At 35.9% G+C, this 288,358-nt stretch overlaps 1 protein-coding gene and 1 long non-coding RNA gene across 12 annotated transcripts in view; both read left to right on the top strand.

The window, feature by feature from the left end:
* Positions 1-48,179, top strand: part of ROBO1 (roundabout guidance receptor 1) — a 1,015,952-nt gene extending 967,773 nt beyond the window's left edge. For 6 of the 11 annotated variants that reach the window (XM_032489632.1, XM_032489636.1, XM_032489625.1 and 3 more), the window contains 12 exons: positions 111-137; positions 1,573-1,615; positions 8,570-8,724; positions 11,229-11,564; positions 13,802-13,909; positions 16,560-16,704; positions 19,660-19,908; positions 28,638-29,044; positions 32,025-32,177; positions 38,995-39,303; positions 45,023-45,219; positions 46,461-48,179. In XM_032489632.1, the coding sequence (XP_032345523.1) occupies positions 111-137; positions 1,573-1,615; positions 8,570-8,724; positions 11,229-11,564; positions 13,802-13,909; positions 16,560-16,704; positions 19,660-19,908; positions 28,638-29,044; positions 32,025-32,177; positions 38,995-39,303; positions 45,023-45,219; positions 46,461-46,475 (2,144 nt within the window). In that variant the 3' untranslated portion in view covers positions 46,476-48,179. The remainder of the gene's footprint in view (positions 1-110; positions 138-1,572; positions 1,616-8,569; positions 8,725-11,228; positions 11,565-13,801; positions 13,910-16,559; positions 16,705-19,659; positions 19,909-28,637; positions 29,045-32,024; positions 32,178-38,994; positions 39,304-45,022; positions 45,220-46,460) is intronic. The other 5 variants (XM_032489650.1, XM_032489642.1, XM_006192007.3 and 2 more) reach the window with 3 other exon arrangements.
* An 8,290-nt stretch (positions 48,180-56,469) lies between these two features.
* LOC116666518 lies at positions 56,470-286,821 on the top strand. Its single transcript, XR_004323426.1, has 3 exons — positions 56,470-56,590; positions 235,504-235,548; positions 286,767-286,821. It is a non-coding gene; the product is annotated as an uncharacterized LOC116666518 (long non-coding RNA).
* Positions 286,822-288,358: the final 1,537 nt, after the last annotated feature.

The following is a 288,358-nucleotide window of genomic DNA, read 5'->3' as shown; positions in this document are numbered from 1 at the left end:
TATTTACATTTGTTTTATGTTCAGCTGTCTGCTTGATTTATACTAATGTGATATGTTCCCTTTCTCTCTTCAGCTTAATAACTGGTTTATATTTTGTTTTGATTTTTCAGTCCCGTCTTTTACCTTCACACCAACAGGTATATATTTGCGCTTACCCTCCTCCTTCCCTTTGTTAGTTTGGCATGTGTTATACTATCGTGGTTCTGTTTTTATTTCATTTTCTGCCGTAAGTTGGGGGAAAGGACTCAAAAGGGAAGACAGTGCTTCATTTACTCACGCCAGGCATGCACTCGAGGTAGAAATGGCTGGTGTTGCTTGTCACCCCCACAATGCAGTCATCTATTCATGACTCCACATTGCATCTGAGCCTTGTCTGCATGTGTTCCATTAGATAGACACACTGTTTCTACCCTCAGCATGATTTAACATGCTAATGATCGTACTGATTATTTCAGACTTGGCAGTGCATTTTTTTTCCCTGAACTTAAGCTTTCAGGTTTTTCCAACAAAAATTTTTCTCCCTTGCAATTGTCTGTCCCCAGAATCAGCATTCTTAAAGGGAATCAAACGATCCAGCCCACTTGAAAATAAAACTTCATTTTCCCAAAGTCCGAATCCTAATGTTCTGTTCTATTCAGTTCCTTTCAAAGTGGGTCCTCTTCTTTCCCATCGCCTTTAGCAAAATATGTACCTGTAGCCTTGCCTCCTCGGTTTTAATCCAGTTGTTATAATCACTGGAAGCAGTTATCTCTCCTTAGCAGACTCCCAGTTTGGAGTTCTTCTAAGTAGCAGAGTTTGGCAGCTTTTAGAAATGTATTTCTTCTTAGAAAATGTGTCTGTATTTACAGAAAAGCTAATATTCTTAATCCCTTGCCTAACTACATGCAAATCATTTTTTTGTTATGGCTAAATTTTTATGCCCATCATTTATTAAGCTGAGAATGCTCTCAAGAGCATTGTAATATATTTTCACCATGTATACATGCAAAATATATTTTCACCATGTCTGATGAAAATACAATGAGAAGGGTTTTCACGAGCCACAGTAAAAAAATAGGTCACATTAATTAATAATCACAACTTAGCTTACATCTTAGTGTGTGGAGAGAGAGATGGTTTATTTTAACATTTATCTTTTTCTTACTGGTACTCATACTTGTGGGAAAATGGTCTGGCAGGGTTTTGTTCCCCTAATTTAAGATTCCTCTTATATAATATCATGAAATTACATGATCTAATAATAAAATCAAAATGGAAATCTATGAGAATATGAATGTACAAATGTGTAATTGTTATATTTAATACAAGTATACTGAAGTCTGCTTTTGCTTAATTCTCAACCTTGTTGGCACATTAAGAAAATAAGAAAAATACGTTTAAATCCATACTGTCTTAAAAAAAATACTAGTTGAATCAGAAATCTGCTACTTCCTGTGATGATTTTTGCAATGTTTCTCAGTAGAAAGGGAGAAGACATCCCATTTGAAAAATATGCTTATGAATGTCATAGCTTTTGATACATAAACACAAACATTATTAACTCATCCTTTTTCTTTTTCTGTAACATTCTAGTAACGTATCAGAGAGGAGGCGAAGCTGTGAGCAGTGGAGGGAGGTAATTATCTTGCTTGTTTTATAGATTCTAAGGGGAATTCCAGATATTTCTTCTTGTCTTCCTCTACGACATCACTTTCTTTGCTGAAAAAGTTTAACCTAAAGGTGGAGTTTGTTTCACGTGGGTTCTGGCCTACAGAAGTCTTACCGAGACGGAATGAATTACTCGAGACTCTGTGGAAAAAGTCAAGAGAGTGAGAGGGCGTCGGGAAGCCTCAGTCTTTTAGAAAAGTTCCATTCTGCTGTGCTGTAGAATCAAATTTGTTGACACACAAATGCCCATTACTGACTGGAGTTGGGAGCTGTTGCATCTCAGTCAGTGAACACCAGAGGGAGCACTTTCACCAGAGAAGACAGACTTGCTGATTTAGCAGATGATTAAAAGGAGTTAAAAGTAATTAAGCGATGGCATTTATGAAGATTAAGAAATACAGCTAGTTAACAGATAGAAAGAAAAAGTGTTCATTTGGAAACCTGCTGAACACAGCACTGGCTCGTAAGTTACAGGTTATGTTTGTTTGTTCTTGTTATGAACACAACATAACTCAGCTCTCCATTTGCAGAGAAATACGGTGAAATAAAAGGAGAATCTAGGTAGCTTATTAACACGGAGGGTGTTTTTTGCTAATTAAAATGAACCTCAATCCTACATTTATGATTTTTTTTAGTAATTATCATTCAGTGAACTTTAATATATTCACAGAGAAATCACAAATGGATGTGACAGGCAGCTGGAAGGGGCTGAAAGAAGGTGTAAGTTACATGAACCAAGCTTCAGGATTTTCTACGATAAGATAATGTTTTCTTTTCAAAAACAGCAACTTCTCGCTTAAAGTGTAAGAAAAAAAAATCTTTCAACAAAACCATTTTGTAATTCAAATTCAGTTAACTTACCGAGTGCCCTGCTTTGTACAGTTAGATAATGTGGTTGCTACTGGAAAAGATAAGAATAAGTAAGATATTATTCCTGAATCTGAAGAACATGCCATCTGATGATAAAATGAATGAATCTGGTACATGACCAAAGAGTGGTGAAAAAATACGTTGACCACCTTTAGCAAATGCTGCACAAATTAGACACGAAGCACTGATCTTTTCTTTCCTGGATACTGCTGCTAGCTTCCTGTGAAACAAAGCCAGCCACGGAAACACCCCAAAGCTAAGGAGGTCTTCATGAGGAATAAATCCACTTGATTCAGGAATTAAACCAGGGCATGTTTTTGCATCCAGGGAAATTCCATCTAAATCACAGCCTAGACACTCGTGAAACAGCCCCTGGCGTAAGAACATTCTCGTGGATAAATCTGGAGTGCCTGATGATACAGCCAACTCTCTCCATGTGTATATTCATGACTGTAGACTTCAGGCTTTCTCATTAATCAGAGCATAGGAAATGCTGCTGAGCACCTCTGTGTGTTCTGTCCCAGCCGCTGTGCCGGGGCAGGTGCGCAGACCTGCAGTCTCTTACTCACACACACGCACACACTTATAAAATAGAAGTCTGGTTCCTGCTCTAAAGGAATTTACAACCTAGATAGACCAAGTTATGAAGGAAGAAATGATGGTAGGGATCTCGAGGTTCCAAATGCCAGCTTCTTCAGCAGGACTGAAAAATTACAGAGTTCCTGAACTATCTGTCCCATTTGGCTCACTTTATCGTCATCCAGAATTAACCTTTTAAGTGTAACGGTGAAACAGATTTATTTTAAATATCTAATAGAAGTGATCTTTTTACCAAACCAAATGATAAAAGATGCTGGAATTTGACAGAGGCAACAGTTAAGTAAAGATCTTGGAGTCGGTGCTCAAAATGACAGTTACATACAGAATTTTAAATTTATTTATTCATCAAACATATTTTTTGAATACCTACAATGTGACAGGCACTGTTCTAGCTGCTTGGGATGCATCAGTGAGCAAAGGCAATAAAAGTTCCTATCCTGTGAACCTTACATTTCGTGGGGGAGATAGAAGATAAATAATAAGCATTTTTTAAAAAAAAAAAGACAACACTGTTATTTCAGCAGTTGATGAGTGCTTTGGAAAAAAATAGGACAGGATAAGAGGTCAGGAATGCATTAGGAACAGGTCTCGTTTCCTAGCCATTTGTGAGTGTGAATGTGTGTGTGTGTGTGTGTGGTGTGTACGTTCTGTGACCCATGTGCTGAGAATGGGCCAGACTCCTGTCCTCTCTTCTCCAATGTCATCCCTTTTTTTTTTCTTTTTTTAAAAATATTTTTTTGGGGGGGGGAGTAATTAGGTTTATTTACTTATTTAATGGAGGTACTAGGGATTGAATCCAGGGTCTTGTGCATGCTAAGCATGTGCTTCGAATGTCATCTTTAAACACTGGATTCTCTCAGGCATCTCAGACTGTGAGTCCTCACTGGACCTCCCACCCCGTTTGGTTAATGACACCCAAGTCAAAATGTTCAAGTCATCCTCTTTCCTGCATCCATTACTGCGTTTTGTTGATCCTACCTTTTCACTCCCTTCACTATCACTTCATTGTTTCACTGAAAGCTCTTTTTCTCCCTTGCCTTATCTGTTACAAAAGCTCCAGGGAGCTTCACTTAGCGCTACTTCACTAGCGCTACTTCCTGTTAACTTCTTTTGCCCATTGGAGCCAGAATGAAATTTTGAAATGCATGTTGATCATGTCTTTGAGCTGCTGAAGATCTCATTTTTCAGTGGAACCCACCATGTTTAAAAGATTAGGTCCAAAGTGGGCAGAGCACTTTGTAAAGCCAATAACCTCTAGGGTTTGGCAAGCTCACTTCATGCCTCTGTGTGCCACACCGTACAATCCACTGTGTCAGATCCACCTGCTATTCACCAGTATTGCATTCTCTGCTATGTCCTTATTTTTTTGTTGTTGTTTTTTGGTTTTCTGGGGACGAGGGGAATTAGGTTTCTTCATGTATTTTTAAATTCATTTTTATTTTATTTTATTTTTTTGGTGGAGGTACTGGGGATTGAACCCAGGACTTTGTGCATGCTAAACACACAATCTACCACTGAGCTATACCCTCCCTCTCTTCTATGTCCTTATTACACCACCTGAAATGTGTGCCCCCTCCCCTTGTTAGTGTGTTGTGGTTCACCTGCTGTGTCCTCCGTGAACTCTTTGTGCTGTATGAATACCGCAGATGAGCATCTAATATGAGGTAATGCAGTTATCTTTTGTTTATATCAAGGGTCAGCAAATTATGGCTCTTGGGCCAAATCTGGTCTGCCACCTGTTTTTGTAAATAGATTTATTAAAATACAGGCAGACTCATTTGTTTGTATGTTGTCTATGACTGCTTTCCCACTACAATGGCAGAGTTGAATAGTTGTAGCAAAAAATTTGTCCTGCAAAGCCTAAAATGGTTACCCTCTGATCCTTTATAGAAATAGTTATACCAACTCCTGGCCTAAATGATTGTCTCTCACAATAGAATGTGAGAGCCTGGCATGTGGAGGTTATGTGATTTATTAATCAATAATTAAACACATGAATTTTTGTAGTGCAATAAATGTAGTTTATTAGATTATATCCATAAATTCAACACATGAATTATTGACCTTTGAAAGATATCACCAAAAAGTATCTAAGAAAGGAAAGGATGAGCAAGTTATTAAAGAAATGAATGCCACAAGACTTGAGTTCAATCCTTGATGACTTTGAAGAAAATTTTGGGTTCTGGACATTTTCCTCTAATAAAGGGGAAGGTTGAGTGTGAGAGCTCTTCTGGTTCTCAAAATTGTGAATTTAGCTAAAGAGAAAAGGATGGTTGCAGTAAGCAAAGAGCCCTCTTCTCAACTGGAAAAGGACAGAGGACTTGCAGTGTAATGCAGAGAAGGGTCATGGAAATATTAAATAGCTGTTTCTATTTGTTTGTTTCCCGTACCTCACATATCCGCATCACATCTTCCCAAAAAACCCAAACAAAACAAACAAAAATAAACAAACAAAAACCTAATTAAAATCCAAACAATAGCATAAACAAGGAAACAGCAGAGAAAGCCTGAAGAGAGCAGTAGGAAAGGCAGGCTGACCGGGTGGAGGATGCCAAGAGCACATTTCCTGGCCGTGGGAGGTGAAGAAGAAACAGAGCTCAAACCCTGCCGCTCTCTAAAGGACTGACCACTCTCGGATCTGTCCCTCGCTTCTTCCTGGGCTTCAGAACTCTCTCACGCTATCAGTGGAAAGAAGAGACAGCCCATGGGCAACCTGTACTGCCAAGCCCCTTGAGCATTTTCCCCAGCCCGGGGTCCCTCTGGTATTTTATTTCATGGCTTAGGAGTTCAGATAGGTTTGGGGCATTATTTTGTTGTTTCGGGTTTTTTGTTTTTGTCTGTTTTTTCTTGGAGTGAGTGATTGGAGTATCTGGAGTAGGAGCAGAGGAATGGAAGGTAATTGCCACGTAATTATTTAAGTGTGTTTGTCCTTTTTTCCTTTGTGACACAGAACTGTTCCCTTAATATGAACTGAAAGATAAATACGGTTTTTGCGAGCCCTAGTGTCTTCCTTTCCCTGATAGTGCCTTTTTGAAGACAAGGAAGAAACAGGCAAAACTCAGATAGATATATTAGCATGAAAATGTAACAACTAATATATGGAGAGAGATATATATATGTATAATGTGATTCTACTTTTATATATATATGTAAAATGTGGTAACATTATATAATGTTTTGACACATATTAATCATTATAACCAGCACTGTGTTTTGCTTCTGCTTCATTTCTTATTTTTGGGCAACTAAGTCTGTCTCAGAAACACTGGATCATCTTAAATGCATAAAGATAGCTTGCGCTAACACCCTTATCAGAGTTGCTACATAGGACCTTGACTTCCTTAGAGTTTCTGAAATACACACTTGGCACTTTAAGATGCATTCTGGGCCACTAATCATGATTCACCTTCATCCCTAAATAATTAGCACTCCAAACACAGGTCTGAACCGAAAGCTAGGATGGGACTGTTAGTCCTACCTCCTACGAATCTGAAAAGTTCTTTCAGTCTCTGATGATATCAAAACGTTCACTTTAAAAGTGTTTTTTTGGGGGGAATCACAGTAGCATGAAAATATTGTCTGTTACTTTTGAAACATGTAAGTCAGGCTGTGGAAAATTTCCGCTTGACCCGTACTTCCAACATCCCATAATATTTCTACAGTGTCACATATGGAGATTGACTTTTAATAACTTCTGTAGTGATAACACACTTGGTTTCAGTTCAAGAGAAAATAAGAAAAGCTAAAGATTACTAAATGCAGAATTTCTTAAGCAACATCTATTTCAAAGGCTCTGGATATCTGTGATACAGCTTGCATTTAAATGTTTTAAATTTCAACAGTTCAGCAACATTGCTTTTCAAAGCATATTTTTATCAGCAATTTTTATAGTAAATTTGTTCAGTTATAAAAGCATTATTCTGAATTTTAAGACTTCAGATATTTCCCCAGTCTTCCTTTTGTTAAGAATGAGGGTTTTAGGAAATTTCAGTGCCCTCCAGTATATGTGTTTATAGCATCCTGAATTAAAGTGTAGATTCTAGAGCTGGGCTACTTGGGGTTGAAGCCCAAATCTGCCACTCACACACTTCGTGTAACCAGGCACAAGTTTCTTAACCTCTCTCAGGCTTCTGTTTCCTCTTACGTAAAATTTGGATAATAATAGTAACTGCTTTGTAGAATTGTCATAAGGATTAAGTGAATTAATACATGTAAAGGACTCAGAACAATACCTCACACATTGTAAGCAAAAGGGTAAATATTTATTTTTATTACAGATATATATATACATATTTGTATGCAGATACATAATTATAAATCCATATTCTTCACTTGAAGTGAATTATTTCTCAAATAACCATTATTTGCATGGTAAGTTTCCTCGGTTGACTCTCTGTGTGTCAGAATAGGGACCATGGAGAGTGCAATGTTCTTGCTTCCCAGGTAAATGAGAAGCATGGTTATTGCACTTTAACAAAGAAAATGGAGCCATGAAGAAAGTCTTGGCAGAATCTGTGGTGCCAGTCTGTTTATTGTGGACCTGACAGTGTATCATGCATCCTCACCTCTTCTGCTGAATCATCAAACAGAGTCAGTGTTGGAGAAGGACGCCAGGATTGCCACTCCTGGGTTCTGGCTGCGTTTCTGGCACTGACGGTCCAGGACTCGCGTTTATAACTGCTGATGTACTTTGCACTCTCAGTGCACAGTGAAAGAAGATCAGCATCTTTTGTGCCCCCCAAAACATGAATGCTGACATTTCTTATAGTGGACATCTTTGTTTTACCAGATTTAATTCAGTCGCTTTCCTTTGTTTACTTAGGGATTCATGGCATTTTACATTGTCACCATCAGAAAATGTTGACAAGCTTACAGAACTGTGCTCTGAAACACTGATGAGGCTCTCTGCAAAATGTCACAGAGCCCCAACTCACTATCTCTGAAACATGGTTTTGAAGGAAAATATGCATATGTGCTTAGTGAAGGATCCATTATCTACATAAAGGAGCTTGTTCCATTTTTTTTTTAACGAATTTGTGAGAAGAACCATAATTTTTAAATGGGTCAAAAATTAAGAAATGCAAACTGTCTTAGCTAGCTTATTCTTTAAGCTACTAAAACACTGAAAAATATATGTATCTGTTTTTTAGATTCCATGTTTGATTTTTAGTCACTGTGACTGAAAGCAGAGTAGAGCCTTATAAATGATACGATACTTTAAGTCTCTGCCAGTTTACAATGTAATGGTTATAAAAACCGAGGCATGTCCCAGAACATTAACATTACAGTTGCCTTGCCTGTAAAATGAAAGGAATTATAGTTTCATTCAGCATAGTTGACCAAATTATTTGTGAAAATGATGAGATGAAGAATTTGTTGGATTTCTAGAGAGGAAATATTATTTGCTCCTTATATAACATTTACTTTTACATATATTTTTTTTTTTCTTTAGGCCAGGACTTCTCAACATCAGTGAACCTGCCACGCAGCCCTGGCTGGCAGACACGTGGCCTAACACTGGGAACAACCACAATGACTGCTCCATCAACTGCTGCACCGCAGGCAATGGAAACAGCGACAGCAACCTGACCACATACAGTCGCCCAGGTTAGAGACATGCAGACAGCTGGATGTGCAGGCTTGGCGTTGTTAGGAACAAGCCATCAGGAGCTAACTTTCCTTCCCTTCTCCCTAAATTAGAAGGGAAATTTAATCAACATTTTCTTGAAATATTTACCATTGTTTAGCAAACTAGCCTGATTCAACTGTTTTCTTCATCCCAAACCTCCACACCTCACCCTCCACCCAAAAATATTTCCTAGTATGCAAAGGGAGAGTAAGAGTATAAATTCTAGAATAGATAGCAAATAAGGACAAAAAATGAAACTAAGTGAAGTATTCATCTTCATAAGAATGTACATAATTATAACTTTAAATGCAATTATTTATTTTTAAGATTTTAGGAATAGAGCAGATCAAAAGATTGATAAATCCATAGTTTGAGTGAACCAAATTCTTTAATAGCAGTAACAATGATAATAATAATAATTGTATGGCAGCAAAACCAGATCATTTTAAGTGAAAGCTGAGTGAAACTCAAAATTAGATTTTTATATCATACTGGTAAATCCTGAGGATACGAGAAATGTATATCTTTTGCAGGTATGTATACTAATACTATTTTTGTATGGAGTCTTTTTAGCTCAGAAATATGTGTGAGTAAATTACTCTGCTAAATTTTCATGCTAAAACATGACAGTAAAATTTGGATATAGAGGATGCAATATTCAAGGGACTACACAGAAAATTACAAATAATGTCTTACAAAAAAAAACCTTTCAACATTCATTCACAGTATAGGAAATATAAAAAGAATCATAAAGAATCAAAATATATGCCTATAGAAGTAAAATAACCCATGGAATTAAGGAAATGGAAATAGAAAATAGCATTCAAGTAAAAAATGTGGTACACTGTAAAGAACAAATCTTAGTCTCCATTGGATATGGATATGGAAATGATAAAGCCATGTGACCAAGTCCATGTTCTTCAGAAGTCCATATTCTAGTTGGTTGGATAGATAAGTGCTCACATAGTTATAAATAAAAGAAAGATTATGCTGAGCCCAATAAGAGAGAAAAACTGACAATACCCATTTAAATTAATACGTAGAGCTGTGTTGTCTAATACAGTAGCCTTTGGCTTCAGGTGGCTATTAAAATTTAAATTAAATAAAATACCATTTGAAATTCAGTTCCTCATTTGCATTAGCCACATTTCAAGTGCTCAGGAGCACATGTGGCTAGTGGCGGCTGTATTAGACAGTGCAGAATAGCACGTGTCCATTATCTCAGAAGGTTCGATTGAATAACACTCTAGAAAGACTGGCAAAGAAAAGTGAGATTGCCAAAGCCATACTGCCTTTAATAATATTGCTGAGCCACTGTTATACAAATCTTAATTCCTAGAAATTAGAAATAAGAATTACTAAACGCCAGATGACTCAAATACCCCTGATCCCTGATCATTTATTGTTGAAATTCAGAGTAGTTGAATTCAGTAGGATAGAGAAGTTGCAAATTCTTCTTAGAACTATATTAATTTTTACGGCTTTTACAGGGACCGTGTTCGTTTATCATTTTTTAGGATATCCAGTTGAAAACTAATCTTCAAGGTGACCTGTTAGTATTGCTGCCACTATGATTAAAATAGTGGCATTTTTACTATTGGAACTTGACTGATTTTTCACCTAAAAGATGTTTTAATTTTGAATGATTATTTTAGTTCTTCCTGCTTTTAATATTTTCAACTGCAGGCTTTAAGTATTTCTATATAAGTTATTTCATTCTCAAATATTTAAATGGAGGGAAAATTAGAGTAAAATGGAAATATTAGACATATTAGCTATTATTCAGATGTTATTTGATTAAATTGTCCTGGCTACCATGATTTATTTTGCCATCATTATTGTCATTTTACACTTCTTGGGGTGTTATTATGAAACCATGAAAAAATGATTATATAACATCCTTTCCACATAATGATTATTCTGCATAACCAAGAAAAAAAACTAATAAAGTTTTCCTGAGCATTATTTACTATCACTTTCCCTCTGTTCCTGGTATTTTTTTTGGTTGGGGGGGTGGTCTGGATTCTCAACCTGTAAGTTTTGTTCCATTGCTTCAAGAACTAACTAGTAGCTTCAAATAGTTCAGTAACTCCAGTTTGGAAAATTTTAAATTGACACATAAAGATATTCATGTACATATTATTTTACTGCAATTCCTAGTAAAGGGATTGTTAAAGGAAAATTATGTAATTGTTTGAATTGAGCGTATTATTTCCTACATATCAGCAGCAGAAGTTCAGAGTTATTTAGTCTCCATATAAATTATGTGTGTCCTCCCTTATTCCCTCAGTTTTCTTTAGAAGACCATTTGAGTATGTTCGTTAGAAAGGACATAAGAATACTTGGCCCTTTTTACTGATCTTATTTAAGCCCATTTATACCTTGCCTAACTTTACTGTGACTCACAAAGCTACTTACAAGGAAATTTAAAACGAATAACCATGCAGAATGACTTTTTCCTTTTCCTCTCCATTGCACATAGCTGATTGTATAGCAAATTATAACAACCAACTGGATAACAAACAAACAAATCTGATGCTCCCTGAGTCAACTGTTTATGGTGATGTGGACCTTAGTAACAAAATCAATGAGATGAAAACCTTCAATAGCCCAAATCTGAAGGACGGGCGTTTTGTCAATCCATCAGGGCAGCCCACTCCTTATGCCACCACCCAGCTCATCCAGTCAAACCTCAGCAACAACATGAACAATGGCAGCGGGGACTCGGGCGAGAAGCACTGGAAACCACCGGGACAGCAGAAGCAAGAAGTGGCACCAATTCAGTATAACATCATGGAGCAAAACAAACTGAACAAAGGTGAAGAGCCTTGCCTTTATTCCCACTTCTTCTCTGTTGGCATCCTTAACCCTTCAGCACGACGTGCCGAAGCTTGTCTGGAACTAACAAGTGGAATCTTTCTTTTGTTCCTAAGGTTTTCTTATTTCTTTGGTTTCAAAATTTCCAGTGTCAAAGAGTTAATTAGCACAACAATAACCTCGGAAAATTGATTTTATAATAATATATAAGTATTTTCGAATGGTTTGGAGATTCATTTAAATTTAATCGTAGGTGAGGGATTGTTCAGAACCATCTTTTATTCATAAGGCAGATATACAACCATCACCATACCTCACATTTTAAATAAATAGACTATCCCATTCTTTCCACTCGAGAATGGAAGATAATTGCTTCTACGTGGTCATATAAACGAATAGCATTTTTTATCAGACTGTAGAAAAATAATTAAATTAAATTTGAACTGGAGAAGTGGTTCAATTTGTTCTATTTTTCCTACCTCATGTGGTTACTAAGGCTGCTGCAGTGTATGATTTTAGAACCTAAATTTCTTTGGTTGACATGATTGAAGCCTGTCAGAATAAAATCTAAAATAAATTGAGTAGTGTTAACTTGTAGCAGCAGAATAGTACTTTATGGCCAGAGGGGAATGTTTCTCTACTGTAATATCGGTGAGTTGGAAGAGATAGGTATTTGATTTCTTTGTAGTCCTTCAGGCTACAGCTTTAATGACGTGATTTGCAAAGTTACACCTCTAGGGAAAAAGACATTGCTCTGATTTGAATAGGTCAGGGCAGTTTTGTATGAGGGTCTGGGTAAAGGATACATTTTATTGTGGGTAATTAGAAACACAGGCTTATTTTCTTTAGGCTTGAGTTGGGAACGTTTTTTTTCAAGAATAAAACCTACTACAGTTGGAGATTACAAAAAAGATAGCTTAAGACAAACATTCATTTAAGTTAGTGTTACATGTTTTCATTTAATAATACAATCATCTTGCTTTTTTTTTCCCCAGTTTACGAAATCACTTGATTGGTACAACAACCCAATTCAATAAACATTTATTTTTAACCATTTTTTATTGAAGTATAGTTGATGTACACTATTATATAAGTTACAGGTAAACAATGTGGTGATTCACAATTTTTAAAGGTTATTCTCCATTTATGATTATTATAAAACATTGGCTCTGTTCTCTGTATTGTGCAGCATATCCTTGTAGCTTATCTTACACCTAATAGTTTGCACCTCTTACCCCTCTGCCCCTGTCTTGTCCCTCCCACTCCCTCTTCCCACTGGTAACCAGGAGTTTGTTCTCCATATCTGTGAGTCTGCCTCTTTTTTGTTATATTCACTAGTTTGTTGTATTTTTTAGATTTGACATAAAAGTGATGTCATACAGTATTTGTCTTTCTCTGTCGGACTTATTTCACTTAGCGGAATAGGCGAGTTTTTGACAAAGGCTGACAACGATGAACAGGAGACTGTGTGTGATCATGGAGTTTACAGTGTTATTCAACCTATTGTCATATTATTCTTGCATAGTATATGGCTTTATTGTGGACTTTGGAAAGATCTGACAGTCCTCTGTACAAATATTTCAGAGCTCTGATTTATTGTTTATACTGCTTGTAAACAGACTTGAAATGTCAAACTATAATAAAGACACTGGAATGCAACTAAACTGACAGATTATTACTCAGTACATTCCAGTGCTAAGTTTGTCATTTGGATTTTCACATCTGCCGAAGTAAGTAGAAGCCTTTTTGAGAGATTGAGATACTTCGTTTTCTTACCATGTATATATTTTTCACTAGATGCAATCTTGCTGGCAAGTTTTCATTTTATTTTTTACTTTTTTTTTAAATTTTTTCTGATTCACAAATATGAGATTTTCCTGATTTCTTATTATTAAAATTATTTTGTTACTATACTTTTAAAGATAAGAAGTCAAGCAAGTCTGATTTTTGCTTTAGCTGATTAATAAGTATTTTAAAGAGAAGAAGTAGTCCCTCATAGGATTTATTCACACTTATGTTTAGTGTGATTTATGTAAAGAAGGTGCAATCGCGTGCATTTTATACAGCTTAAAGGAGACATGTTTAAGGGTCTTTATTTTTTCCCGACTTTTCCTCTTGAACACTTTCATACATTTTATCAGGTGATCAACACAGTAGCTTAAAAGCCTAATCGTTGGTAAATGATTGAAGCACCAAAGAGAAAATAAGTGTTTAATTTTTTTTATCTGAAATGTCTAGATTATCGAGCAAATGACACAGTTCCTCCAACTATCCCGTACAACCAGTCATATGACCAGAATACAGGAGGATCCTACAATAGCTCCGACCGAGGCAGCAGTACATCCGGTGAGTAAGGGGAACCGAGGAGAAAGCCAACCTCCCCTTTAAAAAGATGGTGTTTCCAAGATTAAAAATTGAATGCTGATGATCTGATGTGTGTAAGTGACATGTGTAATCACTTTATGCGATTTGAATCTTCCAGGCATGGAGCTCGTCTCTGCCATTTGAGGGACTGTCCACTCACGAAACCATTTTATGTTCTATTTGGTAACAGATTGAGGCTCCTTATTTTCCTCCTTGTTAAGGAGCTTTAGCAAAGCCAGAAGCATGCCCTAGTCTTCAAAGCCAGTTAAGACTTTTCCCCTCCTCAGCAAAAACATAACTAAAAATATTGGGCATATAGTTAATCTGCTAAATACGTTACCATTTGAAGGAAGGCTGTGAAAGCATATAAAATTTGAGTACGCTTGGACAGACTCAGAAACCTAAGAGAGAATATCATGAGGTTTAGGTACAACTGGAACCTACCTCAGCTTAAAATCTCTCTACTATCCCTTACTCAGTTCTTGTTCTAAAACCTTGTAAAGCAGCCTCCCAACTCCAGTCTGTAAGTGCCTCGAAAGCCACGTTGAGGCCTCTTCCCTGTGGTCTTCATGCTGTTGCAGCTGTTTGCCAGCTGTTTTCCTGATAGGGGCTGCAGATGGGCGCCTGGTGGTACTTAAGTCCTGTTTTTCTAATTAAAGGCGGTTCATTATTAGAACTAACATGTGGCAAGTCACACCACAATGAGAACGAAACCAATTGATCTTGACTCTAGTTTGTTTCTCCAGGGGAGGGTAGAAACATTACTTCCCGGCAGCTGGATTTAAGTTGCTGCTAGGTACTTTTAGCCAAGGGTCTACTACCCCATCTCTGTAATGAATGTGGTATTTGCATTTTACCATCTTCCCTTGACTAAAGCATGCCGATTTGTCATTTTCTAAACTGTGTTTTGTCATTGGTTGAAATTGTTCCTATTTGAATTAACGGAGCTTAGAAATAGCTCTACTCTTATTCTACTACATGTTTGATTTCTTTTTAAACAATCAAATCTTATCAAATAACCTTTATGTTTTTCCTTTTTAAAAATAAATAATTAAGAGAAACATGAATTAAGAGAAAAATTTCAAGGTTGTTTTAGGTAAACTATATAAAATATTTTCATATTTGACATCTCATGCCATTTCTTCTTTGAATTCTTAGCCACTTAGAAAGAAGTCTTAATGGAAAAACATGATTCTAGGTTATTAATATTCAGTGACTTTCTCCATCCCTCGGCTTAGATCCATAGATTCCGATGCTCTGCTGCAATTTGTTATTTGGTATTCTGTGAATATATGGTAAAGAGATACAAAGATGTGGAATCTGGTGGTAATTAGAGGAGAGAACAAAGCAATTAAGTGGCAGTCTAGAAGAGATTTGTGATGTTCGGCCTTTCGGGATGGATGGAGTTACTATGGTAGATGTGTGCCAGGGAAGTCAGGGGGAAGGCGCTGCGCGTAGTCAGCTCCCTGTACAGGCATAACCGTTCCAATATATGGCAACTGAGTGGAGGAGGAGAGAAAGGAGACCCACAAGCAGAGGCCTGACAATCAGAATTTATTAATAACAGCCTATCCCTCAGCCCACACTTGGTGCAGTAACATACCAGTGCAGGAACATCTGGCTTAACAAACACTGCCATCTGAAAATTCCCAAGTGACTTTAAAAAAAGAAGGCTTATTGAATATACTAAGACCTGTTTCATGCACCGTGTAACTTGGAGCTGTTTCAGAAAGGTTTAAAAAAAAAAAAAAGACCAATATAATTCACTGAATTTAAGGGATCATATGAGAAAAATAATTATAGACTCACTGTCTTTAATTTATATAAGAAACTAAAATGTATCATATTGGAGGAGGAGGATAAAGACCATTTTATCCCAAAATATCTTTTGACTTAAAATTATTTTAAGATGAGTACACCAAAATGTGCAGCTACCTATGTTTAAAGAATATGCCAAATCTAATATCAGAACATTGGGGAACTTGAATAATTGAACTATTTTAAACTTCTAAGAATGTTCAAGCAACATTATTTCACTCGAAGCCGTAATTTTACAGAAACAGTAGCTAAAAACACTTCTGTTCCTTTTAAAAAATCTTTTCTGCTCCTTTTGTTGTTAGATATATTAGTTCTTCCAGCAGTTATTTTCATCTGCACCTGCCATTCTGATGAAAAGTAATTTCACTGTGCCTAAAACATTTCAGTGGACAAGTACAAATTATATATATTCAGTGATTTAATGCAACAGTGGAAATGTAATAGATCGTATCTGTATCATACTGTATTTTAGGTTCCAGCAATTAAATAATAGAAAGGCACTTCAGAAAATATGTCTACAGCTCACTTGTTTTAGATGATAATCCATAATGCAATTAATTGCTGTAAGAAGGTCACTATTAATGATATGACTTGTAAAATTCATTTATGATTTTATTGCTTTTTCACTGTTTATTTTGCTGTTAAACTTGGCAGTATTTTGTGTCATATTGTACAAAGTTCTGCGTAAAATTAATGGACAAAAGTGTGTTTATATATGAATTATGAGATCATCTTTACAGAAAAAATTAACCTGTGGATAATAGAAAACATTTAAAAGCCAGAGATAAAGACTTGCCTTCTATTTCTTTTCAAGGGAGTCAAGGGCATAAGAAAGGGGCACGGACACCCAAGGTACCAAAACAAGGTGGCATGAACTGGGCAGACCTGCTTCCGCCTCCCCCAGCGCATCCTCCTCCTCACAGCAACAGTGAGGAGTACAGTCTCTCTGTAGATGAAGGGTAAGCGGACTTCCAGAACGGACGTAAGCGCAATACTATGATTCCATAAACCCGTATTAAGTTATTGTTAAACTGCATCACCAAGGGGAGCCACCTGATTCCTAAGGTCCACAAATATTTGTCTCTGAATAAAACAATACTGACAGGTCAGCAGGACTTAAAAACCTTCCTCAATGTTGCCCCCCAAAAAGGAATTTGTGCCTTGGAAGCTTCTTTTGGAACTAAGAATTGTGAATCATGAATACACAGACACACACACACACACACACACACACTCACATATACACATACACACAGTTTACATATTTATACTTACAAATAGCTTACATTATATGCATTTAATTTACATATGTGATCATGGATAGGTAAGAATATATATGAGATCACATATAGGTCATAATACATATATGATTTTGTTATTTTCAAATACTGGAACTTCTGTTTCACATCTCTGAATTTTCATAAAATAATTATGTGGATTTATACAAACAGCTCCAGTATCCTAAAAACTGTTTGTGCTGAGATATTATCACATTTTGCCAAAAACTGTAGAAATTTAGACTTTATTGAATTGTCTCTCACAAAGATTTCATAAGTATAAAGAACCCACATGACAGCAATTAGAGAGTGAGTGTGCTTCCTCCTCACTCCAGATTCTGGAGAACTGGACACGGCACCTCCCAACAAAACAAAATAGAGGCTTCACTAGTGTGAAAGGAGGAGAACTCATTTGACATGGAGAATTAGCACACAAAATACAGAATCTACTTGAACATACAGTCTTTTTAATGACTATTGTAGAAATAAAGACATTGTATTTCATTCTCCACAAAAACAAAAACAAAACAAAACAAAAAACAGTTTTACAGTTACAACTATACCAGGAAACAAAGTCCCTGAACTTTTATTTTCCAATCACTGAACTAGCAAATACTGAGCCATCGCCCCTAGGACAGAGGCAGGGTTAGGTTCCTGCAAGCCTCTGGTTACATTTTTGTCAGCTGATCCATACATAACCTTGTTTTATGTATGTTTTTGTTTAAAGACACCTTATTTAATATGTATTGTTGATTCATTCACACCGAACTCACAGCCAGCAGCACTGGGAGTCATTCCTGAACAAAGCTTATCTAATACACATATTTTCTCCATTAAGTCACATCACAGCCTTTTTGCCCTTAGGAACACTAGACAGCCCTAAAGCACCACACTTGGGGGTCATTTTAAACAGCGGACTCACCAGCGTAAAACAAAAGGGAGAATGAGAGAGAGAACGCATGGCACTATATAGACCATGCAAAGGATGCTCTTTTACAGTCTGAGAGCTGAAACAAGCAAGGCCGAGTGTCGTCTTGTTTGACCGCAGCCAGGAATGGGTGCATCAGGTGACTCACATTTTTGGCTTCTCTGCATGTGTCTATGAATGGCCAAAAAAGTGCTACAGGTATTCACTTTGGGTCACAATTTTATTTTTTTTTTTAGCATGTAAGTGAATTTGCAAATATGGAATGTGCAAGTAATCAGGATTGACTGTATTTTTAAATATTCATTTTCTAGGCTATATTAATAACACTTATTGCTATTTTAGTCCACCAAGAAAAGGAATAAAATAAAATAAGTGGATATATTTTAACAAAACCAATAAGGGATGCAACTGTGCCCCAAAGGGAAAAACCGATTCTAACTGGGAAGAATGAAGGTTTCCTCATCTGATGCTTTTGTTCTTGATCTTGACAAATGAGAAAGTTCTCAACCAAGAGGAGGGGTTTTATGGACATTGAGACCACAGAGAGATGTGGGCTCCTAGAGAACTAACATGGATCACATGGGAGGGAGGGAGAGGAAGCTGAGAAGGCAGGTGAGAGCCAGATTATACAGATAATTGAATGCCTTGTTTAGGTACCTGTATTTTATTCTCTGGGCAATTCAAGAGACTTTTATTACTTTAAAGCAAGGGAATAATGAGAGACTGATGCATATTATAGTAAAGTAATTTTAGAAGCAATATGAGGATGGAGAAAAAGGAATAGATTCTAGAGATATTTTAGAAATAGAATAGAAATGAACTGGGGAAGAATTTGAAGTAGGAGAGAGAGAGGAATGTCAAGATGCCTACAAGACACATAGGAAACACAGGGGAAAGTGTCAAAGAGGAGGAAGATGTTGGGATTAGTACAGTGAAAGAAGATACAAAGGAATCACCTTATAGGTGAGCATCAGCTTTCCTGAGGTCTGGTAAACAGGGCAAGTAGTGGAGAGTGAACAAGAGAGGGGGTGACGTGAACACAATTTATATAATGCATTAAGTTACTGCCATTATGATTAATAACCATATGCCCTGAGGGAGGAGAAAAGGGAAAGGAATGAATATTCCCCAAATCCTTTTAGAGCTTCCACACAGCTCTAGCAGAGGAGTAAAGGGAGCATTTTATTGTTTATTGATCATTTTATTTATTGCATTTTTCATTCACCATCCTAAATGCAAGCCAACAATATACTTCATTTTGTGCTCAACACGAAGAAATAGTGATATTATAATTTCAGAGGAAAAGTGGGTTGTGTTGGACTAATAGTTGATCTTCAATATATCTCCCTCTGAAAGGATTTTGAAGAGTAATTTTTCTCAGAGTTTCACATATCATCTTTGGATCTTTGAGTCATCCTTTAGAGATCACATTGAATTGGAGAGATAGACTGTATCAGTCACACTTGGGGAGTACTAAATTAAACTATGTTAAATAGATTTATTTATTGCATGATTTCTCAGAGCCTATAACATGCCAATTTAAGTATAATCTCTCAGAGGAAAAAAAATGTTATATATAGCAATTCACAAACTTTTGTGACAGTGAACTATTTTTTTAATGATATCTTCTTAACGTGGCTAGAACACTGCATGAATAGTTTCTTTGAGTAACTTGAAGTAAATCTAAGTGTCCTTTTAATTTGTTTTAGCTATGACCAAGAAATGCCATGTCCTGTGCCACCAGCAAGGATGTATCTGCAACAAGGTGAACTAGAAGAGGAGGAAGAGGAACGAGGCCCCACTCCCCCTGTGCGGGGAGCAGCGTCTTCTCCAGCTGCCGTGTCTTACAGCCATCAGTCCACTGCCACTCTGACCCCCTCTCCCCAGGAAGAGCTCCAGCCTATGTTACAGGATTGCCCAGAGGAGATCGGCCACATGCAGCACCAGCCTGACAGGAGGTACAATTGGCACTGGCCTTTTTTACTGACAAATCAGATAATTTCCACTCCTAAGTGGCATTTATAGAATGCTATTACATGGAGCAATTTTCTGGTCACATGAGGCTTTTTTCCAGTATCATCACACGGTAAGCCCTGGTAATTATCATATCAAGTAATATTGTTGATCAGAACATTAGATTAATTGATCCCAGTGAACTTGCCAACCATAAAATAATGTGCCTTAATACTCACCCACTTATGATAATTGCATTCAGAAACACACAGAGATCATTTAGTAAATATATGGGTTTCAAATCTTGTAAGATTTTATTGATGACGATTGGTTTTGCATTTTAGTTTTCCTTCTGTGGTTATATCACTTCTTTGGTCTGTGGAAAACAGATTTTTTATCCTGTCTTTTAAAATTAAGTCTGCGAAATGATTTGTGCTTTCACAGCTATGATGTTACAGAAGAATGAATTCGGTATATTCATTTTGTGTTGACCTCAGGTGCCTTTGTTTTGGTTGAGATGTTAGGTTGCAGTCCTTTTGTCCAAGCTACTAAATAGCGTGTGTTTGTGTGTTTGTGTGTGAATATGTGTTTGTGTCTTAGACTTTTTTAACCTATATATTCAGCATTGCCAACCAGCCAGTACTCTTTTGTTATGCACACATCGTTCACTTGTCACTTCTACAACATAAAAGCTATTACTGCATCGTGTTAGCACTTCTTTCTTTGTTGATGATTTTGTTTGTAACTATTTTATTGCCCTTGACACATTTTATATATATATGTTATATATATATAACTTTCTGTATTCCTAATATCATTTGAAACTGAGAATATTATTAGCCTCAGAAGATCTCCCTTCAATATTCTTGAATGAATAACAAATTCCAGTTTATGCTGCTTGAATTCTGTAGATTGAAATAGAATTTTCAATGTTTATTAACTATTCTCTAAATTTAACTTATACTATCTAAAATGAAGGAAGCAGTTAAATTTTCTTCTGTGTGGCAACGAGGAAGTTGGATTGCCAGATGTTTAAATTTAATATTATTAACCCGTGGAACTCCATGAAGACAGAACAAATAAGGCATCTCTTTTCCCTATTAGGGTCACAATCATCCCTGTCCCTCTTATTTGGAGAAAATGAGACAGTAATAGAGGCTTTTCGCTCTGAAATACGTCAGCATTCTTTCTTTCATTCTTTTAAATTACCTATTTCCTCGCCATCCTCCTCTGTGTTGCAAGTGATACCCAGTATCTTCTTCCTGGCGAGCTCTTATTTTGAGTTCCTTATGTCATCCTCTTCACCTCCCTTGAAAACAATCAAAAATCAGCTTATCTATCTTGACTTTTCATCCTCATTCTCTTCATTCGATCCTTTCTCTTCCACGTTAAGCCTCCTGCTTTTCCAGCTTTCCCTGGTCTCCTCCTCTGTTTATCTTGCTCTTTTTCTCTCCTGCTCCTTAGGAGTGTTGGACCACTTCTGCCTTCCTGATTCTTTTCACACCTCAGCCCACTGCATTCCGGCTTATACCATTTTGCTTCCATCAGGAAAGTAACCCCCTAATGGTCAATCTCTGTCTTCTCCGTCTTTATCATGCTGAAGCTTTCTGCAGTGATGACAGTTTTCTGATTTCTCGGGAGAATTAAATGAGATCATGCATAGAAAGTATCTAAAGCAGGGTAAGTATTCAACAAATAATAGCTTCCGACGTCATGTCCTCGCCCTTAATGCTACCACCCTTACACGTGGTCCAGCTATTACTGATACTGTGATGGCTTTCGGATTGATTTGGCCACCCCACCCCTTTTCTGGAGCACCACTGTGATATTTTCCCTTGGATATCTCAGACTACACGTGTCCAAAATCAAATTCGCTTTTGCACTTGACCTTTCAGGCTTGCTCCTTTTCCTCCTTTGTTGGCTGTTGGCTATCTTGTTTAGAATTACTGTTATTTATTTGACCAACATATTAAAAATAAAGCAGGCAAAAATTGCAAAAAATATTTTTGTGATTTTCAGAATCAGCTGTATTATCTTATTGTTTAATTTCTTCTGTTACCTTCCTACTATTCTCCAAACTCAATTATTCACCAAGTCCTTTCATTTCTAACTCCAACATATCTCTTGATTTTGTTCGTCTGTTTCCACTCCTAGAGCCCCTAGGGAGGACCCTCAGTCCCTATCCCTTGAAATACTGCCATATCCTTGAACTGATCACTACTTTTGTTCTCTCTCCCCTCTTCTGTGCACTCTCCACATGATCTTTCTTTACACACAAGTCTGGTAATGTTACTCCTCATTCAGAGTCAGGTCTTACTTTTTAGTCCAGTATTCAAAGTCTTCTACAATCCTTTTTCCTTTTCTTACCTCTTCCTTCCCCACCCCACCCCCACACACCCACTTTTCTAATTAGTCTGTTTGAAATTCCCTGAATGTATCTTAAACTCACCAACATCCAGTTGGCAGTGCCACTTTCTGGTCCACAGAGGGCTGCTCAGAGTAACAGGAGGGACAGGCCCCTCTTGCCTCTCAGGGCTGTCACCAGAATCCTTAGTGTCCTCACTCAGCACACGCTGTTCCTTTGATTGCCTGGCAAGCACTTCTCATCTTTCCAAGCCCTGTTCAAGTGCACCACCTGTGCAAGTTTCCTCCTGTTGCCTGGCAAAATCAACAAATCTTTCTCCTTAATCCTCACAATGGTCTGCTCACAGGTCTGCTACCACACAAATCAGGTTTTCTTGTTGCATTAGCCTTGGCTATTTGTATCTCTGTTTCCCTATTTAAATTAAAAGCTCTTTGAGCACATAGCTCATATCTTATTTATGTCATTGAGTTTCACAAAGCTTTCTTCAGTAAGTATCTGATGAATGGGATCTGATCTTGGAGGAGAATTTGGAGTTGACTTACCCTCTGCTGTTTTAGGGGGGTGCAATCAAAGTGAACACTTATAATTGGGAAACACATTGGATATCCACACTTAAAATCCTCCTTGACTACATTCAGCCTTTTTTTTAAAGGTATGATTTTCAGTCTATAAAGGTATTAAGAATTGTATTTCCAGAATTGTTGCTGAAAATAACATTGGGCACTCATGAGAAGTAGATGAAAACCCATTAAACAAACAACTATTACTCCTCCTTTATGCTGAGGGTATATTCTACATGTGTACCATAGATATTTTTGAAAATACAGATAGACAAAATGAAAATACAAAAGTGCCAATGATATGTGTAGTCAGAAATTGTCACTGTTAAGACCTCAACAAAGATCTTTTCTATCCTTCATCTCTACATGTACTCACATTGCTTTGAATTTGTGATATGCCAATATTATTTTATAAGCTATAGTTTTCACTGAACAGGGAATTTTTCCATGCCAAGAACTTTTTATTTAGATAGTCACGTTAAACAGATGTATACTGTAATTTATTTTAACAGTTACCTAATATTAGGCATTTAAGTATGCATCTACCTTTTTGATGCTATACATAATCCTGTAATTCTCATGTCTACTTAAGTCTTTGAGTCAAGCCTCTTCTCAGACGCTTAACCTATTCAGATGCCTGCCCCATCAGTGATTTCTGTTTCTCATCATCCTGCCACTCCCCTAATGATGCACTCATTAAAGATAGCTGTTTCTCTACAGATTTCATTCTAGAGCATCAGACCCTTGTCTTCAAGTACCTGTTCCTGCAGATTTTTACTGCTTGAATATGACTCAGCACAATACACATGTCTTCATATATAAAGGCACTTTCCAACTTCTGACAGCCATTTTCTCTTGCCTGTGTTATGGTAATGGCCCATAAGTGGTCTTGTTGCCTTTAGCCTTGCCCCTTCTTCAATCTAATCTTCTCGCTGCAGACTGTGCAGAGTCATTTTCCTAAAATTCAACACTGAACAAGTCTCTCCACTGCTTAAAATCTCTCAATGGCTTCTCATTTTCCTTAGAATAAAGGCAAGATTCCTGAATGCAGCAATCAAGGCCCTTTGTGGTCTGACCCCTGCATGCCTTCCCGTCCTTACCCTTTGGCACTCCCCATCTTACTGTTTGTGTTGCCATCACTCTGAGTTTCTTCCAATTCCTGGAATGACCACTGCTCTCATCCACCTTGAGGTCTTTCCACTTGCCATTTCATCTTCCTGGGACACCATTATGCCCTCTCTTTTTTGGAGCTAACACTTAGGTATCCTTTAGATCCAAGAGTAAATGGCAGATATTCTCTGTAGAATCTTTCCTTCCCGTCTCAGCTCTGAGATAGGAGCCAGTTCTGTGTGTTCCCAGAGCGCCCTGGATATTTTCTGTTATGGAGCTTTGTGACTACTGCATTATCACTGCATATTCAGTTAATTGTCTCCTTCACTGGACTATACATCCCTTTAGGCAAGAAACATAGCTATTTTATTTAGCTGAATTGCTAACATAGTGCCTGAGTTCTTGTTTCTATTGCTACCTAACAGACTATGCTAAAACTTCATCACCTAAAACCATTTTATTTTACTCACACAAGTCAGGAATCCTGAAAGGATTCACCTGGGTGATGCATCCTCCAATCCACATGGCTTCTTCTGGTCTTTGGGGCCGTGAGATCTACTTCCAAGTTAGTTTCTTCACTCATATGTCTGGTTTCTCAGTGCTCCACATCCTCTCTCTGTCTCCATATGGAGTCTCCTCCTCCAGGGTCTCTCCACTGTATCCCAGTCCTCTCAGAACATGAGGATCTCAGGGGAGTAGCACGTCTTACATGGCAGCAGCCTTCCAAGAAGTCAGAAGAAGGAAGTTGCCAGGCCAGCTAGGAGCTACAGTCACAACTGGCACATTTTACAGTCAGAAGAGTCACAGGGTCCACCAGGTTCAGGAATGTAGAGCTAAACTCCCTCTCTTGATGGGGGGATGGTAAGTTCTCATCCCAGAAGCGCATTTGGGATGGAAGATACTATTATGAGCATCCTTGCAAACTACAGTTTCCCATGTCCTGATACATAGTTAGCTTATTAAGTATGTGTGCCCTAAAACTTCCCTTCCATGTCTTTAAGTATAAACCATAAACCATTCCCTAAGTTCTTGTTGCTCGTGATTCCTTTAGACTCAGAACCTAGAGTTGACACATAGTAAAAGTTTAAAGAATGAATACTGTTTTACTTTTATGTTTATTGATTTAGGGCATATATAAACAGTATGATATGTATTAAGAAGAAATTACTGACCTAAAGCCATTATAACATTGCAATTTTAATTAAATAAGTTGTCCATACTTGCATTATTATGGATGCTGCAATTTGGGCATTCTGGTGAGCTTCTGGGATATTCCAGTTCTGTCCAAAACTAGGTAAATGAGATGACCAACATAATAGGAATCTTTCTTCTCTCTTTTTTCAGGCAGTAGCTACGAAAGCAAATTAAATATATTTACCTATGTTGTTTTCAACAGTGTCTGGTACCAGTGAGTTTACTGTAGTTGATATTTAGTAAAAAAAATCTCTTGAGAAGTAAAGTTCATGTATGGAATTGGAAATTTACTGCTATCTTATTAGCAGAGTTGAACTGAATATGATATAGTTGGAAGGAAAAGAAAGAAGGCACAGCAAAATTAAATATCTTGTCTATTTACAAACTGGGTAATGGTTCATTATACAAAGTATCAAAGCTACACCAGTTTTAGGAAAAAAAATCTCAAAGGTATGCATTTTCCCCCTTTCATCTTTTGCCTGGTAAATGATATGTAGTGAACTATATAAACACCAGCTCTCATAAATTAATGGCATTGTTCCCGTCTTCTGTGGAACATGTTTATGAAGGCATCATTTTTGCAGGAGCCTAGAGTGTTGTGATTCGCAGTCATATACTTGTACATTATTTCAGAAGACATTGAAACCCCTCAGGGGGAAAAATTGAGGGGGTTGAGGTTCATTTGTGGCAAGTCCCACTTGAGTGCAGCATCTTGAAATAGCTTTTTGTTTTCAAATAGAATATATTACATATTTCAAACTGTACATGTTTATCACATGTATCCCTGGGCTTGCCTTATTTACAGATGGTTTGAATAAATTTTTCTGTCTTTCCCCATCACTTGCACAGGGCGATGGTAGTTAAAAGCCAGCCCTCATTTAAGATGTTTTTGCTCCATAGAATGTGAATTATCTGAATACAACAATGCCGGCATCCTTTCATTGTGAAGTTGGCTGTTCTGCATCCATTTATTGATGGTCCAAATAGTCTCTTTTGTCCTAAAAAGTCTTACATGTCTTTAAAAAAGAAGTTGCTTGTGGTATTTTGAATGTGCATGCTGACAAAGACTGTAAATTGACTTTTAAGGATGGTATTTTATTGCAATCCAAATTAAACAAAGGTTTCCCTCCTATGTGTATAACACAGTCCACATTGAACAATTATCCATTTTAATCCCTTAAATAACTTCAGCTTTGGCACATTCTTCATATTTATCCTAGTGCCACACACAGATGTGTTAGAAACCACCCAAGAAATGAAAAATAACACATTATACTGAAGAACTCTGTGTGTGTATGTATGCATATTATATATATGTACATATATATATATATGTATGTATTCATGTATATATGTGTGTAATAATACCATTCCTAGAGGAAAAGCCATGACCTTGGAAATAGAATGTGGGATTAAATTCTAAATTTGATACATACTAGTTGTGGGAACTTTGGCAAGGTCCTTAATTCCTCTGAATTTCAATATCCTCATATGTTAAAATGATAATAAAATAAGTACCTTGGAAATTGTGGTGAGAATTAAATGACTTAACATTGTAAAATACTTAGCTACAAAGTAAATGCTCAATAGATTAGATAATTGTAGTATTTTTTAATAGTCATTCATTTGTAATACTTTCCATTTGTGTTAATAAAACATGTTTATTGAAGTGTCTCAATTCATTGGGATAAAAAGCACAAAACTTTTTTCCTTGAACAAGTGTCTTACCACCCTAAAAACAGTGCTATAATGAATGTCTATTTCCCTCGCTATGGTAGGTCCCTAAGTTAAATAATGACCAGATCTTATCTGGTTTTGTTTGTATGCTTTCTTTTAATTTAAGACCCAGTTCTGTTAATTTGAAAACTATAATCATGCATTTCAAGATTTTTTTGCAAATTGCATGTGTCTGTGGCCATGGTGTCATAGAGTAAGGGGGTGTGTTCTATTTTTAACTTCCTTCCTCCCTCTCTCCAGTGCATTCTCCTAAGTGCCAAGGCGAGGAAGAGGGAACATAAAAAGGGCAAAGTAAATGAGGATCTTCTCCTTGGCAGCCCTAGTGATTATTCTATCTTGTCTTCTATCATGAGAATGGTGAGGGATGGAGACTGTCACCAACTTACTCCACTGACTAAGAACTCCATCCTGGAAGCATTTATAGGCATTTGTAATCCTTGACCAATTTAGCCACATCATCAGGTGAACCACCAGTCTGTGGCATTCATGGCATATCTCTCCTAATCTCCCAGCCATAGAAGTCACCAGATGACTCTAGATCCTAATCTCGCCTACCCTCCACCACTAGTGCCTATGTTGACAGGCTTGTGTGTGATCTATCCTCTTTACCTCTCAGGAGCACAGAATTTGATGAGGTGTTGTCATGACCCCTCCAAATGATATTCCCCTTATATTATCTTTTTGACCTTGTATAGAGAGCACTGAGACCGTTGAGCAAGTCACTAAGTGGTCCTCCAACTCGAAATCACTGTATCTGTTCCCTTTTTTCAGGCACTTTCCTAATTTAGGAGTTAATCTCAGCATCCCCCTCCCTTGGGAATAGCTTCTTTCCACAAACCTTGCTTTCCACTAATGTCCAAACACTCTCTGCCTTCTCAGTCATCTTATATGCACTGTGCATGACGGTGTTGGAGGTTAGGAGAAGGGCTGCTTTTAACTGATGTTCTCCAGATCTGTGGAAAGATGGTTGAAACCAGTTACTGGTAACTCTGTGAACTTAAATTATAGGATACTGCCTTATTTTGTCCTCAGCTTTGACCTTTAATTTCCAGAGCATCAAGAAAAATACCTTTAAGCATTTTGTTAAACAGATAGGTGGAATAATGGTAAAAGTGATAGCCTTGAAAATAGCTAATAACCTTTGTGAGTGAGTAATTTGGAGAAAAGTTGCTCTTAGCTCTTAGCTTTTTTTAATGGAAGAAAATCTAAAGGAAATTGAGTCATATGCTCAATGTATAATTTTTTAATCCCATAAACTACTTTCTATGATCAAAATGAACGAGTCCATTTGCTTGCAGTGGTAGGAGTGGCAAGGAAGGGAAAGGGAAAAGAATGTTTATACATTTATGGAGCAACCTGTTTCAGTACTGATGTCTGCTGTCTTTGGTAATAATAAGCTATCAGGAATGTTCCATATGCTTTAAGACATAGGTGTCAGTGTCAAATTATGTGTTACTAACCCCTTTTTAACTGAATATAATCCAAAAGATAAAGCATAAGGAGACTTATGGATAGGTGAGTACAGTTCTGTTAAACTTGAATCCCATGGTAGCCCAGCTTGCTTAAAAGTACCTCTGGTTTTAAGGTGAATTTCTTACAACTCAAAAATAAAATAAGACTTAGACATGTTCTGATTTCCTGTTGTTTTTCCTGAACAGATTAGCCCCATGGAAGCCAAGTTGGTGTAGCTGTGAATTTCTTGGTTAACTTACTTTTCTGTGTCTTAAATACTAAGCTAAGCCATAGCTGTTTTTTCATCTTCCCGCAGGCGGCAGCCGGTGAGCCCGCCCCCACCTCCACGGCCGATTTCCCCACCACACACTTACGGCTACATTTCGGGACCCCTTGTCTCAGATATGGATACGGATGCGCCGGAAGAGGAAGAAGACGAAGCCGACATGGAAGTGGCCAAGATGCAGACCAGAAGGCTTTTGTTACGCGGGCTTGAACAGACCCCTGCCTCCAGTGTTGGGGACCTGGAGAGCTCTGTCACTGGGTCCATGATCAATGGCTGGGGCTCCGCCTCAGAGGAGGACAACATCTCCAGCGGACGCTCCAGTGTCAGTTCTTCTGACGGCTCCTTTTTCACCGATGCTGACTTTGCCCAGGCGGTCGCAGCGGCAGCAGAGTATGCGGGTCTGAAAGTGGCACGACGCCAAATGCAGGACGCTGCTGGTAAGTCGTACACTTTTCACCAGGCGAGAGAAGAGAACTCAGTATGCGTAGGTCAGTTGCTGATTATCTCCTATAATCTTATGTCCTATATGAAATGCAACTCATTACTCTCTCTTTCATGGCTGCCTAAGGAAACCAAGGTCCAAGAATACGATGTAGCTTGCTTATTCTCTTTTTCTTAACAAGGCTTTTTAGAATCTTTTATTTTTATTTACTTATTTATTTTTAATGAATTCTATATAACGTGAATGAAGCTACCTGAAAAGTCTTCATTTTTAAGATAGTCATAGCAAATATATGCACAATTTCTTTAGGAACGTGTGTAGTCAATGAAATTTGTGTTACAGGTTTTTTCCCTTAAACTATTAAAAGTCACCAAAGTAAAAGTCATTGAGGTAGTTCTCACATCCCATTTAGTTAGAAATTGTCTAGGAGAAATAGATATACATCCAAGGGGCACACTCAACCATTGGAAACTGGGCTGTTTCTCCTTAACCCCTATTCTCTTCATGCCCCCTCCATTAGAATACTAATATAATTGGACAGATATAAAGATGTTTGTAATACACACACATTTTCAACCATAAATATGTTCCACACTTAAAGTAAACATTGCTAATCTAATAATTTGGAGAGCAGATTAATCCAGATGTTAATTTTTTTTCTATTTTCCCTTTTCATTACCAGTAACCTTTTTTAATTACTATATATCCATTCTTATGTTTTAACACATATTTACTTATCTCCTACTCCCTACTCTGTTTAGAAAAATAGTATGAAGAAGAAAAAATTTAAATTTAAATTATATATTTATCACATGATTTTCATTTCTGTAGAATGGAACATACACATATATACATTCATATACATGTTAGGTGTGTATGTATTTCTGGTAACCAAGAAAATACAAATAGAATAAAATAATGTGATCAACAAGAAAGAGCAAATCTCTGAGACAGAAAAGACTCACAACAAATCAGTAATTGCTATTGTTATTGTTTTTTAGTTTAATAACAAACATATTGGTAGTTTTCCAAGTTCTTTTCACATATTGGATTGGTCATTATTACTTAAAAATGTAGACTATATTCAGAGAAATTTTAACTCACATTGTAAAGTTTTTTTATATATATTATTTATCAAGAATGTGTTGTAGGAAAAAATGTCTATTATCTCTTAACCTATTATTATAGAATGTATATTTATTTCAGCCAGGGCTATATTTTATGATATTCAACTTTCTTTTTTTTCCCCTAGTGGCTACTGAATATAATAAAATAAGTATGCAAATCTCTTTCCTAATAAATAAATAACATCTAATGACTTTATATATAGCTTTTGTTTCTCCTTATTTTTTAATCTTCTGTAAAAAAATAAGTGAAATTAAGCATCTCAAACTACTGCTTTCAGATTGCATTAAGGGTGTGTTTCAGTTCATTAAATCAACGAGACAGAGAAATAATGTTGAAAATTCATCTGTAAACGACCTTCTGCCTCAGGGCCTATGAGCAGTAGATGGCCTTACACAATAGAACGAGTAATGGGTTCAGTCTCAGCTCTAATTCTCTCTTTTCATGGATATGTAACTTTAATTGTAATAGTCTCCATCATAGCTAAAGAGAGTTTGGTTTAATATTTTATTGTATTGTAGTTTCGTGGTTCTTCTGGTTTTCATTTGGCTTATAATTATAATGCACTAAACATGCATTGGACTCTGCCTATTAAAATGTTCTTTTCAGGAAAAGGTGCTGCTTATCATATGAAGTTAATATGAATGAATAATCCAACCACATTGCTTCTCACTTGGATGCATTAATGTCTGTTATTTAATATGCTTCTGTTAGCATATTTAAATGTGTTGACTTTATATGTGGCTTTTCCTGTTTGTAGCTAAAACATACGTTGTCTAGTTCTCTCTGAAGTTTCTTGTATGACGGAAAGTTCTGGATTTGTATGTCTGGAATTTCAAGAAACCGAAATGACAAAGGTCAAGTAGAGGGCCAGTAATTTAATCCATAATGGCAACGGACATCTCCATTGCCATTTTGGATTAAATATTTTGTGCCACTGTAATACAGTGTCTCTGTGAGGAAGCCAGAGATTTGAGAGCACCGCAGTGCGCTGAGTCTGATTGACACATTCATTTATTGCCTGTGAATACTGTCCCTCCAAAACCAAATAACCAGAAAGCACCTCTCCCATCACCAAAAAATACAGAACTCTCTGGAGGGGTCACTTTAAATATCCAGAACCAGCAAGTAACTATCTGGTAATAGAAAAGGCGTATAGGTAGTTTTTGGCATGTCTGCATATGTGAACCAGCTTAATTTCAGGCCACCTTAAGAGGAAATACCTGATGATGTGTTAAGATGTTAGGAGTCTTTCTTCAAAGACTAGCACAAACATGTACTTAATTAAAAATAAAGAATGTCTTTCGTACTGTTCATTCTGAGAACATGAATTTCTTAAGGACTCTGGCTATTCCTCTTGAGGAAGCAAAAAAGACATTGGATGTACTCTGCAAAAATTTAATTAGTATTTCAGTTTAACAATAGCACTTTAGTGAAGCTAGCTGCAAAAATAATCAGAATGTTTCTCTTTAATAAATATCAAGAACTTTAACAGAATAAAAATACTATGATTTAAAAAAAAAGAACCTAAAAATGCTTTTAGTGTGTTTTTTCCAGTGGACAGCTCAAGCAGAGTAACAAAAATCCTGCTATGTGCTAGAATAGTTTACTTAAGCCTTTTTTAAAATAAAAATTAGTACATATATAAACTAAAAAAAATGTGCAGTATACTGCATATTTGTATTTGCATGCAATATAATTTGTATGTAGAGTCGAACTGTAATAATTCTACCTAAAAAAACTGAAAAAAAATAAAAGTTAAGGATGTTTCTAGTTTTAATGTTTTATTTTTATTATTACTGTTAAATTAAAATGCATTGGTGAGCTTGGCTCTGATTTTGTTTCCTTAGGCCGCCGACATTTCCCTACATCTCAGTGCCCTAGACCCACAAGTCCTGTCTCTACAGACAGCAACATGAGCGCTGCTGTAGTTCAGAAGGCCAGACCAGCCAAGAAACAAAAACACCAGCCAGGACATCTGCGCAGAGAAGCCTACACAGATGGTAAGTCCATTGAAACGGATGAAAACATCTATGAATCTCGCCTCTCTACCCTGGCTCTCTATGACTTGAAAATGCATCTACTGACGTTAGAAATTACATTAAAAATTCATTAACAGTAAGCCTCGTATTACTTATAGGAATGATTGACTTCCATATCTTGTCAGGCATCTCAAGTCCCTGCAGTGTTCTAATAAGTGGGTTATTTAAGAAACTAAAACAGTGGATAATACTTTTAATGTTCTTAAAAGGTTATTTTATAGTTTTAAACAAATACACATTATTGTTGTTGGAGTAATAGCGTAGGGTTAACCTTCATCAGATTCACTGACACTCTTCCAAAGTGTCCTCATTCTGTTTCCTGGGGAATTTTGCATTCAAAGAGAAGACAATAAACTCATTTGGGTATTAACTCTAACCGTAGTGGTGCTACAAACAGTTAATTTGTGCACCAGAAGGCAAATCGAATCATCTTCCTCCATGCCTTCACATGCAATATTGACTCTCACTGAAGAGGTAAGGCTTATATTCTCTAGGGAGCACAGGAGACTAATGCAAACATTGTGATGTTGTCTAGAGAAAGCCTTTAATGAAAGTGCCTCAGGTGGCCCAGCATTTATTAAACCACCACCTTCCCGTTTTATAAAACAACCCCACGGGCTTTGTTGGAAATTCATGTAAGATAAATTCTCTCAGACTCACTCATCTTGTCAAGTTTGCTAAATTTGCTAAAGGGGTGGGGGAAGGTTGTCAGGGGCATCGTTGCCCACCTCCTGGTCCTCTCCAACCACAATCTGATTAGAACTTTCATTACCAGTCAGCAATTTTTCAAAAAGGGCATCATTTGCCATTATCATATGAAAGCCTAACATTATAGATCCTTATCCAAGGTTACAAGGAGGGTTTTCTGAGGCACTTCTCCCTGTGATTCCTGCCACTTGACAGAAAAATTTAATACAAAGCTCACAGCATGATGAGCACTAGTAATTTTGCAATGAGTGGCTGTCCGTGCTGTAATCTGTACTTTATTCGGAGTATTTTCTCTCGCTAGCATCTATCTGATACTAGACTACATTAAATACTGGCATGACACCACGCACCTGGGCCTCCTGGATCCTGCCCAGGACTCTTTTGTCAGTGAATCTGAGCTGTCAGAATATTATCTGTTCTTGAAGGGTTATTATCGTGGCTTTGTGCATGTTTACCTCTGTGAAGGGACAAACACTAGGTGTAAATCCCCAAACTCTATTGGCAGTTTTACATTTATGGGACCCCTGTAATGGCATTTTACAAGTTTTATAGCTGTTCTATCAGTTTTTATTATCTAGAAGAGAGTGCTCCTAACAGAAAAACTGGTCAAACATCAAACCTTGATGTAAATACATCTAGGTTTAATACATCAGGAAGAAAATCTGGACTAAAGCTTTGTGTAGCTCTTTCTACCTCTTATTTACACTTGTTCTGAGGGGCTTCTGGCATTGAGTGATGCTTTAAAAAATACTTTAAATAATGTAAACATGCCAGTTAAAGGGCATAGCATTGCAGTTATAAATTACACTATGCTTGAAAATTGTGGTCTATATTTATTGTCCTGCATTCTGTGGTACTTATTTCAGTGTGTTTAATAATTAAATATAAATTCTAACTAAACCCTGAATAATAGCTATTTAACCAAATGATGAAGCAACCAAGTTATTCTAAGTTAATATCAGAAATGCCAAAGAAATATGTTAAAATATTTGTAAAGCCAAAACGTTTGTATGAAATGTTGTTTAAAACTCAAAAAGTGTTCATTTCATAAGTGATTATGCAGAATTTCCATAGTATATACTACAGTGTAGAAGCCAGTAATTATTTTCTCTAAGTCACAAAAATAGACAAAATGGAGATTTAACTAAAGCTGTTTTTTAAATACTGGCTTTAACTTCCTTTTAGCATTTTGATAACCATCTGTCTTTTAGTTATGTTTATTGTACTAACAAGTCTTGAATTTAACTCTGGACACTTTCTGATATGCTAAAGAAAAAATAACAAAGCTATGTGTTATTGTATACATTTCCATAATGCATATTGGTTAAAATAATTTAAATGCAAATACTTCACAATGCACTAAGTAAAACAATGTGCATACTCTTGATAGTAGTTATAGCTTGGAAACAAATAATTTTATCAGAAATCATTTTCATATTTTTTGAAAAAATATTCACAATCCATTTCATGAAGAAACTCAATGGCAGATATAATTTGTACAATTATTGAAAAAGAGAGGGAAAGGGGGAAAGAGAATTTAAAAAGCTGCCAATCGTGTAAATGAGAATTAAATATAGTTAAGACATGGAAGGGTTTTTTCATTTTTGCTTTTTAATGATTAAAATATATCAACTATGATGGATGAATTTGATTATTGTCAATAGGCTTCCTCTGTGAACCCTTTGCAGTATATGGTATATCAGGCCTGAGTGTGTAGTGTCTTTGCTTTGTATATTTTGTTCGAAATATCAATTTCCTTTGCCAAATTTATGTGAACTATGTAAAGAAAGCTCAAGAGCAGCTACGTCTTAACCGATAGAGAATAATTTATGATGATCCTTATCAGTCAGATTTGTATTAGTTTTCTAGGGCTGCCATGATGAAGTACCAGAAACTAGGTGGCTCGAAGAACGGAAATGTATTTCCTCACAGCTCTGGAGGCTAAAAGTCCAACATCACGGTGTTGGCAGGGTGGTTTCTTCTGAGGCCCCTCACCTTGGCTTGTAGATGACTACCTTCTCCCTGTGTTTTCACTTCATCTTTCCTCAGTGTGTGGACGTGCCCTCTTCTTATAAGGACACCAGTCAGACTGGATGAGGGCCCACCCAGAGGACCTCATTTTAATTTAATTACCTATTTAAAGCCCCTATCTTCCAATGCAAGTCACATTCTGAGACACTGGGGGTTAGGACTTCAACATATGAATTTTGGAGGGGACACAGTTCAGCCCATAACAGCACACCAGCCCCTAATCCATGGCACTGTGGCCACACCTTGTATTACAGGTAAATGCTGGGCCTCATAAACCAGGGAGTACTCATTACAAAACAGAGGGCTACATGCTATAGACACCCCAACAGGCAGAATCTAACTCTTCATTTATTTCATATTGGCCACTTCCAAGTTTAGCCCAGATGAAGGATAGGATTAAAATATATGAATATTTATCAGTCAGACTTTTATGGAGTTAAAGCCAAGCTTAAGTGCATTTCTAGGACCTTCTCATAGATTCTTCCCACCCTCCTCTTCAACCCTTTCTGATGCATTTACACACTTCATTTAAAAACCAAATGCATTATTTCTCCAGCTCTACTTCTCATAAACTATAAATTCACCACTCTCTTTGGAATGATGTTATTTTGACTTGATTTATCATTAATTACAAGGTCTTGGGACTTTAAGCAGTTAAGCCAATAGAGAGTGCTGGACCTCCATAGCAAGGTAATGCAGCCAGAATTGTCTCTATGGATTTGCTTTTGTGTATTACTTTATATACATTATATTGGTTTTTGGAGAGTCTTGTATAAAGAATGGTGTTTATATGATTGTATGAAGAAAGAGCCTATACATATATGAGTTTCATGATCCTATTTGTTAAATTCAGTTTGAGCTATTAGTGGTACGAATTGGATGAAAGTACTATTTATCACTATATGAAATACAGAATTGTTTATACTGTGATAATCCCTGATTTAACTCAGTAATTATTTTACAATACCTAAAAAAGAATTTATTTGATAATCTGTTTATACAAGAGATTAAACCTACCAGGATTCCCCTCTGTCAGTTAGATACAGTGGCAATTATATACTGGAAGTTAGAACTCATCATTGGAATTTTTTGTCTCTTTCTATCTGTGTTACAGACAGTGCCGTTATAGAGCACCTGGTGGTAGATTTTGTCTTGAGAGTCGTAGATTCCCAAGACTTTGTATGATCTGATGATAGTGGTAATCATCAGCTTTGACATCTGATAAACCTAGGTATTTTATGGTTTGATGATAGTGGCAGTCATCAGCTTTCTGATAAGCTATATTTGCAATCCGATTTAAATTTGTAGCAAGCAGATTGTGTAGAAATGAGCCTACAGTCACTCACTCCCTCTGCTTCCAGGTATGGTATGAATTAGACTTTTCTCCTCCTCCTGTTGCCAGTTCCAGGCTCAGTCTGAACTTAGTATAGCTCGGCCTTGGGTTCTTAGCTTTAAGCCACTCAATGCAATCTGTCTTCTAACTCTCTCCTTTTGGTTATTTTTAATAAACAAGTAGCAGATGAGGGAAGAATCTCATGGTAGTACTTTTTTTAAGTGTTATTATTAAAAAAACGTGTTTAGTAAGGAGGAAAATCAGCAGTAGTGACAATGGCAGTCTATGTTGTAAGACAAAAATTTTATTTTCCCAGAGTCTTTGGAAATTTAGTGTTGTTGACTGTACTTTGGCCACCATTTTAGATAAAGTGTTGAGGCTTTTTATATGGAAGTTGAACATGGTGAACTAACTAAAAGCAACAAAAAATTCAACTAACAGTCTGACCACTGTTAATAATGGAGTCCTACGTAAAACAGCTGGCAGTAAGATGGTACCTTAAGCTTTCCACTTTCAAAACCAATCCAGTGAATTCTGATGCCTTAGTTATAGCAGATAATGTGAAAAGAAAATGTATTTCTAAAAAATTCATATCTACTTAAGGACCAAAAAAGGATTAATTCTTTAAAAAAAAAAACAGGAATGAGGAACACTAGATTAAAACTGGTGCTTCCTAGAACCTTTAATTCACTGTTATATTAAGAATTTTCAAGGTGCAATTTTAATATTCATGAGTTTCTCATGTTGGTATATGTAAATGATAATCAGTGGACCATTGCCAATAATAGTAAAGTATCTGGAAACAAGCTAAATATTCCTCTTTAGGGATTGACTAAATAAATAATGATATATTCATAAATCAGAACATTATGTGAACTTAAAAAAACGTATACAACTACACATTTAGGTGAAGAAAGTGCAACTCCTTTTATGTTACTGAGACGGAAGTCTACCACATGCCGGTGGGCAGACAGGCACTCTGTGCAATCCCAGATATGGCCATTCTACATAGTTCCTAATGTGAATGGTTTCGTAGCTTGGTAGCCCTGCTTTATCTGCATAAATAATTTCTGGAATAATCTATAAAAAACTAGTCAAACTGATTGTCTCTGCATCAGAATTTGAAATGGAGGAGAGGAGGAATGAGGGGTTGTACTTTCAAGTCCTTGTGTACTTTTGAATTTTTACCATGAGAACGTATATTTTTTGTTGAAAATCTTAATGTTAATTTTGTAATATTAAGCATTTAATACATGTTTTATGAATGTTTTCAGCTGATTTACTCTATCATACAGACATTTCTTTCTGATTATGAAAACATTACTACTTCTAAGGTCATGATTACAAAACTGCACGGCGATTCCCAAATCTCTATATCGCTGGTTTTGGCCTCTCTTTAAATTCAGATTTTATGTACAACAACCTGCTAGACATCTCTGTGTGGATACTTTAAAGTTTCCTCCTATTCACTTGCCTAAAACTGAACTCATACTCTTCCTTCACAAATCACCTCTTCCTCATCCCTGTATTCCTCACCTTCAGTGATGTTTCTCTCATGCACCTAGTCAACTGTGGCAAAAATCCTGAAAGTTATCTAATAGGTAGTCTTCCCTTATTATATTCCACTGATCATTTATTAATATCGATTTTTTTCCTTAAAGTCTCTGAAACACATCCATCTGAACAACCACCGATTCCATTCTATCTCCTGTCTTTACTTACTGAGTGATTCACACCTTTCCTTTTAATCCGTCCTCCACACTACAGCCAGAACAACCTCAAACTAGAATCTATTCATATTCTTCTACTAACTTACCAACAGTTATTAGATTATATGTGTCTCCTCCCTGGAGTGGACATGAGTCATTTTAAAAGACAGCACCACCCAAAGAATATAAATTTTCTAGATTTCAAATTTTATGTTTATTTTTGTATTTAAGTATGTCTACAAAATAGGAAGTTGAAATATATATAATGTCCAACTATATGTAATATATTAGTATATAACTATAGATAGACAGATGAAATTAGTATATTTATACCAGTGATTGTCTGGTTTAAAACCTCTGGCTGCATATACAAAGCAGAGAGATGCCACCAGTGAATGGTAGATTGTGAACATGCGATAAAATGAAATAGTAGCATAAAGAACCTGAACCAGAAATTAAGAATCTGAGGGCATTAGTCCAGGTTCTGATTATACTTACCTTTAAGATTGAAAAATAATTTACGAGCTATGTGTTTGGGTTTTTCTATCTACAAAATGAGAAGGGGCTTAGGCTAGATATGAGATGACAAACAGGTCTCAACTCAAGTGCCAGCCTCAATCAATTTGAAGTGGTTTTCTGAAGATGAAGGGTGTGCCTTTGGGATCAGCAACATTATGCTGAAATCAATTAGGAAGGTCTGCCGTGGTTCGGGGAGAGACAGTTATAGCACTTGTGCCCATATTAGCTATCCCAAGGCTAGATAATCTCTAAATTCTAACTCTATAATTGAGTATTTCTGTGCTAGATAAAGGTGATCGTACATTAAAATTGTTAGCTGTCTTATTCCTTGGTTGCCTTCAGTTGTTCCAGTTCATTTAAGATATATTATCTCACAGTTGAATGTGATTCTAATGATCATACTAATGTTGACAGTTTTATAAGTGGCAAACAATGTATTTAAAATTTTTATGTATGTATTTAAAATTTTTCTTTTTAGATCTTCCTCCTCCTCCCGTGCCACCTCCTGCTATAAAGTCACCCACTGTCCAGTCCAAGGCTCAGCTGGAGGTGCGACCGGTAATGGTGCCAAAACTCCCTTCTGTAGAAGCAAGAACAGACAGGCCATCAGATAGAAAAGGAGGCAGTTACAAGGGGAGAGAAGCATTGGACGGAAGACAAGTCGGTGATATGCGACCAAATCCAGGTGATCCCAGAGAAGCACAGGAACAGCAAAATGATGGGAAAGGACGAGGAAACAAGGCAGCAAAGCGAGACCTTCCACCAGCAAAGACTCATCTCATCCAAGGTACTGATTTATTTTAGCAGCCAATAAATATAGATTAAACCTGTGTTTGCAAGGTGCACTGTTAGGCTCTCTGGGGCCACACGAAAAGTGGTAAGATTTAGAAATTTGCTCTGCAGTGGAGACAGGCATGGACCCAAATAATTTACATACAGTTTGCTCTAATACGGGACATTATGCAAGTCTTCCTTGTCAAGGTGCCAATTTTAAAGAGTTAAATTTAAAGGAAAGTATGATTTCTATAAGTTAAACTGGGAGAAGGGGTTATCAGGCAAAGGAAATAAGTGGAGAAAAAAACATGAAAGTGTGAAAATGAATGTTTGGTGAATACTGATTTCTATTTTGGCTGGAGAATGAGATGCTTGGGGACAGGGACAAATGGTAAAAGATAAAACTAGAAAGGTGGTTCACCAGATTGGTAAGGCCAGGACTTCTATTCTATAGAGTTTGGGATTTAAGATATGGATGGTGGTGAGCCAGCAAAGAATTTGATCATGAAATGATATAATCAGATTTGTGACTTTTTTAAAAAAAAATAACTGACAGCACTCTATTGTGAAAGAAGAGACTGGAGTTGGGTAGCTGAAGGTATCAGAACATTGCAAAATAATCTAGGTCTAAAATGTGAAAGCCTTGAATTAAAATAGTTGTGCAAATTAAAAGGAGAAAACAGCCTAGGTAGACATTTCAGAGATAGACCCTATAGGACTTGGGGACTAACTGAATGTAAAAAAGCACAATGTACTAATGGAGTAAAAGAAACATTCAAATGTTAATTAGATGGCTCTCTATGACTAGTGGAACACAATTGTATTAACCAATGTTAAAAAGCGAGGAAAAGGATAAAAGTCTTGGGGAAAAATAATTCCAGTTTTGAATGGACTAAGGTGCTGACAAGAACACAGATATGAAGAAAATCAATACGAATTTAAGAACTAGGTTTAAAGATCAGGAGGAAGGTTGTAGGTAGAAAGTGGATTTTAGAACCAGCAACACAGAGGTGAAAACTGAATTATAAGAGCTAAATTAGCAGCAGTGATATACTGGCTAATGTTTAACCATCAGTTCTCTGGAAGAAAACAAAACAAATCCCTTCTTTGTAGCCATTTGCATACTTCTGTTGTCTAATTACTCCCACAAAGGCTAGTTTCAAGCTACTAAAATGAAGTTAGTGTATGTGGAGGTGGGAAGAGATGCGTGTACAGAGGGCTTTTGTGAGAATGTGTGAGCTCTCTCTGGCACCCCATAGTCAGAAGTGAGTGTATTTAAAGGTTACCAGTGGGGAGAGGGAAAGGGGGAGGGACAAGGTAGGGGAGGGGATACAAACTGCTATGTATAAAATAAATAAGCTACAAGGATATAATGTGTAGCACAAGGAATAGAGCCATTATATTATAATAACTTTAAATGGAGTGTATCTATTAAAATATTGAATCACTATGTTGTACACTTGAAACTCATGTAATATTGTAAATCGACTACACTTCAATAAAAATAAATACATAATATATATATACTTACATATGTTCTTTATTCTAAACAGAAACTGAGGTGGATCCACCCAGGGATATAAAATAATCATGCTATCCAAACTAAAACGAATAGTATCCTAGAAAGAATGGAGTAGGAAATTTTAAGGTAGGAAGAAATGTAAAATGCCACAGAAGTGAAAGTTAGATGTGACTCGAGGTAGAGGGTGAGAGGATGAGTGGAGGACACACAGATTTTGCAAAATGCTTTTTGTGAGTGATATTTAAAAGAGTTGTTTTTGGTAGAGGAGGCAGAACAGAGTCCAGACTGTAATGGGTTGGAAAGTGAGGAAGTTGTGGAAGGAAGGTGGTGAGTATAGGCTCTTTGCAGAAGGTTGGAAAGAAGAATAGAGACTGAGATAGAGTTTGATAGGAAGGCAGAAATTTTAGGATAGGGTACTCAGATATTCTTAGAGACGAAGGAGAAGAAACAATTTAGGCAGAAGAGATACGAGAGAGAAAAGGAAATCGATGGAGGTGTCAGGAAAGAGTGATGAGGAAGTAAATCTTAGAAGGCTGTAAGTGCACATTAAGTACAACTGTATTTTAATAAGTGTGTTTCGTAAGATGAGACATCAGTCTGTTGTTCTGTTTATCATGGGTATCTGCTCATTAGCAACTTCCTTTCAATATTGGAGGACAGTTTCACTTTGTTCTGTGATGGAAGCCTGTATTCCTCATCCAGGCATGGACTCAGCAGTGAAGACATGTGTAAGGCTGTGCATTTCGGACTGATGCCTCCTCTAAGTGACCACAAAGTACTTAGTGACATCACCACAACCTAAAGTTTGCAATATGTAACTTAATTTTTTCAGTTAAGCCAAAGATGATCTGAACTTTTAACTTTTGGTGATTATACTCCAAGTATTGATTCATAAATCAAATGTCATGATGTAAATTCTGAAGTTTATATCTAGCCTGAAAGTATGGGCCAGTTTGCTGCTCACAAGCAACCTTCCTCCAAAGTAAGTGGGATTTTTCAGGAGAAAATTTTACACACTGAGAAAGATCTCGGGTTTGCAGAATTAGAACAAAGAGATGAAATTATTTTTTATCCATCTTCAGAAATTTAGTAAGTTATCCTCTGTGTTATAAAAATATTTGTAATTAAAGAACTAAGACTGGAATCATTAATCTAGAAACAACCCTATTCCATGGAAAGCACTGAGATACACTGAGCAGTTATTATTTTATATGTCTGTCTTTTCCAAGTTCATTTGAATCGTAACCTTGTTTGTATGTGTCATTAAATGATCATTTCTATGCATTGCTATAATTTTCACCTTCATAAGTCAATTTACATTATTTATAATAAAAAATGGGTTCCCTGATTTACATATATAACAAATGGTTATTTTTTAATTAAGGAAAGTGGTCTTCTAAACTTCAATGTCTGCTATTTTTGCTGACATCTACTACAGTTAGTTCGATTTATTTCTACATATATCAAACATCTACTGTGTTATTAAGCATTGTACTAGTCCTGAGATTTATGTGTAAACATGAACCTTGACCTCAAGGAGCTTATAGTTAGAGAGGGAGACAGGCAATCTGTGGATTCACAGATATACTCATATTTGGTATAATGTTTACGGTGCCATGATACTTGAGAGTCCAGAGAAAGGAAAATTAGCCCTGTCTTCTGGGAGATGGAATGTTAAGAACGATTTCTTGATCTTTCCTGGCTTAAGTGACTTATAAGCTTGAGTGTTCAGGATGAGTGGAATTTAGCTTGGGCAAGAAGGATGGATAGATTGTTCTGGCAGAGAAAATCAGCATGAAAAGCTGAGGTACCTTCAGGAGACCATAAGAAATTCATTATTACTAGACAGTAAAAGTGATAAAGATGAAGCTCTTGAGGGAAATGTAAGCTTAACTCATAGAAAGCCTGTAATTCCTATGCAAGGAAGGTGGCTGAGTGAAGTCGGTTTAGAGGGAAATAACTCAAGAGGCAGAGACCTGTTGGAAGACATTTACAACCCCCAGGAAGATGTAGAGAATATAAACCAGGCAAAGGGAGCAAGGCTGAGTGAGTGGGAAAATTCAAGAAACATTTTAGAGTTAAAATCATCCTTACACGTTTTGTGTTTGAATGGGTGGAAAAGGTACACTTAAGGGGTATGGGAGGGTTGTTGAAAGGCAGGGAAGACTCCAAAATAATTCTGGTTTTCTGTCCTAGGTTATCAGTGGTTAGTGACGTCATCAGCTACAGCAGGGAAGACAGAGAAAATCTCAGAGAAGTGGGCATGTGAAGTCAATATTCAACATGTTGGGTTTGAGGGACACTCAGGAGGAAGTGTTCAACTGGGCATAGTTCAGGAGTTGGAAATGTAAATTAAGAACACATTATGATAAAGTAGTAAAGCCATTCATTCATTCACTGAAAGTATTTATTGATGACCTGTTATCTGTCAAGCTTAGAGTATGTCAGTACACAAAACAGAGAAAAATACCTGTTCTCTTGACAGCTATACTCTGGAAAAGGTTACAGTCTGTGAGAATGGATGAATCACCCAGGGTGAGTGGTAAAAAATATGGGTTTATGTACACACACACACACACACAAGCTAAAAGTTGAAACCTGCAGGGCATCAACGTGTAAGAGATTCTGCATGAGAAGAGCCCACAAAAGACTGGCCAGGAAAGAAGGAGAAGTAGGAACTGAAAGAGCAGAAATGCTTACATTGATAGTGGTTTTCAGAGGAAGGGCAGTGGGATGTCCAGAGACAGGAGGATGGAAATGTGGTTAGCGTTATCAAAGTCAACAGTGACTTTTCTCGGTTCCCTTTTAGTAATATGGGCATAAGTAGATTTCAGTGGGATACAAAATGAATGGGAGTTGTGACTTCCAGTAGAGAACCCAAATTGCTTTTCAAGAAGCTTTGCTAAACAATGAGGAGAGAAAGTATTGATTTATTTAGAGCACAGGCTTAAGGGAAAGATTTTAGCAAAAGAGATATTTTATCATATTGTAGTGTGTCAAAAACTAAAGTCAATAGAAAGAGAAGAGTTGATGAAACAGGGATAGAAGATGAAGGTCAGAGAGGACCAAGTGCTCTGAAGCTAGGGTCCAGGTATAGTGGTCCTCGTGGACTGTGAAACCCCAGAGAGTTAGAAGTCTGGATTTAGAAGGAAAGTTGTGATGGATAGAACAAGAGAGAGTTGTCATCAGGGAGGACTAGAGAGGCTGCATAACTTGATGGCTTTGTCCTCACAGAAGGAGAATGCTTTTGTTTAGGGGTGGAGGAGCCTTGATTTATAGCTGGTTTAGTGAGCTGAAGGCAAATCTTCCTCCTTCCACTGCAGGGAACTTCAGTGGAAACTTCAGAGGAAATCCGATTTCATTCAGTCAAGGAGGAGGTAGAAGAATTTGGAGGAGGAAAACAAAAGGGCATGTAGAAGAGGTTTTGTGTGTGTATTTGGTGTCCAAATGGTAGAGTGGACAGACTTTGGAGAGAAGTGGGCAGTTGGAAGATACATCAATAGAAATGGCACCAAATTTAAAGTCCTATGGAGATAGACATTCAGGAGATGACAGTTAACTGGAGTGGCTTGATTTTTGAAGCTAGCAATGATGTCAGGCTCCTGAGATTCAGGATTCCACAATGTGAATATGATTTTAAAATGGAGGTTGGCATCTTGGTGTCTAGGAAGTGAATCTGGGCTTGGCTCTGTTTTGGTGATTCAAGAAGACTGGGCTTTTTTTTTTTTTTTTCTGTCAATGCCTTATTATAATCCTTCATAGTTTACATGGGGATTCCACTATCTCATTTGCTTTCACATCAATACTAGCAAGTCCTCTGGGTGTAGCTACTATTATCACTTTCTTAGAAAAGTAGAAACTAAAGCCTAAGATAATGGGAGATCATATAGTGAAGGATGGAACTGGAAGCTACGTCTGACTTCAGGTCTGGTTTCCGTCTTATAAGGATATTGGTCCCAAGTGAGTTTGAGGTGGGCAAGAGCTTATGAGTATAATCAACCTAAACCCTGACCACTGCTTGGAAAATAGCAAGGTTGTCACTTTCATTTTCAGAAGGCAGTGCTGTCCTTCTCATCATTGTTGTAAAATATCCTGTTATTCCTCGGAAGCACGGATGTTTCCCCATTCAGAAGTAGAGACAGAAGTGACACATTAGGCGATGAAAATGTACAGTGGTGTTCATATGCACTTATTGTATTTCATTACACAGAGGATATTCTACCTTACTGTAGACCTACTTTTCCGACATCAAATAACCCCAGAGATCCTAGTTCTTCAAGCTCGATGTCATCAAGAGGATCAGGAAGCAGACAAAGAGAACAAGCAAATGTAGGTCGAAGAAATATTGCAGAAATGCAAGTTCTTGGAGGATATGAAAGAGGAGAAGATAATAATGAAGAATTAGAGGTATCTATAAATTTTTTTCAAGTTTCCCAACACAAGACTAGTTTCTATATCAGCCTCAAAGTTAAAAACATCCATCAGTCTACAGAAATGTTTTGTCACAAACCCTAATGTCAGTGACGCCGGCAAATGAAATTCTGAGAATTTAATGATTTTCTTGAAATGTGTTCCGAAGTTTTAAATAGGTAATAACAGTTTCTTTTTAAATTTAGGGTTCATATTCATTTACAGATATTGAGATAGGAAATGTAGATGGCAAACATTTTTGTTAGGAAATAAGAACTATTGATCTAGATAATTATCATTCATAGTATTATGGTAGGTTATAAAAACCTAGTAAAGTGACAGAGTTATAGGGTGTGAGTGAGAGTGTTTTGCCTGTGTTATCTGCCACCCTAGTGATCACTGGGGTTAATGAGGATGATTTGCCCAACTATCTTTAATCTTCAGTCTTTTGAAAATGGGACCCTGATACTTGACACTGAACCTCCCAGGTGGAGAACACTTCTTGAGTTAAAGATACACTCCTTTGTTGGAATCTCTTGATAGCAACATAAGATACAGTTGGCAGTAAATCACATCTTATTAAAAAATCACCTACCATTTTTAAGATTGTATTTTCTCCATTTAATAAAAAAACAGGTTGAAGACAAATTTCTCTTCTTACAAATATATTTACTTTCCCTCAGATTGTTCACTAAGTGTTAAATTCTAACTTTTTATAATAGAAGATGAAAAATTATAATTACATCTAACTGAATTTTTCTATGATGCCCAATGTATTTTAACTTTGAGTTTTGGAATAAGAGACTTTCCTCCTGCAAATGCTGTTAGAAAAGTTGTTTTTCAACTTTTTTTTTTAAATAGAAGAGTCCTTTTGGGGAACAAAAGTCATTATAGACAACTCTACTATTTAAAAGCAATAAAAATTGAGCTCCAATGTTGACTTGAGGCTGGAGGAGTAGAGAGCTTGGAGTACTCCTGTTCCTCTCTCCATGCCGCACCCCTCAACATCCAGACCCTGTGCAGGAACACAGTTTAGTACTTGTTAGAGAACTATTGGATTTGCTGTCAGAACCAACTAAAGTTGACAAGTAAATATGTTGCCATGAGCATTTTCCAATGTGTACTAGTGAACGGGTGAAGAAACACAAACCATAAGAATAAAAACATATAAATAAATATACAATAGGAAAGTACTCTGAGATTTATTTTCACATTCAACAAAAACTTCTCTCTTACAGGAAACTGAAAGCTGAAGACCCTCAGAGAGGCTTGTGAGAGCTAATGTGAAAATTATCACTCGAGATGCCTCATATCTGATGACATATGACGCCAGATAAAATATTCAGTGCAATCAGAGTGTACAAATTGTCGTTTTTATTCCTCTTATTCGGAATACCATTTTTTAAAATTTCATTGGGGTTTTATTGTTGTTGTTTGATCCCTATCCCAATGAAGAACATCCCTATTCCCCTCGCTGTTGGAACAAATCATTACACCGTACTTCCAACAAGGGAAGTATTTGACTTCTTGCTTCAGTCATCAGCCAGCAGGAGAGAACAAAACAGTTCTTTCGCATTTTGCCCCTGAGATATGGCATTGCACTGCTTATAAACCAAGCCAATATACAGCAAAATATTGTTCAAAGACACAAAATTGACTAATCATCCTCATGTCAAGGGCTCTCAAGATATAATCTTTCTATAACCAACTGCTAATGCAAATTAAAACATAACTTCTGAATTACGTTTACTGAAACATAAAATGTAATCATTTTAACATGATTTTAGAATCAGTCTTTCATACCACCCTCTGCTGGGAGAAGAAAAAATATATAGCAAATGCAGAGCAACCACAATCAATTTGAATGGGGTAAAATCATTGTAAATATATACTCTTTGCAACCCCTGGTGGTACTTAATTTTGTCTTCTTTTCAATCATTGAAGTATATTCTTATTGGAAATGTACTTTTGGATAAGTAGGGATAAGCCAGTTGGATCTCTGGTTGTCTAGTCATTGTCATAAGTCAGCCTAGCAAAAACCTTGTTCTATTTTTCAATCAAAAAGCAATTATAAATACATATTACAAATAAATGGATGTTTTTAATGACCAATTGAATAAGGACATCCCTATCTTAACTGGCCTAAATTTCTTCTGGTAGTGTCAGTTCAACTTTCAGAAGTGCCACTTAAGGAAGTTTGATTTTTGTTTTTGTAATGCACTGTTTTTAATCTTTTTTTTTTTTTTTTTTTGGTTTTAAAAGCACAATCACTAAACTTTATTTGTAAACCATTGTAACTATTAACCTTTTTTGTCTTATTGAAAAAAAATGTTGAGAAGCGTTTTTAACCTGTTTTGTTAATGCTCTATGTTTGTATTTGGAATATTTGAATGATGACAGATGGTGAAGTAACGTGCATACTTTATTGTGGGCCATGAACTCAATGGTTCTTACTTTTCCTGGACTTAAGGAGAAAAAGGTTTAAGTTTATTGTGGCCAATGGTGAAACTTACAAGATTTCCTTATAAGCTCAACTAGAGGCATTACTTGCTTTTACTTGCCAAATGATGCCCTCTGACTGTAGATTTTTATGATCCTTTTTTGTTGTTCTATAAAATTCATTGACTTTATAATTGGTGCTATTTGAAGAAAAAAATGTACATTTATTCATATATAGGTATCAGGCCTGACCCCACTAGAAAACAAAGCCAAACAAAACTGAACCACACACACACACAAAATCTGGTGTTCACCAAAAACTGAATGTGTTCACTTAGATAATTTGAAATTTACATAGAAAAGGTGTGCAGTACTAAGGGAACAATCCATGTGATTAATGTTTTCATTATGTTCGTGTAAGAAGCCTCTTATTTTTAGCCATAATTTTGCATACTGAAAATCCAATAATCAGAAAAGTAATTTTGTCACATTATTTATTAAAAATGTTCTCAAATATATCATTCTTTCCTGTGTTGATTTCTTTTTTTTTCATTGTGTGATCAGATTTATTCCATTTAATCACAAAGTTGTGCTGTCTTAACATTTCACCACTATATTATCAAATGGGTAAAAATTCTCTTTTATGAACAACCAGGTTTCTACTTGTAAGGAAAAATTCTCATTTTACTCCTCTGAAATTAAAGATACAGCATGAATCATAAACTAAAAGTTAATCATTTAATCAGAGAGTAACTTTTCAATATTAAGAATGTACTAAAATGTGTATGTGTGTGTATCTGAATTTCAGTTAACCTTTTCCTGAAAGAGTCAGGATTCAACAACAATAAATCTGATTTGTAAAATTTGGACCACTTATGTTCTGGCAACAAGAAAATTATATAAATCCAAAATATTTATCAGTAATTATCTGCTTTCTTGTTACAAACTTATGTGAAAATTTGACAATACAGTATTTATCATTTACCAACTTGCATATTATTGTTCATTAGATTAAAGTCAGTATATTCAATTATTCAACTTTGAATGGATGGACGAAATGGGTATTATGTCTTGGAAGTTTCAAGAGCAACAGAATCTAGTGAAAGTTTTTTTTTTTTTCTGTGACTTACATATTGCTAAATTTTGTGTTGATCATAATTTGAAAATCTGGGGGAAAAAACTGAAAAAAGGGGAATGTAATAATTTGAAATTTAACTTTACAAAAGTGAAGCAATCACCAGCATCTACCTAGAGATGAACAGGCCTGTAGGTCAAGAAGTCAAGTTTCCAAGCTATATCAAGGGGGGAAAAATGGAGAGAGACATTAAATGGCCTAATATTTTCTCTTTCTTTTGGTGAACTGACTAAAATTAAGCTAGTTTCTCTTTTGAGTATCTGATATACATACAAATTATGTGTATCAGAGGGCCTGGGTTTGAGTCCCAGTTCTGTCATGGGCTATGTTTCCTTGGACATGTTACTTAACCTCGAAGTCTCAGGTACTTCACCTGTAAATTCAATAATACCTACCTCATGGAGCTATTGTCATGATTTAGTGAATTAATGTATATGATATGGACTCTGTAAACCCCCAAAACAATAGAAGATGTTGTATTTGTGGACTGAAATCATTGCACACATGTTTTCTCCACTTTTCACACATAGTTTGTTCCCCAAAACTTGCAAAGTTTTAGTTTTTTTTAAAGGTCAAAAAATAAGTGTGGTTCAAAGGATGGGAGTGGTTCCATGCCTGGTGAGTAAAAATCACTGTGAAATCCCTAACTGTGGAATAAATTCTTGGTGTTTTTGCTTGTTTTTTTGCTTTTGAATTCCTGAGGGCCAGCATTGCACATACCTCACAATTCAGGGGTGTAAACATCTCACTTGAGGTCTCAATGACTAGACTTAGTGTCTATTTTGGGTGCTGTTCTGCCTAGCGGCAGAAAATAGCATCTTAGTTCCAGGTGAACTCAATTATATCTTTCTTGGTCACTTCAGACATGGAGTCTGGATTTTGCCCTTCCTTCCCCTCCGCAGTGTCGTATCTAAATTCCAGAGGCTGTCTTCTTGTGTAGAAAGTGTGGGGGTTCGGGTGGTTGGGGCTTTTGGCATTACTGCTATTGTCCAAGCTTCCAGTGGTCTCCGTTTGTCAGCGCCTTTACTCCTCATCCCCCTCTCCCCAACCTCAATGTCCTTGATTATCCATTGACTCTCTCTAAGCCTTCTGATGTAGGTTGGGTGTGGGGACCCATGAATTCTGTACGTTATTCTGTGCCATGCGGGGGCTCTGGAAACTTGGATGTGGAGGCCCTTCCTTAGGGCCTTACGGGATATCAACTTTGGGCTGTGTGGGTTGGGAGGGGGAATAGCAGTTACTTCTGCATTTTAGAAGAAATAAACTTTGGTTCCAGATCTAGACCACCTGTGCTTAAATCTTGGCTCCTCAAAGTATTTGCTGTCACAAAGTGGTTATATTAATAATATCTACCGTACAAGGTCATTGTGGGATTAAATGAGTTGATCTAGGTGAAGTCCATAGTAAGTGCCCAGGATTTATTGGGTGATACCTGCTGTCTCTCTGGTATTGAGCTGGAAATAGGTCTTTACTTTCAGATTCCCCAAGCCCTACTTGATTAGAAGGGGAGAGGACACTGGGATCAGAAACCTCAGTAATACACACTCACTATATTTAATTCCCTTCCCTCCTGTTTAATTCTCTCTTCCCAGTGAGATGAAAGGGAGGGAGAAAGAGAGAGGGGGAGAGACAGAGATTCCAAGAGAGAAAGAGGGAGGGAGGATAGGAGAAGAGAGAAGGAGGGAGGGAGAGGAGAAGAGGAAAGGAGGGAAGGAGGAAGAGAGGGAGAGAAGGGAAGGAGAAAAGGAAGGAGTGAGGGAGGGAGAGGGGAAGGGGGAAGGAGGGAGGAAGGGAAACTCATGCCTATTGCTTACATGCCAGATCTTAGGTTTGCAAGAAGTTAGCTCTTGCAGTTCGGCCTTTACTCTGCTATAGATTTCAAAAATCTACTTTGAAATCCAAAAGGGAATATTGAATTGCTTTTCTGTAGCAAACACCCCTTTGCATTTCTCTGGTAACCATCGCAGGGCAATACATACAGAAAGCTCTTTCAGGTGCCCGAAGTGGGGTAGAATAGAAGGAAATAGCTTATAACAGGTGCAGCGTCTGTTAATGTTTCAAAATACAATCTTGCTACAAAAGGATGCGATTAAAGAAAATATTAAAGACAGAGGTTACTCTTTAAAAATCGAAATATCTGTCCTCAAATGCCAGTTTTCTCACCTTATTTCAAGAGAATTCAGCAGAAAGAAGTTAAATGTTGAAAAAGTAAGGATTTGGCAACACGAAATCAAAGAGCATGAGAATGTAGTGGTCATTTTAGTATCAAAAAGTTTTAGGGAAGTTTCCTCCAGTGAGATAGGGACACTGACCTTTTTCTTTTCAAAAAGGATTCTGTAGCAGGACTCCCAACCAAGAACCTTAAGGACCCTCTGTTTTTGGGTCCTTTGACTTAGTTTCTGTTTTACACCGATGCACAAGTTGCTTTTTTCTCTTTCCCCCTTTTATCAACACACTCCATCAGGAAAGTCCTCATTAAGGCCTTATTTCCATTTGTAACACACCAGTACTGCAAGCTTATCATCTATCAGCATTTTCATTTTTATTATCGCCTCATGTTTATAAAATCACAAAACATGGAACATCTAAATAACACTCCAAAGCCAGATGCCAACACTGCAGACTGAACTGTTTCCTAAGCACCTATGTGTCAGCTGTAAAATTCTGAAGTTAGTGGTTTAAAGAAATTAGCCCCAAATTAACAAAAATATAGAATACATAAATGGAATAAAATAAATTAGAGATCTTGGGCTTAAAAGATTTGCTCACATTCAGAATACAAAAATTACTTTGAATTAGTAAACTGACTTTCTAATCAAATCCTGAACATTTTTAGATGTCTCTTTCAAAGGTTGTATGGGAAAACAACTATTACTTTTTTCTTCAAAAATTAGATAATCCTTTATAATGGAAATGTCTTATTCTTAACAACAAACTAGACTATTTAATTAGCACTTTGAGTGCCATTGAAGTAGCTGAGAAAGTTATAATCTCTCTCTCTCTCAGTCCCTGTTTTGAACACTGGTGAGAGAAAGACAACAAATGGATTTTAAATGGAGAAGTTTTACAAATATTTTCAAAGATTTTTGTTCTCCAGAGGCTCTACACCCATGTTTCTTGAAGCAGTGTCCATGGAGAGCTGTCCTCTGGTCAGAAGTGTAAATTCCTGATTCTTGTTCTGATCCTGCTGAATCAGAATCCCAGGAGGCAAGTCTTAATAATTAATACTTTGGAGACAATACCAGTAATTTTATGTTTGAAAAACAAGTTTGAAAACCACTGCCCTAACATACCAAGTAAAGGCTTCACTGAAATGTATCTGAAGCTAGAATGCCTCTGGTCTCAGCACTGTCTTGTACTCACTATCAGGCAGCGGTCATGATGCAGTTTCCATTGCCTTCTGTTAAAAAGCACACCACATGCCAACAGGCAGGGAGCATTTGTCAAAGTTTACCTCATTAATAAGGGAATCAGGAAAAAGACAAAGAGCATTTGAAGAAAAGTTGTGGAAGAAACTTAAATATAATTGCTAAGTTAGTTAACTTTCTATGGGCAGTACAAGCATGACATTCCTATCTCTACCGAGCCAGGGAATCATAACACTTCTTTTTCTTTAGGTTAAATAATCCCTAACTTTCAGAACTACATGAAATCTGCACCTTATCCTTTTTGCAGTTAGTTAAAAATATACTTTGGTAAATTACATTCCCCCAAAAGAATCAGATGAGAGTCAGTGACTTAGTCTTGTCTGTGGCTCCCCAGTGGCAGCCCTCATGACAAAGACTTCGGTACAGTTTATTTGGGAGGTAATTCCAGTAAGTGGAGTGTGTTGTGCTGTTGGCACCAAACATTTAAAAGCTCCATTACCTTTAATTAATGTATAAATTTTAAAGTATTGCTTAGGTTCCAAAGGCCATTTTTAAAAATAAGAAATTATAAATGATAATTTCCGAAACATATCAATTGTATATATATATGTGCATATGGAATCCCATATTAACATCTGCCAAATTAAAGGTCTTTCTGACTTGAAACCAACTGAATCTTCCAAGAATACGTACCTTTGTTTGCTCAAGGTCATACAACATTACCTTTCTAAGGCAGAATTTTTCATTGCTTTGCCTAACCCTGCAATCCCTGTGCTCCCACTTCTGCCTCTCTATGGGAAAAGGGAGTCTTTTGGAAAGTTTTAAATATTTTTTAAAAATCTGTCTTTTTTAAATGGGCTAAGACATTTATAGTAAGTAAAATACCTTACCATTTTGAATACTTGAATACTTTGGGGGAAAAATAAGTCAAGAAAAATAATTAATTACTTAGACTAATAATGCACCTATGCATGGGATTAGCATATTCTGGGAAGTTAATATATTTTATCTGCATGATTTATGATCAACCACTGTTAATTAAGCCCCACATGTTTCAAGAGTGCATAATTAAACAATCATTTTGAGTAAACCTGATTTCTTATCCTGCTATATACTATGGTGTCAAAAATATGACTCCTGGACTATGCTAAAAAGTAGTCACCTTCTACAATGTAATCAAAAGAGTTCGATTAAGTTCTTTATAAACTTTTACTCATGCTCCCCACCCTGATTTCGATCTGGGCATTCATTCATTGGCTTGGCAGTCTACTGGGCATCTACTCTGTGCTAAGAATAAAGATGGGCAAGTCCCAGAAGTGCTTGCTCAAAATGTAATGGGAGGCAGACACACACACACAACAGAGTGTGAATCACGTAATAGAAGTATTTACATGATGTTTTAGTCCATTCAGTCTGCTATAATAAAAGTGCCTTGGACTGAGTGGCTTATCAATGACATGAATTTATTTTTCACAGTTCTGGAGGCTGGAAAATCCAAGAACAAGGCACTTGCAGATTTGTTGCCTGGTGAGAGCCTGCTTCCCTGTTCCTAGACAGATATCTTTCACTGTGTCCTTATTTGGCAGAAGAAGGAAGGGTGCTCTCTGAGGTCTTTGTTTTTAAGGGAACGAATCCCATTCATGAGGCTCCACCCTTGTGACTGAGTCACCTCCTAATACTATCACACTGTGGGTTAAGGTTTCAACATAGGAATCTGGGGGGACACAAATATTCACACTTTAGCACATGGCAATAAAGAAGCTTACTGAAATTCTAAACAGGAATTGAAGTAGAGGCTAGTTGGATTATGAAGACTGAAAAAGAAGTCATCAATTTATAACACATAAAGCTTGGGTTATCTCAAAATTGTATTCTCTTCCACTTACAGAAATACATATCGAATACCTTTTAAAGTTAAAATATATCCAGATGAGCCCCAAAGACCAATTCTTGATTATGTTTGAGAAAAGCAATTTGGATTATCTGGGGTTTTTTTGTTTCTGTTTTTGTTTTTTGGACAGTTTCCATCATTCTCCAACTAAAATAGTTCTGGAATCACATAAATTTAAGGACTTAATAAAAACATAAAAGGATTAACTGACAAAAATATCAAGGGGATTCAGGATTACTTTATTTTATATTTAATTTCTCTTCCATACAGACAATATCAGTTATGATGCTTCTGAACACAGATACACATAAAACACATAAAATCCAACTTGGCGTGGCTAAGCAATGAAAGAAAGTTATGGTGTAATGGAACTGAAAAAGCAAAGCAAAACTACTCTCAGAGGACAGGACTCAATCAAGCTCTGACTCCTTCTGTCTTTGAATGTTTTTGCTCTGCTTTGCTCCACATGTTGCTTTCTTTCTCCAGCTGTTACCAAAATGGCCATAATAGACCAAGCCTCAAGGCACACAGGATAATGTTCAGAGGCCAAGAGACAAAGGCAGAAAAAGTCAATACTGTCTAAAAATGTATCCCAGTGATCTAAATTGTTACACATGCTCTTTCCAGGACCAACCCTATGTCCAGAGAAATACCCTGTACTGTTTGGCTGAAATCTGGATTTCCCTAGACTCATTAGGTCTTCCACTGAAGTGTGTTGAGCTGTTACCCATGAAGTATATGGACTGTTTGCTGAATAGAATGGATGATGGAATGCCTCCAATAATAAGCAACATACACACATTCTTATTCATACATTTAGCAATTAGTCTGTGCTCCAGCTTTTATACGTGGTTTATGTAGTAATTTTTAAAAAAACGACTGCAAATTCTTTGACACTCCTCTCATCAGGAGGCAAAGCCTCTGAATCATCTCCTTCAATCATGATAAAATTGTGACTACTTCAACCAATAGGGGAGGACTATTGATTTTTGAGCTTAGCTCATCATGCATCTTCCTTAGTTTTTGAACATTTGCTCTGCAGAAACTGGCTCTTGGAATCCAGCTGCTATGCTTTAAAAAACCTAGCTACCTCAAAAGGTCTTGTGTCGGTCATCAGTCTCAACTGAGCCCAGCTTTAGTGCCTGTCATGGGAGTCTAATGATTCCAATCCACAGCCATTTGAGTCACCCCAGACACATAACCTCCCAGCTGGGAGCCCAGATTTCATGGCGCAGCTATAAAAACATCCCAAGACAAGCCTTCTCAGCTCTGCTTTGAATTCCTGACCCACATAATAAAATTGTTGTTACTTTATGCCAGTGAGTATGAGGTGGTTTGTTACACAGCAGTATATAACCAGAACGGCTTAAATGTCTTTAGTGAGTAGGAAATCCATGAAATTGGAAACAGGAAGAAAGAAGACCTGAAAATAAAAGGAGTTGCCAGGCATTTAAGTAACAGCGTATGTTTTGAGAGGGGAGTATGTTGTTTCTGAAACAGAATGAAGGTAAACAAAATCCTTGTATTATGTGTTTAGTGTCACCCTTAATGATCCTAGTAGTAAATCGTCCAGCTGTGAAGCATCTTCTGCCCCAAATAGTCATATTGAGTCACTGGTTCTTGGATTTTATTTTATAAATCAGAGATGTGATATTCCTTCATATTTGCATGTGCCAAAGAAGCTATAAGGGGTTTTGAATAAATTCTGAAATTCAGGCAACAAATCCTTAGCTAATAACCAGGACCTAAGTCATTCACTTGCATCATAACAATCACCTTTGCTCTTGCTTTCTCTTCCTACCTTTCATCTTTTTGTTTATTCCTTACTTGTAACTTCAGGAAGGCAGGAAAAATAAATAGAAACAGGAATACACTAATTTTTAATTCCTTTTTGTAGGGATAATGGCATAATAGGGAGATCATAGAATTTAATACCTGCGAAGTATTTCCCTGCTTCTTTCAAAGTTTTATGGAATTTTTTAGTTAACAATATATTTTCAAGTACATATTAAAATATAAGTCTCACCACATTAAAATCAGTTTGTACGTGAGATAATGAAGAGTCATGATGGTTGTTAATTAACCTTTATCCAGGCGGGTCCCCAGCAAGGGTCCTCCTTTCTGGTTTCGTTTGAGCCAACAGAATGAGACTGGTTCAGGAGCACAGGACAGCTTTATTCTCAGAGAATAAAGAAAGGGGAGCTCCAGCAGTAGAGAACAGGCTCTTCAGGCAGGTCATGGGTGGGGCTGCTTTGTAGGGATCTGCTCGGCAGGGGCGGGGCCTGGAGGTGCGGAGTTCTCGCGAGTCTCGGAGTCTCGCCCCTCAGACTGACGGGCCCGGCGTCTCTGCGCACAGCCTGCACCCCGCCGCCATGTTGAGTTTCCCTGTGTGCGCAGCGCTTCCGTGTTCAGTCCCGAGCTAGAGTGAGGAGCGGCTGTTTCACACTGGGAACTCTGGTCTGAAGAGCCCGGAGCAAGTCCTCTGAGCGTGGCATCCTACAAGCTAGTGAAACTAAGCACAAAGGAAAACAAAAGGTTAGACTTTACTTTATTACCCAGATTCCCCCAGAACTGCTAATGGGCTTTGCTGGTAAAAAGTCCTTGCTCTGTCTTTTGTCCTGCTTGTCATTCTTGAAGGGTGAGAGCCTGGGGTCCGAAACTGATTTCTGCTGTGTTTGGGCGGCTTTGTTGCTGTGGGCGAGGAGCAGAACTTCTCCTCAGCCGCCTTTAGATGTGTTGGATGGTCACCAGGCCTTAGCACTAGCTGTTCATATCCCTGAGCCCCTGCCGTTTGTCTAAACTTTTGGACAGAAAGGACACCAGACAATTTAGGATGTATGGCCCAAATATTAGTAAGAATAATGGTTATGTTACTACAAGAGGTAGAGACCCCAGGGCGAGTCATACCTGGAAAACAGATTTGCAGTCGGGAAATGGTGCATTGCGTAGTGAAAGATTTTAAGATTTATTTTAAAAGAAAGAAAAAGTACACCCCCAAGAATGGGAGGCAGGCTCTAAGGGAGGAAAAGCTGCAGTGTTTGTGTCCCTTTTCTCTTATACCCTTGCTTAGGGGTGGTCTCTTGATTGATTGATGGCTCGTGTCCCTGGAATGCTTAGTCATGTTTGGCCCTTTTGCGCATGTCCTTACCCATGGTGTATACCGAAAAGCCCATGGTGGGGCCTAAACTGCAATGTTAATTATAATACAGTGAACATTGGGTCGCGTCCGGTTAATTCTTTTCTGCTACCGTGCAGTCGTGGCTGTTGGGCTTTAACCAGTTTCTTGCTGGCACTCATTGCTGGCACCCGCTGAAGGCATATAACACCATCTTCCAGACCATCCTCCTTCTCCACCTGTCTGCCCAGTGCCCCCACTTATGTAACAATCTGACAGTTACATGTCAATTTTTTTCTTAAAAGTGAAAGTATCTAGGTCTTTTGCCTGTAGGCAGAAGTGTACCCTGATGCAGAGGCTCACTGCCGTGGCCTGAATCTCCCTGGTCACACCTCTGTTGTTTTCCGGAAGAGGAACTTCAGATCAGAGAGAGGTTCACACGAGTAGTCAAGGGGGCATTTCCCCAGGTTGTCTCCCAGGATGTGGAGGCTCTGTGCCCTCTTCACTCGAGTGTAATGTGTGATATGCCTCTGGAGTGACCCCCTGCAACTTCAGGGCAGAGTGCGTGGTTAAGGTCAGCAGGTGGGGCCTGTTCCCTTTAGGGGTGAGCTGTCTCACAGACTGAGGGTTTTCCAGGTTTTTCGGTGCCCCCAGTCTCCTGGCCAGCAGGGGTGCAGGGCAAGATTGGTGGGTGCTAGTAGCACTTGGTCACCATATTCTGTGAGAGCTTTCGTAGTTTCTCCTACTTGGAGGGCACACTTGAGTCGCTCCATTTCAAAAGGGCCAAATCACCCTTTCTCTCAGGCTTGGGGGATGAGTCTACCAGACAGGAGTTCAAATGCACTCAGCTTTAATTTATCTTGGGGTTAACTGCACCTGGAGCAGGGCAACTGGAAGTAACATAATTTAGAGACCCATTGATGGGCAACTTTCCCATATCCCAGCTGGTATTGGGGCCAGGCTGTGTTACATAAGATTAAGTGTTTTGAGGTCGAGGTGGTGATACCTAAAAAATTCCAGCTCTTCAGAATGCATCCTAATGGGCTGTCCTTTGGTATGCTGAACATTTGGTTCCCCAGACTTTAGATATTCTGTTTTCAGGGATTTGTTTCCCACTACTGAGGGGGCGGTTGGAGTGATGAGTTGGCAGGCAAATGCCACAAGATTTGACCTGCATAGGATTTCTGGTTTAGGAAATTTGGAACCAGCATCAAACTGTTCATGCATTCAAAAGACTGAAAGAGGAGGCTTCCAAATGGCGTGGACTCTGATATAACCGGGGTCTCCCTTGAATTTGCAACTGTTCATGCCTTAGAGAGTCCCTCCTCGGTCAGAATGTCCCATAGGAGGTTAGACGGGATGTCTCAGGGCCACATTAGTTCCTGACAGCTTGCTCCCTTAGGGGATGGTCCAGCTGTCTGGGGCAGGGTCTTCTCTTTCATCCTTACAGCTGAAAAAGAGGAGTTTTCAGACTTTCTGTTCGCTGAGGACTAAAAGCATGTGAGGTCCCCACAGGGCATTCTCCAGATCGCCAGGCAGCTGGTATCTGTGTGATATCTGGAGGAGAGCCGGTGGAACCTCAGTTTGCCTCACACGCAGAGGGGGAGGAGTGATAGTGGGGTTCCTGGCCTTGGGGACGGCTCATGAGGCTCCCCAGACCACTTCAGAGAAACTAGTGCTGACCAGAAGACTGGTCATCTAGTCACCAGTTGCATACCTACCCTTTGACACTCCGGCATCCCTGGTGCCTTCTTGAACTCAGATCGAGTGCCCTCATTCCGTTTTGTCAAGCGGCCCTCAATACCTGGGGCTTTTCTTGGTCTGGCCTCTTGGCTCACGGGGATGGCCGCTTTCCTTGACAGAGAGTGACAATGGAGAACACCACTGCTGACGCCTGGAGGTTGGCGGGGAGGGCTGAAAGCACTGGTGCAGCTGCTACTGCCTTGTCCCAGGGTCAGGTGGACAGCGCTGTTGAAAGGACTGCCCTGGCTCCCTCTCATCCTCAGGTCCCCACTGTCCCCAGGTCACCAGTACCTCGGGAAGGCCAGTCAGAGGCAGGCGTGCATGAGTTTCATTCTTCAGTCCCCAACGATGCCACAGTGTGGTCTCCTCAGTGGAGCACGGTCCCAGTGACTGGGGGCTGGGCTATTTATGCACCACACCTGGGTATTGGGTTGCTGGAAAGAGTTGCTCTGAATTTGGCTGAAGGTTGCTGCCCTTCTACCCTGTCAGGGTGTACTCAGAAACCAGGGTCAATCATCCTCACCTGAACCTCCCAAAGCCTCAGCCATCCTCCTGCTGGAGCCGGGGCAAGCCTGGAGTCTAGGGGATAGCTGCAGGTAAAAAGGCCACAGTCTATCCCACCTTGGGTGCCTGAATTTTGTTACTGTCCCTTTCAAGTCAGGCCCCAGCAATGATCCTTCTGCCTGGCGTCCTCCAAGCATATGGTGTCAGTATTGTAACAAGTCCTACACAGTTGTTCAGGAACTCTCAGTTGTCACCGCCCTGCGGGAACTTATTAAAACATAATCAACTCTCAAGTTCAGTGTCAAGAATATTGGTCGTTTAAAAAGTTGAGATATAATTGTCATATAACATGATATTAGTTTCAGGTGTACAGCATGATTTGATATTTGTATTCATTTTGAAATGATCACCACAATGATTCTAGTTAACATCTGTCAACATATATAGTCATTCATTTTTTTTTTGTGATGAGAACTTTTAAGATTTACTCTTAGCAACTTTCATATATACAATACAGTATTCTTAACTATAGTCACTATGTTGTACCTTGCATCCCTATGACTTATTTTATAACTGCAAGTTTGTTCCTTTTGACCTCCTTCACTGATTTTGCACCCCCATCCCACTCACTCCCCTGATCCCACCCCACCCCATCCTACCCCTCCATCTCTGGCAACCACCAGTCTGTTCTCTGCATCTATGAGCTAGTTTTTTGTTCATTTTAGATTCCATGTATAAATGAGATCATATGGTATTAGCTGTCTAGTGGCTAGACAGGTGAGGGTGCCAGGGTCTGCAGTTTGCATGGATGTAAAAGTGGTATGTATAAGGGGCATGTTGAGGACCCCAGAGTTAGGGCTGCAGGAAAAGGAGAAAGAGGAGGATGGCTATGGAGGGGCAGTAGAAAACAGCCAGTACTGACAGTACTTGGTAATATAAGGTGGGCTCCAATTTGGGTCTTCTGCAGGTATGACCTTATTTTCTGATTTTAGACTGGAATAGCGTGATAGGGTTGCTGTAGCCTTAATTTCAGCAGAAGTCTTATTGAGCCCCAGGGTTCTGTGCTAGAATCCCATATCCCTTCCTACTCTCTAGGAACCCACCCAAAACATAATACATTCTTATGTGCAGTGTCAAGAAGATAGGTCACTTTTGGGGACAAGATCCCACAGAGCTCCCAGAATTGGTAACATGTTGACCTAAAAAATAGATCACTCCCGAGAACCTTTAGTGGTTGAACCAGCATCTCCAGCCCAGATTTCTGAAATTCTCAAGAGTTTTATTTTTCTTTTATCATTAGACTTTTGTCTGGAGCTACTCTGGGCCACACACACACACACAAAATCTCATGAGCTTCTAAAGTAAGGGAACATATGTCTTTAGTGCAGCAGCCAGAGTGATCCTTTTAAAATATAGTTTTGATCATCATTCCTCTCCTTCAAAGCTTCTCTGGTTTCTTTTCTCACTCACAGTAAGAAAACAATGCAACCCAAGCCTTCATCCTCCTTACCTCTGTTAGCCTATGTCAATAAAAAGTAATCAGTCAATCTAAGAAAGAAATGAAAAATTTTACATGAGCCAGGTTTGAGGATTATAACCCAGGAAGAGCAACTCAGAGAGCTCTGGGAACTGTTTTGCTGGTTAGAAATCTAGGCTGGTTACATAAGAGTTTTTGAGACAGAGGACTGTACAGCAAATGATGTATTATAGACAGTTTACATAATCCAGATCTAAGCATCATGCTGGTGGGTCATGTGACCCCTTACAAGATCAAGAAGGAATGTTATCTTTTAAGGAGTTGTCTTGTTAATGCTAGAAGAATGTTGCTCTTTATGATTGAACAGGTATTTTTGCTGATGGGGAAGGTTTGGTTGATGCATAATGCAGATACATAATGCACAATAGAGGAAGAGAGGAGGCCAAAGGGCAGAAAAAATTTTTTTTATGTTTAAGTTTTTCTTATTTTGCCATAAAATATGAATTTTATGTCACATCTATGATTGGTCTCTATTCATAAGGCCTCCTTACTGCTCTAGGAATGAATCTGGTAAATTTCCACCTCTGGATATTTGCATTTGATATTCCCTGAGCTTGATACACTCTCCTAACTATCCCATGACTCACTCCCTTACTTAAAGTCTTTGTTTTCTAAACAAACTCTTTGTGATCACCTTATTTAAAACTACACCTCCCACATCATACTCCTTTTCTTATTCAGCTGCCCACCAAAAACAAAGCTTCCTGAAGGCAAGGATTATTGTTTTATTCAAAGTGCCTAGAACAAAGCCTAGTATAAAATTAATCCTCAAAAATACGTATATATTATGTACGTTGAATCCAGTTGTCAGCTGTATTCCACACAGGCAATAACCAAAGGGTATCTAGGAGAAAATTCTTTATTCCCGGACTGTTCTCTGGAGTAGGGCTCTTAATCATGCCAGTGCAGGAAAAGTAGACATGCATTGCCCTAGGTGAAGAATTAGGGATCTGTTTCTGTGGGGTTAAAAGAAGCCATCAGACTTCTGAAGAGATTTGGGAAGAGGGGGAACAATATTTAAAAATCCCATATACCCTCTGGGCAGGAAAGAACCAAGACCCAACCTCTGCTCTCACAAGTAAGAAGTTAATAATACCTACTCAAGTAAACCTTCACCCCTTCACATTTGTTGCTCTCTCATTACACACTTAATTTCCATGATCTATCATATAAGTCACTCTTGGAAATGTTACTGTATTTCCTTTGTCCTTTCACTCTTCTCTCTCTCTCCAAGACAAGTATCTCATTTCTAAAACTTCCAACTCATCTTTCCCAAGGATGATTGTTACCACAAAACTGGGTTTGCATCTTGGTGGGTTATAAGCCAAAAGACACAATCAAGCCAAAAAGGAGGAAAAGGAAGTATTTTGTACTTACAACAGGTGAGGAGAACACTGAGCATATTTTCCAAAGCAGTGTCTCCTCAAACAGCAAAACTGGGGAAGTCTTAAGCTAAGGGTACATGCATATTTATTGAGGGGTTTGGGAAGTGTATGCATATTCATGAAAGGACTTGAGCAGCAGAGAATTAAGCATAGAATAGGGGCAAAGGTTGACAGAGTTCAGGCTTTAGTTGATTGAAGTCACAAGGGTCAGAAAAAGTCATCATCATTACCTTTAACTGGAGCAAAACTCCTGGACAGGACAAAAATTAATTCTAATTGGACAGAGCCAAACTGAAAGTGGTTAGGGGCATTCCATCAATAGGAGACAAGGGTAGGACTTTTACAGAGAAGATGCAGAAGCAAAGCAAGGAAATTGATTGGTTGTAACTTAAGCAGTTGCCTTTTTAGGAAAGCCTGGTTGGCTGTTTGTGATCCTTAGGTTTTGATTTCTTAATCTTTAAATTTTTATAGGCTAAGATTTTGTGTTGCTTACATAGACTTATATTAAAGCCATCTTGGTCTGTTGACCTCCTTGTTTAATTAATTTACTACTACTAAGTCTACAACACCTAGAACAGTGCCTGTGGAACATATAATAGACATTTAAAAAAGTATTGTTGAACTCATGAGTGAAATTGCTAGCAGTTATAGTTAATATCTCTTTTATAAATTCTGGACAGAATGCTGTTTCACATGTATTCTTGTTTAATCCTCCCAATGATCCTATGACTAGGTACTATTTGCCATATTTCATAAATGCAGAAAGACATTTAGAGGTAGTCAGGGGCTTGTTCTAGATCACAGCACTAGGATGTCACAGATGTGGGATGTGAAGCAAGACCATGTGTCTACGCGGCTCATGCTCTCCACTGCTATTCTGTGCAGGCCCTTATACTTAAAGTATCCTCTTCCTTTTAGTAACCATAATAATCCACACTTCATGTGTTTAGCAGGGACTGCTTTTCTCTTGAACCCAGTTACCTCTTTCTCTCACCAACTTTTGAAAGTAAATCATTTTGAATTTTAATCTGATTTTGGATAATGCAGATGGTAGGTGACTTCAATTTTCTCTCTCTCTTTCTCTCTCCACTCCCACCTCTCTTTTCTTAATATTTGAAAACAGGTCTGCCTGATATTAGTAATATCTTACAAAAGAAAATCCAGACAGAGAGAAAGAATCATCTTTCATTCTGTGTGCTGGCCTTCCAAAATTACTTATTCATGGCAGTGAATTAGGTTTGCTAATACATTTTTGGTTGATGCTTCTAAAACCATGGAAAATAAAGTTAGACTATTAAATTAGTCTGAGAGATTAAAAGGTGAAAAAAATACAAGATAATGTTATATTGATATTTTAATTTTTCTTTCATTTTCATATTTTAAAATTCTTTTAACAGGAGATACAATACCATAGAATAAATGGAATAGGTTTGGGAACCTGTATTTCTCATCTGTATATGAGAGGTTCCCAAACTTGTATTTTTATATATATATATACATATATATATATATAAACATCATAAAGTAACTCAGCCTTAATATCTTTCTCTTTTAATTTAAATTATCTTTATATATGAAGGGAAAATATTTTCTTTTCAACATGAGAATGAAGTTTTATAAACAAGTTAGAACTTTGGTTTTGTGTATTAATATGAAAGCAAGTTCTTCCATGCTTGATTCTTTTAAAGGCTGGCCTTGCTACTTCAAAAGAGAAGTTGTAAGAAAATTTTTATTTAATCCTTCCTGTTCTCCTGGAACATAATTGCCAACAATATTACTGAACAGCAGAGTAATTTATCCTGCTGAAACAGCTCAATGGCAAATTGGCTAAAATCAAGTTAGCTTAATTATTTTGTGTTAGAAAATTGGAAAGTCCCTTTTTCATATAATTTGTCATGAAACATTTTAAAATCTCAAATTTATTTTTAAATATATAGAATGTAAATATCAAAAACAAATACAACCTTTAAAGGAAAAGTTTTGCTTTGAGATTATACTTCATTTATTAAAGAGGATTTTTTCTACCACCAGCCTTCCCATTTTTTTATATCTTACATTCAGGGAATGGCAGGATGAATTGGTTGGGTGCTGTATTGATTGCAACAATAAGAATCTATAAAGTGGTTACTCTGAAAAATGTGGTGTGCTCAATACAAATGTAGATCCAAAGAAACATATAATAAGTTCCCTGCTCCGTGTTCTAAATGCAGAACAAATTATCATACAAAACAAAATTACATGCTGCTCTGGTGAATGCTAAATTATGCGCTAAAGACAATTTCAAGGTATATTGGATTTGTGATTAAACATAGCTTATTAAAAACATATGCATCCTAATCTCCCTAACATCTACTTAAAATAAAGTCGAAAGGGATTAAAAAAAGTAAATATATAAAACTACATAGGCAAAAAGAATATGGGAGAAATGGAAGGCATGATAGATCTCAAGTAACTCTGTAGGCATGGAGAACAGTCTTTGCAGATGATAGCTGACTGTTCAGATAAGAGATATATGAAATCTATCATCTCAGTGGTGAAAAGGGTACAACATAGTGAACAATAATACATATGTAGAAAACTAAAAAACACAAACAACTAAGCAAAAAAAATAATGATTATTAGTAACTATTAATTACAGGAAAACTATATAATAATTGTACAGTTAAAGGAAATGTTCTAGTATACCATATTGCTCATCTGTGAACAATATTTTTATTGTTGCAATAAGGTAAATATCCAGTAAAGTTTCATCTAAACATGGAAAATGAATGGAGGAAATGAGAGTGTGTATGTTTAGGGAGTGGTAAAAAAAAAAAAAAAAGCTTAGCTCTCTTTTTTCATAAGGCAAAATAAATGAATAGTGTCTAAATTTCAAAGGTAGTGTATATATATAAACATATTATTTAAAATATGGACACAGATGTGAAAAGAAACAGCTAAACTGGGACTTGGATGGGGGCAGGTAAGCAAGGTGCTGCTTTTTATTGTTTTTATAGCCTTGTAACATCATTCAAGTGTTAGAACATTGTACATGTATCAGTTGAATAAAAAATAGAGAAGAGGTAATAAAATACTAGTTATTCAGTACCATAATGTACAAAATAATTTTAAAAGGGAGAAGTAAAAAACTCTGGTTCAGGTGCCGTCTAGCTAAGGGAGGCATTGTGGTGTGATAAAAATGTATGGTTGTGTTAAGTGGAGACTTAGATTCCAGTGTGGGCCCTTCAAATGCTTTTGTTATCTGACTCCTCTGATCTTCCATTTCCTGTTGTGTAAAAGCCATGGAATGATAAAATCTACCCCATATGATTGTAGAGTATTAATGTGATAACACTACAATATTTAACACACTATCTGGTATATTGTTTGATGCTTAAAAATGTATGAAATAGTTTTAAAACATGTTCAGGGTCTGGATGAGCTATGATTCAACTTCTCTAAGTCTCTTCCTGGAATTAATTTTTCAATTAAATAATTAACATATTCCTGTTAAGGCAAATAGCAATGATATCCCAAGTTATTTAACCAAATTTTGCATCTATTATTTCTTTATAGCCACTAATCACAATATTTAATGTCTTTAGAATTAAAAAAAATCAATTTCTCTAGATCTCTAAGTAATTCATATAGTGATAATGGGTTTCACAGAGTTTTAATATTAACTTTGAGCATTGTAGATCTGAAAACGATAGTTAGGACCAGGTGTTTCATGGCAAATTTTAGTCTCATCTATATGGCCTTCAGTGAAGAAAAAAAAAAAAAGGAGCCTGGGAAAACTTACACTTTGTTGGTGGCCTGTGGTGGGGGGTCTCCCTAAATTACTGAATAATTCAATAAACATTAGTTAATGGATAGAAGGAACAATGAATAAGAAAGATGAAAGGAAAAACCAAACGTTGTGTGTGAATAATTTGTAAAACTGAAGGGCAATGGGTGAAATAGAAAGGTGATCAAAGGCTAAAAAGTCCCCATAGTAAATGAAAGAACAAGAAGCCAAATGTTAATCATTACACTCATAGACTGGTAAGCAACTCATGTTGCAAACCCAGCACTGTGCCAAAAGCAGCTAATGTTTTTTTTTTTTTTCCGAAAGCCTGTTTAGTCCTGTCTGTATTCTATGGGTGTTAGTGACAAATAGACTCATTTCCAGACACCAAAATAAAAGGAAAAAACACATTTTACTTACCTTAGCATTCAAAATGTATAGAATGAAGCCCCTCAACTCAGATTAAGGGGGGCTATTTGAAATGAATGAATGCATGTTGTTCTGCATACATTTCTTCATACTGTGCATTGTAAAATGAAGATCTGCTGTACTTGTCCCAATGACTTCCTCTATTCTTGTGTGCCTTTACCCTCCTTCATGTACTTTTAGGTTGGATTTAGAGATTTTCTATCTTCTTCAGGATATGATAAGTATTCTGTTGAATGTTGAGTATAGAAAGAATAAAGCATATTCAGGGTCCATGAGATTACTGCCACAGCATTCTCTTGTGAATTATATTTAGATTCTGTACCTTCAGTGTTGGGAGAAAGTTATCTTGATCTCTAGGTTTCAACATGTCTAAAACGTTCCATGACTGGTCTTGTTTCATACTAAAGTATATACCCAAGGGTCAAAATCATTTAGAAGGCAGACAATGTGATTTTATGTTTCGATTGGTTGGTTGTTTTAATTGAAGTATAGTCAACTTACCATGTTGTGTTAATCTCTGGTCTACAGCATAGTGATTCATTTGTACATATATATTTATTCTTTTTCATATTCTTTTTCCTTATAGGCCATTGCAAGATTCTGAATATAGTTCCCTGTGCTATACACTAGGACCTTGTTGTTTATCTGTTTTATACATAGTAGTTAGTATCTGCAAGTTCTGAACTCCCAGTTATATGCTTTTAATCTGAAATCAAATTTCTGGCCTCCAAACAATTAACCAGTAAATCACAACAAAAGTTGTATTTCAAAAGGTACATTTGTATCAGATTAGCCTGATTATAGGTGGTCATACATATGTGAACAAGAGATTAAACATGTGATTTTCTGCATTAATGTTTATCCTAATGATGCCTAACTTATCTTTTGGGGGACTTTAGCACCTCCTTTACTTCAGAGATTGATTGACACAACATTTATTGGTTATTTTTACTCTAATTTGGATTGTTGCCTAGGGCATAGCAAGAGTAGGAAGAGAAGGTTTGCAGTTCTTTGAGAAATGAAAAATCAAAGATTTATTTCCCTTGCCTTAAGGGAAGGGAAAAGCCTTAAGGGACGCTTTCTTAAGAAAGCTGTGAATCCAAAGGATTCTAACCTGGAGAAGGAGAGAGAGGGTGTGGGATCAAAGAGAGAGAAATACGTTGGACTTGTGCTCTTTTTTTGTAAGACATGAAAGTTTTGTTGCTCAGTTTTACTCTCGGGTGGGAAACAGAAAGGAGTCAGCTCTGTGATACTTGGAAACTGGGAGAGGAATAGGGATAAATGAGATAGTAGTGGAAAAAAGAGACTTTGATGTGATATAGAATTTTACTTATTTAGGCAGTATGGGGAAGGCTGCTAGGAGTAGAATTTCCTAGAGTCAGGGAAGGGTATTAAGTTCTTCAGACAAGAGGGAATTGAGCTTTCTTCAGGAACTGAAGCGCCTGAGTGGCTCAGACACAGAGATTGGTGGGAGGGTGGTTTCTTAAGAGGCTGAGAAAGAGGGCAGCTTTTGAAATTAGGAAGACTATAAACTGCACAGTAAGGGTGCCATGAGAAATGCCAGAATTATCCAAGGAAGTGCAAAGAATGTTAAGCACCAAGGCAAATTTATCAGAATTGAGACATTACCCAACCTTGTAAGTTCAAACACTTAATTTTATTAATATATTGATTGGCTAAGGGCACAGGTTTTGGAACCTGGCAGATGGAAGCCCTAAACAACAACCTACTGGTTATAGAATTGTAGGAATGTGACCTAGCTTTTCTATGTCTCAGTTTAAAAACTTTCTTTATAAAGACAATTTTTATAGAGCAGTCTGAGGTTCATAGAAAAATTGAGGAGAAGTACAGAAATTTCCCATGTATCCCCTGCCCCAACACATGCATAATTTCTCCCATTATCAACACCCCCCACCAGAGTGGTATATTTGTTGCAATTGATGGACCTTCATTGATATGTCTTTATCACTTAAAGTCCATAGTTTACATTAGGAATCATTCTTGATGCTGTGCATACTATGGGTTTGGACAAAAGTATAATGACATGTATCCATCTTTATGGTATCATACAGAGTATTTTCACCACCCTAAACATCCTCTGTGCTCCACCCCCACATCCCCAACCCTTGGAAACCACTGATCTTTTTACAGTCTCCATAGGTTTTTCTTTTCCAGAATGTCATATAGATGGAATTGTACAGTATTTCAGATGCTTCTTTCACTTAGGAATATGAATTTCAGGTTCCTCCATGTCTTTTAATTGCTTGATAGCGCATTTCTTATTGCTGAATAATATCCCATTTTCTGGATGTACCACATGTAATTTATCCATTCTCCCACTGAAGGACATCTTGGTTGCTTCCAGGTTTTGGCAATTGTAAATAAACCTCCATGTGCAGGTTTTATGGTAGACATAATTTTCAGCTCCTTTGGGTAAATAACAATGGGTAAGATTGCTGAATTGTATTATAAGAATATGTCTGGTTTTATAAGAAACCACCAAACTGTTTTTCCAAAGTGTCTCTACCATTTTGAATTCCCACCAGCAGTGAGTGAGGGTTCCTGCTGATCCATTTCTTCACAAGCTATCAGTATTGTCAGTGTTTCAGATTCTGGCCATTCTAAAAGGTATGTAGTGGTATCTAATTGTTGTTTTAATTTGCATTTTCCTGATGAGATATGGTGTGGAGTATCTCTTCAAGTGTTTATTTGCCATCTCTATATTTTCTTTGGTGACATATCTTTAAAGCCTTTAGCCCATTTTTTGATCAGTTCTTTGCTTTCTTATTGTTGAGTTTTAAGAGTTCCTTGTATACTTTCAGTAATGGTCCATTATCAGATGTGTCTTTTGCAATATTTTCTCCCAGTCTGTGGCTTGTCTTCTCATTATCTTGATATTGTCTTTTGTAGAGTAGAAGTTTTTACTTTTAGTGAAGTCCATCTCATCAATTATTTCTTTCATGGATCATGCCTATAGTGTTGTATCTAAAAAGGCATTGCTGTATCTAAGGTCATCTAGATTTTCTCATGTTATCTTCTAGGAGTTTTATAGTTTTGCATTGTACATTTCTGTGATCCATTTTGTGTTAATTTTTGTGAAGGGTGTAAGGTCTGTGTCTAGATTTATTTTTTTAAATTTGTAGATGTCCAGTTGCTTCAACACCATTTGTTTAAAAGACTACCTTTGTTTCATTGACTTGCCTTTACTTCTTTTTCAAATATCAGTTGCTTATATTTATATAGGTCTTTTTCTAGGCTGTATATTCTGTTTCTTTGATCTGTTTGTCTGTTCTTTCACCAATGCCACACTGTTTTACTGTAGCTTTATAGTAAGTCTTGAAATCAGGTAGTGTCAGTCCTCCAACATTTTACATTTTCTTCAATATTGAGTTGGCTATTCTAGGTCTTTTGTGTCTCAAATAAACTTTAGTATCAGTTTGTCTATATCCACAAAATAACTTCCTAGGATTTTAATTGAAATCGCATTGAATCTATAGATTAATTTGGGAAGAACTGGCGTCTTGACAATATTGAATCTTCCTATCCATGAACATGGAATATCTCTCCATTTACTTAATTCTTCTTTGATTTTATTAATTAATTTAATAGTTTGTCTCACACAGATTTTGTACATATTTTGTTAGATTTATGCTTAAATACTTCATTTTTGAGTGCTAATATAAATGGTATTTTTTTTAAATTTTAATTTGCTCTTGTTTATTGCTGGCATATTGGAAAGTGATTGGCATTTGTATATTAACCTTGTAGCCTACAACCATGATATAATTGCTTATTAGCACAGGACTTTTTTTGTTGATTCTTTCAGATTTTCTACGTAGACAATCATGTCATCTGCAAAGACAGGTTTATTTCTGCCTTCCTGGTATGTGTAACTTTTATTTTCTGTTCTTGTTTTATTGCATGAGCTAGAACTTGCAGTAGAATATTGAAAAGGAGTGGTGAGAGGAGATACACTTACCTTATCCCTGATCTTGATGGGAAAGCTTCATGTTTCTTTCCAGTAAGTAAGAATTGTTCAAAGACATTTTTTATCAAGTTGAGAAAGTTCTTCCCAATTCATAGTTTTCTGACAGTTTTTTATCATGAATAGATGTTGAATTTTGTCAAATGCTTTTTTCTGCATTTATTGACAGAATCATGTGATTTTTCTCTTTCAGTCTATTGATATGATGGATTACACTAACTGGTTTTTAAATGTTGAAGCAGTCTTCCATACCTGGGCACCACTAAGGTTTTTTTTTTTTTTAATCTATAAAATGCAAATAATAGTATCTACTTTATATGATAATAGAGGATTAAATAAATTAGTATCAAAACGTCTTGTAGGGGAGGAAAATATCACTTCCTTCTATCCTTCTAAGTTCTTTGCCCGGGCCCCTATAACAAAAGACAGATTAACAAGATAAAAATATACAGTTTTATTTAATATAAGTTTTACATGACACAGGAGACTTTAATGAAGTTAAGACACAAATCAGGTGTTAAACCTGAGCATTTTATGCTAGATTTGATGGAGTAGAAAGTTGTGGGAAAATGTAATAGGAAAAAGGGTATGAGCTAAGTATAGTAAATAGAGGGAAACTTGACAAGGTCTGTTTGTTCAGATTCCTCCCAGCATCCCTCTGATGTTCCTCAGTCTTCAGAGATAAGAATGTTATATGATGGCCTTATCAACTGCTTCAGGGGAAGGTCTGAAAGTCCTTCCTGCACCCATTGTTTCTCAGATTTCTTCTCAAATATTTTGGGGTGTGTCCTGAACCTCATCAGTTCTTTACAAGGCTTAACAGACTCAAAGAGCCCTGTAAATGGCAGTTTTTATTCTTAGGGTTAGATTCATACTAACTAATCTCCTTAGAGATGAATCTATAAGTCAGAATAAAGATTTGTTCACGTATCATGGGAAATAGTTACCCTCTGTATTTGTGGATACTGCATGTGTGGATTCAACCAACTACAGATTGAAGTGGAGAGCTGACTGTATGAAAGCTAGAAGAGTTGAGTCTATGAGTCAAGTGTCAACATGGCTTTAATCAAAACATTAATTTCTAGACAAAGATGGGTCTGGCTATGGTCACTCTGCCCTGGGCAGTCCTTGAAATGGTTCTGCCAATTCTCTCACTTTTTCCTTCATTTACCAGTCGCTGGTAGAGAACTTCTTTACTTTTGTTAAAAAAAAAAAATAAACAGAAAACTTAAATAGAATTGGGACATGAGAAGGGGGAGCACTCATGCCCTCTGATAATAGCAGAGCCCAACAATAAGAGGAAAGACTTCTCTTCTTTCCTGGCAAAGACTCAGCCAATGAAAAGCCATGGACTCTGTGTTTACTATAGCCCTCCCAACTTCCTTTCCCACTCTGTAAAAGTGTTAGCCTTCCCTTGCTAAACAGGAACTTACATGTGGCTCATCATGGTTGCAGACCCTGAATTACAATTCTCTGCTGATCCTGAATAAAACCATCTTTGCTGGAGAAATATCTGACGGGCTATTTGTTTCAGGTCAACACTTTGGAAGTGTTAATGAATTCAATTAGACTACTTAATACTGAAGCCATTTTACTTGTTGGGGTTGCTTTGCATTGATCTGCTCAGATGCTTTGAATTACATTTAAAGTTTAATTCTTCCAGGTTCTTGTTCATACCCTTCACTTACCATGCATATTTCCAGGCACTCTGTAAAATGTAGTAACTGTTTAAGCTATTGTTATTTTAATCACATTGACAACATGCTTTATTTGCCCTTGCTCTAACCAATTTCCTAGATTTCTGCAGAATAATGTCTAAATGTCTCAGTTTTACATTTAAGTGTATTTAATAATACAGTTTTATCCTCCACTCTTCTCCAACAAGAAATCTAGGCTCCTCAAGATCAATGAACAAATAGTGCCTTACTACCAAGACTGCCTCTTCTTCATCATTCCTCCTGCCTTTTCCTCACTACCATTGCCACTTAATCTCTCCTTTCTCAGAACTCTTAGCCACTTGTTTTATGTCAGTCATTTTCAATGCTTGTTTACTTTTTGTTCTATACTATTATCTTATTGTTACCTACCTTTTATTTTTTTCTAAAAAAAAAAATTAGGTTTAGTTTTGGTTTCTGTTCCATTTCCCACAGAGCTGAGTACAAGAACACTACACACTTGTTAGGTGTAAATTGTTACTTAATAAATACTTAGTAGTGAGTTAATTCATTCAGAGGCTGGAATATAGTCTAGTTCCTAGAAAACACTGTTACTCCTGCTTCAGGGAAATATCTATTTTAAAGTATTTAAAATAAACTTTCTAAGATAAAAGCAAATTATCAATTTGATAAACAATTTGAGATTTTAAAAATCTCAAGGATCTGAATTTTTAAAAGGAAATAGAGTCTAGAGTCACTTTCAGAAAATAGAAAATAAAATAAGTTTTAGTGTGACTTGTTACAGAAATTGCTTTTCAGCTCTAACTCATTTTGGACTAAAGAGCTTTGAGGAGACATGAAACCAAGTGAGTTTTGAGAGGGTCCTACTGCAGAGAGGACAGCAAGGTCAGGATGTTCAGTTAGGACCCTGGAGGGCTCTAAATCAGGCCATCAGCTGGGAAGGTTGTGAATGCCTGGGCTATGGAGGGGCCTGGGAATCAGCATTTTGGATATTTCCTGGGTGATTCTAATGGGAAACAGCATTGAGAATCAGTTTTGGGAAAAGAAAGGAAAAATAAAAATTTGTTTAGCATAGACATGGTTTAAGACCTATACGGCATGGTTAGTGGTCACAACTAATGCCAGCAGCTCAGACAATTAGCCGTAGCGTGTGCTGTGCTCCTCTCTGTTGTTTTGGGAGGAGCATCTGCTCCTTCTCTACCAAAGATTTTGAGCTCTAGTACATCCACGCAGAAAAAGTTACACCACACATTTTTATTTTAATAAGAGGTGATAAGCATTGAGTTCAATGTTGAGGTGACAGACTGGGACCAAGATTTATGTCAGGAAATCCAACGTGATGGGGAATTTTGCCTATAATGTTTTTATTTGGAGCAGAGATGTGTATTGCATGACTGAAAAAAATTTACCCTTAATACATGTGTGTGATACTGAAAATATTTCATGTTAAAAATCATAATTTGAAGGGAGAAAATTATAATGAACTCCACAAAATCCCTTATTGTCCCTAGAAACAGTTAGTTGCATTGGTAGGTTTTATTTTTGGTACTCCAGCATGTTTGACATTTCTTTTTTTCCAAACTATCATCTTTATGTTTTATTCACTTTCTGTTTACATTCACACGATAGTCTGCACATGTTTTTACATTCACACTAGGTTCTCTAGCCAATGCCCTTGTTTTTTAAAGAAAGTTAGTTTTTAGAAAATGTCCAAAAAATAGACTAAGTATTTCTTCTGGGTAAGCTATTTAGTCTAAAGCCTCAGATAACCAAAAAGTAAAACAAATAGCTTTAAAGAGGTATCTCTGAAAAATATATTTCAAATATACTAGTACACACACACACACACACACACACACACACACACACACACAGAGAGATACACAGGTTTTGAAGCACTTTAATATGGTAATGAAAGGTTTTCTAGATTTTTAAAGTTTATTTTAAAACTTTATGACTTTTTTCCCCCAAAGTTTCTTATCTGCTGCTGCCTAATCCAAATGAAACAAATTGGAAGAATAGAATTAAAGGCAGAAACAGAAAGATTAAGCAATTACTCATGATTTTTATATGCTAGGGCCAGGTGTGGTATTAGCTTATGAATAAGTTTATAGGCATTGGATGAATAAAATATGGTTCCAGCAAATGAATGTTAATGGAGGGTTCCAACCCTGAGCCACAAAACAGACTATAGAAATTGTTGATGAATTTACACTCCTAACTCCTGTACTTCGCAAAGCTCCCAGAAATATGAGGGGAGAATGGAGAGGAAAAATTATTATATTATTGAGAGGCTACATATATAAGTATGGCCAAGGACATAGCTTTCAGAATGAATTCCTGAAAAATCTTCTAGATGAGATTAGTTTTAAGTCATGTTTTTAAGGACGTAGGGATTAGGTGTTGATCGAAAATGAAGGAAGTATATTCAGATGGAGTAAATTGAAATGACCTATGAAAGGCATGGTAATAGGACTTGTGAACAGAAAGTAAATTAGTTTGGTTGAAAAGGAAGGTCTTTGCAGAGTATAATGAGAAATTAATTTGGTAAAATTGAGGTGGGAATTGATGTTGGACTGAAGAAGCTGAAGTCTGAATTTAATATTCTAGGCAAGACACGTGGATAGGATAAAATTTTTTTTAAGGTAAAATAAAGGCCAGTTGTCACAGTATGGTATAGCTGTACACCTGTACACAAAACCCATTTCCACAGTTACATTTCCAGCCTCCTCTGTAGTTAAGTGTGGTTGAAGGACTGAGTTTGGGCCAGTTGAAGTATAGCAGAAGTGATATGTGGCCCTTCTAAATGTGAGATCTTCCATGCTCCTCCTCCTCTTGCCTGTTGGATAGAGATGCTCAGAATGATCTTGGAAGCGAAGTGTTGAAAATGATCAGTATCTGAGTCCTGAATCCCTGAATGAAATGACTGTGGGAAGCTGACTCCTCCTCCTGTAACAAGGAACACAAAGCAGAAGACTGTATATGAACAAAAATAATCTTCTATAATGTGTTTAGCCACAGAAGTTATGAGTTTATTTGTTACAGTAGGTAGCTAGCCTAGCTAACACACACAGTGGGATGCATTATATGTTTATTCTTCTTCATAAAGGAAATATTTAGCAGTGCAATATACTTAAAGGTAAACTCAGAAAGGGATAAAGAGTAGAATTTTTAATTAATTAATTTTCATAAGAGAGACTTCTATAAAGATATATGTTATACATGTTTTTCATTTATCCCTTCCAGTGTAACTACTTAAATGTTAAAAGATGAATAGATTTTGACATTAAAATTTGATTGTGAATTTCTCTATTTTGTATCTGAATATCTACATCACTGTCATTGGTTTCCCTGTCAAGAGGCTGTGAGTTTCCATGGTGAGATAATGGCAATGCCCTTTGATGGGGAAGATCAGAGATCTAGAGTAATGATAAAAGGATATGGGTAGCATGAGGTAGTTAGGGACAGAAGCAAGTTGAAGGGGAAAAAACCAGAGAGGTACCATGTTTACCCATGGCAAAGAGAGCAAAATGAAGTGTCAGGAATGGAATTGGGCCTAATCCACAATTATTGGATGCCTGTAGAATTTAGAGGGTTGAGAACCACCAGTTGAGAAAAATTTAAGTCCATAGATACCAGTGACTGGTGCCATAGATTGATTCTTCTCAGTCTTAACATTATGGCACACATAGAAATTATAATATGTAAACGGCACACTTGAGTAAATGAGTATGTTTGCTGATGATTGGAAATAACAGGCTAGTGGCTCAAGTCCCTGTGGCAACACTGGCTAACTTAAAATTTGCATTTTCTTTTTTATAGAATAGGTGTTTCTGGAAAGTGGCTGCCCAGCCAGGGACTATATGTCCTAGGGTTCTTTGTATCTATGTGTGGCCATGTGAGACTAGTTCTCAATAATGGAATAGAAGTACAAATAATATATGACACTTTGTAGTAAAGGTGCTTAAAAAGTAGGTGGCAGAGTCCAGGGTGAGGAGAGCTGTGTTGGCTAAATCACCTCATGGAGAAAAGCTGCCTGCTGACCACTGCTGACCAGAAACATTAGTTTTTGACTGTTACACAAGCAAAAAATAAACTACTAGTGTGTTTATTATATATAATATAATATATGTTTATACATACATATATATGTGTGTGTGTATATATATATATATGTATGTAAACATGCCAATGAAATGTTGGCACTTGTTACAGCTTCTAGCAATATCTTAGTTCAGACATATCTCAGGGACTAAAAGGATCAATATTTCACCTCGTCTGTAATCCATTCACTGCAAATGGTGTGTCCCAGTTGGAAAGCTCTGCCTTAGATTATCCAGGTAATTCATTAAATAAATGAATGCAGTAAGGGCGTGGGGAACAGCCTCCTTCACTTTATCATTAAGTGCCTCTAGTTCATTAAGGGGCCATATTTTAAAAAAGAAAAGAGAACTAACATTCATTAAATCCCTATTATTAGAACCCTGGTACTTATTTTTAGCACCATCTTGAGATTCTTCCCATACATATTTCAGGCAATTTTATGTGAAAATTTAGGCCTAATTTTCTGATATAATGTCTAGCCTTTCCCTCTTGTTTTACTTTGTCCGTCTCTACCAATATGCAGTCCTGAAGGACTGCTCTTGTCCCAGGGCATATGAATTAGGCAGCTTTAATTAAAACTATTAGAATATGTAACCTGAGAGTAATAGTACTAATATTAATGATAACATATAGGAGATCCATTGAACTTCATAGCTCAAATTCAGATACACTTAGACTTCTTGATCAAAGGCTTCAAAGATGTCACCAGTTTTTCAGTTCTGCTTCCCCCAGTTTAGCTCATCTCTAAGCCTTCTTGTGGTAGTACCTGTCAGCTTTAATTTCACATCATTTTAACACACAGTGTATCAAAGGAGAGTCTGCCCATCTTGATTGCCTACACAAAATCCCAACATTGGCTCTTACTGAGTTTATTGTTCTAATGTGGATCATGTGCCAATGTCTAAACCAGTTGCTTTGGCAAGGGCATGGACAGCATGGATTAGTTTAGCATCAGTTGTCTAAGTTACCCTAAAGGCGGCGGTTTTTCTAAGAACAGAGTACAGAAAAAAAATCTAAGACCTTCTCTTATTTCCCCTCTTTTACCCAACTAGCCATACTCTCTGAGTTTTCCACATCTGAGTTAAGTTTTCCCATCCCTACTTTGCTTCATCTGGTCCTTTCATTTCACAATCTCTTATACCTTATAACTTATATTCTCAAATCTCATTTGGTCTGAGGGTGAGTACTCCATTTTATCCATGGGTCTGTCCAAATAGCCTTTCATTTCAGTAGGAGAATATTCTACAAGACATGAGCTTCATGCTTTTCTTCCCCCCAAAGAAATACATTTGAAAGAAGATTAATTATATTTAACATACAAGAAACAGCTTATGATGCTTATATATGACATTCAAGGACAGATGTGGCACAGAAATACAAAATTAGTAAATGTAAGAAATTTAAGAAATTAATTTTAAATTGTAAAAATTCTCCTTAAGAGAATGTGTTGTTTACTAGACTAGAGAGGATTACAGAGAAGAGAACTTTTAAAAAAGTGTAAAGACCTAGGATCAAGCTCTGCCCCACCAACAATGGTGACCTTGAGATGTCAATTCATGTTTTTGAGCCTTTTCAAACTATAATGGAGGGGGTGTTGTACTGCTGCACAGCACTGTGGTGATGATCAAATTTGATGGTTATATGTGGGATCTGCTAAAGTGCTAGATAAATATTAGTAGCACAGGATACCTAAATCAGAAAAGTGCTGTTAATATATGCTCTCAGCCAGCTTTTGCCTATCATTCAAATGGTTCTTTTGAATTGGATGACTTACCAGGAAGTTGTCTGGGTCATGGGACCCAGATGAATACGACTGGTCCTTAGCTTTCAAAGAGTTCCTAGTCTGGTGACAGAGACAGACATATAAACAAACACTGATAATACAGTGTGATTCACACAGCAGTGGATTCATTCACAGGGTGTTATGGAAGCAAAGATAAGAGAACATTTTTTTTTTTCTTTAACCAAGAAATAGAAAAAGTATCACTAGTAGCTGGATACTATAATATTACGATATTTGAAATAGACTTCACTATAAGTTATTGAGTGATACAGAACTTATTATAACAAATTAACAAAGAAAAGTAGTTAATTGAATTGTTGAGAAAGTTGGAATTTGAGGAACATTTTTGACATCTGTTTGTAGGATGGAGACTGAAGACAAAAGGACATGCTAGACATTCTCAAGATTTCTAGATGATTTAGACCTTTCTTAACCACATATTCAATGGACAAAAAAAAAAAAAGACTGTGTCCAAGAAAGGACTTGTAAAACATGATGATGATTAGAATGGGATAAAGAAATGTTGTGATTTTTAAAATTAACATTTGTTAAGTAGAGCCTTGGGTATCAAGGTTGGATGGTGAAGCACCATTCAACAGAAGACTGAAAAGAAAAGTGTAATAGAAAGTTTATTACTTACAGGTCCTGGAGGAGGTACACAGTATGACTCAAGGGGCCACATGGGGGAGTCAAGGCAGGGTGTAGGCAGGGAGAACGGGCTTTCGGCAAGAGGATGGGAAAAAGGGTCCTTGGGTAAAGTAGGAGTTCTCAGGCTAAGGCTGGATTGATTAATTTAAATAAAAAAGAGCAGTGTTCTGGTGAATTTTAGGATGATAGAGAGTCTTATCTAAGGGAAGGTCAAGGGGAGGGCCCTGGGAGGCATGGGAGAATGCTTATCACAAGGGCAACTGGGGAGTCATAGGAGGAACTTATATTTACTTGTTACCAATAGCATGCACTCGCAGGAGGGACCAGTGTTAGCTAACGGCTCCTGCAGACCCCTTGGCCACACAAGATAGATGCTGAAGCAGCAGTGTTGTGGAGTAGTTTAGCCAAACTCTAAAGCAGAAAGAGTAAAAATAGGAGATGGTATAGGCCATGCCGCCCTGGTGGATGATGGGGGAGCTCTGAACAGGAAGACTCTTTGACTACTGTTCGGGAGGGAACGGTGGGCTAGATAGGGAATGTATTTTGGATCCCTATGCTATTGGAGCTTAAGTAAAATAACTAAAATAAAGCAAAAAGCAAACAAACAAAAACCCATACCTTCTTCTCAGGACTGTGTCTGAAGAAAATGAAATTTCAAGGGCGGCAAGGACAGTCCTTGATGCCCTCACCTGTGCATCAGCCCCCCACTCTTCAGCTAACTGACCCTGACCCTAGAACTTCTAATCCAGGGAAACGAGATGATGCAGAAATGTAAAGCAGATTTTTTCTTTTAACAAGAGGTATCTCAACAGTGAGAAGGTCCTCTATCCAAAAAAGGACCAACTGGGAAAACAAGTAAGTCAAGGATAGGCCTCTAAAAGTGACATTATAAGGGAGGGTTTTCTCACAATCCTAGATGTGTGCTATTTAATTAAGTGTGAAGCATTCATTTTATTTTGTCTGTATGATTTTTACCATAATTCCTTGTGTAAAATGTAGCTTTCTTTCCTTCTTTTTATACTTTTATTTAAAAAAAAAATTAGAGACATACACAAGATAAGTGATAAAATCTAATTATTTAGTTGGAGAATTGCTGTGAGAATTTGGAAGACTTCTTTTGAAGAAATGATCGTATTTGTGTATTATTTTAGTATTTCTGCCAAATTTCAAATTTTTGAAATTTAGGTGTATCTCAATAGAAAAGAAGCATAAATATATTTATACAATATATTTTTATATTAAATGCACCATTCTAGGAAAGGAAATTTATAAAATAGTGAATGAAAGTGTAAGGAAAGGCTTTCCAGCAGATCACAGCTATTCTGTGCCAGGATCTGGGCAGAAGTGTTAGTCCACACAAGCTTCAACTTAAGGGAGGACCGGATGAACATAATTGCTGACGTTGTGTGAAGTTTTCTATGCCTTACATTTAGTTGTTTTAGCTGCCAGATAATTTAAGATAATTATCTTGGATTTAGTAGCTGGAAATGAGCTGTTTTGATCTAGAGATTTTCTGTAGCCTACCAATATATTTGTTTTAAGAAAAACAGTATTTATTCAATACCTTTGTTCTGCTATTCTCTCCTTTATGTGGCCATTCCACCTTTCTTTATCACTAGACCTCCAACTCTATGCCACAAATCACAAACATTAATTTCCCCTTGTCTTTGATTAATTGTCTGCTTTGTTATTTAGGCATGCCATCAACATGAATCATTAAGGATTCCTTAACAATTTCCTCCTTGTGTTTAATCTGCTTATTAAGTGTGTTTACAATTATTCTACTTTCATCATACTACCGGTTTATTGCATTTGACTTTACTGATTTATGGTTTCTTCCTAAAGGCCTTCTCCCTCCTCAAGCTCTGTTGAAATTAAATGCTTTCAGATATAATCAAGCTGTTCATACATTGGGTCTTTATCAAATAACTCTATAGTTAAGATGAAGTTACTGAAAATGTGTACTGAAAAACACCTTACTGATATTTTCTAAATGCCTTCTTGTTGCATTACACATACTAGAGACTCAACTAATTATAAAATAGAATTGAAGTATACTAAATACATGCTTCAAGACGCTAAAACATGTGTCAATAACACTGTGTAGCTAAAGGTTTTCCAGGCAGGGACTTAGAAGCCTGGGGGGTTCTAGTCTGGGATCTGATACTTCTTAGCTCCATGATTGGTCACATCTTTTAAAAAAAAATTAGTGTTTAGTTGGCTCATGACTGTTATACAGTGTGAAGTGATGAGGTCCCAACCCATGGAGTGCGCAGAAATGCTGAGGCAGATACCAGAAGCTGGGAGAGGCAAACAGAGTTCTCCCCTAGAGCCTGCAGAGTATGCAGCCCTGCCCACACCTTGATTTTGGACTTCTTGCCTTCAGAACTGTGAGAGAATAAATTTCTGTTCTTTTAAACCACCCAGTTTATGGTTATTTGTTATGGGCAGCGACAGGAAAGTAATTATTTGGTAATCCTAGAATGTATAAGAAAATGAATGAATATATTGAGAGGAAGTGAAGAAAACCTGGCACAGCAGCGATAAAGCTATAGCAAGGATATAATTCACAGAAGTCTTCAAAGATGCTGTGTGTGAATTGGTTAAGTCATCTGTATTTAAAGTATTGACATTTAATATCATAAATATAATTAGAAGACATTACTCCTTGGAAAATTTCAGGAATGGTATAGCTTAGAACCCTGGTGGAATCACAGTGCTAACTGCTAAAAAATAAGATAATGTAGTGAAAGAACTTTGAAACAGCAGCCAGAAGCCTAGAGTACTAGTATTGAGTTGGCTGCTTGATAGCTGTGTGGTTTTAGACAAGTTAATCTGAGTCTCCTTCTCTACATAGACTTTGTAAAATCTCAAGGGTGTCGGAGGGAGTATTTCTACATAAGCTGCTGTTTGTGGTAATAAATCATCCTTTTAGAAGAGGACACATTTTTCTTGACTTTGGATGCTGGTGGCCAACTTAGCTCTCATAGTTTTTGTTTGTTTTTATTTTCTGGTTTAATGAAAAAAATTGGAATTTGTACACAACTACACACATAGAACAATTTATAATTCACAATTTATGTAGCCATTTGTGTGTACTTTTTTGTCAGACCCATCATGCATACAACAGTCGTTTCCCGCCACTGCCCAGGTAGCTGGGGTATGAGCGAGTGTGTCTCCTCTGCTCTTGAGAAAAGCACCTTCCTGCTATTATTGACGTATGTCTATAGTTTTGGCTTATCCACTTTGAATCCTTAGAGCTCTAAAACCTCAAGCCATAGGTCATAGAGCTTGACTCTATAATGACCCTGCCGTTTTGTGTGTGTGTCTGAGACTATTAGAATATGATTTTCTAGAGATTTCTTGCATAATCAGGGCTCAATGTCCAATGAAAGAAACAAAAAATAGGCAGATTTTCTACTTTTTCCCTCTATTTTGTTTAGAAACGAGTCTCTCCTTTTTATATTGACATACTTTTTTGGTGCCCCCCTCCCCCGCCTCAACGGACTTATACCTCATCTGCTATTTCTGTGCAGGTGGCAAAAACAATACTGGGAAGAAAAAATTAAAAATTTAAAATGCCTTATTGGAAGCACAGTGTCTGTCTCCTTCAATTCAGAGGAAAGCTGTACTCTAGTAGCTGCTGGTTTAGTTGTAGCAAGTGAAGAGCCAGAAACATTGTGGTTGGCAGCAGACACTGAGGCTAGTCCCAAGTGTTCTAGCTGTCTTTCCAGGCACAGGATAGGATAGTATGCCTCTGCTTCCTTCGTAGTTGACAAGTAATGTGTGGCTTGCTCTGGCTTCCGATGTGAGAGCAAAAGTGGAACACGGCACTCTCTTTTCTCTGCCATGATGCTCACAGAAACTTGTGTTGAAACAGAGTCTCTTCTAGCCCCAGCCCCTAGGGGAATATGATGGCCAGAACATCCCTCCACCCATCCACTTGAATATGTAGAATGAGGGAGAAATAACATTAAGTTTTGTTAATGCTGAGATCGGAGGTTTGGTTTTTATTGCAGAGTAACCCAGGCTATGCTGACTGATAAAGGCATAGATCAATATATCTGTTATTATCTATAAATTATCAGGGTGAACTAGACCAGATAATTATCAAGATTATTTCCAATTCCTAATAGTCTACAAATCTATGGACAGGAAGGTAGTAGATTATTCCTTCTTTTCTTTTTGAAAAAAACCTGGTCACCAATGTATAATATAGTGGAAATCAGTTAAAGTTTTATTTTCTCTAACCAAACTCTGCCGTAGGCATTGTTCTGATTTCCTGTCATACTGAAATATCCTGAGGTCTCTACTTTTTGAGAACACTCTATCTGAAAAGTGAGCTGCTTAGGTTTGATTTGATTTACTATCAGCCAGCTCTGAGCTACATTTCTATATCCTTCTGGCACAGATGCATGTTTCCTGAGAAAGGAGAAAGAGTAAAAATTATATGTGGTATACAATAAAATGCAATCATCTGAGATTCAATTTTAATTTTTTTAAAAATATCAAACATAACTTTAAAAATTCAGAACCAGAAATAATTCAAACACAAATATGAAGTTTTTTTTAACTTGAGCAGCAGCAAAATAAGTGAGAGAATAATAGAGATCTCCCACCCAGAAGACTGCTTGTCATTTCACCTAAACAAACTAACAAACAAATCTTGAGTTACCACACACACACACACACACACACACACACACACACTCACACACTCACTCTCTCTCTCTCTCTCTCTCTGCAGGGCATAAATAATAGAGACACAGAGAAAAGATTAAACCAGACTTCAGGTGCCATGTAAGGTGCCATGTAACTTCTTTGTCACAGAAACCCCTCGAACTCAAATTTGTCATTTCCATAACAGAGTGCCAAAAGAAAGACACTTTCCTTGGATTTGTCCCCTTTTCTCTGCTTAAGTCCTTTCTTTTAGGGTTCCTGCTTTGTGTTGTACAGTACCAAATAAATACTGTGAGTTCCTTGGATCTTTATGTTGGGCTTATAATTTTAAAAGTTGTGACTTCCATCTTGATCAGGCTTTGGCAAATATTTTGTGAAGAACCATGTATTAGTCTACTAGTGCTGTCATAATAAAGTACCACACACTAGGAAGTTTAAACAACAGAAATGTATTTTTTCACAGTTCTGGAGGCTGGAAGTCCAGCATCAAGTTACGTATACACTTGGTTTCTCCTGAGGCCTCTTTTCTTTGTTTGCAGATGGCCACCTTCTTGCTGTGTCTTCATACGGTGTATGTGCACTCTTTCCTCTGTGTATGTGCACTCTTGATATCTCTGTTTTCTTACGAGGACACTAGTACTTGTTGCATTTGGACCTCACTTATGACCTCATTTAGCCTTAATTAAAACCTTAAAGTACCTGTCTCCAAATATTATCACATTGAGGGTTAGAGCTTCAACATATGAGTTGATGGTAGGGTGGGGGGAGCACAATTCAATCCACAACAGGCCAGATAATACCTATTTTAGACTTGAGGGCAAAAGATTTTCTAAGTACTCAACTCTCCCATTATATTAAAAAATCAGTCATAGCTAATTATAGGCAAATATGCATGACTGTTCCAATAAAACATCATTTATGGACACAAATCTGAATATTACATAATTTTATTAAAATGTTATTCTTTTGATTATATGTTATTCTTTTGATTATATGCTACCATTTAAAAATGTAAAAGCCATTCTTAGTTTTCAGTCCATCCCAAAAAAGTTAGTAACTGGATTTGACCCACAGGCTACAGATTGCCAACTGTTAATCTTGGTTGTACTGGAAATTCACGATAATGCTATCTAGTTTTGACCTTCCATGATGTATTTCATTGATTAAAATGGAAACAAGCAAGAGCATTGCTCTCTGGTCTGTCATGGAAAAGGACTCTGTTAAGGCCCATCCCATCATCAGAGAAGGAAGAAAGAGGGCATGCCACAGCTACTTAAATGTTCCACACAATCAAATCTGGGTTAACAGTCCAAAATGCACAGTGATAAGCAACAACTATCAGCTCTGAACTTCTAGGTTCCTTATAATTTTGTAATTTTAGCTCTTTATGAAGTTATTCTAGGCTAAAAAAAGCAGAACAGTAGAAAATCAATATTTTTAAAGTTAATAAACTCCCAAAGGAGGCTAATCAGATAGGCTTCTCTTTAAGTAATTTTACTGCATAGAAGATTTTCTAGGTCTTAGTAAATGCTAAAATCAAGTCTCAGAAGTGTATTTTAGATTTTCTATTTTTATCTTGTGTCCCTTGTTACATTTTCACACTTGGCAGTATTTTTTAATTCTGTAACAAACAGGGGCTGGCACGGAAGATAAGTGATAGTTGTTCAGTGGTTGTATTATTTAGCCACGTGCGTAATGAATTTCAAAATCATTGGGAAAATTATAAAAGGCAACATATTTTCTGTTTTTTTTAATGGTATGATGGTCTTTCTAGTCGTTTCCAAACACTGCTATTCAGCCTTAGATGCAAGAATTGAGTTTAAAAAAATACCGCTTTTGATGAATAACTTTGATATTAGGTTCTTCCCATACTCTTGCACTAAATTTTACAGCCATAAAATTCCCCAAAAGAGATAACTATAATTAGGAAAGGAAGGAATAAAACCAGCTTCATTTGTCTTTTGATACCAGAAATCTCTTGACATAAACTCCTTTTGCAAATTTTCCCAGAGAATTGTAGCAGGAACCTCTGGTAGAGTAAAACAGAGTTCTAGTAGCATATGGTTACATAAATTAAAATACCACTTTCAGAAATGCACATGGGAGCAATGGCTAGCCAGTGCAGATTGTCGTACGGACTGTGGCCAATCTGCCTAATTTTAGGAAGGGGAGCTGTTAATTATAAGACCAGATGATCATTACAATAGGTCTTTAATGAGGGTAATCCTAGATTGGTAAAATCTAAAACAAAAATCTGGTCTACTTTACAAAGGTTTACGCCATAACAGTGTCATGTCTCCAATGATGATATAGGTGATATGAGATTATCTGATCCCCATATGAAGCAGTGAATGACTTCGGTGCACATTCAGAGTGGGAAGGCTCTACCACAGAGAGTAATAAAAGTGTTCTCACTTTACTCCATCATCATGTTGAATTAATTTCAGGATAGACTTGCCCTAAGTAAATTCAAATTAATTAATTTTAAATGTTAATCTTTTATGATTATAAAATTAATGCATGCTCATTCTAGAAAATTTGGAAAGAAGAAAAAATAAACAGGATGAAGAAAATTGACTTTAATTTCACAACACAATGGCAACTGTTAACATTTTGGCATAATTACTTGTTACTGTATATGTATAATTTTTAAACTTATTTCCATATCTATCAGATCTCTTTGCCTTTCTCTGAAATGAGTCTTAATTCTATATTCAGAGTCACGTATTTTGAATACTGTAGACTATAAATACCTTAGGATAATAAAATGTATTTTTGTCAAAAGAAATGAATATTAAAAGTATAAAGTTAGTAGGTAATGGATCATGATATATGTCCTAAAATGTACATCATCAAGAGTAATTCCTGAGAAAAAAATGAAGACAAATAAAAGTAAATTGAAAGTTGTTTGTGATTAGACACAGTATACTTTACAGGAGCCAGTGACTGTATGTCTGTGAACATGGATAGTGCTAGAAATTTTATGTGATGTCTATAGCTGCAAATTAGAAGTTCAGGATAGAGAAATAAGTTCTAAAGATACTATACTCTATTTTTGTTTTGTTTTGTTTTGTTTCAGAGAACACACCTATGTTGATGAAATAATTATTTACACATCCACTACTCCAGCAAATATTCACCAGGTACCTATTATGTATACAAGACATGATTGACGCTATAGATTCAGATTGAGAAAAAAGAAGAGTTTAGAGAACAGAATAGGTTTTAATTCTAAACAACTATTCTTAGTCATTATAAACTTAGCCAAACCCAAACCACATTAAAAAGGTAGTCTCTTGAATTGTTACTTGATGTATTTCTGCACCAGGAAACATATTGTGATCTTCCAGATGTATGAATCAACCTAATTCAATGGCCACTTCATTTATTTCTGAAATCAATCTTTTGAGATAATGGTTCATCTATCATAAGCTGGAGAAATGTTTATTCTCTTCACTGATGTATTTCAGATATCTTTGTTGTGTATGATTTCATTATTTATAAAGGTTACACACCTATTTATGGTTTCTTACAATGGAGTCCAAGTGGAAAAAGCCTAGTTTTTGTTCTGTAGCTTTGGTACCAAAGCACAGCCTCTTTGGTGGGGAGGGGAGTACTTACAATACTAAAAATTGAAATATTTTCTTGTCATTTATAAAGCATTTGATGCTATTGAAATAGGGTCTTCTCTGGAAAAAACTGTGGTGATTATTGATTCAAAACATATTTAGTGCTATGAGCAGTGCTAGGTTCCAGAGCTTCAGAGCTGGTTGTGTTCCCTGAACTAGGAACCAACAAATATGAATAACCACCACATACCATCAGAGTTGTCAAAGCAGAGGAATGACAAAGTGCTGTGAATAATCAGAAGGAACAGATGTTGTGAGTGTTTCCTGTGGGTTAATGTCCAAACTAAGCCTTAAAGAAATAGATCTGTGTGGGCAGAGATTATAATGGGTTGGGGTGGGGCAAGGGCAAAGCAGGAGCAGAATACCTAGCCAGGATTCTTTGTAAAGAGAAGCTGAGTTAACTCTCAGAGACATAAGCATACACAGAATGTTGTGGAACAGTCAGTAGTCCAGTGATGAGAAGGGCAGATTACATGTGAGAGAAAAGGCATGTTGGTGGCTGCTAAAGGTAAATGGATGGGTAGGTAACCCAGAGCCAGATCAGGGAAGCCTGGGATGTCAGTAAAAGAATTTGGACCTCATCCTGTGGAATTCAGCAAGTCATCAGGTGGTTGGAAGCAGGAAAGCTACATTGTCAGATTTATATCTGGTTTGCCTATTTTCCTCTTTAGTTCTAGTCTTTTGCCTTGAACACCCAGCACCCTCATTGTGCTTTCTGACTGTCTGTGGCTGATACCTGCAGATTCTACTCTGCCATCCACTTTCCTGCTGTGCTCCCAATTCTCACATCTCTACATTAAATCTCAGCCATGGTGCTGAAAGACAAGTTCATGTTAAGGTGAAAAATAGATTTTGGCTCCTACATCAAGTGTTGCACTTTAGTAGTGGTCTAGTGGAGCATGGTGTTGGAGGAGAATCATGTTTTGTACCAGCAAGAAAGAGTTCCATGATCTGTTACGAGTGACTGGTATGCTTGTGCGACAGGGACAAGGCTGATGCTGTGATCACTGTTAAAATGATAATAGCTGGCTGTGGCTTACTTTTCTATAATCTCCTCAAGATAGCTATCTTTAGAAGAAATCTTTCCCATGCTTCACTCATTCAGATAACACTTTCACAATTTTTGCTGTCTTGAAATGTATCATATGTACCTTATTTCCCTAACAATTTCTTTTATTTAAAAAATGAATGTATTAAGCATAAAATAGTGGGTCTATATATTTTAACATGTAAAAATATAATAACCACACATGGGAATGATGCAAATCAACTTCAGAATAGTGGAGAAGGGAGGCAGAGAAAGTATGAGTGGCTTTAGTTGAATATGTTCATTTTAATTATTCTTTTTCAGTAACCTGAAGAAAGAATTAGGAAAAGTTCACATCTTTTAACAAGGTTGTGGATACATGTAAGCCTGTTATGTCTGTGCATTATGTCTGTACATTTCTATAAGTTTGCATTTTTTGCATTCTGTAATGCAAAAAACTAAAAGGAGACTAGCAAATGATAAGAAAAAGGACAGGTTCAAAAGGGCAGCAGCACCATGACTTCTGGAGGAAAGGGCAGAACTCAGAGTCAGAGGCACAGACCAGAAATGCCAGGGCCGGGACAGAGCAAACAGAAGAGGGTCTGCGACAGTTGAGCATTCTGAATAATGACTCCTCCCAGGAAACTTGTGGATTTTTAAGAATTTGTTTGTTATTTATAATAAACTACACAACTCTAATGGCTTTAGAGAGAAAATTTTTAGCAAAGACATTTAAAGGCTATGCTGCATGCCTAATCCAGTAACAGGTGATTGTCCATGGGAGAATGGGTTTGAATTGTTTCCTTAGTAAGAGAAGATTAGTTTCCTAGATGGGTTTGGTTCCACACATTGGGGCATCCAAAGTCAAATTCCAAGTGCAAAGAAGAAAAATCTGCATCTTTATATTAATATCTCTGAACATCAGAATTCCTGTGTCTAAATGACATGTTCTTAAAGAAAAATTCTTCTTTGAATATGGAGGATTTATATTAATTTTTTTTAAAGGCAGCTGTAAATACTTGTCATTGGTTGGGGTAAACCTTAACTAATATTAAATAACATTTATTAAAAATGCTAAAAATAAATGAAATTAATGTTCTAATGATTTTCTATAATTCCTGTAATTAACACAGAGCAATTATAATTTGCATCCTTTTAATAAGTTTCTTTTATATAAAATTTTATCATTCTACTATGTGGGGTAGTGAAAAATATCTTCTAGTACTTACTCTGAAGTAGTTAATGCAGTGTTACCCATAGGGAAAACAGATCACTTACAAATGAACACCTGTAATTTGAAGAACTGAGCTTATGATGCAGAAAAAGTCATGGCAAAACTGAAGCTGAGAATGAAAGACATTTAAAAGCAAATGGATAATTCCAAGTACTCCATGGAACTGGTTTTGGGGGGACAAGTATGAATCCTCTTTATTTCATCCCATTGCAGTCTATCATGGTTGACCCATGAATTATTGTAATTGCCTCAATTTCACATGTTGCTCTAATAATATTTATCTAAGGCCTTTGGGAGCTCAGCGTAGTAGGTTGTAAAAGTGGCCACAGTTAGTTGCAGTTCCTCCTTTTGAGATAGTTTCTTTCCTCACTCCTTGAATTGGGACTGGCTTTGGGACTTACTTTTGACCCACAGAACAAAGCAGAAGTATCACTATGCATCTTTTAAGCCTAAGCCTCAAGAGGACCCTGCAGTTTTTGCTTTCATGGTGCTGGAACCCTATACTGCCCAATGAATAGGGAGCCTACTGGAAAATGAAGGGCCATTTTGCCAGAAACTCTTAATAGTCACAGCTGTCTTAGACAAGTCTATCATAACCCACCATTCCCAGTTGAAGTCTCGAACATAAAGTGAGCCCAACTAAGAACATCCTAGTTTGGCCCAGATCAGAACAATTTACTTGAGCCTAGTCCAAATGACTGACCTTGAAACCAAGGGCAATAAATGGTGATTGTTTTAACCATTCAAGTTCTGAGGTGGTTTGTTACTGAGCACTGCACTGCATAGCTGAATCCACATAACCTTTCTTTAGTATCAATATATATCTTTATTCCAGTGGTGAGAAAACTCTAGTCCACAAGTTAAATCCAGCCTGCCACTGGTTTTTGTATGGCTATGAACTAAGAATGTTTTTTACATTTTTAAATTATTGAAAAAAATACACAAAATAATATTTTATGAAATGTGAAAAATAAATACAATTCAAAATTTAGTGTCAGTAAACAAAATTTTATTACAATACAGCCATGGCGATTCTTCTATATATTGTCTGTGGCTACTTTCATGCTATAGCACCAGTTGAGAAAATTCAACAGAGATTGTGTATCTGGAAAACCCTGAAGTATTTCCTGTATGGCTCTTTATAGAAGGAGTTTCTTGACTTCGATTTAGGCATATATTTCTACTTCAAGACAAAATAAAAATTGTAAACTTCAGATACTAAGCTGATAGTAAATTCTATAAAAAATTGAATCTGGACTTATGGTTAAAACTCTACTGTTTTTCTCTGTCCCTCTGTCCGTGGCACCTTAACACCATGACATGTTCTGCATGATCAGCAGCCTAGTGGCCTTCATGTGTACTTGGATTTCAATTTCCTTTAAGTGCTATGTCTTGCCCTATTGGACATCTTGAACTGTTTTTTTCAGTGCCTCTGAAAGATGACAGATGATTTCTCCTGGTGCTCAATCATTTTTGGCACTTTATAGTCAGTCTTGGTTATCTTTGAGAAGGTATGCTTTTCCCTCTTGGCTGCCAAATTGTCCTTATGTTGAACATCAATTCATTTGCCCTTAACTGAGGTTTTCAACTCTTACTGCTTTCAATCTGTTTTCTCTTTTGGACTATCTTTGGACTCTTGAAATGATTATTTTAAAATTTTCAGCTCTGCATATTTACCATCAAGCTATAAAAGATGTAGTAAAAAATAATAGATTGCTCTGAAATAATTAATACATAATTGACACCATGAGTATAAAATTAGAGCAAGATTTGAAATAAATGTACATTTCAAACTTTAGCTTGTTGATATCTTTTAAATGATGTGCTGCCTTATTCTGTATAAGGAAAAAACCTTGCAGAGTCATCTAGAGACTCTTAATATAAGTTCCTCCTATACCACAGAACTGATATATTAAGGCAACTATCCCAAATATGCTATCAATTTTAGTAACAATCATCTTGCCATTTTTATGTGAATGTTATGTTAAACCTTCACAGAAGCTTAATTGTACTGACATAGATAAGAGTGTTGCATATTTTTATATTCTACTCAAGAGAGTATCTTCAGTGAAGAATATTTCTTTCATTAACTTTATGTTCAATTTTCTTTAGGGAAAATTTCAAAGTTAACATACTTCATAAAAATATGTAAATGATTTTTCTTTTAATGTATCCTACCAAAGTGGCTTTATAAATATATAAATTATTCCACTCTCAAGCAAAATGTGAATCAAATAAAAGTGATAAATAAATTACTTATATTGAAATTCTTTTCTTTCCTGAAAAACTCACTTGTTTCATGAGAAATGAAGAAAAAAAAAACAAAAAGAATTTATGAAAACCAAAACAGCTAAAAATAATTTTATACTTACCATACTTGTACTAAACAATACATACATTAATTGCATAAATTAGACTTTCAAGAATGGAATTTGGGAGTTATGCCAATAAGAAGGAAACAGGAAAACACAAACAAAATAATTCCCCAAAACATTAAACCACCATGTGCTTTCTCTAACAAATCCCCAAAAACCACTTGCTCGGTGTTCTGGAAGTCCTACCATAAATGCAAAACTGAAAGAAGGCACGGTTTTTGAAAGCCCTATTTAGAAACAGATGAGAATGTTGGCTTTTCTTTCATGTAATGTTTTCTGGCATTATTTAATGGACACGTGAAGACATTGAATTGCATCTGGAATTAAAGAGAAAGCTGGAATACAGACTTCTTAACAGGTGTTCCAGTTTATTGTAATAGCGGTTAACACACACCTGCATTTTACAATCTTCAGTCTGAAGTCTTCTTATAGGGAAAACTAGTGGTTTACCAAGACCAGATATATTTGGCATTAACTGCATTGCATGAGAGTGAGAAGACATATCAGCTATGGCTAGAAAAGGGAATACCAAATTTTGTGGAGGTCTATTAAAAAAAATCTTTGCAGAAAATATCATAAGCTGATTATGGAAAAAGTGTTTTTGTTCAGTAAAACAACTTTTCTCTCTCTTTATAATCCTCTGAAAATCTATTAGAGTTGGAAAATAAGTACCTGTGAGCATTGGCTGGAAAAAGATGATATAAAGGATAAAATAAAAAAATTAGGGGTACTACTCTCATAGATAATGATGAAAAGCAGAAAAGGGTGAAAGGTAAAGAAACATTAAAAAGAATTATGTTCAATTTTAGGTTGTTTGAACAGTCTACCACTATCAAATTTTCAGTAAATTTTGTTATAAACCCAAATGTATTTCTGTATATATGTTAATTTGTGTGTGTGTGTGTGTGTGTGTGTGTGTGTGTAAATCACAAAAATGAACACTGAGTTTCTTGGTTTAGGCAATACAGTGGGCTTAGGAAGGGGAAATGACCCATATACCGAACCAGTTAAGCCTAAATGCAGAAAAGACATATCTAGGAAAAATATATAAGGTAACTTTTCTCACAGTATCTCCATCCTCCAAGAGATCTTGGGAGGTATTCAAAGACTTTCACTGAACTTAGGGTGGGGTTCAAAGAAATAGTATTTCTTAATAGACAGCATTCTTCAGCCATTATTTAGAGTACTTTGTAGGAAAAAAAAAAAGACACCTAACTAAAAGCAACCAGGAGCAATGAGAAAATTCTCTTTCTGTCATCTCTGTCTCAGTGTGTTCCCTCTCATCACCAGTCTCACTCCCTCTCTATCTCTTGTCGTTCTCTCCTTCTTACTCTCTCTTCCTCCTTCTCATAATCTTCTAAAAACCATGTTCAGGTATCTCACATTAAAAAACTACCAACAAAAAACATGAAAATTATATCTCCTTCACTTCAAATCTTTCTATAGCTACTGCCTTATCTTTATGTTCCTTTTCAGAGAAGTACTTTCTAAAGAGTTGTGTATGCCTATGGTCTCACCTCCTACTCATTCATCACTCTTAAACCCACTGTAGCTCCTGTCATACTCATTCCACTGAAACGGAATTAATTAACATCACTAGCAATCTTCATGGGGTCAAACCTAACAGACACCCTTCTGTCTTTCCCACATGCTGTCTGTCAGTGCCATTTGGCACAATTAGCACCTCCCACCTTGTTTTGGTCTGTACTACCTAGTTAGGTGATCCCCACAATATCAAGGCTTTAACCAAGGCTCCAAGATCCTCTCTCTATGTTTCATTCCTGAGCTCTTGGATGATTCACAGCCTCTGAAGCTTGTCTGAAGAAAACACTTCTCTCTCCTGCTCCGCACCCAGCCTCTTCTTCCACCAGTCTCCCCCACTTTAATCCATGTATGTAAGAGCAGCAACTAAACCTACAAGGGATTTCTTCACCTCCCAACTCTTTCTTTTGAAAAATGTCAGACCTACAGAAATGTTCCAAGAATAATACAGTAAACACCGGCTGTTAACGTACACTTGCAACATTTGTTTTCTATTTATATTCCTTTTTTTTATGTTGACTGAACCATTTGAAAATAAGTTGCAATCATCACATTTCACCTGTAAATACTGTGAATAAGAATAAGAACATTTGCCCATAAAAATACAAGGAATTTACCACTGGTATAATAATATTAACCAATGTAAAGTTCATATCAAAATTTCTTTAAATGATCCTAAGCTGTCCTTTGTAGCTCTTTCTTTGTTTTAAAAACTGAAGTGTAATTTACATACCTATAACAATAACCTATTGTAAGTGGACAGTTGAATCCTTTTTAGATAATTTTAGAGTGTGCAACTATCACCAAATTCTAGTTTTAGAACATCTCCATCACTGTAAAGACTTCCTTCATGTGCATTTGTAGTTCAGTCCCTGTTCCCAAACTCAACCCCAGACAACCATTAATCTGATTTCAGTCTTTATACATTTACTTTTTTTCTTGGAAGTTTATTTAAATGGAATCATAAAATATATAATCTTTTGTGTCTGGCTTCTTTCGCCTAACGTAATGCTTTTGAGCTACATGCATGTTGGTTACATGAATCATTAGTTCATTCATTTTTATTGCTGGAGAATCTTCCATTGCATGAATATACAGTCTCATTTGGAATGCAATTTCTCTACATTTTCATGAGTCCCTGATGCTTAAATGAGCAAATCTAGTGGGTGTGTAGTGGTACCTTATGATTTCATTTCCATTTCACTAATGACTAATTGTATTGGGCATCTTTTCATGTGACGTCAGCCACTTGTATACATCCTTTGGTGAAGTGTACATTTAAATATTTAGCCCATTGTAAAACCAATTTCTACATTTTCATAGTATTGAATTATAAAAATTCTTTACATATTCTGTATACAATTTCATTTCAGAGGTGTGATTTTCAAATAATTTTTTCTCAGCTTGTGTCTTGTCTTTATTTCCTTAATTTTGATGATGTCCATATTTTCTTATTTTTTTATTCATATATCATGCTTTTGGTGTCATATCTAAGAAATCTTTATGTAGCACAAGTTATAAGTTTTTTTCCTAAATTTTCCTCCAGCAGTTTATAGTTTTAGTTCTTACATAAAAGTCAGTTATATACTTTGAGTTAATATTTATACATGATGTGAAGTAAAGGGGAAAATAAACTTAGACTCTTATCTTATACCATGCATAAGGTTGAAATAATTTTGAAAAATAACAAATTTAAAGAACTTCTAGGAGAATTTAAAGTTCTTCTAGGAGAATTAGCTTTAAAATAAATTGTCATTTCTGCATTTAATTGTCCTTTGTTGAAATCAGTTTACCATAAACGTGTTTATTCCTAGTCACAATTCTGTTTTATAGGTTTATAGTTTATATGTCTATCATTATGCAAATATCACACAGTATTGATTTGTTAGCTTTATAGTAAGTTTTGAAAGTGGGTAGTGCATAACCTTCAGATTTGGTTTTTCAAAATTATTTCTTCTAATATATGCATTTCCATATAAATTTTAGAATCAGCTTATCAACTTTATTAAAGATACTTGTTGAGATTTTGATAAAGGTTTGATTGAATATATTAATTTGATGTGAATTTCTAACTTAGTATTCAAATCCATGAATGTAGAAAGTCTGCATTTATCCAGATTTTCTTTAATTTCTCTCAGCAATGTTTTGTAATTTTCAGTGTACAGATCTTACATTTATTTTGCTGAATTTATTATTTCAAATAATACATTCATTTACATTACTAAATAATATCATTATTAAATACTAATAAATTAATGAAGTTTATATTACAGTTCGCTCTTGATGTTGTACATCCTATGGGTTTGGACAAAAGTATAATGATATATATCCATCATAATATCATATTGAATATTTCACTCTTCTAAAAATCCTCTGTGGTCTACCTGTTCAAGTCTCTTCTTCCCCTTCAACCTCTGGCCACCATTGATCCTTTAACTGTCTCCACAGTACTGGATTTTCCAGAATGTCATAAAGTTGGAATCATACAGGATGTAACCTTTTCAGATTGGCTTCTGTAGTTAGCAATTTGCATTTAAGATTTCTCCATGTCTTTTCAAGCTTTGATGGCTCATTTGACTTTTAGCACTGAATAATATACCAGTGTTTGGATATACCACAGATTATATATTCACCTACTAAAGGGCATGTTGGTTGTTTGCAAGTTTTGAGTAAAGCTGCTATAAACATTCATGTGCAGGTTTTTATGTAAATGTAAGCTTTCAGCTCCTTTGGGTAAATACTAAGGAGTGTGATTACTAGATTGTGTAGTAGGAGTATGTTTAGTTTTGCAAAAAAACAGTCAAATTGTCTTCCAGAATAGCTGTACCACCTTGCATTTCCACTAGCAGTGAGTGAGGGTTCTTTTGATTAGCATCTTTGCCAGCACTTGGCATTGTTATTAATTTTATTTTTATTCTTGATTCTCAGAGGTGGGCCTGTATATCTTTATATCTTCATAGGTAGCCAGTGTTTAGTCAGAGGTCGTACTCAAGCACTTGGAGCCAGTTAGCTGCCTACCTTCTGCCAAGGAAAGTGTGTGCGGGTTGTGGAGCACAATTTTCTGGACCATCTCATGTCCTGCCTATGCAAATGCACAGATTTCCAGTCATTCAGTATTGTGTAGAGAGTTTGTTTTGGGCCTTTTCAGGTCTCTTCTGCATATGCAAGAGCTTTTCAGTCACTTAGTCAGCCAGGGATGTTTGGATAGTCTATTTCATCCCTCCTATTAACTCTTTCACTTTCAGGATGTTTATGTTAAGTTTATGTCTAAGCACTGGTCTCCTGCTGACTCTAACCAAGTCTCAAAACTCTAGCTTGCAGATATATGTGCTGCTTCCATTTGTTTATTACCAAGTTTTCTCCTCTTATTGACAAGGCCCCTTGATTTTTCTCCCTTTGGTCCAAGTAAAGTCAGCTCCCTTCCAGCAGCCAAGCTGCTGATTTTTGATCAGCCCCACCCTGGTAGAAGTACAGCGCCATCTGGGTGGGGAGGAGGATGGTGGCAACCCCAGGCAAGAGGGCCACGGACTCTCACTGTTCTTTCCCAAAGTTTAAAAATTATTCATGAGTATATATTTATCAATTAATTGTTTTGGTTGATGTCAGAGTTCTGAAATGGTTGGTTTGATAGATGAATCAAGTTTTATAGGCTTTTTGTGGGAAAAAAATTGCCAAATTCTTGGCATTGCTGGAAATCCTGTTCCTTTAGCTTTTTGATCTAGTGTTCAAGTAAAGGTGCCTCTGGTGATCATGCACCTTTAGTCTTCTTTGATGTCTGACAGTAATCTCACCATCCCACCATTTCTATCCTTTGTGACAATGATGTTTTGAATAGAGGTTAATTTTGATTCCTGTCTTTTCCTTTCATTTATTCATCAAATAACTTTCATTTTCACTCCCTTCATCAAAAACTTGTTTTGGTTATTTTTTTTCCTCCCCAAGTGGGTCCTGAATCCTTCCACTACTGTCCATTCTTACAGCACCCATTTTAATACAAATCACTGTTCTTTCTTTTCTAGATCATAGTAATAATGTGTCTCCCTGCTTCCACTTATTCTCTTCCAGAATCTATTCTTCAAACAACAATGACTTTTTTTTAAATGGTGAAATATTTTCTGTATTTAGACAGAATTTTCAAAAAGAGGACACAATTTTAATTTTTTTTACCATCTTAACCATTTTAAGTGTACAGTTCAGTATTGTTAAGTATATTCACATTGTCGTGAAACAGGTCTCCAAAATGACTTTCAAATCATAAAGAATATCATATCATTCCCCTGCTTAATATCATTTTACTTTTATTTATAACTTTTTTGCTTTTAGAGTAAAATCCAAACATATCATCATGGTGTATAAGGCCAGTGTCTTAGTCTGTTCAGGCTGCTATAACAAAATACCATAGCATGGGTAACTTATAAATAACAGGAATTTATTTCTCACTGTTCTGGAAGCTGGAAGCCTAAGATCAGGGTGCCAGCATGGTCAAGTGAGAGCCCTCTCCTAGGTCATAGACTTCTCTTTGTATTCTGACACAGCAGGATAGGCAAGGAAGTTCTCTCTTGAGTCTCTTTTATAACGGTCCTAATCCCACTCATGAGGACTCTGCTTTCATGATGTGATCACCTTTCAGAGGCCCCACCTTTTGATACTGTCATCTCAGGGGTTAGGTTTCAACATATGAATTTTGGTAGGGACACACTCAGACTATAGCAGCCAGACTATCTGAAGCCTATCTATTACCACTTCCTCTCCTCACACCTCCCTTAGTATATGCATTCAAACCAGTCTCCTTTCAGCTTTGTGAATTTGCCAAGCTATTCCCCACCTCAGAGCCTTTGCACTTGCTGTTCCCTCTGCCTGAAATGTTTTCCACCTCTTCACCACATCCCTGGAACATTTTTATTCTTTGTAATCAGCTTCAGTGTCACCTCCCCAGAAAGGATTCCTCTCACAATCTCATCTAATTTAGTATTGTCTACTCCTCAACCAATTACTTTCTTATATATCTCCCAGGTCACAATGCTTATTACAATTGGTAGTTATAGTGTCTATTTGTTTACTTATTTATTTTTACCTTCTCTGATTGATGCTCTCCACAAAGGAAAAAATCCTGTCTCTCTTACTCACTACTAAATCTCCAGTTCTTTTAATAGTGCTTGGCATATAGTAGGAGTCACTTTCCCATTTAGAAATTCAGTTGAAGAGAGAAAGTATTATTCTCCTCAAATTACATTGTTGAGAAATATTAGATGAGGAGACCGACAAATACTTTATGCTAAAGTTAACATCTTGAATAAGTATAACAATTTCTCAGTGTTTTTTCTTTGTGTTTTTCAACAGCATGTATTTTTGTTAATACAGCGATTTCAGCAGTTTATTTTGCGCAAATAAGGTATTAAATCAGTGGTTTAAAAAAAGAATTTAGAAATAAGGAAACAGAAGTATGTACTTGGCTTTGTCTCTTATTCTCTTACTTAAATAATTTGTATAATAATTTAATTTTCAAATTATCAATTTAAAAATGGAGATTATATAGGCATTGTAACCTAGGAACATTGTATTAAACTCAAGATACTTATACAATAAATGCCATTTCTAAAAAGAAAATACTTTTTTTTTCACATATTATATATGAAAAAGGACTATTTAATTTCATCATCTGGAAAACCAAAGCATAATAGCTATATCTCTCTAAGTCTGCATTCATGGTGATACTGTCATTTTCTTCTAAAGAAAGTTTCGGCATTTTAATCAGTTTATCTCTTGTCTCTTGAAAAACTTTATACCTAGACATTTTAAAAACCTGAGTTTCCAAGGAGAAAATATATGAAACTGCAACTTAGTGACTACTAATTCGTTTAACCTATAAATCAGCAGGAGCAGAAAAATAATACGTATCATTTCTAGAGCTTACAACTTCCATAAATAAAAATTTCATTTTCTGGTACTGACAGCCTGAGTTTCTACCATGCTAGTGAGTCCTCCTCATGTCAGTTGCTCTTTATGACTAAAGTAAATATTAAAGCCCACATACGTGATAGATCTGTCGTGGTTCTCTTTTCCGCTCAGCTTTTGAAATGAAATAAGAGTTCAATAAAATGGTGCACTACAAGCCTTTTGTTCAGATGCATACAGTTTATCTTTCGATGTATACAGCATATTCATTTCTTCCAAATGTTTTATTGACCTCGGTGCTTGGGGGTGATGAAAAAACAAAGAGTAGAAGCTGAAGTGTTGACATATTTACAGAGGGATTCAGAAAGTACAGAGTTTATTGGACACCATTATCAAGAATAGCATTTAATCTGATTGGATTTTTTTTTTTTTTTTTGTATTGTCACAACAGGGATAGGACTGATTAAGGTCTGAAAATATTCAGGTGTTTTTCACTAAGAGACATAATTAAAGTCCAAGAGACTTAGGCTTGGGGATTTAATCCTGAGCAGTTCCTCTTCTGAAATTTGAACTTGGATCCCATCCAGGTTTTTCACTGTCTCATTTTAAATCACCATCATATACTGCAGTAGCAGCCATGCAAATTAACACATTCCTACATGTTCAGCACATTCAAGAAAGCATATGAGGATGAAATAAAATGACATAGTCTTTTCTTTTTCTTGTATTTAATTTTTTGTTAAAACTTCCAGTGCATTGTGCGACAGAAGAAAAAGTTGAATTTATTTCTAACCAACAGTGGTCTTTGTATTCATAATGTAGTGAAATAGAAAACTGGTGCTAATTTCAGAAGAGAGAAGGAGATTTGATAGGGCAATGGTGGATGTATTTCCAGGACTCCTTTTGTTATAGAAGACAGAAACTCAACTCAACAAACTTAAGCATGATATAAAACTTACTATGCCTTTAATTTGGTAGTTGAGAAATTGGCTGACTTCAGACAGGGTTAGATTCAGGGACCCAAATAAGGTTACCTTTCTCTCTCTTCATCTCTTTATTCAGCTTCTCTTGGCCATTGGTCTCTCATATTGCAGACAAGTACTCATGATATGGTGGGGAAACTGACTACCTGGAGACATCTAGTCATATTCTGCTTTTTCTATGACCCAAAAGAAAAAAAAAACCTTATTCTCATCAAGTCATTCATTCCACAACTCTCTCTTGCATACTTATTATGTGCCAGACCTCTCATGAGGATTTCATTCTACTGAGTAGAGACAGAACAGAAATAGGAAAAAAAACAGATAACTATGTGCCCAAATCCCATCTCCTTTTTCTGAAAATATAACTTCGGCTACCACCAGATGATCTTTTGAGAATCCTTCCCATCAGGAGGTATTATTTAACTTTTATTATATCTTGTATACCCCAAGCCATTGATGTCTTTGAAGATAAAGAGGGATCGTGCCAAAATTATGAACAGCCTCTAAAAGCTGAAATAGGCAAAGAACAGATTCTCCCCTGGAGCTTACTAAAGGAATGCAGCCTTTTTCACACCTTCACTTAATTTAGAATTATCCACTGAAGACCTCTCATCTGCAGAGCTGTAGAGTAATGAATTCTGGTTTGTTTTAAGCCAATAAGTTGGCAATAATTTGTTATAGCAGCAATAGGAAACTAGCACACCCTCTACATACTACCATTGCTGGAAGCATGTGTACCTCCATTAATTCAAGCCTTCTCTTTCCTTTCACGTCTTCCTTCCATCTTTTACTCCTCTCTCTCATGGAAATGTGTCCTCACCATGGTAAATTAGCCACTATAACTCTACCCATCCTTTCCTGCACTGAGTTTGTGTGATCATAAGAGAAAGTAATTCTTCCCAATCCTAGGTATGTCATTTAGAGATTGATGCTAAACAATAGCTATCTGAAAAATGTTTCTTTATTTTTCCTGCTTCCAGTTTTACACTTCTCTAGTGTGAGAGCCTTTTGTTTCTATATGGCTTAAAAAAATTCTGTTCTTGATTTTTTCTAACATCATTCATTCGGGAAATAATTATTGAGCACACACTACTATGCGCAGGGCATAATGGTATGTACAGATAGATGTATACGAGACAGTGTCTAGATTGTAGAACTGATGGGAAATCCATCTTTCTGTAACATGCAAACCTAATCGATAGGTTCTAATAAACAAAATGTTGGCATTGGCACATCTGTTTTGAAGGTATTTGTTAGACATAGGTGTTATTTAATATGTATTAAATAGAAGTAATATGACAGTGATTTTCCTGTTGTCCAATTTGGTAAGAACTGTCTACACAAATTAAATTCTGATTTTGTTGCATCTTTTATAGAAACTTGTATATTGCCTACTAGGCTTCCCTACACAGAGAGAAAAATCAATACAAATAAATGATTTCATTCCCTTGCTGGCATCATGGTTGCCCTGAAATTGTTTGCATATTATAAAAATCTCTTGTGCACTGCTTTTAAATCCTAGTAAAGCAAGTATTACTTTATTGCTTTGTTATAAGTTCCAGAAGTCTGTGTTTTTTTTTTCCATGCTGCACATAATGAAAGACAAACCTATCTCTGAGTGATCAAGCAAACGGGACATTTTGAAGGAGTATGTACTGTGCATTTATTCATTTCTCCCCTAGTTCCCTAAAAGCAAGCATTATTAAGGCTTGTTTTAAATCAGCCTTACTATAGAACATTCGGCTCCCGCCTGTGTTTCAAAGCAGTTCTTTGAACAGCTTGAAATCATTAGGGAGGGAGGGGTGGCAAAAAGTGGAGCTTCAAAGACCTTGCCCAGCTGAAACAATAACACCACACTCAGAACTAACAAATCAACAGGGAAGATGCTGCAAGCAAGGTCAAAGCTTACAATAAGGTCATTTACTTTTTCAAGGTTGTTGAGGCCCATTTGCTGTCCTATAGCAATGCTTCAACCAAGCATAACTAGGAGGAAAAAAATAATTTGAAATATCATCTGCCCTGAAGATGTCACTTATGGTTCAGTTAAATAAGAAAATGTCTAGGAAAAAATGGAGTGATTTGATTGTTTGATGATTGTTGAGTCTAGCCTGCAATCAATTCCATTCAGGCTCTGAACTTTACAGTCTTGAATGGGGTTGATTGCAGTCCTGGTACAAAACATCCTTTTCCTATTACTTAATTAACAACATAAATATATATTTTCCCAGACAGGCATTTCCTGAGTTCAATAAGAAAATTTCTCTACTTGACCAGTGTCTATTTTTTTGAGAGATTTGATGTCTCCTGTAATGCCATGTGCTTTGGCAAGGGATGAAACAGTGATTACGTGCATGCTCTAATATCCGATTGCCTGCATTTACATACAAAATTTGCCACAAACAGTGCAAGTTTGGCAAATTAATCTGGGAATGCTTCCTTTCCTTCTTCTGTAAAGTGGAGCTAGCATTAACCACTATCTAACTAACCACCCCTTAGTTGTTGTGAAGATTAAGTGAGGTACTTATTTCATACATGTAAAATTGTTGAAAAATTACTTGTTACATTGTAGGTGCTCAGTAGAGGTTAGCCATTTGTGCTAGTCAGTGTTCTCCACAAAAACAGAACCAACAGAATGTGTATGTATTTTATTTTAAAGAATTGGCTCACACACTTGGCAAGACTTGGTAACTCTTAAGTCTGCAGTGTAGGCCAGTAGGCTGAAGACCCAGATAAGAGTTGGAGTTTGAGTCCAGAAGCAGTCTCCTGGTAGAATTCATTCTCACTCAAGGAAAGTCAGTCTTTGCTCCACTAAGGTCTTCCACTGTTTGTATGAGGTCTTCTATACGCACATTATAGAAGATGTTACAGACGGAATATTTGTGTCCCCCCTAAATTCACATGCTGGAATCCTAATTCCTACTGTGATGGTATTAGGAGATAGGGCCTTTCAGAAGTGATTGGGTCATGGGGTGGCGCCCTCATGGATGGGATTAGTGACCTTCAAGGAAGAGAAGTGAAAGTTTGTTTTCTTGTTCTCTGCTCTCTGCCTTATGAGAAGTTGGCAGTCTGCAACTGGAGAAGGGTCTTCACCAGAAACCTGTCATACTGGTACCCTGATCTTGGACTTCTAACTTCCAGAATTGTGAGAAATACGTTTCTGTTGTTTACCAGCCACTTACTCTGTGGTATTCTGTTAAAGCTGCCTGAATTGACTAGAATGAGAATAATTTGCTCAAAGTTCACTGATTTAAATGTTAATCTCATCTAAAAACACCTTCACAGAAACATTCAGAAAAATGTTTGACCAGATGTCTGGACATCATTGATACATATAATTAACCATCACACCATTGCTATCAATATAGAACCTCAATGTCAATATTTCATCTCAATCTGAATAATCTAATGGTGAATAAGTAAGACTTGCCAGAGAGGACCTAGACCTATGCCCATGTTTTACCTGTCCCAACCTTAGCTTTCCATCATGTGAGTGAGCAAGAGATGGGTCAGTTTGAATGGAATGAATTTGGTAGCTTTCAGTACTACCTCGGGGTAAAATCGACAGACAATTGTTAAATATAAAATACCAGATAATAATAAAGGCTCACCTCTGTCAAATCAAACTTCCATGGCATTTTACTATTCTCTCTACTAGATCGAAATTTCTTGCCATTTGCCTCATAAATGGTAAGACAAGTGGGTAGAATTATTTCTGAAAAAGGTTTTTTGAAATGTGTATGCTTTTCTGAAAGAAGTGGAGATGGCCCTTAAATTGCTCCTTTAGGTCTCTTTATCTTTAGTGTCTTAATCTGCAGTTTTCTGCCATTATTTTTATCTATTATGAGATAATATTATTTCATCTATCTGCCAGTGTTTTCAATTATCCAAGTTTCTGTTTAGAATGCTTATTTCCCCCAGAGAATTAATTTATTCCCATGGCTTCATTGCTAGCCAGCGTACTCCTTTGACAACCTCCTTTGATCCCGGTAAGCACTGGGGTAGGGGGAACATGGACCCATTCTGTTCCTCAGAAAACCTCACATTTTGGAGTGACTTTCTTAAAATCTGTAAATTTCCTTCCCTCCAATGACTGGGCCAGCTGTGGGCAATGATGTCTTCTGGGGCGGTGGACCTGTTTGATCTCTGGTCCCTATTTCTCCTTTTTGGGGTTCTGTCTGACCCTTTACCCTTCATGGTGATCAGATGCCCCCTAGGAGCTTCAGGAGTTTGCCCCTGGTTCAGGAAAGGTGGCCTAGACAGCACGTTGCTCCTATTTGTCGGCAAGATATAATTCTTTTCAGGAATAGTATGAGATTGGGCAGTCAGAATGGGGATGGCATGATTTTTGGTGATTTAAAATTTTTATATGGAGTTCCCCAACCCCTAAATATTTACCAGGAAGAGGTCCTGCATACAATGACTTACAAGATGGTCATGAAAGCATAAAACTGGATCTTTAAAAGTATCCCTTCAGAAGTGGGCATTTTTACTCATTCTTGGTGGGAATATATATTGATGTAGGTTTTGGGGGAAGGTAAAATGGTAGTATCTGTGAAATTTTAAATTCATGTTGTTTGGCCTAGAAATACAACTTCTAAGAATTTATTTTACAAACACATAATTGTGCAAAGATTAATGTACATGAATGATTATCAAATACTAATTATAATAGCATGAAATTAGAAGCCATCAATTGTAAAAGTCACATAAATGTATATATATACATATTATGGAGTATTAGGCACTCACTGGGAACAATGAGGCAGATTATACATACTGACACAGTAGGTATTTCAATTTATAGTTTTAAATAAAGAAGAAAAAAGTTGCTAAACCTTTGGAAAGATATTCAGTAAAATGATTAAGAAGTACTTCCAGAAAGTGTGATTAAAACTTCAGTAATGGGCAATTTTACCAAAAATTTCTATCCTTTCATTCTTCTAATAAACAAAAATGATCAAAAAAGCATAACATGCAAATGGAATGATCAAGCACATGTTTATGAATTCTGACTCAGATTTCACACTCTGTAGTGAATTGGGTCAGTCCAGGGGATATGAAACTAGATTTAAATCCTGGTTTTGTCACTTACTAGTTGTGTGGCCTTCGACAACTTTTGTTAAATTCTCCTCATCTGTAAAATGAGAAAAGTAACACTCACATCGTAGAAGTTCTGTGAACATTACATGAAATGAAACCAGTAATGTTCTTGTTTCAGACCCAGGCTCATAGTAGGAACATCCAGGATTTTTAAACTATTACTCATGGCTTCTTATGTCCTGGCAGCCACCCTAATATATATGTCACCAGAACTTCTGAGTCCAGACTACAGCAGATGTGTATACTCACTTATATGTCTCATTAACACCTCATAAAATGCATTCGAGACAATTTATTATCTTTTAAAACTATGGATTACTTTTGAGACAAAATTTTCCTTCAGATTGTGGAAGTCATAGGTAATATTGATTGAATATGAATGTCTTTTCATTCCAGTTTACCTATCATTTTTCCAATGTTTGCTGTGCTTTCATGTACAATACCACAGTCTTTGGACATTAATATGGTAGAAACACAGTGCATTCAAATAGGCAGGTCAATGTTAAAGAGTATGGTTTCTTAAACAAATTACAGTACTGTGTAATCAATGCCTTAATAAAAAATAAAAGATTATATGGTATAAACAGCAAGCTGATAACTGCCCTTTCAAGAGATTGGAATGTTTCCAAAGTCAGAAAAATTCAAGCGTGTGGTCAATTCCAGCAAATGTGTCACATCTTAAGTGATAGGAGAACTAAAAATTTATATTATTCAAACAGTGAAAATGAAAGGCAAAATTTTCACTGAGAATAGTGAATAAGTGGCAAAAAATAAAGAAAGCAGATATAAAAATTTCCAAGAAGTAGCATCATGAATCTGGGAGTTTTGGGATGGATTTTGGAGTCAAATATGTCTTTGGAAATTTTTGCAAAATCACTTCATAAATACCTATTTTCTCTGAAACCCTGTTCAAAATCATTAATTTCTCAGAGACTCAGTTTCTTCATATGTAAATTGGAGTGATTAATAAAATTTATCTGGTTATTGTAAGAATTAGATATAACGAATGAAGTGTCCAGCCCTGATTCTGGCACATAGCGGACTCTCAATACAAATAAAACTGTCTCTTATCTTCCTTTTTCAAGAATTGGGCAATAAATACAAAAGAAATGGGACAACTTAATGAAAAAGGAAGGATTAAGGACATGTTTTTCTTTTTAATTTTGTTTTTCCAAAGATGGAAAATCTTCCTTGTAGTTAAGGGGAATAAACCAAAGGAGAAATAGACTATAGGAGAAGGAAAGGGTTGTATATTTTAGATCAGTTCTGTTGAATAGAAGTAAACTGAAAACCACAAATGCAAGCCACATATGTTAATGGCTACATTAAAAGTAAAAAAGGAAAGAGTGACATTAAATTTTATAGTCTAGTTTACTTAACTCAGTATATCTAACCTAGTATCATTTCAACATATAATCAATATGAAAGTTACTAGTGAGATATTTTAAATTATTTCATGTAAAGCACTTGGCTCATGTAAGAAGAGCTCAATAAATCTAGCCATTATTATTATAATCTTCCTAAATAAATTGTAAGCTCTGTGAAAGTCGGTATCATGCCCCTTCAATATCTCTCTTAGGCACACTTTATTTTCAGTTCTCACTAACAGTATATGAGTTACTTCTGTCCTGCATTATTGTGACAGCTTCCTTACTGGTATTCTCCCTGCTTCTAGGTTGATCTTTTCCATGCTTCACTTAGGTTTATCTCCCTAAACCCAAATGCAATCATATTAATCATCGCTTGAAACTTTTCAGTAGCTCCCCAGTGCTGTAAGAAAACCCATAAACTTTTTGTGGTTTTGATTTATGTTGTTTTACTCTTTATTTCCTCAGTCCTTCTCCTGATTTCAGTGGGGACTGAACTGCTCCATACACCATTGCTGCAGGGAAGGCACTTGGCTGGGGAGAAAGCAGAGGTAGTCTGCAAGACTTTCTAGTTCTTTTTTAAATGCTGAATCTTGAGGAGATTTCAGGTCATTTTCATGGACCTAAAATGTGGAAAGGGATTTGAAGTTATAACCAGAGTGTCTTTGAAAAGCAAGACTGAGAAGGGAGATCTTCTCCCTGACTAGAAAGACTCAGACTACAGGATGCGAGAGAAGGAAGAGAATCTGTGGGTCCAGAGATGACAGTAACCTTGTTTCGGAAATAGACTGGAAACACTTCTGATATTCATACATAAGGGCAGTGCCTCGCAACCATTCTGTTGTCCTACAGAGAGACACAGAACGGGCAGCGTTCACTCTGACAACCTGTTTTGCGTGTCCTAGTGCTTAACTTTGGTTTCCAGTGTGCAAGCTGTTACTCTACTTCTTTCTCTCCTGTTTGCTCAATAAAACTTATGCTGGAATGCAAGAAATGGAGGATGACCACTTTGTAGAAATTACTTTACTTTTGCTCTAATTATTTTCTCATAACTATTTGCCAAGCTTGGTATTGTATTATCAGTAACAAATTATGTGTTCAGAATCTTCAGAATTTCACAGTGGAGCTCTGCATTAGGAAATTAGTGCTAAAGCAGTGTTTCTCACACCACTGTACATGTAAATTACCAGGAGGAACATCTACACTCCAGATTCTAATTCAGTAGGCCTAAAATTCTGCATTTTTAATAAGCTTCCAGGTAACGTTAACACTAGTGATTTTGCAGCAAAATATTAAGGTAAACACTCAGGTATAGTCATAAGAAGATGGGCCAGTGAGGCAAAGTGCCCCATATCTGTAGCAAACTCAGGAAGATTTCTCTTAAAGCCTCATGGAGGGTCTAAGAATAAAGCAAGCTTTCAGTGTCCAGGTGGGCATTGGAATTCAAAGCTAACAAACCATTGTATTTCTTTAGCAAGCATGTAGTGCTTGTCAGATACCTGAATTGTTCTATGTGCTTTCAGATACTAACTTATTTTAGCCTCCTAACAGGCCTGAGAAGTAGGTTCTATTATTTTTATTCTTCTCATTTTATTGACTAAGAAATTGAAAAGCATCACAGTCCGTGAACGAGCAGGCTGGGGTTGCACCCAGGCAGAAGGCTCCAAGATCCTGCTCTTACCCACAATGCCATGCTACTTTTCTGACCCAGGAGATGAAGCTGATCACAAGCATGGACCTAATGAATTAACTAGAAGGCAGGGGATGGAGCTGTTATGTTACTAAGATTATCAGGCCTGCTTGTCGGAGCAAACGTTAAACAGTTTCATGAAAATCTTAATCTAAACTGGCCCACTTAACCTGGGTGAGTGACTGAGGTCCATTCCTTCTAGATAGTGAGAGATACTTGATAGAAGTCTATTGTGTTATGTAACCAAGATAGGACTGAATTTAACTGTGTGAGTGTGTGTGTGTGTGTGTGTGTGTGTGTGTGTGTGTGTAAGTCTGAGAGTATGGATGGGGACTAGATATTAAGGGATAACATTTGGAATATCTGGGAAAGACAAAGGCAAAAATTAGGCAAGGGTTAATTTTTCAGAATTTCTGTGATACAGCATCTCATCAAAATTTTATAGCTCCCTTACAGAGACTGAAAGTTTTTGTCACTAGCCTTAGGTTGCAAAATAAGTGAAGGTCAAAACTAGGTACACCCTCAGGAGTGTCAGTTTTATATTTAGCTTCTTTGAAAAGAATCATTAGAATATTCAACCCTAAAGATCCCTGCTGTTAACATCTATCCACTTAAAATCATCATAATCAGAATGACAAGGGATTAAGCATTTAATAATGTTCATATACATTTCGGATTGTCCCAACCAAATTAATGACTAATTCTGAGACTCTGGTAGTGGGCCCTGGAAGAGATTTTTGAGACAGTGCATCAAACTTCAAAGCGAGCTTCAACTTTGACACAGTAGGCTTCAGGCCAGCAGGACAGAACTGCCTGGGGACAGTGGCCTCCCAAGTCCCCTAGAAGGGAGGAAATTTGCATTCACATTGTGTGTATTTGTTTCTGGCTAGAAAATTTAGGTTCTTAAATCCTTCACTAGCTTTCCCAGAAAAGTTGTATAATAGGAGATCAGAATGAATTTGAAGAAACCAAAGGGGAGATAAATAATGCCCAGGCTCCTAAGAGTGGTTACTTTGATCAATTTTCCAGACTCTTAAGACTGACACTTTCACACAAGTGTGTTTAGAAGTTTCCATTTCTATTAGTTTAGGCTAATTTTTGCCACATTTTGATCTTTCTTTTCTGGAGCATCTTTTGTGACTAAATGTTAAGTAGCTGCTGGCCCTGTTCCTGCATTTGCTGAGTTGATTCAGCTCTCCCACAGGGCTGTCTGGCTTTGATTGGCAGTCACAGGGGACAGTGCTGCATGAGACTGTAAAGGCTGGCATGGTGGCAATTTATTATTTCTGATGACTAATTATAGGGAGGTTTGTGTTTCATGGGTGTTCTGATGGGTGACTTTTGTAGAGCTATCACCTTACTGAAATACTTCAATACTTCAACTTTTGTCAACACTTAAAGGTATTAGTTTCTCTGTGGGTTAAGGAAGATAAGGAAGCAGAAAATGTTTATGTGGTCAATTTCATGATTTCCTAGAGAGACATAAAGAAGGTTTAGAAGGAAGACAACTGATCTCAAGATTTGAAGGATTAAAACCAAGCCCAAGGAAAGGTTTCTTAGGCATCAGAAGGTGCTTATTTGGAGGAAGTTGGTAGAAAGCATATATCCTAAGAATGCAATGTAATTATTTTATCTTGATTTTATTAAATACCTTAAAATACTATGCGCCTGGAATTTAACATTGTCTCAAAGGCGCATAAATAAAACTTATTTCCTCAAACACAAGATTTTTTTTAAAAAAGACCTGTAGTAGGCCTATTTTAAAGAATGGGTTCACTGCTAACCAACATAAATTATGTGTAACATTTGTTTAAAGAAAATGGCTTGAATGAAGCATAACATTCATCTAATTTGATTAGCAGATTTTTTTTTTTTTTTTTTTTTTTTTTTGCTATAGCAACAACTCCAAAGTCACAGTGCTTATAACAACAAATCTTTATTTACTACTCAGGTTTCATGAAAACCAAGAGTCAGCTACAACACTGCTGGGTTCTCCTGGTCTAGGAAGGCCTTGGCTGGACTTGGATCCATATGGCTTTTGTTCCAGAACTCATGGTGAAGGGGCAGCTGTTATCTGGGTTATCATGCTCTTTTTTTTTTTGCAGCAGAGGACAGAAGTTCAGGGGGGTAAAACCAAATCACAAAAGTACATTTAAAATTTCTGCTTGAAAATAGTCTTTAAGTCCCACCCACTCATGTGTCATTGACCAAAGTCATATGATCAATCCCAAAGTCAGTGAAGTAGCCAAGTATATTCCAACCATAAGGAAGCATGATAAAGTCGGGGATGAAACAAATAATTGTGAACAAGTAACACCATCTACCACAATGACCCAAAACTTTGAAGTGGCAAATTCAACTTTAGAAATTAAACAACAGGAGGAAAATTTGAGGGAAATAGCATAAGTGGGATAGCTATGAGAGAGGTATATTTAGCTTTGTAAATTGTGAGGAATACTTGTGCTCTCTAGACTGTGCTGGATTGACTAAGAAACTCTCAGTTTAGGACTTGGCAGCCCCTGATATATACCTTTTCCCCTGCACTTAGCAGAATTTATAGTGGAGAGTAATTTGGAGAATAAATTATCACCTACTCATCCCTTATTAAGAGCCAGGCTTTGTGCTAAAATCCAGGAACCTCATGAAGCCATCCATGGATTCTCTTTCTACATGAAACTTAGATTATGAAAAGCATATTTGGTACAGGCTTACTTAATTCCTAAACTCTGGAGTTAACTTTCACTGGATGGCTGTTCAATCTTTTCTTTTGATCAGACTGAAAATACCAAGCAGAATTCTTGACTTAAAGTATTGCCCCAGAAATGCCTGCTAGGCTACCCTGTATATTCTAAAAATATATGAATGTAGGATGGTGAAGAGATTTTGGAGGCCAGGTATGAAATATCCAACATCTACAGATGAAAAGTACTAGATGTAGAAGAATGGATGTGTCTTCTCCATAGAAAGAGAGATTAAGGATGAATCTTGAGAAATTCTTATTGAAGAAATGGTGGAAACTTGGGTTTACTATTTACTGCCAAATAATCAGTTTATTAAAAAAAATGCAAACAAGTTTCCCTGTTCCCAAGCTACATGCAATTTCCCATCCCTCTCCTCTTTCTTTCTTGAAAAATCCTGTTTTTACCTTTTTTTCCTTGACTCAGTCTACCAGCTGATTCCCTCACATGTGAGTAAGTTATTTGCCTGCAAATTACCTAAACAGCCTGCAAAATTGCTCATTAAATGTCTCTGAGCTGTTCTTGAATATTCTGAAAAGGTGAGCTGTTAATGATTTTCGAGACTGCACATGAGGCTGTGGGCAGGCAATGATAGAAGAGGCTGCAAAGACAGGCCTGGCCAGATGGTGAAGGCTTATGTGTTAGACTAGGGAATTTGAAATTCATCTGATCATCTGTATGGAAAAATTGAAACACTTAAAAAAGCAGAATCATGATCAGAACTGTTCTTTAAAATTACTTAATTAATTCAGTATCTACTTGCTGAGCAACCATACACTGCCAGGATGTGTGCTAAGCAGTGATGGCCAGGCATTTGTGGTGTCTGTTGTCCAGAGGCTAAAAGCTGGTGTGGAGCTAGCCCACCAAAAAGTGCACAAATCACTAAAGATTAGTTATAAACCATGTGAAGTCTTGGGAAGGAAACACATCTAAAGGAGGTATGAAAGATAGATCAGAGGGAAATGATATCAGGAAAGAGGCAACTGCATCAGTCTGGGTAAAAAAATGAGGTGCTGAATTTTAAAAAAGGTCTCATTATTGAGAATGCTTTTTACCTAAAGATACAGAAATTCCAAGCCAGCAGCTTTTAAAATAAGGAGGTTTATTGTCTCACACAAATAAATCCATAAGAAAAAGTCCAGTGTTGTTAATTTAGCAGCCTATCTCAGATGTGATTGAGCACTCAGATGATTACCGTATCTCTTTTTGGATGTCCTAACTATGAGGCATTTATCCTGAGGCTTGTCCCCTTGTGGATCAGACAGCTACACGAGCTCTTAAGTATCACAGCATTGCACACCATCCAGAGGACAGAAGGGTGTCCCTCTGTTTTTCCCCTTTTTATGAGGGTAAGTTTGCCAGATGTCTTCTGACAGACTCTTTCTCATATCTAACTAGCCAGAATTCTGTCAGATAGCCATTCCTGCACGAATCATTGGTGAGGGTTAAGGAAATACTCTGATTGGTACCTGTGCTGTCTAATAAGGTAGCCATTAGTTACATGTGTCTATTTAACTTTGATATAATTAAATACAACTAAGAATTCATTACATCACTGGCTCCAAGCACGATTTAAATGCATTATCATCAGTGGCTACCATGTTGAACAGTGCAGATTATAAGTCATTTCCATCACTGCAGAAAGTTCTATTGTGTAGTACTGGTTTAGGTGTATCAGGACTCACATCGTTGGGACCAGAGAGACCCAGTCCTCCCTTGAACACATGCCCTTTGACATGAACAAAATCATGGTTCTCTTAAAAGGATCAAGGGAGTGAGGGAATGAGTATTAAGTGAAAAAACAACAGTGCTGCCAAAATTTTTGTGGGCTGAGAGAGACTGTGTGAGATGACTTCAGAGGCTTGAAGCAGCAGGTCTTGGAAACTGATGGACAAGGTGAGAAAGAGGAAGAAGTCTAGGATGGCAGTGAGGTTTCTGGCTTGGGTGACTTGGTAGGTGCTGGTCCCATTCACTGAGAAAAGGAATGTAGAGGAGTAGTTGTCAGGCGAAATGATAATGGAGTTTAGTCATGAGGAGTACAAGGTATACCTGTGGAAAAGAAAGATGAAAATTTCCAGTAGGCAGTGGGCAATCCCAGAAAGCAGTCATTTGAGTTTTCAGCTGTGTGAAAGTATCTGTGGCTCTACTGGAACCTGGAGCAGCATAAGATGAGACACTGAATATGGTCTGGCTTAAAATTGAGTGATTCTTGCTGATATTAATTTAAATATGGGGAAAAGACAGTAGAATTGTAACTGACCGTTTCTTTTGATAAGAGCCAGTGTTAAGTAGTAAAGAGATAACGAATAGTGTTTACTGTTCCAGCACTTGTTCTCTACTGAGATCAGAAGTATTTGCCGTGGTTAAATAAAAGTACCACAAATTACAGTAGACTAACAAATATTTGATCATATACTTGCTCCCTTTGTGTACAACAGAATATTAGTTACATATTTACTGTTATTCACAAAAATATGTATTTGTTTTCAAACTAAATGTGTATGTCATTGTCACAGTTTGTCATTTGCTAGAATGGTTTCACTCAGAATATTAAAAATATAGACAATTAAGGGACTGGCTAGCAGTAGTATCTGTTTCATGTTCCTCCAGTTTGCCATTGAAATTGTCATAAAAGAGAAAAAAGTTTAATGTTGTGTAACACTAGAAATATTGGATCTTCAGTTATGGAAAGAGTACAACAATGTTCCCCATCTGAAGGCAGAATGAAGAGGAAAAAGTAGAGAAAGGGTAGCTTTGCATTGATCTCCAATGTGCATCCTGCCACACAGATGAACAGAGGAGGCCAACTATGATCAAAGGACTGCCTATCCCTTCCCACAGTAACTCACGTCCCCCTCAACAAAGTGCTTGGCGTGGCTTTGCTTTCTAAGAGAACCAGGCATATTCTGTTTTCTGCTATCCACTTGAAATTTCTTTGTAAGTCATTTATTATTGTCTGATATTTACATACATACATGCATGCATATATATGATATGTGTACACATATGTGATATGATATTATGCATATGTATATATGATGTGTATGCGTATGTGCTATGTGTATGTATGCATATGCATATTTATGTATATACGTAAATTGATGATTTACTTATTATCTGTCTTTCCCATGAGCATATAAAATCCATGATAGCAAGAAATTTGTTTATATTTGCACTTTAAAGTAAAAGAAGATTAACAATTATTGGCTAAATAGGTGCAGAGAATCTTTAAAATTTATTTTCATCTTGTTTTTTCCTTTTTAGTTTGTCTTGTGATGTATATAAGAAGAAATTTTATTATTTCCTGATTACTTTTACAAATGCATGATGTGACCTTTATGTATCACAATGGAGAGACCTATGATTCTAATAGGATGGTGCAATTGCAGTTTGTGTGAAAAGTTGGCAAAAACTAACACTAGCTCTGAGAAAATCTGTTGGTAGACAAAGTGCTGTTTGAAAACTCAGGACTTTATACTATAAAGGCACTTGAGATACAGGCAAAAGAGATTTTATGGTTATTGCTGGGAGGTTTTGTGAAATGATAGTCTCCTCTGGTTCTCAACATAAAACACATATTTGATGATCTATCTAGAAGCTAATTTACTTTTATCTTATTTCTTTAGTCACGCAAGATAGCATGCCACTAACAAAAACGTTTTCATGCAGCTGTTTTATATAGAGAATGAGTAATAGATACAAAAATCATTAAATGGGAAATTTAGACCTCTAAAGCTAATGCAGGAGATGAGCTAGCAAAATTTTGGTTAAGGAAGCAATACTGTATAAATGAGATATACTCATTATCCAGGCCTTTAATAAAAGTGGGAAATCACAGGAAAATAAGGCAGGAGGAAAATTGTGTGTTTAATTGTGAAGACTGAGTGTTTATAGGAAGGTAAATAAATAATTGTGGATAGAATAGGGAGAACTGAGAGATAAGATAGGCTAATTCAGGCTTTTGTTGAGTTAAAAAAAGAAAACAGGACTCTGGAGTCTATTAGTGTTATAGTCATATTCTCTTGAAAATTAGATTGATAACTTAAAACATGAACTCTTTTGCTTCATTTCTGTTCAGTATGAGCTTAATTTTTTTTGACATTTTGCTTTCTATTTGTTCATTGTTAGGCAGCATGAATAGAGGAAATGATACAAATTTGAAAGCAGATATTATTTCAAATCAAGCAAATATATCAACTTATTAATTTGTTGACCAAACAATTTTAGACAGGCATGTTACTCTGTTTGTATGTATATGTATGTATATTTGTGTGCATTTGAGTCAGAATTTTTCAATTTTTCAGTAGGTATCTTTTATAAGTGCATATGAAAAGATTTTTATAGATTCAAGGGCTTTGTGTGGCTAATGATGTAGGAGCTACAGATTGTTATAAGTGTATTCACAAACATTTTATGAGAATAGCACGTCAGAGAAATTAGGTTAGATATTTGTTGTATTAAAAAGCATTAAACCAGTGCTCAGCTTTTAGGGCGTCCCAGTCAAAGAGCTGAGGAAATCTCAGTCTTTCATACCTAGAGGTTCTACTAACTCACACATCACGTTAGTCTCAACAGTCTGATTTCCAGCTTCATTGTCATGCAGAATGGGAATGAGAGCTGAGTGGGGGGACCATTTTCTCATACTCTATAAAGTATGCTCGCTCCTGTCTCTCTACCTTGCCCATCACTTAGGATTCATGTATGCAGGACTCTGCCCTCTCTCCACCAGTGTTCTCAGTATTTGACCTGCAGCTCTCTTTCAGCCACTGGATTCATGAGTTCAGTCCATTTGTGAAGCTGTGATAGTGTAACTGGAAAACCATTGTGATGGAAATTCCTTTGTTAAATTTTGTTAATTCTTTTGCTGATCTTCCCCTCAAAAAAATCAATTAAAGAGTAGTTTACTGGAACAATCATGAATAGCTTCATCAACTGGAACCATATAAATATAACTGGAATATTCTTAAACAAAAGGAAACTGGGGTTTTTTTTTTTAAGTGCAAATTTATTACCAGTCCCCACAGAGTTTTAATATTTTGATTGTATTGTTAGTCTAACAAAGAGCCTAGCTGACTTTCCTTCTGTAAAGTCCTCCTTGTAGGCTTCTTTAAAGTACTGGACATATTTGCAATTACATTGTGCATAGATTCTTAGTGGGTAGTTTTGTTTTGTCAGGCTACAACAAACTACAGATTTCCTTGTTTGTATTGTAAATGATTGAATACATTTTGTTAATCTGTTTTTATTCCTATGTTTTGCTATTAAAATTTTTTATAACATTTCCAAGACAAAAAAATTTTTACAAGTTTAAGCTTTGAAGAACTTATGTAATTAAAATTTCACTGAACTAATCTTTTAGTTGAGTTATTTGGATTTTGACACTTGAGTTGCACGAATAAGCATCAGAAATGTAAGATGCACCAACTTGCTACACTACTTGTATTCTTCGGGTGTTTGGGCTTGGGGGTTCTTTGTTTTTTTTTTTTTAAACTTTTTTCCCCCAAATTTAAGAACCTTAAATGTACTGTCAGCCTGAGATTGTTGTACAGCTGGATTGCGGTCGATTGCCAGTTTGTGTATTGTTGCTTGGATGCAGCACAGCGGTTGGCCACTCTGGAATAAAGGGTGTATGGATCAGGAAAAAAAAAAAAGTATTCAACCTACTTTTCTTAATACTCTCAGGTCAATACTACTTTGAGTTAGTCACCATCTGTGTTTGAAGTATGTACCTATATGAAACATATATAGCCTTCTACTTTGGGGTATAATTTTAAAAAGACATTTGGAAAACAGAATGGTGATATGTTTCAGAATAATAAAATTAAAAATTTAATGATCAAAACAAATCAATTTCAAAAGTGAATTAATAAAATGTATAGGATCGGTTATATGAATCAATCTAATAAAATTTGAAAAGTAAGATACTCAATTTTCATCAGACACCTACGGGTAAAAATGGAAATAATTGAATCTCCACTTGCTCATGTGTGCTGTGGTGCAATTTGAGTATGAGGGTTAAACAGCCACCTGATTTGTAGCACGGGGCTGACCATGTTTGTGAATGGTGAAAACTGTCCACATAAAAAGGTTTGTGAAAAAATAGCTTTTTCCTAGAAATAAAGGAAGCGTAGTGATGATTCCACTTGTCCCAATCAAGCTGATCACAAAAAAATTAGAATGAACAACATTTTCAATAAAGGCAAAATCCTGGCACTGTTTTCTGAAGAGAGGATATTTTGTATTCCAAAAAGCTATACATTTTAAACAAATGACTCTAGTCTTCTGGATTTTTAAAAGTAAAAATTTTATATGTTTCACATGACTTTACATATGACAACTCTGGCCAATAGGTGTATATTTGTGATTAATGTGTGCTTTTTATATCTGTGTTTTTTGTGCATTGCATATAGGTGTGAAATTTTCAAAATTTCAGAATTTTCCAGTGAAATCTTCAGTTTCCCTCCCTGCCAAAACAGTCTTTGTTAGTCTCCTCTCACTTTCCTACTTTCACTGATCCGTGAGCCAATACAAAGTCACAGCTATTGCTTTTTACAACATATGTCTGTGAAGGTCTCTCACTGCACATGTCAAGACAACGCTCTTGAGCATATGTGAGTTATTTATCATCAAACAGATTTCATAGTAACAGGTGCATCCACGGGGCCCAAATGTACAAAAAAGACTAATTTCCTTTCTCCTCTTAAAAGACAGTGACTAAAAGTGATAAGATAATGGCTGGGATCCTAGACAACTAAAAGCTTCCAGCAGATGTAGCTCTTGAAGCTTTTACTAAACACTGGAGGAGCATTATGCAGTCATTGCAGGCAAATGGGGGAGATGACTGAAAGGTATTAATAAATTCATGCTCTGCTGTTAGAACAATGGAATGTTCAGATGTGAAAGCACCCTTAAATTTGCTCTCATCCAACCTCCTCATATACTGAGGCCAAAAATAGGATGGATGGTTTGCCTAAACTCAGAAGTTGTACCTACAGGAACCAGGTGTTATGACAACTAGCCCAGGGTTCTCTGATCCTGACACCACCCCACATTTCTGTTAAAAACCGCAGACATCTTTTTTTTTTTTTCTTGATCTCTTAACTGGGTAATTTCTTGAATATAGCTTTCTCCACCCTCTATTCATATTTATTAATTTCCTTTTTGTTACTCCAAATTTGTGAAATGCTCTTTGTGCTTGTATGAAAAAACGTAAAGTACACTATAAGCAATGACGTGAAAAGAATATGATCAGGCAGAAATTCTGTGCTGTGCATGTCACACCTGCAGTGTAATAGTATTTTCTCCTGGCAGCATCCATATGATCACTTGACACAGAATTAAAAATCAGCAGCTCCAAGAGAGGGGCTATGCAGCTCCCACTAGGCCCTCATCACTGGTGGCTGAGCTCAAGAACACTCACAGTGAGTGCAAAAATCAGCTCTGAATCTGGCCACTCTGCTGTGTTGTGTCACTTGCTCAGATCATGCATGACAAATCCTCAAATGCGTTTGGTGACATTTAGAGAGCACTGTGGACTCTGCCAATATGCCAAGCAATCAAGAGTGTGCATGACAAATTATGAAACACATACTGTGAAAATTATGGACCCTGTCACAGTGCCAATCTGCTGCTGAAAACCTACTGCTGCTAGAAGTAATGTTGGCACAAATTTGTTGCTAAATTCAGTCGTATTTCTAATTCAGTAATGGATTGATCTTAATGGTGAGTTGCTGTACCTGTTTAGATTTCAAACAAGTGCTGTGGGGGCTAATGACCTCACCCGCTATTATAGGTAATCGTAGGAGGTGAATACCTTTCCACCACTCATCTCTGTGATGGCTTTCATATACCTGTCAGTATCATGCAGGGTCCACCTACAGGCCCCCAAATCTTGGTCTCGTTAAAAATTTTTTGGTTGTAGATAAGTATAGGGTAAAAGCTATTTTTGCATACACTAAAACATTGTGGAATATTTACATCTCAACTGCATCTTAACACAGACAACACACTCCTCACCCCTAAGATACTTGCCTGAAGAGCTACGAGCAGCAGGAGATTATGAATTGAAGTAGGGGCAGTTCTAAGGGACTCTAGCTGAAGAAGTGAACAGTTAGACCTTGAATCAAGTTAGTGCTGACACTTATAAAATCATTACATAAGGTCACTACTAAATAAAAGGTGCTAAAAGAGCTACTTCACAAACCCACAAACGCAAAATAACAACAAAACGTTCCAGCAATCCAATGAGAGAATAAGAATATAAAAAATACATTCATGGATACAGTCCCACAAGTGATAGAAATCGGAGTCAAATAATTTGTCCTTAGAGTGTGTACTTTCTTTTCTTTAAATTTATATATATTCTTATTGAGGTATAGTCAGTTTACGATGTTGTGTCAGTTTCCGGTGTACAACACAATACTTCAGTCATACAGGAGCATACATATATTCATTTTCATATTCTTTTTAACTGTATGTTACTGAAAGATACTGAATATAGTTCCCTGTATTATACAATATACCCTTGTTATTTATCTATTTTATATATAGTAGTGTCTGCAAATCTTGAACTCCCAATTTATTCCTTCCCACCCTCTTCCCCTGCTGGTAACCATGAGTTTGTTTTCTGTGTCTATGAATCTTTTTCTGTTTTGTAAATAAGTTCGTTTATCTTTATTTCTTTATTTCTTTATTTCTTTATTTATTTATTTATTTAGATTCCACATATAAGTGACATCATACGCTATTTTGCTTTCTCTTTCTGACATTAGAATGTCATTCTCTAGAGTGTGTACTTTCTAGAGATCATCTTTACTGAATTATATGGAAATAATATTTAATAATATATAAATGTGAAATGTAACTTTTGGATATTAAATTTATGTTTATAAGGCTGAGTGCTGTAACTTTTTTTTCCTGTACATTTTAACTTTATAGTTGTGACTTCTGTCTGGATTAGTCTACATTTTATTTATGAGGAAAATGGAATTTTGTGAGGTGATACCACGATGGCTTCTTTTTTAGATACCAGTATTTTTTAGAGTTATCTTCAGTAAAACAGACTCCAAACCTTGTTGATCATTAGATGGAATAAAGTGATAATCAATTTCTTAAGTATTTGTATTCTTATCACATTAAAAATAAAGTGAATAGTGATCTCCAAAGCCTATTTATATCAGGTTTATTACAGTATGTATGTGTCCCTTGTCTGGCTTTTAATTTTGTTGGCTCTAGATCATCAGCTGTTTTAGCTGTTGTGTTGACTTATGGAATATACCTATAATTTAGAATTATGTTATTTATGTGTGGATTACTTAAAAATAATTATGGTCAAAACTGCATTTTTCTCTATTGAATTAACCCTTTTTATACCTTTATTTTATTATTTGTTAGCAGCTTTATTATGTTATGATTCCTATACAATAAATTAAACATATTTCAGGTGTACTATCTGATGAAATTTGATAGAGGTGTACACCAGTGAAACCGCCACCACAATCAAGATAGCTAACATTCCCATCATTTATCAAGAAGTGCAAGTTTCTGAATTAACTTTTTTGTGTGGAGCATTTTATATAGAAATCTTGGGCCCCTCAAAAGCATATTAACATTTTCAGCTGATTTTAGTACCAAAAATAAAGTAAAAGCCCTAATCTAAAAGAAATTTGACAAAATTAATAACTCCTGGATCTGGGGCTACCACCATATGGGTATGGCTCTTTGTGACTAATAGGAAAGGAAACAACAAAAAAAGAGGGATGGAAGGAGAAGTCTTTCCAGGACTTTCCCTGCATGATGCATGCTGAGGCTCTGATTTTTAGCTTCTGTCAATACCAGACGTCTTAAAAAGGAAGCCAAGATGTGCCCTCTGACTCAGTATTCCTTTCCTTCAACGAAAAGTGAAGTTGACAAGGCAACTACCAGCTAGGCTCTCCCAGACTTCAAGAAGTCTGTCTGAACTGTCAGTTAACAACCCTTCCTTCAGATGATTCATATGAGGATTCCCCAAAATTGAAGAAAGCTGAAGCAAGAATTTAGAAATAAGCACAAATCTTACATCTAGGAAATAGTGATGAAAATAGTGAAATGGTTGTGTTTAGCCATCTGATCATTAATTCTCCTAAATATGAGATCTTTCCTTTTTTTTTTTTTTTTTTTTTTTAAAGCCAAAAGGAGAGTCCAGGAGGCTGACTGGTGCCAAATGAAAAAATGGCAGCACTCCTTCCATCTATGTCTCTGATTATAAAACAGCAGGAGAGATCATTAGGGTAGCATACACGTTCTGCTTTGGGGCATATGTCAGGTTCAATACTGGGAGCAGATTTAAGCTTTGCCAAGGATGCCAAGTACTTCTTCGTGTGACTTCTCCAACAGTGAGATGCTGGGCTTGTGCTGCTGGCAGTTTTGCAGAAAACTGTGGTGGTGAGTGACACAGATGGTGTGGAGAGTCTGACATTGCATGTTATTTACCAATCAGAAAATGACTCAGTTATTTTATGCACACAATTATAAAGGACCACCTGTACCAGTGTGTGCCGCCTGCTTGTGGGCAGGAAAAGGGCATGTGACCATGTAAAAGATAAACCCTTGTACTCTTTGTTACATATTTTTATAGTTTTGGCACCACCTTCATTCATATGCAGTCTGTGAGAATTCAGTAACGTTTCTCCTCCAGTTGGGACTCTGCCCAATGCCATTTGTCTAGATAGAATGCAGTGTGAGGCTACCCTTCTTAAATCCCATTTTTCTGGATACAGCTCCTGAAATATCAAAATGCTACGTCGTGAAGTGACTTCCTTGTCTAACCTGTAAAGCCTGGCATTCAGACATTACTTGGGTTTACTTCAGCTATTTAGAAAATACCCTGATTATTTGAAGATTTAATGATGACATTAAATTGTATCCTCTTGGAATTAAAAGTAAGGAAACTAGCATTTTTTCCACACACCTATGTTAAATTCATTAGAGATACTGACTTACGTAATTATCTCAGTAACTCTCTGAGGTAGATAGTGGCATTCCTCTGTACAGATCAAGAATTTGAGACTTAAAGAATTTAAATAAATGTCCAGGTTCACACAGTTAGTATATGGTAGGGAAAGATTGCATCTCACTGTGTGATTCTAAATTCTGCTCTATTTTCACAAAGGTTGATAGATTGCTTTCTCCTGAAACGGCTATCTTATTCTGCCCTTTTCAGGCTGCTGGATTGATTTTATTTCTAAAATGAAAATATCTTTATAGCTTCCTTGTTTCTGTCCATTGTAAAAAATTAACCATGGAGAAATCTGTAGCAAGTGAAAATTCCGTTGTTATGCTGCTTGCCCTTTCAGCCACCAAATGTCTCCCTACTGCCAAGAAATAGCTACAGTTAAGACTGGAAAATATATATATTCCAGATTTACCCACAAATGTATAAATATATATTCATAAATGAGATCATGAAATACATGCTATTTCAGAAGATAATTACTGAATTGTATATTGTGGATTTATAGATCTAAGTCTAGCTCATCCTCTTCTCTTTTTGTAACAGTCTGCTGTACTCCATATTATGAAGGATTTCACATTTTGTTTAACCAAGTCCTATTGATGAACATTTGGATGGTTTAAAATTTATTGCTATTTTATACAGTGCTCAATAAGCATCCCTGATTCTTCTATTAGTTTCTACAGATTCCTGAAAGTGAAAATAATTTGTCAACATGTTAATTTTAAATGTTGATATAAAAGTTATGATTGTCTTTAGAAATATATCTTTTACAATTTCACCAATATTTAGACATGATTGGTTTTTAAATCTCTGATAAGTAGATAGGTAAAAGAGGGTATTTCATTGTTTTCTAAATATATCTTTTTAGTAATAAAAAGGCAGAGCAGCTTTTTCATATTTTTATTGGTCATTTCTGTCCATCTTGTTGGATTGCTTTTTCATGTTCTTTGGCCATTTGAAATTTTGCTACTTTTTTCTTATTTTTCAGGAACATCTTTTACAATAATATTGTTACTGCTATGCATATTGTTTTATAGATATTAAATATATAATATATGACCACTTATTATGAATATATTCCTAATTTGTCATGCATTTTTGTACTAGCTTAAAATTTTTTGAATAATAAGTTATATTTTATAAACAACTTTCAAATGTATAAAATAGAAGATAAAATCTAAGTATATCAGCAGAAGTCTTTTTAGCCATATCTTTTCCCATTGCCGTATTCTACTTATACCTGTTATTAATAGTTTCTTATGTATTATTTTTAAACACCTTTATTGTGGTATCTTTATATAGAGTAAACAGCATTTTGTTGATCACAGTATGATAAAGCATAACCAAAATTGAGCTGGTCAGTCTGTCCGTCATTCCCAAAAGTATCCTAGTTATTTATTTATTTATTTATTTATTTATTTATTTATTTATTTATTTATTTATTTATTTATTTATTTATTTATTGTAAGTAAATGATCTTTATTCACGTATTTTCACAAATCAGTAGAAACACTTATTGAGAACTTCTAATGAGTCAGACACTGAGAATTATTTCCATTTTACAGATTAGGACACAAAGGCTTAGAAGGTCTCCAATTCATGATTACAAAATTATGTTTGTAACTTTTTATGTCCTCTTTCTGCCCAAATACCTATTGAATAGCGATCATTAGTAAACAGAGAGAATAAGTGTGTTCAATTCTGACGAGATGGGTAACCTAGTTGTCATGAGTTCTTCAATCAGCCTTCCCAAACTCTGCCCAGAGTCCTTATTTATTACAGATTGGTTTCTGATGACTTCTCAAGTGTCTACCTTAAAAAATATATGTATTTTTCAGATTCTTTTCCATTATAGACTATTACAAGATATTGAATATAGTTCCCTGTGCTTATACAGTAGGTCCTTGTTTTTTAAATCTATTTTATGTATAGTAGTGTGTATATGTAATCCCAAACTCCTAGTTTATTCCTCCCCCCTTTCTCCTATGGTAATCATAGTTTGTTTTCTATGACTGTAAGTCCATTTCTGGTTTGTAAATACATTCATTTGTATCATTTATTTTTAGGTTTTTTTTTTTTGGTGGGGGAGGTTATTAGGTTTATCTTTAAAAGAGGTACTGGGATTGAAGCCAGGACCTTGTGCATGCTAAACATGCGCTCTAACGCTTGAGCTATACCCTCTCCCTTGTATCATTTTTCTAAGATTTCACATGTAATTGATATATGATATTTATCTTTCTCTGTTTGGCTTACTTCACTTAGTACGATAATCTCTAGTTCCATCCATGTTGCTACAAATGGCATTATTTCATTCTTTTTTTTATGGCTGAATAACATGCCACTATATACATACATCACATCTTCATTCAGTCATCTGTCGATGGACATTTAGGTTACTTCCACATCTTGGCTGTTGTAAACAGTGCTGCAGTGAACACTGGGGTGCACGTATCTTTTCAAATTAGAATTTCCTCTGAGTATGCTCAGGAATGAGATTGATGAATCATATGGTAACTCTATTTTTAGCTTTTTAAGAAGCTTCCATACTGTTCTCCATAGTGGCTGCACCAGTTTACATTCCCACCAACAGTGTAAGAGGGTTCTCTTTTCTCCACACTCTCTCCAGCGTTTATTATTTACAGACTTCTTTGTGATGGCCATTCTGACTGGTGTGAGATGATAGCTCACTGTAGTTTTGATTTGCATTTCTCTAATAATTAGTGATGGTGATGTTGAGCATCTTTTCATGTGCTTATTGGCCATCTCTGTATCTTCTTTGGAGAAATGTCTATTTAGGTCTTCTGCCTATTTGTTGATTTGGTTGGTTGTTTTGATGTTAAGCTGGATGAGCTGTTTGTATATTTTGGAAATTAATCCCTTTTTGGCCACATCGTTTGCAAATATTTTCTCCTTGTCTGTAGGTTGTCTTTTCATTTTGTATATGGTTTCCTTTGCTGTGCAAAAGCATTTAAGTTTAATTAGGTCCAATTTGTTTAGTTTTGCTTTTATTTCCATTACTCTAGGAGACAGATCCACAAAAATATTGCTGTGATTTATGTCAGAGTGTTCTGCCTATGTTTTCCTCTAGGAATTTTAGAGTATCTGGTCTTACATTGAAGCCTTTAATCCATTTTAAGTTTATTTTTGTATATGGTGTTAGAGAATGCTCTAATTTCATTCTTTTACATGTAGCTTCCCAGCATTACTTATTAAAGAGAGTGTCTTTTCTCCATTGTATATTCTTGCCTCCTTTGTCGTAGATTAATGGGCCATAAGTGTGTGGTTTATTTCTGGGCTTTCTATCCTGTTTCATTGATCCATGTGTTTGTTTTTGTGCAAGTACCATACTGCTTTGATTAGCTTTGTAGTATAGTCTGAATTCAGGGGGCATGGTTCTTCCAGGTCTGTACTTTCTTCTCAAGATTGTATTGGCTGTTCAGGGTCCTTTGTGGTTCCATACAAATTAAAGATTTTTTTGTTTGTTTTGGTTCCATGAAACATATCATTAGTAATTTGATATGGAGTGCATTGAATCTGTAGGTTGCCTTGGACAGTATGACCATTTTAACAATATTGATTCTTCCAATCCAAAAACATGATGTATCTTTCCATCTATTTATGTCATCTTCAGTTTCTTCCATCATTGTCTTGCAGTTTTCAGAATATAGGTCTTTTGCCTCCTTAGGTTGGTTTATTCCTAGATATTTTATTCTTTTTGATGGCAGTGATAAATGATACTGTTTTCTTAATTTTTTTTCTGATATTTCATTGTTGGTATATAGAAATGCAACAGATTTCTGTATATATGGTATTTTGTATCCTGCAATTTTACCAAATTATTTACCAAACTACACTGGTAGTTTGTTAGTGGTGTCTTTAGGATTTTTATGTATAGTATCATGTCATCTGTAAACAGTGACAGTTTCACTGTTCCCTCTAATGCTTTTGGGTTGTTCTTTCCCCAACTTTGAGTAGTTTCTTCGCATGCATGCTGTGATCAATACTCTGCTGAATACTCAAAAGGAATTTTCTGCAGATCTCTTGGATTCTCTCTGTGTATAGTCTTCTTCTATTCAGTACTCTGTCCTGCAAACTCTAGCTGCCTTCATCTCCTTAAACATATAGTTTTATTTCTTCGACTCAAGGAAGTTATCAGACTCTACTTGCCTACTCACTCCCTTCATTGTGGCCTGGAATGTCTCTCAAGTAGTAAGCTAGGGCAATCATAAGGTGGATCTGAACATTTCCTGTTTCTCAGGGATCCCTTTCCTTTACACCTGATGTTCTTTGCCTTGGAAACTATTGATTCATATATTTTGACACTTTTTCCCCCACTTCTGGTTGTTTCAGGAAGAAGCTATATCTAGCTCTTATTTTTCCACCTGGGCCGGAAATGGAATTCATGTAATTTTTCTTTAAAATTTAAAGTCAGATTATATCATCCTCCTCTAAAAACCCTCTTGTGGCTCACTTTTTCCTTAACGTAAATTCTAAACTTCTCATTAATGCCACAAAGCCTTATAGAATTTGGCTCCTGTCTGTTTTCTGGCTTTATACCCTAGTCTTCCAGGAAATTTGTCTGTGTAGCACAGGTAAAATTCTCTTGCTCTTCTCTCTCCCATTAAAACAAGAAATACAATAATTTTATATGTATAATTTTCCAATTATTTTTCCACTTAGCAATATATCCTGTAGATATTTATATCTCAGCATATAAAAATTTACTTTTTCTTCTTAAAGGCTGCATCTTATTTCATAGACAAAAATGTAATTGGTTAAATTTAGTGTTATGATGTACCCTTTTAATTTATACAGAACCAGTATGACCTTTTCTAGATCTATAAATATTTTTTTTTGAAACTTGTAGCTGTGCAAATACAGATTTCACACAGGTTGTGTTCTTTTGGCCTCCTGAACATTGTGTCAGCTAATGTGACTAAAGATGGAAAATGTTTCTTGTTTCCCATGTCAAAGTCTGTGTAGAGATAACTATCTGACTTTCCAAACTTAAATTTCTATATTAGTAATAATTACTCCCTCTGAGAAAGAATGCATCCAAAAGAATGCCCCTTTTGGAAATTCCTCTGTAAGGGCTCTGGATGTCAGTGTTTGCCCTAACACCTTTGTTGCCATGTGTACCCCTGTGAATACACAGCAGTTTAGGGAAAAAGGGATGAGGTTGGTTTGTGACCTTCATGTAAAGATGATCCACAGAAAAGTGATCCACTGGCTCTAAATATATAGGTATATATTTTCTTTTATATGTAAACATATGTTATATGTATATATCATGTATGTTATTTAAGGTGACAATTGTTCAGATTTTCTATTACTTTTGGAAAAATCTGAAACTAATACTTCAGCAAATAAAATTACTTACAACGTTTTTAGATTTGCAGTATATACTTTCTCTTGAGCCATTATTATTGGGGGGAAAAGACATTGTTCACTTGCTTACCTTTATTTCCTTAGGGATTGGCAGAATATTTGAACTCGTAATAAGTACAAAATATTGTTTGTTAAAAGATTGAATAAAGAAACAAGACTCAGAGTTTTAATAGGGAAAGTTTACCAACAAAGTGAGCAATATATATTAAATGACTAGCCATCTTCAATAGGCTCATCATAATTTTAGCTTTTGTATAATGATACCTATATTAACACAATCAAGGCATTCATTGGAATATAAACCTTATATTCATTAGAATATAAGAATGTAAGCATTCTTACAAGTATGTAAGAGAAAAAAACAGGTATCTTGTTCACTACTGAATCAACAGCACTCTTAATAGTGGACGACATATAGTAGGTACAATAAATACTTGATAAGTTAATAAGTTTAAGCATATGTTGTTTAAAGAAAAATGTAAAATGTTTTATTTATACATCACTTAAAATTTTCTGTCAACATAACTAATTAGGATTTTATGTTGATATCCATACAATAAAATATTTTTGATAAAAGAGAGTTGAATATGAATTTTGTATTGTTCTGAATACTACTCCGTTCTTCTGTCATATATTTATAATGAGTTTAAATTCTAGAAGCAGGTAAAGTTAACCTCAAATATTACAAGTCACTAATATATCCCGGGAACTCACACACATATTGTGTTCTAAATTTTTTTTTCCTTTTTAAAAACAATATGGTTTTTGGTAGGTTGAATCCACCCAATCATCAGGTATGGATTATTGTTGACTCCTGCCAATAAGCAATACAAAATCCTGGCCAAAGTAACTTCCTCCCCTGAAATAGGCCTGTCACCTAACCAAGGTGATGAGAAGGAAGAATAATCTTGGGAAAGAGAAAATTTCCACCTTTTTTAAAGAAATGACTAGAAGAGTTTTTTTTCTTCTCTTGGATAGGATTGCATGATATGAAGATATGAAGTGTGACATTATTAGAGGCATTTTGATTCCAATTGGGGGAGTGCCTAGAACTTTTGGAAAGAGGCATCTTATTGAGCCTATGAGTAAAAGCAACATCATGAAAAGCAATATGGAAAGGCAGAAAGAATTTGTTCTACGTAAATTAATTTAAATTCCAGTTTAAATCCAGTTTATCTGCTCTTGTAACACAAAAAGTACTAAATGTTGTAGATGAAACATGCTTTCTCCTGTTTTACCAAATACAATTTATTATGTCTTTGGAAAACATAATACACATAAGTAATTAAGGAATTCAGGAGGTAATTATTTCGATTTAGTTTTTATTTGAGTCTACCTTCTAGTTTTCATTTTCTGGTAGAATGCTTCAGAATTCATCTGTAGAAATCCATAATTGTAAATAAAATTTGGCATTGAATATTTCATTATTGGAGGATGTAAAATTTGGTGAAATTACACTTTCAAATTTTATATGTATTAAATTCAGTTTCAGTGTGAGTAAAAACAGCAGTTTAAAGTAATTTTCCAGTCTGTTTACAATAAAGTGATGATTTAACTCTTATGTTCACCAGTGAAGTTTATTAAATTGTTCAGCATAATTTTTAACTATGCAAGTCACATGTTAACCCAGAAGGTTTGTTGAGAGACAATGAAAGAATTTGCCTTTGCTCAAGATTAAGGGAGACTTCCATTAATGATGAATAAGATTGGAGAAAGAGGACTTTCAAGAGTCAAGGAAAGAAATCTTGTGGTAATAAATGAAAAATAGGCATTTGCCCACATTTTGAAACTGTTGAAAAAGAGAAACCATAGAACAGCAGGGGCAGTTAACCGATCCATATTGAAAGTCTTCCCAATTCTAAACACATATTTATAATACTGTAATTGTGGTTCAGAATTATGTCTCAGGAAAAAGTAAACAACAAAACACCTGGATGAAACTATTATTGGTTACATTTCTTTCTGGAGCAGAAACATATTATATTGACCTGTACCACACCTGTGGCTATACAAACTTCAAACTGGGCAATTATCGCTTAATCTTATTGATAGCCATTTGGTGAAACATCCTTATTTTAACTTTCTTTCAAAATATTACAACAGTATGTTCTCTAAAATAAATGGAAGTGAGTTTTCTTGGCTGTGATCTAAATAAAAGTTTTTCAGATACATTATAAGTCAGTTTCTTGAGTAGTAGAATGAGGTGAAACCCCTTTCAATGGGGTACCATTCAGATCAGAATTACTCATCACAGCCCTGTATGGAAGTGGTACTATCCCTGCCTGTAGAAAGAGGATTGCAAAGCTTAGAGGGGTGAAGGGATTGCAGAAATGTTCCAAAGTTTGTAATTTGAAAGCCAATGATTGAATAGAGAATTAACATCATGTTTTACATTTATAAAATTCTCATTCCCCCTCTTAGAATGAATGCATGAATTAGCGTTTTAAAGGAATATTATTTAAAATTTTATTTTTTAATTAACATACAGTAAAACTGACATTTTTGGTATACAGTTCTATGAAGTTTAATACATGTGTAGATTTGTGTAACCACCACCCTAGTCAGGATACAGAAAGTTCCATCATCCTGCCAAACTCTCTGTACTGTCCCTTTATAGGTACACCCTCCCCCATCCCTCACCCTTGGCAACCTCTGATCTCTTCAACATCTTGATGGTTTTGTCTTTTGAGAATGTCATATAAGTGGAATCTTTCAGGCACCCACTTAATTTATATCTGCTCTCATCTATATTATTTCTTTTCCTCTGCTTGCTTTGGATTTAGTTTCCTCTTCTTTTTCTAGTTTTATGAAATGGAAGCTTAGGTTATTAATTTGAGACATTTCTTTTGTAATGTAAGCATTTGACTTTTTAAAGAGTGTTTCCTTGTAAACATTGTCTTAGCTACATCCTACAAATTTTGATGTGTTGCATTTTAATTTTTTCAGTTCAAAATATTTTCTAATTTCCCTTGAGACTCCTCTTTTATTTATATGTTTTAAAGTGTATGTGCTTTTTCAATTTCTATGATTCTTCTGTATCTCTTGTTATTGATTTCAAGTTTAATTCCATTATGATTTAAAAACATACTTTGTATGATATAAATTCTTTTAAATGTGTTAAGGTTTGTTTAATATCCCAGGATACGATCTATTATGATGAATGTTCCATGTGCACTGGAAAATGATATGTGTTTTCCGTGCATCAAACTGGGACTAGAGGGCTTCTAGTACTCTGTGCCAATGCCTACTTCTGGGTTTTTTGCTGCCTTGAGTACCAAGCTTGAAGATACTAAAGAGGGGGGAAAAAAGGTAATTTCACTACTGGTTTTGTGGTACTTTAACTCTGTTCTACTGCAGTTTCCTTCTGTTATTTCCTTTTCAGAGTCCTCAAACGGTGTCTTCATGCATTCCCTCCAGATTTCATAGCTGCTGTCATCAGGAGAGATTGGGTAGCACGTGCTTACTTCATCTTACCTAGTAAAAGAATTATTGAGCTAAATTGTTATTATCAATTTCACCACATTCAAAAGCACACATGCCTGATTTTATGGAAAACCCTTTGTAAAAAGTGATCTTTTATTTATTTTTTCACAAATACTCATTTAGCACCTTCTATGTGTTGGCACTGTTCTAGGCAACACAATGAACAGAACACCAAAAAGAGTCAAGTCTATGTTCTCATAGGAGATAGACAAAATACAATTAAAAATATGTAACACATTAGATGGTGGTAGTTGCAATAAAGAAACATAAGGTGGAAGCAGGTGATTTGAAGTGTTGTAAAAAAAGGTATTGCAATTTTAAAAAAGTACCATGAAGAAAATTGTGACCAAAAAGGGGATATCTGAATGAAGAAAGATTAGCATTTAATTGTGCAAATTGTGATCACCATCTTTGAAAACTGGGCTTAAAATAGATAAATTTGAGATTTGTATATTTTTAATATAATTATCTAATTAAAAGTTGTAGTTATCTCAATCATAGATTTATTAAGTGCCATTCAATTATTAAAGTTATGTGCCAAACAAATAAATCTTAAACTTAGACAAAAATAATCTTAATAATATGTAAAATGAAATTGAATTTGTCCATAAATGATTTTATGCAACACAGATTGGTCTCTGCTGGACTAGTAAACGTGTGCCTCGACATGGACAAGGTGTATTTTTTTCTCTAACTAAATTTAGTAGTTTTTATTTAAGTTTTGAGAGTGGGTTATCCATATGAATTGCCATGGGGGAAAATCATCAAATTAACATCGTGGTTAAAGTTTTAAATAGCAACTCTGTTTTTCAAGTGCTGAAACACACCTCCAATATCAATATTGAATGTCACCTCCAAACACAGTCTTTAATTGCTTGAAAATCTTACCTCATCCTTTGTCAGGAGTCGTAAGAGCAATATGGAAAATGCTAGGACAAAGTCAGCTGCTACCATCTTAGGTAAAATTCCATGTCCAGATGTTGCCCTCTACAGTTGCCGTGTGATTCTAATTGACTCCCTGGGGAATCTCAGTTTGTGCCGCTGAGGGCCCAATTCAGCTTTGGAGTTGTGAGTGAGTAAGTGATGACAGGGGTTGACGCAGTGTGTTTGTGCATGTGGAAGTGTTGAGAATAGGAGGTTATACAAAGGCCAATGGTCATTACTTCCAAGGCCCAGTGGAACTTACACCTTGCTTGTCAGTTCTTACCTTTAGCACAATTACATGTATATTTTGAAACACAAAAGCACCTGAAACTTATTAACCAACAGGCAATAATTCTTTCAAAAACAAAATAAAGAGGGCATATACATACATATTTGTATTTATATATGTATTTGTTTATATATATATTTGTACACACACATTCACAAATATGTATGTATTTATTTGAAAACATAAAAACTATTTTAAGTCTACATAAGTATGTTATCTGAGAATAGTAGTGTCTTTTCTGGAAGTTCACATATTTAGCATTTTTATTGCTGTGCCAAGTAAATGGTGTTGCTTTTGGATACTCTGATGTTCTCTTTTTTTGTTCTTGCACACAGCTTAAAATATATCTTCTCTGTTAAGAAATTAGAGTACCTTCAAATCCTTTATCTTACTCTAATTAAATTCTCAGCTAAAGGGAAACATATGCTTAAATTTCTGTATGAGAATGTTAAAAAGAGTATCCTTTTCCTATACAAGTCACCATCACAAATTTTTAGTTGGATGTGGCCCAACTCTAAAACTTCACTCTTTGATACATAAATCTGACTTTCTTAAAAAAATTTGTATTTAAGAATAACTCAATAGTTTTATAATAGGAAAAGAAAATAGTTGAGTACCTGGCCTTATATTAAATAGTACCTTGAACTTTCCCTCAGTAGTTAAAGAGAACCATACTTAAAACATAATTTAAATTTTCATAAATTTTAATCTGAATAATCTGGTAATCACTCTGGAGAGATAGCCTAATGTGAAATGAAGATATGCAGAATGAAAACAAATCCATAGAAAGGTATGAAGTTATAAAAATCATAGAGAATCTACCTAAGGAAAAAGAGGCTCATAAGCAGAGGATAAGACAGTAGTTTGCTTTCAAAAGATTGACCTAAATTAAAATGAATGTTAAGAAGCTGCTGATAAAAATTGCTTATTCTTTTGTTCTGAACTCTCTTAGAGAATCTTTTTTCTGTAATTTCACATACACGTGTATAGAACATTTGATGCTATAAGGATTTAAATGAGAGAAAATTGTAGGTATGGTTTAAGTCTTCTGTATGATTATAATTAGTTTCTTTTGGAAATATACTGTTAATTTCTATATGTACATTTAATGAAAAATCTCATAAGTATCTTAATATTATTTAATTTTAATAATAATACAACTTATGTATTGAACACTGTCTCTAGGACAGGTGACTATTTCACATTTGATTAAAATATGCACAATATGCTATCAACCGCATGAAATGAAACCATTTATTATTTGACAAATATCTTTATCATAACACAAACTAATAAGATTTCTTCTCAGATTTATGTCTCATAATGATTATTTTGTGTTGCCAAATACAATGCATTCTTCAGCCATATGTTTTGTGAGTTGAAAACTTAACATGGAGGATGTATCTGCTCCATTACTCAGATATTTCTTCATGAACATTGTTGTAGCTTTTTTTTTTTTTTTTTGGCTTTGTTAACCATAGTTAGAAATAGTAAAGATAGAAAGAATGAAAAAGAAAATCTCAATGTTTCAAATTTGGTGTTTTTCTATGAATAAGTGAGAGTAAATAAATATTGGTAACCACCAGAAAGTTAAACAGAATAATTTAGAAAATATTAGCAATAGGATAAAATGTAGTATTTGGCATGGTACCTCACCCTATGGGGAACTGAAACATCATTCTTTTATACTTCAAAGTATTTGTACATCATGTTAAGTTTTTAAGAAATTATAACAATTCAGAAAATATTGACCTATTCATTACATTGTTCAATGTTAGTAATCCCCACTTCCATTATTCACTGTTTTTTCCTCATTTGTTTTAAAATTTTTCCTTCAGTCTATAAGTTTCCTTTACATGATCTTTTGTTAGTGTTTTTCCAACTACAGGTTGAAATTCACTAATCAGTGGCAGGGAATTTTAAAAGTTTACAACTACAGAACAGAAAATATTAGCGTACTTTTCATGCATTATTTTAAGAACACGTTTCACGGAAAGATTTGTTTCATTTATGTACACTGCATTGCAGTGGAAGCTGAGTTTCTTCCTGTAGGTTCTGGTCAAGTATTACTGAAAAGCCACTTGGCTGGATTAAAGGCAACAGAAAAGAACCCTTTGTATGTAGTGCTGTTGCTTATGTCAGTAGTTCATTTACTGCATCTTATCTGTATTTTGGAATACACACAATGAATATAATCAAGTGGCCCACTTTCAGTGTTGCAAACAGGATTTCACTGATGGTTGATGAATTGCTCGTAAGGATGAAAAACGAAGTGTTAGACTTAATCATTTTACTGTCAGAGATCTATGTATCAATCTTTGGTGAAAAACATCCTTGAGAGAAGAAGCTGGCTATTACTTAATTAGCATTGGAGTATTACAGGCACAGATTTTCATTTCATAACTGTATTTCAAATGAATTATGAAACTAAACAGAAGTCAAAGATGTAATACAGCCTGTAGATTCTACAAGACGAAGATGAATTTGGCCATATATAACAACCTTAGCTGAAATAGGTTCCTGTGACTTTGCAGAAGCAATCACCAGGTTTAAGTGAACTAGGTTCCTGTGAATTTGAAAAAAAAAAAAAATCCCTGAGCACAGAGACTCAGAGCATGGATTCATTGGTAACAATCTTATAGTCAAAGTACATGCAATATTTGATATTATCCCCATTTGAAACCTGCTGTTCCACACCTAGAACACAGTCAAGATAAAAAAGTTATCTATAGAATCAGAATTCTAAAGTAGAGCAGTGACTCAGTCAGGGGCTGGCATCTTACAAGACATAGTGGACATAAGTTGGATGGAATAGACTCCAGGTAAGAGACTTTGGCCACTCCTGTAGGGTGACTACAGGGGAAGCTGACCCAGCTTCAGGTACTTAAAGGCGAAGGATCCAAGTTGTGAAGTTGGTTACTATAAAATAAGGGTGCTGCCTGTGTGGTTATAGAGATGCATTGCAGAGAAATAGCATACAGCAATGGTAGTTCCCAGAACAGGAGATACTTACATATTTCTTTGAATAGGGCCAGGATTAAGTCACAGCACAGGAAAGCAGAAGGGCATAGTAGACTAATTAGGGACTGCACTACTATGTCTCAGATAACATGCAGAGTGTAAGCAAGTCAGGGTTGATTTTAATCGCATAAAAAAATCTGCAGTAGGCAGTTGAGAATTGGTGCAGCTGTTCAGGATTTTGTAAAGATACAGGATCTTTCTATCTGCCTTCTATGTCATCCTTATACTTAGGTCCCATGCTTATGATTGCAAGATATCTGCTACATCTTCAGGTGTTGCATTCACATTTTGGGCAGGAGAAAGGAACAAGGGTTAAGGGCCAAGAACAAAAACCCAAAGGACTTTCTCTTGGAAAGAAAAAAAAAAATGAAAGAACTTATATCTTCCCCAAAGAAATCCAATTACATCTTACTGACCAGAATTCTGCTAACAGATATTGTAACTTCAAGGGAGGCTGGAAAATAGAATATTTTAGCTGAACTCATTGCCGCTTTGGAAAAAAAGACATCCATTAGTATGGAAGAGGAGGAATGGATATTAGGCAGGCCACCAGCAGTGTCTGCAACAGGGTATCTGGAATCGAATTTTGTAATCTCAAGGACAATAATGCAGAAGGAATGTATGGAAATAACCCAAGCAGTAGACATGAGAAGAAAGGGAAGATATTACCCTATAACCAAGTCAAATAACTGTCTCACTCAGGAGGGTTTTGTATATTTTCTACTGAGTGGTGGACCAATTTCATGGCATAATCAAACCAAAACCTGCAAACTGACACAAATAAACTACGTGCAGAGCTGGCAGTTGGTTAATCTGGCTGAAGAAGCAAATGTCAGGACAGAACTTGAGTAAAATCTAACTTGTATGAAGCACTTTGTAATTTACAAAATGCTTTCCATTTTCTTAAAGCATGAAAAAAGAAGTTGGTATCAAGTTAAGAGTTCGTGATATTATGAGATTCCAGACTTCTTGGAGTTAATTTTATTCCTTAAATTGGGCACTCTTGTCTGTTTTCTAAAGTTTAAAAGCATTAAGCATTTAAAAAAATACCACTTGATATGTAATTGGCATCAAGATTCATTTTTTTCCCACTTGGATTTTATCTTTTGCCAGCAAGCCATGTCTTGTTACTATATAAGCAGTATTTTCTTTTATGTCTGTGCTCACTAGCTACAGGGAGAGAATGGCTAGATATTAGTTAGTGCTTAGTGACATATCTCATTTTACAGAGAAGGTTTTTATATTTCACATTACCAAATCAGTGACATAGTTATTTGTTCATATGCATCTCCTTTTAGTCTTTTGGAGTTACACTATTGAGTATATTATGTATATCGATTGAGAATTCTTTAAATATTTCAGATTGTATTCATTTTCTAAAAGTGAGTTTATAGGTTATAGTAATACATTCAAAAATATTTTAATCACAGTTTTTTGTGAGTGTTATTTTTATTTGCAAAACATGTATTTTATTGATATTCCATGAAAGTTCTTTATTTTCCAATCCCTTACCAAATAGTGGTTACAAATTTTTAATAAGATGTTGTGAATATTAGTTATAATTTGATTGCAATGATTGGTGTAACAGAAGTGACTAATTTTCACCTTGAAATTGAGTTTAAAAAACAAGTATACTGGAGTTGAATATTTCACTGAGACAATACAGTGTTTTGTTTGTGTTAATCAATTGATATTTGTGAATCAAATGGCTTCTTGTAAAGTTCAGGGGTCCATTTAATAGTTCTCAAACTAGACCCTATGCAATGATGTCCAGTAGAAATATAATGTGAGCCATGTGTGGGATTTTAAATTTTCTAGTGGAAACATATTAAAAAAGTAAAAGAAACTGGTAAGATTGATGTTAATATTATTCTTGATTTATACTAATATATTCAAAATATTATAATTTCAATAATTACAGCAATACAAATGATACTATAATGGTAATTTAACATTATAAATGTTAATTGTTATAAATGTAAGCTAGCTTTCTTGTTCATAACAAATTCTTTGAAATCCAGTGTCCATTTTACATTTATAGTGTATCTGAATTTGGACTTGCTTGTAGCCACATGTGGGTTAGTGGTTCCTGTATTGGACAGTGCAACTCTAAATGCTTAAATTTTACGATTTCAAGGCAGCAGAAAGTTACAGTTCTCAATAAAAGGAAAACCAAAATACAAATTGATTCTTTATTTTCCTAATAAAAACAGCTTCCAAATTTAGAGATGTCAATAAAAGTCAAATATCTGCCTTTGATAGATAATTTATTAATTTAATGGCATCATATATTTAAAGTTATATGATCTAAAAGTAATATATTAATTAAAATATTACTTTTTCACTTATATTTCATGAAACAATTGTATTCAGACTTTTTCTATTTATCTCAACATTCATGTCTTTGTCATCCCTAGAGTCCTCTCTTTTCCTGGAGCACGTGAGCTTCACTAAGACTTGAGTTGATGGAGCTATAGCCATTTTTGAATTTATATCTCATGCTGTCACTAAATTTTAACTCAAGTAGCAAAATGTATTCATGTAATTTTATGGCGGTAGATCTTAATGGGATGTATGTGGGATTTTGCCCTCAGAACATTTGGCAATGTCTAGAGACATTTTTGACCCTCACCCCACAACTGGAAGCAGGGTGTTAATGGCATCAAGTGGGTACAGGCCTCGAAACTCCTAAACATACAGCAATGCCCAGGACAGTCCCCACAATACAGAATGTTCTGGTCTAAAGTATCAGTAGAGCTAGGTCTGACAAACTCTGGATTAGGACAGTTGTGTTTTAAAAATCATCCAGTATGTATATATTTGGATCTTCATGTAGCCCTCACAGTGGTGCTTTTGAAAGTGACCTTTAAAAATTGTTTATAATATAATCCAATATTTTCAATTTTGAATTCAAATCTTTAGGAAAAATGAATAAAACAGTGTTAAGCTCTTCTTTTTTATTCTATGAATTGATTTCTAAAGCATCTCAAATTAGCACAGATTTAGGTCATTTGGAAATACTGTATGAAAATGAATTCATCCTTTTATATAAAAAGGATTTGAATATGAGATAATTTTTTTATTCCTAAGAAATAATGTTTTAGGGGAAAAGTCTGTAACTTTATTCAAACATTTATAATATTTACAAAGAATTTCCACTTGAGGCCTCCTGGGTTCCCAGAGTAGTGTACATTCTGCTTTTGGCATAAGACAAGGTCAAGATGAGTATTATTATCTTAAAAAAATTAAGAGCAGTTTTAGGTTCACAGAAATATTGAGAGGAAAGTATAGTTATTTTCCTTATACCCCCTTCCCCTACACATGCATAGCCTTCCCCATTATCCACATCCCCCACCAGAGTGGTACATTGGATACAACTGATAAACCTACACTGATAGATCATTATCACTCTACTCTATAGTTTCCATTACATTTCACTCTTGGTTTCATACATCCTATAGGTTTGGACAGATTTATAGTATATCCACCATTATGATATCATACAGAGTATTCTCACTACCTTAAAAAATCTCTGTGCTCCACCTGTTCACCCCTCCCTCTTCCCTAACCCCTGGCAACAGTGATCTTTTTACTGTCTCCTAGTTTTGCTTTTTCCAGAATGCCAGATAGACTCACACAGTGAGTAGCCTTTTGAGACTGGCTTCTTTTTGCTTTGGAATATGCAATTGAGTTCCTTTCTTGTCTTTTCATGACTTGACAGCTCATTTCTTTCTAGTGTTGTATTCTAGTGTCTGGATTACCACTGTTTACTTATCCATTCACCTACTGAAGAACATCATCTTGGTTGCTTCCAAGCTTTGGCAATTATGAATAAAGCTGCTATAAAGATCTGTGGGCAGGCTTTTGTGTGGACTTATACTTTTGACTTTTTTGGGTAAATACCAAGGAGTGTGATTGCTGAATCGTATGGGAAGAGTTTGTTTAGTTTTATAAGAAACCGCCAAAATGTCTTTCAAAGTGGCTGTTCCATTTTGCATTTCCCCTAGCAATAAGCAAATGACATCCTTGTCAGTGTTTGGCATTGTCAGTGTTTTGGATTTTGGCCATTCCAATAGGTATGTTGTGGTATCTTGCTATTGTTTTAATTTGTATTTCCCTGATGACATAATGATGTGGAACATTTTTTTAATATCCTTTTTTTCTGCCATCTGTGTATGTTCTTTGGTGAGGTTTCTGTTAAGGTCTTTGGCACATCTTTGGTTGTTTGTTTTCTTATTGTTGAGTTTTACATGTTCTTTATGTATTCAAATAACAAAACTTTACTAGATATGTCTTTTGCAAATATTTTCTCCCAGTCTGTAGCTTATCTTTTTATTCTCTTTTATTTCCTTTATGTTGCAGTGTGTGTTTCAGCATGCCCTAGACCGCTGAAGCCCTAAAAATTCCATTGATCTTGTGGGCTCCTAAATTATCTTAGGGTTTATCTCCTACTCTCTGAAGTACCTGTGTCTTACAGAGATTTTCAACACACTTGCCACTTCTTGCTCATCCACTCTAATTAACATGATATCATCAATATATCATATATAATATGTGACCAATATAAACTTTTGAAGACTATCCAGATGTTCCAGCTCCCTTCAGACTATATTTTAATAGAGGCTAAGAGTATTAACTATAGCCATGGGGAAAGGTGGTAAATGTATACTCTTGCTTGTCCTTCATGAATACATACTGTGATCCTGCTTCTTGAGAAGAATAGAACAGGATGCATTTACCAGATCAGAGGCCACATACTGTACATCAGGAAATTTGTTAATCTGCTGCAGCAAAGAGATCACATCATGTATGGGAGCTTCAATTGGGTTTCCTATTTGGTTGAGTCTGTGGTAATCCACTATCATCCTTTTGTATCTCCTTGGCTTTTATAGGGTCCAAGATAGTAAACTAAATTGATACATGTTGAAAACTGTATCTGCATTATTCAGATCTTAACAGATAACCATAATCTCTATTATTCCCTCTAGGATGCAGTATTGTCTTTGATATACTCTCTTGGCCAGAGGTGGGGTGGGTGGTGATAGAGGCTTTCACTAGACTTTTCTCACTGTGATAGTTCTTACCACAGAGGTCAAGGGGCCAATGTTGGGGGTTCTATCAATCCCTAAGAGTGTTCTTCCTAATTTTACATTTTGAAACTTGGGGAATGACCTTGGGTTTGTGGAATTAGTAGAGCTTCTGTGAATTGGATCTGGGTCAGGACTCGCTAATGTATTATTTGTATCCTAAATACTTCTACTCTAACAGAGGGTCAGTGATGATGCTTCATATCCTCCAAATCCCTGAATATCAGTGTCAAAAAAAAAAACTTGGGTCCAGTTTTCCTCAGAATGACTAGGTAGTCCTTTTACCTCAGGATGAAGTTATCTGAGTAAGTGGCTTAGGACCCTTTGAGGAAGGACTAGAGGAGTCATGACCAGATAGGAAAGTCAACTTTATGGTGGACTTGTTGAAATGCCATCCATATCCCCTTCAATAAGGGACCTGTTGCCCCAGCTGCTGTGTCTCTTCAGAAATAGCCTTAGCTGCAGGAAGTCACTTTACCAGAAGTCATGCCCTTTCTCTGGGCAGTCCACTTCCAGTGACTCATCGGTGAGACAGTATAAAGATCGCACCATATTAGCTCAACTTAAAACAACTCTGAAGGGCTCTTCTAGTGCCACAGCTCAGTAGAGTTGACCAAGTCTGTTGCTGGGCCGTTATGACACTCTGTCTACTTCTGACACTCTTCTTTCTTGCCTCTCATTTCCACAGGTTTAGATTCTTAGTATCCTTAAGTCTCCTGAACATTAAATTCCATTTTAATTTTGTCTGTTTCCCAGGGAACCCAACCCATAATGATTCAAATTCTGTCTAACAGTCTTTGAAATGTATGTGTATATCCCATACCCCAATATAGTTACATGCCCTTTGGAATAAGTCTGGGGAAATAATTACTGTATATACATATTGTGGTTGAACAGGGTCCTTCCTCCTGGGGACAAAGCATGTGTTTCATTCAGTAGGGTTTGGGTCTGAAAATTGCTCAGTTCTGGATATTGAGAAAAGATTATGAATTTTTTAGTGGGATTGCTTCCCTTAGCCTTCTGACCTACACTTGAATTCTCATGTTTGTACAAATTGAACAAACACTTATTGGGCATCCTAGGTTTCTTTTGTCCTATTAAATATCTCCATGGCAATCTGTGGGTCAGGCCCCCATGGCTGACACTGCAACCTTATCACTCATTAGGATCACTACACACACCTGGCTTCTGCAGCTAAGGGCACTGCTTGGCCTTTGTTATTTTGAGAAATCTATCAATCCAACTGAGCCTAGTTTTATAAAAGCATCTCATACTGCTAGTTTTACCCTATAAAGGGGTACCATGACTGAGTTCTTGGTGATATTGGTGCCTATCTCACCAGGGTGCTCCTTATTATTTTGGTAAACAGTGTCCTCTGGTCCCAACCAGGGAAAGTAGTCATCCGGCTGCATAAGATTGGAGTCTCTTTCTGTCCTGCCAGGAAAATGCTCTCACTTTCACCGTTAGTGTTTAATTGGTTATTACTCACTCTCAGTTTTTTATTGCTTTTTTGTAGTGCATTGATTATCCCAGGCAATAGGTCTCCAAGTCTGGTGTTCTTATAATTACTGTTGTTTCCAGCCCTTCTTAAACACTAGAAGCACTGCAGACATCACTCCCTTCCTTTCCACTGGTATCAAGTTCCAGTGTACAGTTGGTAAAAATTTGAATAATTATACCAGTATTGCATGCCAGGTCTCAATGTTCCACCTGAGTGATGAGATCCTCTTAAGGGCCTGGAGGTTGTCATCCAATGCAAAAGTCCTCCTTTGGTGTTTGCTTCCTAGTACTATTTTTGGGACCAACTTTTGCAGGTCAGTTTCCTGAGGAAACAGACTCTGAGACTATAAGGCTGGTATGTAGGTGATGTATCGGAGGGTTTCTTTGGGGACAGCATCTGTAAGGGACTAAAGGTTAAAAATCTAGACTTTTTTAAACCTCTGCCTGTACTTTTGGTATTTTCCTCCTCAAGGACTATAGATGGTTGCTTTTTAAAAGATAGACTTAAAAATAGAAATACTTCATAAAATTTTTATGGTGGAAGTATATAAAATGATTATAACTCAATAAAGACATGTTGAACAAAAAAAAAATTTTTATGGAGGAGTTAATACTTTTCTCAGTAACAGAGGTCTCGACTGTTTCTCAGTTTGATGGTTTATTTTATCATTGCTGTGTTGGGTCTTAACAGTCAAGTCAATCTGGTTGGGTGTCAGGACTGATTGGATGTATAGGGTTAGGACTTAAGCTCCTATGGTTTCTGGAAGTGGTGCTGGAAGCTGGTGGGGAATACAAATGACAGTGTATTAAACAAGGGTCCTGAAGTCAGTGGACAAGACAGCACTAGGAAATCTCCAGAAGGGCCTGAAAAACAAAGCAATACTGAGAAATAAAGTTACCCTGTAGAAATGGCTTCTAAATTTCTTTTTATGACCTTTCCAGTTTCTCTTAATACATTTTGGACAATTATTCTTCATATTTGTCTGCTTACCATTTTTCCTTTGATCCCAGGAAGACTTAGCCGCTTATCATCATGCAGATAAAACATAAATTTCAGTCATCTACGCTTAACTTGGAAAATTAAACTGTAGGTATTTCTTCTCCAACCAGTTAGCAGACATTTTGTCCTGTCCAAAGTGTCCGTAAGACATTTGGTGCACGCCAAAAGGTCCTTGAAATTTGTTCCCATCCGAAACATCCATGCGCATGTTTAGTCCAGGTTAAACGGTTTTGGACAGGACTGAATATCAAGAACATTTTGGCATGAACCAAATGCCTTATGGACATTTTGAAGAGGACCAAATATCCTGCAAGTCTCTGACCACTAATCCCTAATCACCCTGCTTCCTTATTCGCATTCATTTCTTCCTCTTGGTTTTGATGACTTCGTTTCAGAGAATTCACTCTGGCTTAGATCTGGTTTCTTCTTAAAATGCAAATGCTGATATAGTCCTTGAGTGAAAGATCTTTAGGAGACGTCTTATCTGCAGGCCTTGTCTAAGCATTTTGGACATTATTCTTGCTGGGCTCAAAGCTATCTGTGTTAGCACTCTTTATCAGAGCAACAGGATCAGCCTCAGTGGTCCGGGAATGAGTGATTATGCATACTCTGTTATATTCCAACAGATGTGTGCTTTTTAACAGGGGAGAGCAAACTGTCAATTCTATTAAAACAGTTATCAAAGATGAAGTGAAGGCATATATTTTGAGGGTTAAGAAAACTTATTTGTGTTGCTAATTTGGAATGATAGGTGTAGTTCAACATTAATATTTGGGATGATAGGAATGATAATAACAATGTGAAAAGCCATAAAAATGGTTATAGCTATATGACATTATACTACTGCAAGCATGGATTAGAAAACAACTTCATTTTAAAGCGTCAACCAGGGAAAGTGGTTTTGCGAGGGTCTGAGAGTATACATGGATGTGGAAAGTAAACAGAAAACAGAAAAAGTCAAAGCAGTATTTTACCACTCTGTTGATCCTTTTCCTTTAAAGAATATTGCTCAGATTCACATTCTGAGAAAAATGCACCAGCTGACAAGCCACCATGGACATGAAACTGTCACCCTATGAGACCTGGGAATCTTGCGTCAAGGCTGGGATGGTACAAGCTATAGAGACAATAGGCGTACATACTAGGAAAGAAAGGAGGCCTGTAAGCAGCACGCAGCATCTTTGCACATAAGGCTGGCTTCTGCAATCCCCCCATGACTGCATATAAAAGACCCATGAAAATGAAATGTCTCAAGGATATTATGTTGAAACTATGACAGGCTGCTAGCTAGCCTTTTGCCTCAGCAGAACAGGCCACTTTTGTCAGCATATAGGAACAATAAATCACATGTATGTACATTTCTGTGTGTGTGTGCACAAGAGAGATTGAAATGATGGAGAAACAAGGGTAAAATTTCGTGATTAATAAATCTATTGAAAATGTACATAGAGCACCTCTTAAAATTTCTTTAAAATTTTACTTGTAAGTTTATATTGCTGGTGGACCACCAAATTCTCATCTTTAATTAACAAATAAAGATTTCAAAATTAAAATAATTGGTTACAATTTTGATAGATTATTTCAATGTGCAATTTTTCAAACTGAGTTCCACCTTACCTTAGTGCTCCTAAAACTGAATTCTGACTAGCCATCTGGTTCCTAAAATGTTGTTCAGGGAGCAGCTGTCCTGTCAAAAAAAAAAGATTTCATTTGATTTTTACAGGAACCTGTAAAGTAAGTATCAGCCTCACTGATAATAATAGAGTGGAAAGACCCACAACTAGCAAGAAATAGAGCCAGAACTCAAACCCAGTTTTCTTTGTTCAAACACTACATTCTCTTTTCTGTAAATAATTGCTTCTGGCATGTCAGTAATAACTCGTGTCTGTTTGGCAGTTTAGAGTTCTCAAAGCTATTTCATTACATTATCATATACACTAAAGTTTCTGCCATCTAGAATCTATTTTTATTCCCTATCATATTTTTATAGATAAAGAGTTTATATTTCAGATAAGGTAACTGATGAGCCGAAGATAAACAGAAAGCAAGTCCTGAGCCCAGGTCCTTTTACTCTGGAAGCCATGTTCCTTCCACCATGTCACATTGCTGATCTGGATGTGAAGCCTGAATTATTAGAAAGAGTAATGAAATAATCTTGAAGCATAAATTAGTCTTAGTCTCCTCTTAAAATTTTGAAGCGATAAAACTTTAATTCCAAAAGCCCTTAAACACAGACAAGGCTGGTTAATCAAATTCTGCATGACAATATATAAAATAACTTTGTGTCAGTCTGTATGTCTCAGAAGACAGATGTTCTTATATTTGTCTTAGGTTTGATTTTTTTGCATAAGTCACACTGTGTTGTTTGTTATTTCTGTATTTTTTAATTCATTCTTATGTTTCATTACATTTCAGTCTTCAGGAAACATCACTAGATTTTATCATTCAAAGTACCGCCTTTTAAAATATGTATGGGTCTCCCACTTTCTCTCTCTCTCTTTTCAACACAAGTGAAAACCAGCCACACTAGGGCACTGAACAAGCAGCACTTAGTAAAATACTTCAAATCAAAATCATTTTCTCAATAATAAGAGTCATTTTATAAAAATAAGGTTTTCAATACAGGAACAATAGAAAACCATTTCTTTCGGTTAACATCCAACAACAAACATTAAGTAACAAAGAAATGAATAATATTTTTAGTTGTTTGGATGTTATTTCCTAATGATATGTAAAAGTCACTTGATTAATTTGATAAATTCTTCAGAAAATCCTTTTTAGGAATGTTAATAGAAGAGCTTTGTAAAAAAAAGACTGAAATAATAAAGAGGTTTATTTACAGCACTATTTCCTGGAACCCTTAGAGAGTTCTAAAAGTTTTTTAATCAGAACTCAGCTTCTGAGCCACATTGGACTTCTTTAACATCTTCTCAAGTAAAACCCCACTAAAGAGTTGATCAGTGCTGTAAGAGAGCTATAGATGGACTTTACTGATAAAAAAAAAAATATGACTTGTGATCAAGGATAATTGGATTTTTTTGTATCCATTTTATAAATTCTCTTATACTTCTAAAATTTACGCTAAAGCATGTTTTTGGCCAAAAATGATGCAAATTATATTTAAATATATATATTTAAAAATCTCAAGTATTTAGATCCATAATAATCATACTTCAGTAATAAATATAATCAAGTGGGAGATTTTGAAATTCAGGGAGAAGTAACATTTCCCCTTGTTATATCCTAGTGTCTCAGAGAAAAGTGTACTCACTCAGCTCTCTATTACTGAGTTTTCCCTGGACCTCTTAATTGCCCCAAATACCTTTCAGTCTCTCTGTCCAACACCATCAGTCTTTTTCACTCAAAAATATTTTTTTTTCCTCTGTAACTTCAGCATGCCCTAAAGCACTAATGTTATCCCTCAAATCAGTATCAACCCTTAATTTCCACATTACTTTCAAAACCACTACTTCTTTTCCAATTTCACAGGCTTCAAATTTATATTTATTTGAACACATTCCTTCCATCATCTTGCTATTTCAGTTTAAAGAATTCCTTGTAAACTACTGAATGCTCAAAGTCGAATGTTGAGTAATTCAAATCTCTGGCCTCAAAGTATCATTTCGTGGGGAAAAGTTATGGAATAAATCAGTTCAATGTAGTGCACAAAGAAGTATGTACTCAGTATGATGGAAGACTTCAAGAAGGGCATGTTGGTCACTTTTTGACAATAGGAAAAGGCCAGTGGGTACACAGGAAATACTCTGCAGATAAAAGAGGTTGTATCAGCAAGGCTTAAGTGGTGTCAAGGTTTGAGAGTGGAGAGTGGTGACAATCCAGGTAGAGACAGCATTGGAAATAGACATGGGAAAAAGAACAGTCTGTTCAATAGGAAAAAAAAAGTATGGTTTGAGTCTTCTGTGTCATGCTAATGGATTTGGACTTTTTCCTATAGGTATACAATGTAGACTTTTAATTGGAAATAAGGTAAATGATTGAGTTTTTAAAAAATCAGACAAAGCTATGTAGAACATGGACTGGAGGTGGGTAAATCAGGAATCAGGAACACCAAGTTAGGATAAAATGTCCAATTAAAGTGAATGATTATGAGTACCTAAACTAAGTTGTAATTGCTGGGACAAGATAAGCAAAAGATGTCAGTGCTTTTGATAACATGACTGGTTATCAGAAGAGTCTTGTGGGTGATGACTACGTTCATGGGGATGACCAGTTCAACATCCCAATTTCTCAACAGGATTTTAATGACGACAAACTTTATTTTGCTCTCCTCATTCATTGACTCAGGGTTAGAATCTGAATTGTCTATCCAGTGAAACTGCTCCATCTTTGAAATATTGAAGAAGTAGTACTTCTTACTCTCCAGCAGCAGCTCTATCCTTTCAGTGATTATGCTGTCACTCCTGCTACCCTTGTTTTTTGACCTCTTCAAGCTGTCCTAGTCCTTGACCTTTTTCTTTTTGCTGACCTCCAAATTATCTTCCATCTTAATGCATTTTTCTACATGTCTGAACATCTTTGTGAATGCCTTTTAGTCTCATATTCTAGTAAAAAAAAAAAAAATCCCAAACAAGTATTTGTCTTCTTTGTGCTTGTCCTGGTCAGATAAATACTGCTGGGGGAAAAAAATCACACAATGGGCAGCTCAAAATATATAATCAATAATGTCAACCAGGCCTCATCGAAGTGCACAATATTACAGTGATTTTTTATTCAACTTTTCTGTTCTCTCTTGCTCTTCACAAAGCATATTGGAGGTTTTCTGCAAACTTCTTCAGTGTTTCACCCATTTTTGCTTCTTAGGGTCATTTAGTAGAGAAATGGTTTTGCCACTTAAGAGAGGGATGGGGATGGGATATGGACTAGAAATATACTTCTAAAATGGGTCTATTCCACAAGGAGTCTATAGTCTAGAAAAATTTCCAGTCATAATAGCTGAAGCAAGTTTAGCTTAAAAAGTTTACTGGAATATTGTTCTTCACAAGAATTACAGTTAATTGAAGACGGAATCATTTATCATATCACACTCATTATCTGCCCAATTAATCAATAAAGTAACAGAAGCAAGAGAAAAGACTAGTTGCTCTCATCAAAAATAAATGCATACACTTCTCCTATGACCATAGATAGAAGTCCACTCACACCCTGACTCATGAGTCAGAATATTGTAGCTGTTTCACTCATCCAACCATCTCAACACCTTAAGAAAATAACATTTTAAAAGGTAGGAGAGTTGTCCTTGATGTTTTAAAAAATGATGATAACTAAGAATATTATAATTAATTTGTAGTTCCGTATACCAGATAGCACTCCAAATTACATTTCAATATCTACAGATGTAATTTTCTTATCAGTGTAGTTGATGCAGAAAGTAGTTCATCTAGATACTTTCACTGAACTTGAAGAGTATTTTTCCAGTAATATACTACTTAACTAAAAATATTTGATACATGCTAATACAGTAATGATTGATTAAATTGCACAGTGAAAGACATAATCATTATAATGTGTATAATCTCAACTGAAAGTATAAAGTCATAAAATAAACTCATATTTTAAGTCAAACCTCACTGATTCTTCAACTTACTAAGAAGTAAATAGCTTAAATACTTGTTTGATTAGAGAAAATTTGCATGCAATTTATACTCAGTGTCATATAAAAAGAATTTTACTTTTAAAATAATTTCTTATATGAATAGTCAATATAAATGCCAAATTTTAATAGCATAGATGACATCAGTCTAGTAGTGTTTCCTATCTGAAAGTTTTGTTTAATGACTTGCTTGATATAGATTTTCGTATCAAATCAAAGATTCACAACATAAAAATAGTTTTAATATACATCAAGCTAGATGTTTGTTTTTATCATTTTAATTCTAGAATATGTAACAGTTATTTTAGAAGAGATTAAAACTTTCTTGATTGAAACCAGGACAGCTTGAAATAATGTTTTTAGACTTGAAAGAACAAACTGTCAAACCCTGCTGAGTTTTCTTACTGCATTAAAATAAACACAATTTAGGTCAACAAAAGAGGAGCAAATGAGATGAGAGAAGTGTACACGAAAGAAGGAAGAGAAGGGGGATTAATGACAGTTATGTTTGTAAAGGAAAGCATGGAGAGAGTGAAACAAACTGTGGATAAGAGAGAGGGAAAAAATGAGAGAAACCAGGAAGAAAAATGAGGCAAAGAAAAGGGAGAGGCTGGATGAGAAAGTGCTAGTTCATGACCACTAACTGGGCACTTTAGACCAATAGCCGAATCTCTCTCCCAATTGCTTATAGTATTACTATCACGGAGGTTGAGAACTCTGCCAAAATCCCAGAGCTGCTAAGTGGTGGAGCTGGTAATAGGACCCAACTGTGTCTCTCTGTTGGTCCTGCTTCTTAACTGGACTTTCATCTGAATCTTTTAGAGAAGGATGAGAAAAGCGAGGAAAAAGGCGAGAAGAAAGAAGAGTAAGAAAGAAAGAGAATGACTGAAAAGAGAGAAAGGAAGAAGATGGAATAGGACTATGGACATTTTCTTGAGTACTCATCAGAATATACAAGGTTTTGATGACAGACTTCCAACAATTTAGTTAGATGGCACTAAGGATAATTTTGGAGCATTTTAGCTGAGATGAACATAGATCTTAGAAGATGAGATCTTGAAAGATATTTTAGTTTCTGCTAATTCTGCTCTAATCACTACACCTAACATACACACATTACAGAAGTCTTTTCAAGGCATTTACCGGATAATCTAGGAATAGGGAGAAATACCATGTGTTGTACAATGTGGAGTCATCTAGATATTATATACATAACTTTCTGAAATTCTCCTATAAATTATGTGAGGTTAAACATTATTACACTAATTTTGGAGAAAACATGAGAGATTAAATCCATAATGAATTGTAACAGAGACAGGATTTAAAGGCTGGGGCAGTCTTGATGCTGAAAATATGGCTTTATTCTAGAATACTACCTCTGTTGTTTTTCTGGTCTTGTCTCAGATGACCATGAATAACAAAACAAGAACAACAACAAATACTTGTAATTATTTTAACTTTCTTATTTCCATGAATTCAAAATCACAAATGGCGACATTATACTGTGTTCTTAGAGCCAAAAAAAAAAAAACTTGCATCACTTAAAAAGAGATATAGAGGTGACTTCTGTCACTGCTTGTCCCACCACCATGTATCTTTTTCTGACTCGGCTAAGGTCAAGACCAACAATAAAAGAAGGTGCAGACTTAGCCCTTACTTTCAACGATGACAATGGCATAATGAGCAGGATGTGAGATGGGATATCTTGACTCCTATGGTTTAAAAAAAAGGTTTGGAGAGAGTTTTTATTTTAATTCCAATTCTTAATTTGTATTGAGCATGTGTGAGAACCTGCTCTTAGGACTTCATGCTCTTCTTCTCTTGGACAGCTCTTTGGGGTGGAAGTAGGGCTACACTGGAGAGGCTGAGAGCAAGATAACAGTGCTTTTCTCATGAACAGTACTTTTCTTGCAGAAGTCCATACCATGTGGTGGAAAACTGGATTCTTACTTGGAACTGTAGATGCTGAATTGTCTTTCTGCTGCCACTACAACTATTTTTAATCACGGAATGGGGCATTTCTTACAGAATAATCAGGTCGGTCTCCAGTTGACTGAATATGTGTGGAAATACTAAAGGAACATGGCTCTGGCACTTACTAACAGTTTCTCTATGGTAAAGGTTTTTCTGTTGAACGAAGACAACTTGTGGAATTACAGTTAATGCTGTTCTCTTACCAGTGCATAGAAACCGGAAGTGAAAATAGCTCAAAATATATAGTCAGGATCTAAGATCTAGCACAGTTCCACTCTTTTCTAGTTGTGTGATCTCTCAACTTCAGTTTTCTCATACTCAAAAGTGGGGGAAATGATACCTGTCCCCCGGATCAGATAACACAGGCTTCAGTACTGTGACTCTCTAAGCCTTATGTGAATGAAATCTAAAATCATTACCCCCATAACTTATGAGTTATTGTTCTTCCCCACTATTAAAGGCTGCAATTCTCTGAAATTAATATTAAAGAATGCTGCAACCTTGACTCTGGGGGCAACTGCAAATCTATTCCTAAACTCCTGTTAAAAATGAGGGCAAGAATGTTCTGTGGGAACATAAAAGAGAGAACTTAGATTTTTTTTTTAATTTATTTTTTTCTCCACAGGTTCTTTGGTCATAAATTACAGCCATATATAACAATTCAGGTGCACCTCAAAAATCAAATGATTTGGATTTACAATTGATTTGATTTTGCCACTAACTCTTATAAGTTATACACACAATTTAAAAGCAGTTCCACTTTCCACCAAGCTTACTGGACTTAAATGCTGCATTTTGCAGAATGTATGATACCAGGAAGGTGAAATTTCAGTGTTGCAACAGAAGACAGCCATGCTGAGAAGCAGTATGAATAATGCCTCCTTGCGATACTGATGGATAGATGGTGGGGGATCTGAGGATCAGTCATTGGTATTAATCATGTGTGTTAATGTGACTGATTGTTATTACTTCATACACTAGGTGGCTAGGAATGCAGCCAGTTCAATAAAATCATTTTAACTTCCTTTTCATGGTGGTCATTTTTCTTGTGTCTCCTTTCTTCCTTTGGTGTTCTTCAATTAAGGATGAAAAGACCTTCCTTTCATCTGAGCGTAAGTGACCCATAATCGGGGTTCACTGGGGAAAAAATATATGACCATGCTATTCAGAGCATGTCTTTTCCTGTGGGTGAGAGGGCTTCTGTAAGGCTGGCTGTATAGCATGAAAAGTGGGTAAGTTGATGCCCTCTGTCTGACTCTCCACTTGTGTTTCATAGTTTTATTGCTAAGGAGAGGTAACTAAACACTAATTTGTGTTTTTTCTGCACAATAAGTATATTCAGCTATTTCTGTACATATTTGATGTAGAGAAATTCCTCTGGAAATGAAAAAAAGGAAGTCTAAATGTGGAGCAGACCATATGGTTTGCTATTGAAGTATCCCCATTTGAATTTTGCAGGAAATGTAACACAGCTAATAAAATGCGGCTTTAAGTGTTGAATGTTCTGGACTAAAGATATTTTAAAGAGAACTTATGCCCTTGAAGATTGCCTGAAATTCTAGACTGCAAGGGATATTATTTTGCCTTTGCTGAACTCAGTGCTATCTTTTAAAATTATTAAAAATTCAGATGAAATGACTTCTGTTTAGTTGAAGTGGAGAAACACTAATGAAATCATTCCATCTATGGTTGAGAAGTCATCTGTGTATGGCCAGGTATTTTTGTCTGATGTTAAGCTAAAGCTTATTCTGGGCCACAGTTTGATTATACAGTGTGTTTCCAGAGCTATACTTTAAATGTTAGAATTTTGTTACATATATATATACACACACACAAATACAAAACTATTGAAAACACTTCTTACAAAAACTACAGTGGAAAAAAAAAAGAATAAGAATGTAATACCATAATTCATTTAATCATAAATAGTTATTTTGTTAACTGATATTAAGTTTAAATGATCCCTCTCCCCCACCACTTACTGTTGCTGTTAATCTAGAATTTGATTTATTTTAAAAGGGCTGCCAAATATAGTTGCCCATCTTTTGCTAGTAAAGAATCATCCTTTTGATTGTAAAATTCTCCAGGCACTGACAGTGAGAGATTAACTAAAACAGTATTTTATTCCCTGCTGTATTGGTGAGTACATAGCATTAAATATATTATTAATCCAGCAAAATATTTTCATTCTAAGCCATTTGGATCCATCAGTAGCCACATTGTAATTGATGGATTACTGCATTACCATTTAATTTAGTTTTGTTTTAAAGGCATAACACTCACTATCATTTTAGTTAATTGTATAACCAAATAAGGAGAGAAATGGCTTCAGGAAAATGAGTAATGTAGAAGAGGACTCCTGTTAAGAGAATTATTATGAATTGTTTTCTTAAAGGCTCTACACATAAAACTGCTTACACTCTCAACACTCAAACCTTCAGTGTAACTGAGGAAAAGGAGGGAGAAGGAAATCCAATTAGTTGTAATTTGGGGGGTTCTATCTCTCCTTTTAGATATCAATATTAATATATTAAGAACTGTTTTTGGTTCAGAACAATTTTCAAATGCAAAACCAACTCAGCTCAGAGGAGAATTACTGGAAATCAATTGCTGTTTCATTTGTGATACTTAAAATTGTACACCCCCCCCACTATTTCTGCTCAGTTATACCACACTTAAATAATTTGTTAAATATCTTCATGGCATAGAGTCAATACATGGAAGTGAATGCTATCTACATAGTTGCGTGATTTTAGAAAACAACAGCAAATTCTTCCTCTGATGAGAATTGCCTGAGTTTGAAATTCATGAAATGCATATTAAATTGTTCAAATATAATTCTTTAAAAAAATAACCTTTTGTTTGAGAACATTTTAGATTTACAGAATTATTGTGAAGGTAGTGCAGAGAGTTCCTGTATACAGCAGACTCAGTTTCTCCTATTTCTAGCATCTTACATTAGTATATTTGTCACAATTACTAAATGAGCATTGATATATTATTGAATTCCGTACTTTATTCAGATTCCCTCAGTTTTTCCCTAATGTTCTTTTTCTGTTCTAGGATCCCATCCAGAATACCACATTGCATTTAGAAATCATGTCTCCTTAAGCTTCTGTTGGCTAATGATGGTTTCTTAGACTTCCCGTTTTTGGTGACCTTGATCATTTCAAGAAGTAATGGCAGGTGTCCCTCAGCTGGGATTTGTCTTGTGTTTTTGTCATGATTAGACTGGGATAATGGAGTTTGGGGAGGAAACCAGAGAAGCACCATTCCCATCGTGTCGTATCCGGGCTGCATGTTGTCAGCAGGACTTACCACTCTTGACGCCGAGCTTGATTGCCTGACTGAGGTAGTTCTGTCCAGTTTCTCCACTGTAAACTTACTCTTTCTTTTCTTCCTCTTCATAGTGTAGTAGAAGGAAGTTAACAATGAGCAGCCCACACAAGAGGAAGGGGAGGTTGTGCTCCCTCTCCTTAGGGCGGAGTAGCTACATAAGTCATTCTGAATTCTTCTGTCCTGGAGATTTGTCTCTTCTTCCTATCTACCTTTTTATTCGGGTATTTATTTATGGGTACAGACTCATAGATATTTGTCTATACCTTGGGATATAATCCAATACTATTCTTTTACTTTTATGAATGTATGTATATACGTGTGTGTATATATATACAATTTTAGCTAAATACAAATGTATGTGTATACACACACACGTATATACATACATTTGTATTTAGGTAAAATTGTTCCAGTTTGGGCCATAGGGTGTTCTTCCAGTTGGCACTGATAACCCTTTTTACGTATCTCATTATTGTGTGGGTTTTTTTGATTTATCTGTTTTTGTTTTGCTCTTCCTTACTTTCTGGAACTACAAGATGCTCCAGCCTCTTCTTACACATTTCCTGCCCAGTGCTGGAATCAGACATTTTTGCAAGGAGCTCTGTTTTCTTGTATTGGAAAATGGAGTTGGAAACTAAACTCTGAGTGCTAAGTGTGGTCAATGTTGTTTTTTGTTTTTTTTTTTTTTTTTTTTTTGCTTTTTTTTCCCCTTTGTGCACATCTTTGGTGAGGTGACTTTGGTGAGGTGACTTGAAAGTTTATTTGTATGTATTTAATCAATAAAATTGAAAATACCAATGCATCTTAAAATACAAATGTAGATATTTTATAATGTGAACAAAATTAAAATGAGCTTTGAGAGTTGTCTAAACATAGCCTAACAATCTGTGAGATTACCTTTGGTCTTTGAAAGACAAGCAGTTTGTGCTGAGTTAGATCAGCAGAGAGTTGATGTTTCAAAGCTGGGAACTATTGTAAACATTGCCTGAGATCTGGAAGCACTCACAAAAGCAAATCAAAATATAGGCATAATCCTCCTACTGAGGTTTAGATAAACTATTTCTCAAAAAAATGTCTCATTTCTACATTCAGACATCTCTTATGACTAATAAACTACTCTGAGATTAAGCAACTGTTGTGCCACAGGCAGAAAATTTTGACTTAATACTGACTATCATTAGTATGTTGAAAATGCTTTCTTCTCCAGTTGTGAAGGGACAACTACCCAAAATGAATTTGTGCACAAGAAAAACAAAATGTGTGATCTTTTCTGTATGTACTAGATTTGTGCTGATTTTCATTCTTTCTTATTAGTCAATAAGTGTTCTAAATGAGCATCTACTCAGTCAGTCTCTTTGATATTCAGGATCTCTTGTAAACTTTAGTACTTATTTATTACATAGTTGATGGACAGTATGAGTACAGTGTGTATTCTATGCAAGGGTAAGTAGGAAAGATCTGTCACATTGGCTTCAATAGGAATCAGCTATTACTAAATTAACTAAACCTACATATCTGTTGAACAAAGCTCTGTAAGATCTAAAGGAGCAAGGTTTATGGGTTTCTACTTTAGAGGGAGACTGAGTTGTTACACATAGCTGACCCTTAAGGAAAATAAACTACAAAATTTTTACCACCACACTGGGCTCAATGGCCAGGATGATTGACTGATACAATAAATAAGGACAAATTGTATTATATTTACTCTACTATTACTAATACTCAATAATCACTACTAATAGCACTATTAATAATTCAGTGATAATAAATACAACATACCAGCCAGTAAGCTATCACTTTGCATATAATATAAATTTAATATCTAAAATAAGGTCATGTGTTTACTACATGTTTCAAGATTAAGGAAAAGAAGGTTGTAGAAGGGATAGTTAACTTACTGAATATCATACAGAGAGCAAGGAACAAAACTAGATTTTAATACAAGGACTTTGATTTATGTTCCTAATTGCTAGACTGTACCACCTCATCAAATATGACTAGCTTTGGAGACATAAATCCATTTACAGTTACAGTGAAAATCTGTCTGACTACATTATGAAAAGCCTAAGCAGCCTGTATTAAGATGTATAATATATTGCTATTATAGAGCTATGTACGTATACATATATGCGTGTATACACACATAAATATACAGAGACAGGGAGAGAGAAAGTAAATTTAAATTAAATTTTCTATTAGTAATTTGACACAAGTGTTTGGAGATTTTACTAATTGATAATATGGATTTCAAAGTGTAAATTTAATTGTGGTTATTATGATAATCCCCTTACAGCTGTTAAGAACTCAGAAAAAAAAAGTAAGGCAGACTAATGTAGATGAGAAATTACTCATGTTGTAGAAACATTGTTCATTTGCTTCTGGCATAAGTTGAGGGAAGAGACTATATATTTATGTCACAACATAATGGCATACTGTAGGCTATTTCTATATGCATTCTCGTTCCAGATTAATTTGTCAATTGTCGGTAAATTCAGCATCTTCCACATCCGGATAAATATAGATTTCTTTCTCAGTTGACGGTAAATACATTGCATCTGCTTTGTGGCAGGCAGCAGATAGATGGAGGAGTTAAGGTGACTTTCTTGCTGAGTGTAATGTAGTAAACTCAGGCATTCTGTAGACAGTGTATTTGGAGTATGTTAGAAAATGAGGCCAGAGTCTCAGACCAGTCTCACTAGCATCATCATAATTCTTGCCTTGTCCAGTGTGGTTTCTTGAATTGTGGGAAGGTAATTAAAAGCAGGATGACTCAGCCCAGAACAAGGGGCTGAGGAAATCAGGTCCTGATTTCAATAACTTTGTGGTTTAATTAGCTTTGCTTTGATCTATCTGTCTCAAATTTTTGAGCAAGGTGGGAACTAGATAAATATCTGAATAAATAAGAGCGTAATACACACTTTGATCCATAATCATCCTTAATCCATTGTACACTGACCAGTCATCTCAAGAATGTTACAAGGGGGGTTCAGGTAAGAAATAAGTGGATATTAAAGAGAAAAGAAAAGAAGAGAAAGAAAAGAAAAGAAAAGAAGAGAAAGAAAAGAAAAGAAGAGAAAGAATAGAAAAAGGTCCTAATCTTTGAATAATGGAGTCCCAAATGTTGTATTCAAATTAAAAATACAGCATTATAAAATAAATTTAGGGAGGCTCAAGAATGCTAAAAATGAAATTTTAAAAAGTAGTGCATGTGGTAGTACAATGATTCTCTAAGTGTGCTGTCAGGACCAGCAACTTTAGCAGTACTTTGGCATATATCAGAAAAGAAAAACTTCAAGTCCCAACCCTAACTGACTGAATCGTAAACTATGAGGGTGGGGCCCAGCAATCTGTATCTCAACAAGCTTTACAGGTGACTCTATATGAGAATCATTGGTTAAGTTGCATTCACTAAAGTTCCTGAAAACATAAGATTTTGAATTCACTTGAAAGGAATAACTAAAAAGAACTTTGGAGTGAACTGATGACCTCAGACTGAAGTTATTTATAGACATTATTATCACTTATCTGGATTTTTTGTTAAAATTCTTTGTCCAACTTACTGGGTATACTGGGGGAATATGACCTTCCAGCTACTCAGAAGTGATTTCAGGATATTTTTCCATAAAGATCTCAGATAGATGTGTAAACTACCAAACAATTGACCTTTCTAATTCAACACCCCTGAGGAGAAGGGCTCAGGAATCTAGAGCATGTTGACAAGTGTTTGGTGGGCTAATTCTAACAGGATTTAATTCAATAAGTACTTATTAGAGGGTGGCTGTGTATATGTCAGTGAAGTTGGTGATGTGAAAAGTGTATGTATCAACCATGACTCCAGATTAAATTGCTTACCATTTTTAGTCACCTAGGAAAAATGTTGGAAAAGATATACTTTACTAGCAGGTATGTGCATACATATAAATTATCCAAGCTCTCATTTCTTGCTGGCATTCTCTAAAATCAAAGCTAGAATTATTTCAGATACCCAACCCAGGTAAATCTATACAGTGATGATCGGTTTCTGATGAGTTCCCTCATGAATACAACTTTATGATTTTCTCTTTGAATTGATTGATTGTTGAGGCACAACAAAAGGTCATGAATTTTCATCCTCATTACTTCAAACACAAGTTTTTTTGGAATGACATTTAAAAACAGGAAATAGGGATCCATTCTTATTGTAAGAGTGAAAAAAATTGAGTTTAGTATGAATGATTAGAGCATTCCATATCTTTATATAAAAATCAGAGATTGTTGAGAGACCTAGGAGTGGAAATGAAATGCCAAAATTGCTTAAGTAGCAATGAACATCTTTTCAAAGGGAGCAAGTAAAGCAGAACACAACAGTGTACAGATAACTAGAAAAGACTTGTAATGGTAAAGAGAGTGCAGCTTCAGCAGAAAATTAAATCTAAGTGAATAAATTGGAATATAAATGTAGTCAAATATATCTGGAAAATGAAAGAAAATTTTCATTAGACATGAACGAAAAAGTGATGCTGGAACTAAACTAGAAAATCTACTAACGAATTGATTAAAACTCTGGTAACGATTAGGAATAATTTATTGGAACTGGGCTAGCCTAAAATTGGAATCTAATAAACTAAGCTGGAAATAGAACATTTTTTTGTTAAGCATGTATTTAAGGAGTCAAGCATGACTACTTGTACTATAGTGAATCCATGGAAAACTTGAAAATCAAAACAAGGTCCAATACTGATTTGGGGAACCAGGAAGCCTGCAAAAGTATCTTGACGAGGAGGAGAAAGTAAGACTTCTATTTAAAGGTAGCAACAAGGTTCTACAGATGAAAAATCTGTGGTTTTAATTATAGATCTGTGTTAGTATTATTTACATGTTTCAATTTATAATGAGGGAAAATGAGACATGGGAAACGTTTGTAAGGGAAAAACGTAATGCTGCTAATAATTTTAAAAAATCATTCAGTAAACTTTAGAATAAAAAATTCTGACAAACTGATTTTAAAATATATATGAAAAAGTTAACATGTAAGTAGAGGCAGGATGTGTAACTGATTATAACAACTTAGTGGAATAAGATAACTTCAAAATTCTTTCAGCACAAATATATAGAAGGTCTGGATAAATAAGATAAAAATAAAGAACCAGAAACAACAAAAGAACTGATAAGTTGAAAGCCAGAGCATACATGCGTAAGTTGATGCTTCAGTAGTATGGTGTAGGCAGTGTAAAGATGGAAAACAGGAAGTGTGTCTCAGCAACCAATTGACTTTGGTTTAAATGCTTAAATGGGGAGCAGAGACCAGACAAAGGAGCAGTATTGGAGGGCAATCAAAGCAAAGAGGCCTCCATAAACCAGAACTCTGATAGGGCTGCACATTGAGTAAAATGTGAGTTAGAAAAAAATAAAATACCTGGAGGTACAGAAAGATGACAAGGAAGTTTTTTCTTTATGGCTGAATTTTGAGGGAAACAAAATATTTCTCTAAGCAAAATGTTTCTCCCACAGTTTTTCCCAACTGATTTTAGCAAAAAAAATGGTCCCAAGTAATTTATATATGTGAGCAACTGGAAAAAATAAAGGCAAAACTGCTTTGGAAGATAAGGTCTCACCCCTGGTTGACAAGGAACCTGAGCTAAATTTCCAATAACGGTGAAGTCATAATCTAAAATCACAGAGCACATGGGGAACCAATTCACTGTGATTGTCACTCGACAATACTAGCAGTATTTAAGTGCCAAAAAGGTCACAAACACACCTATAGAATACGTATATTTATATAAATAAACTATTTAAATAAAGGAGTAACCTTCTTTAAACTGAAATATAAATATAGGAATTAATAAAAGACATGTCAACATGAAAAAAGTCAGGCAAGTTTTTAAAGAGCCACTATATGACTTGTAGTATGTATGCATTTTTTTCTTACTTGGTTTCATCTCCTATTTAAATAAAGGGATAGAGGAAGGAGCAAGCATCTGAAAGAAAAAGCAACTTTTCCTACCATGTACTAAATAGTTGATGTCATTGCAATGAGTAATGGAAGTTTTCATTCTTTCTCTTTCTTCTTTCTTCTTCTTTTTCTTACTCCATAATTCACAGAAAATTTTTTAGTAGAAAAAACTGTTAAAATGTTTAAAACTGTGACTATATTCTTAGGTTAACTTAAGTTCAGTTTTGCTTACAATGTAATCAAAATATTACATGTTCAAAAATCATATAGTTCTCTACATTGCTTTTAGTTCAAAACACTAAGTTAAATAAGAATATATGATAATTAAGATATCCTTTTACATATTAGATTTATTAAATATGGGGAAAATGGTCAGATTTTCAAAATAATCTAATTCCTAGAAATTAAAAAATATAGCCAACAAATTTAAACAACTCCACAGAGGTCTTCTACAGCAGATTAGACGCAGTAGAGGAGATCATTAATGAACTGAAAGTTAGAGCTGAAAGAATTTCCCAGAGGAAGTGAAAAGAGATAAGCAGATGGTTAATATGTAGAGACATTAACAAATGTGTAAAATAGAATAAGAAGATCCAAATATGTCATATAGATGTTACAGAAAGAGAGAATGGTAATAAACTATATAAATATATAATATCTATCATGAAAGTAGAAAAAATAAAAATATACCATAGTTGTTACACCATAATTTTTGTAAAGGGATACAGTATGCCTATAAAATTATATAGAGGTGACCCTTGAAAAACATGAATTTGAGCTGTGCATGTACACTTACACTTGGACTTCTTTCACTAAATATATACTACAGTGTTACGTGATCTGCAGTTGTATGAATTCATAAATGTGGAACCCCAGCTACAGAGGGCCGACTGTAAAGTTATAAGCATATTTTCAACTGCACAGAGGATTAGTATCCTTAAATCTTGCATTGTCCAAGGGTCAACTGTATATGTAAGTTACCTTCAAAGGCAATGGACAAAATACCCAAGACACTACTGAGAACGGTTGACTCTGAGAAGGTCTCTTGAGAAGTAGAAGAGAAATTTTCATTTTTCTACATATTATAACTTTGTTTTTATTTACATGTAAAATTATTTTTTCATGTAAAATATTTTTTCAGTGTTAAAAATTCATGAATGAGAAAAATGAAGACTGAAGCAAAATGAGGATAAGAATGAGATAAAACCAGTGATAAAGTTACATAAAATATGCATGCATTGCTTTTTCCTAGTGATGAACACTTGGCTCTAAGTCTTTTATTATTCATTACAAAGAAGAAAACACAAGCATTTGTGAGACACAGTTTTCAAAGACAAAGGCAGACTAGTATCTCAGAAGGAGCATATCTATATGCTCTGTGTTCAAATGAAAAAGAAAAGTCTCTTGCAGGTCCTCAAGTTTCTGGGAAGTACAGATACTAAATTTACCTATATCTCTCCATAAGAACCCAGGGAATTGTCTTGTCAGCACCAACACTAGGGATCTAAGTATACATTCTCATATTTTTGTATTATTCATTTATTAAATTTTTATTGAACATCTATTATATCCCAGGCACTGAGGATACGTTAGCCAGAGTGATTCATGTTATCATATACTAAAGGATAAAGCAGACATGTAAGTCAGCAATTACTGTGTGATGTGATAATTAATATGACAGATATTCATGAGGCACAACTGACTTACAGAGAAGACTGGGGAAAGTAGCATACTCTGAATGAAATTTTTTTCAAAAGAGATAAAACTTTACAGGAAGATAGAAGTAATCTAGTCAGACAAGACAGTGGCTGGGAGAGTTCCAACAACAGGAGACATACCTTCCTATTCTCTAGAGTTCCTAATTTACTTAACTTGTTTATTTGTTCATTTGTTGATTACTTTATTAATAGCTATTTATTGATTCCTTTCTATGTTTCTGGCACCATATTAGGCAGTTGGAAAACACAAATATCACCAGGTCACTTCTAGTATACATTTTAAAATTAATAACTCTTTCTTGTCAATGGAAGTGGTCTATTGACTGAGTCACTAGTGCCTGTTGGCCACAGGAATACTTTCTAGGGGATATGAAGTCAGATAGTTTTAGTGAAATATATTTTCAGGTGTATTTTCTCCTAAAATAGATCTTCCTGAAAATGATCTTGCTGTCCAGAAATTCTCCTTTCCCAACACTTCTTTCATAATTATCCTTGTCCTTTTTTCTCATCCATCCTGGATGGTATTTTGCACTCCCCAGGTACAAATATCTCCTAGGTTATAAACAAAGGGGTATTTCAAGAATGCATAGCTTCTGAGAATGATTTCCCTGAGAAAAAACCAAAAGAACTTCATTAAGACATGTTGAAGGGGGCTTTATCTTATTTCAGTTAGGTAATTTTTTTTTTTGTCAAGGCTTCATTTTGTAATCCATATGTCTGATTATTTGTCTGTCTATCTACCTACACATCTACCTGTATGCCTAAATATATACTGTCTTAAACATGACATTCTGATATGGATGATGAGAGGACTTCTTTTTTCATTTAGCTTACATGAAGGAAATAATTTGGCATAAATTTGGAATAAAGTTTTTAACAAGATAGTATATATTTTTATAATATATATAGTGTATAGTACACATATAGATGTTACATTACAAGGATAGTTTTTAAACATTTTTGGGGGTGTACATAAATGAAAATGTATGGTTACTGGTATAATTATTTGTTCCAGTTCTGTGAAAAATGTCCTGGGTAATTTGATAGGGATTGCACTAAATCTGTAGATTGCTTTGGGTAATATGGCCATTTTAACAATATTAATTCTTCCAATCCGAAAACATGGGATATCTTTCCATTTCTTTAAATGATCTTTAGTTTACTAAATCAGTGTTTTATAGTTCTCTGCATATAAATCTTTCACCTCCTGGGTCAGATTTATTCCTAAGAATTTTGCTTGATGCAATTTTAAAAGGGATTGTTTTTTACTTTCCTTTCCTGATATTTCATTGTTAGTGTAAAGAAATGCAACAGATTTCTGTATGTTAAATCTTGTATCTTGGTACTTTGCTGAATTTATCAGCTCTAGTAGACTCTAGTAGAGTCTTTAGAATTTTCTATATATAATATCATGTCATCTGCATATAGTGACAATTTTACCTCTTCTCTTCTAATTTGTATCCATTTTATTTCTTTTTCTTGTCTGATTGCTATGGCTAGGACTTGCAATACTATGCTGAATAGAAGTGGTGAGTGGGCATCCTTGTCTTATTCCAGATTTTAATGGGAAGGCTTTCAACTTTTCACCATTGAGTATTGTGTTTGCTGTGGGTCTGTCATAAATAGCTTTTATTATGTTGGTATATGTCCCCTCTATACCCACTTTGGTAAGAGTTTTTATCATAAAAGGGTATTGAATTTTATCAGATGCTTTTTCTGCATCTATTGTGATTGTTGTCCTTTCTTTTGTTGATGTAGTATATCATTGATTGATATGTATGTGTTGAACCATCCTTGTGTCTCTAAGATGAATCCAACTTGATCGTACTATATGCTCTTTTTTTATATGTTGTTGGATTCTGGTTACTGGTATGAAATTGAGCTTTATCTACTTGGCATGATAGGTAAACTCTTACAATCTGATCAAATTCCCTTTTCTCAACATGCTACTTTCCTCTTTCTTTACTTCTTCCATTACATCCTATGCTGTTAACTATGTGGAGTGATTTGCTCTCACAAAATAAATTTTGTTTTCATAGTCCTTAATCTCACACTCATTGTTTTCATTGCCTTGAAAGCATTTTTTTTTTCACTCCTATCCCTCTCCAAAATCTTCCCTGATACCTAGTTGGTTACTTCCTCCTTTCCTCTCTTTAATCAGTATGAGGGCTTCTATTATACTAGGTATTATAAGGCAAATATCTGGTCACAGCCATGTCTCTTTTCCTCAATGAAGGAAGCTCCATGAGGGCAGGGAATGTATTGTACATATAGATATAACCGTTCTCATCATGCCACGTCCAGAATTGTAAACAGAAAAGTGAGAAAGCTGAAATTTCCTCCCTTTTCAAGATATTACTGACAGTTTGATGAGCATCTTTACATAGTTTTTCATACACAAACACACACACACAGATATATTAATGACTGTCATTTCATCTCATTTCCAGTGTCTATACCCTTGTTTGTTCATTGTTTCCTTTCTTTCTCTCTTTCTCTTGTTCTTTCTCTCATTCTTTCTCTCTCTGTTTTCTTCCTTCTTTCCTTCCTTCCTTCCTTCCACAACTTTTAGGCTGTTGACTAATAGTGGCAATGTAGGGAACTTGTTTCTGACTAGAATGAGACTCTTTCTAGTGATTCACTCTTTCAGACTCATCTCTGTAATTATTTCTAATTTTTACTTTTTGTGTTAAAAATATTTTCTGTTCCCAGTTTGCCAAAAAAATGCCAGAAATATTTGGATACTATCAAAAGACTTTTATCAGCTATTCATTCCTATGGTTATATGATTTTTCCCTTTTAATTAACAATGTAATGAATAAAAAAATAGTTACTGTTAAACCATCTTTGCATTTATGGGATAAACTTTATTGTTCACAATGTATTATTATTTTAGTGTATATTGAGATTATTTGCTATTTTATCTAATCCATAATATATTTCTCAATGTTTATAAGTGAACAATGACTGTCTCTTAATTTTCTTTTATAGTCTTAGTATTTAGCAGAAGGAGGTGTTCAATAAGTATTCCCTGAATAGATGGATAGATATTATTATTTGATATTTTTATTTGTATATAGCTTTAATAAGTGATTCACTACATTTATTTAGTATTGTCTCATCTGAGTCTGTCTTCATTTGCTCATTTGTTCATCCACGTATTCATCTATTCAGCAGATATTTGCCAGCAGCCTAGAATGTGCTAAATCCTCTGCTAGCGGTTTGTTATACACTGGTGATAAAAACAAACACAGTCATGGTCCTTATGGAACTCTCAATCCATTATCTACACCACCATATAGATTTTAACGACCTGAAGAATCTGTATTTTTTTTTTATTGTGAACTCCTAAGAGGCAGTGGCTATGTTTATTTCAGTATAAAGCAATAAATCAAGCATGATCCTAAATATACATACAAAAATGTTTTACTAGAATGCCAAATTAGCCTATGGCAATTTCAATGTTATCCTCTTGCTATATTCAACATTTTATCTTTATTAGAGGACAGTGCCTAATGTGAGGCTCCTTTAGGAGTTTAATGAACTTTGTGTAGGATTCTTTGCTGAGCCACATAAATGAAAGAGCTGGAAGATTGTACTTATGAGAAGAAATTAAAGGAATTGAAATGATGCTGCCTTTAAAATGAGAGGCTGAGACGAGTTTCAAAATAATCCTTCAGGGCTCATTCAAAAAATTATCAGCTCTTCTTAATCTCTTCTGAGGTTGGAATTCTACCCAATAGTCATTCAGTTCACTAAAATATTTCACTTACTGCATCCAGATTACAGAAATTTACTGATGGTGAGAATGGCTTAACTGTGAAATATACTATCAAAAGAAAATGTTAAAGGAAGAAAAAGTGGGAAAACATGGTTGTTTTACATGTCTTGGTAGGTGACAGCTAGTTACAGACCAAAGATGGCTCAAGAGTTTTCCTAGATCAATAATAATATATAACAATATAAATAACAATAACCTAATATTTATTGAGCACTTACAGTTCCAAGTGTACATGTTTTCCTTGTGTTTTCTCACTTAATAATGGTAAATACTGTTATTAGTAGGATGACCACATGTTCTGGATTCTCTTGAAGGGTCCAGGTTTTTATGCCTGTTTTGTTTGTTTTTAGAGTAAAATTATTACTAGTATTCGCTACCATTTACGAAAGTGTCTGTCTGGAAAATAAAGTACATGGTTACCCTATTTAGTATCTATTTTTCAGCATAGACTCTTTACATTGCATAGAGGTTAAATAGTTTGCCAGGGTCACACAGGTAATAATTGGAAAGTTGTGAATTTATGATTAAATGGCTGCATATTCATGATCTGCGTTGAAGATTCTGAAAATAAGGAACAGGACTTACTACCTGACCTCCTGCAGTTTATTAATTAAATCACACCATAGCGATGCCTGGGTATGGCAAGTGCAATTCCAGACATAGATAGTGAGGAAGCTGTACGATTCAGTAATCTTTAAACTACATTTAAAATTTGGTATTTAATGCATTAGTATCTGTATATAAAGATTATAATTCTATTAGTCCTCAGAGGCCATACTCTTCAGTAAGTCTTAGAAGTAAGCAATTGAGGATGGTATTTGAAACTGAAGTAAAAAAGGACCTTTGACTTTAAAAAGAAATGTAAGAAAGGTGACCTTGATATGGAGTATGCAGCAAAAAGGGCAGCATCAGGAGGAAGTAACCAGTGGAACTGGAGGAGATGAGAAAGCTCACAGGATAAAAGGTAGCTTTACTATGGGTCTTCAAGCTTCTTCATGTAACATCATTTCCCCTCTCTTTTAAAAGGGGAACAGAAATCCTGTATCTAAAACACAAAGGAACTTCCCTGGAAGAATAAGCCGCTTTAATCATCTAAAGGCCACTAGCTGTCTACCTGACCAGCTCCTTTTCCCCTACCCCTGACCCTATGCACTCACAAAATTAACAATCAACCGGAACAAAGGAATGTTACCATGAATGCATTTGTTGGCACGTTCTGTGGATGGTGCACAGTTCAGTGTTCCTGGCTCCTGACATCTGAAATTGGAAAGGTGTGAAAATTATTTCTAGAAACCATATCTTTTCAGGATGCGCCCTCAGTTGCAATGGGGAACCTAACATTTTTACTTTGTTCTATCCCTTTATTCTCTCACTCACTGAACACTGAGAACAGCTGTTATATTCCAGGCACCAAACGATATGCTGAGTGTACAAAATAAAGATATCATGTCCCTTTCCTCAAGGAGCTCGTAACAAAATGAAGAAAACATGTATGTGAACCGGTAAGATGATTTTGAAAATGCGCTGATTGAAAATTTGGGGGAGGGTGAACCTTGAGAAATTAAAAAAAAAAATTTAAACATGACATTTTATTTGTCTTTCAGAAATATTCTGAAATAAAAAAAGAAACACCAAGTTCTTGATTCATTTGAAATTCAATCCACTAGCAGACAGTTGCTCACTTCCTGTTTTATGCATTTTCTTCACTTGGATTCCCACAAAAGACCCTCAAGAACTTGGCTTTTCTTCTTTTTGTGGTGGCTTCTAGGTCTTTGCTGATTCCTCCTTTTCTCTTGTCTCTGGCATTTCTTAATGTTAGAGCTCACCTGAGATCTTGCTCACTCATGCTTTTTCTGTTTATATCCACTCTTCAGCTAAAAATCCTGAAGCCACCTCTCCATTTCACTCAGAGCAAGGATAGGTCCAGGGTTTGGGGGAATGAAGCTTATAAAATACGCTTATAAACAATGAAAAATCTGACAATACTACCAATATCAGCAAATCAGAAAAACAACATTTTATTAATTGCTTGATAAATTATTTTCCTATATTTTGGCTGCATATTCTTTCATCTCTTCATATGGTAATAATTTTACAGTATCATGTTCTATAGAGCACCTAAAAAGATAATTTAGTTTTTCCTCTTGTGTGGTTGAATTTTGTTTTTTATTAAATTTTTTTTTCTTTCAGCTTCAAAACTATATATTGGTAGTTGCATATAAATTCCTGATTGTTTTCAAGTTTGAGAAAAATTCTACCAAGTTTCTTTCACAGATGAAAAATGAGACTGATTTTCATAGATTAGCTTCTAGCTGCATATATTTCAAACCTCATCTCACCTTTTAGTGCCATAGGATACTTTCATATTATAATATAGCCTGCTTTTTCAAAACATGATGAGCCAATTGTGTTACCATAGTGTGGGGAAGAAGATTCCTGAATACTGTTCTTAGAAGCAGAAATGACAGGAACACACTTAAACATATCCACTAAACCCTAACTTAATGTATCCCCAATTCAACTTTCAGGGATTTGGTAGGAACCAGTGAAGAAGAGGGAGACAAGGGAATTTTGCCTAAAGAAATAAGTTATTTGTAGCAGTTTATTCATTCACTCATTCATTCATTCAACAAAAATCTAGGACTGACAAACTTGAGGGACAAAACTACTATGACATAATTCCTTATCATGAGATACTATTATCCAGTGTAGGAAATAAGCATCTAAACAAAGAAATACTATACAGAGTACCACAACTATGATCTATGCAGGTTGTATTAGAGCATTAAGGAGGGAGATACCAGTTCTACTTCAGGGGTGTTCGGTAGTGCTGATGCCCCTCAGTGAGAGACTAAATAAACTATCCATGAGATATATAGTAATTGAGAGTTCAGAGAGAAGTGATTGTTAGAATATTTGAAAAATTCTCCTTTAAAAACATTCTGCTTATAAAAAGGTACCATTGCAATGGCAAAGAAATATAAATGAAGATTTTGGAAGCTCAGTCCTATAGCAAGGCCAAGTCCCATGAAAATTCTGTCATCATTCTCCTTTTAAACATTACGTATCTGCAGTTGAGATATGACATATTAGGCCTGACTGGCCAGTTCTTAGCATAACTTGACAACTGCAGCTAGCTAAAATAGGCAAACCATTAGACTTCTGGTCAGCCAAACTTTCATAGAGGGTCTATCAGTGCCATTAAACAGACAAAACTGTACAAAACATCCCACTTTTGTCTGCCTCTCTCAGAGACTGTGAGCTTCTCAAAAGACATTTTTGTGTGGTATTAATCTCTGTCATTCTTAGCCCAGGAGATTGCCTGGCATATTTGTTTTGCAAAACTAAAATTAGGCAGAAAATAATATTAAAGAGCCAAAATGATTTTTCTGTGTTACAATTGTGGAATGACTATACACATATATTTTTTAAATTTCTTTCTTATTTAGCTGCTTTGCTTTCATCTTCAATGTGTTTAACATTGTAAGCTATGTGTGTGAAACAAATTATCTTTCTACAGATTAAGATCACCTGAAAATATTATTATTATTATTATTATTATAGCTGTTACTTTTAGATCTGATTTAATTCAGTGCTATATGGGGTCCAGCACTTAAAAAGATTTGAAAATTGACGTACACACATTTGTGTGGAACATAATCTAGATATATTTTTGTAAATGGGGTATTAGATGTTATTCTGTGATTTTGTAAGACAGGAACCTTATATTTTCAAGCTACTGTAGGCTGTTAATGATTCAGGAAAAAAATTGTGATTAGATGCTTAAAACTTCTAGCAAAAGATACACTTTGACACACATCGTTGCAGAGAAAATCATTTCATAGAATATATGACATTATGTAGAAATTTAGCGTAATTCAAATTTAGCATAATTCATAATTCAATTTTAGGGGCATGTGCATTTTTATTAGGGAGAAAAATGGGCCTTGGCATTCTATTTAGCCTGTCCCGCTATGATGTTACAAAGTATTTTGAGAGTTAACCGTTTTGTGTGTGTGTGTGTGTGTGTGTGTGTGTGTGTGTGTGTGTGATATCATTCAAATATTTCAGACATATCACCATCAAAAATTCCTTGGAATTCTTTCCACTCCACATTTACGGTGTTGTCCAAAAGAAAATTCTCAGTCGTGGAAGTGCACTGACAATATGGTAGCCAGTAGCCACATGCAGCTGTTGGGTATTTTAAATGTGGCTAGTGCAACCGAGGAATTTCATCTATAATTTCATTTAATTTTAATTAATTTCAATCTTAATTTAAATAGCCATACTTGGCTGGTGGCTACTGGATTGAAGAATGTGGAGGTCCTCTTAGGTTATTAATTACTGACCTTTATCCATTGGATAAAATTAAGCCAATTAAAATATATATCAGTGTATAAAAATAAGAAAAAAATAAAACACAACCAAGCACAGGGCTCTTGTCATTCATAAGCCATGTAATGAGAAAAACCTTAATTTTCTCATTTCTAAAACACCCCTAAAACAAATAATTGAGTCTCTAAATTGCAGTAGAGTATCCTTGAGCAACATGCTACTCCTCACATCCCTGATGAGAGTTGCTGCATGTGCACTGGGTATTAGAACACAGAAAAGTCATGCTGGGATTCACAGGTTCAGCGGTCAGTTCCATCTACGTGCATCAAAAGATCTATGAATCAGAAAAAGTGCAGATTACTGTGTGTTATGATCAAGTTCTCAATCTAAACAGAGTACAACTGATTGGTGAATATAGTTTCTGTATGGAAAAAGTAAAGTGCAAGTCTTTCTTGAGGACAAAGAGAACTATTACCTCTGCTCCTGATTCTGTTTGCTGAGTTACCTAATTCTAGTACCTGTTTCACTAACAGCAGATATTTGTTTCATCATGTGGTCAAGAACAGTGATGTTAAAACTTATAGTTAAAAAATCATTCCCCACTGCCTGTCAGATGGCTCCTCATGAGCAGTCATGATGAGTTGTGTCATCTTGTGGGATTTGCAGGTCTAGGTGGGTAGGGGCACTTTTTGCATGTAAGAAGACCCATAGGACCCATGTGAAGGCAGTGGGAAAAGCATTATCATTTGCCTGGGCACCCCTCATGATGGGCCTCCTTGCTGGGATAAGGCAGGACCTGGGGAAGTTGATGTAGCTGTAGAAAGTTTACAAGGGAAAGCATTCATAGATTTGAAGATAAACAAGGAAGAACATAGAATGTAGACAGGGAGCTGGTTTGTGATGAGGGTTAATCCGAAGCATTGGAGGTGGCATAGGTGGTGAGAATATCAGAAGGATATCAGGTCTGCCCAAACGTTTTGGCAAATATTTGGCATGTGGAAAGTCATCAAGAAACAGGAGACGGTGCAAGAGGAAGACAGGACTATTGTGCTAAAGGAACTGAAGAGCTAAAATGGCCACCTGGAGTTTAATGGAACGAGGCAGAAGCCTTCCTCCCAGAACTGGGGTGCAGGATCAGGACTGGACTAGTGGTACAATTGGTGTTGCCAAAACTGGTTGTGCTGATTTAGGATTTAGTACCATGTTCTTGTCTAAAATAAGGTTTGGTGCTAAAGATGTGGCCTCGGGGAGCATGTAGAGATGGATTAATTGGCTTCAGCTGGTTGAGAGGTGGGCCTCAGAGGCTGGGGAATAGACAGAACTGGGTTTGCTCCAGGTGAACATGATTGCTCCTCTCAATTCCTATTGAGGTCCTCACTTACAATGACCACGTGGAGCTTGGTATTAATTTTCTGAAAACTTACAACAAGAAAAAACAAGTCTCTTTAATTATTTTATTTCCAATTTGAAATAGACCAACCAAAAGTTACAGGAAAAATACAACAAATTTCTGTGTACCTCTCACCCAACTTTTCCAAATGTTAACATCTTATATAATCACAGCACAGTTACCAAAACCTAGAAATTAGTGTTGAAACAATACTGTTAACTAGTCTATAGACCTTATTCAGATTTCTCTAGTCATTCCACAAATGTCCTGTTTCTCCTTAGTTTCCTCTCATCTGTGACATTTCTTCAGTTTTGTCTTTATGAAATTTTCACATTTAAAGAATACTAAAGATATATTTTGTTGAATGTGCCTCAATTTTCATTTGTGTGAGGTTTCCTCATGGTGAATACCATGCTGGGCATTTTTGGCAATAATACTCAAGAAGTGGTATCTGCTTTTTCCTCACTGTTTCGTCTCAGTGGCTCATAGTGTCAGTATGTCCCACCATCAGATGTTAACCTTGACCAGTTGGTTAATATGGTGTCTACGAGGTTTCTCTACTGTTATTTTTCCAATTGTAATTATTAAGGGATATGAAGAGATACTTTGGGACTATACAAATATTTATTTCTCATTTTACTTTTATAAACTAATTACATTAACTATTGATGATTCTAAATGAAAAATTTTAAATCATCACTATCAATGATGTGTGTTTGCCAAAAAAGTGATTTTCTGTTTGTCATTTTTTTCTACTTTTATTAATCAGAATTCTACTGTAATGAAGCAGAGTTCTTTCATCTACCTATCTGCCAATCTTACTTCAACTAATCTATTATAATTAGTACTTATTTTCAGTTTTTATCCTGATCAGATTGCCCCAGATATGGCTATTAGGAATTCCTTCATTCTGGCTCCTATGTCCTTTTGACATATTCTCATCATTTTCTGAGCACTTCTTTATTTTCTAGTACTACAAGATGTCAAAAAATAAATTTTAAAATATACTTTTTCAACTTTTATAGTAAAATAACTGAACATTACAAATATAGTTCTTCAATTTTTATAATAAAATCACTAAACATAAATATAATGTACATGAGCTGTGTCTACATGAATCAAAAATATCTGGCTTAGGAAAAGACTAATTGATTTACTTTTTCATTTATTACACCTGTTTAGACATAGTCTACATAGGATGTTTTGGATTAGTGTCACTCGTTGGAATTGAAAATTAAAAATTCTGTCATATCAGAAACTATATTTAATGTTTTTATGTTCATTTTTGTCAACTTTCAAATTATTATACCTTAAAAAATATTTGTAAACTAAAGGTGAGTATATATGGTATTGAAATAATATTCATATAAAGAGGATGCTCAACATGACCTGAAAATTTTTTCAAGATGTTACGGCTTACCAACTAGGCTGACTAGATACACCTCATTTGTTTACTGACTCTGTATATCATTTTTCAGTAAGTTATTGATGAGCTTTTAACTCAGGAGTGGTAGAGCAAAACAAAGTTAGAAAATCATGATGAAAGGTCATCAGTAACTTTGTGAATGTATTCACAGTCGGCCAATTGAATGTATTATTTATGCAACACTGATTTTAATATATATTATGTCATCATAAGGGGATTAGTGGAGATTTATTCCACTTGATTTGGAGGAATCTGTTTCAAACAATTGCTTCTGACCTCCTAGATGACTGGCAATTCTACTTCAAAACATTATTACCAGCTTCACCTAGAATAATTCAATTCCTCAGTTCTGAAGCTCCCCCTTTTTTACCTGCACACCATTGAGTTCTCTACAATATATTTGAAGCTTACACTGTATACAGTGTATACATATATGTATGTGTTTGTGGGGTGTGTGTGTGTGTGTGTGTGTGTGTGTGTAAAGAGTTGGAAACCAATACAGAGTTACCAGCTTATATTTTACACATCAAGAACTATTTTGGCAACATAGTATTTGCTATCACTATTATTCTATTTAAAATTTATTTTAATACTAAAATGTTCAAAGAGCATCATCTCAGAATCATCATCCCAGAACATCACTCTCCTTATATTCAATATATTCAGCTTTGTGACAACCTCACTAAATTGTTCTTATTTTTTTTTCCATTTCACTGTGGACTGCTGAACTGAAGACATGAATGAAATATTTCTGATAGCAATCTCAATGCTATCAAATAAACAATATATAATAGCAATGGATACACTACTATTAAACCAGTAATCCTTCAGAGAGTAGCTGGATGTCTCATTTTCAGAAAGCATTATCTTTTCATACACTTCTACCTTTCTTATGGATATAATTATTATTATTATTTTACAGAATATAAGAGATGTATGAGATAAACTACTACTGTGACTCTAATTCTAAACCAAAAGGAAAAATCGGTGCCTTAGGGCAGTTGTGCAAACGTGCTTACTCCTCCTAGAGTATTAGCGTCATCCAAATTCTCCATGAAATATTCCCTTCACCCACATTGAAAAGACTTAAAAATTTGCCTTCCTTTAGTTTTGTCTTACCAACTTTCTTCCATTCCTGATAGTTTCTCTTGCTTTTCCATAACTTCAAATTTATTAGTCTTACTGCCTAGTCTTTGGGTTGATTTTTCTTTTGGATGATCATGTTCTTGAACTTGATTTTTTACCAAACTATCTCTCAGTAACTGTTTTAAAATCCATGGGCGAGTTCCACCCTCCACTTTCTTGTCTAATCTTAGCTTTTGGGCTACACCTGTCAGATCAAAGGACTTCTAATTCTCTGAAAATGATCATGCCTGGAGATTTCTGTCACTAGCTGAATTTACTACTGCATTACTAGATTACACACTGGTTCTATCCTACATTTTTATCCTGGGCTTACTGAAGAAGTAGTGTTTCTTAGCAGAGAACACTATGGTGGGTGGAGTCTTGATTTCAAGTTAAGTAATATATAAACTTGTGGATTTCTGGAAGCTTTAAGGACTAAGTTTTAATTTGGCATACTTGATCCGACAATAGATATTAGTAAAGGTCCCCAGTTGAAGTTACACATGATCCATGGTCATGGGCAGTCCACTGAGAAGTGATACTGTCACTTGCTCTGCATCCTTTCCTGTGGGTTTAATTTCCCTTGACTGAATGCTCATGGGTTGACTTTAGGAAAGTTACAATTTCGAGCCAGCTTTGGACTCCTGAAACCACTATTGTCTGGGACCACCAACAGTTCACTCACTGCTCACTACCCCTTATGCCAAAGATAATAGACAAATTTGTCACCTGTGGAGAAATGTTATTAACACTGAAGCAAAGGAGCTGTTCCTCATCTAGATCTAATTTATGGCAGGCAGCCGAAGTTACGTACAGTCTTCTTCTCTCCAGATTCTGTTCACAAAGGGCATGACAAATAAAGCTTCACTCTGGGAGATCCTGCACTCAGAAAATCAAAGCCATCCAGCCGTGCCTGCAGTTGACATTGGTTGTTGGCATTGGTTAGAAACAGACAACTACATGTCACTTTGCCTTTGAGTAAGTCAGTGTCAGGGCACTTTCAGGACCAGTTCACTTTCAGAAAATCCAATTGAACCTAGGTTAAGAAATAAATGGAAATTTATGATTCATAAAATTAAAAAAAGTTTAGGGTAGCTAGGCTTGATTCACATTCTGTATCTTTGGGGTGAGGAGTGAAACCTGACCTAAACACATGGATTAAAAATGGGAAGTGTGTCAGTTTCCAGAGAAAATTTTACTTATTAAAGGAGTAGGATGGATGGGTGCTGGTGCTGAACTGATGTTCAGAAAGAAGTAGAATATCCAGATTGATAAATAAGGGTGATTGGACATTAGCTATGAAATGGGGTGTGCCATGAAGAACTGAAGTTCAATGTCAGTAAATTTGTTCCCTCCTAATTTCCACCTCCCCCCAAAAAAGACTTGTTAAAGTATTATTACTCTCCTGTCTTTTGTTGTCTCTGGATGTATGTAATTTCTAGGAAAAACTTCAATTTGGTATCTATGTTCCTATTAGTTTGCAGTAGTGGAAGATGATTAGTACAGAAATACACATGGTTTTATGATTTTAAGTAAAACAATAACTGAGAAATAACCCTATCCTTGGCAAACTCAAAGTAGATAAAACAGTTTTGTTTTGAAATAATTAAAACACATTTGTCTAAAGTTCATGCTCTGATACGCTCATTCAATGTCTTCTTCAATCTTCTAAGGAGTCTATGACCCTGCCAGTTATTCATTCTGTACATTCAGCTTAAAGCTGTTATTTGTAAGGAACAAATAGATGGTAGATGCTACTTGAGAAACTATAAAATATAATCTTTGCCTTCCAAATGTTTACAATTTAATTAAGTTTTCAGTGCTGTCAAAGGACCAACCAAGAAGAAAGTCAACAGATGCTTGGAAGTGCTCTTTGTTTCTCTTTAGGGCTTCTTCATGTGAGCTAATTTGATGCCTATTAAAGGACTAGTATAAAATTAGGTGATTTGAGTGTTCCATTTGGAATTTCCATACTATATGAGTAACCATGCACACAACCTCAATCCCAGAGAAAAATTGCACAGTCCATGAGAGTATACAAGGGGCTTAGGCATGAAATAGAATAGAATTGTAGGGGTATGGATAATTAGCCTCCCAAATCACAAATGCTTTCAACACAGGATATGCCTTTAGTCTCCACAGTAAAGAGGTTAATGATTAAATTATGCTCTTCGATTTCAAACTTACTTTTCAGATCTTTTTTCTATTCCAAAATTTCCATAATGAGCATGTTGTGCTTGTCAGAAGTTGACTTCATCACTAAAACTTTCATGTTCATATCATTCACTTTCATCTCCAAAGTCTTAAACTTGCAGTCACTCCCTGTAATTACTCCTCCCAGTCACACCTGTCATTAGTCATCTCAGAAAAGCCCTTGCAAAGTCACAACGTTTGAAAGGCAGAAAAAAGGGAAGCCTCGGATGGCATCGCCTTTGTCAGCTTGCTTGGCTTGAACTGAGATTCCCCTTCCAAAGGGCCATTATTGACTCAGCTGGGACCTCAGATAGCAAGGCAATAGTCTGAGCTACAGAATTCTATTTTCTGTGCAGATTTATACTTACGTTTTTTTGTATCAGCTTAAAAAAAGAGTCTTGAATAAAACAGGAGAAAAAATGAACAAGAAAAGATCTTTAAATTTACTCTGCCCAAATACTTCTTGCCCATTAAAAATTTTGTGCCCTAAAAATATCACGTATTATTCTCTAGACATTAGTCAATTTTGATGATCTTAACAGAATTTGAGATGTACTTTATAAGATAAAAAACTCAACAAACATTTTAATCTCAGACCCCCTAAGCAACTATTAATGGCGATTTCCACCCCCAAGTACCTATAACCATAACTGACAAAACAGCATACTAAATAGGGAAACCTGCTGACAATGAACGTGGCAGTCATTGTCAGAGTGGGTGGTTCTTGGTGCAGTTTCTTTGCTTTTGTGGAATTACAGGGGTTAGAAGAGGAGCTGCGATATGGCTGTGAATTGATTTTCGTATGTTTACCAAATCTGCAAGATCACTTCCCCGGGTAACACAGTGCTCTCAGTTGATATCCAGGCTTTCAAAGCTGGATTGGATGTTAATTTGATGAGAAAATCTGTATTGAAAGCTTAGAAATCATTTTAGGTATGAAAATTTATTTTTTAATATTTGAAGGTTAGCTCTTTAATTCTCCTTAGTACAAAATTTTTTCACTACTTTCTATAATGTTATCTTAGCCATATTTATGTAAATATTATCACATGTCACCAAAAATCACTAGTTATATGCAAAGTTTTGGAAATCTAGATCATTTTGGATAATAATGTCCAGTAGATTAAGGATGATAGGATTATTTCACCAAAGACCAAACCAGGCAAACAAGTGAGAGTAGTTAGATTTAGCAATAACATATACACACACACACAAACACACACACACACATACACACACACATACAGTTCTTTATGAGGTTTCTGATTAAATCTTGTAACATTGTGGTAAGGAGTGCTTGCTAAGTATGTTCTTATGCCATAGAAAATAAAACAGTTATTCCCAAGGGTTCTTAGACCTAACTTATAACCATGGTTAAGTGTCAGTAAATAGTTTAGCTAGAAATAATAAGAACTTATGTCATAATTTTTTTTTGAAATATGAGAGACTCATTAGATTCTTGTTGAACCCTTTCAGTAAATGTGCTTCTGAACTTTTTAACCTTTGTGTTTGATAAATTTTACATTTCTCCTTACTCTAAGTCATGTGATACAAATATGTCTTCCTAAGCTTTATGTGATTGAAGTTAAAATTTGGTGTTTTCTTTTCACACTTTTCATCAAATGCTTAATTCACGTGCTTCCTAATACTATTAGGATCCTATGAATATAATGCAACATGAAAAAGTGTCATGAGAAAATGATGCACTATAAAAAAGCAGAAAAGTACACATATGAAATATTTGGTGTAATAATCATATAAGACTCACATCAGATTCTTCTAAAACTTAGTATGAGCCTGAGTGCCATGGTCCTCAGCGGTCAGCTACCTGTGCTTGTATCAGTGTCCATCTGGCATATGGTAGTGATATGTATACTGTTGTATGATGGTATGTTGGTTTCACAAATGATTCATTTCTTTCCCAGCTTCCTTCATTGCATTAAATGCAGCCATTATGCAAACCCAGTTGCTTAAACCTAAAATGTGAGAGTTGACCTTGACTCTACGTTTCCTCACTTCTCCACATCTGGCATATTAGCCAGCCCTGATTGTTCATTTATTCAGGGTCCCCAGAGGAAACAATTCATCCCAAAAGGTTCAAAGAAGAAGAATTGAATAAAAGGACTACTTGCAATGATGTGAGAAGAAATAGGAAACAAAGAACAGTGAGAAAAACAGATTAATAATAGTAGGAAGCCAATAATGTTCTGGGGCTGACTGGATAAAAGGAGAAAGGAATATTATTAGAGTCAGGAAGACCTGAGAAGGTGGAGTAAAGGCTATGAAAAGAATTATAGTCAAAGGGAAATGCAGGTGCTCTTAGAGATTGAGGTCTGAAGTAAGGGGTGTGTCGGGGAGAGAGAAATACCTTCCAACCTTCCATTTTCTTACCAGCATCTCCTATTGGCTAAAACTAAATGGAAGATACCTGGGAAGAGATCATGGATGATGCAGTAGGGGCGATCCACCTCCTAACAGAAGAGTAGAGCAGAGAAGGACAAAAAAGGTTTGGGAGTCTATGGGACAAATTGGGAATAAATGACACATTGTACCTTAAAAATATAACCAGAATTATTTCTCTTCTTTTCATATTGCTGAAACTACCCTAGTCTAAGCCACTGTCATATCTCACCTTTCCTATTTCAGTAGCATCCCAGCTAGTCATTCCATTACTATGCATTCCTATCTCCCAACATCAGAATAATCTTTTAAACCAATTAAATTATAAACATATCCTGCCTAAAACTCTTTAATAGCTCTCCATCACATCAGAATAAAACCCAAACTCCTTATCATATAGTGGGTACAAGGCATCTGGTTGAAAAAGAACAAAGTGGCAGCAGATTCAGAATTATTTTCCTGAGGCTGTCTATGTTGCTGATGGTAACTTCACTACTTTTGCCCATTTGAGCCAGTTATTAACAGTCATAGCTACAATTCTTGACTAAGCTGCTTATTTATTCACACTGAAATGAAAGATCTTCCCTTGACCGGATGAGGGGATGAAAAATAACTTTGATAATTTAAATGCTTTATTTAAAAATTTATAATAGCACTTCACCTCCCCCCCAGGCTTTTCATAAAATTATAAAATGTGAGATTTGAAATACAACTGAGAAAGCCATTGCCCCAACTCTCAGTGTGCTAAGGGGAAAAAAAAGGAGGCTCAGAAATATAAATGGATTTGTTCCATGTCAGTCGAGCTACATAATGGTAGATTCTATTTTAGAATCCAGTTCCTCCAGCTCTCAAATCAGTTTTCCAATAAATACATTGATTTTCTTCATAATTCACAACATACTTCTTGTATCTAATACCTGTTAGCACATACAGTGTGATGTCTGCCCAACAGTTGATGTTTAATTCTTTAGTACTTGCTCAAAAAGCAATGTTATAAATAAAATACATCTTCTCTTTTGCTTTTATCAAATACATCTCAGATTAAAATAAATTGGTCACCAGAAATACAATTCTGACAATCACTAGCTACTGTTTGGAAAAGTTAGGGATGAGAATCAGTACCTTGCTATTACGGTTGTCAGTGCTGTGGCAGCTAATAACACACCTCTAGGTTTCAGAATCATTGCAGCCATGTGCAATGAAGCTTCCCATAGCGATCAGCTTGTAAGAGTCTACTGTTGGTACAGTGAGTTTTTATTAAGGTCAGTGTGAATTTTGTCTTTAACTGTATTGCTGTTTGTCATGGTGAATGCATATGTGTTGACTGTGGTGAACAGGTTTGGTTTGGAAGCATGGAAACTGTCAGTGTTTGCTGGTAGAGAACCAAATACCTAACAGGTATCAATCTATCTAAAAATGGCCATCCCAGAAGAGCAGTTTTATAATTCAGTTTTGTTTTTTGAAGTGAAGACAGTCTCATGATTTCTTTAAGCTCTCTTCAGTAAAATTGGAACAATGGCATTATTTTTAGAATATAATCAAATAGTGACTTCTAATAATTAATATATCAAACTAGAATCTTTTACCTGTTGTCAATGTTTTTCTTTTGTTCAGAAGTAACTCTTTTTTTTCCATTCTGTATCATTGCCATGTAGTGCTTTTGATTGTCATCTACAGCTTTTCATAGAACATGCATTTGCTGAGTATCTGTTATGTACCAATCACTGTTCCAGAAATAGAAATATAAGATAAATATAAAGATAAAAAGGCCATTGTTAATGTACTCAAGAAACTAACATAACAGAGAATTAAGGAAATAATATGAAAGGTGAGTGGCATCCATTTGCTCATTTATTTAACTATAATCTATTAAACAATACATGCTGAGCACTGCTAGTTTCTAGGGATACAAACATAAATAGAATACAGTCTCTGTCTTCAATTTCATCATCTACTGGGACAACTGACAAACACAGAGATCAGTGTAATGCATCGTGATTATCTGTAAGTGTAGAGGTGTGCAAAGACAGATAAGATCGGAGTTAAGCAGGACCAGATTTTGAAGGACTTTGAAGGTCATATCAGAGAGATTGACATTTGGCCTTTGGTCAAAAAATTATAGTAGAATGGTTTTGAATAGATGAGCAGCATAACTATATTTGTATTTTGATACACCATCATACAAGTATATTAAATATTGAATTTTCTTGGTATATGTTGAAAAGTAGAGAGCTAAGTTACAAGACTGATGCATTAGAGCAGGCCAGTGATGACTATAGACTGAAGAGAGTGGTAGAATATATGAATAAAATGTTAAGAAACTATATAAAGAATCAAGTCAACATGGCAAGAATTTGTGATTGAATTGGATGAGGGGAATAAGGAAAAGAAAAGAACCAGTCTCCTGCCTGGATCTCTAAAGAAAAAAAAAAAAATCAAGAAAAGCAACAGATTTATGGATAAGAATAATGAGTTTAATTTTAGACATAGACGATAAATTTCAGGAGGGCAGAATGAAGTCTATTTTGTTAGTAAACATATACCTAGTGACTAGCACAATTCATGGTACATTTTAGGCATTTCATCCATTCACAACAAATGAATGTGGAAGTGCATTTGCAATGTTCATTTGCAATATTTACTAGTGTATTCATATACAAATCTCAAACTTGGAAAGAAAGAACTGGTTTGACATATCGATGTGAAACTCAGAGAGAAGTCTAGGTTAGACTTATACTGGGAGCCATTACCATATAGGTGGTGATTGAAATCAAGAGAATGGATGGTATTAGAGAGTGAATCATGATAATTTCAATGGGCTAAAGGGGGAAAAATCCCTTGGGTACACCAACCTTTAAGGGATAAGCAATGGAACTCACAGAGAAAGAGAGGAAGAAATAGAGAGGGAGGGAGGGAGGAAGAGGGAGAGAGAGAGAAGTAGTCTGAGAATTACAGGGAGAATCAGAGAACAAGAGGAGTCTGTTGTCATGAATCTGAGGGTGTAAAGGTTTTAGGAGAGTTTGATAATATTAAATACAATAGAGTCTAGAACATGATTTAAAATGTGTTTTTGATTTGGTAATTAGGAAAAATTAAATTCAGTGGAACTGAGGAAACTAGAGTGAATAATAAGCACTGAACAGTAACTAGGAGGGCAGGAAGTAAAATCAGCAAGTTTAGGTTACTCTTTTCAAAAGAAAAACGCTTGGAGATGAGCTAGGTGGTAATTTTGTGTCTGGGGATGTGATTTTTCAATGCGATAATCTTGAGGATGCAAATGGGATTAAAATAAATTGAATGTAGAAATTAAGAAAGAGGGAAAGTGGAAAAAGAGAATACATGAAAGGAAATATGTTTTTCATAAAAGATTAAGCCCTGCAGAAAGCTGGAGATGAAACATATTTGTGTTAAAATGTTGGAGAGAAATTCACTCTCTAGAGCTAAAAGAAAGGTGGAGATGAGTGGAAATATCAATAAATGAACAGTAGAGTAGGGATTGTGGTGGTTCCTAAAATAAGAGGCAAGTTTACTTTCTGACCGTTCTGGGATCAGTGACTGAGCATAGGGTTTGAAGAGAAAGGCAAACAATTATTATTGGAGAATACCTGAAAGAGAAGTAAGTGAAGATAAATAGAAGGAATGACAGATGGTACTCTGAAACCCAGCTGTGATCAAAGGGCAGACGTCTGGAGTCATCGCTCTATGTGAATTTTCTTTGATAGTACTCAGCCACTCTAGGCTTTGGACCTGTGAAAGTGGATAGCAATGCCAGCCAATTTGATACTTTTTTTTCTGGGTCAATATATTTCAGGATAAAAGAAACTTAGAATGTGGTGAAAAAAATTTAATATTCATAAGATTCAGCTAAATCAGAAAAGAACAGATGTTTTGAGAAAGAAAATTGAGACATCAAGGGATTATAGGTCTCTATAAAGTTAAAGAGCAGGAGTTGTGTGATTCATGAACTAAAGGGTAGAAAATGCAGAAAGTTTTGGTCAGTATATAGTTGAGTTCAGGATTTGAGAACTAAATGTTATAGGTGAAAAATGTTGTAAGATATGGCCAGGAGAGTGAATAACTCAAATATAGATGAGGCATCACCAAATTGTGGGGCTAAAATTTGTGATAAATTTATCCGCATGGCTTTTGAAGCCACCTAGATGACAGCTGGACTTAGGGTGGAGGCAAAGACTATGACATAGGTATCAAAGGCTTTGATAAACATGGTGATGAGAATGGGTCTTTAGAAAATGATAGATAAAAGTATAAGTAGAGCAGAAAGTCATGGACTTTTTACATAGATTTATGGAGAAAGACCTGGAAATCTAGAAGACTATTCACACATTTTTCCACTCAAACATAAGGAAAGAGTAAGCTATCTTTGACAGCACTGATAGAAGCTATATGATGTGGGAAAAAGGTAGAGCTTAGTTAAAATCTAGCACATAAACCATTTGAAAATAGTGTAAGGATACAGGTTATTTTGTTCCATGGGATATAGTGGAAATATTTGTAGGTATAGTAAGAGGTTTGGTTGCCCTTATAATAAAATGAGAATATGGTATTATGAGATAATAGATGAGGAAGAAAGTAGTGAGGCTACAGAAATAAGGAAATACTCTTTCAGTTATTATTTAAATGAGGAGTAGTAATTATTCAGGAGGCTGCTATAATTCCAGCAGAAGGAACTGCATGCCCAAAGGCAGACGAGAGAAGAGACTATAGTGTGAATAGGGAGATTATTGTTGTGTCTTGTAGGGGTGTTGTGTATAGTACAGGATGAGTGTGTGCACATTTGTGGATGTGTGTGCACCTGTCAGCATGATGAAAATAAAGTGACTGAAGTGAAATGGGAAAATTATAATAGGGAATGTGGTGACGCATCTGGGCTGCCATTTCAAGGTAGTGCTATTTAATCTGTAGGTAATGTAGAGGAGACTTATGGTAATATATTCAAATATGTGTTTAAGAAAGATAACCTTGGGAGCAGTTCAGAGCATGAAGTATATAGAGGAGTGAATAAAGTGAAGGGAACTGATCAGGAATTAGTGTAATACATCATGTGAGAGAGGAATGACCCTGAAAGAAAGATGAGGCTTAAGACACTTACATGTGTGATTGATACAATTTTTCAGAGAGGTTGAATCTAACTTCAATAATTTTCACTTTAGAGCATAGTGAACATCACAGAAAATAATGATAATTATTTTAAATGATATTAAGTTTGATGAATCTATATCATATTAGATAGAAAATATCAATTAAGAAGTTGGACAAAGATGTCTGGAACTAAAGAAATAGATGGATTCTGATGAATATATTCTTGAAAGTAACCTGAGTAGAAACATGGTAGTAGAAATGATGGCTAAAGAGAGGGTTGTCAAGGCGAAAGTATAAAATAAAAGTAAAACAGGACCATGGACAGAGCCCTGCATGGTATTAAAATTTCTGAAATGGTTGAGGAAGAAGATCAGATGAAAGAAGGAGGGAAGGAGTAGTCAGGGAGATAAATAAAAATGAAAGAGCATCTTCATAGACATGCACTGGGAGAATGACAAGCACTGTGAAGAATCTGACATTTTTACCTTACTTGCGAGTAAACAAGTTAGCCTTCCATTATTGTCTGGATGCTGACAGAAGATACAAGACTCCTGGGTCAGAGACTTTATTATCACTTCAGAAGCACTAGCGAGATTGTTGCATGGCCACATTGGTTCTCTGATCTTTGGTTCCCACAGGGGTGAAACAAGTGGACCTAGATGGATGTCTGCACACACATTAGACTATTTTACAAGAGACACTGAACCTTGGGAACTTGCCACTTTATAGCAGCCTGTAAGCAAGCCTGTATTTTTGTTCGAAGGGGAGACATTACTTCATTCCTTAAGATTGCAGGTTACAAACAGAAACCTGAGGGATGGCCCCGTGAATAGTTGTTAGGGCCTTACCTTCTTGATATGTATAAGCAAGATGAGTAAGAGCCCCATGGAAGACTATCTCCCAATAGAAAGTTTCAAGAAGGATATGGTCAGCATATCACATGATGCAAGAAGATAGGACAGTTCTGGAGAGAAGTTCATGAATTTGGCCATTAGACATTCTTGGTAATCTTTTAACATGAATGCATTTCCTATTTGATGTCGTTGAAGTAAATGTTCTACAAATTGGAGTTCACTGACTTCTCAGGGTTTGGAATTATCCTTGAGATGTGTGATTTCTCTATAAAATTTTAATTTCCTTGTTCAATTTTGCTGTAGTCTAAAAAAGATGATGTATGCATATGCTGAATTATTTTTATAACTGTCTTATATAGTCATCTTATTTCAGTCTCTCTGTCTACACATTTGATCATTACGGATGTCTCAAATACGGTGACTTTAGTTGACATATGCTAAAGAGAAGAGAACAGAGCCAGTGTTGATATGTGAAAGATCTATTTACCCAAATATAAAGTCAAATGATACTATAGCATGTTGTGAGAATGTTTTGCAGAAGTTTAAATATAGAAAAGTAGTAGACTTATGCCATAACACAGTATTTGTCATAAAAGGATACCACACTGGAAAGAACTGTGTCATGTCTCTCAGTTTGGTATTCGTGTTGATGCTTTAAATTTAATTTCTGCAAAATAAAATATGTTAAATGTGATTTGATTTGACTAGTTTTATGATGCTTTAAAAATCTAATATATTTTATTACTTACATTGTTACATCGTCCAAACATGACAAAAAGAATATTTTAAAAAACCCCAAAACTTTCTATCCCTGCCTCCCGTTTGCCCATCATCCCCCTCTCCACACTACTATACATGTACACACCTAGGTAGCCACTATTATTACAGTCTCATCTATTTTTCCAGAGTTTTCATTTGCATATAAAAACAAATGAAATATATCTGTGGAAGGCAGAATTCTAAAGATTTCCCACCATTCCCTGGTTATTTAATCAAATGCTAATCTAGATACTACTGTGAGGACTTAGCAAATGTAATTAAGGTTGCTAATCAGCCAACCTTAAAATAGGAAGATTATCTTTAATTATCCTGGACCCAAGGTCATGAAGCCCTTTAAAAGCAGAAGAGAAAAGCATAAAAGTAAATCAGAGAAAAGGAAGCAGAAGAATGAGGCAGAGGGGAAATCAGAGATTTGAAAAGTGGGAAGGACACAGCAGCCGTTGCTGGTTTGAAGATAAACTGGCTCCTACACCTGGGAATATGTATGGCCTCTAGAGTTGAATATAACTTCCATCTAAAAGCTAGTAAGGAAACAGAGACCTCAGCCCTACAAGCACAGGGAGCTGATTTCTGCCAACAACCTGTTTGAGTTTGAAGTGTATTTGCCCCAGGAATCTCCAGAGAAGAGACTGGGATGGCCAACACATCAATTTTATCTTTATAAGACTTGAACAAGAGTAGCCTTAGAGAAACCATGATATGATAAATTCATGTTGTTTTACACTGCTGAGTCTGTAGTAATTGTATGGCTGTAATAGAAAATAGATATACTATTTTTATTTTTTCTCTCCTTTTTATATAAATAGCACCAGTCATACAATTTGCCTTTTGCTTTTTTTCACCAAGCATTTTATCTTCGAGTACTGTTTACATAACAGTACTAGAGAGTTTTGTATTCTTTCTATCAGCTGCATAATACTCCACTGTATGAGATACCTTTACTAGGTCTCTATTAATAGATGTTTCAGCTGCTTTTAATCTTTCACTAATATACTACAATAAATAATCTTGTTCAAAATTTATTTACACTTGTGCTAGTATTTCTTAGAGGTAGAAATTGCTAAGTCAAAGGACATACAAACGTGACTTTGATTGATATTGCTACAAGGGTTGTTTTGTCTATTCTCAACCCAGCTTTTATACTGGGTTACTACTCTCCACTCCTTACTATTGCCTACAAGGCATGCTCTCTAACCTCTTTTCCCACAATTTCCCCCTGAAATATGCTTCTACTATACTTGCTTTCTTTCAGTTTCTCAAATATACTAATTCCTTTTAGCCTTAAGGTCATTGAATTAGATGCTCCCTTGTTTTATTATAGCCCTCACTCTACTCCATATCTCCACACAGCTGGGCCCCCTGGCTGTTTAAGTCTCAGTTCATCTAGTCCCTCCTTAGAGAACTGTATGAGGCATCTAGTGTTTGTCCCACATCTCGGTTGGCTGGATGAATAAAGAAATTAATTAAATAGTGCAGGAACTCAGAGAGGGACATGGTTATAAACTCTACCCTGGAGTTGGTAGACTGGGCCTGGGACAGGACTTCCCAAACATGAGGACAATGCAGATACAGATTTTGGACAGCCCTGATGACAACGTCATTGAACTTGAAGTTCATCCTGTAGACAGGGAGAATCATTGATAGCTTTGGAATGTGAGAGTGACACAGTACAACCATCCTGAAGATCTCTACCTTTAAAGTGAGCAGGGGAGAGTAACAGACTCCATCATCGGATCAGGTATCATGTGTGCCTAGCATGTAATAACTCCATGAGAGAGATGTTAAGAATACATATTTTTTGATTATTAGCAAAGCTTTGTGTTAGATTTGTGGTATTATTATATACAGAAATTTTATGTTTCTGATATTCTATGTGTGTTGTAGTGTGTTGTCTGTCACTCATTGAAATTTTTATAAAATATATTTTGTTCTATCAGTGGAATCTGAAGTCATTCTAAAGGTAAAATTCACTTGTTAATATCTCATACTATAGCATAATATTATTGCTACAAATTAAAAACTCAAGGTAAGTCTTAAGTTCATGAAGCACAAAAAAGTGGATTGCCATGTTTGTTTTCCTTTTTTCAGAGAAAAAAATATTTTTTTCGGTTTATCTCAATACAGAATTTAAAAGACTTGATAGCAGAATAAGATAATACAACCATGAAATTTTTAACAAGAAGGATGTAGTATACTGAAGATAATATAGTTGCTTTCTAAAAGGAGGTCTGATTTTTTCTAAAAATGATATGAGTACTGTCACCTCTGGCCCCTATTTATTGAGGCAGTTCGATGTTTTCAGAAAAACCAATGGACATGAAAGGGTCATTGATGACATGGCACTAACTACTTTTAGCCTCTAAAGAAATGACAGCAGCTGTGGAGAACTTCTAGTGTCACAAGTTCAGGATGGATTTGACAAAGGAACTTCTCTGGAGAAATATAATTTTTAAAGTATTGACCTTCTAAGAAGAACATGTTTGAGGTACAAGTGGAGGAGAATAAACTTTCAAGGCTTGGCACTTCCATAAGTGAGACTATGTCTGTGGAGAAAAGTGAGGAGATTAACCATGAGCCTGAGTCTCCCATACTTCAACTTGCAGTTGTTTAAATGTTCTCAAAGAAACAAAAATACCCTAATAATTAAGAGATAAGGGATTTTTAGTATGCCTGATCCTGTCCAATAAATGCCAGTCATCCCAGTTAGTTCGACCCCCAAAGGTCGAGTTTCCCTCACCACACACACGCGTAACATCTAAACACCTCTCCGTGGGCCACTGCTAACCCTGGTTTCAAACTGCTGGTCCAGCTGGACCAAATTTTCTCCCTCTCTGCAATTCCAAGGGAAAAGCAGAACAACAGGATGAAAATCAGGCTTGGGTAGATGAGGAGGTGGAGGAAGAAAGACTTAAAGCTGAGTTTTATCTACGTACATGAAAATAAGTATCATTATGCCAGAAAACATAGTGTATCAGACTTGCAGAATTAAAATTAAATTGAAAGCAGGAGATATGTCATCTTCAAAAAATTTTTAAACCTTAAAGAAGTTCATTTTTACTTAAAGCTAAATAATCTTGCGGCTCATTTGATGAAAGAGTTGAAGGATTAAGCACATTTTGTGGTGTCATATTTAATTAACTCTATAAATGAGCAAGACTATATTTTAGACAAATAGACTGAGTAAATTTGGGAAGCAGTGACTAGAAACACATTACAAGTCTTAAGCAATGCTAGAGTGGTGGGCTTGGACTAATGCCTAGGTTGCAAAAGTCTTTAAAATAGTTTACCAGGCCCTAGAAATTGTTAGAATGAAACATTCCTAGTGATACAGAATTTAACTGTAGACAAGGTGTTAAATGTAAGCAATTATTCATATAATTTAAACTGAAACATACGTTTGCCTCAATTACCTAGATTTTTCAGCTGACACACTTTTGGCTTGGATTATTCATTTTAATTGCAACAATTCTACAAGTCTCTTTGCATTCATAGACAGTTGTGGATTCAGAGAAATTATTTGGTCTGCTTCTTGACATTCTTGTCACACAGCTATGCTCAGAACCCTCCCCAAAACTTCAAAATTCTTGAGTAAAATGGTGTGAGTTGCATCTCAGTTGCACTCAGCGGGGAGCAAAGAGCTTAGGAGAGAGTGTGGAAAATTGCTTAGCTGGTCCTTTCGATTATTGAGAAGAGAGAATAATCCAGAAAGGGACTGTCCACCTCCCACAGCAATGTATTATCTGATTAACTCAAGGTAGTTGATTATCAGAGTGTACCCAGATTCAATGGATTGCGCCACAAAAATCCGTGAAAGGATTATCTTATTAGCAGAGGGAAAACACATAAAGAAAATTGTTATATACAATAGATAGGAGTACATGACAAATCTTCAAGCAGCATAGCCTCAATGAAAATATTAAGGTCAAATGTATGTACATCCAAGCTGAAAGGCAGAATATCAAAGTAGTTAAGGCAGGTGCTTTACAGAAAGATGGGGAAATATAAAATAGAGAAATATAATGTGGAAAAAACTGGAAACTGACAGCATGTACTTTGCAGCAAGAAATTTGTTGACATATATTTGGAAACAAATTAAGAACTATAAAGAGCATAAGTAGATTCTTGGATATTGCTGCAGTGTAGGTCGCCAGGGCCTTAACAAAAGGAGATGGGGAAATGTTTTTATAGATTGGCAAAAGCTGTAGCAAGACATGTTCTTTGATCCTGGCAGGATTTTAATTGCTTTGTTGTTGATTGGCATGAAACTATGCTCAAATGAAGGAAGAACATATTTCGTGAGCTATTGCAAGGATTGCTTTCTGATACACTTCATTGAACAGCTTAGGTGGTTAGAGGCTATTTTTGGACGATAGCCTAGAAATGGTTCTGAGTAGGATAAATAAGGCTGAAATAGAAGAAAGTTACTATTTCACACCATAATCACAATAACCTTCATTTTAAAATACTCTAGAGAGGTCAGGAAAGAAACAAGTACATTACAGAGAGAAGTATACAAAATCTTAATTGGAAGGATGTCTGAAATGCTTGGATAAATTTTGACTGTACTCTTAATAGAAATGAATAGCTGCACTCAAGCTGTAGTTTCCTTTGGGGTTCAGAGCACCTGTGTGTGTGTGTCTGTTTATGTGTGTGTGTACATACTCATAAAAAAGCCTGAGCAAGTAAAATGAACAAAGAGTTTCTGTGGGTTGCTCTTTCTGGACTCCCTTCCTGAAAGATGAGTTAAGACATAGTGTGACAAGACATGACAAGAGGAGCAACAGCCAGACCATTGTGAGTTCTTGACAAAATACTTTGTGTACAGTTACTTTCCCAAGAGATTCATTACCCTGCATTTTAGATCAAGAACAAGGGAGTGTTTAGGAACTGGGATCCTTCATAAAATGTCTGTTTTCTCCCTATGATTGTTTCCAAGGCTAAAAGTACATTAAGAAAGCTAACCTGTATGGAGCCCATCCTGTGTGACCCAAATTGGGAATTTTTTTTCCCAAAAAATACATACTTTTGAGCTTTGTGGCTTTGTGTAGACTTTGCCTGACAGCATTTGCTTCCACATTCAAATATATCCATGGCATGTCCTATTTTTTAAAGTACAGGCTTATGAATTAATTTTTGAAAGTTATTCCTGTAGTGGTGCAGAAGAAGCATTTAAGGTTCTCATGAACTAGGTTGATTGCTTCTTCCTACTATCCATGACAATTCTAGCATCTGGATGAAATCATACAAATAATTTTGCTAGTAGAGTTCCTTTAATATCAAGAATAAACTACTGATTAAAATGTTTTATTCTCACATTTCAGTCCTGTCTGCATGACAATTCACATCAAGATGAAAACTGAAAGAGATACTCATCTGTGTATTTCCTACATATGATGCCAAGCACCCAGCCATGGAGAGAAAACTGAATAATGAGTAAATTTCCACTTCATCCCAGGTGTTTACTCTGGAACCATCAGTGGTTTTATAGGCTTCCTGCTCCCTATAAAGAACACCCTCTCTAGCTGCCACTTCTAATCAGGACGTTTCTCTGGCTTCCCTGGTTTGCGTCACGTTGCCTTTCCCTAGGCTTCTCTATAGCCTCTTCAGATTGTTCCCTCAGGATGATTGTCCGGGTTCTGTGTGTTGCTTTTCTCCATGATTCTACTCCTTGGACTGCTCATTGTACTCTTTGCCCTTCAGCCATTGAGCCAGTAACACTTCTATCAGTCATCTGACTTAAGCACCAGTGTCTCAACCTAACCAGGAGCTTGTGGGCCTTGCTTCTCTGCAAAGAGGTATTTGATATTCTACTGACAGAGCTGTTTTGGGGGACAGTGTGTTTAGAAAAGGACAGTTGTCTCTTTCTATGCAAGAACTGGTTCTGACTCAAGAGAAATCTCTCCCTACAGCTGAGTAAACAAGGATCAAGGTACCAGAATCAGGTTGTTGATGGAGGAATAATGACCCTGAAAGGGAGGGTAGCTCAATGTAATCAGCCTCCCCCCCCCCCCCACTAATACCAGGGCAGAATGATGGAATTGTCCCTCTCCCCCTCCTACCACCAATATACACATTGTTCAGCTTCTCCTTTTTTTTTTTTTTTTCAGCTTCTCCTTTTGAGACTTTATTTTCACAAATAAAGTGCCTTGGGATTTCTCTGTTTTCACAAATCAAGTGCCTTGGGATTTCTCTGTTTCAAAGATAGTCCTGAAGAGAATTTTGATAAGGAGTATATCATTGCAATCTGTGACAGAGTGTGAAGATACCACTAATTCATTAAATATTCCTACTCAATTGCCTACTTTGTCTTATTTCAGAGTGGTTTCAGTTCAGCCTTACTGTAAAATAAATATGCATCCTGAGTAAAAGCAAGTGGTAACCTGTCTCCCCAACTTTCTGATATTCAGTATGTAGAAGGTGGCTCATGAGAAAGAGGGTTAAATAAACATCTGGCATAAACGTCAGTAACCAAGCAGCTCACACATTTCCTTTTGCAGCTCTTCACTCTCTCTGCACTGTTGCCTAGAGAGATTTGCAGATTTGCGGTAAATGAGGAGGGGCACCTCTTCCTCCTTCCACTCATATCAGTGGAAACAGTGTTCCTAAACTCAAAGCAATACCTCCACCTGGGCTTTTATTTGATCCCCTACTTTGCCTACTTTGGCACCTTTCTCCATCGAATATCATCTCTCTTTCCTAGATTATTGATTTCTTTTTAAATGTCATTAATTACAAAAACAGTTTTATCCGAAGGACCAATGACCTTTTTAATATTGAATCTAAAGAAATTTGTTTTTTAGTTGAAAATTCTACTTTTCTGGTTGACTTCCTTGACTTCTTTTCTTCTCTTTCTACTTCTGCAACAGTGTCTTTCACAAGATCTTTTTCTTCATCCATACTTTATTAATGTTCCCTTATTGCAATCTTTTTGATTTTTCCCTCCTTATATTGCATTTCCCTTCATGTCTTTTTTTTTTTTTTTTTTTTTGACATCCCCATGACTTACTTATTTTCCATCTGGGAGATTGTACCTCTTTTTCAAAATGGGTGACGATTTTGCCCACTACCCCCAACCCTCCTCCTCTCTGGCAACCATCAATCTGTGTCTCTGGATCCATGACTTTTGTTTTGCTTTATTTGTTTGTTTTGTTTTTTCAGATCCCACATATGAGTGAAATTATACTGTATTTGTCTTCTCTTTCTGATTTATTTCATTTAGCATAAAACCCTCAAGGTCTGTCCATGCTTTTGCAAATGGCAAGATTTCATTCTTTTTTATGGCTGAGTAGTATTCCATTGTATATGTACACCACATCTTTATCCATTCATCACTGATGGACATTTGGCTATTTGGTTTCCATATCTTGGCTATTATAATTCATGCTGCAGTGAACATAGGGGTTCACAAACCTTTTTGAATTAGTGTTTTTGTTTTCTTTGGATAAATACCCAGAATTGGAACTGCTGGATTATATGGTAGTTCTGTTTTTAATTTTTTGAGGAATCACTATACTGTTTTCCATAGTGGCTGCACCAATTTACATTCCTACAAATATTGCAGGAGGGTTCCTATTTCTCCACATCCTCACCAACACTTTTTATTTCTTATTCTTTTGATAATAGCCATTCTGGCAGGTGTGAGGTGATATCTCATTGTGGTTTTGATTTGAATTTCCCTGATAATTAGTGAGCATCTTTTCGTATGCCTGTTGGCCACCTGTATGTCTTCTTTGGAAAAATACCTATTCAGATCCTCTGCCCATAGTTGGGTGGTTTGTTTTTTTGTGTGTGTATTATAGACCTGTATGTGTTCCTTATATATTTTTGATAGTAATCCCTTATCAGATAACCTCTCATGTCTTTAACCACTGTTAACACTCTTATGGATCTCAGATCAGTGCTGCATACTCATAGATTTGTCTGAAGAACATCTCCATGTAGAGGTTTTGTAAGTAATTCAAACTTAGTATTATGTCCAAGTCGTATTTCCCCTCAAACCTATAGTCCCTCCTGTATCCTCTATTTTAACTTCCCAGAGAGTCCAGGCTAGCCACATGCAATCATTATGGACCCTCTTTCTTTCACTGTCCCCACCAGACTACCTCATTCACCAAGGACTGAAGAGTCAGCATCTAAATCCCTCTTTTAACCAGCCTTGTTCTCAACTGCCACACTTGAAATCTGAGTAGAATGCAGTTCTTCTGAATGGTCCTCAGCTTCCAGTAGAGCTCCCCTTGTCTATTTCATCTTCCGTAATGCAGCTAAAATGTAAATTTGATCATATGATGCTCCTTCATTAAAAATTGCTACATTTTCCCCTAGAGCTTTCAGGGCAAAGATAAATATCTTAACCAAGTGTTTTAAGTTCTTTTTTCTTCTGATGTCTGTCTAACTGCTTTCTCTTCTGCTCCTCCCCTCACATTTCATTTACTTAGAAAGAGTGAGCCCTTTGGGTTATGTTCTGTGTCATTTATCCCTATGCAATACAAACCACACACACACACACACACACACACACACACACACACACACAAACAAACAAACATATACACATACGTACACAGGCTACATACGGATTTTCTTCCTAATTACTGACTGCTTTCAAAGTGACATTTCCGGGAATTTGTTTTTAAGCTCACAGTCTGATTTAGGCTCATCCACTCTTACTTGTTCATTTGTTATCACGATGCTCTAATCAGAGACCTACTTACCGATATTCCACATCAGACTGTGAATTGTTTTGAGGGCAGACTGTGTCTTAATTAACTTCATTTCATATCCTCATGACTGGGCAGAGATTCTGATACATGGCTAGCATCATTTTTTGAATGAAATTTAGCATGGTAGGAGTCCCCCCCCCCCCCCCCCCCCCCGCAATTTCTCATTCTTGTGGTGAGGGCCCTGGTCTGTGTTTAACCAAGCTAACAGAAGAGGGTATTTATAAAAAAGCAAATGTGGGACTCTTACTATGCTAGTGAAAGTAGATGCCTTGTTATGATCTGATGAGGGACTTAAAAACCAAAATAAACAACTCTTCTGTGCTCCCTCTGGCTTCAGTGTTTGTTTGATGATCTGGCTTCAGTGTTTGTTTGATGATCTGATGGTAAATTTTTTTTTACTTGTCATTGTACCTGCCTGCCTTTTCTACAGTTAAGAGTATTAACAAGAGGCTAAAAAAAAAAAAAAAAAAAAAAAAAAATGACAGCTAAAATATTCTAGTATGCTAGGATCCATGAGAGCTCCAAGAATGTGGTTTATATGTGACTTTACATTTTGGTAGAGCTGATTTCCAGACAAAGATTTCAGAGAAATGTATGAGAGCCAGTATTGGTGTAGTGGAAGTTTGTCAATCTTTGCTTTTCCCTGTAAAAATAAAATGGCAGATCATGTGTTTTATCACTAAAAAGAGACACCAAAAGCTGATATTCAAATGCAGATGTATAATTTTAACTAAAGAAGCTACTTCTGGGAAATGTAAGATAAACTTATTTTTAAATCTTTCCTGGCTATATCTTTAAATAATATACTCTAGTAATTCTTCTGTAGCCACCAGACACTTTTCAGATGAAGCCTCTCTTAGTTTAAAGCACTGGATGTAATTGTTAATCTGATAAAAGTGCAATAAATACACCTTTTTCTTACCTCTGTATTTCTAGGCAATTTTGACAGCCTTTTTTATATTTATTGTACTGTTTTCAGATTAAATATTGAACCCATTGCTGTAAATTTAAAGGCACATCACTTGAAAACATGTTGAGCGTTATTTAAATACATAATTTACATATTGTTTAAGTTTATTCTCTGTTTCCCAATATTGTGGACACCTTGAATTATATAGATATTACAGATTACACGTTTTGAAGGATGTAAGAAATTTCATAAGTATGTTAGGTGAAAAAAATCAGGATATAAATGCACAATTTTATATACATAACAATATCAAACTTATAAATATGTTTTGGGAGAAAATATATGTTAAAAGTGATTATCTCTACTGATGTAATTTCCTGAATTAGCCAAGTTTTTAAAAGGAATATTTCTTATTCTTTATGAGTTGGAAATTTATTTTCCAAATTTTTGTTATTTTCCTGATGATTTTCACAGAAATATAAAATAGAATCAATCCTTAAGAACATTTTAGCAAGTTTGGGAGGGCAGCTTGGGTGTTGGTGTTGGGTGATTTTCAGCACTCCTCTGGTTGGTAAGTCTGAATTAATGATATTTGACTTAATCCTGCTTTTGAATGGTTAGTTTTGATCACAGTCGAGAGCATCTATTTCACAGTGACAATCCAAAAACCTGTTTGATAATGTTTACTGACAATTACAGGCTTAGACTAAGAAGTAGCAACAGGGAGTAAACCAGTCTTTGAATAAAGTTGGCCTCAAAATGAACAACAGTAGGGGACTGATTGGCTCAGTTTTATTTAACATTTTTAAGCCTGATCTTTGACATTTTCATTAGTGAGCAGAAATAGCACACTGATGCAATTCTCAGGTGGCTCACAGAGGAAAATGCTAAACATACCAGAAACAACTAAATAATTCAGAAGATCCCACTATGTTTAAAATCGGAGTTATACGTGGAGAAATTTTAGAATGTGACAGAATAGAAAGCTAGGCAATATTCCTCCCCCAGCCCATTCTGGAGAAGACAAAAATATTAATGGAAATCAACCATTGTGTTGTCAATATTACAAAGATTTATTGAAATTGTTGGGCTGTGTTGTGAAATATTGGGGCAATTTTATTCTTGTTTTCACAACTAATTATTGGAAAGGTTTACGAAAATAGAAAGTCTTCCAACACCATTCCTATGAACTACAGAAAAAAAAAAGAAAAATAAGAATTAATCAACTAAATCATGTTTAAGCAATTACACATGCTAACACATATTATAACATAAAGACTGAAAGTAGAGGGGACATTTCTCACTGAACTTTCATCAGGTTATATACTTGCTACTTTGGCTGCCCATTATTGCCTATCATGTTGATTCTCAAATATGAAATGAGCACATCACTAGGGTTATGTGCGATTATGCAGAGAATTGTAATATAAGATCATGGAGGAACATGGACCATTTCCTAAAATTCAATTGTTAAGATATTAATAAATCTTAATATTCATGGATATATTAATGTCACTGGAGAACAGTCTTTCAGTGTTTAAGTCAATGTTTAAGTAACAAGTCTAGAACAATCTCTCCATGTTATCGAAGCCATACTCCAACCCCTGCAGATAAAGCCTCTATATAAAAATGGGTTTAAAGTTCAAATAATAGAGTTAATACTGAGCATTAGGAATTGAATCTGTTCCTGAAATAAGAATCACCTGTACAGATCTCATTTCTTCCGTCAGTTGTTCACTGATTTAGCAATATTTATAGAGACAAACTATTTCCAATTTTGTAGAAACTAAGTTTGATGACCTCCTGTTGTTGAAACTGGAAGTCTTAATGGCAGTGTATCATGACATTCTTTTAAACTTTTTCCTCTAGCTCTGTCGGGCACAAAGTGTGTTTGCTCTGACTAAGGCATGGCAGCATAGTGAGAGATTTTGGAGTCGAACTTTCTAGATTCAAATCCTGGCCTGAAAACTCACTCTCCCGCATAGAGTAAATGATTCAACATCTCTGAGCTTTAACTCTTCATCTTTCAATGAAAGTATTACTGTTAGGCTCTTAGCACAGTTTCTTGCCATGATAAGGACACCAGAATACTCGCTACTGTTTTTCAAGGCATTTACTTTCTTTTTTTTTCTTTCTTTTTTTTTGGAAGGGGGAGGATATCATGAAAAAAAAATCTCCTGCAGTGCAAGTAATTTCAATTGCTGCCTGTAACTTTTATTAATCTCATATTGTGTGTGTGTGTGTGCGCACGCATATATGTGGAGGAAGAAAAATTAAATGTGTATATGGAAAATGGGACAGTCATGTTATGATGACAAGAAAAGGGATTTAAAGGTTAAGGGTCAAAAGTCCCTGAAGTCATCAGTCCTCCGTAACGCAAGATTGAAAAGACAAACAGGTTAGAGGGGTTCCTCAACTGAGAAATTGAAGCACGGTGTAAATCTGGTGAAATGCTATCTCTAAATTTCAGAAACACCTCAGCTAGAACACTATTCAGTATCAGAGGAATTATGCATGATTGTGCACTGTTATTATAGATTGGGAATGTATTCTGATAGGCTTCTAAACAGGCAGAAAGAGAGAAGACTGATAATACAGTGTGAGGTAATCATTTAAAACAAATCAGATATTTTCTTGTATTAATGTTTATAAATTAAGATAATGCTGTAGCCTGACTAAAATTTTTTTCAATTTATTTGAAAACTCAATAATGTGTACTCAGCATTTCAGACCATAGGGATAATTGGTTTTAAGGGCAATCCTATCAACTTTTAATTAATTCTTTGGAAGTCTTGGAACAGAAGAGAGAGCATAAAGTAATGCTGTAAATGGGTTATATGACCCTCACTTCATTCAAAACCATGTTTCAAAAGGAAATCCATATGTGCAATACTTCTAAACTTCAGCTAAAAATAGTTTTAATGACCAAAAATTCCCAAAGTTGAAACAGAAAAAGAAATATGCCTATTCCTTGTTATTGAACTGTTTTGAGAAGAAAATCTCAAAAATCAAAATGAATTAATCAACCTCCTTTTCCTAAGAGAACTCATGAAGGCGAAAAAAAGTGATGATCTCTAGTCCTCTTGGGAATGAATAATGAGGGAAGATTTAACTCAAGTTCATAATTGCACCTAGTACATTCATCTTCTTCACAGAAGTGGTAGAGCCTTTCCTTCAAAAAAATGTTTATATATTCAAACAACTATGCCTACCTGGGTTAATGCCACATTTTAAACAGTAAAAAAAATTAGTGCAAATCAATTTATGTAATCTCAACTAGGAATACTGAATTTAGGAGAGAATATTGACTTGAACCTCGTAAACTGAAAGGACTAACTATGCTTTGAGTTGAAGATTGAAGAAAGTAATGCACATACAATTTCCTCAGAATCACCTTTTTTTTTTCTTTCAGATTTTAGTGTAGAGTTTTGATACATAAAGATTTTTTTTCATATGAAAGACTTTACTTATACATAATGGCTTCTTCAAAATCTGATTGTGGTTTGGGGAAAGTGGTGTCTGTTCTAGCTGTGTCGTGTTTAATATCCTATCCCAGGGAAGCGGGGTTCACGCAGGCTCAACCCAGATCCCATATGGAGTTAAAGCACTTTGCTATAAGGAGTGTATTTTACCAGAGAGAATAGAAGGGCCAGGTTGCTGGTCTGTATTGCCTGTATTTGCTAGTGTTAAAGAATTGCATTCTGCCTTGCTCAGAAAAAAAAAAAAAAAAAAAAAAAAACAATTAGTGACTTTTGGTCTTCATTAAGTATATGACTTGTTCAGATTAGCAGCTGTTACCTTCAGAAAGGGAGGGAAAGGTACAGAACGTGGAGAGATTTAATTGTGCTGTGGGAATTAAGAGAGATTGGAAGATCAAGTTATCTTTTGGGAAGTTATATAACAGAGGAAATTTAAATATCTAGGGAACATCATGAAGTCAGTCAAACACCTGGTGTGGGAAGAGGGTACTATTCTTAGACCATCTGCTTCCATACTTGGCCATGTACCAGTCGTGTCTGTCCATACCCACTTCTGCACCAGAATTCCTGTTACTAAAGAAATGTTTTAACTTGGTTCTTTCTCCAGAGAGATGCAAATGTATTGGCCAATAAAGCAAATAATTTGGTACAGCTATGTTCAATGTGAATACTGTTCCACTTTGGGGTTCATTTTTAACTTCAAATATTGTGGAATATTTAATTCTAAAAATTCAAAACAAACCCTTTGGGGGTAATTTTAGAACAAACCCCTTATTTACCATGAAAACATTAGCTTTCATCCTGCACTTCTAATAAAATACTCTCTGCAGTTGTAGATAAATAATAGATGTTAAGTTGAGGAGTGAGTTGAGTGTAGAAAGAGGAGGTAGTTTGGGGCTAAGAATAAAGTAAAGCCCAACTTCTATATTGAGTTTGGACATTAAAATACTGTATTAGAGGCTAATTATACTAAAATTTTTGAGAGCATATCAAAGGTGAACATTGCTTACTTGGATTTGTTTTTTCGGTTATTTTTTTTTTTTTTGCACAAATCAAATGCTAAATCACTACAGTGCCTTACAGTACAAACAACACAAAGTTAATAATATTCTAGGTACACAATAAAGTTGAAGAGTTTGGTTTCTTCCTTGCCTCAATCTTGCTAATGCTTACTGTTGTCTTCATAAAGTTTTCTTTAATTTTCTTCTTTTTTACTTTATTCACTTCTATTCCAAAGTCATTCAAACTATCTCTTTTGCCTCTACTGATCTATGAAAAAATACTATTTTTCAAAATTCTTTTTCTAAATAAAGGTGCCAGCAAAACTGCTCTCTAGGCAAGTTTCCAAGCTGGTTTTAAGCTTTTTGTTGAGACTTTTAGTGAAAAATATCTTCAATGTTCTTTTCTGTAAGCAAAGAAATGATATTAATTTCCCCAAAAACTTTTTTTTCTGGTCTTGTAATTTGAAATATATCATTATTATTGTTTCATTAGGTTTCCAATTTCCATTACCTGTATCTCTTTTCTTGGACTTCAGAGCTATTACCTCTAGACTTTGTTTTATTTTCTTCAGCTTTGTTGAGGTGTAATTGACAAATAAAAATGTACATATTTGTGGTGTACAACTTGATGTTTTGATAGATGTATACATTATGAAATGATCACCACAATCAAGTTAATTAACATAACCACCTCACATAATTACCATTTTCTTTTTCTTTTACTTTTATAAATAGATGTTGTCTTTTGATCGTATGCAACTCTAGGTAAGATGGGCAGAGAAAGAAAAACTAGAAAATGCAGTTAAAAATAAGTGGACTGAAAGGAAGAGGCAGCACAAGGGGCCACGTCAGAATTCATGCCAGGGAGAGGTTTCACTGCAGGGAGGAAGAAAAGTCTAGTAGGATGAGTGCCTTTGAGGTAGCAGATCTGGTAGAATTCTCAGATTGGAAAGGAGTTTGCTGGAAAGAGGAGATGGAAACACCATTTTTAGAATACCATTTGGAAAATACTGGTAGTAAAGAAAATTAAAGATGGTACTACAGCTTGCATGTGAAGCTGGGTTGTTGAAAGGTAATAGACTATAGTGGAGTTATTTTTTTAAATTTTTATTGAAAGTATAGTCAGTAATAATGTGTCAATTTCTGATGTACAACATAATGTCCCACTCATACATACATAGGCATACATATATTCATTTTCATATTCTTTTCCATTAAAGGTTATTACAAGATATTGAATAAAGTTCCCTGTGCTATACAGAAGAAATTTGTTTTTTATCTATTTTTATGTATAGTGGTTAACAGTTGTTTTAAACCTCCAGATTTATCCCTTCCCACACCCTTTCTCTGGTAACCATAAGATTGTTTACTATGTCTGTGAGACTGTTTCTGTTTTGTAGATGAGTTCAGTGACTTTTTTTTTTTTTAGACTCTACATATTAGTGATATTATATGGTATTTATTTTTTTCTTTCTCTCTGGGTTACTTCACTTAGAATGATTATCTCCAGGTCCATCCATGTTGCTGCAAATGGCATTATTTTATTCTTTTTTATCACTGAGTAGTATTCCATTGTATAAATATACCACAACTTCTTTATCCAGTCATCTGTCAGTGGATATTTAGATTGCTTCCATGTCTTGGCTATTGTATATGGTTCTGCTATGAACATTGGGATAGATGTATCTTTTCAAATTAGAGTTCCCTCCAGATATTTGCCCAGGAGTGGGATTGCTGGATCATATGGTAAATCTATTTTTAGTTTTTTGAGGAATCTCCATCCTGTTTTCCATAATGGCTGCACCAAACCATATCCCCACCAGCAGTGTAGGAGGGTCCCCTTTTCTCCACACCCTCTCCAACATTTATTGCTTGTGGCTTTTTGAATGATGGCCATTCTGACTAGTGTGAGGTGATGTCTCAATGTAGTTTTGATTTGCATTTCTCTGATAATTAGCGATGTTGAGCATCTTTTCATGTGCCTATTGGCCATTTGCATGTTTTCACTGGAGAATTTCTTACTTAGGTCTTTTGCCCGTTTTTGGATTGGGTTGTTTGCTGTTTTGTTATTAAGTTATATGAGCTGTTTATATATTCTGGAAATTAAGCCTTTGTCAGTCGCATCATTTGCAAATATTTTCTCCCATTCAGTAAGTTGTCTTTTTGTTTTGCTTATGGTTTTCCTTTGCTGTGCAAAAGCTTGTAAGTTTAATTTGGTCCCATTTGTTTATTTTTGCTTTTGTTTCTCTTGCCTGAGTGTGTTTGTTTCTCTGGATTTCTCCTCTAACACTATTCTTTTTTTCCTTCTAAATGCAGTATACTGATCATTTGCCTACTGTGAGATTATTTTTCATTCAGATATTTTATATTTATATATATTTATATATAATTTGATATAAATAATTAACTTAATAATAATGTATCAGATGCTGATTTTGTTAGTGTTTTCTTCAAAAACTTTTTCCTATTTTGCCTGTCACTCCCTTCCTCACTCCTACCTTCTTTCCTCACATCATGATCCTCACACATAACCACGTTAACAGACCATTATATTTGATGTTGCATTTAACCCATGCTCATATATTTATAACACACATGTGTAGGTACTTACAGGTTTTGGAGGTCATTATTATTTTTAAAAGGAATAATATAGGCATGCTTTTCTGCCCTTTTTTCCCACTCAGCTTTATTGGAAATCCTTTTATTTCAACTAGGGAAGCTTCAACTCTTTTTTTTTTTTAATTTGCTTGTTTGCTTAAAGTTCCATAAAAGTGATGTACAGAAATTTACTCCATGGTTCTCCCTATTGATGAGCATTCATCTTTTTTTTTTCTTTCTGCTTTGTATTTATCAACAGTGCTGCATTAAACTCTGTCCTGGTAGACATATTTTACGTATTTTCCTTTTTCTAGGATAAAACTCAGAAATTGTGGTATCTAATTTTAGTAGTTGTTATGAAATTGCTTTCCAAAATGACTAATAATTCACCTTTTTCTAGCAATGTGAAGAATTCTAGTCAGCAACAGATATAATTATTCTTTTTTAAGTCTACCAGTTGAGGAGAGTAAAGTAATATCTTTATGTTCAGACTTCTTCTCTTCCTCCTACACATCACACACTGCTCTAGGTATTACATCAAAGCAGCGAACAACAGATGCAAGTTGTGTTCTCATGGAGCTTATATTCTAGGAGGGAAACAAAAATAGTTAACAGGTAAACAAGTAAATATAAGTCTGATGATCTTAAGTGCTATGAAGGAAAAATTTGCCAAGTTGGGGCACAGAGTGATACAGCCATCCTACTTTGTCTCATTGTTACTTAATTTGTCTATTTTCAACTGTAATAAGCTTGAGTATCTTTTTTATACATTTTTTAACACTTGAATTTAGTCTTTAATGGACTACTAAGATCTTTATATTTTATAGGTATGAGTCTTAAGTCCTTGCGTTGTAAAAATTTTCCCTAAATATTTTTGTCTTGACTTTATGATCTCCTTTGTCAAATTTTTTACCATCAAATGTCTATCTTTTTCTTTTAAAATTTCTGGTTTGCCAGTCTTATTTGAGCAAATTTCTTTTACCACTAGATTACAAATCTAGAACCTAGACTTTCTCCTAGTATTTCTAATAAATCAATAAGTATTGTAACTTTTAAATAAAAGCAATCTAGATGATCAGAAATAATATAATTAATGTTGGCTAGAAAATATGGAAAATGCCTCATAAAGGAGATGAAATTAAGTAGAATTTAAGTAGGTAAAGAGAAGTTAATTTTTTTTTAACTTGGAGTCATACCTGAAGAGATTCATTGCATATATGTTACTGTCTTGCAGAGACAGATCACTAAAGTGCTGTGTAGTTAGTGATATGAGAATCTGAATCACTCATTAAGCTAGACAATTACATGATTACTACACAGTCACATATACGTTGTCAACCGTTTCATAACATATGAATAATTATAAAGACAATAAAAGAACACCCATAGCTAAGTGTTGAATATCTCAATATAATACATTGTTTTTCCAGTTATGATCAAGAGAGAAAATTATTCCAACCAGCCACTTGGTCTAGAAAGTACTCTAATGTAGATTATTTAGTTTCCTAGTCTAGTTTTGAAGGTACCGATGTGGTATGTTTTTCACTATCTTCTCTGGACAAGGTAGATTGCAGTGCTACAAATTTTGGAAAAATTTTTGCATCTATCACAAGATAAACCTGAAATTTGAGGCTCTTTTTAAATCAGGAATTAAAGTGGTTTTTTTTTAAATTAACCTATGAGTTTTTCTCTTTTTTTCCCCCCAAGTCCTCCTCTTATAAATAAAGTCATCCTCGACATAACTAAGAAATTTTCTCCCATCCATCTTTTTATATCCAGGTTCACTAGCTTCCATAATAAATAAGTCAAAGTACCCATTATAGTAAAAGTTATTTCATACCATCATCTTCATGCAGGAAGAATAACACATTTATTTCTTCTACAAATGTGTATTCACAGTCACATAAAAGAATAAAATTATTTTCACAATACATTAATTTTTTGTGCCTTTACCATGTGCCATTACCTTAAATTTACATAGCACTTTAAATGTCAAAGGATTTTGTATATTTTAACTGAACATATTGAGCTCATCATAGAATAATAAGGCTACTGTGATTTATTTGAAATGACTTTCTACTTTATTTGCCTTGCATTTCTTTTAAATGTTGGTATATTGTTAAAATATGGCTTTCAATATCATGTAGCTAAACAGATACACATGCGCACACACATCTTAATTTTGTACGATCAAGTTACCCAACCCTTACTGTGTTTCCATAGCTCTGTTATGAGTTCCCAGAAAAGAATGCAAACTAAGCGGCTTGTTTGAGATAACTCTGTTTGTACAAACCTAAATCTCACTGAATTTTATTTTCTGCCTTATTGCATGCAATTTGCTTCTTCTCCTATATATTTTTTCACATCATTACTCCTTTTCAAGTTTAATCCATTAAGTGTTTTGTAAAATTTTCTTTCAGTGTAATAGCCTTGTGCATTTAGAATACAAATCCAATACCACACCCATTTTTCTTACCACCTACTATGCATTTAAAAGTTGTTTATATGTGCCACTAATGCTTTTTAGATGAATCAGGTATGTAACTAGATTGGCCACCTAAATGGTTTCACTGAGTCTCCTAAATATAAGGTCCCTATTTTGTAAGTTGGAGAGAGTTAGGACAGTTCATTCTTATACAGAGGAGAAACTCCAAATTTTGGTTTCTCTAATCCTAGACAATTACATGATGAGCTAGTTTCTGGGACCAGACAGATTTTTATTGTTAAGGGCAATATTCAGGTGACTTTTCCACAACTCTTCCGTTTCAGCTTTAAAATAAATAATTTATATCTGTGGCTTTAAATAGAGTTCTTCTATAATAATTAAATTCATTTTAAGAGCTTCTTACATGCAGTCTCTGTTGGTCTACCCTGGACATTTCATCTCCTTTATAATTTTAGCATAGTTTTCAGCCCTGATGATGGAGCCTCAAGGTTATTTCTTTCTTTTTTTTTTTTTTTTTTTTTTTTGATTAGAAAATTCTAAGACATTATTTTCTAAAATTTTACACAAATTCAAGGCTACTGTAAGTTGGGTAAATCCAGTGTACAGTGTATTTCACACTTTGCTAACCTTGAGAAGATTAGCACAAATTAAATTTCACATTAACCAGCCTAAAGCCATGAAAAGGAAAGTAGGCTCAGGGGTATTTGGTTAATTGTGCTAAAAATATATTCATGCTATTTGTGTAGAACGTAAGTGTAGCAAAAGTATTTCTTTAAATAAAATACTGTGAGTTTAATTTCTTCTGCTTTCCCATTCATTTGTAGATGTGAATAATAATGACTATTTTGATCTTTTACAAATCTGGTAGGTTATTGCTCACTGAGCTATTATCTTTTTATTATTTTGTAAGTGAGAGAGATATTTTATAAAGTCAACTTTTTAAATTTATGTTTTTATTCAAGCTCTTTGTTGCTTTCACTTTATTAATTTCTAACCATTCAGTACAGACATAGACTCGGAAAAAAAAAAGGCAAACCACAATTAGACCAATAATATGTATATGAATTAAATGACTAATATTCATTAAAGACTTGAAGTGCAAAGTCATTCCACTTTTATTTGTTTTACCTTTATAATTTAATGATTAAAAACAATTGTATGAATAGATTTGCATTTCACTAAGGATGCACTGAGAAAGTACAAGGATTTTGTTAGATTTTGTAGGGGATCTCTGTCCCAAAATATTAACATATACAGTGTTAAATGTTTTCATATACTATAACATGATTTAAGGGAATTGTAAAATGATTGTGATTCTCAGTGTTGGTCTGGAATAATTGCCAGCTCCTCATTAAGGTCATTAGGTGAATTCCTAAAATATTTATCAAGCAAGTACATTGAATTTTTACTTCATTTTTCTCTTGCTTGAATTTTATCGGTGACTACATTGAAAACAATATAGACTGTGATTAAAGACGTGGCAAAGTTTGAAACCTAAAACTCAACATATTCCATCTTTCAATTTCACTTTGACATTATACATAGCATTTTATTTTTCTGGCTACTCACACTCACATTTGCTCATAGACCATTAGCCATGAAAGAGTTTGCCCTCTTCATGATTTTATTCCCTTTTGGTGGTTTGACCAGTCTGAGACAGGGGTGATGCTTCTCTTTTGCACCCTCTATGTTGGATGTTTGATTTAGGATTTGAATTGTTAGTATGTCTTGATTATTATAAGCTCTAACTCATTGGATTCCATTTCTGAGCCTGGAAATAGACAACCCACTCAATGAAAGGGAAATCAGTGGTCCATTTGAATGCTAATTACCATACAAGTCCTGTATACTATATCAGAATTTAGTATAAACATAGTCTTTCAGGGGAGGCGGTAAAAACCATTAAAATGCTCCCCAGGAGACTGAGCTCATTAGAACCTACACGGATCTCCAACAAAGAAGAAAAAGAGTTGCTTAGCTGGGCTGGTTCCTTTTTTGGATGTGTAATCCATATTCTAAATTGGGTATGTCTTCCCTATTCCAACAAGGAAGAAGAAAAATTTTTTAAAGCTTTTTTTTTTTTTAACATTTTTTATTGAGTTATAGTCATTTTACAATGTTGTGTCAAATTCCAGTGTAGAGCACAATTTTTCAGTTATACATGAACATACATACATTCATTGTCACATTCTCTTTCGCTGTGAGCCACCACAAGATCCTGTATATATTTCCCTATGCTACACAGTGCAATCTTGTTTATCTTTAAAGCTTTTCAAAATACAAAAGCTGAAGCTAGGACAAAGATGCTTCAATGAATAGAGAGAATACTCTACAGAATGAAGTTTGGTTAAGGTTGCATGAAATACTTAGTTTTCTTTCACAGAAAATGAAAGCTACAATTCTACATTTTACACCAAAGAATTTTCTGAAATAAAAGGTGGTAGTTATTGATGAAACATTCCTTTTCACTATCTTGTATCTATTATTTACTTAGGGATAAATATCTGTTTATCTTATCTGGATAGCATCATGCAGTTTTAACTGAGTTGATTTAGATATTCTGATTAATATCTCTAGAAAGTTATTAAAGTCATTAAAAGCTTTAGCTGGTACATAAAATAAAAATCTTGATTCAAGAGAAAGGAACAATGATATTGGGCAGAAGCAGAAACCAAGGCAACAATACCACCAAGCAAAAATTTTCCTGACTCTCACTTACATTTTGTATTTTATTCAGTGATAATTTAAATATGAGATATTCTTTCCAGTATAATTTAATTACATTTGTACCAGTTTATCCAGAATATAGTCTGTCTTGCTATTATAAATTCCTTTGATCAGTAGATTTTAAACTTTGTGTGCATCACATTATTTGGGATAATGTCTACAGCATTTCTGACTCAAATGACTGCCCTCTCTCATTTAAATTAGATTATACCTTGTTTTAGCATTTTATAGATGATCTTCATTTGTCATATCATATAGCTGTAATTATCACATACCATATTATATAATTTGATGTAATATCAAATTATTTTTTAACATACCCATTAAAAGAACATGACGGTTATGGGATAGTAAAAAATATTTTTTTTTGTCCCTGGTTCGTGGCACAGAGCTCCTAAAACCCTTGGAATTTCCTGAGTGATAGGAGTATCTTCTATTATTCATAACACATCCCTTTGATCATTCTTGAGCTTATGCTAATGAGGTGACTTGGGGCTGGGGTCCTACATAGCCTCAGGATGGGACTGGTCAGTGGAAAGACTAATTAGAGGATTGGAACTGTGAGTCCCACTCACTGACCTCTAAGAAAGGGAATGTGGGAATGGAGATTACTCTATATCAATATCCTTGAACAATCAGATTTTGTAAACTTCCAGGTTGATGAACATATGTAGGTGCTGGGAGGGTTACGTGCCCAGAGAGGGCACAGCAGCTCTGCACATGCCTACTCCATACTGTGCCTTATGTGTTCCTCCCATCTGGCCATTACTGAGTTGCATCCTTTTATAGTAAACCAGTAAGCATAAGTCAGATGTTTCCCTGAGTTCTGTGAGTCAGTATAGCAAATTATCAAACACAAGGAGGGGGCTACGGGAACCCCACTTTACAGTTGCCTGGTCAGAACAACTGGGACTTGCAATTAGTGTCTGAAGTGGGGGCAGTGTTGTGGGACTGAGCCCTTCACCTGTAGGATGTGACATTCTCTTCGAGGAGTGTCAGAATTGAGTTAATTTGTAGGACACCCAGTCAGTGTCTACTGAGAATTTGAAAATTGCTTGATGTTGGAGAAAATTGCACACTTTTGGGTGCTGGAAGAATTGAGTCTGTGAGTAGAGATAAGCAGATTTTCCTTTAAATAATGAAGTGAACATTATTATGAAAAAGCTGGAGACATGCCTTCTTGTCCAAGGGATTCTGTAAGAAGTTAAGTTTCAGCAGGATAATCTACACTTCACAAATATATATTGAGGACCTAAATAAAATATGCCAGATAAGGTGCTAGGCATTGAATGCACAAAAGGCTGGCTCTGGAGAGGACTGGGTATATTGTCTTTTACTTCTTTTCTCTTTTAACAAATTAGTTATAACTGATCTGATTAAATACAACTGATGAATTAAACTATGTTCCTAGATATTAATAGGATAACAGTATTTATCTATATTTTTTATTTGTGTGCACTTGAAATGACAATTGTAATATAAATGCTCCTAGTTCTTTAAGAATGTTTCTTTACAACTCAATAAAAAAGAAAACTAAACCTGTTAGAAACGTGATCAGAAGTATTTGGAAAAAAGAAACAGCTTAAGAATAAAAGACATTTGTTCCCTTATTTATTCAACAACTATTCATTGACTACAGATGCTTAAGTGGCAATGGTCACTGCATAAGCCTAAACTGTATTTACTGTCAGATTCACACGTGTTCGGGCATAATTTGGAGGACTAATTAAGAATAGCCAGGGATATGTTTACATGAAGATCAAAAAACCTCCTAGAAAAATAAGAATTCATCCTAGGGGAAAAGAGGGTCAAGATAGATAAGGCTGGTTGAAGAATTTTTGGCAAATATTGAACCCAGAAGGGAGGAATGATTCTGAACATGGTTTGTGTTCCTGAGATTATTACATAGCCCAGCTCTCATTGTTTCCCACACAACTCCTCAGGCTAGGGGGCTGAAACATAAGTAAAATGTAGCACTTAGAAGAGCTATTGTTGTATAATTGTTATGGGACGAGAAGAGTGTGAGGCATTGGTAGCCCTGGTGTTGATGATGTTAGCAAGCACTGCTAGGGCATTGGCAGTGATCACTATGTAAATGCCAGCAACAATGTTGGCAGTGGCATTGGTGACCATGGCATTGGAATGATGTAAACACTGGTAATGCCAACATGATGGCTCCAGTATGCTGGAGGAAGATACCAAACATGAGGGAGAAGGAAGGATCAAGGATGATTTCCAGGGTTTTTTTTCCCTTAAATAAATGGTTGTGCAAGTTTCTAAAATATAGAATATCTTGAATAAGAAGCAATTCAAGGGGGGATAAAATTTCATTTTTGTACATATTGACCTTGAGCTGTCTGTTTTATATATAATTTGCCACTTGATATATATGTGTGATGTTCAGAATGAGGGATCATATCCCCACTTGGGGAGTCATCAATAATTGAAGTTATGAGAGTGGTTGAGATAAGCCAGGGAGAAAGTGTATAACACTAAAAGAAGAGCGAAAGATTTAGAACAGAGGATTGAAGAGCAATAATATTTAGTATCTATCTTCCCAGATTAAGTAAATCTGGGCTGGGTTTGAAGGATGAAAATAAAATGCTTGATAAGTAAACTGGGGATAAATCATAAAGACCAAGCCAGGCAAAAGATATGGCATGTTTAAAAAAAATAAAAGCAGAGATGAATGAACTGTTACAATGCATTTAAAGAATCAAAGGAAGTTCAGTATGGTGGAAGAGTAAAGCTCAGTACTGCTGGTAGCAGGAAATTGTTGAAGGAATAGGAGGCGAGGCAGGAGATAGGCAGAGACCTGATCATAAAATGCTTTATGCAGCATCTTCAGGAATATATGGAAATGGAGACCATTATAAAGGTTTTAAGCAGGGAAGGGATATAATCAGATTTGCATATTAGAAAGATGACTGATGGCTTAGTTAAGGAAAAATGGAAAGACTGTGTTAGGTAGGGAGAACAGTTAGGAGGCTATTTCAGTAGCCCAGGAAAACACTAAGGTAACAATGAGAGGGGTCAATGATCAAAAGTAAAAGACAGCTCTACATAGTACTATTACTGATCTTGTCTTTATTTATAAATTTGGAGTTTTCTCTATCATGGATTTTTTTTCATCATTTTTGATTAAACGGTTATTGCATTACATATTACTTATCTTTTTTAAAAAAAGAAGGAAAGGGAAGGAGCCATTGAGGGCACTCCTGCTTCTTACTTAGGAGAAGGAGCCAATTGGATTTCCATAAGATAAGATATAGGAGGAAGAGGAACTTTGAGGATGCAGATGGAATATAATGATAATATGAATATGATGTAAAGCTTTTCAGGCAGCAGTTGGCTTGAAATGTAGTTTCTCAAGATAAAGTAACAGAGTGGAATGGATTGCTTGGGGGAAAGGTGTATATGAAGAAGGACTTCCGAGCACCTTAAAAGTGCTTCTTTTACACAACACATAAATCAGATTCAAAGTAGATTATGTAAAAAGATTTTTTATTGTGTTTTCTTAAAAGATTCAGGGATGGGAATAAGCCTGGACTGCATGGGAATAAGCCTGGACAGGAAGGATAATGGTGGGTTAGTGTCTCAAACACCCTCATGGTTACTTACCTCTGCGAGGTATTCCTTCTCTGTGCCTCAATGCATATTTTCTCTCTCTCTTCCTTTCTCCCTCTCTCCCTCTCTCTCTCCATCCTGCTTTCAAACCTCCCCATTTTGTTGATACATGTGAATATAATGATTGTGGAGCACTTTAATGCTCAGTTTCAGTTCTAAAATTTCCAGGACAGATTCTGATTGACCTAGTCTCAGTTAGCCCTCCTCTGAAACATTTTCAGGCAGCACAGCAGAATCATGTTGTAGAAAATATCTATTCCATGTATAACAATGTGAATCTTGGAAACAGAGTTTTTAGAAAAGTCTGCATGTCCATGCATATGCTTAGGTTGAGGATGGAGATAGACATATTAAGACAAAAAAAAAAAGAGTAATACAAAACACTGTGCTCAATAATAAAAAACATTCTGATGAAAACCATCACTTAATCAGAAGGAGAGGAACAGATGAAAGGGTGCAAGTTAAGGAGACTGAAAAGGAATATTCAGAGAAGTAGTAGGAGAATGAGGAGAGAAAGCATTACCAAAAGCTAAAGAGTTTCATGAAGGTGAGAGAAGCAGTAGATAATTTGTAATAGATAATTGCTCTTATAGCCAAATATACATTTGTAAGTTATAAAGACAATTTACAAAGTAGATAATTTGTGGTCATAGAACAATAGTAATAGCAAAAACACTAACATGAGATCAAATAAATGACCTCAGTTATATGTACTGTACATTAATAATAATACTTTCTTATTTCCTAATGACACACTCTTACTCCCAACCCTTAGAGTGTATGTGGTGGAGCTTATAGCCTTCTTTCTCCTCTTTATACCATCTCCACGGTCCTGTTCCTTCCCAACATACACACACACACACGCACATGCACACGCACACACAGATGAAAATTACTGAATTGGGTCCAGACAAGGTGCTTGGGGTGGGAGCTTTCAAGATTGGCGGTTAGAAATCAAAAACTATTCCATGCCAAGTGTCATATTCTGTTTCATGGTTTCTCAGACTCGGCACTACTGACATTTAGGGCTGGATAATTGGTTTTTTAGCAGGGGTTGTCCTATACATTAAGGGATTTAGCAGCATCCCTGGCCTTTACCTACTAGATGCCAGTAGCAACCCCAATGCCACTTGTGACAAACATGTCTCCATAGATCCCAGGGTGAGGTACAAGGATGGGAGGGGACAAAATTGCCTTAGTTGAGACCCACTGCTCTATTTAAATTTACTTTCTTTGGAATATTTTCTTGCATATCCCATCCCACCCCTTCAGGATACCTTTCCTCTGTGTTCTTTATCTTTTTGAATGTCTGACTGTTGGTAAATATCCCAGACTACCCTAAGAAGAATACTCACTTCCTATAATGAAAAAGAGTATGAAAAAGACTATGTATAAACATAATATATGATTGAATTACTATTCTGTACACTGGAAACTAACACAACACTATACTTCAATTAAAAAAAAAGTCACAGGCAGAATTTTACCTGCAGGCAGTAGTTTAGCATCCTCAACAGAAGAGGAAATTAAGCTTTGAAGAGAACATGACTCATTAAAATGGGCAGAGTTGGGACTGGCTTGGTTCCTACTCCACTAAGCCTTACCCTAAACTAACCTGTCAACAGAAGTAAATATATTACTCTTTAATATATCTTGAAGGACCTGCATGTGAATTTTCCTCTGTGGAATTCTCTGTCTTCCCTGGGGCGTTGTGGGTCAGCTTCCCTTACTACCCATTTTGGACTCTTTAACTGTAGTGGACTGTCCTATGTATCAAAGTCAATCAGAAAAGGTTTTTGGACAATGTATAGTTACAAGCAATTTGTAACTCTGCTTCCCTTCTGTTATGGCAGAAAATAAAGAGCTCACTGTTGTTAAAAAAAATAGAAGAAGATACAATATAATTGTCCTGGAAAGGCATAGACCTAATAGTAATCTATAGGAAGAAATAAAAGTGCTTTCATTAGATTGCTTCTTTCTTTGCATCTCTTTGCCCCCCAACCAAGTACTGTTTTGAGGATAAAATAGAATAATTTATCTTGAAACATTAACACTAATTAAAAAGTACTAAGGAAGAAATTTTATCCACATAAATATTTAGGTTTCTAAACACCCATATTGCAGGTGTGTAGGTACAGGGTAGCTTATGCTGTTCAGTTCTTGAGACTCAATCCAGCTCATGGCTATTAGAGGTTTCATCAAAATTTTGGATCAGTTGTGGAAGTTTCATAAGAATTTTGGATCCAAAGTATAGAACAATAAACTATGCTGTTTTTACCTTGAAGGTTCATATTTCAAAAATTATGGTATTTTTAGGTATGTGTTAGGATGGTACAGAGTCCAATGATCTTCTGATATTTATCAGCATATTGTTCAGTCTTTATTTTATTGAAGTATAGTTGATTCACAGTGTTTCGGGTATACAGCAAGGTAATTCAGTTATATGTACATATATATAAATATGTATTCCTTTTCAGATTATTTTCCATTATTAATCATTACAAGGTATTGAATATAGTTCCCTGTGCTATACAATAGGTCCTTGTTATAGACTCATTTATTCTTACCTTTTTCTTTCCCATCTGAGTGGAAAGGAGTTCCCCTCCTGTACTTGACTTAGTTCTCCGCACGCTTATTCCTCCGCCCAGCCCTCATAGTCAGGAGTCACATAATAGTTGCTTTTTTGGGGCACAGCACAAGCCCATGTACCAACCTCTTACTACCAGCTTTCTCTGTTAGTCATACAAGTGTTTCAAAATGAGAGTGAAAAAAAATTATAAATATAGTTCATAATTTTAAGTTTGCTTGTGTAAGTAAATAAAGAAGAACATTTGTTAACTTTGGAACTTTTCTAATATTTGTAGCAAATAACTTACTACCTATCCCACGACTGGTTACAGCATACCATTATCAGACAACACTGCTCTGCCTACACCCCCCACAATTACTAAGATTTATATGAAATATTAAAATATCTGCATATATGAACACCTGTTAAGTGCCTAGCAATTTACATGTATGTAACTTATTCTTCAAAATAATCTTACGAGGTATATTTGATCATCTCCAGTTAGATGAAGAAGCTATGGCCCAGAGTGTTTCTGGAATCAACTTAAGATCCCACTGCTTGTAAATGCTAGATCTGACCTGAAGTCAAACTCAGTCTGACTCCAAATGTACGCCCTTAGTCACCATGCTGTGTCACCTATGCTAAATAGCAAGAAAAGTATGATAAATTAGTCACTCTTTAATCTACATATGTATGTGTATATAATTGATTCTCCTTTGTGTTATATGAAATACTGACATAATTTTCAGGAAACATTTCAAGATCTTCAACATGGGTTTGAATTACAGATAGCTCAATGTGAAAGATCATCCATCTTGAAACTGAAAAGGAACATCACTGAGTACCAATGCATCCTACAAAATTACAGCCAAAGTATGTAAGTGACGTATTCACATGGGTAGAAGAAATGAAGTTGTCTATAAACATTGGCACACTTATCACTTCCACATGAATATTCTCCTTCCACAAACTTTCTGAATGGGTCATGATCATGTGTATCTTTAGATGCTTCTATATAATATATTATACATCAAACTAAAAAGCACCATCCACAGGAGAGAAATCCATCTGATTGGGGGAAAATGTGATACAGAAAATGTACATTTAGATGTTCACTGAGACCAATCACTCTTCTGACAAGCCTTTCCTGAGGTGAGCAAATTGAGGAGAAATAGGATTTTGTAAACTTGTAAGAAATATTGAAATTGGTCCATAAAAGAAAACTGTGTGACCCAAACAGCCTTCAAAGTCATCCTGATCGTACCTGAGGATGCAGTTTGTGACATGTGTAACCACTGCTGAGATCTTGCACGGGCTGGCGTTCTATCTTCAGGTTTTGTATTACCAAACAAACCTACAGCGCTGCGACCTTGCAAAATCTCTTTGAGCCTCACTGAATGTTAAAGCCTTAAATCAAGATCCTGCCAGGATGAGATGATTCTTGCAATAATGATAACCCACAGAAAAGGCAAAATGAAATTTAGTTGGATCTTGACTCTAGCAATGGAAATGTCAATCAAAAGGCTTCAAGTCAAGGCTAAGTCCGAACTTGTATTTGACTCCTAAGACTAGATACCTTAGTTATTATTGCTTCTATTATATTTATACATTTTTCAACTTCAAATATAAAAATGAAAAACCATAAGCCTACAATGGACAAATATCAGGGACTGAGTACATTAGTAATTTAATTTAAAGTAGGAAGAAGGAGATTGTTTCTAAATCCAGAGCATTTGTACCTTGTAAATCAAGTCTGGGCATTAAAGGTTCTCACAAATCATAAAGGCTAGTGACTCCTCTCTGTTTTGTTTTGTTTCTTGTGGAGCTGAATCTGGGTAGTTTTAAGGGTCACTGAAGAAAAACAGCAAATGCATTCCTCATGAAGCTCTATTTTAATACTGAAACATTAATTTTGGCCATTAGATTCTGATGTATTTTATACTGATAAAATTATCTAGAAAATACATTATAGGTGTTATTTCAATAAACAGATGTAACTTTGGCCTTGTTTTGGTGTTCCTTAAGAAATGGGGAATTTTCTACTGTTATAATACCACACTGGTATGAGTACTTCTCATCACAGCCCTGATGAGAAGCTTTACACTGTAAATATGATTTTCTAAATAAAATTTGAGGGCTATACAACTTTTGATTACCTAATTATTATTTTCTAAACTGAAAACATGTGTTTCTCCTTTTGGCAAAATATTTACCAATCACCTCTGCAGCAGAAACTGCTGATTGTTTTCCATTATCCTTTCTCTCCTTCCTTTTAACAAGAAAATCTCCTGCATTTTAAAGGGGTACATGAATGCCTGACATACATAATTTTCCCCGGTCTCCCTTACATTAGTTGCGGCCATATGACCAAGTTCCAGGCACTGAGATGTAAGCAGCAGTGATGTGTGGATGCAACTGCCATGGTTATGTCTTTTCAAGAGGAAAGAGTTTGCCTTCACTTCTTTGGTTTTCTGTTTCTGAAGGCTAGGATAGAGAAGTGATGCTCATCAACCAACTTGAACTATGAGGAGTAGAGAATATCACAAATACCACAGAGAATGGCATCTCTGGAATAGTCCTGGAACACCTCATGGAGCAGAGTCACTTACCTGCCCCCAACCACCTGTCAATCTCAGGAGTGTTAGGTGTCAGAAAATACAACGAACTATTTAAAGCATACAGTTCAGTGGCATTTAGTACACTCACCCTGTTGTGCAACCTCTATCTAGTTCCAAAACATTTTTGTCACCCAAAAAGAAAACTCATAGCCATTAAGGAGTCTCTCCTCATTCCTACTGCCCACTATCCCCTGGCAACCACCCATCTGCTTTCTGCGAATCAGCACTTTGCTTGCCTAATCTGCATATTTCATATAAATGGAATCATGCAATATGTGACTTTTTATGTCTGACTTCTTCCATGAAGTATAATGTTTTTGAAATTCATCCACATTGCAGCACGTATCAGCACTTCACTCCTTTTTATGACACTATTTGCATGTGTGTACATGTGTGTGCATGCTGTATTTTGTTTATCCATTCATCTGTTGATGGACATTTGAGTGTTTTCAACTTTTTGCTATTACTTATTAATAGTGCTGCTATGAACACTTCTTTACAACTGTTTCTTTGAATACTTATTTTGAATTCTTTTGGATATAGCTGGGAGTGGAATTTCTGGGTCATTTGGTAATTTTATGCTTAACTTTTAAGGAACTGCCAATTGTTTTCCACAATGTTGAGTCTTATTTTCAGATCTCTAGCTTAACGAGTACCCTGATCATTACCCTTACTCAGTGGTAGACGCTGCTGTTGTAAACAAGGAGCATTCTCTTTGTGGATACAGAGAATAAGAGCTGTTACAGAAACATGACCAATATTTCTAGTACAATAACAGAACAAACTAGCTCTGGGAACCTCTGGAAATTAGATTTTAAAATATAACAAAATAATTTTTAAAAAGGGTTAGCAATGATTTTCATGATTTCTTCTTTCACTTAAGGAGACCAAGGATAAGAGACATCAGTGTAAATCTTCTCTAAGGTAGCGTTTCTTCATTCACTTTATCACTTGCAGAATATCCATTGAGTGCTATAGACTGTTAAGGGTGCAGAACAGATGCAGGGATTAGTGACAAATGGATTCTTACTTTCAGAAACTTAGAGTACAAGAATCATCTAAATATATATTACATTTTGCTGTATATGATATTTTATCCCAAAGGAGCTGCAAACAATATGTGTACTGATTGTTTCCTAGAAAGATAAGGTCACTCTCTTCTTTGGGAGTATCAGAGATGGCAGATTGTATGTATTTTGTTCTAGACATTTTAGCTTTGTGATTTCTATTATATTTGCAATTGGAGATATCAACGAGGCATGTAGATTTTTCTAGCATGAATGTGGAGGCCATTGGAGAAGTCTGAGCTGGAGTCAGAGCTGGAATCATAGATACGGAGCAACACATAAAGATGCTATTTAAAGTCATAAGGTTGTATGAGATTACCTAGGATGAGGTTGTATATGGAGAAGGAAACCTACATCTGAGTCCTGCAGCACTCAAAGATTTATTTGTTGAGAAGTTGTCAGAAGTAACCGAGATGGAAGTGTCACTGAACAAAATGGAACCCAGGGAAATGTGATCCCGTGGAAGCCAAGAAAACAAAGTGTTTTAATGAAAAGGCAGTGATTGAAGTGTTAAATGTTACTAGGATGTTAATATAAGAATCATAAATGGCTTTTAGATTTAGGGAGGTCATGAGTGATCTCAACAAAAGCCGTTCTAGAGTCATGGTAGTCATGGACAATAAGATAAACAGCTAAAGGAGGAAAGGAAATGAAGGCAATCTTATTGATCACTCTTTCAAGGAGTTTTTCTGTTAGTGGAGGCTAAAGATGTGGGAAGGTCTTGAGATCAGTGAATAACTAACAACAGCAAACACTGACATAGCAGAACCATGTGTGGGAGTTGCTCAAAATATGTTTATATATTTAACTCATTTCATGCTACTTCAACCCTATTGGGTAGATATTGTTTCCATTTTACAGACAAGGAAACTGAGGCATTGAGCATTCAAATAAGTTGTCCAAAAGTATATGCTAATAATTGGCAGAGCTGAAATTCAAATCCAACCAGTTTATTATTCCGAAGTCCATACTCTTGCCTAATTTTATTAGTTTGGCAGACTATTAGGTCTCTTTTTTATTCCATTGCCTTTTAGTTGACAAGGACCCAGCTCCTGGACCACAGAAACAGCTAAGAAGTAGAACTTCAAAGCTGATGGTTTGACAATGAAATGATGTTCAGATCTATATTGTATTCAAATCTATAGTCCTTGGTCCTGCTGATTATTTTTTTGTTTGGGTCAGTTTTATAGTTTTTATTGAAGCTGAATATGTTGAACCTGTTTTATAATTTTTAGAAGAAAATTGACATTGCAAATGGCCTTGGCCTCTTATTCATTTGCCAATTGGAGGTTGTGATATCATTATTCTTCAATAACTAGCAGGAAGAAAGGAAATAGTGAAGTCAACTGTTGGGAGTTCTTCAGATAGCAAGGTGATTCAGGCATTGGAGACTGTCAAAATAATGTTTACAGGCAGGGAGGAATCCATGGGGGACCTCAAATTAAGATTGAGAAAGAATAGCCAATCTAGAGTGCTTTTAAATCTTATGTTTAAAGTATCCCTCACTGTTGTTTTGACCTGAATACCAAAAAAAAAAAAAAAAAAAATTTATTTTGCAGGTCAAAAGCAAGGATGAGTATATCCTATTAGAATTTATCATGACAAATACCATATTTGTTTTTGTTTCTATGTGTGAAATATATTAGAAGGAGGACGCTACTCCTGAAGATACCTTATTCATCTTCATTGAATTAGTTCTACTACTTACTAGCTGTGTGGCCTTGGGAAAGTTACTTAAACTCTCAGTACCTCAATTTCCTCATCTATAAAATGAGAATAGTAATGAGTATGTATTTATTGAATGCAGAGCATAGTTAGCACTAAGTTTGTATTGGATGAATAAAAGATTGTATTTGATATTTATTAAGACCACTACATATCAGAAACGCACACATGCATACACACAATCTGATCTTTCCTTGACATCCCCAGACTTGGCAGATGTGGCTTACTCTTATCTGTTCCAAGTCTCTCCTTTACAGCGTGCACTAACTTAGCAGTAGTTTTCTTACAGCACTTTTAACATCTTGCTTTTTCTCCACTTGTTTTTATCCAAAACAGGTAATAGCTTTCTTACTATCTACATCAAGTCCTGTATGTTCTACCTGTATTTAACCCTCTCAAATTTGAGGATTACCCTGCTTTCTAATCTTTTAACTTTCCTCGATCAGTCTGGTATTCTCACTTTCCTATGTATATAACATTTACATTATACCACCAGTTTACCTATACTCTTTTCTCAAATCTGTTTTGCAAACTCTGCTCTTTTCTCAAGTGTGTCCTGGAAACTCCTTGGATTTAAATCCCATGTACTACAAGATAAAGTTCAAACTTCATATTTATAGTTACAGTATATATAGTGGATTAGATCCGCATGCATACCAGTCTCGTCCTACTGTGACTACTGTACTGTAGACATTGGAGATTTAAAACTCTGTCTTCAAAGTCCTTTGGGGCTAGGCTTCTGAATGCAAATTTAAATTCCACCAGTTAAAAATATTTGTGGAATTTGAAAAAGTGGCATGGCTGTGCTTGGAAGATATAGATTGCACTGAAGAGGGAGCAGCAGGTGAGGAAGTGAGAGCAACCATATTGATTACTCATGTTTCTGTTGCCTTGGTGTGTTTTCTGCTGTCATGTACAGCAGTAAAGACAGGTTTTCTGTAGTGGTGTCACAATTTCATGAGTATTGGGAGGCCATTAAGGTGGCTCCAGTGTATTGAATCTATGTTGATATTATAAAAAAAATAAAGAGAAACTTCAATTAAATACAGTTCAGAGACCAGAAAGGAGAGCTCTCACACCTGATGATGAGAGCAGAGCCCAACAGGAAGAAGAAAGAGCCCTCTTCCCTGGCAAGGACTCAGCCAATCTAGAGCCATGGACTCTTTGTCTACCATAGCCCTCTCAACTTCCTTTTCCTCTCTGTAGAAGCTTTCTCCTTCCCCTGCCCTGTGGACTTGTATGTGACTTACCATGTTTGCAGACCCTGAACTGCAATTCTCTGCTGATCCCAAATAATCACATCTTTGCTGGAGAAACATCTGGCAGTCTGCATTGTCGTAGGCCAACAATATGGTTTTGGGAGTCATTCCTGGAAACAGTCTAGAGCCCATTCCATTCAATTTTGTAAGCTTTTAGCCTGCTTATAATTGCTAGAGTATTTTGTTGTTGTTTTGGTTTTGGGTTTTTTTTGGTTTTGTTTTTTTTTTGTTGTTGTTGTTTTTTTTTTTTTTTTTTTTTTTGCTTCCTTCAACAGATCCTGGACTGATTCAAATAAAAAAGACCTTTTACAAACTGTTCCCAGTCTCACTTTCCTGCCTGATTTCTTCTAATTGTTGTGTCTTTCTTTCTTTGTCTTAAACAGTATTTGCTCTAAACTACTATCATTTCTTAAACATTCCAAGGAATGTGTATCTACTCTATTCCCTCTGAATAACATTTACTCTTTATTTATGTAGGGAACTTCTATTCCCTTTTCTAGGTTTACAAATAAAGACTTCCTAGATCTTTCAGGTCAATTAACTACTCTCTTAACTAGATTTCAGCAGCAACTCCTACATAGATTTTCCATAGACTAGAACTGATCTATCTGTGTTCTGATTATTTATTTAAATTCTGGCTCATCAGACTCTGAGCTCTAAGAAAGTGGGAAGAGGTTCCCACCCCTCTGTGCATTACATGCTATGTTTTACATCTGGACAGTTCTAGTTAATTTTTGTTGTTTTAAAAAGCCTATTTCCTATCACAGATCCTCTTGGAGTCTTTGTCATTAAATCTAGCTACAATGATGTTATTTCTCTTGTAATGACTCAAACTGCAAAGCTGCTGAATTTTACAGCTGGAAAGAAACTAAGATGTCCTTTGGTTCAAACTAATTTTTTTGCAGAGACATTTCAAAGCCATGTAGGTTGACAGTAGATCTTAAGTGTTATTATTTCCGAAGTAATTCCCAGAATGCTGCCTCACATCCAGTGTCTTAAAGTCTAGTTCATTATTTCATGTGAATTGTATTAATATTAGCTAATAGTTGATAATGCTAATAAAGCACTGTTTTTATATGGTTTATACCTATTAACTTATTTAATCCTGGCAAAAACGCTAGAGTTTGTTGGTAGACTAACTTGCAATCCCTTCAAACACAGTAACCATTTTATTTAATCATTTATTTTTCAACAAAAATTGGGCACCTGTGATATCCCAGGCAGGCACTATGTGCCAGAGACTATAATACCAGCGAGACAGGGTCCCAGCCCTCATGAAGCTTAATTCTAGATGGGGGGAGAAAAGTGGACATGTAGGCAAAATAATGTCAGATTTGATCAGTGCTATGACACTGACAATAATGAGCAATGCTTTAGGCAGTATAGTCAAGGATGGCTAACTTGTGACAGCTAGGGGAGATGACAGCCAGAGTTTTGGTGGAAACTCTTTCCTTTCTTAGAGGAAAGAACACTTTCTCTGTTGTAATTACAGTCAGGAAAGAAAAGGAGGAATTAAATACAGGTAGATTTGTTGGTTTAATTGTAGGAAAGTTAAAAATTCCGTATTAATGGCTGTCAGCCAATGCAGAATTGAAGGTAAGTGAATATACAGAGCAGTATATACAGGTCAGGAGACAAAAAAGGTGCCTCTTTAACCTTTGTCAAATGTCTGTTCACTCTTTGCTGTTATAAGTGCCTCACTTACATGCTGTGTATCAGAATCTCATATCTAAATCTTCATTCCACTTAATTCTGAGCACATTTTGGCAAACAATAAAGAAAGTACAATCACAAGAACTGCTAATAACATTTTTGTTACTCAGATTTAACAACCATTAAACTGGTTGGCATTGTGCTATGAAGAGAGAGAGATGGGTGGTGGGTGGTCTTTGATGGATGTTTATACCTATACAAATAACTCGATTCTGACTGTCCAAAACCGAAAGCTTTTTCAAGGCTTTGTACATTTATAGAAAAGCACAGCTTTTGTTTGCTGTGATTTAATAGCTTTAGCAAACATGTAGCCAAGATGGTTTTTGAATGGAAGATGACCCTTGAAGCTAAGTCACCTTAGTCAGCATATCAGAAGGGAAATAACTAACTATGTGTGGGCACTGTAGGACAACTGTTGTTATTTTGTGCTCTGGAGATATAATGCACTAGGGACACAATACTCCTTGATTTAAGTTTGGATAAAGATAACCACTTCTCTCTTCTGGTTACCTCCAAAGATAGTCTTATAACACATGCCCAGACACTTGCCTAACTCTAGCCACTGATATATAGTAAAAGATTAGCTCTTTTAATAATTGCCATAAAAACAGAAGAAAAAGCTTGGCATATTCTAAGAGCAATTAAAGATCTATACAATGTCCTCTGAAAATGAAGAGAAAGGAGTGACTCATTTCATCAATATTACATTGCACCATTCCTGTACTGTTCTATATGCTGTGAAACTTATTTTGTAATCGAGTTGCTTCCACTAGTAGCATTATTTGCTATTACTATTTGCATTCCAGGTAAAGATGAGAAAAACATCATAAAATACTACACCTTTTCCGGGGTGGTGGTGGTCATTGCCTTATCCACATTGAACTTTTTATTAACACAAAATGTGTTAAAATGAATTTTTAATACATTGCCTTCTGAACTTTTTCATCATCCTCCCTCTTTATTTAGAAAATGAAAAATTTTAAATTAAAAATATACGTAGTAATCAGTTTACCTTAAAAACTATATACAGTAATCACTTTAAATTAAAAACTGTATATAGTAATCAGTTCATATGACCAATAATTACAATTGTATTCAGTTTACAAAGTACTTTCATAACCCCATTTTAAAAACAGGAAAATTCAGGGAGGAAACTGGCCAAGATCACTTAACTGAAAAAGATTATTTTTTCTTTTTAAATTTTTTTTTTTGGGGGGGAGGTGGTTGGGTTTACTCGTTTACTTATTTTTAGAGGAGGTACTGGGGATTGAACCCAGGAACTTGTGTGTGCTTACCATGTGCTCTACCTCTTAAGCTATACTCTCTCCCCTGAAAAGGATTCTTAATACAGATTGCCTAAATCCTAGTTCTGTGTTTAACCCATACAATCTTTCTCCTTTTATAACTTCTATAAAATTAGACAAGTCTGGTACTTAATTTTTATATCAGATAATTCATCTATTAAGATCATAAAAAGAAAACTGATTCTGAAATTTTCAGTGTATGTTAGTTTCTATGTAAAATTAAAAATAAAAATAAAACTTTATCATTAAGAAATGAGAATTTTCTTGCCAATAAATTTATGCTGTTGCATATTTGTTTGCTCCCATGAAAGAGGACAGTAAATATAAATGATGATAGCATTAGACTGCATTTGATCAGATTATAAAACATACCACTCCTTAGGACCATGTTAAGTAAACATGGAGAAATTTTGCAGACACTTCAGAATCTGTTATTCCCTCCTTTGCATAACTTTTTCTTGATTGCTTTATTCTTATATTTTATATTATAGTAATTTATGTACAAAACTTACTTAATAGATTTTAAGTCACTTTGGGACCTAGACAGAAAGGCGCAAGCCAGCCTAAATTCTAAATCAAATGACTAAAATGAATTAGGGTTAGATGTGCTACAGTTGGCTTACAGTTTTTGTTCTTGGGGAAACACAGGAGTTGACACCTAAACAATGTATGCTTATCCATTTCGTCATTCAGCAGATACTTACAGAGTTCTTAGTACATGCCAGGGACTGTGCCAGGTGCTTGATACATGTCAATGAACAATAGAGATATGGTGTCTGCCCCTATGAGCCTCAGAGGGATACTCAGCCAATAAACAAGTACACATACACTACAAAATGTGCCCTTTAGACAGAAAGATTTCTGTGAGATGAATTAATCTATGAATACATCTGTGAATTAATACACCATGTTCAAGTGTTTGGTCTAGGAATTCAGTCTGGAATTTCACCACATGCAGGCCATCCATGAACACAGCCCTAAACTCTTCTGGCCACATTAAAGCTTCTCTTATTTTGTAGCATCTGAGAAAAACTGATATTTGGAAATAATTATAGCAATTCAAGCAATAACCAAACACATAAAATAGTGGAAGCATTCTCCCCAAATCTAGTCAAAATTTAGACTTTTAAAAATATGGTCAATTAGATAATAAAATTAATATTTTAAGTCAAGCAAAACTGTTGATAGAGATTTCTCAAAAATAAGACCAATTCATCTTGGGTAAAATTTCAAGTAGCTAAATTATTACTCATTTTTTTTAATTTAAAATTTTAACTTATTAAGTTATTTATCTGTTGTTATTTTTTCCTTTGTATCTTCTCAGTTCCTTCTTTGAAAATAAGTGTGATGATTAAATTTACATGTCAACTTGACAACGCCATAAGGTTTGATCGAACATTATTCAGACAAAGATTATTCTAATGTGTCTCTGAGGGTATTTCTGGATGAGATTAACATTTGAATCAGTAGACCTAGTAAAGCAGATTGCCCTCCCAAATATGGGTGGCTATCACTCAATTAAGTGAATACCTGAACAGAGCAAAAAGGCTGAGTAAGGAGGAAATTCTGCTTGACTGCATGAGATGGAAGATTAGTCTTTTCTGGTCTCTGGACTTGGACTGAAACTGAAACATTGGCTCTCCTTAGTTTTTGACTGAAACTTATACCATTGGCTTTCCAAATGTGTACCAGCTAGACTCAAAGGATAGGCTATCAAATGGGGAGAATGTCATGTGCAAAAAGAAGAGAATTATAAGAGAATGGGATATTGCAACTGAAAAAATGTGAGAAGTCTGACTGTTCAGGAAGGCAAACAAAGTATGAAGAGCCTTTGGATTCCATATGGTTAGTCAGTATTGCAAAACTCATTTGTTCATGGCAATATTTTTTAAAAATCGTAACATATTGGAGGAAAACCAACATATGGGATAATACGTTTGTTTAGATTATAGTAGACGGCAAATAAAAATGTTCTTTAGGACTAATTAGATACTCTGAGAAATAATAAATATTTGAATCACATGCTTTAAATACAATAAAACCTAAATATCACAACAATTTTTGTATTATTAAGATATATAATATAAGCAGCTATAACCAAATAGGCCGTGCAGTATATGACAATTAATGAGACACAGCTGCCCCTGCCATCAGTGCACAGATTTCATGAATAAAATGATCTCCTATGCGATTGCCTAATGTTCAGTATTCTGGAAAGCTGTTAGCTAAAATCAACTGTAGCATGATAATAGCTTTCTAACATATATATACTTTACATATCAGAAATGGAAATATTGTTAATACCAATCTTTTTATTAGAAGTTATATTACCATCTCACAAAGCAAATCATCCTTGGGAAATGTTACCATGGGCAATTGGGAACTTTAATTAGGGGGAGTGATATTATCAAACTTTTATTTTAAAGGGTTCAATGCAGTAATTGTGTTTAGAAAGAAAAGAGGCAGATGATACAATCCTTGGGAATTATTTAGAAAATAGTTGGGAAAATCCAAGAAAATCAGGACGAGTACCTGGATTATGTTGCTTGTGGAAATAAGGATAGGAAATTAGAGAGAGAGTAACAACTTAGAATAAACCTGACTTAATAACCAGTTGTATCTGATAGTAAGAGAAGGAAAGGAACCAAGAAAACCTTACCCCCAGATTTCTGTTTTAGAAGATGGACTGTGTCATGTTGCCATGTTTCTTTGCTGATAGTGACGTTTTGAATTTTGGGAGGGTGAGTAGGGAAAGGAAGATAGAAACACAATTGACTAATATATGATTACATAGAGTCTGGGAAGCATATGGCATGTCTGGCAAGCAGTAAATGCTCAGTAAATGTTCACTGAATTTACGAGTATTTTGTTTAGTGCCCAGAGAGGGAGTTGAGTTAGAACTATAGGTTTTGAAATTATGGACGCTCGATGGTAGCTGAAGTCATGAGGATAAGTGAGTGAGAATATGAAAAGTGATATATACCTTGTTTTGAATCCATAGGATGCCTCCTGTGGTTGGCAATTTAAAGTAAGACCTTGAACAGAAGAGTTTTGGTGGAGTGAGTTCCATGCTATTCCTAGTCACCTTCGCATGACTCACTTGCCCTCTAGAAGCCCCAGATCCCCTTCTTTTTTGTCTAGCCTCTTCTCCACACCCCACACTTTGTCTAGCCTTCCACTCTACCCTTTGGGATAATACATTAAACCCCCAATTCTGGTTGCCTTCCTGAGTCTCATTTCTTTGTGAGCTCCTGTTTATATGTATGTAATTAAAACTTTTGCTAATCTGTCTTTTGTCATTTTAATTCACAGGCCCTCATCATTTTAATTCACAGGCCCTCAGGCACTGAACCTAGGAGGGAAGAGGAAAAAATTTTTTTCCCCCCTCTGGAAACTGTTAAGACGAATCTCATTTATCTATTAACTACATTTTGATAATGTTGTTATTGTTACTATATTATTGTTACTCATTTTTATTTGTGGTGAATTGTCTACATTTTGTTGAAGATATGTTATTAAGCTCTTGCAAACCCTTTGAAGGTGATATAATTATTTTTTGGTAACATTTTAAAATTTGTCAAATTTCTGTGTTAACTATTTTAAATATATTTTACTTTAAACATAGGAAATGTGACCTACAAATACAATGTCAACCAGAAGATAACTAAAATCTTAGTAAGTTTTCTCTTTAGCATTGGCTATATTGTTTGATGGCATTTTTAGCTTTCTCTCCAATTGGCTTGGCCTAATAGATTCTTAAAGTGTTTTTAGATTTGTTTCTTCTCAGCAAAAGCCTAGTTGAACCAATTGCTTCTTCTGTTGCCTTCTTATAGCCTGAAATATATCAATAAAAGCATTAGGTTGGCAGGAGTCTGTTGAGTACCCTGGTATTAGTGTAGGGGAGGAAAAATAATTTTCTCTCTACCCTTCTGAGCTCTTGATTGAGGACCTTCACCCCTTAAACATAAAATAGATTAACATGAGAAAAATAAATAGAAGTTTATTAACATGCATGCCTCACATAGGAGATACCCAGGGAACCAGTGTCTTTCAGAGATGGCCCAAGTCACCACCTAAAATACCATCATCAGCTAAAAGACAAAAAAATCTGGGTGGTAGTAGAGGCTAGTTTTGGGAAATTACCAGATAAAGCACAGTAAACAGGGATAAGATTTGATATGCAGATTTAAGTCCCTGCCTTCTCCATAGATGAGGTCCTTGTGATTCAGAGTTATCCTTCTTTTCCTGCTACAGAGGCAGACACAAGTGGAGAGTTCCCTTAAAAATGTAAGTGTTCCTTACGAAAGGGTGGCTTTGACTCTGTTTTCAGAAATGCTCTGGTGTCTGCAGTTTGTTGAAATATTCAGCTCAAAATAATCCTTATGCCAAAGAGGCATATTTTTGGGATGGCACATTCTGCTACCCTTCTTTAGTTTGGGAGGAAAAAGACCCCATAGTCAAACATTCTTCTACTCTCTGGTACCACTTGCATACTTTCCTCTTGGGATGGGGAAAGGAGAGTGATGTTTTGAATTAAGTTAAAAACAAATAAGCCAAAACACACCTCCTTAGGAAAAACAGATTAAGTTGACAAGTTACAGCTGTTGTATGTACTAATCAAATAGTACTAGAAATGAGCACAGCATAATGTTTAGATTAAACTGAATAGGCACAGTGAGGTTGCATAAAAGTGCCAAGTCAGCAAACAAAGAGTGGCTCAGAATTTGGCGACTACAAAGAAAGAATTGGAAAACACTTGTGTCTGTCTAGTGTTTGTTATGGCTGACTTACTGTAGTTGGTGAGTGTGTGTGCGTACATGTGCATACGTTTTAATGTGTAGTTTTAATTCTGGATGGCAATATACTTTTAAAAATAAGTTTGATAACTGACAGTCCTATATGATTCAGTTCTCTGGAGTTCACAGTTTAATATGTTTTTTTAAATAATCCAGGTATATTAATTTGGTTATAATTAGCATTGAGGAAAACAATAGCAAACAGAATTAAGTCAAATATTTTCCCCCTTCGGAGACTGAAACAATTGTGCAACTTGTGGGATAACCAGCAAAAGATTAGAACAATTACTCTCTGTCATTGGAAGGCCTGTATATACCTGTGGTTAGAAGAGGTCAGGTTTCCCAGAGGGAAGTCATTTGTCCCCTTCCACACAAACCGGTCTATCAGCAAGTGATGGAGGTTCTGTGAAATTAAGTACAATTTCAATAAATTGGTACAACCTGAAATCAATATCTGACCATGAGCAATCAACAGTTCAAAGGCCTGGAGCAAGACTGAAGCTATTCAGAAACCAAATCACTCAAGTGAAGAAGAGGAAAAAGAAAAATAAACTTTCTGTGGATTGTACATGCACAGCTGAGAGTTTCATAGTTTTAAGGATTCTCCTTTGTTAAAATAAATATTCTCACTATATTAAAGGATTTGGGGTGAATAGTTCAGACAGGAGCCTCACTCTTCCTATAGCATGCTTGTGCCAACTCAAGTGCCCAAGTGGCCAGATGTGACTGCAGGTGGTTCCATGTGTCTCCACCGCAGCACTTGCAGGCACAGGCCGGTGATTGGACTAATGGCCTTGGCATGATGTCATCTTATCTAACTGGGTGTTCTTGTCCTGCTGTGAAAAGCAGTAAGACCTGCCCTATTATTTCACTTGTTGGGGTATCTTCCCATGAATCCAAAATAGGAGTTGTCTGTTCTCATCAACTTTTATTTCCTAAATAAATATCTAATTTATTTATCAAAGCCAAGTTAAGTTGACATATATATATATATATATATATGATTATATTTTTATTTTTCAGATTTAAAAACTATATGATGTTCAGATAATTTTAATATTACTTAAGATTTATTAAAATTAAAATTAAAAATTAGAAATTTTACTGATCCTAGATACCAAAATGTCTTTTATAACATGAAATAATTTTAGAGAAAATAACCATTATATCACTATTGTTAGAAATGTCTAAAAATACTAATTTTTACATCAGTTTCTAAAAAAAAAAATAGGATTTGGAAAAGCACTGACATTTTCAAATTAGTGACTAAATTTTTCACATAAAATACTTTTTATAATACAATCAAGAATTCACACAAAAATGTTAGAGAAAAAAATTTTTTTCTCCCTTAGTGTATATATACACCCTTTCAGAATCCTATTGATTGTAAACAATTACAATTAAAAATATTGTGCCTGTATGCTTATTTGATATTAAAAAAATGTAACGCAAATTGATTCATTGCCTGAATTTCCAAAGGATGTCATTGACTAAATAATGATTAATATTGAAATATCTCTGTTTTTTTACTTATGAGTACATTATCTGTGGGAGACCATATTCTAGTGACAGATTGGTAATTTGTTTTTACAGCTTGGGTTTTAGTGACACGTTCTAAAGAGTTAAAGTACTTTTATAATCAGAGTACCTCATTATTAAGAAGATTATTTTAACTACTTTCATCCACTTATTCTATTTTTATGAATCTTCATACTTGGGCTTATAGCAATTATGGACATTTCTAGTTGTTATAATGCTTCTCCTGGATTTTGCTAGCACCAGGAAATCACCTATATTCTATGAAAACAGCTGGACACTTTTGACACAGCTTTTGAACACTCCTCGTCTCTCCTCATTTTTAGTGGAATGTTTTTCCTTTCCTGAAAATGATTAGGACTTGATTGTGCACAGCATCCTTACTGCTGAACGTGTCCTTAGCATTTTGTGTAATTACAAGTGCATGAATGTATACAAAAAATTATTTCTTTATAAACACCACATGTGTGAAGCTTGTACCTTGTGCTTTTGTTCTGTGTCTGTCTGATTAAAATATATAAATGCCATCCCAGTCAGCTTTGGAAAGTTTCAAAGATACTTCATAAGATCAAAATTTTAGTAGTTGCTTTCTCAAAAAAAAAAGATAAAAAGTCTCCCTTTTGCTCGCCCTGTGTATGAAGAAAATGTCATTATAAAAACTTCATTAATATGTAAATTGCAGCATTTTGATTAGCACTTGCAGACCCCTTTTGTTAAGAAAAAAGACGGAAGGAGCTAACCAGATTGCAATCATTTACATAATAAAAACTCAGTGGTGGCAATGCCACCAAGTAGAGAACTTAAAGAAAGCAAGAATGACTTTTTAAAACAGCTTAATAAAGTATTGGAATCACAAAGTACAAAAGGAGAGAAAATATTTTTCTGTTAACTGACAAACTCTATTTTAGGGGAAAATAACAGGTACTACAGATTATATTAAGATGATAGGAATGAACATGTAGCCAACAATGTCAACACATACATATTTTTTCAATTTAGAAGTCAATGTTTCTATCACTGCTGTTTGGGGACTTAAATGTAACATACAGGTATCTACTTATGAACGTAGTTTTGATAAAGAGAGGGTAACCTGAGAGGAGACTTCAGTTTGTTCTAGATATTGCTAACTCATGTTCATTTAAGTGATTGAAAACTATATTTCAGTTTGATGTGAAACATTTAAAACCATTAACTTTTTTAAAAACAGTAGAACAATAAAGATATTTGATCATTCAATTTGTAGCATGTATGTTTTGATACTTTGTAACCCCGGGGGTATTTTATGATTAGGTCATCTAAACAGAAATCCAAATAAAAAATGAAAACAGTGTTCTGGGTGCTTTGTTAGAAAATAATTTTTCTTGGAAATATATAGATGGCACTGTAAGGTAGGAAAAAATTTCTTTCCCTCTACTCACCTTGGGTTCATTGTCTCAGTGTTACAGAAACGACAGGCCAGTCAAGAAACAAGCACCACTCGGAGGGTTGGAGTACTCAGATGTATTATGCCAGCGGGCTCAGAGGGGCTTCTGCTCTGAAGCCCTGAGCATCTTCAAGATGTGCACATAAGGTTTTATAGGGTAAAGTACAAGCTTGGGGTATTTGGCCAGTAGGCATGGAACAGCTTTAGCATCATCATCATCACAAAAGTGGAGGCGGGGAGGCAGCAAATCAACATTCCAAAGCCAGATATGTATCTTTGAAAATCCAGCTGGCTAGCAAAAACACATAAACAGCAAACCAACACTAATTAACCTAGATTTACAAGTTAGTCTAGCAGAACTCAGATCAGTATTCCAATACTTAGACTTGTTAGCCCAGCCCAGCCTCTCCTTCACATTCCTAGACCTGTGAGTTATCTTGTTAGACCAGTCCAGCTTTTCCTTCACATCAGATCTTGCAAATTAGATGAACAAAGACATGTTAGCAAGAGAAAAACAGAAGTTTGTTAACATGTACATCTCAGACACACACGGGAGTGTTCAGTGTTGAGGAACTCGAAGTGGTGGTTAGAACTTGGGTTTATGTAACATCTTAATCAAAAAAATACATTTTTTTGAGTGGTGACAAGGTAAAGGGGAAAAAAACTGGCAAATTGTGGGAAGGCAAATATATGGAGATAAGGAAGATAAAGGCTACTTAGTAAACTTTGCTGTGTAGATTCTTCTGGTGCCACCTCTGGACTGGTAAGGAGCTAGAGTTAATCTCTAATGATTAACTTTTGTCCTTCCTGGTAAAGAAAAGAGAGGGAACCCCTTTACAAATGTATGTCCTCTATTTAGGCAAATAGGGAGAAGGGAGACAGCTTTTCTTATATCTGATTTTTCTCAGTTACCTTCAGCTCAAAATAATCCTTATCCCAAAAAGGCATATTTTAGGATGGCCCATTCTGCCACCCTACAACACAAATGGGACTAATGCATGGAATTTTCAAATTACTGCCTTTTTCCCCGCCCCATGTCTTATTTGTTAAACACCTCTACATATTCATTTGTTGTACATCAAACAAAAATTCAAGACTGTGACTCATGTGAAAATATGACCCTAGGGATGTGAAATATAAAAATACTATTCAGAATTTTTAAAAGAATTTTCTTCATGGAGAAATCTGATAATGAAAACTGTGGGCAAGATAATAAAGTGAGCTGAGCAGAAGGATATGTTAACAAGAGACTGTCTACTAGTCGAGTCTAGCAAGGCAAAAAGCATACTTGGCAACAGCAATTTGTTTATGGCTCAAAGGAGTTCAAGAATTGCCTTTAACAGCTGATTGCTACCTAGAAGGGAGGTAATTCTGGTCTCAATGCTTTATCTTTTGTAATGTTCTTGTCTTTAGTGTCATAGCAATTAGGTTAGCACCAGAGAAACCTATTAATCATTTCTGTAACTGCTAAATTGCATAAGTGTGTCGATTTGGAATCTTGGGGTGAAAATAGAAGATTAATGAGCTGACCTCAGTTCAGTGTCATAATTCAAGAACTAAATATCTGGTGCCTGTCTTGTTTTACAGAATTGATAATATGGATTTTGTTCACTCTAAACTCTACCTTAATATCAAGTAGAAAATGGGGTGGGAGATTAGTTCAGAAGTAGGAAGATAAAAAAGAGATTAAAGGAATATTAAACCAAACAACACCCAATCAACATATTTTTTCATTGGTATAGACTAAAATTAATAATGGCTTAATGTGTTGTAGGAACTGCAAAAGTCTTCCCTTCCACATTCACTGCAGCGAATTTGATGAGTCTCCCAGGGAAGACTGGCCTCTGTATCTGCGACTTGACTGCTTTCATGTGGTACCTGCATGTCACTTGGATTCTGAGTCTTTATTAATCCTAGTCAGGTGCAGGCTACAGAGTCCAAAATCAACTTTGGTGGTTCAGCTCTCAGGAAGGTTTTAATAATTCTTTCACACCCTGGTCTCCCAGTGCTAATGACTAAGCCTGGCTTTGATACGTTTTATAGTGCCAAAAAATATCAACTCCTTAGTTAGGAAACTGTTAAACAGAAGGAGAAAAAGAAAATTTCTGACAGTAAGAAGACACTAGCCTAATTTATTATAGCTGGAATTGTTGAGATTTTTCTGACTGCATAGCTCTTCAAATGTATAGATATCTTTAAGAGTATATAGTTTGGAGGGATTTTTTTTGTTGCTGTTACAATTTTGTAGGTATTTTTTCTTCTACCTCAGCTGGCTTCTGTAAAAGAAATTCTATTATAATACAACCAAAGCAAATACTGGTGTAATGTCTAAGGATAACAACATCTTTTTATTTCCTTGAACCAAAAGGCTATTCTATTTCATTGGAAAAACAGTTCATATGAAGTAGTGCACCCATGGGGAACTTAATATAGATTAAAAAAATTTAAAAAAAAAGAAAAGAAAACCTGCAGAAAAATTTGTGGTTTAGTGAAACCCTCAGAACATTTACCAACATTTTTGACATTTTAACCATAACAAAACTTTAAAAAACCTTTTGTTTAGAGGAAATCATCTCATAACATGGTTAAAAAAAGAAGACAGAGAAAAATAGCCTGCTGCCTCCAGCATTCTCAAATCTTTACATAAATCAAATGTTACTTGGCAATCAAGTGATAGAAAGGTAAAATATGAATATTAATATTTATTTACAAAATCTTTAAGGATACATAAAGTTGGATGTTCCCTTTGCACATTTCTATGTACTGAAAAGGGAGAGATCAGATTAATTAAAGTACTTGTAAAAGCTAACACTGGGTCAAAACAAAACAAGCAGAAAAAACCAAGAATAACTAAAAATCCTTCTTTTTCCTGAATAGTGAAATTGATCTGATTTTTATGTTTGTGACAGAATTAAATGGATATGTATTTCTGTTCAAAACTTTGGCTTGCATATTTAAGCACAAGTCATGACATTTATGATGATTAAATACAGAGTGAATATATAAGAAACAGTACTACCATTCTGCTCTACATCTTTGGTCAAAAATTATATATTCCTTTGGGAGCATGAGCTCTTGATATATTTGGAGAATTAAGAAACCAAGTTATGATTTTATGTCAATCTTTTGCAAAGTTCAAGCCACAAATTATTACATGCATCAAATAACAAGTAGTGTTTTCCATTTTAATATAGCTAGTAGGTAAGAGTTAAAATTTGAACCCAAGTTTCTCTGACTGCAGATTCTTACCTTAACTTGTGCATCTATACTGCCCAGCAGTGTGGCTCAGTGATGGTACCCCTTTTCTTTTATTAGCCTCCTTTTTGTTTGCAAGGTTTTAAATTTATGGAGCTTATGAGAATGAGTTATTTTGTAATATATTTGAAGTTTATTTGTAATTTGCAAGTATGTTTTTTTAGGTTAATTAAATTATTTGATAATTGTTTATTATAGATTGCTAGCTAATGATATGGTCATGAAATTTATCTTTGTTCTTTAAAGTATATCATCTCTGGCTCTGATAGAGTTTGTGAAGACTCGTTTGAGAAAATGGAATTCTTGAAAGTTATGCTGCAGATAATTGAGGAGACATTGAAATTTTCTAGCAAGGCAATAATAAAATGAAGGCCATATGTAAGAATATTCTAGTAACTTTGTATGAGGTGTATTGCTATAGAAAGACAGAAGTGTCAGGCAAGCTGGCACACTAATTCAGAACTCAAAGTCTGCATCCAGAATAATTCTCCTAAACCAATTACTCATCTAGAAAGCAAGTAATTTGTGCACACTTGAAAAAAATGAATCTTACCTTATTATTTAGTGATGACTGAATATCATAAAGGTCATATACATATATATATATACACGCATAGTACATGTCTCCCTTTTTTGTGATTTCTCCGTTCTTAAAGGTAGATTATATCATTAGGGCTTCAGAAAATTGCTAAAGGAGGAGGATGAGGCAGTGCTCATTATGGGTTTATTAAAACATGATTCCATCATTAAACACAAATACTTTGCAATTATTTTATTAAACTATGCTAGTTTCCATACCTGGGATGATTATACTCAGATAGTGAATGGTAACCAAAAAAATCACTGCAATATTCACATGAAGGCAAAAATCTAGCTTTCTTGATCTCAAAGAACATTCTATAGAAATGAAAAAACAAAGACCCCTGATTATTAGCCTTAGATATAGAAATGCACATTCCTCCACTCAGTTGAACTGTTTTGACCTGGGAAAGAAAAATAAGCTAGAATAACATGTTTAGAAAAACTGCAGTCAGCTAATCAATTTTCAGTAACTCTCTGATTTATATGTCTAATAACATGACTGGCAATTTATAGTCCCTATCACTAAATCTCAAAACACAATTTGCTGCAGCCATAAGCAATTTGTTTAGTGTAAATGGCCTTTAATCCCATTGATGATTGATTAATCTATAAATCACAAAAAGAGCCACATGAGCCAGAAAAAAATAATGTCCTAGCTTTCTTATTTATTTTTAATTTTAAATTCTCTATTATTACCAATAAAAAATATGTATCTTCCAAACATTCAAGATAAGAATGTTAATTAATAAAATATGAAAACTCTAGTAATTATTACCATTAAATCATTTTGAAACAAACTCAGCAAAACACAGAGTTTTTGAGGGTTAGAAATACTTGAAGACAATTTAATTTCCTTGAAAATTTAATAGAATTGTGTTTGATTAGGTAGGCCATGAAAAAAAACCTCATCTTATTCTCTAGAATCTTAAAGTTTCCTTGTCATTTTGGTAGGAGGTGATCAATTTAAAAATATTTCTGAGGAAAATAAAACACAAAGTAGGACATTTATTTAGAAATATGAAAGGTGGTCATTTATATATTTAGTGACAACATTTAATGATTTGTCAGTTTATTATATTTAAAGAGAGAAGGCAACTAAAAGTGCAGTGTGACTAAAAGGGAAAAAGAATATATTTGACTGTCTCTATTTCCTTCCATAGGGATGTAAAGCACATAGTCAAAACAAAATGTACATGGGGTTTTATTATGGTCTTGATGAATGAGCTTGTAGGTAAGGATGGTTATTGGAGGATTGACCATGACAAAATAAATTCATCAACTTTCTATACATATTGAAAATTCCATAATCTTGGCACTATCTTACTTAGAGTAATCTGCATAGATAATTTACCTTCCCTTCTTACACTCCAGTACAGAACTGGATCAAAGTTATTTCCAACTTTACTCAACTTAAGGAAAAAAAAAATTTGTGTGAAACATGACTTGCTCAATTTTTGTCAGTTTCATTGTTCAACACCAATGTTTACATTCATGTTTTTTCTCCCCATCAAGGTGGCCTCAAGTTAACGCTGGACTTTCAAGGATACTTAAAACCTGGTGAGTTTGGTTATCATACTTCTTCTTATGCTGAAAGCAAGTTGGAAAGAAATTTGATTTTGCTGCTTCCTGTTAGAATGTTTCAAAATAGTCTGATGTCAAATGGTAGAAATTGATTTTGATCGAGTTCTGGGCTCAGCTTGCCTTGGCATACTTTTACAGGGTTGTGTTCACTCTCATTCTAATCTTTCCGGTGAGCAGACTGCTAAGGCATTATTCATGCATGTCATAGGGAGTTGGTAGTTCCATTTAGTTATTTACTGGCTTGGTTGCTTTTTTGTTGAAGCCTGAATAAAGTGACAGGAATCTTTTTTATTCTAGATTGTTCTTGGCATAGCAAATGCAAAATATTCAGTTAAAATAAATACCCGTGAGAGTCATAAATGCCATTAAGGACTTGGATTCAAAGGGAATGCTTAAGTTAGACTTGAATAAAGAGAAAAAGAGGATTTCATTTTTACAATTGCTGAAGTTGGCAGATGTAATTATTTTCTCAGATGCATTCTCTTTACTATCTGTAGGTTGTCAGTGCAGGAGGGGGAAGAGGAGGGAAGGGTTTAGTCCCCTTCTCACCCCCCATCATCCACCCCCTGTATCTAAAACCTACACATCAGTGAGAGGGCATGGGCTCCACTGGGGACCTTGGGAAGCACACAGAGCTCTAGAGATTTCCATCTCTACCCTTCCCTCCTCTCCTCTCCTTTCTCTTCCTCATAGTTGGTAAAATACATTTTACTGGATAGTTGTTCACTGGTTTCTTTTCTCTTCATGTGCTTTTAAAAAAGAGAAACAGAATATTATTTTCCAGCAGGTGGTGACAGATTTTCAACAAGGCAATGTGCAAACTGACAAGATAGAAAAGTTTTTTTCTTTCTTTCTTTTCTTTTTGGCCTTCAGAATCAAGACTTTGAGCCTTTTGTGAATATATTAGGTTAGCTGGCAGAACACTGTATCAAGGACGCCAAACCCCTGTAAAGACCTAGTCTATAACCTCTAATCTTACAGACATGAACTCTATTATTTCCCATTAAAATTAGAGGTTACCAAATTGTAACAGATGTCCTTAATAGACACGTCTTTATTACTGGGGAACATTAGGTAAATGAAAATTGCACCCCATATTTTAAGTTGCAGCTCATGAAAATACAAAGCTCTATGGCTGGATCTGGCATTTTAAGTCTAAATTATAGATGCCTTTATACAATTTGCATTAATTGATGCATCAGCAATTTTTCTAAATCACAGCAAGTATGAAATAGTGAAAATTAAAAAAAAAAATTGAATCCTAGTTACTTTAAGCAAAGTACAATATTTGACATCCCCCAATTCATAGAGACTATACAGTGCACTTCAATAGCAAGAATATTTTAATTAAATGCTAGGAGAATAGGGCTGAGGGTGGAAATCTTCCAATAAACCTATAATGAAGACAAGCTGAGGGATGAATAACTTGATAATAAAAGAGCTTTATGACTATGTGTTATTACAGATGTCTGAGTATTTTAAAGTAGATTAAGATGATCTTTATGTATAGGACAGTTAAACTACAAACACACACAAAAAATGGACAAAAATAAGAGATTAAAAAAAAAAAGTGCCAAAAGTGTCTTTGCTAAAGTCATTGAAATTAGATATCATGTCACCATGAAATTACTCCCCTTGACACACTTAATTAAATTTAAATATGTTAATATTCTATATTACTTGATAAAACTCCAGAATTGTAACTGAGCAGAACCCTATGGGGCCTACCCAGGACAGACCCCTCCCCCCATATCCTCTGCTTTAGCTCCTCTCTGAAGTACCCAGATAACAGTATCTGATGCACATTTCCTGAGTTGTTTTACAGATGCTAATGTGTAAGCAAGTGGAAGACCTTAACTACCTGATGACCATGAGCATATAGCACCACCCACCTTACTGGAACTAAGGACTGATCATGTTAACCCCTGTGACACTGTCCTGTTACCTCATCATCAGCCAGTTAGAGAATTGTGCATGAGCCCTGTGAACCCCGCTCTCACCTGGCCTTTAAAAATGCTTTCCTGAAATCCACAGGGAAGTTTGGGTGTCTTGAGAGTTAGCTGTCCTGGACTCCTTACTTGGCACCCTGTAATAAATGCTGTACTTTCCTTCACCACAACCTGGTCAGCAGATTGACATTACTGTGCATGAGTGAGCAGACCCAAGTTTGGTTCATTAACAGTATCATGTTAGAAGTTGTAATTTCGCAGTTCAGTTTTCCTCTGTTTAACAAACTGCTTTAAAAAATAACTGAATGTAGAATTTATCGTGGTGCCTCCTTGTAGGTGGATATAACATTTAAAGAGATGAAAAGTATTTAGTGCCTATGAACAAGAAGAAATGATTTTTAAATACATATTTTTTCTCACATTTATAACTCTTTGTGAAAGGAAAGCTACTATATTTCTGCTATTTTTCTATTAGTAATAGTATTTCTATGATATTTAATATAACCAGAAAGACTAGCATGTATAGATTTTTAAAAAGTTGCTTTCCCAATTCTAGAAGTGGCAATGGCAATTCTGGGTCAATCTGGAGAAAATGTGTGGACTACATATAAGTGGGAAAGTTTGACAGTAAAACCACTGCAGTAAAAACCACAGAAGGGTTTCCAGTCCAGCATGTAAAGAATTTGGAAATTGTCACTCTGTTCTAACAACAAGTAAAAAGCTGACCAAACTGAAAAATCAACTCTTCTTGGATGTGTCAGAGAAGTGATATCACAGGGCAAACCACTGTCCCCATAATTGGAAAGGCAGACAGGCAAGGACAGAGAATCACAACTTTCCAGAGGAGAAACTTCCATGAAAAGTGCCAGGGTAGGAAAACCTGAACTGTAATTGACAAATCATGGAGGCTCAGTGTAAACAAGTCTAGAGATAAAAACTCCAGGGGGAGCTTTGTCATCAGGGTAAAACTCACTTTTGTGAGATTTACCTCCAGGAGTCCTACCAGGTTCTCACAGTGGACAATAGAGAAAAATCCCCTTGTGCTTCCAGTAGGAGGAGGGGAAAAAGAACCATTTTGAAATATATCAGAGCATTCTGTTCTTAACAAGGCGTGCACTCAAGAGAAACTATTTTATCAGAGCCTAAACTACTGGGATTCTGTCGGAAGCTAACTGACCTGAGGAAAGGGAAATACTCAACACCAGCTCTCCTGAGCAATCCTGTTCCACCCAAGGGAGGGGGAACTGAGATGCATGAGGCACAGGCTGTCTATAGCACTGAGGTGAGACCTAATCACAGGACTACAGAGCACTTCCCCTCCCCCACGCTTTACGACTGCGTTACTACAGGTCAACTTACAGTAGTTCCTTTTACCCAGTGTATCATATCTGGTTGATATGAAAAATTTACAGGGCATATGAAAGGTAAAAAATACAGCTTGAAGAGGCAGAGAAAACATCAGAATCAGACTCAGATATGGCAGGGATGTTGGAGTTAACAGACCAGGGATTTAAAACAACTATAATAATTGCTAATGGCTCAAATGGATAAAGTAGACAACATACAAGAATAGATGAAAATGTAAGTAGAGACAAGGAAATTCTAAGAAAGAATGAAAAAGAAATACTACAGATAAAGAACCCTGTAACAGAAATTAAGAATGCCTTTGATAAACTCATTATTAGACTGACACAGCTGAGGAAAGATTCTCTGAGCTTCAATGTATGTCAATAGAAGCTTCCAGAAGAAAAGCAAAGAGAAAAAAGACTGAAAAAAAAAAAAAACCAGAATATAATATCTCAGAACTGTAGGACAGATATAAAAGGGTAACATATACTGTGATGGATAATTTTATGGGTCAACTTGAGTGGATCATCAAGAGACCAGCTATTTGGCTTAACATTATTTCTGGATATGTCTATGAACATGTTCCTGGATGAAACTGGCATTTGAATCAGTAGACTGAATGAATCAGATTGCCCTCCGAGGGCCTGAACAGAACGAAATGTTGGTGGAAGGGAGAATTTCCTCTTTGTGCCTGACTGCTTGATCTGGGATGTAGTCCCTGGAATGAGAACTGAATCATCAGCTCCCCTGGTTCTTAGGTCTTCAGTCTCAGACTGAACTATACCATTGGCTTTCCTGGGTCTCCAGCTTATAGAGGGTAGATTGTGGAGCTTCTCAGCCTCCATAATTGTGTGAGCCAATTTCTCAGAATAAATCTCTTTATCTATGTCTATATCTGTATGTATATATATGTATATATTTAAGAGTGCCTCTGTGTGTGTGTGTGTGTGTATGTATGTGTGTATATATATATATATATATATAAAATTTGATCTGTTTTTCTGAGGAATCTTGACTAATACATATGCACAATGGAAATACCAGAAGGAGAAGAAAGAGAAAAAAGAAGAGAAGAAATATTTGAAATAACATCCCTGGCTATACTTTTATACTTTTGTTTTTCAAATTCTCCTTTGAACCAGTCTTAATATCTTACTGGGTCCCTCGTTAATTAATGAGCTGAATAAAATTTTTGACACATTCATTTTATATTTGCATGAGAGTTACATTTTAAACTGTTTGAAAGATTTTTAAAGCATATTCAGTTTGGAAATGTAATTCCTGCCAAAACCTAGTATAATCTATGAAGCTCTGTTTGTTATGTCACAGTCCAAGGGTGAGTAAAGCTTTCCCTGTTACGTATAGGGAGCTGCAGCATCCATTTTTTCAAGTTCCTATTATAGGTAATAAACCAAAAGCATAATGACAATAGCTAAGTTGTACTGAGTACTTACTGTGAACAGTCACATATTTTATATAATGTGTCTTATCGATCCTTTGCACAATCCTATGAGGTGGTGCTAATTTTAGTCCCATTTTAGAGATAATAACTGTAATTGATTATGATAATGGTGATGATGATGGCGATAGCAAATAACATTCTGAGGTCTTATTTAATTTCCACAACAATCTCATTAGGTTGATACAATTACTTTTCCAGTTAACAGATGAGACAACTGAAGCATAGAGAGAATGAGTAACTTGTCTCTGGTCAGGCAGATGTGTGGTTCTGGAACCCATTCCTAGTGTTACGGAAACGACAGGCCAGTCAAGAAACAAGCACCACTCGGAGGGTTGGAGTACTCAGATGTATTATGCCGGCGGGCTCAGAGGGGCTTCTGCTCCGAAGCCCTGAGCACCTTCAAGATGTGCACATGAGGTTTTATAGGGTAAAGTACAAGCTTGGGGTATTCGGCCAATAGGCATGGAACAGCTTTAGCAGCAGCATCATCACAAAAGTGGAGGCGGGGAGGCAGCAAACCAACATTCCAAAGCCAGATGTATCTTTGAAAATCCAGCTGGCTAGCAAAAAAACATAAACAGCAAACCAACACTAATTAACCTAGATTTACAAGTTAGTCCAGCAGAACTCAGATCAGTATTCCAATACTTAGACTTGTTAGCCCAGCCCAGCCTCTCCTTCACATTCCTAGACTTATGAGTTATCTTGTCAGACCAGCCCGGTTTTTCCTTCACATTCCCCCCTCTTGATGCTTTCACAGCTCTAGCTGGAGTAAGCATCATCACTTATCTGTTGCAGGGGCTCTTAATTGGAGGCTAACATCTGAAGTTCTATAGCCTCTATCCACTCACTGACAAAGCGGGTCAGGAAGTTTAGGACACAGGGCCGAAATAGCAGAACTGCAAAAATCAGGAGTAAGGGACCTATGAACGGTGCCAGCCAGGAGGTCCAGCCCCAGGGGCCTGTCCATGGGCTCTTATTTAAAATACGTTTTCTCTTTTACTTGGTCTTGTAACTCTTGAACCATCTCTCTGACAATTTCTGATTGACTGGCATAAAAACAGCACTCTTTGTTTTAGGAAGAGGCAAAGTCCCCCCTCTTTGGCCGTGAGTAAGGTACAGATCCCTCCTGTTTTGTAAGACCACCTCGGCCAGAGAGTCAATCTGATTTTGCAGAGTTCCCAGGGTTTCTGCTATTTGTTGGAGATCATGGCTGAATTCACCTGTAAGCTGAAAATACAGGTTGGTACATGGGCCATTTGTCACACGGTTCCATGCAGGTGCATTGTACAACCAAGTAGAGTGAGGGCATTAGCGTCAGTAACATCAGCCTTATGATTATCTTAGACATGATGCTGCAGTGATGGCACTAATTATAACAAGATATAAAATAGCTATCAGGATTCTATGGCCTATGTTCCAGTCAGGTGGGGCGGCGCTTGCTAGCCCCACTGCTAATACGCAGACTAGTATAGCAAACAAGGAAAGAGGCAAGGGAGCACAAAAGAAATACATTTAACAGCTGCGTTGAGCTTTCCTCAAGCTTCGGCCGTGCGTTGACTAGCCAGCTTCCGGGTGTGGCTAGAGCAGGGCTTGTCGATCCTTTTCTGGTCCCTCTTGATCTTGATCTTGAGCAGGTCTCCAGGGACACTCTCAATTTTCCAGGGACCCTCTGTCTGAGGTGAAGTTGCTCTCTTAACCCTGGAGTGGTGGATCCAAGGGATGACTCCTGCAACTTTAACAGCTGTAGGGGTAGTTAATACCACTAAATATGGTCCCTTACAGTGAATAACGGCATGTGTCACTCGATGGCCCCCTACTCGACAGGATTGTGGTTGGCAGAAATGGCGGGCAGTTGAGTCCCCAGTAGCCCCTATAATAGTCACCTTTTTCTTGGTCAGGGGGGCTACAGGTTGGGTCAAACCACAGAATACTCTGCTCCTGTGTCTACCATAAAAGTCATTGGTTGGCCCCCTATAAACATCTTGACCTTGGGCTCCCAGGGGCCCAGGGGCAGGGAGCCTGGTCTCTCCTATTCTGAGTCGACCACAGCCAGTCCGATGTGATTACTGGCTGGTGGCTCCAGCTGATAAGTAGGCCTTTTGAGGGGTGCTCTCTTTCCATCCTTTCTGTTTGGACACTCGTTCTTCCAGTGTCCTGTCTCCCAGCAGTATGCGCACTGGTCTCGGCCCAGGGGCATCCATGCTTGGGGTCCCCTCTTCCGGGGTGGTGCAGGATTCTGGCTGAAGCTTGTTTTCCTCAGGGCTGCTGCAAGGAGTGCGGCTTTCTGCTTCATTCGCTGGTCTGCTTCTCGTTGGGCTTCCCGCTCTCGGTTTACAAAAACTTTGTTTGCAACTTCCAGCAGCTGTGTAGCATTCATCCCTGCAAATCCAGTCCAGTTTTTTTTTGAGTTTCTGGCGTATATCTGGGCATGATTGGGCTATGAAGGCAGCATTGACCATCAGCTGGTTTTCCTGGGCCTCAGGATCAAAAGGAGTGTAGACTCGGAATGCATCACATATTCTCTCATAGAAGTCAGTGGGGGTTCCGTCTGGCCTCTGGGTCACCGTGGTCGTTTTAGACATGTTATTTGGCTTCTTGGCTCCTGCTCTTAGCCCTTGTAGGATGGCCTCCTGGTACTCACACAGCGCTTCTCTTCCTTCTTGGGTGTTAAAGTCCCAGTCTGGTCTGGTGTCTGGGGCATGTGTCATGGCCCATCCCTCAACATCCATTGTGTCCCCAGGGGCTCGGCCCTGCGGCCATTTTCGTGCTTCAGTGAGAATGCTTCTCCTCCCCTCCGTATTGAAAAGAGTCAGAAGCAGACATCTTCACAGGTGGGCCGGTGAGAATGGAAGATAGACTCTATGAGGTCAATCATAGCCTGCGGCTTGACAGCCTGATTACAGTCGTCATATACCACAAAGTAGAAATCATCGTGGGCTGGACAGAGACCACATATTTGCATGACTTTGCAACAGAGCCCGAAGGCTGTCCCACCATCGCTTTGGGACTGGGCAGGGGCTGGCGCTCCCCGACAGTTGCCATGGAGGCGGCGGCCGAGGTGGAGGCGGCGCCAGGGCTGCAGGGGCTGCTGCTGCTGCTATTTGCTGGGCGGCTTTTCAGAGTAGGAAGGAGTATGATGGCGCCAATTGAGAAGGGCTGTGGTGCTAAAGGGTTGGTAGCAGATTACGGGGTTCCTGGGCTGAACAGTCCTGTTTTCCCCAACTTGTTGTGGCCCTTGTGTCTCCCGCAGCGGCATTTGGAGGGCCGGTGGTGCTGGCTTCCTGGCTTGTGCTGAGCGGATTCTCCTTCCTACCGGCTCAGGCTGGGGGCTGGGCTCTGCCTCTGGGTCCTCAGAAGGGAGGTGTTGGTGCCCCGGGGGCATACGGAGGGGGTAGGCATATCTGTCTTCTGCGTCTCCCTGGAAAATAGGCTTTTTTCTGTCTGTCTTTTTGGCCTGGACTGGCTGGGCTGCTAGTATTTTGCATTGTCCAGGTCCATTTGAGCAGAACTGAATCCATGGGGGTAGAGTCTGGGCGATGTTCAGCCAGGAGTCAGTGTAAGGGAATTGATCTGGGTGGCCTGGGGTTCCACTGATTATTTGATAGAGTGCTCACACTGTTGCTAGGTCCAGAGTTCCTCCTGAGGGCCACCCAACTCCAAAGGCCAGCCATTCAAGCTCACACAAAGTGCGGAGCCTGCCAGGGGTCATTCGAATTCCAGTCTCCTGAGAACCCCTTTTTGAAATTCTTAATCATGCAGTCTAGAGTGGTGGGTTTCGACTTAGAGCCTCCCACTTTTTTTAGATGTTTGGGAAGGTAGTCTTTATATCTTTTCTTTCTTCACTCCTCAAAACACCGAGTTCCCAGAGAGACTGCTCTCTTGCTGGGTCTATGAGTTGTTTGAAGGCTAATTTGGTCAGGGAGTCTGGGTTCCAGTCACAGCTGATGTCTCTGGAGCTCAAGGCCTCAAGCAGCTCCAGGGACTTTCTTCATTAAATCCTCTCTATATCCTGAACTAACGTATCAGGGGCGTGGGACTGACGGCAGATGGTAATACAAATGGACTAGAAAAGGGACCTCCAAGGCCAGGTAAGCCCGGTCCTGAAGGAATTCGTCTTCTAAACTCGAGTCCTGGGGGTCTGGGGCTAGGCAAAAGGGGCACTACTTGGGTCTGTTCTGTAGGGGAACACTAAGTCTCGGGTGTTCTGTGACAGAATCAGGTAGGAGACTTTTCAAAGAAATAGCATCCTAGCCTCCGAGGGCACAGGGGCGTTGACTCATTGGCTGTCTATGTCCTTTTCCCTCCCAGTGTAGCCACCCTGTGCCGGTGTCGCAGACAAGACAAGGGAGGGTTTTCGTTGTGCCCGCCTGGCTGCTCCCCTCGTGGGGACGAAGGTGCCTCTTAGCTTTGGCGGGTCAGTATAAGCCACTGACTCCGATCAGGACCCTGAGGGACCGATACCGCCCTGAGCCGTATGAGGTCACCACGGAAAGGCAGGTTGGGACTCACTCGAACTCTGTAGCAGAATGCTGTGGAGCTACAAACTCGAGCCTATCGCATGCTTCACAGGCCGCTCATTCACTCACACACACACACACACACACACAGAGGTTAACAACATTCTTCCCACCAATACCAATATCCTGTTTCCTGTAGGAGGGGATCCGCCTCCTCTTCTGTCCACTGGGACAGGACCTGATACCTGACCTGATTTCCCCGTCTGAAATACCATCAGACGGAGAGCCTGTAGGAGGGGATCAGCCTCCTCTTCTGTCCAGTGGGACAGGACCTGATACCTCCTGGGGGTACCTACCTTGTCCGGACGGCCACCTGGTGAGTCTGTTCGTCCCTCCATGGAGTCTGGATCTGGTTGTAGCCCAGCCACCTGGGGGCCGAGTTGCCGTCAGGAAAGAGAACCCGAAATACCGTCGGGCGGCGCCACCTCTTTCGCTGCCGGAATCCCGTCCCCCGGTCGGCTGGAGCCACCAGTCCAGCAGCTCAAGGGGCCAGCGTGGTTGTATCTCGCTGGGGCCTCCAGAAATGTTACGGAAACGACAGGCCAGTCAAGAAACAAGCACCACTCGGAGGGTTGGAGTACTCAGATGTATTATGCCGGCGGGCTCAGAGGGGCTTCTGCTCCAAAGCTCTGAGCACCTTCAAGATATGCAGATGAGGTTTTATAGGGTAAAGTACAAGCTTGGGGTATTCGGCCAATAGGCATGGAACAGCTTTAGCAGCAGCATCATCACAAAAGTGGAGGCAGGGAGGCAGCAAACCAACATTCCAAAGCCAGATGTATCTTTGAAAATCCAGCTGGCTAGCAAAAACACATAAACAGCAAACCAACACTAATTAACCTAGATTTACAAGTTAGTCTAGCAGAACTCAGATCAGTATTCCAATACTTAGACTTGTTAGCCCAGCCCAGCCTCTCCTTCACATTCCTAGACTTATGAGTTATCTTGTCAGACCAGCCCGGTTTTTCCTTCACACTAGGTGAATCCATGTTCTTTCCATGGATGGCACTTCTTAACTAGAATAGATACCAAAGCATCTGTGAACACGTTAGTGTGATTTCCAGCTATGCATGCGTGCATTTTTCTGGGAGAATGTGTCCACTACTTTCATTATATTCTCCATAAGGTATGAGATCCCAACACGTATGTGTTGCTATATGCTGTATCACATGGCACCATTCTTCCTACCTCTTGTCAAAAAAAGAATACATTGAAAACAAAACTTGAAATTTTCTCTACTATAAAATTCATAGAAAATAATATAAGTCATCCACATGTTTATTTGATAAGAATTATTCTTTTTAGGCTTGCTAATTGCTAAAAAGCAGTATCTTCTTATGTCAAGATTATTGTTTGTCTCTTAGATTGACAAATGCATGAAAAATGGGGTTTTTGTGACTCATATGACTTATGTGACTGTAGTAGTTTGGCAATTATAAGGGGAGTATTGTTTGCACAACAGAGACAAACTGTAAAACTATAAACTATAAAACTATAGCTATAGATAGACCTATCTCTCTTGATACAATTTTTAAAAAATTTCCACCTCTTGCAATGCCAATTCCATTTTAACTTGGCTGTGCAATGAGCTTTCTGCTTTATAATATGGTAGTATGAGCTAAAAGTGAAAAAGAGAAAAGGAAGGAAGAATGAAGGAAGAGGGAAAGAAAGGAAAGGAGGGGAGGAAAAGTTGACATACAGTTTGCTGGGCAAATATGCAATAATTTTCTAGGGAAATACAATATTGCTTTCCTAACTGAATGAACCTCTCTCTTTTCTAATAAATACTGTTCCTGCTGTATCTGCTTTCATTTTCCAGTTAAGATGCATTTGAATTTAAATCTTTTTTTTTTTTTTCAGTTGAGTAATCACTTAATTTGGTCAAAAAAAGAGAATTAATAGCACATGTATTTATGTTAATCTCTAACCTCCTGACCAATACAAATGTCATTCTTTTATAATTACTTAAATTGTTCCTTTCGTGTACCACAGAATCGTTCTGTATGATGAGCAAAACTCCGTTCTCTGCTATGTTAATTCACAGCTAAACTTCACCAGACTTCATCCAGTCCTCTAGGATGTAGTCCCCGTCATTGCTTTGTATTTACCAGCTCCCTCCCCTTCTCTTTGGCTTTTAAAATTCTTTTATATTATTGTACATTAATTATTTAATGTCTGTGTCCCACAACTAAAATAGTAAGCCTTTGAAGTTCAGAGCTATATCTTGTTTATCTTTATGTCCATAGCATAGTCCAAGTCACATGGTAAGTGCTGATGAATTGTTTTGTAGAAAACTTTTATTATTTATATTGAATAAGGGAACTCTACAAAGTCTATTAATTTTAAAGCATTCAACATTTACAAACGATACTTCGTGGTGCAAAATATGCATGCCCTGGCTACTCTCTGGGATTCCAATTTAGTCATTTAGAACAGAATTTAATGTCCGTATTTATATTAAGCCCATAGGCAATTCTGAGGCATCTCAACTTTGGGGTAAAACCGGGTTGTGTGTTCTCAAAGTCTCTCACAATATTATGAATACTGTTTTTCTTAAGTGACTTTAAAGTTGTACACAGTATAATGAATCCCTGATTTGTCAACCTCTAATAATTTGCTAAGACCATTATGAGTTTCAGTATTTGGTTCCTCAAAATACTGATTTTTAGTCTGGGAACATTACCAATTTTAAGAAGTATGTTCACTTTTTCATACTTAATCATTTTAAAATATTTTAAAATAGGCTACTGTGCTAATTAACATTCTGTGAAATAATCAAGATTTGCAGTTGTTCCCTACTGGCAACAGAGATGTCCCCTTGGGATGATTTGGGTTGTCATACATTTAGTGTTGCAGGGTCAGTGATGATAAATTCCTGCTGTGCTTGGGGCAGTCCTGTATGATCCAGACTTGTCCATTTCAAAATATCGATGGTTTTCGCTTTGAGAAATAATATTAGAATAGTTCTAATTAAAGAGAAGTGATGATTGGATATGCCAACAAAAGTAGATGAAAGGAATCAGAAGTCTAGTAGAAAAGGCATTGTTATTTTTTATTGAACTCTACATATGCTCTGAGGAAAGGACATGTTAAAACAATATGAGTGATATGTCCTGCTTTCTGTAGTTCACTCATATGAATCTTAGAGAAAATTTATTTCTGAAGTGGGCTTTTTCTGACCATATCTCAAAATCATTGCAAACACACAGACATTGTGCCAAATTTTTATGTGTATTACCTCATTCGATCCTCATAATAATATTCCCAATATACGGATTAATAAACCAAGACCAAAGAGAACATTATTATTGTTTTAATTTGGGGGGAGAAGAAATAATTTACATAAGTTCACACAGCTTGTACACAGCAGAACTAGAGAATTAAATGCCCAAATCTGACTGTGCTGCCAGAATTTGTAGGGTTCTGGGTGGCAAGAAAAACAAAACAAAACAAAACCAATCCTGGCTGAAAAAGCAAGAAAAATTATAACTTGATGGATATAAGGTAAACTTGCAGCATCCATTAGAAGGCTGTAGAATCAGGCTCAGAATTTGGACTTGAACCAAGGGAGACTAGGCTGATAAGAAAAGAGCCAAGATCAGGTCTTTGGCACAAAAGCCACTGTCACAGGACATGTAGCCACCACTGCTACAGGGTAGACGATGACAGCTCACAGTTGGATTCTCAACACTGCCACCACCCCTGTGAATTTTCTGTCTCTCTTTGTGCCTTTGTTTTATTGTTTTAGAATTCAAAATCCCAGGTATGAGTACCAAGTTTGCTGATCCAATGTCCTCAAGCTTTCAGAGCAAAAAGGGAAGTAGATGAATACCTCCACTCTTCAGCTTTTAACTTCTTTAAGTGTGTGACAGGGATTTACTTGCCACTAATATGGTGTTTCCCCCAGAGAGACAGTGTTAGAATACTGGCATTCTTCACATCCTAAATAATGCAGTAGTATTGGGTTAGTTGTGGACAAATGGATTTCTCTTATATTCTTCAGTCATTCTTCCTGCGTTTTCCCATTAGTTTTTAAATGCACATAAATATGTCAGCAGACTCCTCTGTGAGAACAAGTTGTATTACAAACTTTTGTACTGAAATAGGTTGTTTGAAGCACAAAACAGGGAAGGGCAATAAATTACGTAGGTCAATTCACAAATGTCTACTTAATCCTAATGCAGTTATTATGTCAAATTTTTTTATGTGTGTGATGATCACAGGTAGTTTCTTTTCCACATACTCTCTTAGCTATGTAGTTTTCAAACTTCTTTGCCTCATGACCCCTTTAAAATGTTGAGGACCACAAAGGGCTTGTGTATATATAGGTTATATTTATCAAAAGTCACTATGTTAGAAATTAAAAATGAGACCTCATTGGAAGGAAATAATAATAAACTCTGTATATTTAATATAAATGACACATTTTGGGAAATTTTTGAATAGTTTTTGGAAACAAAAAGTAAGTCCTGAGGTGTGTGGCATTTTAAAAAATATTTCAGAAAAGCTCTTTACTGTCTAAATTAATAAAAGATACCATTCTGGATTATATCTGCTTCTGCATTTAATCTGTTGTGATAGCATATATCACATAGCTTCTAGGAAAAGTCCATTATAAACTCATGACAGAATGATTCTGAAAAAGGCAACTAATTCTTAGTAGTAGCATTATCTAAAGAGTTTTGATCTCATGGACCCCCTAAAAGATGTGGGGAGCCACAAAGGGTTCCTGGACCACTTTGCAAACTGCTGTTTCAGCTGAACAGTTATGGTGGGGGGATTATATGCATTACTATCTCCAATTTGTAGAATAAAAGCATAATAATTTTTAAATGCTCTTTATTTAAATACTGTTTTTTAATTTTCAAATTAATTTCACATATAATTTTTTTAAGCCTTATACTAACACTGTTAAGTGGACAAGAGATAGTATTATCCCCATTTTACAGATAAGGGAAATGAGAGAAGTTTAAAACTTGCCCAGCATTAGTTAGCTTTTAAGCATAAAAGCAGGAATCAGAACCAGGGCTTTTGGCTCCTGAATCAGGATATTTTCTATACAGCATATTAAAATGACTAATGGTATGTCAAGTTTTTCCCAGAATAATTCTTAACTGATTCTATGGGAAAGTGTAGGTTCCCATGTAATCTATGTTCCATTTTGTGATCACGGTACAAAACAAGGAACGTTACTCGCCATCTGATTCTACATGATTAAGTCATTAGCCACTGCAGTTGCTGATATACAGTACATCCTGAAAGGGATTTTTGACAAAGAACATCATCGGCACTCTGTGCTTTGAGAAATAGGCAAAATAGACCCTTAGATGGTTAAATATATTTCAGGAAAAATATGTTTATGAACCTGGATTCTTGCATCTTCCCATACTTAGAAAAGTACTAAAATTATTAACTGACGTATCTATTCCTTGTGACTAGCAGTAACCTTCTACCAAGATGTTTGCTGGATTGCATGTACTCCTTAGCCCAAATCATCATAAATACTGGCCTCTGCCCCTACCTCTTTGAGGCAGTTCCCCAGAGCTAACTTAGAGGCTATCTCCCGGACTATGGTCTTCCATAAGGTTTCCGAATAAAAAGGAACTCACAGCTCTCAAGTTGTGCATTTTTATTTCAATCGACAGTGGTAATAGGAAGGTGGTGGTGGTAGTTCCTTCAAAGGGAATGGAAGTCTTGGAATCGGTGATGCAGCTGGAAAATACTGGTGTTTTATTGGAAGTGTGCAGCTGGACCTAGGAGGAGTTAATTTTTTTAGACAGTGAGTGCATGTATGGTGCTTTCTTCTTCCAGGTGTTTAGAACTAGGAAACAAAACAGCCTAGGCTTTGAAAATTTTTAGACTTAAGAGTTTTCAGACATATCCCACAACAGGTTTCTCTTAATTGTTGTAAATTGGGAAGTGACAGTGTTTTCTTGTAAAGAAAAAATGAAAGCTTCATGAGGCAATGACTGCCTCTTTTATTTACCTCTGATCTCTAAAGCTTAAACCAGAGAACTCAAGTTGTCATTTGCTTCGTAAATGAGGGAAGGATATTTGTAACAGTCCATCTACTTTCCTCTATGGAAGGAGAGTAAATGTGATTTAACCTCTCTAGCCAACCCAACTGCTGAGTATAAGATTTGTCAATTAGAGGGCTGTTTGACCTGCTGTCAGCTAAGCCACACCTCCCTTTTACTCTGAAAGGCTTTACAAAAGGTGGTGACCCCAGGATAATTAACAATTCTGTTGATACCTAATTGGTTTCAAGAGCTTTGCATATACCTAGAGAGAGTGAATAGGCTATCCCTTTCCTTTCCTTTTAAAATACAGGTTTCACTCTCTCACATTATGAATTAACCAAATAAAAGTGAAATGAAGATTAGAATGACACCCTGTCTTCTCTGTCACTCTCAGTTCTCAGGAATATAGCTGAAACAGTCAACTGGTGGTGAATAGGCTTTGGCATCTGAATTCTGGGTTGATTTATTTACTTGTAGAATGTGTGTGTGTGTGTGTTGTGAGTGTGTGCGCGTGCACGCATATGCGTGCACGCATGCACGTGTGCGGCCTGTAAAATATGCCTATGTTGAAGTTGTCTTTCAGATGATAATTAAGCCATACTAACAGGGACTGTATTTTTCTCTCAATTTTATAAATATTACCAGAAACTAATAAATACTGGACATAACAGAAATATAATAGAACATTTTTAATCTGTAATGTCATATTGACATTAAAGAGGGAAAAATCTATAGGAAAAGAAAACATGTCCCTATGAGATTCTATTAGAAGAGTAAAATATGCCTTAGGGAAAGAGTCTTAGAGTTATTCCTATGAAAGTAATCAAAAAATATTCCATGAGAATTATTCTTAAGAATTAAAGATTCTATTCCACACTTACCAAACCTGAAAAACAGAATGTGTATATATGAAGAATCTTGATAGTAAGCTAAAATATTTCCATGTTTTTATTTTTTTATTAAAAAATTTGACATGTAGTTGATTTACCATATTGTGTTAGTTTCAGGTATAGCAAAGTGATTCAGTTATATAGATGTATGTATATTTTTCAGATTTGCCACTATAGGTTATTACAGGATATTGAAGATAGTTTCCTGTGCTATCCAGTAAATCCTTTTTGCTTATCTATTTTATCTATAGTAGCTCGTCTCTGTTAATCCCATACTCTTAATTCATCCCCCCATCCCTTTCCCCTTTGGTAACCATAAGTTTGTTTTCTATGTCTGTGAATATGTTTCTGTTTTGTATCTAGATTCATTTATATTATTTTTTAGATTCCTTATATAAGTGATATCATATACTATTTGTCTTACTCTGTCTGACTAACTTTACTTAGTTTGATATTCTCTAGGTCTACCCATGTTGCTGCAAATGTCAATATTTCATTCTTTTTTATGGCTGGGTAATATTCCATTGTATATATACACCGTATCTTCTTAAACCAATCATTTGTTAATGGGCACTTGGGTTGTTTCCATGCCTTGGCTATTGTAAGTAGTGTAGCTATGAACATAGGGTACATACATCTTTTCGAATTAGAGTTTTAGTCTTTTCTGGATATATGCCTGGGATGGGATTGCTGGATCATATAGTAGCTCTAATTTTAAAGGAAACTTCATACTGTTTTCCATAATGGCTAAACCAATTTACATTCCTACCAACAGTGTAGGAGGGTTCCCTTTTCTCCACACTCTCTCTAGTATTTATTAGTAGACATTTTGATGACAGCTATTCTGATCAAGGTGGGTGACACCTTTTGTGGTTTTGATTTGCATAACTCTAATAATTAGCAATATTGATCATCTTTTCATGTGCCTGTTGTCCATCTGTATGTCTTCTTTGGAGACATATCTGTTTACATTTCCTGCCCATTTGTTGGTTTGTTTTTTGTTTTTTTTTTTTTTGATGTTGAGTTGTATGAGCTGTTTTTATATTTAAGATATTAAACTCTTGTCAATTGCATTGTTTATAAATATTTTCTTCCAGTCTTTAGGTTGTCTTTTCATTTTGTTTATGGTTTCCTTTGCTGTAAAATAGGTTGTAAGTTTAACTAATCCCCATTTGTTTATTTTTGCTTTTGTTTCTGTTGCCTTGGGCAACTGATCTAAGAAAACATTGCCATGATTATGTCAGAGGATGTTTTGCCTATGTTCTCTTCTAGAATTTTTATAGTGTCATATTTTATATTTAAGTCTTTATGCCGTTTTGAGTTTATTTTTGTGAATGGTGTGAGGGAATGTTCTAACGTCATTGATTTACATGCAGCTGTCCAGCTTTCCCAACACCACTTGCCAAAGAGACTGTCTTTTCTCCATTGTATATTTTTGCTTCTTTTGTTAATTGACCATAGGTGTGTGGGTTCATTTCTGGGCTCTCTATTCTGTTCCATTGACACTTATGTCTGTTTTTGTGCCAATACCATGCTGTTTTGAGTACTGTAGCTCTGTAGTATTGTCTGAGGTGTGGGAGGGTTATTCCTCCAGCTTCGTTCCTTTCCCTCAAGATTACTTTGGCAATTCTGGATCTTTTGTGGTTCCATATAAATTTTAGGATTATTAGTTCTAGTTCTGTGAAAAATGTCATGAGTATTTTGATCAGGATCTTATTAAATCTGTAGATTGCTTTGGTAGTTATGGCCATTTAACAATATTAATTCTTCCAGTCCAAGAACATGGGATATCTTTTCATTTCTTTAAATTATATTCAATATCCTTTATCAATGTTTTATAGTTTTTTGTATATAGGTCTTTCACCTCCCTGATTAAGTTTATTCCTAGGTATTTTTTTAACTCATTTTAAACAGGATTTTTTTTTTTTTTTTTTACTTTCTCTTTCTGATATTTCATTGTTAGTATAAAGAAATGCAACAAATTTCTATATATCAGTCTTGTTACCTTGCTGACTTCATTTGTCAGTTCTAATAGTTTTTGTGTGGAGTCTTTAGGGGTCTCCATATAAAGTGTCATGTCATCTGCATATAGTGATAGTTTTACCTCAGCTCTTCTATTGGGATACCTTTTATTTCTCTTTCTTGTCTGATTACTGTGGCTAGGACTTCCAATGTTATGTTGAGTAGAAGAGAGGAGAATGGGCATACTTGTCTTGTTCCTGAAGCAGAGGGAAGGCTTTAAGCTTTTCATCATTTAGTATTATGTTGGCTATGAGTTTGTCATAAATAGACTTTATTGAGATATGTTCCCTCTATACCCACTTTGGTTAGAGTTTTTATCATGAATAAATGTTGAATTTTATCAAATGTCTTTTCTGCATCTATTGAGACAATCATGTGGTCTTTGTCTTTCCTTTTTTTTTAATGTGGTGTATCACGTTGATTGATTTGCATATATTGAACTACCTGTGTGACCTTGATATGAATCCAACTTGATCATGGTGTGTGATCCTTTTAATGTATTGTTGGATTCAATTTGTTAAATTTTTGTTAAAGACTTTTGCATCTATATTCATTGAAGATGTTGGTCTATAATTTTCCTTTTTTGCAGTGTTCTTGTCTGGCTTTGGTATCAGGGTGATAGTGGCTTCCTAGGATGACTTTGGGAGTATTCCCTCCTCTTCAATCCTTTAGAATATTTTGGGAAGGATAGGTGTTAAGTTCTTTGTGTGTCTGGTAGAATTACTTAGTGAAGCCATCCAGTCCTGGACTTTTGTTTGCAGGGAGTATTTTGTATTACAGATTCTATTTCACTTCTAGTGATCAGTCTGTTCAAATTACCTGTTTCTTTGTGACTCAATTTTGGTAGGATATATGTTTCTAGAAATCTGTCCTTTTCTTCTTCTAGGTTGTCCAATTTATTGGTGTATGAACTGTTCATAGTATTCTCTTATGATTTTTTTGTATTTCTGCAGTATTGCTTGTTATTTATCCTCTTCGATATCTTATTTTGTTTATTTGTGTTCTCTCTCTTTTGTTCTTGGTGAGCCTGGCTAGACGATTGTTGATGTTGTTTATCTTTTCAAAAAACCCAGCTCTTGGTTTTATTGATCTTTTCTATTATATTTTGACCTCTATTTCATTTATTTTCATTTTTACTATTCCCTTCCTTCTGCTAATTTTAGATTTTGTTTGTTCTTCTTCTTATAGGTGGTAGATTAGGTTGTTTGAGATTTTTCTTATTTCTTGAGGAAGGCCTGTATTGCTACAAACTTCCCTCTTAGAACTGCTTTTGCTCCATCCCATACATTTTGTAAGGTTGTGTTTTCATCGTCATTTGTCTTGAGATATTTTCTGATTTCCTCTTTGGTGTCATCATTGACCCATTGGTTTTTTAGTAGCATGTTGTGTAGTGTCCATTTGATCATTTTTTCCCGTTTGATTTTCATGTTTTTAGATAGTCAGTTTCACAATAAGTCATTTTTCATACCCACATAAACTCAAAGAACATTAGTGCTGAACAGGGGTACTTGAGTCTGCAACATTCTTTCATTTATACACAGTGTATTGGTTGAGAGTGCAACCCTGGTACTAAACTGTCTGGATTTTAATCCAGACTCCAGGACAAAGTAGCTTTGGACTCAGGAAATTGAAAAAGAAAATTCCCAGTGCCAATGGTCCCTAATCTGTAATATGGAACAATAGTAATACTCATCTCATTACTTGAAAGATTAAATGATTTAATGACTATAAAGAGGTAAGTGCTCAGTAAATGTTAGACATTATTATTATTCACAGAAAGGGTCCCAAAGAAATGAAGAGCTTTCCCCCCACTTATTTAGTGGCAAGGGCAGATTCAGACCCAGTTCTTTTAACATTTTTGCCAAAGACAATCCCATTACTCCAGGGCCACAAACAGCTAGAGCCAAACAGCTCTATTAATTTTAAAGTCAAGATAAAAAAAGATTTTCCCCAAACCAAACTTTTTTGTTTACCTGTCCTATTCTTTCTTATCCCTCTTCATATGTGTATTCTTGAATTCGCCTAATTTGGAAAGTCACACACACACATTCACACTCTGGTATCTTGAAAAGAGAATGTCCGTTCAATAAATATTGTTGATTGAATCCAAATGAGGTAATCTCGATCTCTGTGGTCTTGACATATGAGGCAAAAAACCAAAAAACAAACAAACAAAAAACATGGGGCCTTTTTTATGAGCAGAAAGCCCACTTCTAGAAAATAATCTCCTGTTAACTTATTTTCATATTATCTCCAAAACACAGACTGGATTCATAAGCAGTTTAGTCAATAACAATTGTTTTCAGTAAGCTATGCCTATAATTTCTTGTTAATCATCTGTGATTTCATTGTTGTTGAAAATGAGAATTATTTGATCCAATAAGTATATATTATATATTTCTGTAGTAGAGTGGGAAAGATTAAAATTAACATTTTTGATGTGTCAAGAATTTGATAATGCCAGCTCATTTAACCTTCAGAACAACTCTCTGAGTTGCTAGTAATAACACATACTACTGTGTGTGCATATACCATGTTTTGGCACTAATGCTAAGTACCTAACACTCATAGCAATTAATCTTCATAACAACACTTTAAAGGAGATCCCATTGTCATTTCCATTTTATAGAGGAGGAACCACTGCCCTAAGAAGTTACATAATCAGCCCTTGCTCTTACAGTGGCAAAGTGCATATCTTTTTGCATACATTCCGCCTGCGTAGCTCTTAGCATCTAGCCTAGTACCTGGCATCTAACATGATGCCTGACTCATACTAGACAAACCATAAATATTTGTGGAGTAAGTCGTTATGAGAAATAGTATGGTTTGAAAAGAACAGGAAATTTGGTTTCAGACAGCACTGGTTAAAATCCCTGCTTCAGTGCTTCTAATTAACTACCATTATGTTGTTTTATCATTTCTGCAACTTGGTTCCATTTATCTAAAATGGGCTTAACTGTAGACGTGTTAAGTTGTGAGGAAAAGTGCATTTACAGTGCTTAGCCTAGTGCCTCTGTATCTTTAGTAGATACTCAGTTGTAATTGCCATTGTGTATGTGTATAGGCATCGATATCAAATGCACTAAATATGTTTCATACATTATCATAATGATGCAAAGAGGCTAGCAAAATTGATCAGGTAAGAATTTCTTATTGCTCATCTTTTACTGTCTCTTAACTACTGAGCTTTTGTTCTAAGTTTCATTATTCCTATATATAAGCTTTATTTTCATCCAATAAAAAATATTATCCTTTGGGTTTGAACTGTCTTCTCTAAATTATAAGAAAAACAGTATCATAGTCACTTCTACAGTAAAGCATTACCAATTATATTAAGTACGTAAAATGTATTTAATGAATTTTTGTGGGAAAGATATATGAAGTTTCACAGAAATCTTTAAAAGAAAAATGTATTTATACTACTTATAAATATATGCATTTATAAATTAAATTGTACATTAGATAAATGCATTAAAATATATTTATAAATTAGAAGATTGACATATGCTGAGTATTGATGATGGAAGTATTTCCTAGAACTAGTCTGCCCATTTTGTAATAAATGTGTTTAATAATCAGTTAATTCATCCTTATTTATGATATTTAAATTACTAATAGCTTGTAAATTTGTAGAGCATATCATATAATCATTACATTTCCTTCCCTTGTTTAAACTAATAATGCTGTCTATTGATTTAGCCAGCTAAGTGATTATTTGAGGACTTAGATATTTATTGGAATAAATGTTGAGCTCATGCTGAGGTTGTTTAAAAGTGAAACATTCTGTTGAAACACCTAGATGCAGAATAGGTAGGTATTTTAAGTTAATTCTGAAAGAAGTCTCTTTTAGACAAACATCTTGTTATTCTTTCCTATTACATGTGGATCAGAGTTACCCTTTATCCCTCTGGCAATTCCAGCAAATGTTCTAAGTGCCTACATTCATTTCTTACTATTTTCTGCTTCTCATTAGTGAACAGTTCTCAGTATATCAGAGTACATGGAATATTTTGTACTGAGTAGCTCTTGTTACCAAGTCTTCTGAGGATTTTTTGACATTCAAAATGATGTTCTACTGCAACACTGAATCTTTTTCTTTATGTCAGATTCCCAGTGTATAAATTACATAGTTAAAAATGAGATCTCCAACGTGTTAGGATTTCATTCTCTACAGACATTTTGTAACATTAAAAAAAAAAAAAACTTTCAGAATACAATGTACAATGTCTGATACATATTGTCTTTGGAAAAAATAAGCTTAGGAGAAAATCATTTTATTCAGCTTTGCTACGATATTTGATATATTAAAAAGCCTTTAAACTCTCTTTTCCTATGCTAAGTTTAACCTTCATTCAATTCTTTGTATAGTCATTCACTTATTCACTTGATTCATTTGCCCAAGGTTGTGTGATGGCACTAAAAAGCAACAAAAACCTCTCTCTATATATCATAACATTATTTTCCTTTTCTACGGAAACATCAAAGATTTTCATGGCTTAATATAGCTCTTGAAATCCTTTTGCAAATGTTTCCATATTTGGTATTAATTAATGAAAAACTCTCCTGAAATTCCTAGAAAAGCTTATCAAATTTCATTAGTACCTTAAAATCCTTTTGTATTTCTGTACTCTTTTCAGTCACTTATGCCAGGGTTCTCAGGACAAAGGAATTTCTTCTATTTAAGCTGGAAATTAATAGAAAGATGAACATGACAGTGTACCACAACCAGCCAATAGTAAGCAAAGAGCAGAGTAGGTAAAATATTTCTATGAATAAAATCAGCAAAACTAGAATTAAAGTCAAAGACATGTACTTCTGAGTATTTTGTTGTTTTGATTTTGTTGCTGTTGTTGTGACAAATCTGAACTTGTAAAATTGATCCAGCAGGTAAATTCCTAAATAAAGCAATGGCTGACTTAAGTTTTCAAAAGTATTGTTCATCCATTTTAACTCAATTTGATTTTGCAGCATCTGGGAACTAGTTAGGGTGAGCAGTTATCCTTCTTAGGTACTTTTGCTTTTTTTTTTTTTTTTTTTTCTTATTTGTTACTTTTCTTTAAGAAACCAGTTGGATACTATGGGTATATTTGTTTTATTATTAAGATATTTCTGAGCTACTTTAAGAAAGGTGAGGCACGTAGAAAGATAAACTGAAATTTCCCCGAATCCCTTACTAACAAACCCATTGAAGTCTGCAAGGGCATTCTCAACACTCTCAATTAAATTTTTTTAAAATCTATTTTAGAAACATGTAAAAGGGTAATAACTATCAGGAAGCTTATATTAGTATTCAATGATTATTTGAAGTAAATATTTTTTTAAAATAAACATTAGCCTTTAACCCATTCATGCACCCTTTAAAATGGTAGATTAAGATCTACTAATACTGAAGTTTTAGGTACTGTGACGGTTTGTGTCACAAGAGTATTCACACAATGTTATTATCAGGAAGAGTTCATTCTATGGAATAAAGTATAAACATTAGTACGAAATGAGACAAGGCATTTCAGTGTTCCAGATTTATTCTAAATCCCATGAAAAAGAGAAGGTTTAAATAACCTTAACATAGGAGGAGTGATGGTTGTCACCTGCAGGCATCAGTTTTGACTGTGACTTTTGGTGGTCTCCTTGCTGTTCAGGTAACATGGACCACTTTTGATCACCAGGATCTTCTCCTTTTCTGAGTGTTTAGAAATTTAGACTCTGGCTCCTATTTTTACAAGACTTTGATTGTGTACATGTCCTCTAAGAAGGCATTTGGGTGATAGTGGGATAATGGATTTTAAAAATATAATTTTACTTAGCTGAGAAACTCCACCAACCTTTTGTACCAAAATCATATACTGTATGTAGAACCAAAATAAATAAAGTTTCTTCAGATATTTTAAAGTAAAAAAAAGAGGCCCAATTGTCTTATTACATTTGCTTAAGCATGTATGTAATTACTTGAACTCATATAAAAACCTTTACACTCAAAGCGACGTCATCCGCCATTTAAATTCTGAAGTTGCTACATGTCATCCTTCCAGGCCTCCTTTCATTTCTATGCTGTATTCTACCTTGCGTAGTGGTGCCACTGGAGAATTAGTTTCCATTTTCTCATCTTTTAGGAGGGATCACCATATCTAAAACATAAACTTGCTCTGAGGATTAAATTAGCCAATGCATATAAATACTTGGTGTTATGCCTGGCATATAGTAGAATACAATAAATGATAGATTTTATCCTCTGTTCTCTTACTTCATTTTAAGGCATAATCATACCATTTTTTTGTATTAAGAATGTATGAGGGAGACACTTTCTTTTTGCAGTCTAAGAATTACATTCTTTACCCATAAGAATAAAAACATTGTGATGACATAGAGATGTATAATAGCCTTTAAATAGGGGTGAATATTTCAGGAAGGTTTGGGGAAGCAGGGCATTAATAAATAGGAGTGAATATTTCAATAGGGCTTGAGGAAGGAAGATGGTAACTTCTGGGGATATGATCATTTATTTACATTAAAAAAAAACAGCAGCATAAATAGCAGCTGTCATTCAGAATTAGGCTAACATTGTTCTTGTGTTGTCTGTTCAGAATGTGCACTACAGTAGCACAGCTTGTGTTATTGTTGCATTTTCTATAGAAAGATTTTTTCAAGGGTAGCATTTCAATAATATTTTAAAACTAGATTCTTGTTTCTTATAAAATTGAATTTTACATTCCTGCAGAGATAGTAATATTGGGAAAACTGAAAATCAAATCCAAATTCTGGGAAATCGGTTCTATCAGTACCAGGAATAAGATATCTTGATTTAATGTCAGATCAGCTATTACACAAGGCAAATCAGGGATTGTGTTTTTATCTATAATGATATCAAGGTGGCTAATCATCATTATTAAATTGAGGGCAGATGAGTCATGTGTGTGAAATGAACATGTGGACTCATTCCAATTCCTCTGAGAAAGACCCTATAATTGGCATCAATTAGTCCTCTTGTTGGCAGTTTTAGTAAACCATCTGAAATTTAATAAACAAAGACCGAAATGCATTCTCAATGAACGACAGTCATCTTGGACATTGATGAGAGCTGATTAGCAAATTGGCAGTTGGTATTCACCCTCCCTCTTCAAATATTGACTCAGTTGACTTAATGCTTTTTTCCTCCTTTATCAGCATAAGACTTCATTTTTAGTGCCTTCAAAAATAAATTAAGTTCTCCTAAATAAATATTTATGTGATAGTTTTACTTTGACCCTTTGCATATACACTGATACAAATGCATGTGCTACAGAAAACAGGGAACCCCCAAGGTACCACTTGCTGCATTGATGTTAAGTATGTTAAACAAAACTGTGACCTTAAAGAGTTGATGCATTATCTCAAATGCTTAATTTAGTCATGGGGAGTAGGGACTATTCACTGAGAGATTCCGAGCAGCAGTTTAAAATTGTCATTTTAAACTTCCAATTTCATAAAATAGGAGACTGATTTTTCCCAATTCATCTGTGAGGTGATATGCAGATGAATCCTAGGAGAAATCAGATTAAGAAAACACGGCAAATTATTATTTTGTTTTAAAAATTAATAAATTTTTTTAACCTCACAACCACCAAGTGTATGTTTTCAGACTTGACTAAGGTTCTTGAATTTAGCACTAAGGATAACATTTGTGCATTTTATCAGGTTTAAAAAAAGCATAATATGGGAGTGAGTCTAGAGTAGTAAGAAACTCATTTGTCATATTTTGTCAGTTTATAATGTTGATTAGGTAATTTTTAAATCTCCCTTTCTTCGCCATTAACTACTTTTTAATAAATGTTTTCATTTATGGTTTTGTATATGTTTTGTTTGAAAAATTGTTACTCTCTTCCTTTCTCTAGGAAGTACAAATGCCAATATCAAATCTGTTGAAATTCACATTTAATATTCACTTTTAAAATACCTGCTGAACAATGTAATTAACATTGAAAGATTATAGTGTAATGTGAACTAGTTTGGGATTCATTTATTTCACATGTTTCTCATGAGGAATACTGCTGTTCGTTAGTGGGAAACATTTATTGAAGGCTTTATTGGACATAGTATTTAGATACTTGTGTTTATACTAACCATATTCCAGGAAATTCTTCAGTTTATTCACTAGTCATTTCAATGAGACCCAAGGTACAGAACACGTGAGCTTAGGCTGAGTTGAGGAGTTACCTACGTTAAGTGAAGATGAGCCACGTAAATACTCATTTGCATTTTTGATGTATAATCTAGTGACTACAAAAAAAAAAGGGGGGAGCTATCAGAAAGTAGTATAAAATACATAAAATATAATTTCAATAAGGTGCTGATATCCCAACTAAGTTAAAATGTTCTAGAGTGATTTAAATCTTCATGAAGCTTGTAACTTAGAGCAGTAACCTAGATATCACTTGAAGACATCTTGTCCTGTGACACTTGAATAAATGGGCTGAGCTCACTACGCCAGTACTGTGGGAAGGCCATCCCCAAACATATGTGATTTCTAGAGGTCTATAGTCACAAGTCCTCCTCTGACTCTAGGTTTCAACTTCTAGTTCACTCCACGTTACTTCCGTCTCGCCCTTCAGGCTGTCTCACTTTCTTGCTCTGCGTGAATGCAAATGTGATCATCCTTGCTTTGATTCTGCCCAAGTACTTGGCCTCATCCTTAAGTCTCCCAAACCTCTTCTCTGGGATCCACCCCCAACTGTGCAAAGCGTTTTAGCTCTCTGGCCATGTAGAGCTGTAGAATCACTATTTTGTTCTGCTAAACTAAGAGGTCTGGTCCCGGGTTGTTGTTTCTCAGAGAAAAAATAAAAATGTTAGTCTTTCATCTCTTAATTTCTCCACTGGCAACTGGAAACAGTATAGGAGAGAATTATAAGACAGAGTGACCTTCATCAACTTTGATTTTAAATGGAGTTTTTCTTTTTTTTTCCCCAAGATATCACATTGATCTTCAGCAGATTCATTGCTGTAACACAGAGGTCAAATTTCATAATAAATGGCAAGTTATCATTTCTGTTGAGGACACAGTATTCTTTCAGACAACAAAATCAATGCTTCCTGTATTGTAGCTTTGGTGAGGAGAAAACATACACACACATACACACACACACGATGACACTTAGCAGATCATAGGATAAACTCTGGGAAAAATAATTCTGACCTTAAAAAAAATATCTGTGTGTTAACTGTTTCTTAAGAGATTCTTGAGGTAGTTACATTTTCACAGAAGTAAAAGATTCAAAAACCAATGTAGCCCCCATCAAAATACAGTACTATTTGTACGTCCTTAGGGTCTATCCCTCCAAATCCTCTTTCAAAGCCCCTCCACTTTCTCTTCACAGGGACTCTCCATTGTAGATAATACTTTCCATTACTCCAAGACTCAGGTAATAATGCTCAAGGTTTTAGGGGAATTTCAGGGGGAAATTCTTAGAATTGAAAAGTTTTTCATAGTCAAATGAGTGAATTGTTAATGGAGGAATTTTGGGTAGTAAGAAAGGCATTTTTGGTATAGAGCCCACAGACATTTATTTTGAGTCACAAAGGTTACCTAGTAGTCTATGTGTTTGTATTAAATCCAAGTCAATGTCTTAGCACATATTCCCAAATATATTACTTAGTATCTAATAACATAGGGTAACATATACACATGAACTATGAAATTATTTTATCCAATAATATTTATTAAAACTTCCATACTGTTTGTCATTGTTTTAATTGTATTTTGCCATCTCTCAGCAATTATTCCCAACATTGCCTGACTCCAAACTACCTCTCCTTTAGCTGATGACCTTGCCTTCAGTCCCATAGAGAAAGCTGAGACATAAGCATGCCCTCAATTAAATTCATGCCCATCACCCACCTCATATTGTCTAACAGAACTTTTTCTCCAGAATCATAGAATGATTCATAGAATCATTCACAGAATGAGTTCCTTTTCTTTCTATTCAAAAAAAATCACTCTATGCACCCGTCTTCTTAATTCCACGTGCTCTCGATTTTTGCAGAATCTCCCTCGATCTGTCATCTTTTGCTTCTCTAGTAGCCTCAGTCTTTCCTTCTCTGCTATCCTCTTGCCTTTGACCTATATAAATATGCTAAACCTCTACTATTCTGAAAACCAAGACAAACTAAAGGAACAAAACTGTCTTTTGAGTTTACACCCTCAGTTCACTATCTACCTCCTCCTCTCTCACTGAAAATTTTCAAAGTAATAATCTTCTATCACAGATTTCCTTACCATTAAATGAATCCCATCTGGCTCCTGTTTTGTTTCTGTCTCTTAATCCTGCTGAAACTGCTCTTTGTGAGATTCCTATTGGATAACTTCCTGCTGATTTGGCTTGATCTTCAATTTAACAATATCTCAAAGATACTGCTTGTCCATCAGACAAAACTCATGAAAGGCTTTGGATGCATTTACTTATGATCATAGCCTGGAAGTACCTGAAACACAGTGAGCCTAGGGTGGCTGCTGGTCCTCCATTTCCTGGAGTGTGTCTCACATGGAAGTGGAGAGGCTGTTGCTCCCCCAGGGCTGGCTCCCTGGGTTGTATGTCCATTCCGTAGATGCACAGCTTCCTTACCTGTAGCTTTCCTTCTCGGAGTTCTTTTCATAATCTGCTCAAGTTGTTTGTTTGTGTTCATACCTTCCTGTTCTTCTCTCTAGAAATGATTCTTCCATTCCTGTAGGATCGTCTCTTCCTGGGGAAGACAAACCTCTTCCCTCTATTTCTGAGTGCCTTCCATCTCCTCCCTGCTGCTTCATCTTCTTCTCTGCTTGCCTTTGCAGTAGCTCTCCCTCCTCTTGGCTTCCTCAGCTTCTCACTGCCAGGATTCTTCCTCACTGCGACTACTCTTCAGCTGGCTCTGAGCCAATTCCTTTCTCTTTTGCCTTGTGAGTTCTTTCCTCCTCCTCCTCTCTCTTTCCTTCTTCTTGGCTGCTCTCCTCTAAGCTAGCAGCTTTGTGTCCTCTTTGGGACTGGTGGTCCTTGTAGAGGGCTTAGTAGAAGCAAGGGCAGTCACACTGGCTGGCCTGGTGGGGGCCAAGGTTGGGGCTGGGGCTATGGCCAGAGCCGCAGGAGTGGCGTCTAATTTGACAGGTGGCCACTCTTCAACTCTGTGTTCTTTGGCCTTCCCTAATGCTGCTCTGCCCTTTAGAGAGGGCTACTGGCAACTTTCTTTATTTCTCTCGGTTTTCTTACTCATGCAGCACGCTGCTTCTCTTTTGGCAAGGCAGGTGCCTGGGGATAGGGCCAGGGATGAGGGGGAGCAACATTGGCTGAGCTCAGAGCCAGGAGAAAGCCAGAAGAAAGTTGGTGTGGGTGTGCCAGGCAAAGTAGGAAAGGACTTGCATGGACGCCAAAGATGAGAGGGAGCTGGTGATCTAGCTTTGGGATTAGGTTGGGTTAGGTAGAGCCCATCTGATGCCAGTTTTAATACAACATGGAAAGGTACATTCTCTCTCTCTCTCTTTTCCTTTTTCTCTGGGTCCTCTTAGTCACAGAGCCCTCAGGTCCTGTTACAAAGAATTTAGTCACTTTGTAGGACATGACATGATATTAGTACCACTATGAGATGCTGCATTTCCAGACAAGACAGCTGTGTGTTTACCTCTGGCCAGGAACCAATGTGTGGGGGTCAGGAGTATATTAACAAAGCCAAAGAGGGGCTGTGTAGGATCATGGAGTCAGAAGTGACCCAAGGAACAATACCCAACATTAGATAGGAGTTGGCGATTCCCCCCCAATCTCTCCTCTTCGAAAATTAGCCTGTAGTACATTAAATGTTCTCATAAGGTTTTTATGAGAACTGACAATAATATGTCTTTTACATGCCTGACACGTAGTAAATGTTACTCATGCATGTTGAGTAAATGCTCAAAAATGTTAACATTTATACTTATTAAGAGTTTTCTACTAATTACTGTGAGAAAACGGAAAATCACAAGTAGCATAAAAAAATATAAAAGTTTAAAAATTCCTTATGGGAGGTTCCTGGGACCGTAATTCTTTGCGCTCAGGTGGTAGCTAGAAGCTTATGGGTTTCTGGCCTGAGCTTTTATTGCTGAAGATGAGATTTCTGAATCCACACCCATCACCTTTATGACATCTTTTACTGGAGTCAGAACAATGAATGTGGCTTTGTTTCAAGAGAGCAATTTGGATTTCTGAAACCTTTCATCTCAGTAGTACCCTATTTATTAAACCTGGGATAAGCTCAGGAGTGAATTATACCCTGTACTAACTTACTTTAACTGACTGCTGTGCTTAAGAAAAAGAAAAGAAACAACTTAAAGATATTTAAGATATTTTTAGCAGATTCAATTTTTACTCTTTCCTCACTTTTAAAGTGTGCTGTGTGTGTTTAGACTACTGCTAAGAGATGCTCTTTGTGTAAACTGAAAGAAGAATGCTTTAGAAGAAGTTTACTCTTAGATTAAGTGTTCCTTCCTTTAGTGACAAGAAACAAACCATCATTCAAAAAACCCTCTCTATATTTGGTGCTTTCTGCCAGTTCAATTAAATTCAAAGATATATGTTTAGGTCCTATGAAATGTCATGCACTGAACCAAATGCTATTCCACCTTTTTATTAAGTATTGCATTAAAGAACTGGTTTGGCTATGAAGAGTAACTTGGCAAGTATTTGCTTTTCTGCCTTGTATGTAGCTTAAAATGTAGTCATATTGTTACTGGTAAAATGTAGTACAAATTGAATTCATATGATTTATTTATATTGAAAATAAATGTATCATCTACCCTTTATCTAAAGACATGGGAAGTGGGCACTTTGTATAAAATAAATAATCCCATATTAAATATTAAACCATCATTTTAACTTTTTTAATGTATCAGGGCTTCTATAGACTGAACACTAAAAATAATAAAACATCAACAGTAGAAACTCTTGTTATTGAGATAATATTTGGCCTAAGACTTACGAAGTGGAAGGAACTGGCATATTCTATTTTTTTTTTTTCAAAATGAATGTTATTTATTACTCCAATCGTTAAGGCCTTCCTTTGGGTTAGAGCCATAAATTGTGTAAATAAAACTCCAGGTAGCCCTTACTCTCAAAGATTTTGCAGTTTGATTTTTCATCTTGTTCCGGGCAGCAGAGCAGATCAGAGTTGAAGCCTAGAAAAGTACAACACACAGACTTGAGCTTCAGAGGAATCAGGCAGAGCAACAAAAGATAAGTAACTTTCAGAAACGAGATTCACCTAAAAGCTTAGACTCCCCTTAAAGTTTAGTTGTTGATCAGAAACCTGACTATGTTTTAAAACTGTGTCTAGTTAGGAGAGAAAGCAGTGGCCATCATATTTTTGCAAACACTTATAACAATGTGTTTTTGATTTTAAACTTGTATATAGTTAGCACATATTTCATACACCTGCTATTACTAAACTGTGAACTCCAGGCAAAGAGAAAAACTCATCACCAAGTCTTTGGATGCTGATTGTAGTTGTATTGTGAAGATAGATAATATCAACTAAAGAAAAACCTAGTGACTTCAGGCAAACTCTGTTTCCACCCTGACTACAAGTTGAATGCTGACTGAGACCTAGAAGATAATTTGCCCAGTTTTGAAATTCAAGTCCTTGGACTCTTATGGTGGGAAGTAATAACTCTAAATAATCAAGTTGATGCTTTGTTTTCCCAGCAGGACACACACACACAAACACACACCAACTAAAAAGTTTCTTGACCAGGGAGTTTAGGGAAATTTTCTGAGTAAACTCTCATCTCTTTTCAGGTTCTAATTAATTAATAGGTTCTTTGGCTAAGGTTATGAGTGAAAGAGAGTCAGATATGTTTTTTTTAATAAGGTGTGTTATATACTCAAAACTTCACTAGTAATGAAATTTTATTTATCAGTTTATTATTCAAGCACATATCTTAAGAGTCTGCAGCACAGTGATTAAAGCACAGACTCTGGGGCCATGATTTTGGGTTCAAATCCCAGCTCTACCAGGTCTAGCTTTGTGACCTTGAACAAATCTCTTAACCTCTCTGTGCCTTCGCTTTCTCATATCTGAAACGGAGAAGGTAGAGATGCCCATTTCATACTAAAATTAAGTAAATGAATGATGTCATGAGCACTCTTTGACTGTTAGTTATTATTAGTGACATTTGCCAGGCATTATTTACATCTAGGACAAAGTAGTTAACCCCACAGAGAGCATTTTAATAGAGATGCAACAAGCAAGTATGTGAGTACCAGTAAACTGAAGGTTGTGATGACTGCTCTAAAAAAAAAAAACAGAAATGAGTATATGGTATGTGTGATGTTGGCAGGGGGCCAGAGGTTTGACTCCAGGCTATTTAGAGTGGCAACAAAAGGCCTCTGTAGAAAGATGATGTTTGAAAGAGACATAAATGGAGAAATTAAGCTTTAAAAATGCTCAAGTAATGCTATTCTTTTACTCTTTGCCACCTAATCCTTGAACAATATTTTTAAAAAAGATTGATGATTGCTTGATTTCTTAGTTGATTTATATCACAAATTTAATAAAGTTGTGTAAGTTTCAATCAACTATGTGTAAGTTATATTTGGCAATTCAAGGGAGAGAGATGTGAACTTTGTCATCTAATAATAAAGAAGGGAGAGCCAACACGTTCTTGTTATCACAGAGATGTAATGGTTAAGAAAATGTTCAGTGAGATCTGTTTATAGAATCTCTTCAAAAATTCAAAAGAACCACGCAGACTTACTGATGGGAGTAGAGCGAATTAGGGCTGAAATTGTGATTCTGTTCCCCTATGAGGGACATATGAAACAGTTTCGTCTAGTAAAGTGTGCTTGTCATGAGGACTTGGATTCTGTAAGTCAATATTCCTATGATTTTGTTTGAGTTGTTGTGAAAATTAAGTAAAATTGAAGTTGTGAGAGCACTTTTTACAAATTATAATATGTTTCATATTACAGTTAATTTTTTCATTGAAATGAATTCTCACGTGTAAAATGAAGGGTAAACAGGAGCTAGCAACAGTTTCATTTCGTGCATTATTCTATCTTAAGATGAATTATCATAATGCCCTGCAGGTGGAGAATATGTATAGTTTTTCATAAAATGTAAAATAAATATCTCTTTTCTGTTCCTTCTCTTGGCCAGAATAAAGTTACAAATCAAGGGTGAAAAAAAGGCTCCCTGTAATCATTCTCTCTCTTCTCTGAACCATTTTTGTTTTATTCCTATACTCTAGATAAAGCTGTAACTGTGACAAGATGTATTAGCCACCGCAATCTGAACATAAGGGCAATTCCTAATCAAATTGGCACTAATTTCTTTCAGTACAAATTATCATCATTCACAGCAAATTTGCTTTCAGTGAGCTGTGCCAACTTGAGGTATGGTTCTCAGCACTTTTATCTCTGCCCATCAATACAACAGATCAAATCATTCTGTAACAGCCAGGTCTTCTTCTCTCATTTTTTACGATGACCAATAAGGTGGAATGTCAATTTTTTCCCACTTACTCCAATCTCGTTCCACCTAAAAGAAAGCTACTATAGATAGGGCTCCATTTCTTTATAATATTTCTTGTGGAAATGAATTTACGTAAAGTATGGAAGTTAAAAAATACATTGCAAATATTACAATATTAAGAAGTGTGTTTGATTACTTGTCTATTGAGTACTTATAATATTACCTAGCCTAACACTTTACATCTAAGAAGATGTACATGTGAAATATATACTTGTCTATATATATATATCAGTCAGACTAGAGGTTCATATGTTCCCAACTGTTACACTACTTTATATAACTTGTACAGACTTCCAGGTGTCATCATAATATTTATATATAGTTCTCTGATTCCTCATCATCTACACTGTTGTAGTTTGCTGAGCCATCTGCTCAGAAGATGCATTTTTATAGGTTTAGAATAATGCTGTCATCTAAATAGCTCGCCACTTTGCAAATATTGTTAAAATATACCAGAAAGATAGAAACACTAGGCAGTGCTCTAGGAGTCTGCAATCTTATACTCATCTGCATTTAATTACCTTTTGTTTTTGCTCAGGTGTAGAGCAGTCTCATGTACATACTTGTAGCCAGGAAATTTTTGTAATTATAGTTTTATTATTTCAGTTTTGCAGTTTTAAACACAGCAAGATGAAAGACTTCATCTGAAAATAACCGTCTTTACCAGTAAAAAGTGTTAACTGCAACATAAATGATGTCAGTAAAAATATTGGAAAATTTCAGGTTTAATTAGGTCTACCACAGGAACAGAACTGTCACAGGCTTGACATTTTAGAAGTTTGAATTCTTGTATGAGTTTCTTCTTTAAGAGGATCACATATAAAGAGTGAAAAAATGAATGTGTCGTTTGTTTAAAACATATTGTTTAAGTATGTACCCAAGCTGAAGTGTGATACCCATTCACAATATGTTATAGTGACAAAATATTTTCAACCAAGGTTTCCATAAAGATACATATTCATTCCTTAGGGATTGCAGGTTTTTCTTTCCTTTTCAGATGAGAAACTGAGCCTATCTAGATTAAAAACAGCTCCTTAGACATATTTTGAAGAATTGTGCCTCCTGTATATTACTTACCTAGGTTCAATAATCTTGAGACTTGGAAATAACCATACTCCAAAGAGTAGAATATATTCTAAGCCCAGAGGAATCACAGAAGCAAATCCTTAAGACTGCAAAGCAGTAGTCTTCCTGCCAATAAGAAGATCTTAATTGCTATAATTAAAAATAAGAGTCACTTTTATTAAAAACTGAACCCCCCATTGTGCAGATCATTCTAGTAATGCTCTGCATAACACTCAGGAATTTATAATGCCTAAGGATAATACAAAATGTAACTTTCCCTAACTACTTGCAACTATAAATACATGGTTTGCCAGTGACAGTTTCAAATCATCAAATTGAGATATTAATTAGGAAATTAAATAATAAAAGTAAATAAGGATAAAGAAAAAGAAATTGAAATATGATTATATAAATATGTATTTTAAAATATCAAATTTAGTTTTCATTCCTAACAACAAAGCAGTTCTGTCAGAAAAACCTTGTATGACTGTCACCCCCACAATTCTAGCATTTAGCAGGAGCCATGCCAACAATTAAATGAGTAACCAGCAGGATTCCCAAAACAGAGCCAATGAAGTGATGAAGAAAGTCTCATCTGTGACATAGAATCCATGTCTTCATGATGCAAAAGGGAATAAAATGTTGCATATGGGTCTTGGTGATTTTCCTTAACTCTAAAATGTCTTTGCTATGTTGTATGCATAATGAAGCAGTGTTAGGAAAATGAGTTGTTGACAAGCCCAAAGGAGTAAGTACAGATGAAGCTGGTAGGCGCCAGTCCTCCCCTTTGGGTTTTTTATTCTAATTCTGATGTGAACCATTGCTTTAGCTCAAAACATTCAGCCTGTTCCTTTCTGTTCTCTTCCACTGCCCTAAATTATAGATTCTTCTTTATATCTGCTCTGCAAACTAGATTATTCCATTTCCAGGTGAAGAAGTAGCTCAGTTACCCCCAAAATGACTGGGTGGAATCCTCCTCCATATTTTCATCAGAACAAGCCAGAACAGGTCCTGGTCTCCTTACCATCCATCCCTCCTATATCATATAAGGAGGTCCCTCATGGTGGGGATGAGGAGAGAAGAATCAGAATCTGGGATCATATGCTTTGAGGGGAGTGAACTGTTCAAGGAGAAAGTATCTAACCTATCCTACCCCTACACTTTCACTAGTCAGTAGAGATTATATTTAAGGAGGATCACTGAGAGAGGTCAGAGAGCCCTGAAAGAAGGGGAGATTGAATTCTTGGCCCTAAACTGGATTCTTTCTGGATTGCAGTTTGCAAGCCTATTCAAGTGATAGCAGAGAACAGAACGAAGGAATTCTTGAGCAAGCTTCATCGCTTTCCTTGGAGTTTTAGGGATGTGTGTGAATTTAGAGTATGGTCCATACTTCTTAACCAAAGATTTCAAAGCTGGGAGGGCTGGAGGGAAATTTTCCCCCAGTTGTTTGTAACTTGGTGTAGAGTGGCTGGGAAGAAGAGTGCCTTTCCCACAACAGGCTTCTTAAAAAGACCTTAGCAGCTGACATGTTTCTACAGGAAGGAGCACAGTGGATGAAGGAAAAAGAAAAAGCTTTTGAACTCTCTTGGTGGCGGCTGAACAAAGCTACATAATATCCATGGAGGACTTGGGGGTTTGGACCATTGTCAGGCCATACAGAGATACAGCTGCCATTCTCTGAGGGAATACTCAGTTTTGAATGAGATTGAGGTGAAAATGCATCCACCCACAGAAAACCACATGTAATCTAACTGAGACTACACACCAGATGTAGATAAAAACAGAGACCAGGAATGCCATCCCAATCCAGACAGATACCCAGGAATGTAAGCACACGGTTATCTCCTGTCTTCCTCTCCCTAACCATTATCCAACAACAGAAGATTTAGGCCTTGTAAAGAGAGATTGTTTTCATTTTGAAATCAGACCAGGATAGATGCCCTACTGTAACTGTGAGTGAGACAAAGAATAAAACCAGACTGTGCCTTCTCCCCACTCCAGATCCTTTTCCATCATGAATGGTTCATTTTTACACATAGTATGAACTTCTAAATAAAATGTTGAACTGGATATATTAATATGCGTACGTATTTATGAGGTATCAGGTAGCACACTAAATCATTTTTATCTACTTCGTTCTTACCATAATTGATTCAGATAGTTACTATTTTTATGTCCATTGTACAATGGAGGGAACTTCGTGAACCTGAAGTTGTATTTGAACCCAGGTCTGTTTGATTTGCTCATTTTTAATGACTCTCCCATGAGTTCCCTTTTCTCTTAGAAACAGGATCCAAATCCCTATAAAGGCTTAGAGGGTCCTTTATAATCAGTACCCTGTTTTCTCTATGACTCAACAAGTGTCCCTTTCTTATTTTGCTATTTTTTAATTCTAAAAATTTGGTACAAATATATAAAGTAAACCCAGGTACATTTTTTTCCCTAAAAACATGGGTAAAAGAAGAATAAAAAATTTATGACAGTGTAGGAAGAATGATTTATTTTCAATCCTGTGATCATGCAAGAGACTTTAGAGGTCAAAGCATGAGCAGAAACATTTGTATGCTTAAAGTCATCTGCACAGTTGAGAAGGGGACAAAGACAGAGTGTCATCGGAAACCATTAAGGATCATTAATTCTTTTTTGGATGAGATAATGAGATCCTCTTAGGAATCTAAATGAATATGCATGAAACATTTTAGGTTAAGAAGGGAGCGTCATCTGTTTTGAAAAAGTTCTTACCCAAAATACAACCAAGATGAGTATAATTTTTTAATAATAAGAGGTTTCTAATTTTACATTCTAATTTTTAAGCTCATTCTTTAACACCAGGTAAATAGCGTATTTCAGTTCCATTCAAGCTTTTTTTTGGTTCATGATCACATTCCTTCTGTTTCAAAAAAAAAAATGATTTCTGTATTTCAGTATTGGAGCTTTTTAAAAAATCTGAACCACATATCCTCATCTCAAATAAGAACTTATAAGCAATTTCCAAAATAACAAGCATATATCTTATTTATAGTCCTTTGATTTTTTTCCATTTATTTACATTTACAGCTTTTTTAAAAAAAATTTTAACCAGGTAGAAATTGTTGAAGCATAGATAATTCACAAATTAGTGAATATGTTTTGAGGTCTAACCTATGCCAGGCACTTTGGCATAAGGAGATGATAGTCCAGTGCAGCAGATGGACATTGATCACATAATTAGAGTCCAAACTGATGAGTGCAGTAACGGGTCGTGTGCAGAGAGCTAGGGATACGCAAACCTCAGCTAAATCCAACTGCCAGCGTTTTTAACAAAGCTCTGCTCTTTCTATGAGTACAATAGTAAGCTGTTCAGGAGACTGACTAGCCAAAGCAGTTTGTTTTATTGAATTGAGAATTTTCTTTTCTTTTTAAACCTCAATTTGTTGAAAAAAATGCAAAGGAACTTGAAGATGAGCAACTGATTTAAGTCATTGCCTTACATGGTTTCATACTTTGGTCAGCCCAAATAACTTCCAGCCTATTATTTGACTTAAAAAACACCAGAAAGAAGGAATTCAAGCTTTAATGCTCAAATAATGATGCTTTATCCAACAATTGTGTGTGTTATGTGTGTGTAAAATAATGTATTTAATCCAAATATTTACTTTTATAGGAGTGCTATGTTACTGCAGTGGTATCTGAGAAGTGTTACTTTAAGTCACCATTGGTTTTGACCTTCTGCACATCCGTAAATGGTGTAATTTGTAAAAGGATTTTCCTTGTGATATATCCTCACAGGTTCTTTCTTAAGTCATCACATAGGCTTTGTCAACATAATTGTTATTGGCAATTATTCATTGTTCATGTGAGAAAATCAACATTTTCTTTTTTGGAAAATAATAGCCATTTGCTTCCGTATGTTTTGAATTGTTATCTTATGAAACTGGTCTTTCTTGGGGTTAGGGGCATTTGAAGGAGCCCTGTGAGAGAGTCAGAGAAGACTGACAGATGAACTGGGAAGACTCTTACTAGACTGGACTCAGCCCGTTTCTGCTCTTGTCAATGACCTGAGAGTTGTAGTCAGCCCTTACATTGTAAACAGCAATTCTGCAGGAAGTTCAAATGGAATAAAATGTGAAGAGATAGCATTTGGGCTGCCCTACAGGAATGAAATGATACAACTATGTTGGCTTCTGCTATCAGGACCCCATGACCTCTAAGAAAGCCTCTGATGTTAGCTTAGAACAATGAACAAAGAAGACCAACATGATCTAAGGGCAAAACTACTAATGATTGTGCTAAACAATGAACAGGTCAATGAGAATCAATAAAAGGAAGAAGTTTGTACTTCCAAAGAACCAGCATTAAAAAGTTTTTAGGAGTGATGGAGTTGGCTCTAGTAATAATGATAATAATAATTAAAACGCCATTTATTAGTTACTCATTATGTGCTAGTCCAAGTACTATGCTAAGAATTTTACACACATTATGTCATTTAATTCTCACAACAAACTTTTGTTGTAGTCACTGTTATTATTATTTTTAATTAATGGCCAGAAAACTGGTTGTAAGAGATTAAATAAATTGCTCAAGGTAATCCTCTTAATCAAGGTCAAAACTAGGTTTCAGATCCTGATGGATTCTAGAACCAAACCTATAGTTACTCACTATTGGACAATAAGAGTAGTTTGATTTAGAGTTTAGAGCCTAGGTATCAGCACCTTCATCAAACAGGAAACTCAAGAGCAAGGATTAAGCTTCCAGAAACCAAACCAGTAATTTTCAGCTGGGCTAGTTTTACTCTTCTCCCAGGAAGCATTTTGGGTTGCCACAACTGAGAGAGGGAGCTACAAGCATCTGGTGGGTAGAGGTTAGGGATGCTTCTATATACTCTACAACTTAGAGGACAGGAACTCTCAACAAATAATTATCTGGACCAAAATGTCAAAAGTGCTGAAATTCCTAAATCTTGGACTAAACTATTAGGGCAAATTACATAATTTGTGGGGCCTGGTACAAAATAAAAATGCAGGGTACCATGTCTAAAAAGCAGGGAAATGCTTTTTTTTTTTTTTTTTTTTTTGCCATCTCTTACTTTACCTGTCATGGTGGCTTTTATTTGCTAATGAAAGTCAAATTTCCTTGGCAGGATTAGTGGCTGAGCAACTACAGGTCTTTACTGATGTCCAGGGCTCCAACCTGCAACTGGGCACTGACTTCAACTCTCTCTTTGCCCACATCCAGGCTCCACCAAGGGAGAAGGATGGTGCAAGTCACTGGGCAGGGGGAGCTGGTGACAGAGAACCCATCTCAGGGAGGTAGAGAAGCAGCAGGAATCAGAATGTCAGTGAGTTAAGGCTCTAAGCCATCAGTACATGCTTCAGTTGTTCCACCAGACTTTACTAACAAAATATAAGTTAAAAAATGGAGTTATTAAGAATTTCAAGATGGTGACCACACAGCTTTATACCCTTAGCATGGGATCCCCTTCTGAGTGTGGGGCCATGTGTGACAGCATTGGTCCATCATCCAGGAGGTTGGCCTGGTAGACTGATAATGACAATTGGAAAGGATTAGGGAGGTGACTGCCTGGCTGGTGCAAGAATCTCAGAAGAGAAAGTTTAAAGGGCTAGATAGAAACTGCCTTTTTTTATTCAAAGGTTTAGAAACCACAGCAGGAGGCCAAAATTTGAGTGTCAAGTTTTGTCCCCTTTAGGAACATAAGAGTGTATCACCAGAAAGCAGTAGCGACTTAGAGTGACCAAAGATTAAAGAAGAGGAAACCAATAATGGAAGGCTAAACTGGAATATTGACAAGATAGCACAGAAGGGGGCAGTCCTTGGAATAGATCAAGCAACACATGGTGGGTCTAAGCAGGGACAATAGAGATTCAGAACATTTGGAGGCAGAAATGGGGATTCTTGGAAGCGCTAATCTGAAAGACATTGTAGGATGACTTCAATATATATTCTGGATACTGATAGTTTGAGGCTGAGTCAGGTGATTCCAGGATGCATTCTGAAACAAGAAAAGCAGAAAAGGGCAGAAGTTCCTGATTGCTTCGGCTTAATTTGGTGCTAGCAGACATAGAATGCATGTGTTAGCAAGTAGCATGTTGTGGTAGGCAGGATGATGGCCCTTCAAGATGCCCACACCCCATGACATTGTTACCTTACATGGCAAAAGGAGTATTGAAGATGTGTTTAAGGTTACAGACATTAAGATCAGGAGATGATCTTGAATTATCAAAATGTGCCCAAACTGATCACTTGAGTTCTTGAAAGATTCTCCCCTAGGGTCACCAGAAAGGAGCATAGCCCAGCCAACACCCTGATTCTAGCCCAATGAGACCATGTCAGATTGCTGCTCTACAGGACTGTAAGATAATAAATTTGTCTTGTTTTTAGCCATTGTGTTCGTGGCACTTTGTTACAGCAGTAAAATGTAACCAATACACATGTACTGAGCTTGCATAGTAGACTGAATACTGTAAGAAGACATGATGGAATCCTGGCAAATTAGAGCTGGGATGATCACTGAGATAATTGAACCTAATATCCTCACTTTAAAGAGAAGAAACCTGTTGTTTAAAGGAGTTAACTGACATGCCAAAGGTCACTCAATCTGATCTGTCAGCCAAATCCTCCTCCCCTTTCTACAGTACTACACAATTCTTAATAAAAGGTTTCATAGGCAGGGGGTGAGGGCAAATGAAAATAGATGTAGCACTCATATTATCAAGAGAAAAGCTGTAAGAGCCAGGGAGAGAATAAACAGAAATGAGAGGAAGAAATGAACCGGGAGAGAAGTAAATCTTTTTCGTTTGAAGACAAGTTCCAGTTAGAACTGAAAACACTTAAAGCACAACCTGCCAGGGGAAAAAAGATAAATCGGCCTCTAGAAGCAGAGGTAAAGCATGAAAAATGATCAGACGAGACGGGAGGGAGAAGCTCTCGCCCATGTCTCTGCACCATCTAAATCAGAGGAGCTTCGTTTCTGTAGTTGCTTCCAGAGTCAACTTCTCCTTGATAAACTAGGTGGTGAGTCCAAGAGGTGGCTGTGTATCTCATTAGTCCTGTGAAGGGCAACCAGGGAAGATGTACTTTCCCTCAGAGAAACAGTGCTGCCCTTGGAGAGTAATTCCACCTGAGTGGCTGACCTGAAAACAGACCTTTTCTTCTAATGCCAAGTCTCAGAAGAGAGCTGCCTTTCTCCCGACATTCTTTATGGGCCTTCTCTCGGTTAGAAATTAAAGAGAAATATGTCAGACACAGTCTAGGAACAAAGCATAAAACATGACTCTAATAGGTTACTAATAGTGGTAGTGCCATTGAAAATACCCAGAAAAGATCAAATTGTCATGATTTAAAAGGTCAGCGGAATCTTCAATCATGTAAGTCTTGCTCTGATTTGCTAACTAATTTCTTTTTTATGGGGAAGGACACACCTGTAAAGTCCAGTGGTAGACATTGTTTCAGTGCAGGTCCAGTTTGTATAGAGTGGCATTTGTAACCATGCAATTGGTTTTCCACATTTTTTGATTAAACAGCCACAGCATTGGTATGAATGTATAGCAAGAAGGAAAAATAATTTCTATCTTAGCTCATTTTAATTACACTTGGATAACAATTGCACCTGAAAAGCCAATTATGCCAAGCTTTTTAAATAGTGTTTGTCCTTGCATGTGTCTATCTGTCTGGCCTTCGTTTGGCCACCTCATTTGCCAAATTCCCCATGCCTTCCTTTTACTCTGTTCCACGGCTTCTCTATAAAATGTTCCTCCAGATTTCGCCCTCATCCCACCCAACTGCAGTAGCAGAAATCATGCAGCCTAAAACTTCTCATATAATTGCAGTGCCGCGTCTAGAAAACTCAGCATCATCTGCTCCAAGAACAAAAGCTTTCTTCTGAAGGGATTTCTCCCTCATTCTCCCAACACCAAACACCCCCATTTCCAGCCCCAAGCTGACAAATCTTTTTTTTTTATGTTCTTTTACTTTTAATTTTTTAATCGAAGTATAGTTGATTTATAATGTTGTGTTAGTTTCTGGTGTACAGCATAGTGATTCAGTTTTACATATATATACACACACTCTTTTTTAAAATTGAAGTATAGTCAGTGCACAATGTGTTAATTTCTGATGTACAGCATAATGTTTCCGTCATCCATGTACATACATATATTCCTTTTCATATTCTTTTTCATTATAGATTACTACCAGATATCAAATATAGTTCCCTGTGCTATACAGAAGAAATTTGTTGTTTATCTATTTTATGTATAGTAGTTAGTATCTGCGAATCTCGAACTCCCTTCCCACCCCCTTTCCCCTCTGGTAACCATAATATATACTCTTTTTCATGATAGGTTATTACAAGATATTGAATGTAGTTCCCTGTACTATAGCTGACAAATCTTGACATGGTGCTGTCAATTGTCAATCAGATGACAAATGAATCATTTATTCTCCATTACATTCTAAGAGTCAGATTTGATATATGAGTGAAACCCTTGGCCTTCATTCCTTTGCTCAGCTTCTCCCCAGATTTCCACCTAGTCCCTCCACCTTAAGGTTCCCTATGATATAAGTAGATATAGCAGAAGCTCTTATTCAGAGCTGGGTTTTTTGGTTCTTTTTGGTAGTTGATTTTGGGTCTCATGTATATTGTTGAACTAGATGAAGATATCTTGTATTATTATTACCCTTAATCAAAATAAGAGATTTTTGAAAAATTGTGGCTTTGTTTATGTATGCTAATTTAACCTCTGGGATTGTTTTAGGATAGTGTATTTAATGAAGGTTAAAAACTTGCTTAACTGTGTTTTCAAGGATTAAATTAATCTTACTTTCTAAATTTCCTTTCAATCTTATCCAGAAAGTGACTAAATCCATATTATTTAGTTATGGTGTTTATCTGACACCCTATCTTTGTCTTGGTATAAAGTAGAAATCAGAGTCTAAGGCATGTTTTAGGATCAGAGTCTAAGGCAAATCTCAAAAGGAGAAAGGCAATTTGAAGTTACATGAATCCCCCATTACTCCCCTCACCTTCAGAACCCTCTACGAGAGGATAATAACCCGCCCTTCCTAGCATCAGAGAATGATTTTTCTGTGGTTGCCCTCCCTGCTTTTTATATCTTTGAATATAGTCCTTGCCACAATTCAATGGTTAGTAATATTTTTATTTCAATTTTTAGGTTAGAAACCTGGGTATAGAGAGGTTAGGAAATTTACCTGTAAAAAAGTGGAATTATCTTTCAAATACATGTGCGTTGACTCGAAAGCCCTTGTACTTGACTCCTCTCCTATGCAGCCCAGAGTCATCCTTTAAAACCTAGAATCTTACTCTTAACACTGGTAGATATAACACATAAATTTTGTATCAGATACCAAAACAATATAAAGAGCCAAGAGTAAAGAGGCAAAAACAAGGTTATAAAAGAAAAGAAAGAAAATATAAGCCTTTATGGTTTAAAGACAAATTCAGCTTAGTTTTTCTTTCCCATTTGTTCGTATCTACTGATGAAAAAGCTACTAGGAAAAACCCTTGCTGCCACTGACCCCTGTGGGAAGGTCATTGTCTATGAGGTGCGTGCATTTTTCCCAGGTCATTGCAGACGTATTCTACAATTGGCAGGTGGCAAGGTCAGTTCAGGAACAAACTCTTTACTGTCTTCCTTTAACATTCTTTAAGATTCACTGTCAAATAGGGCTCTGCTTACTTACCGTGAATTTGGAAAAACTCACTTACTACACTTGTCTCAACAAAGCAAGCAAATGAATTAATAAAAACAAGAGAGAGAGGAGAGACTAGGTGATAAGTTATTTTAGCCCCTTATGATAGTTGATTTTATGTGTCAACTTGACTGGCCACAGGCTGCTTAGATTAAATATTACTTCTGGGTGTGTTTGTGAGGGTGTTTCCAAATGAGATTAGCATGTGAATCAGTGGACTTGGTGAAGTAGATTGCCCTCTCCAATTCTGGTGGCCATCATTCAGTCTGTTGAGGGTTAGAAAGGCACCGAAGGCAGGGGAAGGAGGAATTCATATCCTTTTTTTCCAGCCCTGCTATTTGATCTGAGACATTGCATCTTATTCTCTCCTGCCCTCAGACTGGGGCTTACACTATAGATGCCCCTAGTTCTCAGGTCTTCAGACTTGGACTGAATTACACCACTGGATGCATCTCCAGCTGCAAATGGCAGATGGTGCAACTTCTCAGCTTCCATAATTGCATGGCCAGTCCTCATGATCAATCAATCAGTCAGTGAGTAAATAACCTATTGGTTCTGTTTCTCTAGAGAACACTGACTAACACACCCCCTGAATGTAGGGACTCTGTCTGACTTCTCTTTATTTTCCCATTTTCTAGAATAGACCATTACATGTAAGTTAGGAGGGCTCAGTAACTATTGAACTCTAGCTGCCAATCTGTAGTAATACAGGTAGAGCAGAGAATTAGTAAAATTCTAAAAGCCCTTAAGTATGTTAAAGCAAAACTCTGTTTTTCTTGGGTTAACAGTAAAACCTTTTTTGCAACTTCTGAAGACTCTTAAGTTTGATAGAGAAGAGAGAGAAAAACTGATTGAAGTAGGGTGACAAGAAGAACCCAGTCTTTCAATAAAATTTCTACATAGAGATAGAGTTAAGTGCATTATTTTCTAAACTAGACTGTTCTTTCCCAAGTAAAGATCACATTATTGGATAAATATCCAAATTAACTAAACTCACATTTGGGAACAGGCTGCTGTTTTCTCTCAAGTTATTTGATGAAAGGGAACTGATCTGGTATGTAGCTACATTTACTTAAATGCATCTATAACTTAATGTGTTATAGAAAAACAGAGAACAGAACCAACAGGAGATATACATATATATGGAGAAAAATATATCAAATATGAGCTATAAGGACTATATTATTATTTCCTTAAATCACTATATAAGAAAACATGTATATATATATAGTAAAAGTATATATTATAAGGTAGTTCACATGACTATGGAAACTGAGAAATCCCCAAATCTGTAGTTGGTAAGCTGGAGACCCAAGAGAACCAACAGGGTAGTTCCAGTTTGAGTCCAAAGTCTTGAGAACCAGGAGAGCTGAGGTTCTAGTTTGAAAGCTGACAGGCTCAAGACCCAAGAAGAGGTGACATTTCAGTTCAAGACCAAAGAGAGAAAGAGATCAGTGTCCCAGCTCATGTAGTCTGGCAGGAGGAATCCCCTCCCTTGCAGGAGGGTCAGCCTTTTTGTTCCATTCAGGCCTTCAACAGATTCGATGAAGACCACTCATGTTGGGGAGGAGAGGAATCTTGATATTCTCAGGCTACTGATTCAGATATTAATCTCAGCTAAAACATCCTCACAGACACACTCAGAATAATGTTTGACCAAATGTCTGGGGCCCCTGTGGCCTGGTCGAGTTAACACATAAAATTAACCATCACAGTTTCTAATAGGAATGAAGGGTGGGGAAAGGTCTTTAGAGAGAAATTGATCATCAGGATATTCTGGCAAAAGCTCCTATTCAGAACTGTATAGTAGGCATGATTTGTGGGAGAGGGGAAAATATTTTTCTGAGGAAAATGCCCCTAAGTAACAATGGCTTCTTTTTATAACTTCAATTATTTATTAGTTTCCTTCAGGCTTCACATCTTTCTGGAAATCAGGAAGCCTGAACTATATAGATGTATTGATCCAGGACTCATCTTAGTGACTATATTTAACATTTCCTTTCACAAGGAACAAACAGTTTCTTTTTCTGCAGCATTTTGTGAAAAACCTGGCTAAACAACTGCTTCCTGTTTATAGATAGAAAGTACATTTAACATGAATTCAAAATGTCAGAGAGAAATGCTCTCAGTAAGGATTTTTCAACAAACTTGTACATTTCATGGATTTATATCATAGTTTTCCTTGTGCTTAAAAAGTAAGTATTTCTCTTGTAAATTCTTTTGTTCAAAAAATTAATATCACAGATTTATAATTCTTTAGGGGATAATTTTTTAATTTTTCTTTTGATAAGAAAAATGAGAAATTTCTGTATCAGTCCATCCTCAAATTATTAGACATGTGACTATGGTAAGGATTTAAGGTTAATCTTAATTTGGTCCTAGGTCAGTCTTGTTAGCACAGAGACTCTTTGAGGAACAAAAGCTGTCATTTTAATCCATATCGGATACTGGACCATACACTTTACTTGTGATGGTGGCCAAGGGAGGAAATGTTACCTTCTCAGAGATCACACAGTTAGAAAGTGGCAAAGTCAGCAACTGCAGCCCAACCACTAGATAACTCTTCCTACCAGTCCTCACATTCTAACTGATTACTCCAAGATGAACTTGGCATTTCGAGGGGGTCTCTGACCAGCCTCCAATCTAACCAAAGTTGTGGTCCAAGTATCTCATTTAGAGATGGTTTGCCTTTTCACACAATCCAATATCCCAGAAAACTTGCTGTGCAAGAACAGGGGCTGGGACACAGGATTTTCAATTAGGAATTTGCTGACAATTAGGTTGAGAGAGACAGATTCTGAGTCTAATGAGCAGAGGGCTGAATGATTTGCATGGTAGTCAGTACAGTCGGACCACAGCACAGTACATAAAATTATATCTACAAAATTTTTTAATCATATATTTAAATTGACTGAATTCTTCTGTACTCATTTTCTCATATTTGAGGTATCTGTGTATTAGATATTTAAGTATACGTATGATAGCTGTGGAAATGACAAATTTTGTACATCTGCTAGGCTGTGTACTGCAAGTCTGGTGCATCTAATCCATTGGTCATATGGATTAAAAAAATTGTCTCTCCTTGAGAAAATTGTCTCCCTTGGGTGTATACATTCATTTTATAATGAAGTACAGTCAATTTATTGAAAACTATTGAACTGGTTGTTGTCTGTTCAGGAATTTCTTAATTCTAACAATGGCAAGGTAAAATAAAATCAGTAGGTAATATCATGAGGAATGTCATCCTTTATGATTTGAAAATCAAATTTACTTTCACCCACTGCAAATAATCCCATCGCTTGTGTCATTAAATAATCTTCATTCTGTATCACTATGTTATACTTACGGGAGAAACATTGAAGGAAAACCTTGAACATATGTTGATATTTTCATCAGTCATCCATCACCATAATGAGTAACCAAAGCCCCTTTGAAAATAATATATCTAGCATTGCATAGATTCCCAAGCACTGGCTTCTTGAGTAACACACATTGAGAGACATTAATATGAATGTTATGCTAATTTGTCTGCCTTTGACCTAGAGTTTATTTAAAATCCTAGAGGATTTTCAAGAGGCTATTGCTTTATTAAATTAACTCACAGAGCAAAGCTAACTTCAGCCTCTTATTTTATTAGGACAAATTAATCTAAAACATTATTTGAAGAAAGAGTCAACACAAGATCTTTAAGAAGTGTAGTTCAATTTAAGTTTTAGTTGAAATCTGCAGTGGTGGTTTAAAACTAGAGTCAAGCATTCTTGAATTTAGTTCACAACTTTACTACTTACTATCTGTATGTTTTTAGGTATATTATTTACAATATTTTAGTGTAGCCAACAGTAAATTTCAGTAAAGGGTAATTAATATTTATCTCACTGATTGTTATAAAGATTAAATATAATAATTATATAAAGATTTAAGAATAGTCTCTGGCACATAGTAAGCACTAAATATACAGTTATTATTAAATGTCTCTTAATTATTATTTTCAGAACCTTAATTCATAACAGGAATTTTGTAGAACAAAATACAAACTATTACTCAACTCAGAAATTTTCCTCTGAGGGCAATCATAATGCTTCAGCAATCTGATGATATGGTTTCTTTTTGAAATTCTTTAAATATGAAAGTATTAAATATAAAATTCAAAATATGAGAATTTTAAAATAAATGTGTATGGTAGCATTTCACTGAAGGATTACCACAATAAATCCGGTAGACAAGATGACATTTCTAACTTCACGGTCCTGTTACAGATGGAAATGTATAGAATATGACAAGCATCCCAAATCAAGGGGTAGCAAGTGATAAGTGATAAAAAATTTGAGAAGGAAGTCATTATGGACTTGTTAGTTAGTTAGATAAGTGGGGGCACTGGGCAGATAGGTGAAGGAGAGGAAGGATATCCAGAAGATGGTGTTATGCCTGCCTCCAGCATGAAGGGACATTAATTCTTCTAAATGAGTGCCAGCAAGAAACTGGTTAAAACCCAACAGCCATGACTGCATGGTAGCAAAAAGTACTTAACCTGACACGACCCAGTGTTCATTGTACTATATAATTAACATTGAAGTTTAGCCACCCCCACCATGGAGTTTTCTTTGTACACCATGAGTAAGGACATGTGCAAAGGGGCCAACATGACTAAGTACGCCAGGGACAAGAGCTGTCAATCAATCAAGAGACCACCTCTAAGTGAAGGTATAAGAGAAAGGGGAGACAAAACCCACCATGATTCCTCCTTGAATCAGCCCATTTCCCACTCTTGGAGGTATACTTTATTTTTCCCTAAATAAATCTTTTAAAATCTTTTTGCTACACAGTGCTTTCCATCTCCCATGTGTAAATCTTATCTTTTGGGTAAGACAGGAATCATTTTTTTTCCCATTTCCTTTTTGGGTAACAAACTCATGGAAATAGTAAATCTTAAACTTAAGTTTTAAGAAAGAGTACAATTTAAATCCATAGATTTCATAGAAATTTATAAAATTTAGATTTATAAGTGTATGGTTAACTATGAGTAAGAAATTCAAAGATAAATATTTCATGATGTATTTGGGAAACAAAAAATGGACTTTTTATTTAGAATGGAATTCTTATAGGAAGGAAGAGGTTGAACATTTTTAGAAATTCTTGAATAGTAGGAAAGGAATATAACTTGACATATAACTTATCAGTTAGCTAAAATATTCAAATTAAAATATAAATCTAATGAATCAATGGGAAAATTGCAAAAATATATGTTTAAGTATCCCCCTTAATGTCTTTTTAAAAACTGCTCTGTCATCTATTTGACACTATTTAAATAAGTCATACTGTGTTAACTGGTGATCCAGATATCAGCTCCCTTCTCCACTCCACACACATATATGTGGCCATCATTTTTTTTCCACCCCTCACAGATCCCTTTTCCAGTTTCCATAACAAATTAATCATATAAAGCTCATCATGCTGTTTTTACTTTTACCTCACATAGCCTATGGCTCATTGAAAAATTCCATTAGACGTGTCTCTTTCTTCTCTGTCCCACTTCCACACTGGAGGGCAGATCTTCTCTGTGTACTACACCCTTCCCAAAACACACACACACGCACGCACACACACACACACACACACACACACACCCCTACCTGAGCTCTGCTAGCTCCTTCCTCTGTGCTTCTGGCCTTTTTCACTCTTCACCCCTCAGGTACATCCATATTCTCCTCCCTCCTCAGGGAGGGGAGATGTCCCTTTCCTTTGGACTTCGGGTTGCCAGCCTAACACCCAGGATACCACCGTCCATCTTACCGTGGGGTTATCATGGCATTTTCTTAGCAGAGGAACCCTTCTCTCTCCTAGAATTCTTGTGCTGGTTACAAAAAAGGACAAAAATTCTTCATGAATTATGTTGTAAAAACAAATACCCAATTGTTATTAAAGATGGCTAAGTAACTAGGGAAAGTTTTATCACAAATTAAATGAAAAACAGTTACAGAATAATACATATCTATAATAGGCTTCCTTTTCAGCAGAAAATATACTCATAAAAATATCTGACAGCATTTATAGCAAATAGTTAATTGTGGTATCATCTTGAGAATAATACGAAGGGAATTTCTCTTGCAACTCATTCACTTCTGAATTCTGTGAAAATTTTTAATATTCATGTGTTAATTTTATGAGACAAAATAATGTTTTCATTTGAAATATAAATCAGGTTACATACATTGATTTTGAGGGAGTGATTAGATTTATTTATTTATTTAATGGCAGTACTGGGGCTTAAACCCAGGACCTTGTGCATGCCACGCACGCACTCTACCACTGAGCTATACCCTCCCCTTATGATTTAAAATGAATTTTAGAGTTCAAATATGGTATGTACTTTTATTTTGAGCAATTATAAAGGCACTGCTATTTTATTGTGTATATAATAAATATTAGTCTCTGTATTAGATACTCAAGATACACATTTGCATTTTGTTTTCTCTCCACCCTAAAAATAAGTATTCTTTCCCCATTTTATTGATAAAGAAAGAGACACAGAGCATTTAAGTAACTTGTTCAAAGTCACACAGCTAGTAAACAGTAAAAGCAGAATTCAAGTTTTTGTTACTGTTGTTCAGTATTATATGCACCTGTTCTTTAAAAAGAAAATTTACTCAACTAGAAATGAAAGATATGTTTTGATGGATTTGGTAGTTAAGCAGTATTTATTGTTTACATTGCAGAAAATAGAAAGGCTGAAGAAGGTAGTAATCAACTTAAGGAGTTTTAAGATTTTGGGTAAGTTATATGGCATCTGGTTTTTTCAGTTCATTTTGGCTCTTGATTGTGTCACATGGAAATCTCATCTTGCTGTATATGCTCTTGGATCAGCCGAGAGGGAATTACTACAATGAAATGTTACAGTAGTTTTCTAATGTACTGATTCCACATAAACCCAATGGACTGTGTTAAGAATCCATGAAGAGTTCATTGGCATTATCAGGATCTGCTGTGCTGCACATAGTGCCTGTATGGTATCCTTATCAACACTGAAAGAGTTGTTGCTAAAGTGGGAGTGTTGAGTGTATGAGAAAGCAGAACTTTCCATCATATTATTTGGAAGAAATTTGACCCTCTGATCTGTAGGTTTGTCATTTATTTAAGTGTTACATTTGAAAGATCATTAAGGAACTAAAGATAAAGAATTTTTTTTTTTTAAATGAAGTTAACACATCCCCCCAGCCAGCCTGGAGTTTAATACTGGAATTCAGACCAAATGGGAATGTGAAGGCAGAACACAGTCATATCACCTGGGTCAAAAAGGTATTTAGTTTACTAAATATCCATTGGGTAACTAATAGGTGCCAAGCACTGAGTCAGCTGCTAGGGATACAAAAATCAATGTGGTATGATTTTCCTTCTCAAGGAGATTATTGTTTCAAAGGGAAACTGATTAACAATTACAACATACTTGTTATAATAAAAATTATATCTGAGAGGCAAGAGTTGTTCTACTGAGACATAAGACCTGATTTGCAACCTGGGCATTATTCTATAAACAAATCAGACTAACCCTTGGAGCAGAAATACTCCCCTGGAAGAGGAGTCTTGAAGAAGCTTAACTCATTAGGGGAAATCTGCAGAAGTGGTTAAGAGAAGTGATAAGAATGAAGTTAGCTGGGAACAAATTCATGAAAGACCTTTGAAGACCATGCAAAAATGTTAAAATTATGACTGAAATGAACCTGCTTCCCTCTTTTGTAAAACCATCACTACTATTTACCTAGATGATCAGGGGAAAGAAAAGTGAGGATCATTTTTGTTCTCACCCCAAATAGTCCATTTACTGATTGCCAAGTTCTGTCGATTCTACCTTTAACATGTTTTTAAGATTTTTCCCAGTCTTCATTGTTAAACTCTTAGTTTGAGACATTATTATCTTCTGTGAGATAAAATAAAACTTTCCTAATAGTTCTCCATTCCTCTCCAACTTCGGGTCTTTGTGATCTGAGTTTACATGATGAAGGAAAGGAACCAGCAAAGAGAAAGAGAAGTGGGATAGGAAAGAAGAAAAAGTGAAATAGCAAGATTCCCGTGCAAACAGGAAGACATGGAATATAGAACAGAGATGAGCAAGTATGTCTGTTACAAAAGAAGCACCCTGTTCTTGGTAATGGCTGGAAAACAGTAAGAATGAGTTCAGAGGTGCGGTCAGGTCACTATAACCTGACATACATGTTCCTAAAAGTCACTAGCTCTATTAGTCAGGATTCTCCAGAGAAACAGAGCCAATAGCATTTATCTATCTGTCTTTCTGTCTCTCTTCTCTCTAGGT

The sequence above is a fragment of the Camelus ferus genome, chromosome 1 (assembly GCF_009834535.1).
Source record: "Camelus ferus isolate YT-003-E chromosome 1, BCGSAC_Cfer_1.0, whole genome shotgun sequence".
NCBI lineage: Eukaryota > Metazoa > Chordata > Mammalia > Artiodactyla > Camelidae > Camelus > Camelus ferus.
The sequence above is the reverse complement of the archived record's forward strand: the minus strand, read 5'-3'. Positions and strand labels throughout refer to the sequence as shown.